Source organism: Triturus cristatus, chromosome 12 (genome assembly GCF_964204655.1).
Source record: "Triturus cristatus chromosome 12, aTriCri1.1, whole genome shotgun sequence".
NCBI classification, from domain to species: Eukaryota; Metazoa; Chordata; class Amphibia; order Caudata; family Salamandridae; genus Triturus; species Triturus cristatus.
Window position 1 is genome coordinate 98,795,666 of NC_140595.1, and position 288,358 is coordinate 99,084,023.

Here is a 288,358-nt window from a genome sequence, read left to right on the forward strand (position 1 = left end):
TACAACACCCAACTTGCACAACTCTACTCCAAACCCTCACCCTGTAGTACCACTCTGATGAACATCAAATGAACAGGAACAATGACCGAATCTGTGCAACCAGATAAGGCTAGCTCGCCCAGCTTCTATGAGTAGAGGACCAGGGTCACAATATTTCTCAGTGAATTGCACTCATCCCATCTCTCCAAGAGATTTTCACCTCATAGCAGAGCAACTAGTTCCCACTGTGTATCTTTCTGCTCTGTGTCAAATCCAAGTTATTGAATATTTATTTGAGAAAAAGATTGGAACAGATATTAAGCAGGAAGGTATCGCTTAGCAACTCAGTTCGCCACAAGGAATGACATCGGGGTTGCGCATCAACCTCCTAGTGTGCTTTTGAAAGATTACAGCTGCCAAGGCACAACTCTAAAACACAATTTGTCTGGTTCCCCTAGTGACCGTGTCTCTACCGCATATTGTGACAATGCAATCTTTCTCCTAGAATTGATGAGATTATGTATATACTCAGCAGCTGCCTTAAAACCACTATTTCCCGAAGTATGGAAATCTGCTTTGGTGAAGCCTATACTTGAGAAGCATTCCTTAACAATATAATTCATAAGTGTTGCAAATGGTGGTTCTAGAACAATTAGTTGTTGGCAAATAGTGCTTCTCTAGATACGTTCCATGCAGGCTTTGGTTCAGGCACAGCAGAAAATCCTGGTGACAGCCAACTTATGTAAATGGTCAGTTGGCAGTTATGTGATTTGGGACTGTCATCTTAGCATATCTTGAAGTTGTCGTCATTCACGCCAGTCTGCTTAGTATATTGGCTAACGCTCACTTTAGTGGGACAGTATTTGCCTGTTTATAGTTCATAAAGGAAAGATCCTAGTTCATGCCGCCTTGTCTGGAAGGATTCTAAAATCAATGCCAAGCACAAGTTTAAGAAATAACAAAATATAACTTTGTAAGGACAGCAAGCTGCTGATATGGCAAAAAAAATGCCAAGGGGTAGTTTCCAGCCGGACTCAAAGTGCTTCTCCCCAATAAATTGGGATGTTTGCAAAGGATAAAATTGCAGCAGAATTTAACTTTAACATAATGTAGGACCAATCACATGTATGCACACATGTAGCAAGTGGCAGTCCGCTATGTATTTTCCCTTAATTGCTTTAGCTGCCTTCAGGGAGTATCCCTGTATTTTTGTCATCACCTTTACTTGCTTCCTCCAACACACCAAGGTGTCTTCTAATGTAGTAATTAACAGTTTAGGTGCTTTCCAAATAAGGCCACACCTGACAATAATACTGAAACCAGACGAAATCCGAAATGGGATACAGAAGCGAAAAGGAAACTTCTGCTAATTGAGGATGTGCATGCAAAACGACTATGAGCAGAGTCTGAAGTACACTGGAAAAGTGCACTTAATACAGGTACACAATTCCCAGATTTATGTTACTATGGAGTGATATGAATATTAATAGCTGTACAGAATACGTTGTTATGGAATTGAAGCACCAATACAGTCAAACGGTAACCCACATTGCACCGAAACTTGTGCTGGTAAGATGGAATCGTATTATCTTAAGGTAGAAATAAGCAGAAGAACTGAATCGAATACTACTGCAATACCGGTTCCTTTGTGGATTGGAGTGCCAGCGATCAGGGACTGTCTCTGACCTGGAAAGGCTGCTTTCACCATCTGCTGAGTATCCATAGAAGCAGTGAATTGTAGTGACACTCAGGATTATAGGTGTTTACTAAACCTGTTTGAAGTATAGGCATGTGCAGATGTTTTCACTTGCCACCCCAACTATTTCTCTTTCTAACTATGGCAATGGCAGATTCCCAACACTTGCCTACAAGGCTTCATCTTTGGAAAATGCTAGGAGATAGACCTATTGACATACTCTGTCACCCCACGATATTTGTATCACTTGTGAAATGTGGAACAAGCACCTCATGAGAGGAAGTATGATTAGCGGGTTTTCCAACTAAAATGAAGCAACATACTTGTGACCGCAGTTTGACTAAAACGTCGCTCTCTTTAGCAAGTTCTTGATATCTAGCACGTAGCTTATATGTGCTTATGTGAGTGGATGGTGATTTTTTTTAAAAAAATGCTTCCTTACCACTTGACTTGGTGGAAGGAATGCTGTCGGACTAGAATGTAGCGAAGAGTTCTTCGTTGCTGCCCAACGGTTGGTTGAAAGCCAGTATATTGTAATGGTGTTTGCGATGGTTTGCTTGCCCTAAGGTGTATTTGCTGCACACAGGGTTCAAACTGTTTTCTTACATACCTAGCAATCACTGGATAAGTCAAGGACATTGATAAGTTGAAATCTCTTCAGACTGGACATAGATTTAAGGGCCTCTGTGATTCACCAGGATCAAATTTATTTCGTTCCTACTATACGGATCCTTCGTTGGCTTAAGACTAATCTTGTAGGATCATTTTGTCCTTTAATGACAGCTGCTTAAAAAGAGCTGCTAGACAAAGATGTTTGCTGAGTGAATTACATGGCTTGTTTTTAACTTATGTTTTCTATAAAAAATTTGCACCATGTGAACGTTTTCCAAAACATCCAAACCGGACTCGCAAAATCTCTTCCTTACTGAAATAGCTCCCATTACAAAAAGGTAGATCGATGGCTAAATCCCCAATCCAGGATTTGCCCCCAAATATTCTAGAACTATATTTAGAATAGTAAATTTATGCAGTCTTAAAATATGTGCAAAAGTAATGAAAGTGGTAAAACATCGAAATTTGATATCCTTCAGGTATTCAAAAGAAAAGCACTAAATGATTTTCATATTTAATCTGATTCATTCTTATCGTCTGTTTCAGCCAGAGGAAATACGCTGTTGGACAAGCGAAATTCCATGTTTCACAATAACAAATGATATACGTTTTCCCCAAAAGTGAATAGGAGTGGAAAGGAAGCCAGATATAACCCCTTTTCAATTAATGATGTAGCAATAACTATGAGGCCAAATGGTCCAGGGACAGATGGAATGCAAGCAAACCAAGAGTTTGTTTCCAGACTTGAAATGTTGAAAGTGGATGGACATGACTCACTTTAAGAGGAAGTGAGCACGCCTCTTTTCGGTGCCAAAGAGGAGCGTGGGTGTTCACCCACGCAAAAAAGGTCATATCGAAAAAACGTAAAGTTGATAACCTACAGATAAGGGGGCTTTCCCCGGGTGATCAAATGCTTGCCATTGCCTTACCAAGGAATCCGGTAGTTACCTTCTCGAACCGTTGGAACCTGACCATAGTATTTGAAATGGGGAAGTCAAGCTGAACTGGCCTCTTTGATAGCAAGCAGGCACTAATCTAAGAGGAAAGTAAAGATAAAACCACAAAGGATTGGCTCAATAAAATATGGAATCTCTTGTCTAATAAGAAACACCAATGTGTTAAATATGGGCAATGGAATTTGATACTTATTGGCATGTGGAGTTAAACTTTCCGGTAGTAAGATTTAGAGCACTTTCCCATATCTATCATGGTGCCATAGAAGGTACAGATGAAGGTGACCTTAAAACACGTATGGCCCTTGGCAGTGCTATAGCTTTCTGAGTTGAAGCAATGTTGTAATCTGGAACTAGACCGTAGCTAGGTAACAAGGTGAATGATACACAGGAATGTGCTCTGTGGATACATTTATTTCTAGGAGTTTGCATGGATCTTTCGGTTTTCCCTATTTTGGGGTCTTGGCTTCTGCTGTATTCCATCTTAATAAACTCGTAAAATCATTTACATTTGAAATGGGTGTTCACCTAGGATGTGAAGAGGCAGGCATGGAGGATGGGTTTGCGGATGTAATATTAAAAAGTGATGTCAGTGGTGAATGGTCAAATAATGAATTGGTGGATGTCCGGTTGTGAAGTGACAATCACATTTTATGGTGCAATTTTGGGGTACACTTTGCTGTTACCCTCTCCTGCCCCATCCTGGAAACACCACAGCTGAAAGTTCTAGGAAAAGGGTAATCTTTCTCAGACATTTACTGTGTACATAGAGGGCTGACCATGCCATAAAGGTTTGGAAAAGAAATTAAGAATGTGCTCTGATATGCTGGCAAACTCCTTGCGAAAGAAACTTCTCCAGGCACAACCCACAGTTCCACCAGAAAACCTTCATTATAAAGGAATTTGGGAGACTAGATTAATTATGTCAGGAAACAATGATCTAACAAAGCCCTTCTTTAATAGACTCAAAACTTAGTTTTCCTGCAGTCCAGTAGATAAGTTAAGGCCCAAAGGATTCGACAGTCCCACCTGGTGAAATATCTTTGACAAGTATTAAAAGTGCACTCCTATATATCCACACTCGTACATGTAGAGATGAGATGAATGCCTTTGCAAGGGCTGGCCTCTTACTGCTGATAAACAAGGCCTAAATGTGGAACTGAAGACCTGTACCATCTCCTCTGTAGGCTCCAGATGTAACTGGTCAAGAATTTGACAAATGCTGTTTAATTCACATCTGAAAATGACAACAAGATAATTGCCTAGCCACTAGTTGACTAAGACCTTTAAGTAATGAGGCAAGCAGCATCTTATCGGCTGAGGGTGATCTGAATGTGAGGCTCTCCTGCCTTAAAAAGAATAGATAGTGAAATAACCAGGTAAAATTGGCCAAGTACAAGGATATTCAAGAGTAAATGGACTTAGTAATCCACGAAACATCTTTGACCAGACTGTAAAATTGCTTTTTAACCTCCCACCATCACATTTATTTTATCTCATCTCTTACTTATTCCTTATTATAGCGACTTTTAATGATATTGTTAGATGCATGTTTTTACACAATGACCATCAAGCTGGCACATGGCTGTAGAAACATGGAACATTTGAAGCTGTAGTTGACCGAATAAGGGAGTAAGACCTGTTGCGTGTGAAGCTGTTGGAATTGAAGTTATCTGTCATAAGGTAGCACACTGGAAAAGTTTGGGGGAAGAACTGAGGCAAGCCTATTAATAAATGATTATCTGCCCTTGACATAGCCCCTACATTGGGTTATGCTGATAGGAAAGGTACTCAAATGGTAAACTATTGGTCAGTCAACCTGTAAAGGAATATAGATGGGTTACTGTTTCAGACCTCCTTCATAGTGAGGGAGTTGTAGCCCGCACTGTGAACAGTTATCAAGGAGTGAGGAGACTCCTGATGATGAAGCACGCCACCTTAGGTGGGTGAGGGAAATGGTTCTTAAAAAGGAATATCCTAATACAGTTAGGTTACTATTGTTTCTCCTTTCATTTTCTTGTTAAAGACCCAGGTGTGTCTTCGTGTGTTAAAGTGGTATAAGTTGGTAGCTAACACCTGCTGGTCTGTAAATCTTCCTTGTGTTTGGATTAATATACACCTAACCATAGGATGTGAACAAAAAAACTGTGAACCTAAAAAGTTACAATAAAGTCTGACCTCTCAAACCCAACTGAAAAAAAAATTGTTGCCCGAAAGCTAGGCATAATAATAAGAGTGAAACTAATGAAGAAAGCGGTCTAGAGATCTGAGTCAAGTGATTACTCGGTCACACGCAGAGCCACAATGTGATGAAATGCATGAAAATTAAATTTTTGATTAAATGGAGTGCAAAAAAACATGAAATGGTACCAGTCCCGGTGTAACAGGATTATTCAAGGCAATCTTACACAGCACCAGACAGGGTCTCTGGTTTGAGATCAATAATATGAATTTCATAGAGAATACAAGGTTGACCCCATTTGTATTATAAAAGGGACCATATTAATTTTAATACATTTCTACTAGACCCTATTTAAAAAAGCATAACAAACTTAATTGAGGTTTCATACTTGTTATGGCAAGGAAAGTAAACTAAGCCATAAATGGGACCCCTCCTGTTACCGTCTGCGTGTCCTATTAGTGCATGTGATAGTGCTACATACTGAGGAAAATAAAATGGTGGAATGCTTAAATTCATCTCTGCCAGTAGTAAATGTAGTGACTCCTTTCCAGTCTGGTATTTTTGTTGTCGCTCACTAGGCCACTCTAGCCTGAAATCACATTTGCCCGGGTCCAGCTCCAGTAGAAACAGTCCGGCCTGAACTGGCAGGTCCTCTTCAGATGGTAACACAAGCAAGCCGAGACTGGTTTCTGCCTGTATAGGCATCAGTGAGGTCTAACTTGATTACTGTGGACTGGTGAGCACAAGATCTACTTCCTGCATCGCTCCCTGTGGGCCAAGTTTGATCTCTATAAATACAAATAAAGACTTAACATCCAGTCAGTCACATACAGAGAACATTTATTGTGTTTAGTTGTGGATTCTCGTTTCTTTGTTGAAGGGCCAAGTCATGGACTCGCCAAGAATAATCCGCTTGTCACTACGCTAAGCAACATCGAGTCTTCTCTAGAGCACAGAGCTGGTCAAGTTTGTGTTACGGAGCATGTTGTATGCAGACGATAAGAAGGACACGAACTCCTAGTTGTTCGTGTTACAAGCCATTGGCCAATGTGTGGCTGTACTGCCGTAGCTGGCTCATGTTTTTTTTAGTTCCATGTATATGAAAAGATGGTTTGCATATGATCTGTGATTGAGATAAGGGAAGCCATTACCCTTCACGAAGGCACATGCCTAATTGTTTTGCCTCCCGCAATGGTCCAATCCAGTGCTTGAAATGGAAAAATAGAAGTGCAGGTACTCTGTCGGAGTACCTGCTTGTTTCTGAGAAGTGCCGGTACTCTCCAATTAAAATTATTACATTTTTCTTGAGAAGTGCCGGTACTCCCCAATTAAAAGTATTACATTTCTCTTGAGAAGTGCCGGTACTTGCCCTCTCAAAATAAACCAGCATTGGCATAGCCAATAGGTCTCGCTTTTGAGACCTTCTAAGTATTTAGTTATGCAGCACAATATCCTTGGTGCAACCACATCAACTGTTGCGTGGTTAAACACTTATAAGGTCCCAAAGGCTAGACCTATTGGCTATGCTAATGCTTGGTGTGGTTCTGTGTGTGTATGTGGGTGGTTGTGTGTGTGGTTGGGGTTGTGGGTGTGGTGGGTGTGGGGTTGTATGTGTGTTGGTGTATGTGGTGTGTTTGTATGTGTGTGGTTGTGTGTGTGAAAGTAATACTAAAAGCATCTCAAAATAAATGAACACAAACATCGAGTTTGGGGAAGGAGAAAGCACGTAAGTCAAAACGGGCACAGCAAAGCATTAACACAACAACAAAACAAACAAGATCACTTAGCGAAGACTGAGTGCTGATAATGGATACACACAGCCCATCATCTTAAGAGTTCGATTGCAGCCAATGTGCACTCAAACCTGCCCCCTCCTTGTGAGTTGCGCCCCATATTTCATGAGTTGTAACTGCTGCACCCACCATAGCGCTTTGAGATCTAAAGCGCTACATAGGTCTAATTGATTAACCAGTCGCCAACATGCTGTGCTTTTAAAGAGAATGTGCAAAAGATTCCAGGTTGTTCCTCATCATGTCCTCATGAAAGCGCCAACGAAAGGACTCCCTGAATGGTGCAACGGACATGAAGCAGCCGCTGCGATCAGAAATAAACACTGAACGTTGTCCAGTTTCACAGTAACATTTCCTTAATGTTCTTTAAGTCACAAAACAGTAATACTAAAAGCATCTCAAAATAAAGGAACACACATCGAGTTTGTGGAAAGAGAAAGCACATTGTAAGTCAAACGGGCGCAGCAAAGCATTAACACATGTTCTTTAATGTTTGATGTTCTTTGAACGAGAACATCAAAGGGGCGCCGCGAAAGTGATCGCGGGCGCTTAATGAGCATGATGAGGTTTGCCAGCCTCTGCTCCTAAGCGCGCGCCCGCACACATGCACTAGATCTAGGTTGGCCATGGTAGCATTTTTTTGAGCCCTCACAAAAAGTCTCGGCAGACCAGCGCATGCACTGGGTCAGGCGAGACCTTAAAAGTGCCGGTACTCAGTACTAGCCAGTAACGGAACATTTAAAGCACTGGTCCAATCTAGAGAAGGACATTCAGGTTCTTAAGGTCCAGCCGCAGACCCTTTTGTTCTATTTTTTGACTATCTTATTTCTCACAGCCTCCAAACTGGGCGAGATAAACACCAAGTCCACTCTGCAAACGTCAACATGCCTATCTGAACAGTACAAAGCAGAAACTTCTTTTGTCTGTTGAGGGACCATCCAAGGACGGAGGCATAACTTAGATTGTGTTCTGTCCACGTGCTTCATTGGCTATTAGTAATATTTGTTATTACTGTGTCCTAAATCGTGAGAGGGAGACAATATGATTAATAGCAGGGGCATCTTAAGGATTTCGGGGACCCTGGGCCGAAAGTAATTGGGGGGTGCAATTTAAAGCTCTTTTATGCCTCTATGGCCAGGTCACTGACCATGCACAGATGCAGTGGTCCATATCCAAACTTTGTGTACATCAAATATTTGAGGATAGTGATGTGTGTTCTCAATATAATTATACAGCAGCAGCTCCCTAATATTATTGCAACTAATCTTTGTGACCACGCCCAGTTTTCATGTGTGAGGACCTATTTTGATCTAAAAGAAACTTTGTTTATGGATGTTGGTATGTGTTGAAAAATGTCTCTTATAGACTCTCATCCATCGCCCACATTAAAAATAAACTAAAGAAAAACGGTATTTAAAACGTTTTTTAAAGAATTATTCATGGTCATCTGGGCAAGAGTCTGCAGAACAGAGCTGGCTCTGTTAGGGAGCCCCGGGCCCACTTTGCCCATGTCTTAAAGCGCCTCTGAATATCAGTAATGGGCCCCTGAAATATTCTTCACACAATGAGGCCTTAAAGCTTACCCAAGGCAGTAAAGTAAGATGGCGACCAGTCTCAGGCGGTACAGCATGATTTCTTGAGCATCTGAAAACGTCATAATTCAGCATATTTGCAGAATTTACCAAAAATCCATGGCGTAGCCGTGAGACAATTTCCGTAAATTAATTTATTGACAGAACAAGCGACTATGACAGTGGAACATAACTCACAACATGACTGCACTTGGCCCGCAGTATCTCTCACTGCATCCGTCTTTCTATTATGTCTATGAAATATGATTGTATTTTCGGTGCCATTTTGAATTCTATGTGGTGCACCCTTAGCTATGTGTGTTCTCTTCTCTTAAACTTTTTTTTAACACCCGGGAAATTTTTTGTTGGTTTACCACATTATATTGAGTTTCTGCGCTCTTCCGGGCGTGAGAATATAAATGCGTATTTTTAGGCCTCCGTTACACGCAGCTCCCCCTCTCTAAATACAAACCAGGAAGTGTCGGAGAGTAGAGAGCACACGTCTGTGTAGAGCAGACCTCACGGCGCTGCTGCCCTGTTCGAACGAGCTACAGGCCTATCTATGCAAATCTCTATTTGCATGCCCAACCGTGTGTACCGCGGAGACTCGCGGGAGCTGCTGTGCTTTGACTGCAAACTGTGCCTGCAGTGGGTGTGAGAAACCAGACCACTCACCGGGGGCTCCACCTGCCCTCTATTCGCATGTAAATATGATTCTGTTGGCGAAACCGCTGCTAAACTGGCATCCGATGTGTCCTCTGGGCGATACCCACCGGGATGCCTTTGGTGGTGTCTGAGTGGGGATCTTCTGACCTCGTGTGACCCTCAGCAGAAGGAGTGCGCGCGGCGTGATAGAGGTTTCAGGGGCTGCGTTGCACAAGCTGATAAACCCCGACCTCCGAAGAGGAAGGTCGAACGGGCAACACCCTTGTTTACAGAGCTTAATTTGTTACAAAAAATGTGCAGCCCTGGCGTCTTTAAGAGAACCTCAAGGTCTGCGCTGCAGAATGCTGGGGTTGTCGAATACTTGGGTGCTTAGGACCATGTGTGCATGAAATGGTTTTTTACCCATTCTGTCTCAATGGAAAAAATAATGTTAGTACATATGGCCCATAGTTATTTCACTTCGTGCCTCTTCCTCCAACACTTTCTGTATCTTTCTCTCCAACTTGTGGGTACTTTTCCATCCTTGCTTTCCCCTTTGCCAGTGTCTCAATATCTTTTCATCCTTGTTTTCTCCACCTCATTATCTTTTTGTTCTTTCGTTTCTCTATCCTTTTTCTGCTTTTCTCGATTGCTCTGGGTCAACATTTGAAGAAGCAAAATACGTCCTGGTCCCCATAGAGTAGCAACTGTGCCCTCCACGTGCAGCCCCTGGCACAAATCAAGCACTGATTTACTGCTGTAACTCAGGAACGCTGAGGTCTTATGGAGAAATCCCACATGCCTTTCTAACATTGCATTGGCGTGAGCTTCAGATTAGCATCATGGTGGCCTTACCCGAGGCCAAGTGGACTTATGCGAACCTACTCAAGGTATCTCATGCCCACACTACACATTCTTGATCCTCCGGTTGCAGATTGCGTGCACCCTGTGCCACCTGGCCTCGTTCTTCAACGGCCAGGCCAGCTGGCACTTGGAAGACCTACGTTGGTGAGTCGTGTTGACCTTGTGTACAGAACCAAGCGGGAGAAGCTCTCTCAGGACTGACATCGTTCCTTCGTGACCACATCCGCAGTTAGCTGAAGCCTCGCACCTTATGCTGGTTTGAGACCTTTTATGCTTGTTTGATAAGGTGCTGAACAAAGGTTTCCAAAAGCTTTCCAATTGTTTTAAATGAGGCAAAATCATTTGTGAGGGGAGTGTTGAGTTACAACAGAAAAAAACATTTATTTTACATCATGGCCTAAGAGACTAAAGTAATTAAGGAGCCATTGTCCTCTGCAGCTGATGTCGTGTCCTAACAGAGTTGGGGGAATGCAAAGTGCCCTTTTTAGAATAAACCCAAGTGAGATCTATCCATTTTGTACAGACAGCCATAGCCGCAATGAAAAGAGAAACACAATGATTAAACATTCACAGTTCATACATAGCCAGGGCCACTAGTGACAATGCATTTGGCAAGCTACATAGAAAATACTTAGTTCTTTACAAATAAGTGTATCTCAGAGGAATGGTTAACCGCCACACCCATGCCTCTGAAAACATTCAAAGTTGATGAGATTTGTGTCTACTCTCATTAAGGTGCTAGTTGTGTTACAACTTTCCATTGAAAAGCATTAAAATGAAGACATTTATTTGTGTTTTATAGAGCGCAAACTTGACCCGTTAGGGCAGTGGTTCCCAAACTTTTTGACCCATGGCTCCCTTCACCCACTTGGCAGTTGGCCGTGGCTCCCCACCATTTTTTTACCGGTGCACCGGGGTGCCGCGGCGCACAGTTTGGGAACCACTGGTCTACATGAAGAATCAAGCCTAGACGTGGTGAAGGATTCAGAGAGTAGCCATCACCATCATAAAACTTTATTTGCAATCACAAAGATCTTATAAAGTACATCTCAATTGCTAGAGAACGCTCAAGGAGCTCTGTGGCGTTACAAGAAGTTTACATGGGGTGGGCTCTGATGAACCCAAGATGGCTCACCAGATCCCCTCTACCCAGTGTTTTAAGTGTGCTGGGTCCTGCTGGTGCAGTTCTAAAAGGCAGGTGTCAGGACAATAGGTAAGTTTTACAGACACATCAGAGGAGGTCGCGCAGTAGTATGTACACGCATCCATCCACTCTTCTACCCATCCATCCATTCACTCGTCCATCCAGCCATTTACCCTTTCACCCATCCAGCCATCCTTTCACTTACTCATCCATCCACCCAGTCACTCCTCCTTCCACCCATCCACCCTTTCAGTCATCCATCCATCCTCCCTTTCTCTCTCCATCGACCCTTTCACTTAGCCATCCTTCCATCCATCCACCCACCCACCCACCCATCAACTCATCCACTCATTATTCCATCCATTGACCCGATCACTCATCCATCCTTTCTCTCATCCATTTATCCTTTCACTCCTTCACTCATCTATTCATCCTTTTGTCCGCCTACCCTCCCTTTCACTCACCCATCCATCCATCCTTACATCCACTCTTTCACTCATCCATCCATCCATTCACCCTTGCACATATCAATTCATCAATCCATCCATAATTTCACACCTCCATCCTCCCACTTACTCACTCATCATCCACCTTTTCACACATCCATCCTTTCACTCATCCATCCACCCTTTTACCCATCCAGCAACCCTTTGACCCATCCATCTAGCTATTTACCTTTTCTCTCATCCATCCTTCCACTCACTCATCAATCCATCCATCCTCTCTCATTCTCCATCTATTCAATCTTTCATTCATCCATTCACCCTTTCACTAATTCATCCAGCCATCCACCCATCCCTTCACTTACTCACTCGCTCACCTTTTCATATTAATTTTGAGCTGAGCCTTTTTGAGAAGAGGCCCATCAAGAACTTCACCCTCGCTGCAGGAGCCATTCCAGGACTGGGACAGAAACCACCTAGGGCGGAGACAGGATCCACCATGGGAGGGGGGGGGGGGGGACAGGAGCCATCACAGGTTGGGGTGGGGGGCAGGAGCCACCACATGGGGGGACAGGAGCCATCACGGGAGGGTGGGGGGCAGGAGCCATCACATGAGGGGGAACAGGATCCACCAGGGTGGGCACAGGGGTGGGCATGCAGTATTCTAGTATCATCTTTGTCTCTTCCAGGGTGGGGTAGGGCTCCTCACCCCCTCCTGGACAAGACAACGAGACGACAGGGTCTCTGTCAAAAATGTTAGTTTTGCCATCCCCCACTGTGATGTACAGTACTTCAAGGAAATACTCCAAGAGAACTGATTTAACGGATTGTCCTCCATACTGTTAATCAGTGTGGGTGCGATTGTGCCATGTCTTTATTTTATTACATTTTAGACTGATGTTTGAAGAACCGAGGATTTCTTACAATTTAGTAACATGAATTAAACTCTGTGGAGAGAACCACGTGCTGCCTCGGTGTAATCAGGGCCTGTTCTACGATTTTTATGGCCCTGGGCAGGAAGGGAATGTGTGAGGCCCCTCTAAATTGCAGAGACATGACACGACGCATTCAGGGTTGTTTGCATCTGAAAAGATGCCCCTGCGACCGAAGCTGCAGCCCCTCCCTCTCAGTCACCTTCAAACACGACTTAACAGCTCATGACGGGGCTGAAGGTGTGAGTGTTGCCATCCCGCTGTGCCTCTCCAATGCTGCTGGGGATCTGAGCTTTGGTGCTGCATCGGAGTCTTTTACAAGTGTTGCGCTGCGGCTGCAATCTCCCACATCCTGCGCGGCGGCGCCCCTGGCTTCTAATCGCGGCGCACCGGGGTGCCGCGGCGCACACTTTGGGAACGATCGCGTTAGGGCATCAGAGCGCTTTACAGGATTAACAAGTTGTATACAAGAGACTTAGATGGGGGTGGTGGAAACATTTGGGATAAAAACATGTAAATAAATTCTACGAGAATAAGAGGTCCCAGATCCCAGGGTGGGATGCCCGGAGGTGCCGGGTGGATAGCATCCGGATAATCCAAGGTGTGGCAGCAATCGGAAGTAGAACAAAGTCGCTGAGGTGATTGCAAAGCAAGATTTAGGAGAGGAATTTGCCCATTAGGAAGGTTTTGACCTCCTTTTTAAAGCGTGCCAGAGATGGAATTCTTCTAATGGCGGGCGGGCGTGAGTTCCATATTCTTGGTGCGGCCCCAGAGAAAGCCCGATTGTACGTTTTTTGTGTGTGCAAGCGTGCTGGTTGGAGCAAGAGGCCTGGACCGGGAGTTTCTGGCTCCTCCGGATACCACTAGTTTCAAATTATAATTTGGTCCAGCTTGATATAACTGATGTCCGCATAGCCTATTGTTATCTATTCTTTAAAATATACATAGTTTGGTTTGCCACTCCAATGGATTATTTGTCTCACCTCATGCTGTTGTTTGCTTGGTGTACTGTATAATTCCGCCACCTGTTGATGAAGCAAAAAGAAAAATTTGATGGACAGAATGCAGAACGATGTCATGCATTCACCCTAGTACAGAGATCTGGGCCTAAATCCATCGTTTTTTTTGCTCCCCATGCCATTCCAGTTTGAATCCAGCCATATGAAAATCAGTCTTGACCCTGTGCCCAATGGGAACAGTCCAGCCTAAACTGCCAGGCCAGGTCCTCCCTAGACTGGAAACAAGCATCTTAGGACCAGTTTCAGGGTTTCACCCCTCCTCAACCAAGATAGCTTGACTCCAGTGGCACAGGGAGCACGGGACTTGTTAAGGGAGGGCACTGCAATGCATGAGGGACTATTTCACATCTAACAAGTAACTTCTATACATCACACATTAAAATATTTTGCTTTTAGATGCATTTCCTATTTTTTCTAAATCCGTCCTTTTTTGTTGTGTTTTTCATTACAGCATATTTTTAAAGGTTTTATTAAAGAGTTCAATGAGCAATGCTGATCAACTGGCTTTGCCAATGCTTGTTTTTAATTGCAACTCAGTCTAAAATGCTGGTACGACCCAGCGACTATTCATTAAAAACAAAAACTTACAACTGGCCTTCTTCCTTGTTAGGCTGGTGTTTCCTGACCCATCCCTGGTGGACTGCAACATTTTGCCACCATCCCAAACCTCATTCCCCTTACAGTGGATCCACCTAAAGAGGAGATTGGACCAGAGGTGGGGGCGGTTGACCTAGGGTGGCCTTTTGGCAGAGTTAAAAACTTTGTTTTAAAACAAAATATATTATGAGGGCCAGATGCAATATTGGATTTTGTATCCGCAAAGCCTGTGATTCGCAAAATCACAATCCAAATGCGCAGCGTGTCAATGCCATGTTGTGTTTTGCAAACGTCATTTCAAGACGCAAGCTTTAGTTTGTGACTCAGTACGAATTTTTACAAGAAGCGGTGCAAAACGGATGTTCCCTCTTCATAACCTTTCGCAACATAATGAAGGTTTGCAAGCGCAACTTCAGTGAAACCTTTGATTGGGGAACAAAGCACGAACTGGGGTGTTTCAACTAGCAAAGTGGAAGCTGTTCTTGAGGGGCAACTTCCACTTTTTAAAAGCGGGCTCTAGTCATTGGGGGAGCACACTGTAGTCCCAGGAGGCTCTGCATGGCCAATGTCCTTCCCATGCCCTTATTTTGTATTATTGCAGGCCCTGTCCGTTCAGTGGCAGGGGCTGCATTAAAAATAAGGGGCCATTTTGCGATACTGGATGCATGAGTGGAAGTTTGTTGTCCCTCGCAGGTTCCCATCTTTGCCCTTTTGGTAGGATTCTATGATAGGACTTGCCTCCACCATACTAAGGAGGCAGGAGACCATTTTGCATTTCGACTGAACTGGACATTGATCACCGCCCGAAAGGAGGACTAGGTAGCTAACCACATTCTGTGAAAAAATACGACTTAGTTTCGTCCAACCCTTTGTATATCGGCCTTAAATTACACACCTGCAAAAAAGTGGCTCAAGGTTTTCCAAAACTGATTTTCCCATGATGCATACATTTATAGACGTATTTAAGGCACCTTTTTTGCTTGTTCTTTTCACGGCTCTTGTTGCCAGTCTGAAGTGAAGTAATGCTGCATGTAGGAGGTCATATTATGCTCCCACTCTGCAGTATTCATTTTATCAACCCAGAAAGGATTAAAATCTGAGTTGGGTACAGGGCGAATCGAGCCTCAGACCTTCAAGTGTTCCTCAATGTTCGACTACGAACATTAAACCTCTGTACAAAGTTAAAGGCCTTTCCTGCCCACTGCAGAGACCGATGTTCATCCAGCAAATCGAAGCTTTCGGTGCTGGTAAGATAGCCCAGATGGTTAATGCAGGGCCGGCTTTAGCACTGGTGGCGCCCAGTGCGACAATGTTTTTTGGCGCCCCCACCCATGACCACCTGTGCAATGAATTCCCGCACTACCACCACCCTGTAACAGTCTCCATAACCACTCTTACTCAGATGCATTCAATTTGTTTTATAGTGTCACTCATAAAAGTGAAGGGTGTCAGAGCACTTTACATTGCACACACATTACTCAACCATATCTGTGTAAATCAATATATAGGAAACATTACATAAAACAGAGTGGTAGGATTTATATATCATCCATTCTGGTAAGCAATAAAGTTTAGGGGTGCTTGGTCTGGAGAAGCACAGTCTCGGAATTTAAAACGAAGACCATGCCAAGCCAGCACCTGGTGCGGTGGCACCGGTCGCACCACCCTAGAGCCGGCCCTGGGTTAATGAGACTGTTGCAGAGCACAGCTGTACTCTTTGGGCTACAAGTTTTAATTCTATCACAAGAGCTCAGTAGATTCCAAGAGCTAGGTGAAATCTGTGGTGTTACAAGTTTAAATCCTATTAAGACAGCTCGGAGAGGTATGCATCAACTGTAAATACTTTGTAGGGCACACGTTTGGGTGTGTAAAGAGCTAACTCCGACTGTCATTCGTCTGAGGGGGATAAAATAGGTCTGTTCAATGGCCTGCTTTTTTGACAAGAAGGTCTAATGATCTGTAAGAGGGCAGACCAAGAGAATATTTAAATAAGTTAGAGAACGCTAACCACCTTCGCACAATCGTGGTTCAACCACAGGTTTAATGTTCAACATGAATTTGTTCTAAAGTAAGGTTCACCCAGTTCCTGGACGCAGGAATGTAGTGAATGTGGAAAGTTGCATCGGGATCTGCCACTATCTGTGGGACGTGGTTAGATGTTACTAATACTTCGGCTAATTCCTCAGCCCAAACAGTCTGCTTTGTGTTCTGTAGTAAAATCCGTGTCTTCAAAGGTCTACCACTTACTCCATGCATTTTATCTGCTTTCTGGTTGCCCATGTATTGTGTAGTAACTTCCCTATGCCCTAACAGTTCTTCACTGCTCACCTGTGCCCTCAAGAACTTGTTGGAACTCACCCTAGCGGCTTTCATCTAGAGGTATGGTGAAGTAGCCTAACACTTACCCATGGTGCATTCAAGCAATTTGGTTAACGTCTGCTTAGATGTGCGGCTCTGCTGCACTCATACTCTATTCTCCGCCAACTCTTCCTGTGCCATCCCTGATCTCCTTGGTCTTGGGTCCCTGCGCTCAGTTTCTTCACGCTGTTCGGAATGAATTCGATAATTTGTTAGTCCTTGCCCAACACGCTTTCATGTAATGCATCTGAAGGTGCTTCTGAGGCGATTGTCTTTTTGGTCTGATTTGAAGTCCCTAGTAAATTACTCGGTGTAGTTGTGATGCTTGATACCCTGAAACCTGCAACTGCCTGCCTCCCACCCCTGGATGATCTCCATCCTTGATAATTTTTTTAGGGATCTTTACATTTTGTTACAGATTTGCTAGCAAAAAATGGCAGCAATAACCTTATCTCTAAGTGAAAATGATTCTAGAAAGGAATGGCTGTCATCTCTCGTCTAATGGGGTCTGCCTTGGATCCTCTCGACCGCTCTGAAGCCTTTTACACTGTTGATTGTCACTTCTCCTGGACAGATTGGAGATGATGTAGGATGTCTTTGGATCTTGTCTCGATTAGGTATCATTCTTCCTAGAAGGCACCAAACAATCTTTGGCATCTTCTCTGAACACTGTTACATAAGTAGTGCCACTGTACTGATCTCTAGTGTTGATCATGTTCGTCCTGCAGCGTGCCCCTGGCCTACACTCTAAGATTCATCCAGTTACCAGCATTGTAGTATTGTTTACCAAAAACCCATGGTGAGGCATACTTTGAGTATTTTTCATAGGTAAACGTTCAGTGAAACACCTTGAGCAGTATAGATAGGCATACATTTTTTAGGTAGCGTTTAGACTGTGTTGGATGCCTGACATCCACCAAAATTTGGCAGATGTTCTGTCCACCCTTTTTTAGGTATATACCCATATATACATTTAAAATGGGCATGACCAGAATACAGTCAACTCTAAAAAAAAAAAAACCTTTGTAGGCCTCAATTAGGAGTGCCTCTTCAGATACTCCGTAAACTACAGTTTCTATGGGTGTCATCATTCTGAGAATATCGGAAAAATCTGGCATTTGAATTATTCTTTTTTTTTTAAAACGTCTTGACTGTGATTTTGCAACAAAGTTTAGGAGTGCACACACATTTGCTGAATGTTACATATGTCTGCATGTAGCGTAGCTCGCTCACGGGCGCAATGGCCATAATTTCATTTTATGCCCCATGGGGGCTTAAACAGTAGAAAATGCCCCCCCCCCCCCCCCCCAGTTCTCAGTCTCTGATTTCTAAAACATAGACACAACCTACAGTGTGTACCTCTCAGCCCAATAGGAAATGCACTGTGTAGGGCCTAACATTAGATTAGCAACTTTACTGCATGATATAGATGCTCAGTTCTCCCCTACCGTGCCAGTATAGAAACTCAACGTTGGTTCGGATATCAAGGGGTACTATAACCAGTCATGTGGTATTTCAGTCTGACTCCACCCTCAAGTATGTCAATATTGTGTCCCAAATGTCCCAGGGCTGTGAAATTGGGGGTAAGAGCTCGCAATTTGTGCTTAATTGATCTTTACAATATGTAAAATCATCCAGCTACTCCTTGAATTTGGGAGCTCGCCCGTCTTTCCACCTACATGCCACCCTCCGCTTTGCCAGTAGCAACTCCAATGATATGAATTTCCTATAAGGAGCTAACAGTTCCTCCGTGTATCCCAGTAGCACTATGACCGAGGTGAGGAGAATGTGGGTGCCCACCATGTGTGACAGGGTGGTCGCTACCTCCATCCAGTACCTTTGTATCGCCCCACAGTCCCATGCGAGATGCAGGAATCCTGCCCCCTTCTGGCTGTATCTATCACAGCGATCGTCAGGTCGCAATTTACATCTATTGAGTCTCACCGGCCTATAGTAACCTCGATGTATGAATTAGAAGTGTATGATGCGCAGAAGACTACTGGCTGTTATCATGCCTGTTTGCTTACAGCAGTAGAGCCACTGCCTATCAATGAGTGGTGCATCCAACTCCGAATTCCAACCGGTCAGTGAGCTGGTCTGCACCTCGGGGCGCTCTGCCTGGGGAGCGAGATAGAGCAGGGAGACTGCATGCGCTCTTCCCGTAGCCTGTAATAAGCTATGTAGTGCATATAGTGTAGGGTGTTCCTGGGGGAAAGTGGGAGTTGCAGCCCAGACGATGTGCCTGAGCCTAATGTATAATAAATATCTCCAGTGGCGTCATCGCCTTCCCGCTCAGCATTGCCGTTCGGTCTTTGAAGATTCCATTGTGATAGAGATCTCTCTAGATGGCTATACCTCGCTTTCGTAACATGCTGCGATAGGATGCCTCATGAGTGACGGGGGTAAGATGGTGGTAAGGAAGGAGAACTAATGGGGAGTACAGTAAGGATTTATTCAGTTTCCTGGCTAGCCGTCGCCACACAAGGGTAGTGCACGCCACCTTGGAAAAAGCAGTACCTTCGTCAGAGAACTGCACCCCTAGGGAAGAGGAGCCACGCAGCCTTGTTTGTTTGCTAAGTGGGGCATGAAGGGCGGCAGCATGGACCTATAAGCTGCAAAGTGGGCTTGAGCGCATAAATAGTATAACTCCATATCTGGATCTTTGAAGCCCCCTCTCGAGAAAGGCTGGGCAAGTGTAGTTGAGCACGCACTGGGTTGTTTGGCTCCCCATATCAACATAAGCTGTGCCTGGAGTGCATGGAAAAAAGAACATCCTGGGGGTACGGTATATTGAGGAATAAGTACAGTAATTTTGGCAATACAACCATTTTGATTAAAGAGATCCGCCCGCCAACTAAAGACTGTGAGATCCAGTGAGATCCAGCGAAAGACAGATGCCATGAGCGAGACGATCGCAGTGCCATAGTTTGCCCACAGCATTTCCTCTCTGTCCCTAGAGACCACCAGTCCCAAATATATTATTTCTGAACTGCACCACGTCAGTGGATAATCCAATTAAAATTGTTAGGGTAAGAGGAAAGATCTGAGATTTACCCCAATGTATATTTACTCCGATGTGAAGAAACTCCTTAAGAATTGGATTCAGGCTAGTTTCTGAGTCTCAAATATAGAGGCTTAATATCATTGGCATATAGTGATACCAGCAAATGCTAAGTAGATACTCTCTATGGTGTTGTCGGAGCTTAGCCTCCAACAGCTCGATCGCCAGTGCAAACAGGAGGGGTAATAGAGGACACCCCTGCCTGGTGGCCCACGAAAAAGGGAATGGTCTGGAGAAGCTGCCATTAATCTGTGCTGTAGCTCGCGGCGGACTATATAATAAGGCAATCTAGGATAGAAATGGGAAATGGGGGGGTAATTCCCATTCTCTGCAACACCGCAAACAAGTAGTCCCACTCCAGGGAGTCAAAGGCCTTCGTCAAAGACCGCCACTGCAGCCAATTTGGAGTCGTCATCCTGTACCAGTGCGAATAGAGTGCATAAGTAATGGGTGGTGGCTCGCCCTGGTACGAACCCTGATTGATCCGGCAGGATCAATCCCTCCATCAACAAACTCAGCCGGTTGGACAGTACTTTAGCTAGTATTTTCGCATCGCAGTTGATTAAGGATATGGGCCTGTAGGACTCACATGTGGTGGCGTTCTTTCCTGGTTTGAGGAGGGAAATGATTGTCACCTCCCGCATGGAGAGTAAGAGAACTCTCAAGCCCTTTGCTTCCTCATAGACTTTTTTCAGGATAGGGACCAGAGTTCCCACATAGCACTTACAAAAATCCGCTGGCAGACCGTCTGGCCCTGGCGCACGACCAGATCGCAACTGCATTTTGGCTGCTCGTATTTCCTCTTTCTCTATATCAGTAGCAGGAACTCCCTCTGCTTCTTGCTCAGCCATGTCCTCGAAGTAAGAGGTCACGTCTGTTGGTCGGGTTCTACGAGTGGTGTAGAGAATGGAGTAAAAAGTGGAGAAAGTAAGAGGGATATCAGCAGTATCTCTTTGAAGGGAGCCATCTATATCCTCCACTGCCAGGACAGGACATAATTGGAGAATCTGGGAGTACTCACTGCCTCAGCCAGCACCTTCCCTGGCCGTTCACCCTCCCCATATTGGTAGGCTCGATGATAATTTGATCGAAATAGACTTTCTCGCTCCGCCGTAGATACTCAGTTATCAATTCCCAAAGCTGTGCTTCTGAATGTCCATCAGAGACATCTGCAATATGGGTCTCAGTTGCTTTAATGTCTGCTTCTAGTTTCTGAAGCGTTCCCCAAATGTCATGCAGATTGCCACCTCCCTTCACTATGCACATTCCACGTATCATCACTTTAAAGGCCTCTCAAACACTAGCCAATGGCAGGATTGAGACTAAGCTTCTAAGAAAGAAATCCTGTATCTCCTGCCTTAATTCCTCACTGAAAAATGTTCACGGAGGCATGTGTCCAGAGGGGCTGTAGTAGAAAGCCTCAAAGACTGAAAGGGAGAACCATTCATTGGTGGCTGCAGCTGTAGCAACAACGGGGAGTGGTCAGAGTATGTGCGTGCACGGTGCTCTGTTCTAACTAGCCAGGTTCCTAGCCCATGCAAGAGTATCCAATAATCAATACGGGACCAGCTAGAATGTACGCTAGAATGAAAGGTGCTCTCTTTGTGTAGGGTGAAGAGTTCTCCAGGCATCTAATAGTTGGTGATCAGTCATGATATTTCCCAAGTGCTTCTCTGCCTTAGTATGCAGGCCCGGTATGCTATGTGATCGATCCATACCGGGGTCTAATACAACATTAAAGTCCCCCCACATATGAAGTGTGTGGACCAATGTCTACTATGAGTCCCCATAGTTCATCAAAAAAGCAGCGTCATCTACACTGGACCATACAAGTTTACCAAATTGACAGAATACGCAGCAGTGCGCCCCCACATCACACAGTAGCGTCCTTGTGGGTCTTGGTAGGCGCTGGATGGGAAATACTGGACATTATTTTTGATCAGAATGGCTGGCCCCCTGGCATAAGTAGAATACGAGGCAATGCATCTGTGGGCAGCCCATTTCGCAGCAAAGACAGTTGGTACAATCTGATCCAGATGTGTCTCTTGCAGCATTGCAATTTGAATTTTGTGTCTTTCAATGTACCCAGTATGTGTCTGCATTTGCGGTGATTGCACAGTCCGCGCACATTCCTAGTCAGTAGGTTGTGAAAGGGTCTATCTGAGGTTCTTGATGTACCCATATATAAGATGTAACAGTGATTGCAATGGTGTGTGCACGTTTATCATGGAGAATTCAAGCCGGCACAAGTGTGGGAGAATACATTTACGCAACCGTGGTGCACAACAGTAACTAATTACCCTATACTCAACCCTCCCCCACCCACACCAGTGGCCCAATCCCGCTGGCGAATGCAGTACCACCATAATGTCCAACAAAAGCATAACAAGGGTAGGTGCCTACTAACTAGCAGTAATCGAAGAAGCGCGCCGCAGAGAAGATGCCAACATTGTAGTGAAGCAGGTGAGGCTAGTGACATATATGCCAACATTTCAGAAGAGAAAAGTGGGCGATTTAAAAAAAGAAGATCGGGAGAATGGGGCCTTCAATCGGGTTACTGTCATGTATGGGCCTTGGAAGTGTGCTGCTGCAGGATCGGACATTTGAAACGCAAATGCACGTTTTTTTCTTACCTTTCAGAAGCATGGAGCGCAATGGCAGGCAGAGAGAGGGGTGATGCAAGTGTTGTGCACTGGCCTGGCAGGTTGCTGCCACTCCATACACCCCATCCCCCAGTGTGGCAGCCCGGTCTGAGACCGCTTCCACACGGCCGCCCCCAGCACTTCACAGGTTTTTAAAAGACCATTCGCTTGTTAATGAGGCTTTATTGGTTTATCACACCTTCCAGAGCCCCTGCATCGACACTCCGACTATTGCTGGAAGAATTTTACACAATACCAAGCCCTGTCAGCTGAAACCCTGAGGAATCGGGTTTTTGCTTGCAGGATTCGGGAGGCGGGAGACTAGCCTTGAAATCGGTAGTCTCCCGCCTGAATCGGGAGGGTTGGCATGTCTGTAAGTAAGAATGGGTAAGGAGCAGTTCGACTGGAGGAGAAAAGGAGAGGGGGGGATAGAGAGATATTTAGTAAAGATTATAGTGTTAGAGAGTTAAAAGTATAGAAGTAGTAACATAAGCCATATCATAACACAGGGAATTCCCACCGGGAGTATTACCAGGGGTCCTGACAGTTCTCTTCGAGTTAACAAGGGTGCCCGGGAGAAGGGGTGGCCTGGCAGGTGTGCTTTGCTCCTAAGGCAGCCGGCGCCTGCAGGTCTAGCGCCAGTCACATCGGCCTGCTATCAGGCCGGCCTCTCGGGTGCAGTCTCTAGCAATGGGGCGTCTTGGTGCTTCCACCCAAGCACTGGCAGGTGTAGGTGGGGAAATCCCGGTCAGCGCCGCTGGGCTCTTGCGTCATCAACACAGCCCAGTCCCCGCACGGCCCAGTCTCGATCGGCGTTTGGCCTCACCTCCCTTTTGTGCGCAGCGTCCTGCCTCCAACTCCCTCCTCGGCCTCAGGTCAGCGCAACACGACAGTAGCCAGTTTCAGGTCAGTCTTGGCAAGCGCTGACCGCTTCTAGCGACATCATTCACAAGGATAGTGCTGTTCCACCTCCCTCCTATGTGCACACTCAGGCCGCCATCTTGCAAGGCCTTCCGCATCTCTTCATCGGCGGCACCAGTGTTCTCCCGCTGCCACGCCGCAGCAGCAGAGCTCTCCGGGCATGATTAGGAAGCACATTTGGGTTTAGGATGATTGTCCCAGGCGGCAGGAGCCTCACTTGGGCGCGGCCATCTTGCTAGCGTCTCTCTGGCGCCCTCCCCGCATTTGAATTATTCACCCGATAAATTCACAGAGTGAAAAAGACCCACTAAATAATTCGAAATGCTGATTTGGTACGGCAAGTACCAAATTCAGTGTGTTGTGTCCTGTTTTGAAGGGAAAAACTCTTAATTGATGTTATTTATCCCATGAAATAAATACATTCCCGGAATCATTTATAGGAAGCAATAAACTACCAGGCACTTATGAAAAACTTATAATTGAGGTAATTGCCTTCCTCTTGAAGTAATTCCCATTACTTTGTGTATCCTTTTTTCTAGTCCACTTCTGTACAGTTTCCCGAGATATGCAGCATTCCTATGTTCTTCGGTATCTCTCTTGACAGTGATTTTTGTTCCTACCAGAAGGTAATTATGATTTGTTTCATGTTTACTCTACTTGACTTTTCATACTCACGGACAACACCAAACCATTAGGACCCAGTCTGTTGGACATGTGCGTTGTCAACGAGTATGTACTAATTTAAGCTAGAATTACTTTTAATAGAAGACATTTTTAGGAGTGGGCAAAATGTATTGCTTATGAGTCAGGTCATGCTGGAGACGTCCTGCAAAAGGAACAAATGATGGATGGAATGCTGAACAATGCAAACATTCACCCCCAGTAACAAAGATCTGGGTTTAATCCATCGTACTTTAGCTCACCATGCCACTCCAGTTTGGACCCAGCCATATGCAAATCGGGGTCAAGACTTATTTGCATATGACTGGGTTCAAACTGGAATGGCACGGGGAGCAAAAAAATGATGGATTTAGGCCCAGATCTCTGTACTGGGGTGAATGTTTGACATTGATATGCATTCTGTCCATCAATTGTTGTTTTTGCATTTGTCCCCTAGTGGGACGGGTATGCCCTGACGTGGGTCTCGTGCTCTTCATGCCACTGGAGACAAGCTAGCCTGGCCGATGATGGGTGATGCCTGAAACTGGTGGTTGTTTCCGGTCCAGGGAGGACCTGGCCTTGCAGTTTGGGCTGGACTGTTCCCATGGGCAACGGGGTCAAGACTGATTTGCATATGGCTGGGTTCAAACTGGAATGGCATGGGGAGCAAAAAATAATGGATTTAGGCCCAGATCTCTGTACTGGGGTGAATGTTTACATAGATCAGCATTCTGTCCATCAATTGTTCTTTTTGTAGAAGTACTGCTGCATACATACATTGCATCACATGCCAGTAACTGTCAAATTTAAAACTCTTTGTATTTTTTTACTTTAGTTTATTGTGAGCTTTTACTCCAATGCATTCTACTATGTACTGTGGAGTTTGTGAGCTCTCTGTCTCTTTCACTCTTATTTCTGTCCAGCAGGCAGAGCTGGTAAATTTCCAGTTCATGTGGTGCTCATAGAATTATATTCTCTTTGGGGCACATACACCAACGAAACTACCGATTGCAAACCGGGCAGATTCGTAGAATCTGCCCCTTTGCGACCGGTATTTTAGCATTTGGGATGCATCAACCCAAATTCGCAATTTAAGTTGTCGCAAAATTAGCGATTACTTAAATTGCGAATGCATTTGGGAATCGCAAATTGCGATTCCCTAAATGCAATGCAATTTCAAATTGCAAATCTGCAATTAGGGATTGCAAATTACTTTCAATTTGAACTTGATGGTAATTTCCAAAAACTTTGAAAAATGCACTAAAGTGTATTTTTCAAAGTTTCATGTTACACACACACACATGCCCTTGGGGCATGTATTTGCGCAACATGTGGTAACATCTCAATTTCAGGGGTGCAACAGGGTGTCCTTTTGGCCCCCTTGCACCCTTGAAATTGCAAGCGCAATTTGTGAGTACCTATTTGGTACTCGCAAATTGCGCATGCAATTCCCCTTTATTCCTATGGGCCTCTAGGCCCATAGGAATTAATGGGGAGCTATTCCTTAATTGCGTTTCGCAATTTGCGAGTCGCAATTAAGGAATATGTAGGAATCTCAATTTTTTTTTGCGATTCCTACATGCATAGGGATTTGCGAGTCCTAAATAGCGATTTCTTAAAATTCGCGATTTAGGATTCGCAAATCCTGACTTTGATGCATGTGGCCCTTTCTCTCTTTCTTTGTAAAATCAAAAAACACTATCGGGTATGAAAAAGCTTGAAAACTTGACATCTTCGATTAAATAATGACCTGTATGGTTGATTTTGATCCCTTGACAAACTCAACTATATATCTAACATCTTAAGAGTGTCTTGAAGTAACGTACATACACATTTGCGCCTTCTAAAGTACACCACAAAGCAGGACATGCACAGAGAAGGACAACAGAAGACTTTCCCACGGTTGAACAAGTAATAATCCGCCCTTTCTAGTTACCACACCCATCAGGTAAAAGCACACAAGCAGAAATAGAACTGGGTGCTGCGAACTTGCGCCATGGCTGCATTGTGGAATTTTTCACAGTTGCAGCTATTTCCTTCTGCCCCGAAACCTAGCTATGCAGCGTTGAACTTTGAGTAGGAGTAGGAACTTTGTACATCCTCTCCATCCTGGGCAGCCCTGTACCTAATCTTCGTCTGGTGGTCCTCTACAGTCTCGGCCCTCCCATCAGGGAAGTTGGCAGAATTTCGAGTGTCATTCGAGTTCAGTGGTACCCTGGGGACTGGTGACTGTTTGCGGACCCCGAGGGTGGAGCGGGTGTGACTGTTTGCGGACCCCGAGGACCCGCTGTTTGCTGCCTGTAAGCCCTACCTGCTTGCCACTTGCTCCTAAAGCCCCGTAGTCCTCCCGCTGCCGCACTACCATCGGACCGGCAGCCGAGGGGAGGACTACTACTCCCAGGGGGCTTAGCGGCGCGCACGTCGCATTACGCGCCCGGAGGCGCCATAAATCCAGTCTGACATCCACGTCGCGGGACAGAACCTTGTACTATCTTGTGACTTTTTCTTCTGGAGGTAAATTACTTGTATAACATCGATTTGTGGGAAAAGTCTGCAGAAGATGTCTAAAAAACTCCGTTCAGGAAGGTTAGTGGGAGGAAAACCTGGTGCTAAAATAGATACCATCCGCACAAGAAATAAATCTGTGAATAATCCCCCGTTGAAGGGTCAATGCCAACTCTTTGAGCTATGGGACATTCCTATGGATAAGAAGTCTAATTCTGCTGTAAAGGAAGCTCTCCGCTCCGCAGTTCAGGAGGATCTTACTCAAGCTGTTACAAACTCTTTGTCCTCATTCTTGCTGACCGCGCCACCGCAAACAGCAGCAGCGGTGAATGCCTGCCCTGTACATCCTGAAGGGGAGGGAGAGAGTAATCTCGGAGTTCTTGTATCTGAAGGAAAACTAGAGAATCAACCACCTATGCCTCAAGCTGTTACTTTGAATGACAGGTTAGGTGGGGATCCCTCACCGTTATCCATTGATCTTGAACTTTGCGGCCGCTATGTAAATACAGCTAATTTGGAGACTCTGGATCCTATTAAGCCTTTTGGGGGTGCTACTCCCTCTGGGCTAATGTTATATAGTAGTACCCCTTCGTTAAACGGACAGGACATGTCTGATCTGTTAAATGTTTCCAGGAGCTCGGGTCTCAATTTTTCTGGTATTTGTCGTCCAGCTGAAGCTAGTGATAAACCGATATCAGAATCCATGATTGCTTTGGAACAATTATTAGCCTCCATTCTATTTCTCCTGGGGAAATTTGTAGGCAGCTCGGATTGTATCCTGGATTCAGTTACCCAAATACTGAAGACATTGTTACAAAAATCACCAGATACGAGGAGTGTTTCCCCCTCCAAGGCTGAACCCAGTTCTCCAAAGGGGAAAATAAATGCGCCCATAGTGGATACTGGCATAAAGGCTGCAGCAATAGTTCATGAAATTCATACTACAGTTCAGCCTTTAACCGCAGTGCCCAATTGTGTTAAGAACTCTGTTCTAGAGATTGAGGAAGAAAACAAATCTATTTCCGGTTCTAAAGTGGTTCAAGATTTATTCCCAATCTTCATGTCTGAAAATAAAAAAGAACTTTCTGAAGATAAACAAGAGGTAAAGGTAAAAAACGGTAAACATAGAAATAATAAAGGGAATAAAAGGAAACCAATCCGAAAATACAGGAAGAAAAGACAACGACGGATAATCTTCCAAAACTCTCTAGTTGCATCGGAGAACGAAGAAATAGACTTGGATCCAACTTATACGTCTTTAAAGGTGGAAAGTGAATTTTGCCCACCAATGTCTTTGGAAGTTTTGCCGCAAATGGAGGGCCCTCTTCCGAGTTCCTCTCCATCGACTGCGACAAGAGCCCCAATCCTATATCAACTTGGGCCCCTTAACCCTTTGGCCTCTTCTTTCTCTCCTGCCCCAGAGATTGGAGACCGCTCTCTTCCTGCGCGCCATCCAAAAAACTCAAAGGCTCATGTGGACACTCTCGTGTTAGACTTTTTACCTTTATTCGATGCAGATATACCCCTAAACAGAGCATGGCTACTTAAGCGTTTTAGCCAGATTGAAAGTCTTCACCCTATTCAATCTAGGGACATTGAGCTAGTCTCTTTGTCTGGTGGAGACAGGGTTTTGAGTATAAGGGTTAAATTTTATTCACCTATCATTGTAAATTTGATATTACAGCAAGCTGAGAATTTTCAACGCACAGGTATTGATGTTCTCCCTATTTTTAACCTTGGTAATACCAACCCTTCCCTTGGGATGGCACTAAAGGGCGATAAACAAAATGGGGTAGCCTCCCCTCTTAGAGACCTGAAGATTTGGGTCTCTAAGGGGAAACGTTCGGTCTCTCAGGTAAAGCCACTCCCTCTGCCTCAGAATTCCTCCTTCATAGAGGATAATAATCGGTGGAATTGGCTGCACAGTGCCTAAGACCACAGATAACCCCAAATTGTTTCACCATCTTTAACACCCCATTGAAAATTATTTCTTGGAATGCGGCAGGGATTCATAGTAGTCCAGAGAAATTTGACCTTTTATTCTCTTTAGGAGCAAATGTGATTTGTATACAGGAAACCTGGTGTATTAATATGCTGGACGTTTCGAAGGATTTCTATGTTTTGGAAGTGCCAGCTGCCCCTTCCAAGAAAGGTCACGCTAGGGGGGGAATCGCTTGTCTATTATCAAATAAATTGCAGTGGAGATTTTCCCATTACACCGACCCAAGTAAATTTTTTCACGCTATAACAATAGCAAATCTGTTTAGTAATTTTAAAAAGTCACCTATTGTTATTCTTAATGTGTATATTCCTCCAGAAGAGCGTTTTAATCTCATATTGAAGCAGGTATTTCGATATATTGATCAAATTAAAAATGTTCCATCCCCTCCGGATATCATTCTCGTTGGAGATCTGAACTGCAAAATTTCCAATGCTAGTCTGAAACTTTTTAGAAATAAATCTAAAGAAGAGGCGCATTTTGTTCCCCTACCCCTCTTCCCAGATAAGTTAGTGACTAACAAAAGAGGGAAGATTCTGCTAAAAGACCTAGCGGCCGTTGAGGGACTTATATTAAATGGGAGATTCCCGTCCGATGTGCCTGCCAAATTTACACATAAGTCTCCTTTTGGGTCTTCTATCTTGGATTATGCAATCTCGGATTATGGCTTGTTTCCGTGTATTCAGGATTTTAAGATTATTCCTACATCTCTGAGCGACCATAGTGTAATGCTCATAACTATTTCTTTAAATTCCATGCCCACTGCGCCATGGTCCCTTAACGACAGTGACGCTGCTTTCCACGCTTCCACGGGAAGGTGTTTTTGGAATCCTTCTGCCATTAATGGGGTCCAGGATATATTATGTGAAACTTTAATAGAATTAAATGAGTGGCGTGGTCTAGAAATAGTTAATTTTGAAAAACTCATGCGAAACATTATTTTACATGTAAAAAAGACTTCCCGCCCTAGAAAAGGGGTAGTGGTGCCTAGTATACTACGCATCCTGAACAAGGAAATAAATAAACTAGTCCGTGAGCAATATCTAGATAGAGTTATGGAACGAGAAAAAGAAATTTCTAGACTAAAAAGAAAGAGATGCAGACTAAAGGCGAAAATAAAAAAGGAGAAGGAAGATACAGTTTGGATCAACTTGAGGGAATCAGTTGTTCATGGTAGGATTAGAGAATTTTGGGCAATAATTGGGAAGGGATGTGGTACTAGAATAAGCCCTTGCCCCATCCCCATAGCTGAAGAGGTATGGATCACTTATATTCGGGACCTCTATGCAGGGAATGGTATTACAGGTGAAGATATTGTCCTAGATGCAACGCCCGAAGGACTCATTAATTATCCCACAGAGGAAGCAATTGAGATGGCTATAAAAAATATGCGTGCCTCTGGGGCAATGGGTCCTGACGAACTCCCTATGACACTGCTGAAGCAGGATCCTTTAAGGTGGAGTAAAATCCTGTATCCATTGTTTAAAGCCTGTTTCTTGTCTAAAACGGTACCTGCCTCCTGGAGGGGAAGTATCTTGGTCCCTATTTTTAAGAAGGGAACCAGGGATAGCCCCAGCAATTATCGTTTGATAGCCCTCCTCGACTCTATCGGAAAGGTCTTTGCGAAATGTCTTTTAAATTTCCTCTCCGACTGGGTCGAGGAGAATAATATCTTGCCTCTTGAACAAACTGGCTTCCGTAGGGGGCATGGTACTTTAGATAACCTCACCGCTCTCCATGTGGTTACTGATAAATACGTGCAGGTGAGAGGGGGGGTGGTGTATACGGCTTTTATTGACTTCTCCACAGCGTTCGATAAAGTAGATCGTAGAACGCTGTGGAGAAAATTGGCAGCTCTTGGTGTTCCAGCTTATCTATTGGAGCTTGTTCGGACTCTCCATACAGAGACTTGGTGTAGTGTCTTGAAAGGGGGCGAAAGGGGGCTCTCCCATCAAATTTCGTCCTTGAATGGCCTTAAACAAGGCTGTTTATTGGCTCCCCTTTTGTTCTCCTTATATACTGTAGACCTACCCGCCGCCTTGTCTGCCAGTGAGGGTATTGCTCCGGTGATGGGGGGGACCCCAATATCCTGCTTGATGTATGCCGATGACGTCCTTATTCTAGACTTGACTCCTAAAGGACTTACAAATCGGCTACATGCCCTTCATGTTTTTGCTGCTGCCCATTGCATGAAGATTAATATATCTAAAAGTAAAGTTATGTGCATAGCCGGTAAGAAGAAGTGCCGATCTGTAAATTTTGGATGGTATATCGGCGGCCAAAAACTGGAGGTTGTTAACTCCTATACCTTCCTGGGGAAAATTATCACGGCTAACTTGAGTGAGAGGCCCCATATTGAGCATAGTTCACGCAAAGCCCTCGCCCATGGCAAAGGTTTAAACTCCCTCTATCAGGCTACGGGGAAAAGGCACTTTTCGTGTTTACTGGAGGTGTACAGGTCTAAAATCCCCGCAACGATACTGTATGGTATAGAACTTATAGAGGTGAAATATTGGGACTTTTGCCATAAGATTGAGGGGAAACTCTTAAGATCCCTATCTTCTCTGAATACTGCGTGCTCTTTGGCCGCTTGTAGGCTCGATTTCGGTCTCAGGAGCAGTTGGGTACAGGGACTATGTGCCCTAGTAAAATGGGTGGCCTGCCTGGCTAGAGCTGAACTAGGGACGATGAGAGCTCTCCTCAGAAGTGAATTACTGGGTAATTTCAAAGAGTTTTCACAACTTGTAAGGAATTTTAGAAAAGCCGTAACCCTTCTAAAATTAGATGAAAACACCTTGTTTTTGTATTCTCCCTTACAGTTAAAACTCGTATTAAAACAGGCCTCGTGGGAACTATGTTTTCAGTCTGATAAGAAGTTAATCTGTGAAAAAAGGGATGTAGACCTTCTCCTTAATTCTTATGTGATGAAGTTGGCCCAACCCTATGTCACATGGAACTTGCCGCATGGTATTCGTAGATTCTGGTTTCTTTTACGTTACGACCTAGTACCTTTAAATCTACTTTTATCCAAATGGTACGGTTCTTCTCCTATGTGCAATTTATGTAAACTGAGTACCCAGGATTGTATGCATGTTTTATTGACCTGCCCTGCGCTCCGTATATTGCGTCTCAGATGGTTAAAACCTATTTGTATCCGTCTGGGCATTTCCACTTTGAACGGCTTTCTCCAAGCACTTTATTGGCCTCCTAATGAAATGTTCTGTTTCTATATTTTTAACTTTTTTAAAGGTTTTTTAGCTATTTATTAACATGCCTCTGGAGATGTTTGACATTGCTTCCTGCTGTAGATCTGTCATTGTATGTTATTTTTGTACTTAAATATGTTTCTCAAATGTCATAATCTTGATATGTACTTGTCTTCTGCTTTTATCATTGTAAACTTCTATGTGGCCCTCTTTTGAGAGCCAAAACATAATAAATAAATTGATTGATTGATTGAGTAGGATATGGGAGGTGAACCTATTTAAGGGTATGTCAGTAGTTATTGGTGAGTTTGAGCCATGTATAGTTGTAGTTAACTCTCACCAACAAAGGCTTGGACTCCCTTATGCTCTTTCTATAACTTCTACCAGACATGCCAAGATTTTAATGGCAATACTTGCCAAAGTGCATCCTCACTTAAAACAAAGGGAACTCCTACTTACACAAAAAGCACCTATTTTTCACTTAACAACTCCCTATAATTACACACAAGCTTTTGCTAATCACATAGTAACACATCGTATTGGGCATTGTATTCTTTGTGAAATGGTATAGGATATAGCCTGGGTCTCTTAAATGTAAAGTGGGACCAAATGGGTGACATTGAAGTGGAGTCATCCTCTCCATATCTGCGCAGCTGCCCATCGCTGGACTCCCTCATATAGGAAAGTTTTAGAGTCAGATCTGAGCGGTCTAGATTCATCCGCTAAAAACGACTTACATTAAAAGGTAAATCTGCACGGCGAGAATTTTAAGAGATGTATGCGCCTGTAAGTAGGAAATCTTAAAATGTTTTTGTGATGACTGCAATCCTGAAACATGCAAATGTTCTCAGATATAGTATCCAAAGGAGTGTAGTATTTACATGTTTAAATATCTATGTTATCATGAAGCCCAAGGCCGGTTTTCTGGGTAGACAGCCACCTGGGTTAAGGGTTTTCGATGGCAGTGCACTGAGGTGCCTCCATCTCAAACGTTATAGTTCCACCAACTCTAAATGAGGTGGGCTAACTCTGAGTTTAGTGGGTCTGCATCCCACCAATTTATGGCAGTGCTCCTACTCCATCAAACTCTATAGTAGACCTTACGTTTTGTTATAGGTTTTGAAATTTTGCTGATGTAAATTAGGTCCAAAACCAAACTTTTATAGAACCAAGGATATAAAACTACTCTGGACTTGATCGAAAGCCTTTTCAGCGTCAACTTTGATAACACAGCAAATGTAATATTTTTGTGAGCTGTAGTAGTCACCATATTACTAATCGAACGTCATCACATGCTCCTATATAGTTAATAAAATGTTACTGGTCAGTGTAGATGAGCATTGGGAGACTTGAATCTTGCCACTGTGCTAGTATTTTGAGTACTTTCTTTTAGCGTCTCAATTTATTGAGTTTATTGTTGGACATGATGCTTATTCTCTTGTTTTTTATTTACTCAGCTCTTGACCAGTGGTAACCGTGTTAGTGCTTTGTGTCGTCCGACATCTATGGAGCCTTTGAAACAGTAGATAATACCTTTCTGTTGGATAGATTGAAATGTTAGTGCCTTTTGCTTGACTCTTGGCTAGGCGGCCTTTTCATAAGACACACTTCTCTATTTTGTTTGCATCTCTGGGCACCCTGTGGCCGGAGGCCAGCCAAACTTTCTTCTATAACCTCAACCACATTCAACGTTCACCTTTTCCCCTCCTATGCATTTTAAGCTGTGTTGTTTGACCTTTTACACATAGGAAGATGATATTAAGGTTAGACAATCCTGACATTCCCTCTTTTGAACCTACATCTGTGACCTGTACTTAAGAATTCAAATAATTCAGACACAATTGTAACAGTTATTTATATCAACCACAGAGTGCTTGTGTTGCGGTAAATTCACCAAATTTCACATTAGCTTTTGCGTCAGTGTTGTCTTTCCAAGAGTCATTTTTTGCACAAACAGTCTCCAGCGGGTGCATAGTAAAACCATTTTACCCAAAGTATGTCTTAGCTGAAAAAGGTCTTGTGACCTTTTGGCAAACCACATTTCTAGCTATTCAGTGAATTTCACAGAACTTTGCAATGGGATGTCACAAAATATTGTGAAAACAAATTATGCAATTTTGCACTTCTTCAGTTATAATCCTTAATCTCTGGCTTCGTTTGTAGGAAGCCTATGGGTCATAAGTCTTCTCAAGTAGTTAGGAACTGCTTCCAACTATGCGCCTTTACATTCTCCCCGCTTCTGCTCTTCTAAAACGTGGCTGCTGGAACTGCTGTACGCTAAGACCAGCTTAACTTCCTCAACCGCTTTGGTTTTGGCAGCTCTAACCTACAGCTGAGTCAGCATTAGCAATTCCTACATGTAGCAACTAGTTCATTCGCTTACAGGCAACAGGACATTACCTCTTTTGAAAAGCAGTGCATTCCTTGTCAATGACGTAGAGTAACATTTAAGGATCTTTGCATTATCCATCCTGAATTTTGATGGTAGGGTTCCCTTCTTTTCACATTTACATATCTTTAAGTTGTCCATCAAGAATTGTGGCCTGCCCTTCTCTCACCTTTAAAGCTCTTGGAGTTATCTATTCAGAATTTTACCGGTAGGGGGTCACAGTTTTTTATATTTACAGCTCTTCATATTATCCATCCATAATTTTGCCGGCTATGACCCGCTTTTTCTCTGTGATACTCTGCCATGTACTCCTCTCCTGATGATGTATTTTTTGTTGGCTCTTGTTTTCATAAGGAAGATGCTAGAGGTCAAGCATTCTCATTCTTATGGACTACCCCATTTATGAAAGTGTCTAAAACCCCCTACTTTTAGCCCAAATTAATGTTGCTACTATATCTCGTGTGGTTATGATGACTCTAGTGGGTGTGCCCCTGAATGCCGAAACCACAGCATCTATGGGATACAATATCAAGGGCAGAATAATAAAAATAAAATAGCAACAGGTAAAGAAGTCTAGATTTTCTTTATCGAACTCAACATATATCTACTTGAGTCCTACATATATCTTCCAGGTCCGCATATGTGGAGTTAAGAGTATTAATCTATACTTAACCTGTATGCACTTACATTTCAATATTTGTCAAACAATATCCCGTTCTCGATATTCTTATACCACAATACTGTTGGTGTTGATATGCAGTAGTACAACCTTGCAGTGTCATGTTTGTGCCTAACAAACCTTGTATATATAAAATACATACATATACACAGCAAGACTAAATGTAGCAGAGAACAATGCCAACTGAAAAGGCCAGGAGAAGATTTTCCCATCACTTGACAGCTACTCGTGGTTCCTTTTGCGATTCCATCACCCCTTGGAAATCAACCTAGATCTGTGAGCTTAAGCAGTGGCTGTACTGTAGAAACTTTCCTTGTAGATCCAATTTCCCCCTCTCCTTCTGTTTTTTCAACACAAATAAGACATCCCTTTGAATCACCTTGGTGCAGATAACCTCTGGGAGAGGAAGTGAAATAAAGGGATGGACGATGTTCTTGGTAAGTGTTGAACTGCGTTGGAGTTGAAAATGACTTTTGCTTTCATCAACCCAGAGCCTATCATGTTCTAGATGTATAGAGCACTTCTCCAGATGGGCCCAACTATCACCCACTGTACAGCAGGGTATCTTAGCTTACCATATTCACAAGATCAGCGGTTTATACTTCTGTGTGTTCATCACCCTCTTCTGACTCTTAAATTCCCACTACATATGTTCACATAGATTTATGTGACAGAGCGCCCCTTCTCAAATGAATTTCCCTACATACCACAATCCCACACACACATAAAAAATCCTTCTACCCAGACCTTAGCTCCGCTACTCGCACGCAAGCCCACCCTTCCACAGATAGGCTCATCAAACACACTAAGAATCTCTACCTATGCACACAAGAGTTTGTCTACTCAAACAAGTGCCATGGGACGTGTCCGATTGAATGTTGATTTACTTGGCTATAACCTATGACAAAGGCTACCCAGAAAAGGAATTTGGCACCACAGGGCACCAGCAAGTGCTTCCTATGTACTTCCTCATGATCTAGGCGAATTATTAGGCGATTCAAGACACAATTGGGAAGGTGTATTTTCAGACCATTTATAGATCTTGTTAGGTAAATTAACATTTATTGTTTACCATAAAAGGATGGCTATGGCAGAGTAAATCTGTAAAACATATGTGAGTACAAGGAAATAGTTCTAGGAAATTTATTTTGAGTACAGTCAAACTATAGCACAAAGGTTAGGGCTATGAAGCCATAAATCATAATCCCAATCTGCTATCAGTTGCTTTACCGAAGCAGCTATGGTGGGTGGAGTGTGTGTTATCTGTTTATATATATATATATATATATGTGTGTGTTTGTGTGCACGCATGTTAGGTGTGTTGCCTAGTGATACAAACAAGGAAGATCTAAATTTAATGTATTCAGTTTTGACTAGTAACTTAATAATAACAATATTGTTAAAGGTTATGGCTGATATTCCCATACCCTTGGCTTCAATCCCTTTCCTTTAGTGAAAGAGAACAAGGAATTAGGAGGCGAATGGTTGATGCGAATGAATCAGACAATGGTGTTCAATTCGTATGAAAAGTGATCCCTGCATTTTTGACAAAGATTGGTCTCGCATATGACAGCGTAGCACTATTTAGAGACCAAGCCAATGGAGTTGTAGAGAGGATCTATTGATTGGTGAGGGATAATGTTCAACTAATTGACTTCCTTGCACAAGATAGTTGGACAACTGATTTGGGATATAGGATGATTCCTCACCGGTTATCGGGAATATTGCCTTTTGAGTCACTGAAGGGTGGGGAGCCAACCACCAAAGAACCCCTTAAGTGTTAGTAACAAACAAATCAGGCGTGAGTGGATAGACATAATTAAAAATGGTTATGGCTGCCAAGCCGATGAGATATGAATGCAACTTTAACATCAGGAAAGGAGTAAAATGTTTAATTTACTGTTGCTGATTGGATGGCTGTTGTGACAGGCAGAATAGTGAGGGATGGGGAAAGTACGTTTTCTGGGAACACACGGTGAAAGATGTAAAAAATACTGTGGAGACTCTTCATAATGAGGAAAGGGGTAGTTTTAGCCACGTTTGCAGCTATCCAAATCAAACCAGTGGGTGAAGAGACTGTCAGCCATTTTCAGAAACTGCATTCATGGGATTTAGAGTTTTACTACAATATGTCATTGTTATGATTAATAATTTTTCCATTTAATGTTATATTAGCGGGTACTTTTGTTATACATGAATCTGTATATGCATTATTGTGGAGGGAGGAGATTTTTGGTTTTCAGACTACTGTTTTTGGAATTCCCGTGAGCATTCCGAGTCTTAGGATATTGATGGCGTGGGATTCCAAAGAAGAACAATTGGTAGGCTTGCAAGAAAGCTGGAGATGTTGTTGTACTGACAATGCATTTCTATCCGGAAGACTTTCAGTGCATTGCACTAGTTTGTGATGGTATGTGTTTGTTGTACAGAGCTTGGGGGGGGGGGGGGGGGGGGGTCAATGACCCATTGGTCAAAGACTAGCACTTTGAATTTGCAACACTCTTTTACTAGGAGCTAGCTTGCATTATCACTGTGGATAGTAAAACGGTGCAGGCTAACGAAATGATATAAGTTAGCCCGCACAGTTTTTGATAATAGGTCATTTGGAGTTTCTGCAAAGTGAATGAGTATACGGCTTAATAGCGGGAATCACAGTAGTCCAGGTTTGACATAATGTTCCCAGATCCCATTGGTTTCATTTTGTACAGCAGGACACCTATCTTTATTAACACATCTATCCATGCTAGTTGCTACCCCTTACATGAATTTTCCACAAGGCCCTTGCACCCCCAACTAAGATACTTTTGTTAATGTACTCATCCATTTAGTTTAACCCATGTTATGTTTGTTTATTCCCCTACCCCAGACGGTGGCTCAGAGTACTCTAATTTGGTCCCAGAGAAGAATTTTTCTCTATTCCCCGCATCTTTTTCGGATTGTGTGATATGTAAAAATAAACTGAATAAAGGAATTTAACATTTGATTAGTGCTACTTGTTTTGAATAATCTAGTTGGAAGAATTTTGTTAATCTCAAATAGACAGTCTTCTGTAAGTAATATTGAGATATCAATGTGAAACAGCATAGTGTTCCAATCAGAATTAATTTGTTCAGCTCTGCTATATGTGCAGCACTGACAATGTTTCTGGATTGATTTGTGAATACACAAAATAATGAAAAATAGTTTAATATGAAGATGTTCCCCAGTTCTTTTTTGAATGTCTTTGTAACTGCTATAAATCTCAATTCAACAATTAACGGTTGTTGACCATTTAATTCCTAGACTCTAGGCAAAGGCATCCTCATATATCAACACCTCATACAAGAACTTCAGACAAAAATATGTACACTAGAGTCTTCATAAGCTATAAGTGCCTAGTCTCCACTCATGGGTGTAGTAGAGAGGATTATAGGAGGAGGCTCATGCATCGATGTGGTCGTAACTAAAGGGATCATGACTTCAATCCTAGGAGTGAAAGCGCAGCCGGTTGTGGTGTCCACAGATAACCACCCACTGGCCCAGGGTGCATATCCCAAGGAAATGAAGAACAGACTTGTGAGGAAGCTCCCTGGGTGTGGGTATCAATCTTATGTCTTCCCTCAGGTCTCCAGAAGGATATCTAGACTCCTTGTCTATTATTTAGTGGATTTTGTTCATGAGAGCTGTATGTTTTTGTAATTCGAGATTACCTGATATGCACCCAAAGCGTAACGCAGAAAGTTTAGCACGCTCCTCAGAAGAATTTCCCATTGCTCCCCTTGCCGCTATCAAGAGGGAGACTTTTTGGGCTCTTCATCTGCCATTATGGTCCTTGAGTCTCAGCCTCTGCATCAGACGGTATGGCCTCCTGGCAAGGCCTTGGTTCGATATCACACAGTATGGCTGCTCCATGATGCTTACGTTCTGCATCAGACAGAATTGTAATCCTGTGAGGCGGAGGTGTCACAATAGACTATATGACTCAGCAGCGGCTCCTCCGCTAAGGCGGAGGAGCGTCGCCCCACTGCTCTGCAGCAGTTTAAAAAGGAAAACAAAATGATAATAACCAATGTTATTATCAGTTTAGTTTTCCGTTCCTGCTTAGATGCGGGCAGGGCTGGGATGGCCACAGCAGGGGCCAGAGGGAGGAGTGGTGAGCACACTCTAAAGTGTGCATAATGGTTTGGCCGGCCGGCTATACAGTCATGTGCACTTTGCATGTTCTCTACCGGCTGTAATGCACAGCCTGGGTTTAGAACATGCACAGGCCCCCACTCCCTCTTTGAGCGCCGAACCACGGCGCTCAGACCAATCACAACTCTGCTGTAAGGCAGCATAGTGATTGGCTATGGGAGTCTGGGAGCCTGTATGCTTCCTGGTTTCTGCTGTCGACCGATGAGCCGAAGAGGACTGATAGGCAGCTGCTGGCCAGCCTGCAGGTAAGTGTTTAAAAAACATACATATTAATAATTTAACACGCCACCCCCGTTAAGTAGTGGCTGCCACTGATATGACTGCCTCACAAAACTAGTCCTCTGGAATAAATTGTACAACTGTTTCAAGAGGCTGGGCTCTGCAACAAATAGCATATCAATTCTCTGAGGTTTGAGCTCTGCACCCGGCAATAATGCCATTCGATAATGCTTTGGCTCTGCACCAGAGTGTATGTCCTTAATATGATATGGCCTTAATATGATATGGCCTTAATATGAGACTTGCCTTTGCTCCAGCCGGTACCGATGATCCATGACTCTTGTTCTACTCGCAACATTAGGCCATACAATGAGATATGAATTCTGCACCGGATACTAAGGGCGTCTAGTGAGGCTTGCCTCAGCACCCTATATTATGTATCTTGGCCTCTGCACTAGACAGTATGATCACTCAATGAGGCTGGGGCTTTGTAACACGCTTTTGCAGTCTCATTAGATCTGGCGACAAAAGGGTCATAGCTTGAGTTGTACCCAACAAAATATGGGTAACATTTGATGCCTGGGCTGTGCATAAGATATATGAATCCTAAGCCCTGCACTGGACTTTATTCCAACTTATGGGGCATGGTTTCTACATAAGACAGAATATCTGTGCCATATGACCTTCACTCTGCTTCAGGCGGTATAGCCTTTCCTAGAGGTCTTCATTCCACATCAGACGATATGGCCATCACGTGGCGCCTGCGATTTGTAAGAAACAATATAATCGCCCTATGAGGCCTTGAGGCTGAATGTACACAGTGGACATTCAGTGTTGCCTGGACTTCGTGACAAACAATATGATAGGTCTGCTATAGTCAATATGCTCTTCCAATTTGAGGAACACGGGTCAGGTTAAGAGACATCCATCTGAGGGAAGGATCTCCCTTGTAGAGGGTCGTTTGTAGAGGGAAGCTTAGCTTTTTCACCATCTCAGCGTCCGGCAGTTGACTCAAAAGAAGTAAAAAGGCTCAGTGTTAAATATAAGGCCCCCGCATCTCGGTTGTCCTCAATGATCATCGGTAGATTTATCGCTAATACCGTCCTTAACCAGGCACGCAAGAGGTAAATAAGCCGTGGACCCACTGGTCATACAATGCAAGGCAGTCATCCATGAGCATCTCTGACTGCCCTCATCCAGACATGGAGGATGACAGGAAGCTGGTGTCTAACTGGCCATACAAGTCTAGCCGGGCACCATGGGTGGCACCACAGGGCGGGTGTTTTTGTTTGTGTTGCACGGTCAGCAACCAACTCTGAATCACCACTGGGCTTCTGTGGCGTAACTTTAGAACTGGGACTGTGCTAGTGTTGGAACACTCTGTGCTTGTTTTCCCTACCCATGTTGACGTCGCAATGGGAAAAGCCCCTGAAGGAAGAAAACCATAGTAATTACGCTTTGTTTCTTCAACTGTGCCGTAAGACCTTCTCCGCCCTTGAAGTGGAGAACATTGCGACAAATCCACTAAAAAAAACATGCAAACACTCCCAGGATTCCTGGCTGAGGCTCAGATTTGAAAAAACAAATCAGACAACAAACTTAGTCAATGTGGAAAGCGCCTCCAGCACCCAGAATAAAATCGACCTATGACAAAGTCAAAATATTGCTCAAAGGGCCAAGGGAAATCTGGTTCTTTTCAAAGAATAAATTCAATTTGATTCACAACAATCACACTAGAGTCCGATGTACTTTCTTAAATGAAGACCCATTGAGGTAGGCAATAGTCACATTTATTGCTCAAGTAACAAGCCTCATAAATGGCCAGTCTTCGTGTCTCAATGAAATACATTTGTCTGTCTCTGCTCCCCAAGGATAAAATCGTCTTCAAAGTCCCAACTTTTTTATTCAACAAAATATAAGTGAGGATACCCACATTTATGTCAGTGTAATAATACAGCAGAAACTGCTATGACTAAACCAAGGGGCATAGACGGAAAACACCCTCATGTGTAACTATGATTAAAAAAAAAACTAGATTATGTGCTTATTAAGAAATAGTGCACCTAACTTCAAATCAACATGCAGCTGCGAAAAAGACTTTGCAAAACCGCCGTTCTTAATGCAAGTGGTGGAGCTCAAATGTCTACAGACCTTGCAACTTCCTGGCCTGGCTGCAAAGTGAAATTGGAAATGGGTGTACAAGTTGAGAACAGGAAACATAACGGCATACCTAGAATTCGTGTATGATAAGGCAAGATAGGCATATTGTGATAGGTATTTCTAACCGCAGATTCCTCACCCTTTAAATTACCCAGGGTGCCAGACTGGGTCCGGGAAGCTATCACAAGTTCCAGCGGCGGCTCCTCTGCTATGGCGAAGGAGCGTCGCCTCCACACCAGCACCCTCCCAAAAATGTGAAAAATAAAACTGGGTTCAAACCCGTTTTATTTTTCTTCAGTGTGCCGAGTCTCGGGGTGGGGCCTGGGGGGGAGACAGGCACTGAGGGGAGTGGTAGCTGCACTGCCTTCACTGCGCATGACGGTTTGGCCGGCCGTCTCAGGTCGGCCAAACTGTCATGCACAGTGTAGGTGTTGCCAACCCGAGCTTTGTTGCTGGTTTGAGGACAGCAGGCACAGGCTCCCAGTCTCCCTGAGAGCGCAAATCGATGGTGCTCAAGCCAATCCTGACGCTGTTGTCATGCTGTGAGAGCAGTGTCGGGATTGGCCGCAGGAGATTCTGGGAGCCTGTTTGAAGACGAGCAGAAGAGAGTGCAATGCGGCTGGCTGATGGTAAAGTCAGTTATTATTTTTTCTTTCCTTTTTTGTGTAGTCTGTCCTGCTCTCCATAACCAACGCCTTGCCACTCAGCCCTGGTGCCAGCTGCTGATGTTCACAACAGTGCTTCCATGCGCTGGCGGGTGACGTTGTGCACCTTCACAAGGACTCTATACCGCCTTGGAAATGATGGAGCGGAGCCGCATTCAAACAACACACCTGTGCGTAGATGTCAGTTCCTTTCATTTTCTCAATTTTGAACGTGGATCTGTAGCTCTGCTCTAATTCGTTCTTGTCAGATTGCAAAAAAAAAAAAAAAAACTTGTATGCAGGGGAACAATGTAACCTCCTAAAACTTCAGGATTTAAATGGTGTTGTGACTGTTGAAAAAAATGTGACAGACACACACCAAGTGTGCATTTGATGTTTGGGCTCGGGACGCAACCCCAAGCCGATGCAGGACCATAAAGCTACTGAATGGCTGTGCCGTAAGGCTTTGACTCTGCTTTGGGCTATGTGGTCCTCCCTTGAAGTCTTCACTCTGCGTCATACAATACGGCTGGTGGGGACTGGACTTTGTAACAAACAATCACAGCCCCTTGAGGCCTTGACTCTGAATTAGGCACATTGGACTTCTTAACAAATAATATAGTAGTCTCTGCTAAAGTCATAATGCTCTTCCAATTATGGGAGCAATGGTGACATAAAAAGACTCCAATTAGAGGAAGGATCTCACTTGTAGGGGTCATTGGAAGAGGATCTTTAGTTTTTTTCACCATCTCCAGATTCAACAATTGACTCAAAAGAAATAAATAGAAACAGTGTTAAATAAAAAGGGCCTTCAGGTGGATTCACCTCAGTTCCCTCAGTAGAGGGGTGTCTTATACCGCCCTTAAGGTGGCACAGAAAAGTTTAATATTTTGCTGAACATCGAAAGAAACCAAGATGTGCCGCTTGAAATCAAGTGCCGGACTCATTCCCGCTCTCGAGGCCACTCACACAACAGATCCTCTTCGCTGCCAAAGTCTTCTGATAAATCAAAGTATATGGCTAAGCAGAACTCATCCCTATCCAGCCACTCTCTATCGTCAGAGAAGTCGAAAGGGTGTCAAGGTGCCACTATGTCTCACTCATGATCTTCCATCGAGGAGCCAGTTCTGCAATTGGTCCAGATCCACCCTGAGTTCCCTTAGATCATTTGAAACATCAAAGCAGATTGAGGACTTTAGGGAGACCATGTTTTGAATCTTTGGCACTTTTCCGGTTCTCTCTGGTGCCACTTCATGCACCAAGAATCCGCAGGGACGTCCGGTCGAGTTACCACCTGAGATACGTCCTCGCCTCCATCTGTGTCTCTGGACCCCTCAAGTTCCGCACTAAAGTGCTACAATCTGTGTTGGTCCTTTTGACATCGATACCAGCCCCGATTCTACCTGTGTTGTAGGAGGACACTTTACTGATACCAGTGTCCAACTCTGAGTTAAAGTCATCTTGCCCTCGACAGATGACCAGTCTCAAATTCACCCACATGCACCTGCTACCCATATAATCAAATCCAGAGAGAGCACTGCTTGTACCGCAAAGCTGCCATCAGGTACACAATTAACTCTTTGGCTCTGACTCAGACTGAAGCAAAGCCCACTTGGAGATGAGAATGGAAATGATGGGGATGAGTCTTCACCACATTAAAATGACCACAACCTACACAGGGACCTGCAAGAGGCCAGTGGCCTCGATACATCCCCTATGCTTGGTTGATTTTTCAACCTGGGCCACAAATTCTGAAAAAACGCTTTCTTTTCAGGGGTGAATATGTGTGCAGCTGAGGTCTTGGACTTGGCCTCAGACTTACTCTCTGGAAGTTGTAACTAAGTTACTTACAGATGTTTTACAGCCTGGGCAGACAACATCAGAGCTCCTACTACCCTTATTGCCATAAATTGAAGCCATAACAGCCACACACATTAATGGGTAACTGTTCTAAGTTGATTCTTGCCCACAGGTGAATAGGTAGGTAGCCAGATGCCACAGACCGGCTCCAGGCGACCCTGATTTTTTGACTTACCATCCTAATCCAGTGGGTCTGATGGTAAAGGCTTCCACCATCCCGGTGAACCTCAATTCATTCCCCACAATCCACGAGGACAGAGAATCATAGGATTGGGGCATTTGAGAAACAAATGTTCTCATCTACCAAGTGGGCCTTATGGGTGGTCAGTGCCAGTTGCCTACTAGACATTATCCCCAGAGAAGGTCTGCTGATGGTCCCTGAGGAGTTCAAGCCTCCCTGGCTTAAGCCATTTAGGATGGTCAGGATGCAGCCAAATATTTAATTTGTGCTGGCCTGGACACCACTGACTACTTAGCATGAGCAGTCAACTCTAGTGTTGTTCTATGTCGCCATGCATGGATGAGGTCTACGGGCTTCTCTGGTAAAGTCCAGGCAGCTCTTATGGACATGCCTTTTGAAGGATCTCGACTGTTTGCTCAGGAGCCTGATTCTGCTTTAAGGGGAGCCGGGCCACGATGCATTGTTTAAGCCTTTCAACCTCTGCCAGACAGTTTTCTCAAGGATTTCGATCCTTCGGGGCTACTCATGAGTTTAGAGTCGAGGCAGCACCAGGGTCCTCAACCCTGTCCTTTTTGGGATGGGGATCAGGCAGGCATCATGAAGGTCCCCAAGAGCACAGATCTTTCTAGTCGCCATGCCCCTACGGTATCAGTATCCAAACCGCATTATTTTCCCTACCCCACCCAGAGCTGATGGTGGAATGGGGAGGTTAAATCCACATCGATCTGATTGAGTTGTGGATCATTCGCCTAGCATTGAAGGCCTTCCTGACATACACAAGAGGTGGTTGCTACAGATTCTTATGGACAACATCATGTAGTACTGCAACGAGCAGTGCAGAGTTGGGTCCTGGGTCCTATGCCAGGAGTCTCTATGTGTGTGGAGTTGACTGGAGCATCAGGGCATCTTCCACGATCTTCAAACTCCAAGGTGGGTGAGCTCCAGTGGTGTTGCGTGGTGGATCACAAATAGCTGTAACACCCTGTGGTGTCACCGGACATTTTTCAACAGATCTGAGAACCATGACTAGATCTATTTGCCATCATCGAGAATGTGTATTGTCTTTCTAGGAGACACATTCTGGCTAGAGTGGATAACCAAGACTCATGTATCCTTTTTCGCCTCTGTCTCTCCTGCCCTGTGTTCTGAAGAAGATCAGGAACAACCTGATCCCAGTCATCTTAGTATCTCCAGGTTGGACCAGACGATTATGCTACTCGGAACTTCAGGGCATGAACATCTGTCCTCATCTGTCCTCCAATCAGGCTTCTGATTAGGGAAGATCTTCTGTTTCAGCAGCAGGACAGGGTTCTGTACCCGGGCCCGCACAATCTGCACCTTCATGCATTGAAATTGAGCTGTGGCAGTTGACGGTGTTTGACCTATCTCTTGAGGTTGTCGATGTTATCCTTGATGCGGTGTCCTTCTACAAAAATGCTAGGCGCTGGAACAAACTTATGTGGAGCCCGCCATAGCAGACATGTTGCAGACCAAACTGTCTAACATTTTATTGTTTGTTTTATCTTTGTCCATGGAGGGTCTTGCTGTGATCACAATTAAAGGTTATTTGTCTGCCCTTTCAGCTTTTTTGCATTTGCTGGACCAGTTGTCTTTGTTTAAATCACATGATGAGATTTCTAAAAGGTTTTAACCTGCATGTTTCCTCCAAACCATTTGTGATGCTACAGTGGGATCTCAACTTGGTCCTAATTTTCTTCATGTGTACTCACTGCAAGCAGATGCATAGCTCCTTGCTATGTCTTCTGACTGTAAAGACGGGCTCCTTGTTGCAATTACTTCAGCTCGTGTGAGTGAGCTTCAAGCTTCGTTGGTGCAGATACCTTACACCACCGTGTCCCAAATAAACTGGTGTTGAGGACTAGGGTGGCATTTTTGCCAAAAGTTATGATTCCTTTTCACTTTGAGCAATCCGTCATCCTCACAACGTTCTTTGCCCCATCTCACCCCTCAAAAGAGGCAGAGAGACTCCATCAGTGGGATCCCAAGAGAGTCTTGAGTTTTTAGATCAGTCGCCCAAAGACCATTGGGTGACACTCAACTTTTTGTGGGTTTCTCTGGGGCAAAGAAAGAAAAGGTGGAGCATAAAATGACTTTGTCAAGGTGGACAGTCCTCTGCATAAAGGACTGGCAACGAAGCAGCTTCCAAAACGACTGATGGCTCTTACCACCTGGGCAAAGCTGCTAACAATAGGTAGGTATGCAAAGTGCCTGTTCGTGATATCTGTCAGGCAGCGAAATGGGCATCCGTACACATCTTCATGAGGCACTCCTGTCCTAACAGCCAGATCCGATGAAAGGACATTTCATTTGTTTGGTCCGGCAGGACTTTTTTGTCTGAGTCCATTCCACAGACATTCCACCATGGGAGGTACTGATTTGGTTTCTATTCTAAAGGTCTGAAATCTGCAGTTAGAGGTATCCATCAGAAGAACAAGTTACTTACATTTGGTAATGCTCTTTCTGGTAAATAATCTATTTACCCACATATTCCTCACTGCCCTTCCCGTTGTATGGAATGGTCTTGTTTTTCCATCTAAAAAAGTGCCAATTTAAAGATCTGCTCAAGCACCTCTGATTGGTTTTGTGCTCCGTGTCCGAAGGTGTGGACAGAGTCAATGAAGAAACTGACATCAGTGCACAGGGCTGGTGCTTATATGCGGCTCAGCTCTGTCTCTTCTGCGGTGGAGCTGAGTCACCATAGAGCTGCCCTGCGCCACTTGCTGGTGTGCTGCACCACAGCTAAGCATGAGTAAGCTTTCGGGATCCAGTCTAGCAAGTAGGGATATTTTAAGGGGGAGAAATCTGTGCTTAGATAGAGTATCCACCAGAAAAGGTGTTGCCAAAGGTAGATAACTTGCTTGTTATGCCCTTTGGTTCCACTGCAGAGTGTACACTCAGCCTGGCATCTAGATGCACTTTGAACCCGTTGCCGCATTGAAAGCCGGTGCAAAGTTCATTTTTTATTAATCCATTAAACCCTTTCATGATTTATGTGGTGATAAAGCTTGCCAGGAGTATCCTTCAAGGTACAGCAAATAGGTTATAGTCTGATCAGTTTCAGTGCAAATATATGCAGACTACACATGGGTGTAAAAGGATCTAGAATGACGGCAGATGAAGATGCGTCTGTGATTCAGGTAACCTCAAGTGTATGGTTAAGAGTGAAGATTCAGAGGTAAAAGAGATGGGTCTTCCGCTTCTTTACAGACTTTAGATAGCATCTTTGAGTTCCTACCTATGTTTGGAGGAAAGAGTGTTCCTGGTGCTCATTGTTGCATTTAGGGTGTGCCAGACTGTCATGCTTGAGTAACGGTATTTAAGATATGTAAGGAGCTGAAGTCTGGAGTTAGGGCATTCCAGTTTCTCACATTTGACTAGAGTCACAAGCTCTTCTATGTAAAGTGAGGATATTTTCGGCCTTTAAATTTCAAGTGACCCACAATTCAAACTTGAGAGATACAAAGCTTCCATTAAGAGAATTGGGTCTCTCAACAGGCAGAGTGTCCTGTGTATTGGTCAACTCCTGCTTTTGATGTTGGTTTAGTGGTGACATTCTTTGCTGAGATTGTCTGCACAAGATGACCAGAACATTTGAGCACCAGGTGAAGGTTGTGCACTACTCAGGAAATGCATCATGGTGTTCCAGTTATATAGGTTCATATGGCAGACTTTCTTAGGTCTAGAACTTGCTTTTTCTAATGCGGGACCAGGTTTTCATTTGCATTTTTGGTAGTCTTTTTGATCCACAAACATCGTCCAAGGCTCTAGAGTGCTGCACAACAGAACCAAGCTACGTTACATATTCAGGTCTTTTTAGGCACAGGGAGATTATAGGCCTTATTTAGATTCTAGAGGACGTCACAAACTTGTCAATGTTCCGTCCGCTGTATTACACATTCCTTATAGTCTCTGGCACATGTAATACCACAGGAGGGATATCCCCCATGTTTCAACTAAGCGTCCAATCCGTGAACACTAAATAAGGCCCTAAGTGATTTGTCTGAGTGACAGGATGTTGAGCGGAGGCCAGGATTAGAATCTCTTCCCCATGTTCTACAGCTAAAAACTTTGGCCACATCTTTTCCGTTGAAATATGTAAGTTGTTACTTTACGATAGTCTGCATAAATTCCATTTCTATAGTTGTGAGAAAGTGCTTATTTTGACATGGTTAGCCACACACTTTTTGCCTGGAACATGATGTGGTTTCAATTGAAAGTGCACATGGCCCCTGCTAACCAAGTCCTCTGTGCCAGAACTTCTTCCCTAAAACAGTATCATGAGTGGCACAACTTCAAACCCTCCCGTAAGTCCCTAGTAAAAGGTACCCCTCATACCTAGAGCACTGAAACTGAAGAGGATCCCCTTAAGACCCTGCACCAAGGCAATGCAAACAGCCCATGCAGCCTGCATGCCTTGGTGCAGAGAAAACAACCAAGTCGACAAGGCACACTACCTGTGTGCCATGTCAAAGCAGCACTGCCTATGGTATGGGTACATCATCCCTCTAGGAGGCCTTAAAAGCCCTAAGGCAGGGTGCACTATATCTCAGGTGTGGGCACATCTGCATGAGCAGATATGCCCCTACAATATTTAAGTCTATTCTTGATATTGTAAATGCCAGGGAAGCCATGGAGAGTATATGGGCTGAAAACATGACAACTCGACTTCCCCAGCACCATGATGGCTTCACTGAACCAGGAGTGTTTGGTACCAAATAACTCCTCTTAATAAACCCACACAGTGTTGGATTTATAAAAACATGTACCAAGAGGACACATCTCATAGGTGCCCCCTGAAAACCTACCAACCCTGGTGTGGTCTCTAACTGTCTTTAGGAAGCCTGCCACCACTAGACATGTTTCTGGACCCCTGGATCGGGAATCCTTGCTCTCTGAGGCCAGAAACAAAGCCCATCCTGGGTGGAGGTGTCACACCTCAACCCCCAGGAAACCACAATGCGCATCAGGGAAGCTTCAACGGCCTCGCCACCTTTGTGATGCCACGCCAGCCTCTGCTCCTAGCAACAGGTGGCAACCCCCGGTTCAAACCCCCAACTGTGATGGGTGAACCTGGGGGAAAACTAAGTAAGAATATGAGGAGGAGGAGCCTAGCGCGCAACCAAGATGGCCGCGTAGGTGCTAGGCTCCCGAGGACCTCCGCAACCTCCTACGATTATCCTGAAATTATCCTGCCCTGGATGAGGGGACTATGTCGGTGAACCTGAGCTGAGGTGGCACCCGTTTCCCGCTTCCGAATCGGACCTCGGATACCGGAGTGAGCACCGATTGAGGTGTGCGGCCTTCCCCTCGCCGGACCCCGGATTTGCGCTGTGGGGTGATCCAGTGACAAAGTGAACAACAGCGGCAGGCAGGGCCTGGCGACTCGCGTACCCCGCACTTTCGCTTTCGCTTTCGCACCACCTTGTCGTCTCTGCGAGGTTGGGTCGCGGAGCCCTTGGTGTTGGTGTGGTGTGGCCTTGCTGGGAGACCCTGCCTGCCTGCAGGCTGTGATCCACCCCGCCGCTCTGAGGGGGCCCCCCCGGAGCTCGTGGCCCTGCTTTCCTGCCCTACACGACGTGGCTGGTGCGACTGGGAGACTGGTGGCCATGGCCACGAAACAAGATGGAGACCGGGCAAAGACCAAATCGACCCGGCGTGGCGCCGTCCATCAGGCCAACAGTATGGACCGCTATACCCTCCAGAAGGGATCTCCCGATGGACCGCGCAAGTCCCCTGAGAGCCCTCCTGATGCCCCAGACCTGCCCGCAGATCTGACTCTGCGAGATGTTATGGGCGCCATTGCCGAGATGAAGGCCTCGGTGGGCCAGCGGTTTGATACACTGGCGCAGAAGATTGACTCGGTCCTCGTGGATGTTGGCCTGGTGAGGGCCGATCTTTCCAAAACCAACGACGGAGTAGAGTCTTTGGCCCACACCGCATCGGGCCTAACGACAGATGTGGCGGCCTTGCAAACAGAGGTGCGCCGGCTTAGTCAGGCGACTGCGCTTATGGATCGACGCCTGGAGGACTCCGAGAGTCGGGCACGGAGGAACAACATCCGCATTATCGGGGTGCCCGAGGGACGCGAGGAGGCGGCGGCGGATCTCTTTGTGGAGGACCTGATTGCTACCCATCTCCAGCCACGGGGGCTGAGCAAATTCTTCGCTGTGGAGAGGGCCCACAGGGTTCCCGGGGGAAGGCCGAAGGTCGGAGCCCCTCCGAGACCTCTCATCGCCCGGATTTTCAATTTTCGGGATAGAGACGCTATCCTGCAAACCTCCAGACTGCATGGACCGGTCAAGCTTGACAATATGGAGGTAAATTTTTATCCTGATTTCACCCCAGCGGTCCAGAAGCAGAGACTGAGCTTCCTAGGCGTCAAACGCCGTCTTCGGGACCTAAACCTCAAATACGCCATGCTTTTCCCGGCCAAGCTGCGTGTGGAGGTGGATGGTCGCACGCACTTCTTTGATCGTCCCGAAGCGGCCGGGGACTGGCTGGATACTCTGCCCGGGGATCGTGATCGGGGGGGCGGGGGGGGCGGCGGGGGGAGACGGCACGCTGGATCAGGACTGAGGGTTTAATATTGGGCCTCACTCTGGACGAAAATGATGCCACTTTTGATTCTGCGTCAGTTTTTGTAAGTTCCCCTCCTATGGGGGTTGTGTTGGGTCTATTGGGGGTTCTCCCTCCTCCTCTAGGGGGTTTAGTTAGTCTAACTATATATGGGGCGACAGGCACACTGCACGTTGGGGGGGCTGTTTGGGCTCATGCAGGGGTGCAGGGAGGGGGGAGTTCTGTTGGGGTGGGTGGGTAGGGATGGGGTGTTGTTCGTTTTTATCACAAGGCAAACGTATTATTGTGTTAGTTCTAAAGTGCTCTCCGGGGGACGAATGATGGCTTCTGTATATGATGGGGGGTAGGGAACTAACTTTGTTGTCTTGGAATGTGAATGGACTGGGGGACAGGATCAAACGGGGTGTGGTCCTGAAGTTTTTGAAGCGAATCTCGCCCGATGTAGTCTTTCTGCAGGAGACACACCTCATTGGCAACTCCTTCTGCGCCATGAATCGGCGTGGCTATCGCCTAGTGGCTCACTCGGGCTTCACGTCCGGCTCACGGGGTGTGGGCATCATGGTGAAGAACTCGCTCCCGTTGGAGATTGATGAGGTGCTCCACGATGACAGGGGACGTTATACGGTCTTGGTGGGAAGACTGGAGGGCAAAGTGGTTGTCTTTGTGTCAGTATACATCCCACCGGGGCTGCAGTCGACCACCTTTGCGGACCTTGGGCGCCTTCTCCTTGGCCTTCCGGGGGGGCTTTTAGTTGTGGGGGGGGATTTTAATGCGGTGGTATCTGGGTCTTTGGATCGTCACCCCCCTAGGGACCTCCCCCGGGCACAGGCGTGGCTACCCGGCCTCTTGGATACATTTGGATTAGTGGACTGCTGGCGTTTAAAACACCCCACGCAGCTGCAGTACACTTTCCACTCGGGAGCCCATGGTAGTCTCTCACGACTAGACTATGTCCTTGTCCCGGCGGCCTATGTTGGGAGGGTGGGAGAGGTGCGCCATTTGCCACGGGGTATTTCGGACCACTCCCCACTCCTACTGCACTTTGATGTCTTTCCGAGGGGTGAGGGTAGGGTGGTCCCAATCAATCCTTGGTACCTGCGCGACCCCACCATTCGCGCTGAATTGATTAAATCCCTTCAGCGATATTTTGATGAGAATGTGGGGTCTGTGCCTTCGGCCGTACCGCTATGGGAGGCCTTCAAGACAGTACTCCGAGGGGAGGCCCTATCCCTTATTTCCCACGCCCGGAGGCGCGAGCGGGAGGAGGTGACCCGGATGAAGGCTGAAATAGCCGAGTTGGAGGGGAATTTAGAAGGTGGGGTGACGGATGCTGCATTACATGTCCTCCAACTCAAGCAGGCGGCCTACAGGGCCCTCGTCACGGAGGCGGCCAGGGGCCTCAGTAGAGAGCAACAGGGGCGACTGTATGATGTGGGTGATAAGGCTGGTAAACTTATAGCGTGGTTGGACAAAAAAGAGAGAGCGAATCGTGTGGTCCCGCTGATTGAGAAAACGGATGGTGTGTGTGTAACTGAGCCAGAAGAAATTGTCTCCTGCTTCGCGGATTATTTCCATGGGGTGTATTCCCCGGTGTCTCCCTGCTCGGAAGAGGATTCCCGTGCCCTGCTCAGTGATATCGCGCTGCCGTCCCTTTCCGGGGAGGACAGGGTGTCGTTGTACGCCGCTCCCACCTCCGACGAGATCGCCCTCGCCATACGTTCGGTGAGACAAGGTCGGTCGCTTCCGGCAAGGCCATGGGTCCGAATGGTCTCCCTATCGAGTTGTACAAGTTGTGACCGGATACGCTGGCACCCCACCTCCGGGCTATGTTCCTGGCGGCACACTCGGTGGGCTCCCTCCCGCCGGACCAGCGTCTGGCTACAATCGTGGTCATCCACAAGGAAGGGAGACCTCGGGACCGGGTTACATCCTATCGGCCCATTTCGCTACTGAATGCGGAGCCCAAGATTCTCGCCAAGGTACTGGCCAATCGGCTGGTCGGCGTGGTGGGCGATTTGGTTCATCAGGACCAATCTGGCTTTATTCCCCATCGCAACACAGCCCTTAATCTGCGGCGTTTGCACGGTGTGCTCGCACGTGCCCCGTTCATACGGGAGCCGGCCATGGCGTTTGACACGCTTGAGTGGCCATATATCTGGGCGATGCTTGCGAAGTTTGGGTTTGGCCCAGGGTTCATCAGTTGGGTCAAATTGCTGTATTCGGGCCCATTGGCGCAGGTGGTGGTGAACGGAAGAGTGTCGGCTCCGTTCGAGCTGGGCCGGGGCACACGGCAGGGCTGCCCCTTATCGCCGCTCCTCTTTGCACTTGCCTTGGAGCCCCTGGCGGAGTGGCTGCGGTGGGAGCCTTCCATCCATGGTCTCCGCTGGACCCCTGAGTATGAAGACCGCGTATCCCTATACGCTGATGACATCCTCTTGTACCTAGCTTCCCCACGTAATTCACTCATAGTACTGGTTGATGTTTTGCATTCATTCGGTCGTAACTCCGGTCTGGTCATCAACTGGGCTAAATCGTGTGTGTATGTTCTCTCTGGGGAGGCTCCTATCCTCCCGCGGGGCTGTCCGATCCAGGTCGCCCCGCAGGGATTTAGGTACCTGGGTGTCTTCATTACTCTGGACCCGGAGGCTCGGTATGATCGGAACTTGCTTCCCCCCCTCCAGCGTCTGAAAGAGGATGTCGCGCGCTGGCGGCGTTTGCCGCTTTCGCCGCTCGGCCGGGCGGCATTGTTTAAAATGATGTCGCTGCCGCGTTTCCTATACGCGTTGCAGAACACTATGGACCTCGTCCCAGCGCGCTACTTCCGCGAAATGGAGAGTTTGCAGCGCCGCCTGTTCTGGGACGGGAGGCCACGTATTGCCCTGGCTAAGCTGACGCTCCCCTGGTATGACGAGGGATTGCCCTCCCGGATATTAAACGGTATTATTGGGCCTCCCAGCTAGCTGCGATTAATCAGGGCCTATATGGGCCCGCCTTAAACCCGGCGTTTGAAATGGATAGGATGCTACTTCCAGGTGGTGACCATAATCGAGCGCTCTACTCTAGCGCGCCCGACGCTCGCCTAATGGGCCCCACGCGTGTCATGGTGCGAGTGTGGCACGCGGCCAATGCTGCAATGGGGTGGAAGGACCGTTTGACCCGGGCGTCACCACTATACGCATCTGAGCGGTTGGGCTCCTTGTGGACCTCGAAGGGCTTTGAGAAGTGGGATTTAATAGGCATTAGCAAAGTGGGGGATCTCTGGACGAGGGGAGGATTTAAAACATTCGAGATGCTGCAGACGGAATTTCAGTTGCAGGGCAGCGAGTACTTTCGGTATTTGCAGGTCCGGCATGCGCTGGGCTCCGTCTTTCCGGACGTTGCCTCCATCCCGGAGTGTTCCCCCCTGGAGGATAGAGTGCTGGATGGACACGTCCCTGACAGCACGATCTCACTGATCTACAAAAAACTGATCAACGACCGCTCAGACTTGTTGACTGCCCTTCGTGAGGCATGGGTAGCCGATGGGCTGGAGCTGGACGACGAGGACTGGATCTCCGCGGTGGCCTCCCCGCCTTCGTTTTGTCCAGCTCAAGATACTCCACAGGGTCTACATGACGGGGCCAAAGCTCCTGCGTATGGGCTATGCTGAGGACGGTTTGTGTAAGCGTGGGTGTGGTGCGCTGGGGACTTTTCTGCATATCTTGTGGGAGTGCCCGGAGGTGGAGGGGTTCTGGCGTGGTGTGCATGAGGTGCTGCGAGTGGTCACGCATGTGGCGCTGTTGCCCGAAGCGAGGAGATGCCTGTTGAATGTGTGGGAGCCTACCGATTACTCGGTGCCACAGACGTGGTGGGTGACTGGGGTATATGGTTGCCAAGCGTGATATTGCCCAGCTGTGGGGATCCCAGAGGCCCCCGACTGTCTCGGCCTGGAAGGAACATATGGATTGGTGCATGTTTCGGGAAAAGGTGGTGTATGTGGCGAGAGGTAAGCCTGCGACATGGGTGAAAGTATGGGGCCCCTGGAACGCCTACCGCGGGGGAATCTGTGCTCCACCGTTATTGCCCGATCCGTCGCCGGCCCCGTCCCCTTAGCCAACTCATCCCCCCGGTACCTGGGCATTAGGTGTACCCAGCCCTAGTTCTGATCTCTCCCCCCCCCTCTTGAGATTCCTATGGATGGCTAGGATCCCCCCTCTAAGGGAGCACGTGTCGCTATTTCCGATTGAGGATTGCCTTGTGGGTTTGTTTGTATTTGTTGTTCTTTAAGTTTAAAATGGAACCGTATAGTGGGGTCTGGATAGTGTGGCTCGCAACGATGTTACCTCCTGTGCATGCTCGGCCGCAGCACCATGTGTTTTATAAATGTATATCGTATGCTCCTTTTATTGCTAGCGGCCGGCCGGAAGGTTGTAGGCCCATATTTGTATATTTTTTGAGTCTTGTAATAAACGGTTTCAAAAAAAAAAAAAAAAAAAAAAACCATACCACAGAATGCTTAAATCAAATGTTGTTTATAAATCAATAAAAAAAAAAAAGAGAGATGAAAAAAAAGAATATGAGGCATGTTCCCCTTCGCCAACTCCCCACCCTACAGGTGCTGGAGCAAAAGTGAAGCACATTTTTCAGTGCCCACCATCTTGAAGGTGATGGGACTTATCCAATCAGGGCTAGGTCAATGCTCCCCTCCCACAGTAGTATGGCATAATAGAGGGTGTGGACACCCCAAGTACGGAACCCATTGGTCCCTACCCTGTAACACCCCTAATTCTAGTATGTAGGTTGCAACTCCAGGCCCTGAAATCAGATTCCTGATGACCTACAAAGCCTGGACATTGAAGAGCCGCAACAGCAAGAAAGAAGAAGGACGAGGGACTGACTTTGCGCCAGCCCTGCCGGCTGTCTGCTGCCTTTCACCCTTGCTACAAAAGTCAATTTGTCCTTGTTGGAAATGGACCATTTTTGCAGGGTTATCCCCAAGCTTTTTGCTTTTTCCACCTATTTTTTCCTGCCCTATTTGTGTTGGTTTTAGGACTCTGGGCACTTTACCACTGATAATCAGTGCTAAAGTGCATATGCTCTCTGTGTAAATTGTGTTATGGATTGGTGTTTTCATGATTGGATATTTGATTTACTTGTTAGTCCCTAGTAAAGTGCACTGAGTGTGCCAGGGCCTGTAAATCAAATGCTACTAGTGGGCCTGCAGCACTGATTGTGCCACCCACGTGAGTAGCCCTGAAAAGGTAACTCAGACCCGCCATTGCAGAGTCTGCACGCAGTTTGTAACTGCCATGTTGACTTGGCCAGTGCGCACACTTGCCAGTTCCTCATCTACCCTTTTCTTACATGTCAGCCACCCCTAAGGAAGGCCCAAGGTTCCCCTGTGGGCCGAGTGCAGTGTATGTGAAAGGTAGGACATGCCCTGGTGTGTGTGGCATGTCCTGATAGTGAATTGCGGCCAATTTCGTTTTTCGCTATTGCGAGGCTACCTGTTTCTCATAGGAGAGAATAGGGAGTTTGTTTATAACATCTTATAAACCTAACTGGCCCTGGAAACTAGGTAGGAAAATTAAGTTTAGTATACCTGAACTCAGAATCTAAAGATGCATCTTTTAGTGAAGGTGATTTTTACATTCTGTGTTTAAAAAAATACCACTTTTAGAAAATAGGTATTTTCTTGCTCAGTCATCCTGTGTGCCTCTGCTGGAATGTGGATTACCTGTCTGAGTTTTGGATGACAGAAGGCTGGGGAGTAGGAGTGGCTCCAGATAGTCTAGGTAGGGCCAGGAAAGGGCTGAATAGACCTGGGCTGCAGTGGGGGAAGGGGTAGGAGATTTCCTTGCACCTCAAAGGGCCTGGTCTGCCTCTGACAATGCCGTCTCCACCCCCTGCTAGGAAATCACACCAGAGAAGGCAGAACTGGTTCTGGCTGGGCACAGACACTCTCTGCCTAAGAGATCAAAGGATTTGGGGATATGAATAGTGGGGCCCAGACCCCTGAACTTTAGAACTCATCTGGATCTAGAAGACTGCTAAGAAGAAGAGCCGGAGAAGCTGTGAGGAGGAACTACCACTTTGCTGTGTGCTTTGCTGGGCTGACCTGCAATGGCTGCTTCTGTCTTGGGCAGTGAAAGGACTGAACTGAACTTTCTGCAATCTAATTTGTGAGTCTCTCCAAGGGCTTGAGGTAGAGCCTGCCCCCTGTTCAAGAAGTCACAGGAACAGCAAAGACTTCAAACTCTTCTGCACGTAGCACTGGGGACTGTGTGTTTTGTGCTGCAACAGAGGAAAAGCAACTCAACGACATCTACGACGCCGCTACCGACTCCGTGTTCTGAAGGCACCGCAGAGGGCACCGCCGCAACGCCACACCGCGACCCTGGTCTCACCGACAATGGCTGCTCACGCCGTCACCGAGCCGCTGCTTGCACTGCGACCTGTGGGCACAACACTCCGCACCGCCTTCACTTCACGACGATGCCTTGCCACTGCAGAGGGCACAGCCGCAACACCGCAATGCGACCCTTGTCTCACCGACGACGCCTGCTGACACCGCCACCGAGCTGCTGCTCGCACCGTGACCTGTGGGCACTGCACTCCGCACCGCCTCGCATCACGATGACGCCTTGGTATCCCCAACTACGCCACTCCATGCCGAAATCGACGCCGCTGCTTGCAACATGGTTCGAGGGCACCGCTCGTAAAGTTACACGACGCACCGCCCTCATCCCGCACCGCAGCCTTGGCCTACCGGCGCCGCCGCCATCTACTCCAGTTCGTCAGCCGACTACAGTGCTTCAGCAACGACGACGACACTGCTTGCACCGTGACCTGCCAGCACCGTGACGAGCACCGCCTTCATCTCGCACCGCGACCCTGGTCTCACCGATGACGCCATCTGATGCCGCCACCGAGCCGCTGCTTGCACCGCACACTGCTCCGCTGCAGTTCGCACCGCAGCACTCGACGCCAGTGCTTCTGACTCCATCAGAGAGGAGATCGACCTGCAACGCGTGTGACTTCAAGGGCCCCGACGACTCCTGCACCGATCTCCGTAACCGACGCCTGCGGATGTCGTGTTTTCGGAAGCTCAACAAGAGGTCATCGACGCCCTACATTTCTAAAAGGTCCTTTTTGCGGGTCTTCCCGACACCTTAGCTGGCACCCGATGCCGTGGTCAGCCAGAACTGTTTGAACTGTTTTTCAAGTATATTTTGATAACTGAAGATATTTAGGTACTGTATTGTGGATTTTTATTGTTTTTGGTCTTGTCTTAAGTATATCAAAATATTGGATATTTTTCTAAACAGGTGTGTGGTGTCCTTTTGTAGTGCTTCCACTGTACTACTGTTGGTTATGTGCAAAAACTTTACACACTGCCTCTAAGATAAGCCTGACTGCTCGTGCCAAGCTACCAAGGGTGTGAGCAGGGGTTATTTTAGGAGTGTAACTTCCTTATCCTGACTAGAGTGGTGGTTTCTGCCTGGCTTTGGCACATGCCCTAGACTTCCATCCCATTTCGAACAGTCCTGCAGGCGCAGCGACCTCCAGAACCCTGGGAGGACTGCCTGCCTTGAATAAAGGTCACAATCTCCAGTGGGCATTGGACCTGTCCAGAAGAAACTCACTTTAAAGAACAAAAACTCTGCCCTGAGGAACCAAGAAACTGCCAACAGACCCACTTCTGCACCCAACGCCCACGGCTTGAGTCCAAGTGGCCCACCGGTCCTGCAAAGGCTCCCCAGAGAGTCTGATCAAGAGTCCATCATGGGTTCCCTCAGCCGGACTCCATGTTGATGCCTGCAGCCTCTCTGTGACGAACCCCCACAACCGCGACCTGCCCGGTAAGCCATTCCCAATGCAAAAGGACACCCCTGCACCTGAAACCCCTGGGCCTTGGGGACATGGACCAACAGTGTCCCTACGTCCCCGAGCATCAGAAATTATGTGGGCAGCTGTGGGTTTTCTTTGTCCAGTCTCCTGGCCAGAGACTGCAGCCTTTCTCCTAAACCGATCCCCCCCCATTGATCTTCTTTGGGTGTCCGATTCTGTGTTGGCACTCTTCACCTGGGTGCCCCTGAGCCGCTGAGGGTGTAAGTTTGGTGTTGCCTTGTGCCCCTGTGCTTACCCTAAACCCCGGAAGATTGACCCCTGACACCGCTTTACTTACCCATGAGCAGCGCATCTTTGATTACCCCTAGTCTCCATTGGTTAACATTGGGCGTCCCACTCTGAATTTGACCTCTGCACCCGGCCACTCCTGTTCCACCGGTGGTGCAGTCTTGGTGCTAACTTGAACTTTGCCTAGTGTTGACCACAGACCCCGAAGACTGGGTGTTAAAGTCACATACTTACCTTCAAAACTGCCTCCAATAGTTAACATTGCTGAGCTGAAAAATTGCACTATCTACTTTTTAAAGTAAAAAGTATTTTTATTGAAAAAACATACTTATCATTGAACGTACATCTTGGTCTTAAAATAAATCTAGAAAGAAGCTTATTTTAATAAAATTGGTTTGGATCTTCTTGTTGAGTTGTGTGTCATTTATTGGTCACTGTGTGTATAACAAATGTCTTACACTCCTCTGTGTTAGGCCTTAGGCTGCGCGACCACACTACCACAAATAGAACACTTTGGGTTTACATTGAGCCCTGTACACTTCTAGGGGAATCTCTGGGCTCTTTACCCTATATAACACCTTATTGGTATATCACATAAAGAGCCAGCTTCCTACAATAGGGAAGTGTATTCATAATAGTAAGTAGATGCATTTTGTGAATTAAACAGTAGGCGAATAATGCAGACTCCTGGCGTACGCCGAGTGAGATACTAACATAGTACAATGAGGCGTTCCAGTAATACTATTGTGAAGAGATTCAACGATAAATTTGAACAAGGAAATAAAATACCTGTAGTATTTACAGAGTGCAAGGAAGGACAAACACAACAGAATCCAGGATAACGAGATATTGGGAATCCAAGATAATGAATAATGAGACACCAGAGTCTGGGAACAGCCCTGGATGTTGCGGGACCTGCTCAACAAGGCTAACCTGAAATCAAGTCCCAGGCATTGTCATCGTTTTTCTGGCAGTTTTCCCATTCGCTGATATAAGTGGTACCCACGAGATAGATATCCTTATTCATCCATAAGCATTTCTCTAACTTCTAGTTGTGTGAAGACATCCGATTCTGGTACGTCAACACCTGCCCCTGGTTTATGTGTTCAAATTTTCCTGATGCTAGGAGTCTGCATAAAAATATTCCTTAATTGGTTCATTAGCACTCTGGAGTATCAAATACAATGTTGACTATTCTAAAACAACATTTCTCTTCTTTCAAAATCAGTCACCCTAAACAATTAGGATCACCTTATATTCATGCAAGGCATCACCCACTTGTTCTCTTTAAATTGATATGGTGGGCAATTCTATATTTGTAAGTTTGCTGTCCTTACACTGTGTCTCCAAACTCACCCCCATTTAGGAATTGTGCTCAGTCGTCAAATTTTTCTCACCGTAGTTGGCACATGACTGTGACTTGCCAGGTGTAGAAAGAACATTTGTCAAAGGTTGTATTCTATTTATGTTTCCACCTGTAAAATGGTACAGTCGGTACCCTCTGTGAATCAGTCATAGAATGAACTTACCAACCTCTCTAAATCAACTGCATCTCAATAGAAGAACACTCTCTATAAATAGTGATCTGCCAAAACATTGAGTTAAATATGGAGTGGTTAATACATTGATTCCACAAAATCGACTTGCACAATGTATGACTTGGTAAGTAGATGTAGATTTGGAATAGTAAATTTGCCTTATGTGTGCCATACATTGACGACATTGGGATCTCAATATTTTGGAGTCAATATATGTGTGTAGGTCGATAGTTCTCTGCTTAGTATTTTGGCATGCACATCTTGTGAAGTACCAAAGAGGGATCAGTTGTACAAAATTCTACCGCAATTCTTACGGCACAAGTTTACCTATAGATTCTACTGTATTCCACTTTTTGAGGATACTTCCATGAACAAATTGTTTCAGTGCTCGTAACTCACAAAGTAGCTGAGATGTTTCATTGTTTCCTCCTTCTTGTGAGGTACCAAAAAGTACTTCCTTGAACAAATTTCAACACTATGTGTTATATCACAAAGCTTCTTAAATACTTCATTGTATTCCTCTGCTTGTAATGTATCAAAAGGTACTTCCTTGTGCAATTCCACATTATTTGTTAAGTCACAAAGTTGCATCCGTGTTTTGTTGCTCCCGAGCTTGTCAGGGATCAATCATACTTCCTTGTCCAAAATTGCTCAGTAGTTATTATGTAACAAAGTTGCAATATATTCCCCTTATTGTGAAGTAACCGAAAGTCAAAGTATATTGCAGTGTTACTCTTCCCTTAGTCATGATACACCGGATATAAAATGTTACAAATAGATCCCTCCCAAAGATGGGAATTTTGTTTGAAAATTGTGGTGTATTCCCGTAACTTTATTAATCATTCTGGGCATCAGTTTCCATGCTTCCCTTTTGCGTGAAAGTTCTTGAAATGATTAGGAATGTTGAACCGGTAACTGTGTCAGCACCTAACTCAAAAAAGGTAGAAGAAGGCTTTCTTGTACATAAAACTCATTAATATATTCAGCTATCCCACTTGCTCCTCAGTTACTATAATACTTATTTGTAAATTGTATATATGTGTTCAATACATAGAATTCTCCAAAGAATCGTAGGAGATTCTGTTTCCAAATCATAGCAATGTCCTAATTCACCGTTCAGTACTGCAGAGGAATATACCTGCAAGCACTCGCATAACAGAACAATACTAAGGTTTTGCGAAGATTGAGATTCCTCACAGGAGATGAAGGTACACTACTATATTGATCATTCGTACAACAAAATTCCTTCTTATAACAGAATACCTTCCTGAATCACCGTAGCAAGTGAACATCTTCGCAAGCATGCATCTACATGTAAGAGCTCAATCACTTACCTCATGTGATCATCCTCGCAGCCAAGCACCGCCTAGTACCAGAAAGTCTGAGATCACAAAACCAAGTGTTCATCCTCACAACCATTCAGCTTCTACTAGCCAAAGTCACTAGAATACTATACTATTTGTTAATCTTCTAAACCATGCATCTAATTGTACGACAAGGTGTAAGTTCAATATACCAACTATCACCATTGTATCAATGGAACTGCTTGTTTCAAAATATGCTGGTTCACAAAACCAAGTGATTATATTTACAATCATACATGTACTTGTACCAGAGGGCCCTCGATCACTACATGACATGATCATATTTACTTACTCTTATCAAACGGTCATCCTCCCATTGAGGAACTTACTACTAGCAGAAGATTTAAAATCACCGTACCAGATGATCAGCTGCATCCTCATGCACCTACTTGTACCAGTAGGTGTTAGATCACTTTACCATGAGATCAAGGTCAAATAGTTTCCCATGAACTTGCATTGGGAGCCTTGTAGCAGAAATATATCAGAAAAGAATCCTCCTCAACTGCGTTGAGATGGGCCTTTTTCTGGATCCTTCATCAATCCTCGCCGTCACAGTGTGGAGAACATATAAGTCAAAGAGTTGAAGTGGGAAGGATCAGGGGAGATGTTTGTTGAAAGACCCCTCTTGGCCCACCTTCACACTCCCACTGCTGACAAGTCCTTGCCTGAAACTTGGCTTCAGTTGTACAGCCTGGCAAGGTTTGTCCCATTGCTGCTCCGCCATTTGGCATCTGACTCGCCCCCATAAATGCCAACTATTCTGTCAGTCCTAAAGGAAACCACTCATCTTTCAGATGTAGGTTTACAGTGCAGCTGTCACCAGACATGATGTGATAAAAAAAACATGGCTTCAGGAGTAATACAGAAAGGGACTGCGGCTCCGCACATATGTTGGTTCACCGGATTACAGCTCATGATTTTGCCAAAGCAGTGTGCTTTCTCAGAAAGATTTCTTAGTCTTTAAACAACTGTGATCAATACTTTATCAAGCTGCTTGAGCAGGGCTCTTTATCGGGTCAAGCTTTTGTGTGAAGATGGGGGCTTGGCCTTCAGGACACACACATGCCACTTCAAAGCTTTATGTCTCCTGAATAACTGGATATCGGCAGTCTTTGTTCTTTTCTGGCAGCTGAGTAGAGGGCAGTCAGAAGGAATGTGCTGCTGTATGTACCAGCCCCATTCCACCTTCTTTTTCCATCATCAAAGTTAGAGGAACCTCCTTGAGAGAAAGGGGTCCATTCTTCAAATTTCTAGTTTAACTTTTTATGGGCTTAAGATATGTGGATCTAAAGGCTTTTTTTAAACACCTCTGCACCCGTTTGCTTATACTCTCCCTATATTCCTGATTAGAGTCCTGTCAGATCAACTGTTACATAGGGAGTAATTAAATAAAAATAAATACTTTGGAAGTATCTTAACATTGGGGGCTTTAACATCGGAGGTGCATTTACTTCGCAGGTTAGTTTGTAAGTATTACTTCTAGCTTTCTATTTTTCAATTCCCAAAAAGTTAATTTGATTATTAGTTTTAGTTAATTATTTAATTTTTTATAAATGCCAATACTAACATAGTTAATTTACTTCTAATATAATATATTTATATGATGTCTTTTTTCATTTAATGTAATTTAAAATTACCCTAACCATAACCATAAAACCCCTTTACTATATTTTAAGCTACCCTTCCATGGACCCTACAACGTCTTAGTACTACTTAACACAACCCTTTCCTGAAACCTAAAAAAACTTTACTGCCACTTAACACTACCCTTCCTTGAACACTAAAACCCTTTAACGCTGCCAGTCCCTTCTTTGAACCTTAAACACTCCTTTCTGCCCCATAAGCCTACCCTTTCCTGAACCCTAAAAACCCCTTACTACCACTGAATACTAGAGTTCTCTGAACCCGAAAAACTCCTTACAACCCCACCCCACAAACCTTAAAAACAAATTACAGCTACCCAACCCTGAACCTCACAAACAACATACTACCCCTTAACAAAATCCTTCCCTGAACATGAAATCATTGCAACCACTTTTTGCTACCAATCTTTGAACCCTAAAAACCCTTACTGCTCATTAACACTACCCATCCTAAAACCCTAAAAGGACAGTACTAACATTTTATGCTACCTTTCCTTGAACGGTAAAACCCCTACTACTCCTTACCGCTAGTATTCCCTGAACCCTAAAAACCCTTAGTATCCTTTAACGCTACCGATCTCTAAACCCTAAAAGCTTTCACCAACCCTTTAACGCTACCCTTGCTGGAACATTAAAAACTATGTACTATCCTCAAACACCACCCTTCCCTAAATTCTTTTTTAAAAAACTCTTACTCTCCTTAATGATACCCTTTCCTGAACCCTCCAGCTCCTTAATACCCATTAATGTTCATTCAGGGACTCTGACTGCTGAAAGCAATGGAGCCCAAAGGTGAAATACTGTGAAAAATTGGAAACTGAGCTATTGACTATACTGATAAATCCTCAATCCTTAGGGGTCTCTTAGGGTTGCACTTGTGACTCCTATTGTTTCGATCGCCACCGTCTTCCCCGCAATTACTAATGCTCTGTTGAGAAGTTTCGTGGTGATTCCAAGGACTTAGTCATAAGGCCATTAGTGGCGTGAGCAACACGAATAAGCTTACATCTCTAAAGAGAGTTGGGTGAACGTTTTGAGGGCTTCAGTGGAAGCACTTTTTAGGACTCTGAGGAAATATATTCTACTGTGTATGTACAGTGTTGTTCTGCTGCATTGCTATTTGGGAAAGAATGAGAACCACACGTCTAAGGGAGTCATTTACATAATGTTGGATTACTTGCTGTTTTAAAAAAATGTTTTTATTGGTTTTTTATAGCATATCACAACAAAGTAATACTTAAGAGAACATAAACAGTGCCGGCAGGTGTAGCGCAGATGCAGGACATCTACGAACGGTTAACACAATAAATGTACAGTTAGAGGCAAGGACATAGACAGCAAACTACTGCAAGGCAGCACAGCCCCCTACCAAAGGGCCCAGAAGACAAGAGCAGGATGAGCACCAGACCAAGATAGAGAGGTAGAGCCGTCTCCTCCCAGCAATTCTAACCCATGCAGACCCCCCAGAGCCCCCACCGAAGACAATGGGAATAGGCAGGGCAATGGAAAAGAAGAGAGCTGGGGTCTATCAGGGGGTGCCACCTCAGGCTGGACTCAGCGCTCCAGTGTCCGAAGCCGGAAGAGAGCCGCGGATGGAGAATCATCCACCAGCACTCGACTCGCCAACAAGATGGTGTCCCATGCAGGCAGTATCGGAATCCTTGGGACTCATCCTAGTCTCCTCCCGGCGGATCGCCTCCCTTTTAACAATCCCCCCCCACCTCCTCAGTTCCGACCACCAACGATATATATCAGGTCCCCGGGCAGATTTCCAACTCCTAGTCCGTTGTCTGTGGGCGAGGATCAAGGCCAGGTGTAGAAATCTATTGGTAACCTACCTAGCCACCGATCGGACATGCAGGCCTAGCAGGTACAACAAACTGCTCAAAGGAAATTCCCTATCCGTGGCCTCCCGAACCACCTGGATGACCGTCGTCCAGTAGGGCAACAGAAGCGAACAGGACCAGACCATATGGAAAAAGTCTGCGTCCTCAGCGGCGCACCGGGGACACTCCGAGGTCGTGGCCGGGAACATAGCATACATGCGACGGGGAGCCAGATAGGCCTGGTGACTATAAAAGAATTGAATGAGTTTGAAATGGGCATTACGAGACACTTTAAGGCTAGAGCCTAATATCTTCTTCCAGGAGGAATTAGAGAGAGAAGCATCCCGAGGTCCGCCTCCCAGCATGACCTGAGGTTCGAGAGATCTGGCCACGCCCCTCCAACAGGGCCCTATGCAGTAGCATAATCGCGTTTGTTAGACCTGTGATGAGGAAGAGGAGGTGTGGGCAGAGGGTTTATTGGTCTTATACCACGATTCAGTAATAGTGTCACCACAACCCGTAATCAAAAAGTTCTGCAAATTTAGAGAAAAATGTGGAAGCATTATTTTTGTCTGTTTTGTTTCAACTATTAGTGTAAAATTGGCACTAGCATTTTGCTTGTGCTCTGGTACTAATAAGCAAGGAATGCAGTATTCGTCTCGAAATGCAAAAAAGGTTTTAAATGCACTGAACTACTTTCCACGCATTTCACTAGAATTTTTTATAACTTGCCAAATGATCTGAATAAATATATGTAGTAATATGTCAGTGAATTAAAAAATGCACCAACTATTAGTCAATAACTATTCTACATTATTCATAACGGTGGACTATCTCTATGAGGTAATCATTCCTTTTTGTGACTGGCTTGCCAGTGCAGATGTAAGCATGACATCTTTTTACCAATTCTTTGCAATATGCATAGAGGGGCCTTTGTTTTGTTTCCACCCAAAGGTCTATCACTCTGCCACCTCGTGCTATCAGCTGACGATGTGTCATTCTGCCTTGAAGGAGGTGCTTCCATTAGAAGTCACGACAGGCTGTTCTGAATCTGAGACCTAAGCTCAACCATGCTGTTTGTCACAGCCAGGTTTTTGTCTCCTATACAGGAAACAATACTTCTCTAAAGGAAGGAATATTTCCGCTACTTTTTCCTAGCTCTGGCAAAGCCAGTAGGACAGGCTTTGACGTGAAAAAAACATTTTTGCATGCAATACATGCAAACAACATTTCTGAATGCCTGTGTTTACAATTGATTGTACATTAAAGCCAGGCCTGTTGGCTTTGCCAATGCATGTTACAATATGTAGTCCTCCTCTCACCATCTCAAAATATTGCAGGTTTGTACTCGGATTGTCCTACTTCAGATGTGGCTTGGCATCACCTTGGCTACAGGAATGAGTATTCTTCCCTAGAGTGGGCGTCGCCCTTACTCTTTCAATTGAATCATATTCCCACATTGCCACCAGTGGCATGAATGCACCATCTTACCAGGCGCTCTGGTACCCACAGTCTTCTGGGAACACACTATAGTCTAAAGACCTGTAGGGAAACCTTATAGTCATGGTTAGCATTTGCAGTCAGAGAACCAGCTTTAATGTGGCCCTTAATCGCAGTCCCAAGACACCTTGTACTTTTTTTTTTTCTTTCAGAGTTTTATATAGCGCAAACTTGACCCGAATCCAATCAGGTATCAGAGCGCTTTACATAGCACCAGTTACGTTACATGAGGACACACATTCATTTTTTGTTCGGCACGGGGAGATTAAGTGATTTGCCCAGAATCACAGGATGTTCAGCGTCATTACTGAGACTCGAACCCAGTTCCCCAGGTCCGAGGTCGAGCGCCCTAGCCGTTAGGCCAACTCCTCTCCCCACAAGCTTCAGCTTAATCCTGCTTCAGGCTCAGAGGACCCATATCTATGGACATCAGTTTACTGCTACTGTCACCAGTGCTTAAGTTGTAAAACAATAAGTGCCGGGGCTCTCGTCAGGAGGCCGCTGCACTTTGTACCACACATTTCCCCTACCATGTTGCCAATGATAGTAACAACCCATCCACAAACCATCACATGCCTACAAGTGTGTCAATTTGGACTGTTTCAGGCCCCCCAAAGCTATAAGAATGGCTTGGGCGGCAGGTAATAGTCATTTTAATGTTTATTGAATTAATACTTAACTGTTGTTGTGGTCCTCTCTAAGTTAGTCAGACAGCACCACCTTGTGGCAGACTGTCACAAGCGCTGGTGTTGACAATTAAGTGCCGGTGCTGAGCACCTAAAACCACAGGCTCAAATTAAGCACTGCCTGTCACAAACACTGAGGCGCTCGGCCATCATGTCTCCTGTCGGAAGAGGTCCATACACATCCTCTGGTAATAGTATGATGTAGGCATAAGCATCCAAGTTGGTGCAGTAACCTTTTGGAACTTTAGCCTAGAGGTTTCTGCGGCCCAGCTACATTGAGGCAACAAATAAACTGGTAAGAAGTAAGGAGTAACTTCCAGTAAGTAGCCCAAACACAGTTAAAAGTAGATCATCATGGAAGAGGACCCTTGCAGACATACACAAAGGCCCTCTCCGTGCTCTCCTGCTCAAGCCTTGGCTGTACGACCCTTGACACCGTCCCCTGCAATGTGGTGGATAGGTACAGTTTCAATGATGAAATACTCTAGCAGAGTAACTGAGCTTGGAGTTCTTTCTGTGGTGAACCATACCTGTTTGAGAAATTTTAGCCTCCAAACCCTCACCAAGATGCTGGGGACAAATGACCCTTCTCACAAACAATCCCTAAGACAAGAAACTTTAAAAGCTACTGGCTTTGGGTTGGTTCCACATCTGACCTCCACTGACATCGTTTCGTTACGGAAGCCTGCGGGTAGTTTTGGGGAAACTAAAACAATCCTCCATGTATCAAATACCAGAACCTAGATATCTTGCTTTCATCTGGGACCAAGCCATTAATTTTACCACAAAACTAACAATCAATTTGTATTGCTTGTATTTATGCAAGTGTATATTTTTACAGAAAAAAACAAAATTTTCCGATCTCTGTAACACGTTTATTTGCAGGACACACAAAATGTACCCTTTGTGTCTTCAAGGCACCATATAGCATATGTTTCTGGCCACCTAACTGAATGGTACTCCATTTGTCAAACATTGTAGTGGGAAAGGCTGAGTGCATCGTATTAGGATATATATGAAAGACTGAATGGACCCACTGGGATTTGAACCTGTGGCTATTGTGTCTAACACAGACCCCCAGGGTGGATGTATTTCTTCACTGAGCCATCAAACTCAGCTACATGTAAGACTTGTTTTACAAAAGTTTGCAATGCAAAATACAACAATTAAATGCATCCCTTGAGGTAGTTTTCTGGTTCCTTTTGTAGCAGTAGATGTCTAGGGGGCATATGTATCAAAAACCGTATTTGCGATTTTCAAATAGCGATTTTTTGAGAATCGCTATTTGAGGATTGAAAAACGGGATGTATTTAAAAATTCGCACATATTTTGCGAATTCTTAATATTCCTTGATTGCGATTAGCAAATTGCGAAATCGCAATTAAGGAATACCTTCCCATTCATTCCTATGGGCCAGGAGGCCCATAGGAATGAATGGGAAGTAATTCTCGAATTGCAATTTGCCAATCGCAAATTGAGAATAATTTCAAAGGTGCAAGGGTGTCATGATGACACCCTGATGCACCCCTGAAATGAACATGTGTGCGCATATGGTGCACATACATGCCCTAAGGGCATGTATGTGCGCCACATGGCACTTTGAAAAATGCCAAAAATTGCATTTTTCAAAGAAATCGCAAATTACCACCAACTTGAAGTTGGTGGTAATTTGCGATTTCTTAAGGAGAATTCGCACAACTTGGGTGCGTGTTACATAGCATTTAAGGAATCGCAATTTGCGATTCCTTAAATGCTTACGCAAAATTAAGGAATCGCTAAATTAGCGATTCCTTAATAATGCAATGCGAAAATGGCTCATACATTGCATTTTGCGATTTTGTATTCGCAAACTCTGTTTTTTTGCGAATCGCAGCGTTTGCGAATACAAAATCACTTGATACATATGCCCCTTGGTATCTTGGCAAAGGGGAACCTAGCCCAGAGAATGCATGCTTAGCGACCTTGAGTCTCGGTGTCAGAGCCCCACTTACTATAGTGACGTCAAAGTTCAAGAAACCCCATTGAAAGAATGGGAATGCAGCCAACTCCATGTTAAGTGTCTCTCTGTTGGCAGTCACCCAAGGAAAGAGACCCACTTTGGCCACTCTGGATCCCATGGGAAAAACAGAGTGGGTCTGAGGAGGGATTTTTTTCCATAAGATCCCTCGGCCTTCCCTGTCACAAACTTAGATGACTTGTGACCCAAAGGATGACCACTGTCCACTCAGCTCTTGAATATGATTTTGTCTGCCCTTTCAAGAAGTCAGCATTAATTTTGTGATCCCCTAAGAGGGAACCGGGAGCCAAGACAGATGTGTCCCCCATTGCACCGAGCCTAATGCCATGGACCATATAGGGATAGCCCTTTATATCTACGCAGGCTCGAATTCAAGGCTTTATGCCTTATGCCAGAGGCAGTTTCAGTCAAGCACAACCTGACAACCTTACTAACCCGCTGCTATGACCAACGACCAGATGCCCTTGACCAGCTAGCCCAATGGGTCTTGGTCTTCACCTAGCAAGATACCAGCAAAATCTGGTGGCAGACCATTCTATTCTGAAGGCCCTTCCCGTTCAATTTTGCTTCCTTTATCTCTCCACGGAAGACAATTTTCTCAAATGCAGGAATTTACGGAAGCCCACCTCTTCCGACAGGGCCGGCGACCCTGGCAGAAGCAGCTTCGGGGCATAAAACCTTAAAGGCAAGAGGACCTTGTAGTTTCTCAAGACCCCCCTGAAGAGCCAATGTACTCAAACCTTTGGACATTTCTGGGTGTTTTCTGTCCGCAGCAACTACATCCAAGGCAGGATAGACGCCATTGGGAACAGAGGCATTAGTTCCTACAACACCATTCCCCTTTATGTTAGACCTGCTGCAATGGCCCTTCTGATGGCCAAGCAAGTGGCGTCTCCACCATTTTGAAAACACCTTCCTATACATTTTGCTTGAAGTGGGCGGCCGAGAGGAACTGGCGGATTTCCCCTTACCGCCCTCTTCATAGCGAAGCCGTATGTACCTCGCTTGCAAACCTGCTATTTTGCTCCTTTTTAAAGAAACAACCTGTAACTATTTGCACCTATTGTCTTGTTTGTAGATCTGGCAACTGAAGATGTTAACATTTCAAAAAGTTTTTGAAAATTGTGAAGCCCAGTGGTAAAGGGAGAGAGCGGTGCTTCAAATAGCAAACTTCCTGAGACGTCGAAAGGGTATGCCTCCACTGCAGCCAGAAAACAGGAAGTGTGCAGCTACTAAAGCTTGCATAATTCGAGTTTTGCTTCCTCCGAGCCCACACATGCCTCAGGTGCAGTCTCTTGTTGATCAGCGCCTTCAGTGTTGCTGACCCAGCTGTAAAGGCACCAACAAGAAGTTTATAATTTGAGACATTACACACACAGATTAAATGTCTGAGTACAGAGTTTCGTAGGCCGGAAGTTCATAACTGGTCTGGACTTGTGGCGCAACTCGAGTCCCGTCTAGCCAGACTGAACTCTCAAACCAGCAACACAGTGTCATTTTAAGGATTTTAGGGACTCTTGGGAATATATATGGTATTAACCCCCTGTTTGGAACTATATAGAAATGTGTTAAACATTTTCTGCTAATTTAACCCCGCATAATCCCAAACTAGCCTGTTACACTTACAGAAACTGGGTCACACAAATAATTCACATATATGTTGCTCGGAATCAAAGAAATGACCCTGGGTGGAGAGCCTGAGGTGGAGGCAAGCAAAGAGAGGGAGGATGCTTTACAAAGTGAAATAGGCATAGTACACAGAGCTCAAATGGACAGAATGTTCACTTGAGTTTTTGAAGTACCACCCGGGCAGTTGCTCGACATGAATCATTTTCATAAAGGATGATAGCATATTACCAAAAATGGAAATATCATCGGGTACTTTTAGTATACATAACAAAGTTGAAAACCAAAACTTGAACTTTGCGCAGACTGTCCCATCCCACCCACACTGGCGAGCGTTTTTAATTACATATACAGATTGAAAACGAAAAAACATGACATCATACATTATGGCCGAAAACATCCTGTAGAAACTACTGTTAAAGGGGATTGCGAGGGACGAGGAAGAAGGTCTATGCCTCTGTAGGTAGTCCATCATGACCAAATTTTCTTATGTTTTTGTGGGCTTTGAAGACTGCTATTTCTGCACCCATGCAGGTGTCAAGTGCCCTTCGCCATTTACCCATTGTCGGTGGGGAAGTCCCCTTCTAAGCCTGAGCGATATCGCGTTTAGCTATTGTGAGCGCGAGGAAGAGTAAGTGTTTCTTGTAACGATTCCCCCCTATATCATCAGTACACTGGAGGAGGAATAGTCTAGGGTCTAATGGGAAGTTCCAGGACAGCACCTCCTTGAGTTAGGTCAGGACTCTGCACCAGAAGGGTTGCATGGCAGAGCAGCTCCACACTGTATGGAAAAATGTCCCCTCTTCCCTATCACAACGTAGACATTGAGGAGATACAATGACGGTGGGGAATGAGGTTTCAGATGCGCCCTTTCATCGGACCAAGCAAGGACAGCCTCTGGTGAGTCAAAGAAGTGAGTCTTAGAATTAAACACCACACGGAGCCTGGCTGGATAAAGCGGCACATAAGAGATATTAAGGTCTCGTAGCCTCTTTTTTGCTGCAGTGAAGGACTGCCTCTGCTGCTGCACAAGACGGGTGTAATCTTGGAAGATCATTATGGGCTTGGAGTCAAAAATTAGTTTGTCTCTGTGTGTCCGGGCGAACTGCAGTACAGCATCCCTATCAGCAAAATTAAGCAGCTTGGCAATGACCGGCCATGGGTTTTTGCCTGGGGGTGGCTTCCTCGTAAGTGCCCGGTGGGCCCTCTCGACCACAAAGCACGTGGAGAGCAACTTGGCAGGCAACAAATCTCTACGCCACGAGGTAAGAAAGCGGTTCATGGAGTTGCCCTCACATCCCTCCGGGAACCCAACATAGCGTAGGTTATTGCGCCGTGCACGCCTTTCTGCATCTTCAATCCGGGAGGCTAACTCTTGAGAAATGGCCATCAATTTATTGACGCGTTGCTGGAGGGTCGTCACATCATCTTCTACAGTGGACACCCGTGTCTCGGCTTGTGTGATACAGTCCACCGCTTTCATCAAGTATTGACGCAGGAAAGAGACTTTGGTGCCCACTGCGCCAATCTTAGCCTCCAGCGTGTCTCTTGCTTCTGTGATGGCCTCCAACAGAGCTGCATTATCCGGTAAAGGACCAGGCACGGAACTGCCACTTGCCGATGTGGGATATTGGTCCAGGGTGCTCTGTTTCGGGTCTGCGGCACCAGGTTTATCCTTCCCCAACGTGGCACCGCAGAGCAAGCGCTACAGCGACTTCGGGGAACCACTATATAGGATTGACCCAGCATCTGAGGTCTAGATAGTGCAGATTCACCACTTTAGGGACACCAGGGAGAGCGCCACGAGCTAGTCCTCACGGAAACCTAGCCCGGCCGCCTCCGCAACCCGCAGCAGAAAGCCAAGCAGGCCTCTCTAACGGACCTTTGTCGCTGGACCACCAGCTCGCTACTCACCCCCAACAACCCCAAATCCGCCATGCGACCTTCCTCTGTTGCGCAGGACTGAGGCACACTGTGGGTCCTCTTTGCCAACAGGGCACCTTGTGGGTACTCGCCACAGCACCAGCCAGGCTTCTCCAATACCAAGCACCACTCTTCAGGTCCAGTAGCAAGGCCCGTGTCGGTAGGAGGGCTCCTGCAGTGGGGCCAGTGGGGCCCGGTTCAGCACGTAAGAGGGCCGTGGGAGCCCCAAGAGGGCGCATCATAGGTCTCTATGGTCGAAGCAGGGTCATGCCAGGAATGACAATCTAGCCAAGGATGAAATTGTAAGGCTCCAGGCAACGGGTGTATACGTCGCTGCCTCCACGCGGCTGGGGCAACACCAGCCCAGCACCAGCCCTCTGAGCGCCATGCCATGGGAAGAGCTCCAGTAGGCCGCCGGGAGGCCCCACAGCATGCCGCGCCCCCACCCACAACACTGGACACCCAGAGCGGCCACCCCCTACCAGCTAAACCCCAGTCCGAGTTAACCCTACGGCCTCAGCAATACGCAAGCTGGGCGGGCGAGGCTCCCTCGCAACCAGGCCTACGGCATAAATGCTGGCCAATAATGGACTCCAGCGGGGCAAAGAGCAGACACACCTGTCACACTTGCCTTTACCCCCCCCCCCCCCGCGCCACCGAGCTCCTCACCTCAGGGCCCGGACCGGGCCCAGGCCTCGGCAGTCCCTTAGGAGGGACAGTAGCAGGCAGCAGCACTAGGCCCGATCCACACCGCTCTCCAGGCCGCTCCGGTGGTCTCGTATGATCGGCGCCAGTGATCGAGATTCTGCACCGCACCGGACGCCCCTTCAGATATGCAGTTCACTGAGCGTCGGATGAGTTGCACCGAGTCAGGAGATGAAGGATTTTCGATGGATTAGAAGGCGGACGTGCGGAGCTCCCTTAAACTGCGTCCGCCATGCTGGCTGCCCAAGCTACGCCCCATGTTAGCTGGAGTACTATGTGGAGTTCATCCAGGAGAACCAATCGTCCCAACCCTTTAGAGGTGCTGTTTAGCCCCCATGGAGTACCGTATGGTATCCAGCCAGGAGCGATTGAGGACCAAATCTACTGCACGGATTGTTACTCTGACATGCGCAATTATTACCTGAACGGAGGACCAAACCCATAGCAGGCAATGTTTAACCAAACAGGAGTCTCATACGGAGTCAACCCAGGAGGGTTAGAGGATCTACCCTTCTGCAGGCAGTGTTAACCACACAGGAGTCTCATACAGAGTCCACACAGGGTCGACAGAGGTACAAACCCATAGCAGGCATTGTTTAACCATACAGGAATACCATATGGAGTCCACCCAGGAGCGCTAGAGGACCTACCGTTCTGCAGGCAGTGTTAACCACACAGGAGTATCATTCGGAGTTGACACGGGATCGACAAAAGCCCTAAGCAGGCTTTGTTTAACCACACAGGAGTCTCATACCAAGCCAACCATAGAGTGTTAGAGGGCCTACCCTTCTGCAGGCAGTGTTAACCACACAGGAGTCTCATACCGATCCAACCATGGAGCGTTATAGGACCTACCCTTCTGCAGGCAGTGGTAACCACACAAGAGTATCATTCGGAGTTCACACAGGATCGACAAAAGCCCTAAGCAGGCTTTGTTTAACCACACAGGAGTCTCATACCAAGCCAACCATAGAGTGTTAGAGGGCCTACCCTTCTGCAGGCAGTGTTAACCACACAGGAGTCTCATACCGAGCCAACCATGGAGCGTTATAGGACCTACCCTTCTGCAGGCAGTGTTAACCACACAAGAGTATCATTCGGAGTTCACACAGGATCGACATAAGCTCTAAGCAGGCATTGTTTAACCACACAGGAGTCTCATACGGAGTCCACACAGGATCGACAGAGGTGCAAACCCATAGCAGGTATTGTTTAATCACACAGGAGTCTCATACCGAGCCAACCATGGAGCGTTAGAGGACCTACCCTTCTGCAGGCACTGTTAAACACACAGGAGTCTCATACCGAGCCAACCATGGAACGTTAGAGGACCTACCCTTCTGCAGGCAGTGTTAACCACACAGGAGTATCATAAGTCGTCGACACAGGATCGACAGAGGTGCAAACCCATAGCAGGCATTGTTTAACCACACAGGAGTCTCATACCGAGCCAACCATAGAGCGTTATAGGACCTACCCTTCTGCAGGCAGTGTTAACCACACAGGAGTCACATACAGAGTCCACACAGGATTGACAAAAGCTGTAAGCAGGCATTGTTTAACCACACAGGAGTCTCATACGGAGTCCACACAGGATCGACAGAGGTGCAAACCCTTAGCAGGTATTGTTTAACCAGGATGATATGGAGTCCACCCAGAAGTGACAGAGCACCTAGCATACTTTCGGCACTGTCTAACACCAGGGAATATGATACTAAGTCCACTCATGAGAGATAGAGTACCTAGCCTACTGAAGGCACTGTTTAACCATCAAGTAGCCTTATACGGAGTCCACCCAGGAGCGATAGTGTACTCACACTTTTGCAGGCACTCACAACGGAGTATCATACGAAGCACACACTCTAGCGACAGAAGTACCATCCGACTATTTAACTGCAAGGGAGCTTCACCCGGACTGCACATAGGAGATGTAGAGGCATGGATGGATGAATGAATGAAGTCTGGGCAGGAAGGACGGAGGATGGATCATGCTGGAGTCACAGTGACACAGGAGTATTATACGGAGTTCACCCAGGAGCAAGTGGTGGTGGGGGCTTTAGGGAAGGAATAAGAGCGCAGAGAAGGCAGGAGTCTTCTCTGAAGTTCCTTCCAGGTCCTAACAGGCCCACATAGGAGGACACTCCTCATCTGCACTCCCAGGAAGGAGAGGCTAAGCAGGTTCAGCTGCAAAATGGGCTAAAAACAAACCAGGTTGATCTGTTAAACATTATTTCAGACCTCCTCTGTATTTCAGGGACCTTTGCCTGCTCAATAGGACAGTAATGTAGGTTTGTCTATGTTTAACAGTAGGTGTTTTCCTTGATGACTGGAAGGTTTACCCTATCTCTCCAAAAGTGGGTGTTTATGCTTCTAAGAACTTGATTAACTGGTCTCTACCATAAACAGCGCCAGAATGCAGGGCTGCCGGATTCTCGCTGATCAAAGGCCTGGAACCAAGATGTGTTTTCTTCTGCAGAGAGGATGGCTTTGTTCATGACCCAGTTGAACACGTGAGGTTTTTCTTGTGCCAGTTCACTACAAAGAGCCAAAATGGAGATTAAAGGAAGCAATAAATTAGTGCCTACACCACTCGCCAAAGAAACGTCCTAATCTCCCAACAGTTGCCTTCTCGTACACTGTTGGCTCTTCCTTTTCCTTTTATGAGAAACAGGGCTCCGAATAAATCTAAAGAAGCAATTAATACATGTCGTCTGTCCAGATGTCTTTTAGTTTTTCTTCTAGGTGTTTTGCTGTCTGATGGTGTCTGTTTTCCACACAGGATACTGGAGACTTTGAGGGTCGATGGGTGAGGATGGGCCAAAAGAGAGAGAGAGAAAGAGAGAGAAGAGGTAGAGGGAGAGGGGGAGGGAGAGGGAGAGAGAACATTTGAGTTAATGAGACACTTGTGTTTTTGGGGAGAAATATATTGCCATCAAGTCTTGCCTTTATGTGTTATATTACACTTTTTCCTCAAAAATCTACTACTAGTCACTTTGGAATATGCATACGTATTTAAGAGAAGAACAAGAAATTGGAAAGCGCAATGTTCACCCAGTGGGCATCTTGGCACTCACAGGTAAACCGAGCTCAGATCACAAACAGCTGCAAGCATTCGGCAGGCAACTACAAAACGAGAAGGGCTTCAGGGTCCTCCAAACGCCCATATATGATTCCAGAGCTTTAATTTGTAGTGGAAGGTTGTCCCATGAGCAGGTCTCAGATACGATAAGGCTCCGCCCCCAGCAGCGCATTCCTGGCTCGCGGTACACAAATATGGACTTGAATATCATTAACCTTGACTAGATTCATCTCCTCAAGCCATTCTTGCCGCTGAATTTGCTCCCTGGCATTACATCTGTTGCCTTTGGAGTCCTAATTTCGAAAGTAACAACCATTCTGTTGCTTTTTAGTCTTCAATTTGCCTATTTATGAAGTTATTTGATTACTGCATCTTCAGTGCTCAGCTGGAGGATAATTAATATGCATGTGTGAAGGCTCTTTCTCAGACCTTCCATGGATGGCAGTCAAGGTCCACCCGCTATTGGCCATTGAAAGACCATGTCTTCGACATCCGTGAAAAATGGGCATCAAATGCTTGTGGGTCTATGGGGATTTGGTAGACCTCAACATGGTCATATTTCCTAGGTCTGCAAGCCCGGGAGCCCAAATATTTTCTTCATATAATAGTCAAGTCCAAGGACAGCATCCAAAGAAAGGTGACCAGGCTAACATTTATTGATCTGTCTGATGCCATATCATTGGACAGCCTTCATGGCGGAGCTCGAAAGAAAAGTTTTCTGACTGCTTGATAGCCTAGGTCCTCAGACACCCTTCCAAGGAGGGTCATCAATTTCCATGCTTTTAAGGGCTTTAACAAACCTGGTCCTCTGACACTTGGGCAGCCTTTGTTAGAGAGTCTTTAATGCCTAAGTACTTTGGGCCTTTGATACACAAGATTTATGGACAGACTTTGTAAGAGATTCTTTTAAGATTTATATTTTATGGATCTGTTGACGGATGTATAAAGGCCTCTGTAGGTGGCATGTAATAGCCCATATAATTGTGTCTTTGATAGACCATAACTTCCGACGGGTTAAACTAAGATTCACATTTCTATGACGTTTTACAGAACATATACTCAGGCTGCATGTTTAAGAGGGGGCAAGATTTTAGAGCTTCTGTAGAAGAACAACAGCGGTCTGTGTTATTCGACCCTATGATAACAAGGTCCCTTGTTAGCCTTTGCAGGATCTCCATCAAATGAGTACTTTTATGAGTTTATAAGAGACCAAGTTCTTGTGCTGCCTTTTAAGGCGGCAACCAAAAGTCTATCGGGGACATTCACAAGGACTTATCTACGATTTATCTCCACCTTAACGCATCAAAAGTGGAGATAGATTTAATACCCCATTCATAAGCTTGTGCAAACTGCAGACATCAGCAGTATTCCCATGATAACTGCCCCAAATTTTATGTCCACGGTGGACACCACCAACTAACCCTAATGAGATGCAGAGTAGGCATACCCATGCAAAAACACACGAAAAAAACACACCACTTTCACAACGAACTGCCAGATCTGCTATGCAAACCAAAAACAGGCGATAAGCCGTGATAGCAGCAGGGAATTAACACCTGCCTTTTGCTGGTGTTAAGCAGGACGACTACCTGCAGCATAAAAGGGAGCCCAGCCAAGAGCCACACCTGAAGACCCACAGATGCCATGGAGACAATGATCATGCAACGCGGATACCCATGAGGGTCACAACACCCACCACAACCACCCCAGGCCAGCCACCACCCGCAGGACCCGTCCCGCCCACCCCACCCCGGGAACACCACAGAGGCAGCGTACACAAAGACAGCAGACCCACCAGACCCAACGCCAGAGGAGGACATTGCTCACTACAGGCCCAAAAGGACAACCATCCCCCGCATCTTGACCCACATCCCCCACCTGCTGACGGTCCCAACCCAACAGACAACCAACATCCCTCCACAGACAAAGCCACCGGCTGTGCAGCACATGCCGGCCTCTGGTACCATCCAACTCACAACTGCCAGAGTCGAGGAGTCACACAGCCAGCCCCATCCAAGGTCATCACACCTGTCCTGGATGCCAACATCAGCCTGGTACCCCAGCCCCCCGACGTCACCCACACTGCGCAGGAGCAGCTGGAGACCAAGCAAGGCCCCTACGCCATAGCTGGATTCCCTACTTGTCAGGGACAATCAACTGCACACATGTACCCCTTGTGCCCCCTGCCGACACTGCACACAACTACCACAACAGAAAGCACACGCATACCATGAATGTGCAGGCAACAGTGGACCGCACAGGACTTTTCAACAATGTCGTGGCCAACTCCCCTGGCAGAGTGCATGATACTCACATCTCCCGACAGTCAATCATCACCCAGCACTCCCAGGATGGCACACATGGAAATGCAGTGCCCGTTGGGAAGTCCAAAATAAGCACACCACACACCTCCAGCCCACAGTCCCGCAGCTCACGACACTGCCAATGGGCACGCAGCACAACTACATTCAACATGACACACAACATGCCAACCGACCAGATACGACAACACAACTCCATTGGGAATCCGGCCTTGGAATAACCCAGCCACGGCATTACACCACAGACACACAATAGCAGGATGTGGGGAGAGGCATGGAGCAGGCATGTGCGGAGCAGCAAGTGACTAGGGAATGTGAACCTACCCAATGCCAGGTGTGGCATGGAGGTGCCGGACAGAGCACAGAGTGCAAACCACGGAAATGGCCATGTGGAGATTAACTGCGGGTGCATGGAGTGTAGTGGCCAGTGGACGCTACCATGTCCCCACAGGTTGTGGGGCAGAATGCGGAAATGTCGCACGTTACGTTCCCCCCCTGCATGCGTCCGTAGTGGGTTGGACCTGTGTATGCCAGGCCTGCGTAGGGGTGTGAACAAAAAGCCTGCACACTGGTTGTGATTCTCATCCGGAATGGACAACGCGTCTGCCAGGGTGGCACCTCTCAGCCCGCCACGAGTCCTGCGCCGAGCGTGGCGGGGCCTACGTCTCTGTGCGCCTGCTGCACCCCGGGCCGCTGGTTCCCAGACTCGTCATGCCTGCCCCAGCGCACCAACGAGGCTCCGCTCACCTGCCTACACCGGGGTGTGTCAAAGAGGGCCCACCACGTGCCAGTGCAAGCTCCAAGCACCAGTCCCGCGACCTCTGCAGCCTCCGCAGACCATCACTGTCCCCCGACGCTGACCCACATTACTCCTTTCTCATTGACATACTCCACCGGCGTCCTCTTCGACCCAGTAGGTTCCATATGTGGAACTGTGTCCTGAGTCCTGAATAGCAGTGACCCCAAGTCCGTGGCAGCGGCCACAGCACCAGACTCTCTTAGATCAGTGAGGCATAATTCCATTTCGCAGGCCTGCGACACGTGGTGCCACTAACCCTGTTCAACACAAGCCGGTGACACGTGGTGCCATTAATCCTGTTCAACGCAAGCCGGCGACACGTGGTGCCACTAACCCTGTTCAACGCAAGCCGGCGACACATGGTGCCACTAACCCTGTTCAACGCAAGCCAGCAACACGTAGATGAGGGCTCAGGCCCCACATCCAGCACTTAGTCGTGAATCATGAATGGCAGAGTCCACACCAGTGAACGCACGGAGAGGAGTAAGAGGAAGATGCGGCTCAGTCCAGACAAAAGCTGGATCAGAGTCACGGAGGTGATCGAACACTATCAACAACTGACCTGGTGCCATCAACCCTGTTCACCGCAAGTCCACGTCCCGTGGTGCCACTGAACCAGAACTACGCAGGCCGGTGGGGCCATCCAACCTAAGCTGGCGACTCTCGGTGAATGGTCTGTGCTGACCGCTGCCTCAGGCCTACACTGCGGTCCAGTAGGTCACACATGTGGAACTGTGTCTTGGGTAAGATGTGGAGGAGTCCACACCATTGGACACTCCTCATTGCAGGCGGCATCCCCTAACAGCACTGGTGCCACTAACTCTGTGCGCATGGCACTATCTGGTTGGACCTTTGTGGCGTCTGAGTCCATGGCCTGGTGGTTTCTGTATCTTCATCTGGCTGGACCGGACTTGGTGTCCGACATGTGTCTGTTCCAATAATCTCCACCATGGTGACTGTTTCAGCATGGTCCTGCCCTCTGCATCATGCCCTGGGGGTACACCTTCCACTGTCCACCGAGACACTCTACGACAAGCCCCTTTGTCATCTACGGAAACCTGCTGTGCACTCGTGACCCTGCCCCAGTGACCCGCAAGTCTGCGGCCCGTGGCGGTAGGCCGGTATAGGACGCTGTGCATCTGGGGCCACTAACTCTGTGCAGCACAAGTCATGGGGCCTTTATGGTTGAATGGTTGTGTCCTTTACGATGTACACTGTTGTCGATTTCTGACATCACCAGGCAGCCCTTGCCGTCTTGTGTGCACACACCCCATACACATCCAACACAGGTGTCACTCGGTATGTGTGCCTGCTAATAAATGTGGCCATGCGCACGTGCCTGTAGCCATTCACACCATCTGAGCAAGTGTGTCCGTGTGGTCATTGTGTCAGCATGATGGGCACGGGCCTTGCAACCTCACAGTGTGCTGTCTCCCGCGGACGTTACCATGTTACCTCAGCATTGGCAGTGACCCTGGACATGTAGCTTCGCACACACCCCCTGCATGCACAAGCGGTGTGCACTGGTCTGGCGTGCGTCAGGTCAGCGCAGGGGTGTGCTGATTCGGCATGGGGAGCAGGGCGTTGCTCGGACCTGGCCTTGGGCAGGAAGTGCGGTAATTGTGTCTCTGTGTTGGGGTGTAGTTGCCACCATGGCCACAGTAGTCAATGTTGCAATGTAGCATGCACCAGGAGGGCAGGCCCACACGTACGGGGACATGTAGGAGAACAAGACCGCTCGGGGTCTTGGCACATGCATGCCAAGTGTTATGTGTATCAGTCCTGTGGATGCATGAGTCAGTCGCCTAGCCTCATTCGCAGCGCCATCACAGCCAGCCATGAGCTGTACACCTGTGTCCACCCTGTCCGGACCATTGGCCTACACTCACGTGGCCACACACCTTCAAATGCCAGCGGTGTTGTTGGCATGCCGCTGGACGTGCGCGGACAGGCATTACAATGGTGTGCCATAGGAGTGCACGTGATGCAACCGCTCACCGCACACAAGTGTGGGGGCTCATGGGAGGGAGGAGCAGCTGTGTGGCAACCTAACACACAGTGAGGCCGCTCATGTTCCACGTGCTGGGCATATCATCCATGATTCCCAGGGTCGCAGACATCCCATCACACCCACGACAGGCCTCTGTACATCTCCTGTATGCATGCAGATGGTGAAGTTACTGTAGGGATGAAAGGTCCTTTGGCCCTTTGAACTATCAGGCGGTAGCACATCTGCAGCTCCGAGCAGGAACTTGAATGTGGCCAGCACCCCCTGACAGATACAATAGCATTTGCTTGTGACTCCCACACTACGCACTGCCCGACATGAGACCAACGTGTACACATCCCACACGCAGAAGTCCTTGGTCATAGTTAGCGTGCGTGAAATGGCCTTCACACGCACTCCCACCCCACCCCAGGCCTGCACCCGTTGCACACAGACACTGCTCAATGCACCGAGCTGTGCCATTTCATCCACAGGACTGGTGCAGAGCAAGCCAGTGCCGCTTCAAGCAGAGCCACTGACGCAATGGCAGACCATCCCGGACACATGCTCGACTCCAGTCTTGTGGACCTGTACTGTGCACGTCTGCTGAATGTACCGGGGGCAGTGCCGTTGGCAGTGCTGCGGATCAGTTACCGGCTGAGCTTCCGCCTTGCGGACGTCACCTGCGTTCAGCCTGTGTTGCATTGTCGCTCGTGCATATTGAAGTGGTCCATGGATGTCTGCCTCTCCAAAGTAACGGTAGCTGACCTGGATTTCTCCCCCTGTTGGCCCACGACCAGGAGTGTCACCGTGATGCCCGTTTATGGCATGCATGGATGTTTGGCTTGCAGGCTGGAAACTGGACCGGGGAGATTGCACGAGTCGTCGTGTGCAGTGAGCACATTGAGCCACTACCCGGTTGGGCTTTGGTGCACATTGGGTCCAGTGGTTGGAGTCAGCACATGTGTCCGGGTCAGCTGATGGATTACGTCGACGACATGCCAGATGTGGTGGACAACGATCGCTCATTGGAGATGTTGGGCTACGCTGCTGCTCTCGCGTTGATGGACGAGTGACAAGGTACCTGCAGCCACAACTGGATGTGACCCATTGCACGTGTCCCGACGCCTGGTTGCATGTTGGGAATCTGGTCACACGTCCCAAAACAATAGTGGACATGGCTGCATTGGCCTGGACCCATGATCCAGGCGCGGACAACCAACGCGGGTTGGCACTGACTTGTGTTGGTGATGGACTGCCCCGAGGTGGACATGGGCGCTTTCCTACGTTCCTAATTCAGGCGTGCTGCTGCATTGGTCTGCATATCGTGGCACTTCTCTTGGCCGTACTGACACGCACTTGTTGATAAAGTTTCCGTACTTTCACTTGTCTCCAACTGTGTTGTGTCTTGATTTGTATGCCAATGTGTGTGTCACGGACTCTCTGGCTCCCTGCCACACGTGCATTGCTAACCCATCAGGACTGTGGGTTTGTACTTGTGCATTATCATGTCCCTGTTTCGTGCCTTGCCAGATGTGTATGACCGTTTAACGGGCACAGGCGGGTGCACTTGTGTCCTGTGTTCGGTTGTGCAAATGTTGGTGTTTGTACCACATTGTGTTCGATGTTGGGGTGCTCTGCTTCCTATGTGTGTGTGCTGCATTGTGTGTGTGATGTCCCTTCAGCTCTGATTTGGCTCACCCTTCTCCCTTTCACGCAGTGTGGTTTTCACTTCTGTTCAGTGGTGTGATATTGCCGGGTTGTTTGACTTGTGCTCTTAGTTGGTGTTGTTACTCTTGGGCATGGTTTATCTGCAGTTGTGCTGTGCTTAATTGTGCATGGTGCCATTGTGCCCATCTCCCCTGTCCCCCCAGTCCCTGCTGGTTCCTCTACCTGTTGCTGTTGTGTCTGTTGTTTTGGGCAGTTTCCGGTCCCCGAGTCCTGCCACCATCTCCAGACTGATGTGGTGGACACCATTTCCACCATGTCATCCAGCTCCTGGTGTGGTGCTGGACTCCCACCTCCGGTGTGCATTGCTGCCTTCTTGTTGTTGGCGTGTTTCTGCTTGTTTGTGCGTTTCGCATCATTCCGAATGTTCTGTTTTTCTTCAATTATCCTCCTCTGCTCTCAGGCTGCATTCACCTTGTCCAAGATGGCCTGCCATGTACAATGTTTTGTTGCCAATGGGGCTTGTGGGTGTGTATACTGGCTCGGTTGCCTCCATTCTGCTTGGCTGTTATTTTCTGTTTGGTTTGTCTTTCTTTTTCACACTTTTGTTGTGCTTATTCCCGCCTGCCGTGTGTGTTGCGGGCCTGGCGGTGCGTATCCCTGCTTTCCTCATCGTAAATGGGCTCATCGCACGTTGTTTTGTGTTGTGGTTTGTGTTTTTATCTCCGTCGAGGTGGTCGCATCGCAGACATTGGCCGCGGTTTCGGCGGACTATCGCATGGTACCGCCTTGTTGTGAATTCCACGTTGACACAGGGTTATTTTCCCGCGATAGGCTGCGATGTGTAAAGTTGCGTTAGCATTTTTTGGAGATGTTTAGCACACGTTCTTGTGAATATACCCCTATGATTTATGTGCCTCTCTACACCACCAATTACAAACATCTTGCCAATATAAGTAACTAGCTGTGCCGTTAAGAATACTAAATATATACAAACAGTTAACATAACAATATGTTGGTTTGATACTTTGAAGTCAATGTAGGCGCAGGTTGAGATAGTTGATCAAAATCATGACATACAGCCATGTGCCTCTGCTGGGCCACTACACGACCCGTCGTATCAGAAGAGCCACAGAGGTTGCTATGTTTATGACTTTTGAATATTTCGTTTCACGGACAACCATTCTCTTAGTCAATCATTTTGTTGAAGATCACACTAATTGGCAAATGAGAAACATATTAAATAGAAACTAAAAACCAACATATCATGGTAAAGTGTATGCTCTTCCTAGAGTGCTCCATTTCCATTTCAAAGCTACCCCAACATTGATTATAGTTCCATAAGTTCCGGTTTTCCTGCGCAGAAGAGGATGGCGAAAGAACCACAGGCATATTTTCAGACATCTAATTAGAGTATTATCTAATTCACAATTGGACTTCCCACCCCAAAGATTGAACATGAAGTGTATATCAGAAAGTTAGAAAACTAGCCTAAATCTGGTATTAGTCTTAGGAAAGTCCGGTTGTTATTGGGTAAAAAGTGGGTTATATTTCATCTGATGCGATTCTAACACAAGTGTAGCAAAGACTGTGGTCTTTGCCAAGATTGCAAAGTTTGTGAACTTCTCAAAACTTTGCCTACAGGCGTACATTTTCATGAAAAAGAAAGTTTTTACATCAAATGTCTCTGCAAAACGTTTTAGTGCGAGTCCTCTGCCAAAGATTTTATTTTGCTATACATTTTACGTGCAAAATCGACTCTTGCAGGACTTTTCTGGTCATCATTTAAAAAGTTTTTTAACCTCTGCTAATGTTGAAAACTTTTGTTAAAAATTTCCCGTAGTTAGCGTAAACAAATCTTTGCAAATTCACACTGCCTGGTTTTACACCACGAATTTGGAACATACAGTAGTTGTTTAATCTAGAAACGGATCCCTTTTTCTCTTGGAGATCTCTTCAAAATATCTACTGCCTCTCTCAAATCGTATGTAATCACTATTATTGTGTTCCGTCCTTGAAACTCTAGAACCACTAATGCGGAGCCTGCAAACACTAAAGGATTCATCGAATACGGACGGCCTACAATCTCTTTTTCAATTGATGTTATTGTAGTCCTCTAGTGACTGCTTCTTCCCGACTCATGTTGAAACCATTCAGTATATTTCTGGATCTCCACCTCAGCTCTTTTCCTGACATAGATCTCTTGGTACAAATAGTTGAGAACATATCTTCGATTTGCATTAATCAATCCACTGTTTATCAGTTCCGTCGCCACAACTGCTTGGTATTTTGGAGCTTCCAAAGCAAGTAAACAGGCTTATCTAAAGCCAGAGATAAGTAGTCTGGTTCGAATATGCTTTGTTATCCCGCAGTCTTTTTCCCCGCAGGGAATTACAACGCGGTCGTTACATCGACCGCGTTGTAATTCTGCATACCATTACCCCGTAAGTCGTAACAACGACTTGCGGAGGGGGGTGCTGGATGTTGGAATAGTCTAATTTACTATTCCAATTCCTGTCTGCGCGGACATTAGGGAAGGTGTTGGATTTTAAATCCAACACCTTCTCCCCCCTCCGCAAGTCGTTGTTCCGACTTGTGGAGTAATGGTATGCGGAATTAAGACACGGTCGTTATAACGACCGCGTTGTAATTCCCTGCGGGGAAAAAGTTTTGTGGTAAACGTTGTTTACCGTCTGGCTCATCATTATAAGTAGCTCACTCACCATCGTCTTCTCCTATAAGACGAATATGGGCCCATCAAGCTCTATGCCAGATGGCTTCTAGAAGGCTTCTAAGGCTGTCGTCCAACACTCAATTGTTTCTTCTTGCCACTGCTTCGAAGCTCCAGTCTCAGCCTCTTTCGAATCCTCTTATCTCCACCATGTTCCCCAAAAATTCAAGGTCCATGTTTTTTATCGGCCTATGTTAGCATTGGTTCTCAGACAGCCACAGTGGGAGTGACATCCACTCCATGTTGGGTGAACTGCTGCTCCTTGGACAGCCTTCATAGCATGCTCACTGATTCCTTTATATTACTGGACTATAATTAGGACTCTCGGTTTTATTGTATTTTTTAAACATCTATTATACTTGGCTATTTAGTGCCAATATTATTAGTATTTATCCACATTTATTTTGTATTTGATAAATAAAGTCCCACAAAATATATTTCCACATTTATTTAACTGATGAATTTGTACTCATACTTTGTCGCAAGTCGATATGTAGAAATGTATGCAGCCAAACACAGTATAACAAATAGCAGGTTTTGACCTAGAAGTCTTGAAAGACAGCATGCTGAGGCTTTGAAAAGACCAATGTTAAGTATTTTTCCACTTTAAAAAAAAGAAAAACAAACATTGTTTTCTGTCTGTAGTTATTTGTATGAATCAGTGCAAATGGACACCCGGGAGCCTTGACTATTACACATAAGGCCCTACTAAACATTGGCAGAAGATTCAGGGAAATCCACGTGCTTTGGACCTGCTCATTGGACAGCATTCATATGTGGTCTATCAACGTATATATTATTGGCCTCTGACATAGTATGTTGTCGACAGACATAGTAGGAAGGCGTGTAGGTCCAAGCAAAGCGAGCCTCCGATAGCCAAGCCCTTGGAATACCTTGGACCATGATGCACCAAAAGCTTGAGCAGTATATGTAGAAAGGCCATCATTCCACGCATTTGTGAGCCTTTGACGGACTACGTCCTTTTGTAGCATTCGTACGGGGGCTATTGTGAGATCCAGGTCTTATTGGCTGATACCAACATAGGACCTCAGACAGCTGCTCTATGGAAGCCTCTGAGGTCCACGTTTGGTGCTCTTTGATGACCAGGCTCTTGGACATCTCTTGTAAGAGGACCATTTAAGACTGGGTTCTTTTGGAGTTGAATAGACCAACACTTTCTGCAGTATTTGTAGGAGGGCCATCGAGGTTGACATGTTTCAGTCCTTAGATAGACAAGGTCCATGGGTTGACTTCCGAAGGGCAAAGGGTTGCTCAAGGACAGAGATCAAAGAACCTTTCAATATGCTCAGTTACAATTTTAGCCCAATAGTGAGAACTAGTTCACGTTTAAAGGCCAGCATTAGCTTTCTAAACTGTGCTGTGACATTAAAGCCTTGGATAATGCGAAAACATGCACCGTCGGGCTACACATGGATGCCTAGTAATAAGTCCTCGTGCACTCTCCTGTGACCCTGTGGGACCCATCTCATCACCTACCCACTACTCCAGCGCCAAGAAGCCCTCCCTCCCACCGCCTGCAACCCTACAACGAAGCAGAGGCGGCCAAGCCAGACTGTTCCCAAATAAGGACCTTTTCGTGGAAAAGCTGGTTTTTAGCTCGCTCCCACGAGCTCGGCTCAGAGGCCTTGGATTTGGATTCCATCCTCTGTGGTGACATCATTGTTTTCAGACTCCTGCAGTCGGAAATATTGAAACCAGTCGCTTTTGGCCATGGGGAGGGAGGGCGGTCGCTGTCTGAGGCCTGCGAGGCAGCCTCGGTTACTCAGACACCGTCTGCTCCCCGCCTCGTGCAAGTCGAGTTTCAACAGGAGTTCGTGATGTCTGTGAGCTATAGGATGTGGCGGGGGCGGTGTCTATTAAATAGATTTATATATGTTTGGCAGATTGGGAAACAGGCTGACAGACAAGTGCCACCAGGGCTGGGGCCGGGCCAGTCACAAGTGACGTAGAGCTGCCACGCTACTGACTTTAACCCCACTCCACTCACTTGTCCTAGGGAGCAACCAGACAGTAAAATTGCCCATATTGCCTCATAGGCAGGGCCTCTGGAATTATGCAGCAGGGTAGAATCAACATTTGCGGCAGGGTTGACTAAATTATGTGGCAAGAAAAGGCCAATTATGCGGCATAATGCAGCACGTTTTGCCATTGTGTTGCTTCCTTATGTTAAGATTTTTAACCTTCTGTCTGGGCATAGGTTTGACTTCTTTCTTCACCAACATATAGCAATCAACAACAGAAAGGTGAACAGTGAATCTTTTAGAAGGGTCTTTAACAGTGTGGCAACAAGTCTTGGTTCATGTTTAGCAACTATTCATCCGTGTGAGCTAAAATCATTTTTTTTGTTAAAACCTGCAGATTTAAAAAACATAATCATGCGGAAATGGTGGCTGAATTCAGGTGCCTCTGGTTATAGGCCATTCAGCCTTTCTATAAAGAACCGCCAAGAACAGTAAGTATCCCGGCCACTTACCATATTCGCTCATATACTATAGAATTGGTTTAGCGCACAAAGTACCAATAGTAAGGCCTCGCAGCGTTGTCGTGTGACCGCTTTGCCATTTATACATTGCTGGCGTTCGATTCGCCTCGCGATGACATGTTTGGCTGCTGTGTTCTAGTCCGACTGTCTCTAAATTGTGTGGCAACAGCTGATTCAATTAACTGGGAGTGTACCTTTGTGGCGTTGTAAAGGGTTTTAACCACTGCTTACGTAGCTCCTAGGTTGTTCATCCGCCCACACAATCTTGCCACGGCCTATTCACATAAATAGTTCGTCTGATTGCGTCACTGGACTCGGTGACCCAGTTCTGCCGACCAGGCCACCGACTGCAAGAAATGACTAACTCCGGGGTCACAGGTTCGAATCCCAGGGGCGCCCGCTCCACCCTTTCAGCAGCAGAAATTAAGGACAAAAAATGTGTAAGACTTTTAACATCACCACAATGACTCTATCTATCATGGTACAGAAAAGGAGGGTTTGTGTTATCAGTACTGGTTTTATCCTGCGTGTTCACTATGCTCAATCCTTAGGTTTTCTTCGGCAGTTCTTTTTATAGATTCCCTCGGTTGTTGGAGCTGTAATGATGTCTGCAGTGGCTCGGGCTAGGCTACGGTTGCAGCTGGTTGCAGGACTGCACTGATAGGCCACCAAAGATGTACTGGTGACTAGTGCTACACTACTAGGTGGTGGGGGTGCCCTGGTGAGGCACTGATGTACTCACTGCGAAAGCTGTGCCGCTGTCTGTGCAGGCGCACGACTAGGCCGCTGGAGCTGCCCTGGTGCTTGTGGTGAGGCACTGATATACTCACACTGCGGAAGCTGTGCGGCTGTCTGTGCAGGCGCACGGCTAGGCCGCTGGAGCTGCCCTGGTGCCTGCAGTGGTGAGGCACTAATATACTCACACTGCGGAAGCTGTGCGGCTGTCTGTGTAGGTGCACGGCTAGGCCGCCGGAGCTGCCCTGGTGCCTGCAGTGGTGAGGCACTGATATACTCACACTGCAGAGGCCATGCTGCTGTCTGTGCAGGTGCACGACTAGGCCGCTGGAGCTGCCCTGGTGCTTGTGGTGAGGCACTGATATACTCACACTGCGGAAGCTGTGCGGCTGTCTGTGCAGGCGCACGGCTAGGCCGCTGGAGCTGCCCTGGTGCCTGTGGTGGTGAGGCACTGATATACTCACACTGCGGAAGCTGTGCCGCTGTCTGTGCAGGTGCACGGCTAGGCCGCCGGAGCTGCCCTGGTGCCTGCAGTGGTGAGGCACTGATATACTCACACTGCAGAAGCCATGCTGCTGTCTGTGCAGGTGCACGACTAGGCCGCCGGAGCTGCCCTGGTTGCTTGTGGTGAGGCACAGATTTACTCACACTGCAGAAGCTATGCCGCTATCTGTGCAGGTGCACGGCTAGGCCGCCGGAGCTGCCCTGGTGCCTGTGGTGGTGAGGCACTAATATACTCACACTGCGGAAGCTGTGCGGCTGTCTGTGCAGGTGCACGGCTAGGCCGCCGGAGCTGCCCTGGTGCCTGCAGTGGTGAGGCACTGATATACTCACACTGCAGAAGCCATGCTACTGTCTGTGCAGGTGCAAGACTAGGCCGCCGGAGCTGCCCTGGTGCTTGTGGTGAGGCACAGATGTACTCACACTGCAGAAGCTATGCCGCTGTCTGTGCAGGTGCACGGCTAGGCCGCCGGAGCTGCCCTGGTGCCTGTGGTGGTGAGGCACTAATATACTCACACTGTGGAAGCCATGCTGCTCTCTGTGCAGGTGCACGACTAGGCCACTGGAGCTGCCCTGGTGCCTGCAGTGAGGCACTGATATACTCACATTGTGGAAGCTATGGTGCTGTCTGAGCAGGTGCCCGACTTGGCCGCCGGAGCTGCCCTGGTGCCTGTGGTGGTGAGGTACTAACATACTCACACTGCGGAAGCCATGCTGCCGTCTGTGCAGGTGCTTGACTAGGCCGCCGGAGCTGCCCTGGTTGCTTGTGGTGAGGCACAGATTTACTCACACTGCAGAAGCTATGCCGCTATCTGTGCAGGTGCATGGCTAGGCCGCCGGAGCTGCCCTGGTGCCTGTGGTGGTGAGGCACTAATATACTCACACTGCGGAAGCTGTGCCGCTGTCTGTGCAGGTGCACGACTAGGCCGCCGGAGCTGCCCTGGTGCCTGCAGTGAGGCACTGATATATTCACACTGCGGAAGTTGTGCCACTGTCTGTGCAGGTGCACGACTAGGCCGCCGAAGCTGCCCTGGTGCCTGTGGTGGTGAGGCACTAATATACTCACACTGCGGAAGCTGTGCTGCTCTCTGTGCAGGTGCACGGCTAGGCCGCCGGAGCTGCCCTGGTGCCTGTGGTGGCGAGGCACTTATATACTCACACTGCGGAAGCTGTGCTGCATTCTGTGCAGGCGCACGACTAGGCCGCCAGAGCTGCCCTGGTGCCTGTGGTGGTGAGGCACTAATATACTCACACTGCGGAAGCCATGCTGCTGTCTGTGCAGGTGCACGACTAGGCCGCCGGAGCTGCCCTGGTGCTTGTGGTGAGGCACAGATGTACTCACACTGCAGAAGCTATGCCGCTGTCTGTGCAGGTGCACGGCTAGGCCACCGGAGCTGCCCTGGTGCCTGTGGTGGTGAGGCACTAATATACTCACACTGTGGAAGCTGTGCCGCTGTCTGTGCAGGAGCACGGCTAGGCCGCTGGAGCTGCCCTGGTGCCTGTGGTGATGAGGCACTGATATACTCACACTGTGGAAGCTGTGCCGCTGTCTGTGCAGGCGCACAACTAGGCCGCCGGAGCTGCCCTAGTGCCTGTGGTGGTGAGGCACTAATATACTCACACTGCGGAAGCCATGCTGCTGTCTGTGCAGGTGCACGACTAGGCCGCCGGAGCGGCCCTGGTGGCTGTGGTGGTGAGGCACTGATATACTCACACTGCGGAAGCTATGGGGCTTTCTGTCCAGGTGCACGACTAGGCCGCAGGAGCTGCCCTTGTGCCTGAGGTGGTGAGGCACAGATATACTCACACTGCGGAAGCTATGGTGCTGTCTGTGCATGTGCCCGATTTGGCCGCCGCAGCTGCCTGGCGCTTGTGGTGAGGCACAGATGTACTCACACTGCAGAAGCTATGCCGCTGTCTGTGCAGGTGCACGATTTGGCTGCCGGAGCTGCCCTGGTGCCTGTAGTGGTGAGGCACTAATATACTCACACTGCAGAAACTGTGTAGCTGTCTGTGCATGTGCACGTTTAGGCTGCCGGAGCTGCCATGGTGCCTGTGGTGGTAAGGCACTAATATACTCACACTGCCGAATCTGTGCCGCTGTCTGTGCAGGCGCATAACTAGGCCGCCAAGCTGCTCCAGTGCCTGCAGTGAGGCACTGATATGCTCACACTGCGGAAGCCATGCTGCTGTCTGTGCAGGTGCACGACTAGGCCGCCTGAGCTTTCGCGGTGCCTGCAGTGAGGCACTGATATACTCACAATGCAGAAACTATGGTGCTGTCTGTGCATGCGCACGTTTAGGCCGCCGGAGCTGCCCTGGTGCCTGTGGGGGTGAGGCACTAATATACTCACACTGCCGAATCTGTGCCGCTGTCTGTGCAGGTGCCCGACTTGGACACCGGCGCTTCCCTGGTGCCTGTGGTGGTGAGGCACTAATATACTCACCCTGCGGAAGTTGTGCTGCTGTCTGTGTAGGTGCACGGCTAGGCCGCCGGAGCTGCCCTGGTGCCTGTGGTGGGGAGGCACTAATATACTTACACTGTAGAAGCTGTGCCGCATTCTGTGCAGGCGCACAACTAGGCCGCCAGAGCTGCCCTGGTGCCTGTGGTGGTGAGGCACTGATATACTCACACTGCGAAACTGTGCCGATGTCTGTGCAGGCGCACGACTAGGCTGCTGGAGCTGCCCTGGTGCCTGTGGTGGTGAGGCACTGATATACTCACACTGCGGAAGCTGTGCGGCTGTCTGTGCAGGTGCACGGCTAGGCCGCTGGAGCTGCCCTGGTGCCTGCAGTGAGGCACTGATACACTCATACTGCGGAAGCTGTGCCGCTGTCTGTGTAGGCGCACGGCTAGGCCGCCGGAGCTGTCCTGGTGCCTGCAGTTAGGCACTGATATACTCACACTGTGGAAGCTGTGCCGCTTTCTGTGCAGGCGCATGGCTCGGCCGCCAGAGCTGCCCTGGTGCCTGCAGTGAGGCACTGATATACTCACACTGCGGAAGCTGTGCCGCTGTCTGTGCAGGCGCACAGCTAGGCCGCCGGAGCTGCCCTGGTGCCTGCAGTGAGGCACTGATATGCTAGCACGGCGGAAGCTATGCCGCTGTCTGTGCAGGTGCACGACTAGGCCGCCGGAGCTGCCCCGGTGCTTGTGGTGCACTAACAATATACTCAAGCTACACTTGCTGCACTCCACAACCTGGTGCACTAGTAGGCTGCAGGAGTCAGCGTGGTACATGTAGTGCTGCCTGCACTGCAAGGCTGCAGTGGCTGCACAGGAAGTCGTGTATCATGCTAAGCCACAAGAGCTGGCTTGGAATGCCTTGCACCATCATGCAGCAAGAGCTGGGCTCAAGTCTTTGGTACTGCACTGCTAGCATCAGGAGCTGCACTGGGGTATATGGTGCAGCACTGCTAGAGTCAGGCTGCAAGAGCCCCAGCAGGGTCTGGGGCTCCGCAGGGTTGCTGCGCTGCAGCACTGGAGTTAGTGGTGCCGCAGTGGTATCCAGCACCGCACCTGCCCCTTTCAGCACTGTGTTAAGTCCGACCAATGCTTGTTTCTGTATTCTTATAGTCTCTGTCCTTGGGGGAAGGCAGCTGCAGAGGACCTCAAACCCTAATGTTTGTTTGAATGAATCTCGAAGGCCTATCCGCAGTCTGAAGCGAAGGGATTCCCGTCTGTCCCCCCCTTAGGCTGTGGACACTGAAAACAAGAGCTGATGTGTCAACAAGAACAAAAGGTACATCAAACACCAGAGCTGGCATGAGGTGGGAGCAGGCCAGCCTTCAGGGAGGAGAGACAAAGGCAAAACGAAACCATAACCAAGAAAGCAGTGGGAAACGAGAACGCAACCTTGCCAAGGCCACAGTGACGAGAAGCGCCTGGAAAGAGCCCAAAAACAAAAAAAACACAGCCTCTCTCCGGGATATGACTGGAGCCCAACAACAACTAGAGCAACCTTAGAAGAGCCAACCAAGAAGGAAGACGCCTTACTGGGGAAGAAGTACAAAAAGAACAACTTCACAGACACTGAAGAAACATCAACAAATAGAACAACCTAAGCGAGGAGAAGAGCGAAAAAGCAACAACGAAGAGATGAGCTTGGCAGAGTCCAGAGGCACAACCCACAGCATGTCTCAGAGATCTGAGAACAAACGAAGCACTGCAGTGGCAACTCCGCCGCTAAGGCAGAGGACCGTCGCCCGCTGCTTTTCAGCAGTGTAAATAAAGGAAAAATAAAATGATAATAACCCGATGTTATTATAATTTATTTCCCTGCTGCTGCAGCTTTCTGGGGTTGGGCTGGGCTGATTTGCTGAAAGAGGAGAAGGGGGGAGTGGTTGGTACTATGTAAGTGCTCATGCATGTTTGGGCGGCCGTCTTGGGCCGGCCAAACAGTCATGCACACTTTGCATGTTCTCCACCCAGGCTGCATTCCAACCTGGGTGGAGAACATGCCCAGGCTCCCAGTCCCTGTCTGAGCACCGAACCACAGTGCTCAGACCAATCATAATGCTGCATTACAGCATTGTGATTGGCTTAGAGAAGCCTGGGTGCTTCCTGTTCCGGCCATAGCGGAGGGACAACAATCAATCAATCAATCACAGCATTTGTAAAGCGCACTACTTACCCGTGAGGGTCTCAAGGCGCTGGAGGGTGGGGAGTGCTGCTACTGCTCGAAAAGCCAGGTCTTGAGGAGTCTTCTGAAGGTCAGCAGGTCTTGGGTCTGCCGTAGGTGGATGGGGAGAGTGTTCCAGGTCTTGGCGGCGAGGTGGGAGAATGATCTGCCGCCGGAGGTCGCTCTTTGGATGCGGGGGACTGTTGCGAGGTCGGTGGAGCTGGCGGGTGGGGGTGTAGAAGCTGAATCGTCCGTTGAGGTATGCTGGTCCGGTGTTGTGTAGTGCCTTGTGTGTGTGGGTGAGGAGCGTGAAGATTATCCTTTTGTTGACGGGGAGCCAGTGCAGGTCTCTTAGGTGGGGTGTGATGTGGCTGCGGCGGGGGATGTCAAGGATCAGGCGTGCAGAGGCGTTCTGGATATGTTGAAGCCGTTTCAGGAGTTTGGCTGAGGCTCCAGCGTAGAGGGCGTTTCCGTAGTCCAACCTGCTGCTGATGAGGGCCTGGGTGACCGTTCTTCTTGTTACGGTGGGGATCCACTTGTAGATCTTGCGGAGCATGCGGGGGGTGTTGAAGCAGGAGGAAGAGACGGCGTTGACCTGCTTAGTCATGGAGAGGGTGGAGTCGAGGATGATCCCTTAGTTGCGTGCGTGGTCGGTGGGTGTTGGAGCTGTTCCCAGTGCGGTCGGCCACCAGGAGTCGTCCCAGGCCAAAGGAGTGGATCCGAGGATGAGGACCTCCGTCTTGTCCGAGTTCAGCTTCAGTCGGCTGTTCCTCATCCATTCGGCGACGGGCTTCATTACTTCGTGGAGGTTGGTTTTGGCGGTGTGGGGGTCCTTGGTGGGTGAGAGGATCAGCTGAGTGTCATCAGCGTAGGAGATGATGTTGAGGTCGTGTAGTTGGGCGACATGGGCGAGCGGTGCCATGTAGATGTTAAACAGCGTTGGGCTGAGGGATGAGCCCTGAGGTACGCCGCAGATGATCTCGGTGGCTTCAGAGCGGAAGAGGGGGAGGCGGACACTCTGTGTTCTGCCGGAGAGGAAGGTGGTGGTCCAGTCCAGGGCCTTCTCTTGAATCCTGGCGTCTTGGAGGCGTGCGCGTAGTGTGCGGTGGCAGACCGTGGAAGGTGGCTGAAAGGTCCAGGAGGATGAGGGCCGTTGTCTAGAAGGGTCCTGATGTCATCGGTGGCGGCGATGAGGGCAGTTTCGGTGCTGTGGTTGCTGCGGAACCCGGACTGGGACGGGTCCAGGATGCTGTTCTCCTCGAGGAACGGGTCAATTGTTTGTTGACGGTCTTCTCGATGACGTTCTCCGGGAGCGGGAGCAGGGAGATGGGCCGGATGTTTTTGAGGTCCTTGGGGTCCGCCTTAGGTTTCTTGAGTAAGGCGTTGATCTCGGCGTGCTTCTAGCTCTCCGGGAAAGTAGCTGTCTCAAAGTAAATGTTGATGGCTTTCCAGAGATGGGGTGCGATGGCGGCGCTGGCTTTGTTGAAGATGTGGTGTGGGCATGGTTCTGACGGAGATCCGAAGTGGATAGTGTTCATGGTCTTGATGGTATCATCATCGTTTATGTTGGTCCAGGCGAGCAGGTGGTTGGTGCTGATGGTGGTCGTGGGGGTGGAGGTCTCAGTGGTTGTCGGGGCAGTCGTGGCGTTGAAGCTGTTGTGGATGTCTGCAATCTTGCGATAGAAGAAGGTGGCCAGCGAGTCGCACAGGTCTTGCGAGGGTGGGATGTCGTTGGTGTTGGAGCTGGGGTTGGAGAGTTCCTTCACGATATTGAAGAGCTCTTTGCTGTTGTGTGCATTGTTGTCTAGGCGGTCTTTGAAGGAGGCCCTTTTGGTGGATCTGATGAGGTGATGGTGTCTGCGGGTGGGGTTCTTGTGGGCTGCGTAGCTGTCCGGTGCTCGTTCCCGGAGCCAGTTCTTCTCTAGGTTTCGGCAGGTTTGCTTGGAGGCCTGGAGGTCTTCGGTGAACCAGCTGGCTTTCTTGCTGGGGGCGAGGGTGTTGGCGCAGTCGTCGATCCACTGTCTGAGGTTGCAGGCGTCGGTGTCGGTGGGTGGGCTCTGGGCGAGGGTGGTGGTTAGCTGGTCTTCGGTGACTTTGCTCCAGCAGCGGCGAGGCATCTGTTGGGTGCGGTGGTGTGTGGTAGGTTTCCGGAAGGTGAAGTGGATGCAGTGATGGTTGGTCCAGTGGAGTTCGGTGGTGTGGATGAAGGAGACGTGTGGGCTTGCAGAGAAGATGGGGTCAAGCGTGTGGCCGGCGGAGCAGGTGGGTGTTGTGATGAGTTGTCTGAGTCCGAGGTTGGCTAGGTTGTCGATCAAGGTGGTGGAGTTGGTGTCGATGTTGTTCTCGAGGTGGAAGTTCAGGTTCCAAAGGAGGATGTAGTCTGTGGAGGCGAGGGCGTGTGAGCTGACGAAGTCGGCGATGGAGTCGCTGAACTGTGGTCAGGGTCCGGGGGGTCTGTAGACGAGGGTTCCTCTGAGGGTGGTGTTGGGGTAGGTGTGGATCTGGAAGTGCAGGTGTTCGGAGGTGCTGAGGGTGTAGTCGGTGTTGGTCGAGACTCTGAGAGTGTTCCTGTGGACTATGGCGATTCCTCCTCCTACTCCGTTGGTGCGGTCCCTGCGGGTGATCTTGTAGCCTTCCGGGATGGCTATGGCGATGTCGGGTGCCGAGGAGGGGTTCAGCCAGGTCTCTGTCAGGAAGGCGACGTATGGGGTAGTTGAATCGAGTAGGTCCCAGGGTTCAACGGTGTGTTTGTGGGTGGAGCAGGTGTTGAGAAGGATGCATCTGAGGTAGTTTTGTTCGTTCCTGTTTGGTGGGTTGGCGGGCCGGATGCTGGTGAAGCTGCAGTTCCGGCAGGAGAAGGGTCCTTGGGTGTGCTTCGGGGCAGCCAGGCAGCAGGTGCGTGATCGTCCGGCGTTGAGTGCGTGGAGGGTGCTGGAGTCATAGCGGTGTCGGGTGTTGTGGCGTTCGCGGGGGCCAGGGGTTCTGGTGCTGGGCACGGTCCAGGCGCGGACGGGCTTGCCTTAGGCACGCCTTCGGCGTGCCAGTGGTGCGGCCGCACTGCGGCCGCCATATAAGGGGAGGTGGGAGGGAGGAGCAGCTGGGAGGCAGGGGCGGGAGCGGGGCGGCCAATGGGCGCACACGAGGGCTGGGCCGCAGTGAAGCAGCAGCGGGAAAACGGGCAAGGGACAGCGGAGGGAACAGAAGGCAAAAGGGGAAAAACCAGTAAATGAGGCAAAGCAACGACAGCACAGGCAATTACAGAAGGGAAAACAGGAAATTAAGGCAAAACAGGAGATTAACGCAAAATGAGACAAGCAGTCAGAGTACTGAGCAGAACCAAGGGAGCAAGCCTGGCCTCGAACGCGCGTTAGAGGCAGCAGCAGAGAGCTGCGTCACGGGCACAACAGGTGGTGTTGTTGCGGCGTGGGAGCGACCTGCCTGGGAGCAGGGTCAAGGGTCGCTCCTTTCACTGCGCAGCGCCGCCATATAAGGAGAGGTGGGAGGGAGGAGCAGCTGGGAGGCGGGAGCAGTGCGGCGAATGCGCATGCAGGGGGCGGGGCTGCAGGAAAGCAGCGGCGGGAAAACGGGCGAGGGATGGCGGAGGGAACAGAAGGCAAAAGGGGAAAAACCAGTAAATGAGGCAAAGTAATGACAGCACAGGCAATTACAAAAGGGAAAACAGGAAATTAAGGCAAAACAGGAGATTAACGCAAAATGAGACAACCAGTCAGAGTACTGAGCAGAACCAAGGGAGCAAGCCTGGCCTCGAACACGCGTTAGAGGCGGCAGCAGCGAGCTGAGTCACAGGCACAACAGGTGGTGCTATTGCGGCGTGGGGAGCGACCTGCCTGGGAGCAAGGAGAGACGCGGCAAGGAAGTAAATGTAATTTTATTTTTCTTTACCCCCGACCACCCCCGATCTGTGCCTACCGCCACTGACTGCAACATGGCCAAGGAAAGCATAACAAAATAGCAACCTCACTAAGGCCACAACAATGAAGAGAGCAGTGGACGAAACTTAGTGTTGGTAACAAAAAAGCAACCTCACCAAGGCCACAATAACCACAAGAGAATCCTACAGCAAAAATAGCAGTCTGTCTCAGGGATCTGACTTCGAAGGGGGAGACTGCCCACAGAGTCCAACCACAAAAAAAGCAACCTTGGTGGAACCAACAACGAAGAAACAAGTCTGACCAAGGGTGGAAGAATAAAAAGAGCAACATCACTACAACCGAAGAAACGGCAACGAACAGAACAGGCCAAGCGAGGGAAGAATGAAAGAGCAACCTTTCCAAGACCACAGCCACGTAGAGCTCAGTTTGGCGGAGATTACTGTGGTAAAACAGGTTGTGTCTCAATAGACACATAACAAAAGGAGCATTGCGATGCAACCAGGGCTAACATAACAAAAGAGCAACCTCACCGTGGCCACAACAACCAAGAGAGGAGCTTGTGTGCAGTGCATCTCAATGATATGAAGAAAAGAAAAAAACATACTTCCCTAGAGTTCAGAATCAAAAAGTGCAACCTTAAAGGAACCACCTTTGAGGACAGAAGCTTTACCAAGAGTAGAAGAATAAAAAGAGCAACATCACCAAAGAAGCAACAATGATGAGAGCAACCAACCCGATGGCCGAAGAATGTGAAGAGCAACATTCTAGGACAACAAGGAAAAGAGCAGTGAGATGGTGACACATTAACAAAAGAGCAACATCACCGAGGCCACAAAAACAAAGACGTTACAACAAACAAATGATGGACGGAATGCTGACAATGCAGACATTCTCCCCCAGTCAAGAGATCTGGGTTAAATCCATCGTTCTTTTGCCCACTACGCCACCCCAGTTTAGACATGGCCATATGCAAATCAGTCTTGACCCTGTGCCTAATGGGAACAGTCCTGCCCGAACTGCCAAGCCATGTCTTCCCTGGACCGGAATCAAGCATACTAGGACCGGTTTCTGGCTATCAGCCGTCATCAGCCAGGATAGCTTGACTCCAGTGGCGTAGTGAGCACGTGTCCCACGTCTGGGAATACCCATCCCACTTAGGGCGAAAAGCGTTACAACAAACAAATGATGGGCGGAATGCTGACAATGCAGACATTCTCCCCCAGTCAAGAGATCTGGGTTACAAAAACAAAGACAGCATACTGTTCCTGCAGCCCAGCAAACAAATTGCAAGCTTAGAGAAACCAACAGCGAAGAATGAAGCAGGGCCGAGGGCAGAAGAACAAAAAGAGAAACATCACTGATGCTAACAAAACAGCAATAAGGAGAGCAACCTGAGCGAGATTATAAGAACCAGAAGAGCCACATCACCAAAGAGAAAACAACGAAAAGAGCTGTGCGCCGGTAACCGAGGATAGCATAACCAAAGAGCAACTTCAACAGGGTAGCAGCAATGTAGTGAAAAGCCTGACACTGATGTCCAACAACAAAAAGAGCAATCTTAGAGGATCCAACAGTGAAGAAAGAAACATGTCAGATGATAGAAAAACCAAAACAGCAGCATAAACGACAATGACGTAGGCTGCCTGAGCGGGTGTAGAAGAACGAGAAGATCAACATCATGGAAGAAACAATAACAAAAAGAAGAGCCTGAGTAAGGACAGAAGAATAAAAAATCACCCTTTCAAAGGAAGCAACAATAAAGGATGCAGCCTGAACGATGGGAATAATAAAAGTAACCTCACCAGGATACATCAGGTTCCTCAAGGATGGGACGAAGATGAGTGGCACTCAAATCACAAGTAAAACGCCTCCCTTGTCTCAGGGGTCTGCCAACAAATAAATCAAGATCACTAAGATCCTTCAAAGATGTTACGGAATGGGCGGTAGCCGAAGAGGTGCGGCTCCGTCAGTGTATGAGGGTCGAACACGCAGAAGAGGACTTGCAAACATGATTGGATATTAGTATGAGGTTTGGGGAGGTCGAAGAGGGTTCTATAGACAAAAGGCTAGGACAGGAAGGATTAACGAGTGATTCTTTCTACTGTAATGTTCTGTTCATGATGGTCCCTCTAAGTGGAATTACTGCTGTTTTACGACATGTATTGGATGATGGCTCAACTGTTCGAATTTGTTATTGGTACAGTGTTTGTAATGTGCTAAATGACCTAAAAAAATGTAATACATTCTTTAAAAAAAGCTTCCATCAGAGAAGCAATAACCCTGACTGACAATAGAATAATGAACATAAGAGCCTCGGAGGAGCAAGCAGCGAAGATAGCAACCTGACGAGGATCCAAAAGGGAAGAGACCAGCAGGTTTGAGGGATCTAACAAGAAAGACAGTCACCTCAGAGATTATTCAGCCACAAAGAGAGAAGATCGTCCAAGGGGTTTAGCAACAAAAATTGCAACTCAGCAAAGGAAGGGGAAATTGACAAAAAGAGGAACCTAGTTGAGGGTGTGAAAATAATGAAATGAACAGTCTGACTAAAATTTGAATAAAAAAGAGAGGAGCCTCGGTGAGGATAGGATAAGAGAGAGAACAAGCTGACCAAGTATTCAACATGAAAAGTCTCATCCTCACAGAGGATCCAAAAATATGGAAAGCAACCTCGCGAGGACACACCAACGAAAAGAACAACCTGTCTGAGGATACACTCATGCAGAGACAAGCCTAATCAAGACTAGAATAACAAAGCGAGCAACTGCGAGGAGAATAATGAAGAAAGCAGCACCACCAAAAATGATCTGTTCTGAGCTTTTACAGAAGGGCCGGTTCAGACGCCCACCTCACATAGAGGGAGGTACAGATCTGTACTATCGTGAGGAAGAAAAATACATCTCGGACATTCGGAGCTCCCAGTTCTGCTCTCTTGATCCACTTCAGGCGAGCAGTAGGATGGAGATCGTCCTATGTACCTGGCAGCAACATTTATTTATTTAGATTTGTAAAGTGCTGTTTGTCACTTTACAGTAGTAGGAGTAAAAACTCAGCATGGCCGCCATTTTTCCACGCACACGACAACAACATATAGACTTTAGTCAAAGGCCAGTCTTAACAACTCCATTTTAGGCGTACTGAAGCCCAGATGGTTGGGTTTTGCCCTCAAGGTTTGATTCAGTGTTGCTCCATCAACTCCTAGAGGCCAGTTTCTGGGTTTCAGTTTCTTGAACATTTTCTAAATAATGTACTGACCTGGCTGTATTGCCAAGTGCTCTCACTGCAAAGGTGAAGGACACAAAATGGATACGCCCCCTTCTTGTAAAACCGAATACCAAGCATGAGATGCAGAAGCAGCCATGCCCACTTGCTTGCCAGACCTTGGCCTGGTACATACCTGGTGATAGGCCTGATGCTAAGCCAATCAAACTGCAAGAAGATCTACCACGTGACCTGTTCAATTCCAAGGTGATGACTAAGAGATGTGCATGCCAAACCAAACAGAGGAATCTAGTCCTATACGGCTAAAGTACCATCGTTTTGCGCCCGAACCCTTGCCCCTTATTGGGGAGTACAACCTCCCTCCTTCCTAGCTGAAAGGAAGTAAAGGGCAGCAGCTACAAACTGTTCGCTGAGAGCCTGGAAGGGTGCTTTCTAGCTGAGCTTATCGTACAGTAGAGAGAACGTGGATGGCTGCACCTAGGCCCAGGAGTGCGCCACTGACCTCTCGCTTCTCGAGCGTCATACTGAAGAAAGAGGAAAAGGGATTCGCTCGTCTCATGTAGTGCCGAGCTTGGCAGTTGGTTGTTGTTACAACCTACAGTAGCCAACTCCTTCTATGTCATCAATGTCACCATTCCCAGTCCTTCGCTTTTCCCAATCATTATTTATTTATTTATTTTTCTTTCTTCTTTATTTACCTTATTCGGATAAAAACACATCCATAAAAGAGCAGGCTCATACTATAGTTAAAAACATACAAAGTCATGATATTCTTAAATAGAAAACACATAAGAGATTCAATACAGTGCAAAGCTGTTAAAGTGTAGTTATACAGTGTTCATCGAGTTGCGCGCTCAAGCGGCAGTTTTCAAAAAGGCTCCCACATGGATTATAAACTCGTCCTCTCCCAATTTAGGAAGTGTGCTATATGCGTCTCTGTGATCAACGTAGTGCTTCTTTAAAAGAGGGAGTAGGAACAATTTAGTATATTGTGTGTAATACTTGCAAAAAATGTAAAGTGTAATAAGGTTTGGCTTGAGCACCCGTCGCATGGGCAGGGAACAAGATCAAGATTTACTTGAAAGCCTAGGGGAAAACATTTATTTATTTGAGAGTTTATATAGCACTAGCTAGACCTGAAGGTATCAGAGCCTTACTATCGTAGCCCAATCATTTATTAAAGGTAAACCAAGACTCCAGCACCCAGAATGCTCCACGTTGTTACATGAAAGCTCAAGGTCACCCTAGTCCAGCTTCTAGTCAGCATGTCAGAGAGTCCACCAAATTATGGGCCTGATATACAAATCACAGTGGTAAACTATCTCCTGAGGCTTTATGCCTACGTTTGGGGCAGATCTTTGACTTTCAAGGAATTCACAAGTGTTTCATGGCTCTCAGAGAGTTCTAGATCCTCTGAGTACCTCTGGTATTCTTTAGGAATTGTATTCACACTGGGGATCTATGGATTGGCCCTACCAGATGCGTACCAGTCCCACTAACATACAACTCACACTTAAGTACGTCTGGTCTTCTGATTCAAAAAGGGTTAAAGGCTAGTCCATAACCCGGCACTGTAACCTGTTTAGATAGGTATGGGTGTGATCAAGTTGCTCTCTTGGAAGAGATCGTTTTTAGGACGAGAACCCTCACTCACCCGAGGGTGACATGCTTCATCATTGGGTCCCCTTCACACCCAGACTGTGAGGTACATGGTGTGGGCTACAACTCCCTTAAATGGAAGGAGCAGAGGTGTTTTGATGAGTGATGGAAATGAGGTTAGTGAGGGACAGAGTGCTAGTGAAAAGTGTGTAGTGTTGGTTAAAACTACCTCCAGGGGGCCAAAGTAACTTTATTCTGTTGCTGGGACTCCGTGCAGGAAGAAAGCACTACACTACGGTGGGGCGCTTCTGGATGTACCCAGTGGCTTGAGGGTGGATATTACATACTCTTTGAGAAGAACGATGGTGGACCTACCACACATACGGGCCACCATCTCTGTGACCATCTTTATCCTTGACTGGCCAGTATAAAAATCTTTTTGTATTATAGAAACACTGTGATCAGTGTGACTAACACCTAGGGTCCCGATGAATGCCCTCAAACCCCGTCTGAGGGCCACCTGCGGGCAGAAACATGTTGTCCATTGAGAGGGGTATATTTGGTTTACAACGTCGTCCTCTTTTAACCCTACCCCGTTGGACCTACAGAATAAAGTTATTTTGGCCCCCTGGAGGTAGTTTAACCAGGCATACTTAAGTGTGAGTTGTATTCCTTATGAATTCCCTTTGGCTCTGGCTTGTAGTCATTCATACGTAATGTGCTGCGCAACAGCAGTCACACTTTCCACGTTACTTGTTTTTGTTTTTCGATGGAGAAAATATATTTTCCTAAAACATACTAATGTGAAGAAGTATGGTGTAGCTACGTGTTCTCCCACTCACTGTCTAAAGAATCCGTAACTCGCTGTTACCTTCCTTTTAAGTTGTTATTGTTCTTGGGAGCTTTTGATACCAAAGCTCTCAAACAGACCTACTCCTATAATATAGGTAGAGAGGGTTTTGGATCCACCCCTTCGAACCACTGGCTTTCTTTGACATTCCTTTTTCAGCATTGGCCGGAGTCTTTGTCAATCATGTTTTGGCTCAGCCCATTGGAGAGGTTATCTCTCACCTAATGCAGTTGGTTGTTTTGGTGTATCATTCCATACTGAACAGCATGCAGGACTACTTTACAATTGGTGCAGCGTCGGTCTGTTTGTGCTGGCTCTTCCTCGAGTGTCTCGCTCTCTCCCTCGAGTGTCTCGCTCTAATGCATGGGTCAGCACGTTTAACCTTGACCTACTGGCTATGCCAATACTTTCTTTTCAAGAAGCCCCTGCATGGGAGGGCCTTCACTTCCTGATTTAACCTTCTACTCTTGAATTGGGACCTATTCAATCACCAAGAGGCCAGTTGTTTTTCCGCCTGGCAGTCAGCAATAAAATCCTTCATCTCACATCCACAGACGAAGGTCAGTGGGTACATATTTTTAAAACAACTAAAAAAGCTGTTTCATATCCTGTAAACGCTGTAAACGAAAATACTGGACCACACCCTGCACATTCATCCCACAAAAAATTCCATACAACTTTCTAGTTCATATTTTCCAGGTATGAGTTCTCTTACTGTCCTGTAGTTCCGCCTGGCGCGTAGAAGCTTCCAGGTGCATGTGCCGAAAACTCGGGTCGTGGGAGCCTGTTATTCAGCGCTGGCCGGTATGGATCCAGGGTAGCGGGGGGTAGGGGAAGAAAAGAAGGAAGGGGGAATGTAAAAAAAAATGTTTGAAAAAACTCACTTACCTTATGTCTGCTCCGTGTCTCTTCCGTTGGACTCGGGCTAAGAACCAGGAAGCACACCCAGGCTTCCCTGACCAATCACAATTGTCAAGCACCCAGTCTCCCCTGACCAATCACAACACTGCAATGCAGCGTTGTAATTGGTTTGAGCGCCGAGGTTCAGAGCTCAAACGGTGACAGGGGGCCTGGGCATGTTCTCTATGCAGGCTGTAATGCAGCCTGAGTGGAAACATCAAAGTTGGCATGAATGTTGGGTTCCGGCCAAACATTCGTGTGCACTTGGAGTGGGCTTTTCTGTCATTGGAGCAGCCCGGCCCGCCCGCCCGCAAATATAAAATGATAATAACCTCAAGTTATTATCATTTTTGATGTTTCCTTTCTTTCACTGCTTCAAAGCACTGGGGCGACGCTCCTCTGCCTTAGCGGAGGACCCACCACTGTGGTTATTGCATTTCACTTCTGGGTGCAGAGAAAGGGGAACCCGGATGCCAACACCTGTGATCATGGTCCACACACCATCCACCTATCAGTTTAGGGAGAATTCAATATACCTCCATGTAACGCTCCTCCTTCCGACCGCCAGAGATCTGCAGGAAACATCTCCATTCATGTGATGGAAGCACAGTCTGAAACCCTGGTCTGCATATTAAAATGGAGAAAATACTATGGGATAGCCGAGAAGTCTCATGAAAACAGAAAAGCCTAAGTTTGTAAATATTTATCATGGAACTTCATCTAGTACAATTTTATATCTCCTGATTATTTTCCATATGCGTATTATGTGAAAATCTCTACGTATGTGTACCTCTTATGTGTTAATATATATCTACATACTTATATATTCTCCTCCTAATCTCCCCAAACCTCATCAGACCACCACTCTATGACTCATCCGATTCCTCTTCCAAAATATCCCATACCTTTATTATATTATAGAGGCTTTTATAACGCGCTCTGCTACTAAATAGTATAGTATCCTGGCGCGAAGAGAAAAAAGAAGGGGACAGATCGCAGTAAATGCAAGGGAGGAGCAGCCTTTAGGCATTGGTGTTGAATAGGTAGGTTTTTAGGCCTTTCCTGAAAGCCATGATGGAAGGGGCTGTTCTCAATTGCAGAGGCAGGGTATTCCAAGCTCTCGCTGCTCTAACAGAAATGGATTGTCCGCCAAGCCTGCTATATTTGAACTTTGGTACAGTCATTTGATGGAGGTTGCTTGATCTGAGAGGGCGATTGGGGGCATAGAGAGAGAATCTTTTTCTCAAATAGGTTGGGCCTGTTAGGTGGAGTGCTCGGTATGCTAACACAAGAATCTTGAATAAGATCCTTTGTGCCACTGGAAGCCAGTGAAGGTCTCGGAGTGGTTGGCGAACGCTAGATCTTCTGGGAATGTTAAACAGCAGCCGGACCGCAGCATTTTGGATGACTTGGAGGCGATGGATCAGATAGGCTGGGAGTCCGCTGTAGAGAGCATTCGCATAATCCAGTCTGGATAATATCAGAGCGCGAATGACCGTCTCCTTAGCTGATCGCGGAAGCAAAGGAAGGAATCTGCGTAGAGTTTTAAGAGTGGAAAAGCAGATTCCGGTGAGTTTTTTCAGGTGATCTTCAAATCTGAGATTATTGCTGAACCAGATTCCTAGGTTTTTTGCAGGTCCACCTGTGTATTTAGGGCTGGGAAAATCGGTGGGCCAGAGAGAATCATAGAAATTATCTGGGAAGGAGCCGTACAGTAGAATCTCAGATTTGCTCTCATTGCACTTAAGTTGAGCCAAGGCCAGCCAGCGGAAGACCGATGATAGGCAAAATTGGACTCTCGTCGTGTCAAGGTTGTTTTTGGGCCATGTAAACAAGAGCTGGGTATCATCGGCGTAGGCCATAATTTTGGCCCCCAGCTGTTCCGCAAGATAGATAAGGGGGGTCATATAGACATTAAAAAGCAGGGGGCTCAGGGTGGAGCCCTGTGGTACGCCAGTTGAGAGTTTTTTGGGAGAGGAAGAGAAAGGTGGCATCCACACTTGCTGGGACCTGTCATCTAAGAAAGATCTCAGCCAGCCGAGGGCAGGGCCAGTTATGCCAATGTCTGCTAGTCTGGTCAGTAGGAGGGAGTGAGGGACCGTATCGAAGGCGGCAGAGAGGTCCAATAAAATCAGCGCCGCTCTGCCACCTCCATCTAGGCACTCCCGGATAGCCTCAGAGACCTCAACCAGGGCCGTCTCTGTGCTGAAGGCAGCTCTAAAACCTGATTGCGCAGGGTGGAGAGCTTGAGAGTCTTCTACGAATCGGTCCAGCTGTGAGAATGCAACTTTTTCGCAAATCTTTGTTAGAGCTGGCAGTAAAGAGATGGGTCGGAAGTTAGCGGGAGTTTTTGGATCTAGGCCATTTTTCTTAAGGAGTGGTAGCAGTTTTGCCTGTTTCCAGCAAGCTGGAACTGTGGCGCTGGAAAAGGAGAGGTTCACTATATGCGTCACCTCTTGGCCGACTGTGTTAGCCAGGCCCGCAAGGACTCTGGCTGGGCAGGGGTCTGCTGGGGAACCCGATTTTAGGGTAGCCAGAATTTTCGCGACCTCAGTTGGATTCACTGGAGTGAAGAGGGCAAACTGATCCGTAGAAGTGGGCATAGTGGGAATGGGAGTAGTCATAGAGGCTGGGAAATTGTTGCATACAGTGAGCAGATCATCTTGGATTTTATCGATTTTTTCCACAAAAAACACAGAGAGTTCTTCACACCATTTTGCCGATGAGGCTAGAAGAGGGTGAGCGGCGCAAGGGGAGACAAAGCTTTTAACAACAGCAAAGATTTCCGCGCTGTTGTTGTTGGCCTTGGAAATACGCCCTTCATAGTATGAGCTTTTTGCCACTTTAATTGCAGCATAGTATTTCTTTTGAGCTGTTCTAAGTTCTTTCTTGGCCTCAGGGAGGTATGCTTGTCTCCAACGTCTTTCGAGTTTTTTGCAGCCTGATTTAAGATCGCGGAGGGTGTTGGAGAACCAGGGTTTGGAAGGGGAGGAGCGAACTCTACAGACGAGACCTGATTTGGTTGAGAGAGCAACACCTTCTTTAATCCATGAGTTGAATACGCTCACTGCTGGTTCAATTTCTGAAGGCAGTGAGGGGCGAGAGGTATCGAGATGGTCACAGAGTGAAGTTAAATTAATTTTCTGTGTATGAGCCACAGATTGGTTGGTCTCAGCAGGGCGGGACAAGGGCCAGGAGAATCTTATTAGCATGTGATCAGACCAGTTTAATTTCTCAGGTTCGGACATATTTATATTAAAATTGGTGCATACTAAGTCAAGGGCATGACCCCCTGAGTGAGTGGGAGCCTTGATCCACTGTTTCAGTTGGGCCATCGCAAACGCATCGTTTAGCCGAACTGTGTCGGATAGATCAAGCTGGTCCACATGGATATTAAAGTCCCCCAGAAGGAGATATGTGGGGTATTTCAGGGCACGTGGGACTATCATGTCCTCTAGTGCCTCTAGAAATTTTCCTGCGTGGCCAGGTGGTCGGTAAACCAGAGATCCAACTAAGGTAAAGTGAGCCCCTAAAGTGAGAGAAAAATGGAGTACCTCAGCATCAATGGATGGGCCCATAGGGTCTAGAGAAAGGGTCCATTTATCCCGAAAAATGGCTGCTACGCCACCTCCTCTGCCTAGGGGGCGGTCTTGTCTGATAATTTTAAAGCCACGTGGGATGGCAAGTTCGATCACTGGGTTACATGTGTCATTGAGCCATGTTTCGGTGACAAAGAGAAGGTCAAACTCGTTGTCACTTAGTAGCTCGAATATTTCATTAGAATGTTTTACCAGAGATCTGGCATTGATCAAGCCGGCCCGGAGACTAGACGGGTCAGTAGCACACTGTGTGGAGGCTGGTAGAGTAGGTTGAGAGCGGAATGAGCATGATTGACAAGTGTACTGAACAGCAACCGCCAGGTCCCATTGACTCGAACAGGAGCAAGATTTAGTGTTCAGTGCAATTAAATACTCACGAGAGTAGGGAACACGCAGCCGGTTACAGGGTAGGGGGGCAGCTGCAAGGGGGCTGGCGCTGGCCGCGTCCGGGACGCGGACGGGCGCAGACGGGCTCGCCTTAGGCGCGCCTTCGGCACGCAAACGGCGCTCCCGCTGCGCTCGTCCGCTGCGCTTCCGGTGGCAACACATGATGTAGCCAACGGAGGGGGCGTGGCCTGTGATGTGGGCGTGGCCCAGGGACTCGCCTGAATGGCGTGGTATCGGTCGTTGCAGCCGGCGCTATGCAGCGCTTCATGGCTGTTTCAGGAGGGCTAAGGGAGAGTAGCACACACAAGTAAAAACAATAGATTTCAGTTTTTTTTTTTTTTTTTTTTTTTAAAGAAATAGCACAGAGAAGCTCCCGGCGTGTGCCTGCGGAGTCCTTCAGTTTCTCGAGGCGGCGCTCACCAAGGCGCGTTTTTATAGGCTGCCTGACGGAGGGGGCGTGGCCTGTGATGTGGGCGTGGCCCAGGGACTCGCCTGAATGGCGTGGTATCGGTCGTTGCAGCCGGCGCTATGCAGCGCTTCACGGCTGTTTCAGGAGGGCTTAGGGAGAGTAGCACACACAAGTAAAAACAATAGATTTCAGGTTTTTTTTTTTTTTTCTAAAAAAGAAATAGCACAGAGAAGCTCCCGGCGTGTGCCTGCGGAGTCCTTCAGTTTCTCCCCTCTCTGACTCATCTCAAACCACTTTTACTACCACAAACTCCCAAACAACTGTTTCCAAACTCTTCCTTTCTCTATCGATCCTTTATCCTATTCATCCAACTAACTGGCTCTCTGACTCATTCTTAACTTCTTTTACTACCGTGAACTCCGAAACAACTCTTTTCAAACTCTTACCAGTTCTATCCACCCTTTATCCTATTCATCCAACAGAGACCCACCACGCCCAATAACAATTTATATTTCCCTCTACTAATCTGACACTAAACCACCTATGGGTTCCAGAGTAGCGCGTTACTCTCTGAAAAACGCTTCAACGCCTCATCAGGGGTAGTAAGTGCGATATAAATACAATTACAATTACAAATGGGGAAGACAGACTATGATCAGGCGTAGGGGTAATAACACTAGCACATTGGATAACACATTGCCAAAATCAACAAATGATCATTGTTGGTGGACATGTTATTTCTGGTGTGTGCTGTAATCAGGCTTTTGGTGGCTTACCATCATCCATGGTTTTATGAAGACCAGAATCATGCATTTTAGTTAAATATTTACAATGTCTTCTAATGGTGTCAGGTATTGAGCGAAAGCCAACAGTTTGGAGGTGACAAACTATCCTTCCCATTGGCTGAATTCATACATTGTAGTAACATATTGATGGCGCTAAGCTATTATCAGATGCGGATGAACGGGGAGAGGGAGGTGGCTAGCGAAGCCAAGATGGCGGACGTGCTCTAAGGAGCTCCACAGGGAAAAAACCCAATTAATCATAGCAATCCTGCTCCCAGCCGTCTTATGGCCACTTGTTGCGACCTGACCACTTTGCTGCTGTTGTCAATTAGCCAATGATGCCAGCCGATTGTGAGGAGGCCACCTGTGGATAGCTGTTGCCGCTCTGCTGCTGGCCCAGTGCTGACAGAGCGGTCTCCCAGTGAATTGAGGCCGGCAGCAGTGGTGCTGTCTCCCCTGTAATGGCTGCGCATGAGAGTGACGGACGCCATGGAGGCCAAGCTGCGGACCAGGCCATTGCTAGACTAAACAGTGAGTATCCTGTGCTGCATGGAGGATACGGTCTGGGACCCTGCCGCTGCTGGTGTGACGCCGGCTCTGCCGAGGCCAGAGGCTTCAAGGCTGCCTTGTGGGCCGCCCTGGCATGGACTCCCCCGGGGATCGCTGGGATGCCCTACATAACTGCTACTGTTACAAGGACACTGGCCTACCAGGCCTTGGTGGTGACTCCGGGCGCTCTGTGGGCCCCGAGGCAGGGTACGGGGCCTGCTTTCGACCACAAACCTGGAGGTGCCCCTACCCCACTCGGCCCATCTCATCGGTGGCCTTCGTAGGCGTGGGGGGGCCCAGATTGCAGAGCAGGTGGTGGCCCTGAGTTGCAGCACCTGCAGACGCTAACAGTACCTACCCCCTAGTGTGGCCTCTGGTTCCAGCAGTGGGGGCGACCAGCAGAGAAACAAGAGGCCTGCTGCTGATGCCTTACCCACGTGGCATGGAGAGCTGCACCACCCAGCTGCAGTAAACACCAGGTGCCGCAGCGCACCATCCCTTCGACCCATATATTTGCCTCTTGAAGCAAGGGAGGCTTTGAATTCTGGGAATGCACTAGCAGGCCTCATCACTAGCACTCCTGGTCTACTTGGGGGGCCCCACTTGCTTGACTTGAGCTGAGAACCACCGCTAAATGTACAGTCTCTTCCAGAGGAGGGGGAAACCTCATGGGGCCAGAGACACTGAGGCAGCGAGCCTGACCTGCCCATTGACCCACCGCTCTGCATATCATCACACAGTAGTACTGTGACCTGATCTGCCCATAGTGGATGATGTTTGCTCCTGGGACTCTCGGTGAGGAGGGGGCCACCCATATGTGAAGAACACGTCTGGGCTGCTTGTGCTGCAGCGCTTGGACTAACTCCTAGAGCTCTAGCAAGCGGGTCCAATCTGTAGACTGACTTCCACCTGTGGGTGCGCTGGACCTAGCAGGACACCTCCTCAAGATGGGCCACCTCCGGTCAGGTGCCCCAGCCCCGCTTGTGAGGACGCCCAGCAAGGGCATGGCGTTGGCCGGCCGCTCAGAGACTGTAAGCACTCATGATCGCCCCTAGTCACTGGAGGACGAACAAGATGTGGTGACGGACACCGATAAGAGGACCCGCACATCTCTGAAGAACTCCCGCATCTCTTTCGAGAACAAGATTGACAATATAGCAACAGACCTTAATGTGCTACACGCTGACCATTGTAAATGAGCGGACAATGTGAAGAGCAAAGCATTGCCGAACTTCAGCCAACATCCAAAGTATTGGTATCCTCCATCCAGTAGCCACTGGGATCACGCTCATACCCTTGAGACCAGGGCGAAGATGCAAAAGGCAGCTCACGCAGAAACAACATGCATGTGGTGGGCCTTCCAGAAGGCATCGAGGAATGTAACCCTGTAGAATACTTGGACAACTTGCTACGGGACATGCTCCCGGCTGAAACCCTCCTGCAGTTCTTTTCAATATAGCAGGCACACAGTATTCCAACACAGAGGCCGCCGCCCCCCCAGGCCAATGCTGATTCGCTTACTTCATTACAGTGACAGGGACACCATCCTACGCAAAACCAGGAAACTCCTGCATCATGTTCTACCCGAACTACACAGTGGCTTAGGGCCTCCTTTTTAACTCTCAAATGCCGTCTTCGCGAGCTCGACTTGAAATACTCACTGCTTTTCCAGGCGAGATCACTTATCATGACAGATGGCAAAGCATGCTTCTTTAACTCACCGGAGGATGCTTGAGAATGACTGGAAACGTTGGGGCTTGTGTTGCCCCATTGGTCTGCAGGGATGGAGCCCACTACTGATGGAGTCAACACCGGGCGCCTCTGCGGGATCGGCATGTAATGCAGCGCCCTCCTTGACCTGCGGCTATTCCGGACCTGGAACAGGTCATACAGGAAAGAAGACAAGCCTTCCGGTCCATAGTAGCAATAAGCGATGCCCGACCTGACACCAGCCCTGAAGAACAATCTGTGCGGTCTTCGAGTGAAGGCGCTCTTCCAGCTTTTGGCCTATAGATGCAGATGTCTTGGCACTACCAGAAATCACTCCGCAGATAACTGATGACATTACCATATTCGTCACTATCCATGTTTCCTTTTTTGGCAGATCATATATTATTATGTACTGCTGTTTTCGCTTGCTGTCACTTAACTCCTTAATAATTGATCTCCTAATGCATTGCTAGTTCCTGCAATATGCACATGTGCAGCACACGGCCACCTTCTTATATATCTAACACCGGCTGGAATACACATGCTTATACTACATAGGGTACACCACCCTTGGCCGAGGCACCTCCCAACCGTAAAACCCTCTATATCTTGCATAAGTATTCAAAAAAGTTTGTGCGGAAAACCCATTGTTCCTCTGCTCTATTAGCATTTAATAGTTGCATATCATAATTTCCCCCCTTTTGGCTATGCCTGCATGCCCTATGAAGCCTTAGTCCGGCGCTCAACCCTATGCTTCACTACTGCCATCACAAGTCTGGTCCCTAGCACCATTCACAATAGTTGCCCTCACCATTCACAATAGTTGCCCTCCCGTATACAAACTGGCGCCATGACACATACTACTTTCATTACCTGGAACATGCGGGACATGCATACTCCCTCCCGCCAATACGTCGTTTATGCCTATCTCAAGCACCGCTTCACGCAGGTGGCCATTCTCCAAGAAACAATCTTAACACTGGCTGAAGCAAGAAAACTCCAGTGTTGCTAGTATGGCCATGTCTACGCTACAGATTTTTCTTCCTCCGCACGAGGGGTATTAATTTGGATCAGACATGGGGTCCCTTTCTCCGCTGAGGGGTTGGTGGCAGACACTAAGGGCCGCTGCATCCTTGTCATGGGTCATTTAGATAGCCGGCACATCCTTATTGGCAGTATATATGCACCTAACACAGAGCAACCTCTGTTCCTCCAATGATTATCAGCAGCGCTGTCCCACTAGGGTGGAATTCCACGTCTACTGGGTGGGTACTTTAACTTAGTCCTAAGCACTGACCTTCACAGATCCTTTCCTCCACTGCCCAGCAGGCCTTACACGACTGCCTTGATCACAGGCACATGGTAGACATTTGGTGACGGCGGAATGCTCATACGAAAGTGTAATCCTTTTCCTCACCACACCACCTACACATTAGGCTTGACTGATTAGTTGACACAGCGCTCCTACTTCCCTCTGTGACACACACTGACTACCTAGGCCGCAACTATTCAGATTATAACCTTCAGAGCCTCCAGCTCGCACGGGACACAGGCCCACCTCCATCCCGACATAGCGCTTGATGGCACTTGCAGTCAGCAGCACTTGAAGACCCCCCTCCATTCCGTGCTTCATTACACGCCGCTACCTAAGACTATTTCAACCACAACCACAGGTCAACAACATCTAGACTGAGTGGAATGCATTCAAAGTGGTGGCCAGAGGCTACTGCCTGGCGGTGACTTGGAATATCCGCCAGCAGCTTGACAATTATATATCCGTTGTAGAGTGCAGACTCCTGCAACATGAGACTGACACACCACGGAATCCGGGGGACTCTCTACGCCCACTGGCGGCGCTACGCGAACATGTTTCCTTCCTGGAAGGTCTGCGTTGCCTGAACTATGAGGCCCACTCAGCACATACACATACCACTGCCTACAAATCCAGCACAATACTGGCATGGCTAATAAGGTTGGAACAGCCCCGGCACTCGATAGTAGCGCTAAGATTGGCTGCCGGTGACCTACTTTACACACAGCAGGGCATACATCTAGAACTAACCCATCACTACACCTCACTATACCAATCTAGACTCACTGCTCTCCTATTAGACACTGAAGCCTTCTTCTCCACGATTCCCCTGCCTTGCCTTGCACCTGACTGAAAAGCAAAGCTAGATGACCCAATTATGCTTTCTGAAATGCAGGAAGCGATCAAGGCACTGGCCACACACAAGACCCCCGGCCAAGATGGTATGCCTGTTGAATTTTACAAGGCATACGCAGCGCTCCTGGCTCCCTGGTTGCGCAAGAGGCGCTGGCGGCCTCATGCCTTGCTATCTCTCTATGCAAGGTGTTACTTATATCCCTCCTTAAACCGCACAAAGACCCTACTGATCTGGGCTTCTACCGAGCCCTGGTGCTGCTCAATGCAGATTATAAGGTGCTCGCCAAGATTCTGGCTACTCGGCTGGCAACTATGGTAACAATGCTGCTACACCCTGACCAGAATGGATTTGTTCCATCTTGTAGTACGGCCGCTTTTTCTGTGTCCTAAAGTATGCGCCGGAATCATGGCCTCAAGCAGGCTGTCTGGTACTGGATTTGGCCATGGTCTTTGATTCGATGGAATGGGCCTTTCTTTTTGAAACCTTAGCACACTCTGGCATTAGAGACCGTTACTTATCGCTGGTCAAGCTACTTTACACTTGCCCAACGGTCAGGGTCAAAACTAGACGCCTGGTATCGGACTCATTCCAGATTCACATAGGTACTCGCCAAGGCTGCCCACTCTCGCCCCTGCTTTTCTGACTAGCCATAGAACTGCTCGGGCTTTCCCTCCTTACTGGGGGTGCAGAATGGGGTATCCCACTGGTAGACGGTCTACACTCTTTCTCTATATGTGGACGATCTATTAATTTACCTATGAGACCTTCACTCCATCCCAGATGCGGCTGCCCTTACGCTTGATCGCTTCGCTCATCTTTCTGGCCTTAAGGTCAGCTGGACAAAATCTGTTTGTTTCCTTTCTCCTGTTCACTTGTGGATCCCCACTTTATCCTGAACCCCAAGTGCTCTGGCAACCCTCCATGTCCCGCTACCTGGTTATCAGAGTGTACCATGCACCTGAGGACTTTACAATGGCAATCTGCAAAGGGGTGTTATCTTATTGAAAGTGTGGATGACATTCTGGCATACGCTGCCACTTTGATTGGCACGCAGTATAGCGCTCCTTAAGATGGTCACCCTCCCATGTTTATTCTGTTGCCAACCTCCCCCTCTATATTACCACCCCTTTCTTTTGCTCCCAGGAAAAAGCAATGCAGGAATTCAGTTCAGTTCAGTAGTTATTTATTCGGTTGTTAAAAACACCATAAAAGTAATATATATACACAATACTTTTTCTTTAAAAAAAAAAAACAATTAAAACATCATAAGAACTCTGATAAAAAGGAAATACATATTCACAAGGGAGGTACATAAATTCATAACAATCACAATTTACACCTGTCCTCTAGTTGCTCTTAGTCTCAATGTGACTTTAATAAAATTCAATATACAGCACAGAGTCAGTGGGTCAACCGCCCTTTGTAAGAAAAGTAGCGCAGGTTTGGTTTGAGTCAGTTTGGCCCTTTTAATGATTTCAATTAAAAATCCCTGCCTCGGCATTGAATAAAAAGAACATAAAAATACAAAATGAAGGGTGTCCTGCGGAGACCTATTGTCGCAGCTGCAGGTACCCTTCTGCTCAATCGATGCAGTAAAACCTAATGGGTCAGCTAATAAATGTGGTAAAAGATTGAGCCTAAAACGAGATATTAAAAATCTATCCTGTGCATTGTGCATGAGGTAGAGATAAGGTTCCATTCCCTCGGTGGTCTTAACGGAGCTATGGGCATTCACTGTTCCCTTGGCCCCTTCTTCTATCATTCTACTTATGTTTCTTTGGGCCAGGAACAATCTTTTTATCTTGGGTTTATCCTGGGCTCTAATTGCTGATGGATTAACAAAAAATCTTTATAGCCCAGGTTCTCCAAATTAGTCTTAACATACTTAAGCCAAGGTATGTTCATGCTTCTTTCTCTTCCTAAACAGTCTCTCAGGATTTGCCTACTTATCGCAGCTTCTGGGTTTGTCCAGATGTTAAGCCAAGACAGAATAGGTCTGTACTTGACCATATCTTCAATGTATGGCCTCCCCAACTCTCTATGGGCGATGACAGCTGGAATGCTCTGGGGGATTTTTAAAACTGACCGTACAATTTTATTTTCCTCCCTCTGCAATTGTTCAATATGTGCAAATCCCCAGACTTCTGCACCATACATGGCTTTAGAACAACAAAAGGAGCTATACAGATTCATTGCTTGTTCTGGAGACCATCGCCCTAGCCTCCGCCCATAACTGGTTATTGCACCATTTGATGATATTAGTTTCCCACATCGCTCCTCTACCAAGGGGGTGAATTTTAACATCTCATCAAACAATAGGCCCAAATAGGAGAAGGTCTGCACCTTTTCCAATGTGTGACTCCCAATTCTGTGCGTGAATTTTGACCGAGGTTTATTGCCTACCGTCATTACAAATGATTTGCCAAGATTGACAGAAAGATCTAAAGTTCCCATAAACTTGACAAAGCCATTGATTAAAATCTGTAAGCTTTTCGGAGTGCGTGCTAACAGAGCCGCATCATCTGCGTAGAGCAGAACTGGGATATGGCGCGTACCAACTTTTGGGCAGTCAGCATTTAGGTTAATTATGGTCTGCTCTAAGTTGTTAATGTATAGTGAGAATAAGAAGGGCACAAGAATGCAGCCCTGTCTCACCCCACTAGTGCACACGAAGGGATCAGTAAGGCCCCCCTCAGTGTTATAACGTACCCTAGCTGTGGTGTCCCTGTGTAATTCCCTAAGTATGGTGATCAGGCCCTGGTCAATGCCAAGCTGGCTCATCATTAGCCAGAGTTTGTCCCTATTTACATGATCGAAAGCAGCCGCCAAGTCCATGAACCCTAGGTGAATGGTTTCATTGCTTGTTTTAGTGTACTTGGCGACTAGCATATAAAGGTTCAAACATTGATCACTAGTTGACCTCCCTGACCTAAAACCATATTGAATGTCCGATATGATGTTTTTTTCCTCGGTCCATTCAATTCGTCTATTAAGAATTACCCTTCCCAGTATCTTAACAGAGACATCAATCAGCGAAATGGGCCGATAACACTGGGGGTTGTCCCTGTTACCCTTCTTGAAAATGGTCACAATGATAGCAGTTGACCAAGATCGAGGCAGACCAAACGTGATGGCTGCGTTTATCACCCTGGTCATAATCGGGGCCCACAACTCCACATTACTAACGAACAGGTCAGGTGGGGACCCGTCTGGACCGGGTGCTTTATTTTTAGTTAGTCCCTCAATACCCTCAGTGATTTCTGCTAAGGTGAACTCGACCAGCTGCTCCTGAGGGGCAGCACCCCCCTCCGGTGCAGCGGTCTCCTTGCCGTGATTATACAAGCTCTTAAAGTGGGAGACCCACTGCTCCGGTAGGATGTTTGTTCCAACCTCCGGGGCACTGCTGTCTTGAAAGCAGGGTTTATTAATTATGCTCCAGAATTTGGTGATATCCCTTCTTTCCGCTGCCTCCCTTAAGTCTGCCCACACTTCCCCCTGTAGTGCTAATTTTCTCCTTTTGACCTCAACCTTATATTTTGCTCTGCACTGAATCACCCTATTTTTGTCCCGAGGCTTCTGTTTAAGGCTGCTTTTTAACTCCCTTAGGGCCCGTGAACAATCCCTATCGAACCATCTTGGTTGGTTAAAGGCTTTTTTTGGGGTGCGTGATGTCAAAAGCCCTTCAAACAGACTGGTTATCTGCCCAAATGCATTTAGTAATTGTGGCCCATCAGTTTCAAGGTCTAGGCATTCTTCAATAGGCTGCTTTCCTTGCTCCATCAGGGCTTTATAGAGTGTAGCACTCTCTATTTGCACTCTCTATTTTTGCCCACTTGAGTCGCCTTCCTTGATCTGTCACCCTCTCAACAATGCCCCCCACAGAACGTATCCTAGGTTGAACCTGATACTGGAGTACCATTGTTAGAGGGTTATGATCACTGAATGGGCTCCACTCAATCCCAACTGCTACAATCCAGTGTTTTAGGTGCCTAGAAACTAAAATATAGTCAATAATTGACGAACACCCTCTCCCCTTAAAAGTCGGGGGGAGGGTGGCATCTCTCCCCGTGGCCATCATATTTATCGTGTGTTCCATATCATGGCTGAACAAAATCTTGCTCAGGTCCCTTCCTTCTGGTGTATGGGCAAAGTGAGGGCCTTTTTTGGCAGGGCAACGTGACCAATCTGAAATTGTTGGGAGCAGAAATGGGCATAAGTGGATATTTAGATCCCCCATGATTATATTAAGTGGGTTAATTGCCCCATTTGTATGTAGGTATTCCTTACTCAATTTGGAATCTAATACCCCCAGAGTGTGATTTTCCTCCCTGCCTTCTCCCAGGTTATAAACATTGTATAAGATCAATCCAAGTCCCTTACCCTCAAACCTTACAACCTGTACATTGCAGGATGGGCTTGCTATGTTGGACCATTTACCTTGCACCCTTAGGTCTACATACAGGGATAAACCTCCCATAGCTCTACCTGAGCTAGATTTTAAAGCTGGGGTAAAAAAACATGTATATCCCTGTATGTGGAAGGAACTATTGTCGGTCACCCAAGTTTCCTGGAGGCTAATTACCTGAAATAGTTTGATGTTTTCCCTCCACTCCTGGATATTAAACTTGCTTGCTAGGCCAGCCGTATTCCAGGAGACAATACTTAAGCCTCCCTCTGCCTTCCTTACCTGACCCCGGCTTTGGATGTTTTGTTGTTCCCCATAGGACCCTCCCGTAGGCCTTAACACCCTTCCCATTACATCGCGACCCTGGGGGGTTTCGCCTCTCTCTATCTCCCTTCCCTCCCTAGTGAGGTGCGCAGTTTCTCCAGTAGATGTAATTAACTGGTCAGCAATCTCTTCCATTCTTGCTCCCCTCAGTGTCACTGGTGATTCGGGGTTGTCCGTGGGCCGATTAACTAGAGGAGAGAGATCCTGTAGTAGGCTCAGCTGTCCCTCCATCAGGGCCATCGCGTTTTTTAACTTTTCCTCATTTCTTTGCGGTGACGATGAAACGGGAGAAATAATTAGTCAGTCATTTTCCCCTAAGGACGTCAGGGGGGGAAACCTGTTTCTCCGGCTAGCCGAACCTCCTTCCCACATCTCTAGCCTTTCTCCATGATGTCTCTGATTCATGTGGAGGCTTGTGTAAATTCTCTCCCTTCGTCCTTCCTGATAGCATGTTTCCTCATTAGGGGCAAACTGGCGAGGGTAGAAATAATCCAGGGGCAGAGGTTTTATATTCCCAGTGTAATTTACTATGTCTTCAATGAGAATGTGTTTTACTACACTACTGTCCCTGAAGTTGATAATAATACAATTACCTGCAATATCTTTATGCCTATTTCCAAGCCAGTTCACCCTTCTAACCAAAAGGATCTCCCCGTCTTTCCCCTCTGGCAGCGGTTTGTTGTGGCTCAACCAGTGTATAATCTTATTTTTTAATTCCTGGTGAGACTCCTTCTGCTCGCCCTTTAATTCTGGGACCCCCGCAAAAATCACCACCAGTGGGCACGCCTCTGGTGGTAGATTAATCGTTGGTAGAGGGGCAGTGAGTGCTATCCTAGGCACACTCATAGGCTAATAAGTCGCCTGATTTATCTGAGTTGTAATCAGGGAACTTGGGTGATCCCTCAATGTTATGTGTAAGCCCTGTCCTCTCCCTCCTTTATGCTGATCCCTCTCATTTGGTCTAGTAATCTCGGTTTGCTGCATTATATGAGCCTCTCGTATTGGCATCTGCATGCCTACAGCTTGTCCCTCCTCTGATCTGCTAGTTTGCCTCTCTATTGCAGGGGCTAAATTGGGGCCAGTTACATTTGTGGTGTTAGTCATATCCACCGCTAACCTATGTGCCCTATCCCTATTTTTCATTTCATTAATAATTTTGTCAAATCTGTTTACGAGTGGTTTAATCTGGCTTACAATAAAAGCTTCCAGATGTGTTTGTAAGTCGGCCACTATTTGTGATAGCCAGATTGGTGGGACTGAGTATTGTTTTGGCTCAACCTCCCTCCCTTCCCCTGGTTTAATTCTTGTGTTAGACTGGGCGCTGCCGGTTCTAGATTTCTTTGATCTGGATTTCATTGATCTGGCTTTACGTTTCCTACATACCTCTATTGGTGTGCCCATGATGTGGTCCCTCGTTTCCCCCTCAGAAATCTGCTGGGTACAAGGTAAGTCCAGGGCACTAAGCTCTTGCGAGCAAGAGGGGGAGGTGTCCACAATCTCACAATCTAGCGCCTGGGTTGGGTTCAATGGCTCGATTAATGGGGTAAGAGATAGACGTCTCTCTGTTCGTTCAATTTCACTGGAGACTGCCCCAATTGCTTTTTGTAGCATGCGATTGATTGCCGTGGGTTGGATAATTTGTGGGGGCAGTATACCATTTTCTTGCGTGAGCAGCTTTAGCGGGGTGAGCAGCCTGGGCTTGGAATTCATATGGAACAAATATCGCTGCAGGGTTGCAATGTCGAAATTATATGTGTCCACTGACCAAGGTGGCTTTGCGGTGCCTCATTTTGAGCACTACTATCTCGCATCTCAACTTCAATGGGTGGCCAAATGGATGTCAGGCCTAAGGCTTGATGACACAGCAACAGCTGCACCAGCCTGCAGTCTACTGGACGTGTTACATACATTTCATCCCTGCACACGTGCACCCATACCTAACACCGTGTTGCTGGGGGTAGTATACCGCTGTTATCACCGAGATCTTTAACAAACACGTGCAGTGACTCCTTATGCCCCAGTGATACCCCTGCTCGGCACGCCCAGATGACATGCCATTACATTGTCAGTGGAACTAACCGCATGGCGTGCAGCAGACATCCACACAATAGGAAACCTTTACCGGGGTAATAGTCTTCTAACCTACGAGTCGCTGATGGAGGGGAATGGCCTCCCACCAGGACACTTCCTCCTATACAATTCACTAGTGACTGCCATGGGAAGTAGAAAGAGTGACATGGCACTGAAACTCCAGACACACCTCACTATGCAATATCTGCATGTAATGGGACCGGGCAGACATCAGATCCCCTGGTTTGCCAATTTTCTGCGCCCCCATACCAGCCCACAGCTCACGCCCCTTTGACGCAGATGGGAGGAAGAGATAGCCCATCCCTGCACTCACAAGGAATGGGAAACACTGCTACAGGTCCGGTCCATGTTCCCCGCAATGCCAGATTCCGCCTTATACAATACTACCTCGTGCACAGGGCATATGTCACCTCTGCAAAAATAAACCGATTTTTCCAGCGAACTGAAACTGCCTGTTCCTGTTTTTGCTTTGTGGATGCCGACCTCCTACATATGCTTTGGGGGTGCCTGTACCTGCAGCATTACTGGCAAGGGGTCACTACCCATCTGTCGGCCTGCACAGACGCTTAGAGCTGCAGGTCAAATGCCTCATCATTCGTCGATGGATGGTGCGGGAACCCTCAGTGCCCATGGTTTGGACAGAATCTCTTATGACTTGGGCTTAGGAAGAAGGTGTCGCCTTGGACAGGAAAGACAACTTATGGCTATACAGATACCCCATTTTGACCAAATGGGATTGCTATCCTGGCTGACCTGCCGGCCGCCTTTATGTTATGTTATGTTGTTATGTTATCATGGTATTTGTAGAGCGCACAGCTACTCGGCTGAGTGTCCCGGTGCTAGGTGAGTGTGACTGGCAGGTAGAGGTATTGCGATACTGGGGCTGATTGCTGGACTATTGCTGGAACAACCAGGTTTTTAGGGCCTTTCTGAAGGGGAAGAGATCATGCATCTGTCTTAAGGTATGCGGCATGCCGTTCATTCGGCTCCGGGCACTGGCACTAACTCGCTACCACAACAGACGACATAGTCCACTTATTGGTTCAACAGTTGCCTGGACTGTTTGGGGTATGCACCACTTGCCCTTCACAGGGTTCCGAGCTAATTTCAGGTTGCGGCTCCTTTATGTGCGCATCAATTAATTTGCTTGGTATGTGTTGAAGGGCTTTACTGAGGGGAGCGTCAAGACAGCCAGAGGGACTATTGATGTTTTGTTGAAGTTTCTCTTTTTTTTTTACTTAGTTCACTTGTTTATTGCTGGGTACACAACTGGCCTCATTGCCGTGAAACATTGGTTGTAGCAAACACATTGTCCGGAATAATAAGTTGTAACTTGACACCTTTATAAGCTCTATTACCTGTACATCACCTTTGATACAACTAACAACTGATTTAATGTAACACACTGTACAACATGTGCTTACGTTTTGTAACACTACACTCATGTATACTGAGCAAATTGTTACACCAAATGTGCAAACCGCATATACTGATTGTAAAACAACTTTCAATAAACAGATTCAAACAAAAAAAATCAGATGAGTATATACTTTCACAGTGCCATTCCTGGGATCACATGCTATATGACATAGTGCATGCTGAGCCATCTGATCCCAGAAAGCTTTTGCTTGCAGTGCAGAGAGAATTGTTTGTTTGTTAACACTCCTATTGTGCAATCTACCGCTGCCGTCAGCGCTTGCAGTGTGCGGAAGGTGCTGTCTGTACAAGCAGACACAGCCCACCCACAGGTTATTGGAGAATACGAGATTGTACGAATGGATACATTATCATGGCCCTAAAAGGCCAGGCAGTAGCACGGGTGACCTCAGGGATTGACAACTCTGGGTATGGAGGTTGGGTCCCATTCGAGGTGGCGCTTGAGGGTATGCACCATCCATACTCATTGGGCAGTGCGGTGGGCATTCCATACACCGAATATGTGAGACTAGGGGTGGCCAAGGTCCCTCTGGCAGATAACTTTTTTCATTCCACACCCTGTGTCAATTCAGGTTCACACTTGCAAAAGTTGTGCATCTGATTCCATCAGCATCATCACCCCTCGCCCCAATGGTCAAGTGTCTTTCGATAAAAAGAATAATATCAACAGATTGCCGATCACTCTATGCTGTGAGTCCATAGGGACGATCTTCTTTAGGAGGCTTTTTTTCTAGGTTACAAGATACAGACAAGACATAACTCCAAGCCTTATCTCCATTGTTGTGAAGCCCCAGGTCAAAGCAAGAGACCACATGGAGGATATAGACTTCATGGGAATGCGTTGCTTCTAAGTTAGAAGATCCTGACAGGTGATGCATCCATGCCGGGTCGCCATTGCTGTACAATACGAAAGCAAATGTAGGCTATGTTCTTGTCTGAGAGGCTTCGTCTATAGGCTTTGCTTGCATGGTCAGATTGAAAAGAGAATGGGGTAAAAAATGATAAACGTTCTTATGGCAGTCAGACAACCTTAGGGTCCCTGTGAATGAACATTAGTTGACACACTGTCAAATCCTTAGGCACTTGAAGTGATGGTGCGCCGCATGACCCCGAGAAGACCCTGCTGAATGTAGAATTTGAAAGCATTCATCAATGCAGCAATACACCTTCCATGGCTTTTAGTAGTGGAGTAATCAATGATGCAGAATCTAGGAGCTACTATCAGTGGTGCAGCAAGTGCAGTGGGACCAGCACCCAGGAGTTATGGCTCTCTTTTATTATCTACCCTGGGAATGGGACACATTCACCTGGTTTTCATTAGAGCCCATGATTCCATTGCCACGCTACTGGCAGCGGCATACCATTAACTCTACCAGTGGATGAAGATTCGCTGACGCTGTCTCAGCCATAGTGCTTCATAGGAAGGTGCTTTTATTGGTACAACATCAGACCCTGCTGGATAAAACGTAGGATGTGTTGATGCATCATCACTCTCTACAGTTATTCCAGTGGAGGGGCAGGCATTGATGCACCCTGCATGGACATTGAATAGAATAGCTTTGTCTCTACCCCCATCAACCATTGACTTTCTTCATCCAGCCACTTCCAGTGATTGACTTTTGCCCGTGAAATCTTTTGGCTCAGCCCAGGGGAGTGTGTATCTCTCACTTAATGTGATTGGTTGCTTGGGTGTATCCTTCTGCCTACCACGAGTGCTCGCATTGATCTGCGTGAGGGACTCCTTTATAACAATAGCCACCTCCGTTTTCTCCAGCTAACTCCTTCCAATCAGTTGTGTTTTAATGTGCTAGCTCTTTATGCAGTTGCAAATTAAACCCAGAACTACTGGCTTTGCAAATGTTTTTTTATGTATTGTTATCCTCTGGTTGCCCTGGTCAGCAAAATAATTTTAAATCTGCCAGCCCATCACATGTCAGGGGCCCGTGGAGAAAGGCCCCAGCTGCCCTTCCCTTGTGACGCTCACGATATATGACAAGTTAGGAGAACTACTATGGTAATGCGGACAAACCCAGTTCCCACACCTGACCAGGCTACTAACCTACTCTTCCAACCTAGTACCACAGCCTGCTACCTATCTGCCTAAGTGCGGTGGCACTTTGTAAGAAGTTATGGAGCGCTGTTTGAATGCAACTACAATGCAGTACAAAGTAAGGGTTTTCATCATGCACTGGGATGTTGGTGCACTGGTGTGCCCTTGCACTACGATAGTGTGCACTACTGTGTCCAGTACTGCATGGCGAACACACGCGGTGGCATAAACTGGACTTTGTGGCAATTATATCTCATGTGGACGTGGAGCCGAGCTGCTATTGAGGTTACTGTGTGTCATGTCCTCGGGCAGTCCAGCGGCCTCGTCGAATCTGGACTTTCACCAAAACTCAAGCCCTGAATTGCGTTCCGGCTTGGAACCTGTTCAGCGCTGCATTCCCGGAGTCCACGTCAGTGCGGAACATTCGCTGCCCTTCCTTTCATTTCTACTTATATGGGAACAATGCTGCTGCGGCGTCCACTTTACTTCTGCTAGAATTGGCACGTTTATTTGCTCATATTAGTGAAGAAATGAAGTTCCCGTTGGTATAATGTTGAGAGCACACCCACCTCCGGCGAACTCTCCTGTTATTTGGGCGGTGTGCAAACTGCACGCTCAGCCAAACTCGCCTCAGCAGATAAACATGTTTTCCGCAGCTCGCGCAGGCGTGAGACGTCACCACGTGCCACTAAAACAATAACGTTTCCAATAGAGGCTTCCCACGCTCGTATACCTGCCTTTCCCACGCTCGCCTTATTTATGAGGGTTAACCCCTTGACGGACGGCTGCGCAGGCGAACGTAAGTTTCCACAAACACCTGTGTGATCTTCGGCAGATGACTTATTGTCCCGGCTCGTTTGCCAGCAGTGGGAAATAAAAATTATGGGCCTAATTTAGGAGGCCTTGCTACAGTTTGGTGCTGCCGTTGCGTTACTTTTTGTGACGCATCAGCGGCGTAAAACATGCCCCCTGTTGCGCCCTATTTATAAAGTGACGCATCTCAGCAGATGCGTCACTTTGTAAACCCCTGTGCTACTTTATACCTGCGTCAGGTATAATGGGGCTTATTTACAAGCCCCATGCGCCACCCTTTTGTCACTTTTCCCATGTAAAAAATGACGCAGAAGTGGCGCCCCAATGTATGCGGGGTGGGCGTTCCCACGCAAGCAAGCCTCGTAGAAGTGACACTCGCCACTTTTAGGACGCAAATGTGTCAATATCTTACGCCTGCCTCACAGCAGGCGTAAGACTGACGCAGGCCCTTTAACATGGGGCTTGCCCCATGTGCAAGGGCACATTTCTGGAGATGCGTCACTTTTGTGACACACTCCAGCAATGCGTCACTTTTGCGATACTTCAGAAATACTGACGTATCTGTAACGCCTTGCGACATGATGCGTCATACAGTAAATACAACGCATTCATCGTGTCACAAAAAGGGTGCACTGAGAAGTGACGCATCGCAGCTTGTGTCACTTCTCATAAATGAGGCCCTATGTTTTATTTTTGTAGACATAGCGAGAGGTTGGAATGTCCCTGGAAGGCACCCTCGCAGGTAGTAGGTGGCTAGTTTGCCAATCACGCTCCGACCTGAACGGCTATGACGTGAACAATGTAGTAGGGATTTTTTTCCTGTAGGCTTACTGTGCCCAGGTCAACTCTCACTGCGGCCTCTCTTAGTCATATTCATTCTGTCCTCCAGGGACAGCCCCTGTAATGGGTTAGTGTCAGGCCTCCTACACGCAAGCTTTTCACTTTCACTCACGTCACATCCACAGCTTGGTGGCGAGAGAGGGGCACCCCCTTCAATAAGGCGCATCTGAATGTTTCATGCGTCCCTCACCCACTCAGCGTCAACTTCTGCATCTGGGCATTTCTGGCCTCAAGAGCACAGGCACAGGCGAGACGGGGTTTAAATTCTCTGCATTTGAAGAGAGAAGTGAAAATCTCATCTCGGGTGCGCAGAGAGGATGTGGGCCTACATCATTTTGTCGCATGAGCATTTGATAGCGCTGCTGAGAAACCTCAAATCATCCCAGCTGCAGTAACGGTGAAAAATGCTGACTTAAGGCTCTTCTAATGTTTGGGGGACAGGGCATTTCGCCACAAACCGACAGTCCGCCCGGACAGGGTGCTCCATGACAATCTGGAGTTCCACTTGCCTAATTTAAAACGGTGACCGTTAAACGGACAGCAGGAAGGACTTTGGGCCATCGGTGTCAGTACTTCGACCATTCACTCTATTTAGGGCGACCGTTCTGATGTTCAATTTTCTCTTTTTGGACAGCCAGGAAAAGCCTGGCCATCCCGAACATTAAAAAAAAGAGAAAGAAAGAAAACTGACCTCCAGACTCTGGGAGACATCTCCCAGAATCAGGGGCGGCTAATCCATTAGGGCGGAGTAGACTTGCCTCACTGCTTTCTCACAGTGCGAGAAGCAGAAACATAAAATGGTATTTAATTTTTTTTTATGTTTCTGCTTCTTGTGCTGTGAGAAAGCAGAACGGTATGCCTGGTTGGGGGCGGGCGGGTCGGGGAGGTGTGGCTTGCCCAATGTGGCTTGCCCATGCAGCCTACATAGAGAAAATGGCCTCCCTACAGGTGGTTGGCTGGGCGCCGTCTGCACCAATCACAACGCTGCCATTGTAGCGTTGTGATTGGCTTAGGAGAGGGGAGGGAGGCTGTCTGCTTCCTGTTCTCCTGAAGCAGCAGGAAAACGCAGGACCCGGCCAGGAGGGGAGTTGGCGCGGGACCAGGTGAGGTAAATGTATTTTTTATTTTAAAATGAATCCTTCCCCAGCATGTACCCCCCAACCCAACACCCGCCCCCCCACACGCGAGTCATGCGAGCCGCGACTGCCTAGAATGTCATACTTATTAGCAGTAGCGGCTCGTGTCTCAGCAGAGTGGTGGTGGAACGAAAAACAACTAAGGAGACACAAAAAAACCACAACTTACCTGTCGCATCACTGCATCTCCGCTCTTCTGTTCCGTCCTCACCATCACATGCTCCCCGAATACCCTGCGGCCAATCCTGACACTGCTCTCATGCTGCTGGCATGCTGCTGGCAGCATGAAAGCAGCGTCAGGATTGGCTTGAGCGCCGATGATTTGCCCTCCCAGTGAGACGGGGAGCCTGTGCTTGCTGTCTCCAACCCGGCAAAGCAGCTCTGTTTGGACACAGCTTCAGTGCGCATGTCAATTAGGCCGGTCTGAGACGGCCAGCCAAACCCACATGTATAGTGACAACAGTTTCCTGTTCACCACTCCTCCTTCATGACAAGTCCCAATTTGGCCCCACCCCCAAGACTCGGCTATCGAAAGAAAAAGAAAACAATGATACACCCTTTTATTATGGTTTTATTTTTAACCCCTTCCACGCTCATGACGGAGCGGTTCCGTCATGAGCGTCGGTTGCGCTGTGCGCATGACCGAACCGCTCCGTCATGGCCCCGCCCGCGCAATAGAACCTTCAGCACAGCGCGAAAATCCGCGCCGCGATGAAGGGGTTAAAGTTTTGAGGCTGGTGGCGGAGCCGCCCCTCTGTCATAATGGAGGATCCGCCACTGCTTTTTAGTTTTTTGTTTTATTAAATACTCCTGTTTTGTGAAACAAAAAAATTCACCAAGCCGCTAAATGAAACATGCCAACCTCTCAGCAACTTTAACTTCCTTTGAGGAAGCCGTCATGGCCACGGTTTCTCCAAAGGTGGAGCAATCTCTGCCAGGCAGGTGGAGATATCTGAACATGGCGGACTGTATTTTTGCCAAGCAGTATAGTAAGTCCACCGCTGGCCTAATGGAACAGAGTAAAGTCCACCAGGGTCTAAATGACACCCTAAGTCATTCACGGTTCGCTCCAAAATGAAAGCTTTTTGACACCCGTTAGTTCAGCTTCATTTGGAGGGTGTTATACTCCTTGGAGCCCTCATTACACTTCAAAGTGGCAAAATGCCTCTCATAGACGTCCTTGTATACCCCTGGCTTACAACTTTCCTCTCCCTCCAAAAAACATTGATTTCAATGGGTTCACCCTCCAAAACCTCTGACTCTCCCCGTCCTGCGAGATTCAGAAGGTTAAGAATTATGGAACAATACAGAGAAATTCCTTCTTGTATTTCCCTGCAGTGGTGATTTTTAAGGGGTCATTCTTTGAATACTTGCAATAGTGTTTTGAGCTCTCTGTGTCTGTATTCCGCTTTCGATGGAAGCCACTCATTTGCTGAGACCCCATTTGTTTCCAGGTGTTTCAGAAGGATGGTAGCCTCGTGTTTCACCAGTCGCGGTCAGCACCATTCCACCTTGGGGGAACCATAGTGTTTGTGATTGTGTACAATTTTCCAGCATTGAATCTTTCATAAAGTTACATGCATAATTTATTCCACTTCACCAGGCCGAAAATTCTCACAACATTGCACCATATACAACCTAGCCGCCTCATTGTATGGACCAGAAGGAAGCCAATGAGGCAAGATGCTCTCACCATCATTCCCAACCCAGTGCCCTCTGTAGCTCAGATTTTCTACTACCCTTCAAACGAAAGGGAGCCTAGAGAGTAATGTTCATCTCTGCTGAAATCTTTAACTCCACGTTAAATTTAATTTTGTGGATTACGGTCAATGTGAAGCAATTCAGGGCTTAGACATCTTGTACACAGAGAGCAAGGTAGATTGCAGGACGAGGGTTACGGTTAGTAGTGGCTGGTGTGCCGGGAGAGTGGCAGGCGGGGGGTATGATTGACGAAGAAAATACTAAAATAAAAACTAAAAAAAGAACTTACCTGCTGCATCGCCACCTGCCGAAACTCTGCTCTTCTACTTCTTCCTCGCTGCAGCACAATCTCCCAGCCTTCCCTGCGTCCAATCCTGACACTGCTCTCATGCATGAGAGCAGCCTCAGGATTGGCCTGACTGATCTGGATTTGTTCTCCCAGGGAGACAGGGAGCCTGTGCCTGCTGTCTCCAACCCGGCAACGTAACTCGGTTTGGAGACAGCTCAGTGCGCATGTGGGTTTGGCCGTCCTAAGACGGCTGGCCAAAACCCACATGCACACTGAAGGCAGTGCCCACCACTCTCCCTCGTGACTTGCCCCGTGGTGGCCCCACCTCCAAGAGTCATTCAATGGAATTAAAATAAAAGTATAATAAATACGTTTTATTTTGCACATTTTAAGGCGGGGGGGGAACGCTCTTCCGCCATTACGGAGGAGCCGCCGCAGGTGAATGTGTAAATACACATCTGAGTGCATGCCATCTTCTTTTTAGAGTCGTTTCTTATAAGGAGATATTGTCTTCATTTGTCGTGGTATTGGGAGCATGCGGAGAGCAACACTTGGAGGCTGATTAGAGGAAGTCAATAAAGAGACCTGCCACGAAACAAAGGGAGTTTAATCTGTCCTGCTCTCCATCAACAACCCTGTTGCAAAGGTGGTGAAGGTGGCCATCACTGTGGCAAATCCTCAATGGACACCTCCTTGGAAAAGTTAGGCCCAGTGCGTTCTGGCTGGTTTGTCGCCATGTTTCGCCGCAGCTACTCTGATGTGTCAAACATTGGACGACCTCAACAGAACTGCATCTGATTTTGTGTCGCGTCATGGATAACAACTAAGAGCCTGTCAGAGATGCATGCATTGCGCTGTTGTCTCACTTACTGTTTTTGGTATGTTTTAATTATCTGATTTTTATTTCAAGTAAATTCCACCCAGTAAGAGAACATAGTGACATTCCTATTCTGCTTCAGGTCCATTGCTCTTTTTACATAAGGTTTCTAATCTTGGCAGGTGGTATGTTAAGGCAGAGCAAATGGGTGAAGGCCTGGCGGACTTCCTTATTCCCAATAATCTCTTTTAATTTTCTGTGAACTTCCAATTATTACAATTTTCATATGGGTACTGCCAGGTGTCCCATTGGGGTTACATTTTTCAGTGTCTACATGCAGTGAAAATATAACTCCATAATTTTCAAACTTCTGAATCTCCCAGGAGGGGGAGAGTCAGAGGTTTTGGAGGGTGAACTCACTGAAATCAATGTTTTTGGGAGGGAGGGAAAAGTTGTAAGTCAGAGGTATCAAATGAAGTCTATGAGAGGCATTTCCCAACTTTGAAGTGCAATGAGGGCTCCAAGGATGACACTCTCCAAATTAAGTCACATTGATTGGTGGGACCATTTGTTGTCTATTCATTCAGCTTGAAGGAATAGACACTAAATGGTCCCACCAACTAATGTGACTTATCGCCGTGACAACCACCTAAAGTTATGACATGCCTTCCATTGCGGGTGTAGCAAAACCAAAGGGGATGATGGACGGAGTGTTGAACATTGCAAGCACTCACCCCCAGTCAACTGATCTGGGTTTAATCCATCATCATTCTTTAGCTCACTCCGCCACCCCAGTTCCATTGCGGGTGTAGCAAAGCATTTGTTTTCTGTTTTGCGGAACACGTTACGTGAAATAGCCGTGGAAATTATCCATGCAGGTTTAGTGAAAGAGATGAAAAACAGTGCCAGACCTAAGCCACGGAACACAGATTTCTTGAATGCTTTCTCGTTTATTGGTTGTTTGTGAGCCAGGTAAGTCATCAGGAAACATCAAAACATTTGCGTCTACATTACATACTTATAAAATTTCCCCAAATTAAGCAGAATAACAATTAGGGAAATATAAAGATGGACTTTCGATCAAATGACTATGTTTGGATGAGTGAAGTAAAATCACACTGTCTTCCTGCGCAAATACAAGAATCCCTCCAAAGAGGAAGTTGATCAGTGAAATTCCGAAGAGGAAGGTAGTAAAGAATCGTAATATTGTCATTACTGGCTATGCAGAAGTGAGTGCATGTCCCTATATCGGTCTATCGGGGATTCCAGCAGCAGGACCTGATAAAGCACGGAGAACTTCCCTTTTTGTGCCCTTGGTAGAGGAGCAGTTGGAGTCCACCCAAGTTTGCTGCTTCCAGACTCAGCTGTAAAGAAAGCGGCTGCTAGAAGGGAACCAACTTAGTCTTAAACTTTGAGTCCTCAATTCAACAATTGAATCTGCCATTAGGCAAGTGAGGTCCAATATGTCATACTTCCTGGAGTCCTAGAACACAATTTCTGTTTGGGAATTGCCACTTATTCCAATCAAAATTATTTTCAGGAGTTTTGTATAGCGCTAGCTGGACCCGAGGGTATCAGAGCGCTTCACAGCAAGTAGCTTATGTGCAAATAGGCAGTACAGAGAATATAGTAGCACATAAGGGTTCGCGCCGGATATAGATCGAACAAAGGAGTGATCGAGCAGAAGAAACATGGAGGGTGCAGGTCAAACAAGACGAGTATCCAAAAAGATTTCTTGATCAAACAAGACGAGTATCCAAAAAGTTTTCTTGATCAAACAAGACGAGTATCCAAAAAGTTTTCTTGATCAGAGTCAGTGTCACCGGGCACATAATTAAAGTTAGATGGAGTGTTAGCTGAGGTACTTCCTTGGCTCCTATCGGTTGACTCGTGAGTGGTCGAGGAAGAGGACTTTGAGCAGGTTTTTGAATTTCGGAAATGAGGGATCGTTCTGATGTGGGGGGGATGGAGTTCCAGATTTTGGGGGCGTTTCCAGCAAACGATCTGGCCGCAGTTTTTTGCTTGCGGGTTTTCAGCGGGATGAGTAGCAGAGTGTTGGAGCTCCTGAGGTTTCTGGACTGGCCAGCCCTTTTGAGTTTGGTGGCCAGGTATTTCGGTTTGCCTGTGTGAAGGGCTTTGTGCGTGAGGCAGGCTGTTCTGAAGCTGGCTCGCAACTCAATTGGGAGCCATTTAAGTTCTCTGAGTGCATGGGAGATGTGTTCGAATTTCTTAGTTCCGGTGACCATTCTGGCTGCTGCATTAAAGGTTGTTTTCAGGGGGGCGAGGTGGGCTTTTGAAGTACCAGTAAGGGCTGCAATCCCATAATCGATTCTGGATAGCACCAGTGCTTGGGTAGCTTCTTGAAGGTCCTTGGGCGGGAGGAAGGGTATTATTTTGTACAGTAATTTCAAATTGAGAAAGGTACTTTTAGCGGATCTTGTCATGTGTTTTTTCATGTCCAGTTTTGGGTCTAGGGTGATACCTAGAGATTTTTCAGAATCTGCCAGGGTGAGGTTACCGTTGAGGGTGTCAATAGCTTTGAGCCGTTCTGCAATTTGGGGGTTTTCGTCTTTGTTGGAGATGAGGAGTATTTCCGTTTTCTCTTGATTGAGTTTCAGGTGGTTACTTGAGAGTCAATGTTGTACCTCTCTGAGCATGGCGTTGAGTCTCTGGATGTCGTCAATGGAGGTGGTTTCCAGATATAATTGCGTGTCATCAGCATATAAGTGGAAAGGGATATTGGATTTCCTGAGTAGAGTGGTAAGGGGTTCAATGTAAATGTTGAAAAGCTGAGGGGCGAGCACTGACCCTTGTGGAACACCCCTGTTAAAGGGGTGGAGGTCGGACTTGAAGTTTTTAATTTTTATTCTTTGTGAGCGGTTGTGGAGAAAGGAAGAGAACCAATGGAGGACCGTCTTTTCAAGACCAGCCCTTTCTTGTAGCACCTTGATGAAAAGTTTGTGATCGACTGTATCGAATGCAGCCGATAGGTCCAGGAGGATGAGAAGGCAGCATTAGTCCGAGCCAAGTGACTTGTGTAGACCGTCTATGACATTGAGGATTGCGGTTTCAGTGCTGCAGCCTTTTCTGAAGCCCGATTGATGGGGATCTAGAAGGTTGATGTTGTCCGAGTGTTGGGTCAGTTGAGGAAGTACACATCTTTCCAGGATTTTGGAAAGAAGAGGTAAGTTCGAGACAGGTCTGAACTTATTCAGATCCTCAGTGTCTAGTCCTGGCTTTTTCAGCAGTGGCATGACTTGACCAACTTTGAGGCAATCTGGTACGACTCCTGATCTCAGTGAGCTGTTAATGATCTTGCACCATAGCGGGGCTAGGACGAGCTTCAAGTCCATGGTCAATTGACGGGGTAGCTGATCAAGGGCGTGGGATGAGGGTTTAGCGTTGGAGATTAGTTTGACTATCTCTGCTTCCTGAATGGGTATGAAGGAAGACCAGTGTTTTGGGGGGGTTCAAGGATGCCTTGTCATTGGTTTCAGACGCCTGGATCACGGTGGAGGGGATGAGATTGGAGCCAAGTGAGAGATTGATCTTGGCGATTTTGTCGTTGAAAAAGATGGCGAAGTTGTCACATCGTTCTTTGGATGCTTGAGTTGAGGAGGTCCCTGGCTTGGAGGTTTGTTTCCTGATGATATTGAAGAGCTCTTTGGGTCTGTTTTTTCGCGTTATCTAGCGCAGAACAGAAGAAAGATGTCTTTTTGTTCTTAATGTGCTTTTTGTAATTCCTGCGGGCTGCTTGGAATTGATCACGATGGAGGGCGGTGGGATTGTTCCTCCAGATTCTTTCTGAGGCTCTTAGTTGTCTTCTTTCTTCATTGATGTCAGTGGTGAACCATGATCTGGATGGAATGCTCCTGGATTTTTTTAGTTTCAGAGGGGCAAGTTGGTCTAGGGTGAGTGGCATATTAGAGTTGTAGAGAGAGGTGAGTTCGGTAGTTGGGAGGTGATCAGTGATGTTGGGGAGGAGCGAGCTTATTCTTTCTTCTAGCTCAGCTTGAGGGATCTGAGCTGTGTTCCTAATCCATTTGGGGGGGTCCTGCATGGGGTGTTGGGTTAGGACCGCTTGGTTGATGTGGAAGAGGATGATGTGATGGTCAGACCAGTCTACGGAAAGGATGTGATCGATGGTGATTGCATTGCTTTCGGCAATAATTGCGTCAAGGGTTGCTCCTCTGTGGTGTGTTTCTTCTGAGCAGTGTTGGTTCAGGTTGTTTTATAGTAGGAGGTTGTTTAGGGTTTAAATAAGCGTTTCTTTTTGTATCATTCCATCTTAGATTGAGGTCGCCAAGAATTATATTGTTTGAGTGTCTGGGTGAGCAATGGGCAATCAAGTCAGAGAGGTGTTCCCCGAATTCGGAAGAGTTGCCTGGGGGGTGGTACAGGAGGTGGCAGAGTGATGGTTTGTTATCGCTTGTCTTGATGTTGACTGAAAGACATTCAAAGGAGCTATACAGGCAGGAGGCAGTTTCCGTGATGGAGATGTTATTCTTTTTTTTTTTTTTTTTTTTTTTTTTTTTTTAAAGTTTTTATTGAACAATAATTCGATTACAAGCACGGGCCTACAACCACCAGGGCCGGCCGCTAAGTACAGAATGAAATATACAGTTATCAAAGCTGCAGTCGGTTCCCGGGGGTCGGCCCCGTAGTGAGTCCGGATAGTTCTAGAGGCACAGGAGACTTAGATCCAAAAAACACAGAAAACTAAAAGAAAAACAAAAGGCGAGGCATAAAGACAAACGGCGCAGGTCAGGCTTCCTCCGGGGAACTCCAGGTCAGACCATTAAGCAGCACACGAAAGGAAGGAGTACCGGGAGGCTGGGGACGGGGGGGGGGGCCAAGGGAACTGAACGTCCATATGTAGTCATTCCAAAAAGTGCCAGGAACCGTCAAGGGTCAGGGGGACATGGCGATATCGGTGTCCACCAGGGGGGGCGTACAGATACCCCCGCGATATACATTCCATTGCCCCCAGATTCTGCCCCATGTCCCCGGCTTACCACGGGCAACATACACAGTCTTCTCCCTGAACATACACCAGTCCATATTCCGCTTCCATACTGACACGGTGGGCGGCCGCTGGGCACCCCAAAGCTGCGCTATATCTCTCTTGGCAATCATGTTCCCCAGGGCCGCCCACCGAGTCTGAGCCGCGCTATAATCATTGGGCTCCCACACATTCAGGACACAGCGACGCACCTCCGGCAGCAGCACAACCCCAGTGACCTGTCCCATAACCGTATGTACCCGGCGCCAGTAGTCCGCCACCTTGCGGCACTCCCACAGGATATGGAGAAAGGTGGCACTGAGCCCACAACCCCGCTTACAGAGCCCATCGTCGGAATACCAAGCGAGGACCTGTCACATACACCCGGTGAAGAATCTTAAGCTGTACCAACCGGAGACGGGCTGGAATGGCGACCTCTTTGGGGGACGACAGTGCAGACTGCCAGTCCTCGTCGTCCAATTCCACCCCATCCCCCGTCCAAGCCTCCCGAAGGCGCACCAAGAGGTCAGCCCGATGATTAATCAGTTTCTTATAAATTAAAGAAATAGTGCTGTCCGGGACATGTCCGTCAAGTATGCGGTCCTCGAGGGGCGAGGAAACCGGGATCGTGGTCCCCTCTCCAAAGACCGAGAGCAGGGCGTGTCGAACCTGGGCATAGCGGAAGAACTCCCTGTCCGTAAGCTCATATTCGGCCTGAAGAGCCGCGAAAGTCTTAACCGCGCCCTTATGCCACAGGTCTCCCACTTTGCTGATACCAATCGTGTCCCACTGGTCAAACCCCTTCGTAGTCCAGAGGCTCCCCAGGCGATCGGAGGCAAACAAAGGAGTAGCACATGTCAGTCGCTCACCCCAGCCCGTGGCCGCAGTGGCGGCCCTCCAGGTCCGCACAGCAATCTTCGTAGGACCCGTAAGGGTCCGGCCAGCCGAGCGGGAGTACAGCGCCCTGTTATAGTCCCCGCCGGGAAGCAGGAACTTGTCCATCTCATACGCCGGGTTCAGGCCAGGCGCATACGTGGCATGGTTGACGGCCGAAAGCTGCGCGGCCCAATAATACCTGCGAATGTCGGGAAGCGCGATGCCCCCGTCATACCAGGGGAGAGTAAGCTTAGCAAGAGCAATACGCGCCCGCCCGTCCCACACCAGTCTCCTCTGCAGGCTCTCTACCTCCCGAAAGTAGGCCACTGGGATGACGTCGAAGGAATTCTGGAGTGCATAGAGGAACCTGGGGAGGGACATCATTTTGAACAGCGCGGCCCGACCCAGCGGGGACAGGGGCAGCCTGCACCACCGGGCCGTATCCTCTCGCAATCGCCGAAGCGGACGCAGGAGATTCAGCTCATAGCGAGCCACCGGGTCCAGCGAAACGTATATCCCCAGGTACTTAAAGCCGCTCAGTGATACCTGGATCGGAAGCCGAGGCGGTAGGAGTGGAGGACCACCGGAGATCGGATAGACGCAGGATTTAGACCAATTGATCGTGAGACCCGAATTATTCCCAAAGGAAGTCAGAACGTCAAAGAGGACGTTGAGCGACTGCCGCGGTGAGGCGAGATATAGGAGAATATCGTCCGCATACAGCGAAACCCGATCTTCAAAGCCCGGGGCCCACCGGATCCCTCGAAGCGAGGGCTCCCAGCGGAGCCAAGCCGCGAGTGGCTCCAGGGCGAGAGCGAAGAGCAAAGGGGACAACGGGCATCCCTGCCTCGTGCCCCTGCCGAGGGCAAAGGGCCGAGAGACCCGCCCGTTCACCACCACCTGAGCCATGGGTCCCGTGTACAGAAGCTTCACCCAGCCAATAAATCCTTCCCCAAAGCCAAATTTAGCCAAGACAGCCCAGAGGAATGGCCACTCGATGGTGTCAAAAGCCATCGTGGCATCCAAAGAAACCAGCACGGCCGGTTCGGAGAGGAGCTCCGCCCTGGCAAGGGCGCCATGAAGACGCCGCAAGTTAAGAGCGGTGTTACGATGCGGGATGAATCTGCATTGGTCCGGATGAATCAGATCGCACACGACGCTCAACAGACGATTGGCAAGGACTTTCGCCAGGATCTTAGGCTCCGCATTTAGCAGTGAAATAGGCCGGTAAGAAGTACAGCGATCTCGCGGCTTGTCCTCCTTGGGGATAACGACTATCGTGGCCAAACGCTGATCGGCCGGGAGGGAACCCGCCGCCAGAGACTCACGGAACATGCGACTGAGGAAGGGCGCAAGCTTGTCAGGGCGCAATTTATATAGCTCAATGGGCAGACCGTTGGGACCCATAGCCTTGCCCGAGCGAAGGGAGCGGATCGCGGTCGCTATTTCATCCACCGACAAGGGGGCGTCCAGCCGCTCACGGTCCTCAACGGACAGGCAGGGCAAGGCGATATCCCTCAGTAGAAGGCGAGAGTCTTCCTCATCCCTGTCAGTCACTGGGGAGTACACAGCCCGGAGGTGGTCGGCAAAACATTCCACAATCTCGTCAGGCTCCGTCACACACACACCATCCGCAGCACGCAACTCCGGGACCACACGATTCACTCTCTCCTTCCTGTCCAGCCACGCGATCAACTTTCCCGCCTTGTCCCCGGCATCGTACAGTCGACCCTGCTGCTCCCTATACATAGTTTTGGCCGCGTCAGTGACCAGGGACCTATATTCAAACTGTTTCAGGCTGAGGGCATGGAGCCCGTCCGGAGTAACATTCGCCTCCAAGGCCGACTCCAGCCCCAAGATGTCAGTCTCCAGCCTCACCACTGCCTCACTCCTGACCCTCTTAGCCACCACTATCTGGGAAAGGGCGTGTCCGCGGATCACGGTTTTAAAGGCTTCCCACAGGGACATTGCAGAAGACACCGACCCCTCGTTATCCAGGAAGTATTGGTCCATAGCCTTAACCAGGCTGTCACGAGTCGTAGGGTCTCGCAGGTACCATGGGTTAATGGGAGCGATCCGCCCTGCAGACCGCGGCCCGGTGTCAAAAACAAGCCACAGCGGAGAATGGTCGGAGATACCCCGCGCCAGGTGCCTGACCTCTCGAATCCGACCAGTCTGCGCCGCGGGCATAAGGAAGTAGTCTAACCTAGAGAGACTCCCATGCGCCCCCGAGTGAAAGGTGAATTGGCATTGGGTCGGATGCATTAATCTCCAACTATCCACCAGGCCGAAGGTCTCCAGCATCCCACCCAGCCATGCCTGGGCAGCGGGGAGGGTCCTTGGTGGGTGACGATCCAGTTCACCCGAAACCACAGAATTAAAGTCCCCGCCCATGAGCAGGAGGCTGTCCGGAAGGTCAAGCAGCATTCGACCCAAGTCAGTGAAGGTGGAGTTCTGGAGGCCCGGGGGGACGTAAACTGAAACCAGGGCAAGGGGCTGCCCCTCCCACCTCCCAATCAAACACACATAGCGCCCTCTGTCATCCGAGACTATCTTAGTGATCTCCACCGGAAGTGAGGTTCGCAGCAGAATGCCCACCCCCCTGGAACCAGTTGTGAAACCAGAATGGGCCACGAAGCGGTATCCCCCCCTGTTCATTGCATGACAAACATTGCCAACCAGATGCGTCTCCTGGAGAAACACCACATCGGGAGTCAAACGACGCAAATATTGCAGTACTACACCCCGCTTGATACGGTCCCCCAACCCATTAACGTTCCATGACATAAGCCTCAACCCGTCCCCCCCCATCCCCCCCAATAGATCAAGGGTCCCCCAGCCTGCAGCACAGTTCCCAAATGTGGACAAAAATCAGTACCTCGCCCTGTAAACAAAAAACACACAGCAAAACAAACCCTCCTCCCCCCCAACCCCACCCCAGGACCAACTCCCCCCACCCTGCACCCCTGCGGGCCAAAAACCCCCCCCAACTTGCAGTGTGCCTGTCGCCCCACTAACCCCATTCTACGAAAAGAACCCAGAGGAGGTAAGGGACCCGTCCCCGCCCGCCCCCCTCACTGGTCCTGGTAAAACACAATATGCAAATGAAATAAGACCTGACTGTACAGTGCAAAAAAGCAAAATCAAGGACCAAAAGTCATTCTAAAGGGGACCCATCACCTGCGGTGCCCGCAGAGGGTCCGGGACGGCCACCTCCGCCCGGCAGAGAGTCCAGCCAGTCACTTGCAGCCACAGGAGAGTCAAAAAAGGCTGTCCGATCCCCATGTTCCACTCGGAGTTTTGCAGGGTAGAGCATCGAATACTTTAGGCCCAGCTCACGGAGACGACGCTTCACCCCTTGGAATCCCATCCGTTGTTTCTGGACCAGTTGCGTGAAGTCCGGGTAAAAATTGATGGTCGAGTTCTCATGACGAACCGGGCCGTGGGTCCGTGAGGCCTGCAGAATAGCGTCGCGGTCCCTGTAGTAGAACAGTTTGGCCACGATAGGCCTCGGGGGGGCCCCCGGCCGTGGCCGACCGCCCGGAACTCGATGGGCCCGCTCCACGGCAAAGAACTTACTTAGGCCAGCCGAGGACAACTGTTTCAGGATAAGTTCCTCGACCACGAGGTCAACCGGGCGGCCGTCAGAGGACTCCGGTACACCTATGACGCGGATGTTGTTGCGTCGGGCCCGTCCCTCGAAGTCCTCAAGCCGCCGGGCCATATGGTCGTTAACCACCCTGATGTCTCCAAGCGCGGCCCGCAGATCCGACACCTCCGCACCGAGGGTGGAGGTCCGTGCGTCGAGAGCCTGGACCTTCTCGTTAGTTTTGGAGAGGTCGGCCCGGATCAGGGTGACATCGATCGCGACAGTGTCAATCTTACGGGCCAGGGCCTCATATTGCGTCGCGATGGTTTCCCTGATGCCATCAATGGCGCCCATAATGTCCTGCAAGGATAGTTCCGTAGTGGCGGTCGCGCCTCCTTCCGCAGTATCCGGGGGGAGGCCAGCAGCGCCAGAGGGCCCCCTGCCCTGAGTGTAGCGGTCCATGTTATTGCTCTGGACTGCCCCCCCGCGGAGGGAAGCCTTGGTCTTGCGGCCCTCGGGACCCCCTTTGCCCCCCATGTGAACACGGTCACCCGAGGGGACCTCCAACCAAGAGGTGTAAGGCACCAGCAAGAAGACCACAAAATGTCGGTATAGGGGGTCCGAGGCGATAGGCGCTCTAGTGGCAGATGAAAGAAAACCTCATGCAGAGGCCCAGGAAGCACCTCTCCACCCCGAGCGCACCTCCCTGCCGGTCTCCTGAAGTGCAAAACCGAAACCGAAAGTGGTGGATCGGCAGCTGGCACCGCGCTGAAGCCGCTGTTGTTCAATTGCAGCCCGGTCCCTCGGGTCACCTTCACCCCGGTCACCTCCGTCGGGTGGGTCCCAAAAGTTCAGACGACGACAACTCAGGATTCCCAGGTCCGATTTGAATTTTGAAAAGAGATATACACTCAGCTGGTCTTTATCTCCCAGATTCCATAAGCCACGTCAGGATATTCTCAGGATAAATTCCGAGGAGCAGAGAGGGTCCGGGGAGCCCTGTGCTCACGCGACCATCTTGGATGCGCGCTAGGCTCCTCCTCCGGAGATGTTATTCTTGTGAATGATTGCTATGCTCCCTCCTCTTTGCAATTTCCTATCTTTGTTAATCATTGTGAATCCAGGAGGCACCAGCATGTCCATGCTGGAGTACGAGCGATTGTTGAGCCAGGTTTCCGTGCAACATCTATATCATGGGAGAGCATGGCTTCTGCTAGTTCAGTTGCATGTTTAGAGGCCGATCTGCAGTTTAGGAGCATGCAATTAATGGGGGCTCCTTCGTTGCTCAGATTCTTAGTAGATGGGTCCCTAGGTAGAGAAGTTAGGTGAGCTGGGGGTCTAGGGTCTCTCGGTGGAAGGTGTTCTCTTCCGACTCCCGTAATTACTTGGATCATAGATTTGGGGGACAAGAGTCATAGGTTGAGGCTAGGTATGCCGCTTTCCGAGAGGACAGTGCAGCTTTTGATCTTCTGGGTCTCTCAGAGCGATTCACAGTACCCATTCTGTTGGTCGATGGCCCGGACCTGGGGAGGACAGGGGGCCCGCTGCGGGGCGGTACCTTGTCACGCTAGGGTTGGGTGAGATTTGGCGCTGAGGTGGGGGGGCTGAGTGGGCTTTCGGATCGTGACCAGGTTTGATAAAGTTTCCTTCAGGCCTAGGATCAGGATTTCCAGCTTAGTTTCCAGGAGGTTGAGGCGATGCGTCTTGCTATCCAAGGTGGGAGGGGGGTGTCTGGGGCAGCATTGCCCGAGGGTGAGGGGGGTGGGTCCTAGTCATGGTGGCTAATGGAGGAGGAGCTGCCTGGTTTGTCTCTTGGAGGGATCATGGGCAGGAGGAGTACTGGCTCATATCATGGGTTTGGCCTTGTGTGGCCTGAGGGTGGAGTGGGGCTGTAGGGAGACTGAGCTTGGGAGTAATGCTCGTTCCTGCTTGGCTGGTTAGGATGAGAGAGGAGACAAGGGTGGGAGGGTTGTCCACCAGGGGGGAAGGGATCGTTATTCGGAGGTGCAGAGTTGCGGGAGGTGACTCGGGAGGGCGGAAAGGAGGTTCTCGAAGAGGAGGCGAGAGGGGTCTGGCGCCTTACCTGACGTGAAAGGCTCACTGGGGGAAAGAGGGGGGTCAGGCCGGGTCGAGTAGTGAGCAAGGGTGCCTTTTTTTTGGGGGGGGGATGTATTTATTGGCATTTCTCCATTTACATTACAAAAACACTTCACATATTCAGAGCAGCTCATTCTCTTGTTCCCCACATGCAGAGCAGAATTCAACAGTACCATGACATACTCATTCAACATTACCAGGATATTACGTGTCAACATGACCAGTTGTTTCCCTCTTGCCCCCTCCCCCCTTCCCCTCAGTTCACTGTGAATCTGTGAATGTAAGTCCATAGTAGGTCCACCAAGGCTTCCATTTTCTAAATTTTTTCGGGCACCCCCTTGCTATATAGGTTGTTTTTTCCCCCAACATATACATATCCATACTCCTCCGCCATTCCTCCAGTGTTGGGTTAGACATCGCACCCCATGTTTTTGCCAGGTCCCTTTTGGCCACCACCAATCCCAGCTGGAGCAATGTTAGCTTTGCCTTGGGGAGATCAATGTCTGTAGGTACGCCCAGCAGAATAAACAACGGGTCTGGGGGTATTGAGTCTTGTAGTACATTCTCCAGCTCCTTCAACAGTTTTCCCCAATATACCTGCACTTGTGGGCACCCCCAAACCGTGTGGAAGAAGGTACCTTCCATGGTGTGACATTTCAGGCAATTGGGAGATTCTGCTCTTCCAATCCTATGCAGCCGGGCTCTATCATAATACATTCTGTGTAGGTACTTAAATTGAATCAATCGTAGCCTGGACCTAATAGCTACCCCCCTCGGGTGAATCAGAGCCATTTCCCAATCCAAGTTATCTATGTCCCCCAGATCGGCTTCCCAACGTGAGCTCAGTGTCTTCAGAGGATCCGGTGTGTTATTCATGATCGTTCTATAGGTCCAGGACAGTGCTTTCCCCCCAATTTCGTTCATCAAAAGCCTATCCTCCAGGGGAGAGTATTCCGGGAGACCCTCCATATCAATACTCTGCGCCCTCCATGCATGCCTCAATTGCAAATATTTAAAATGCTGCGTCTTGCTCATGTCATACTCAGTCTGGAGGTGCGAAAATGTCACCGGTTCCTTCTGGTATACTATATTTTTAAGTTGGGAAATGCCTACCAAGTCCCATTTCTGGAAACCTGTCAGCTTGGCAAATTCCGTGAGTCGTGTTCCCACCCACAGCGGAGTTTCCTTAGTCACCTTTCCTTCCCATTTCGTCCGCCTCTCCACTTTCCTCCAGGCCATTATTACCATCTGTGTTGCTGGCAACAATCTCGCAACCCCTTTACCTCCATATAGATAATGCAGGAACGTTTTTTTAAAGAACTGTGTGTGTTTAGGCGCATACGTGGGGTGATCCCTTTCTCTGAATTCCCAGTCGTTAATAACTATCAAATGGGCGGCCCAGTAATAGGAGCGGAGGTCCGGCAAGGAAATGCCGCCACTATATTGGTTGCATTGTAGCTTCCCCAGCGCTACGCTAGGGGGCTTACCTCCCCAAAGGAACTTTCGTAGGATGTCATCAATCTTGATAAACACCTCTTCCGGGATTGGATGGTAAGTATTTTGCAGCACATATAAACATTTTGGTGAAGTTATAATTTTAAAGAGTGCCGCTCTTCCAAGCAGAGTCAGGGGCAGAGAGGCCCAGCGTTCTACGTCTGAGAGGAATTTGCCTAATATCGTATACAGGTTTTGCTCCAGTGCCCGCGGCTTATCCAGCGTGACATGAAGACCCAGGTATTTTATTCCCCGAGGTGCAACCTGGAGCTGGCCGGGATACACTGCAGTCCCAACACCTTGTCCCACCGGATAAATACACGACTTTTCCCAGTTTATTCTGTACACCGCGTGTCTACCATATTCCTTGCAGCATGTCATAATGGTAGGGAGTGTCTTGCCGGGGTTCGTGACATATAGGAGTATATCATCTGCATATAATGAAATACGTTCCTCAAGATTGTCTTTGTCATTCGCTCGGAAACCTGTTATATTGGGGTGCGCTCTAATTATACATACAAGGGGCTCTAGGACTATCGCGAAAAGCAAGGGAGACAGGGGGCAGCCCTGTCTTGTTCCCCTTTCAATCGGGAACTGCCGAGACGTGACCTGTTGACCCTGACCCTTGCCACTGGTCTTTCATAAAGTAGGGCTATCCACTTCCTGAACTCAGGACCAAATCCCAGTCTATCCAGAATTGCCATAAGGAACGGCCAATGGACTGTGTCAAAGGCCTTCTCGGCGTCCAGGGATAGTATAAAATGAGGCTCAGTTCTGTGTTTTGCCATCTCCAACCAGTTAGAGACTCGTCTAAGGTTGTGTCTCGTTGATCTCTTGGGAATAAAGCCAGACTGGTCCCTGTGAACAAGTCCCGTAATAACCTTCATAAGCCTATTGGCCAGAATTCTGGCCAGGATCTTAGTCTCCATATTTAGTAGGGATATGGGCCTGTATGAGCTACATCTCTGCGGCGGCCGCCCTTCTTTAGGTATCACCACAATAGTGGCCACTCTCAAGTCTTCGGGGAGTATACCCACTTCTCTCGCTTCAAGACACATCTGCAAGAGATGCTTGCTATAAAGTGCCCCGTGTCGTTTAAATAATTCTGGTGGGAGTCCATTGGGACCCGCAGCCTTCCTTGGTTTCATCTGGCCAATGGCCTCCAGAATTTCTTTAACAGTCAACTTTGCCTCCAGCGCTTGTGTGTTGCTGGACTCGAGCCGAGGGAGCTGTATGGATTGTAAATACATGTGGATCTGTTCATCGTCCGCTAAGGATCTTGTCGCGTAGAAGGCCTCATAATAACCTGCAAAGGCATGCGCTATAGCCTCTGGGGTTGCATGGACCTGGTCATCTTCCGCCTGTAGCTGGGTTACCCATCTATTTTCCAGCTCCTTCCTACTGAGCCAGGCAAGTAGTCTACCCGTTTTATCACTCACGTCATACAACCTCCTATGCATTGCTTGTATGGCGTGCTGTACATCTCTCTTGGCTAACGCCGAATACTCTTGCTGCAGGAGCTTCAACCTTCTCAACTGGGCGGGGCAGGCATTTGCAGCAGCTTGCTTTTCGGCCTGCAGGAGCTGCGCTTCAATTCTTGCTACCTCCTCGTTTTCTTTGCGCTTTTTGTGCGCTATGGTATTCTGGGCTCTGTCTCGAAGGACTGCTTTGTAAGCTTCCCACAGAGTGATGGCGGAGTCCACTGACCCCACATTTTCCTTAAAGTAGAGCTCTGTGTCCACCCTAATCTCTCGGGCCACCTGTGGGTCCTGCAATTCCCACGAGTTCAATTTCCAAGCCCCCGCACGGTTTGCCTCTGGGTCCCCATTGTCAGCCATAAAGGTGAATGGTCAGAAAGGCCTTGTGCTAGATATTCCATTTTTTGCACACTCCCTAGGTCACCAGCCAAGGTGAATATATAATCCAATCTCGAGAAGGCCTTATGGGCCCCTGAGTAGAAAGAATATGCTTTTGTCCGGGGATGCTGTCTGCGCCACGTGTCGGTGAGGGCCAGAGTATCCACAAACCTTTTGAGTGGGGTATCCCGTGGGGTTCCGGCTGGAGCCGTCGTGCGGTTCCACAAGGGGTCCATCACATCATTGAAGTCACCACCTATTATATGTGTGTGGGAACCTGCTTCGAGAAGTATGACAGCTAACCTATCCATGATGCGTTTCTGTAATCTAGGGGGTGCATACACACTGATGAGCGTGATATGTCTCCTATCCCAGATCCCCTCTACAGCCACATAGGTTCCATCGGGGTCACTCCAAGTACGTTCAATCCTGAACAGCGGGCTTTTCATTAAAATGGCGACCCCTCTCGCCCCAGTCGAAAACCCAGCATGTGCCAGAGTCGTATACGGTCTACAGCCCAAGAAATTGCAGCGCGTGCCCTTTAAATGCGTTGCTTGTAAGAGGATGATATCCGGTTTTAGCCTTTTACAGTAGTACGCAACCAACCCTCGCTTTACCTTGTTCTCCATCTCGTTGACATTCCATGATCAAACTGAATACGGGGTATGATTAGCCATTACCCTTTCTAGGTATCCTCGAACCCTGCTGCTCTCTCCGCTCTGCACCCTCTGCAACACCCTCTCACCGACAATTTGCAAATGACAAATTCCCACGTTTTCTTGTCCAAAAACTGCATTAACCTCTCACTCCCCCCCCCACCCCAACCCCCCCTCCACCCATCCGACTCTGCCCGGGGTCAACATGACCAACTTTGTCGCGTGAATCAGGGGAGGCCTGTCGCCCATCCCCCCAAGTTCTAAACCTTCAAACTTTCCCTCCCACCCTCTTCCCCCCGTGAAATGGCTATAAGCGCCTGCCCACCCTCAACCAACCAACAGCTCAGTTGCTACGTCTCAAAATATTATCAAAACCAAGAATAGTCCCATCAACACAAAGAAAAAACAAAAAATAAACCAATCTTTCCCAAAATACTACTAAAAGAAAGGCACTGCACCCAGTGGGGGGTGTGTTAGCCCTTCCATCTGCTTACTGTCCCTTCAGCTCCCCGCACCCATCACTGCTTCTCATTCAAGCCGTTTGTCGTGCCTGGCTTGTGTGTCGTCGCCAGTGGCTCTGCCCGTCTCTACTGGATTTTCTAGGAGCTTGATGTTCTGCATAAGGGGATGGTCTGTCTCTGAGTCCGTGGTTAGATCCTGGTCTGTACAGTCCGCCAATCTCCGTTGATCCGTTTCTTTTTCCCTTTGACGGCCAGGAGGGATGCCTCTCCGTGATGCGCTCCGAGTCCGAGGCGCCTTGCATCTGACCCGCGATCCCCCTACTACTGTATGATGTCGCTCTATTGCGGCCTTTTTGCAACTGCTGTCTATCTCTCCAGGTCGGCCTCTGAGTCCGGGGCCTATTACCACGCCCGATCGGTGTTCCGCTTGTGAGAGAGCTCCGCACCTCCGGGGATTCGAGCCTAGGACGCTCTTCTATCCAGTGCCAGGCCTCATCGGGCGTCGTAAAAAACATCGTCTTGGCCTGGTGTATCACCTTTAGCTTAGCCGGGAAGAGGAGCATGTAGGTTATTTGCATCTGCCGCAACTTGTCTTTAACGGAATCAAATGTTTTGCGCTGCTTTTGGACTTCACATGAGTAGTCTGGGAACACCAGGATTGCGGTATTGTTCAATCTGATTTCCCCGTGCTTCCGCATTCCCCGAAGGACAAGATCACGGTCTTGGTAGTTGAGGAATTTCGCTATCAGCGGTCACGGCGCCACTCTCACTGGAGGTTGGGTCCCCGGAATTCGATGCGCCCTTTCAATGATGAAGCACGACGAGAATTGTACCTCAGGAAGCGAATCCAGTATCCATTGTCGCAGAAAAGCACTGGCATCCGTCCCTTCAATATTCTCTGGAAAGCCAATAAAGCATAGGTTGTTCCTTCGTGCCCTATTTTCGGCATCGTCCACCCTCCAAAGCACATCCTTCATAGCCGCCGTCAAGTCTGTGATTTCTTTCCGGAGTGTATTTGCAGTATCTTCCACTTCTGAAATTCGTTGTTCTGCCTGCGCGACTTTCTCGGACACGTTCCTTAAATCTTGCCGGAGCAAGTTGACGTCTATCTTAATACCATCAATTTTACCCTCTAGGGCCTCTCTGGAGGATAGGATCTCCTGAAGAAGGACACCGTTGTCTGGCACGGCCATAGGGATTGTCGCCGTGGAGTCTGTTCCCTGCAGGGGTTTGGCAAATTTGTCCAGTTTCCCCTGCTTTTGCGCTTTCTGGTCTTTGTCGCGCGCCATTGGATGTCCCACTTCTCACTGTCGAGGTCCGCGACGGTGCCTCCGAGTATCGTGCGCCTCCCCTGCTGCGCTCCAGGAAACCCACTGCTATTCTTAGGGCAGGGAGTTGTTAAGTCACCACAGGATGTACAGGCCTTACTCCCCCCTACCACCATCCCTCTCTGTCTGGTGGTTGGGGACCGCCGAACTCCAGTACCGCGTTAACCAATTGGCTTGGCTCCTCTGCCAGGATGATGATGCAGCCAGAGTGGCTCTACGACCGCCAGTGACCAACCGTCGGGGTCCCTCGCACGCTCCGCCTCTGATAGTGCTCTGTCCTCCTAGGGGCCCAGCCGTGTTTCACCCCCAGGACACCAACCTGCTTCCGAGCCTCAGCAGCCTCCCCTGCAGAGAGAGGGTGGGGGCCCACCCCTCCGTACCTGTAGTCGCGCTGTGTGTTGTCCCCACAGGCCGCAGTCCGCTGACGAAGGAGTAGCTGAATCACTCACCAGGGGCCTGGTCTAGTAGTTATGGCCTGCTCCCACTCTTGGCGCCACGCATTATATGGTCGACTGCTGTGGGGGCACCGTATCTCGCCTCTGCCTGCTCCTGGTAGCTAGTAATGTGCCCCCCGGCGTCTCGCTCAGTTCAGCAGGGTCTTGCCGCTCCACAGGGCCCCCATGTCCTCCCCCTCCGGGGCTTTCCCCCGCTCGGGGCTTGGTGAATTCAGGCGCCCCCGCCACTGAGTTCGCGCACCTCGTCCGCTCAATGGAGAGCCCGCCCGCGGCTCGACGGGCGCAGCATCTGCCGGCCGACCACCATCCGTGGCCGGCCCCACCACGGCTCTCGAAGGGCCGCACCCGGGTCTTGATCGGTGCCTACCGCCCCGTTCCCCTCCAGTCACTGCGGCAGTCTTCCTCCTCACGCACCGGGGCAGAGGACAAAGAAGGGGGTGGGGGCCGGCTCGGCCTGCGGACCTAGCTTTCCCGGTGATTCCACGCTGTCTCCGATGCACCAGGCCGCTCCGTTGCGGGCGTCCTCAGCCGGGCTCCGTCACTCGAGCCCCGCAGGCCTTCCCAGCGCCATCTTGGCTTCTCCGCCGGAGCACCTCCACGTCTCGGCTCCCGGGGTGTCGCGACCCTCACGGGACTGCACCGCTTCTCATCGAGCACCCAGTCTGTTTCCCAACTTCGGACCCTGGCGTGAGTCGATGCGGGCCGAAGATGAGCTCAGGATACGGTCAGGATTACATCGAGCTAGCGGAGCTTTGGCAGGACACGTCTAGTCTGCCATGCTGCTGGCCACGCCCCCCAAGGGTGCCTTTTTTAGCGAGAGGAAGAGGGAGTCGAAAACCTCAAGGTTATCGTTGTTAGCCTGTATCAGGACTGTGCCATTTGAGTAGATGGTTATGGAGATGTTCCCGCTCTGCGTCTGGTGGTTCGGGAGAGAGGTCGTCAGTTTGCAGCTATGGGATGTGATGGTGGTTTTGGAGATGTGGAGATGTGTGGTGAGGATGGCGATCCAATTGTGAGGTCTTTCAGTGTGGAAGATAAGATCCATTTTTATCTGCCCTTTGGAGGAGCAGTGGAAGGTGTCTACGAATAGTGTTTCGGGGTGCTGTCTGATCAGTCTATGTTTGAAGTGTCTCTTCGCTTTACTTGAGAGGTTGGAGGGGAAATTAATCACGAAGGAGTTCGGTCCGTGGGGTTTCAGGTAATTCGGTGTGCGAGGCGTGGCAACCATTAGAGTGGCCGGAGGCATTTTGTCTGGAATCGGAGGGAGGCGGGTTCCGTCAGGGGTCTAATAGAGTGTTGTCATGCGGAGGAGAGAGTGCTTTCTTAGTCGGGTGGGGGGGATTAATGTTCAATCTATGATGACATCACACATTCTGAAAAGCCGATCACGAAGTGTGTCATCGAGGAGGAGGACTTTTAACCCATGTCTCTGGACTATACCACTGGTTGTTGTATTGCTCGAGGTGACGCGATTAGCCATTGTGAAATGTGAACGTTCCAGGGCTCAGGGATGGAGCCGCACGTCCCCAGATGGGGGCCACTTGGTGTACCGCTTTTTAAAGCCATATCCCTATTTTATTGGCCTGTCTCCTTCAGTTCTAGGCCGAGCCACATGGTTTCCATTTTGGGTTGGTGCTCATGGGAGGAGCATGACTCGTTATTGGCCTGTGTATACATCCCCGCTCAGCCTCATGAATGGACATTTCTCAACTCTTCCTTGAAACCGCTTCCATTCCAAGTAAAGGTTTGGAGCTTTTGGTTGAAGTAGAGAGGCAATTACGTCATTCTTGAATAGATTATAGAATATGGGTATACTGAGTAGCTTCTGGGCAGGTGACCCATGCTTTGACTACCCTGTGATAGAGGTGTGTGGCGTGCAACCGAATGGAGGGTACTCAGATATGACAAAGCCAGTGCTGCTAAGGAGTGAATGCTGAGAGACTGATTTGCTGATAGGGCTACCCACAGGGGGCAGGCAGATGCCACTGATGGCAGTTGTTAATTGGCCAGTGTTCTTATTTTCTTCTTTGGTACAAGATCAAAAAAAGCGTTTGTATGTTGATCCATAATTATGTTGGGGACCCTCCTTCCTGAATGCACCCATTTAGATGTAGCTGGGTGGTGGTGGAAAGCTCAGTCAACAACGTGGACGTTGTTTTTACAAGCTCAAATCCACCTTCATTTATGTCTAATAAAAAGGGCTCTTTACCGGTCAGTATGTCTCTGGATTCTCAATAAACTTGACACCTTTGACACTTATTTGCTTTTTTATATTTTTTAAAGTCCTGGGTCCAGCTGAAGAGGATGACGCTTGATTCCTTTGGGTCTCTGGTCTTCATGATTTTTCGCCTTTGAGAGGGAATGTGGGCCTCTTCTAAGCCCATCACAAGATCAAACACTTGGGGTTCTATGTCATCAATTTCAGGACCGAAAAAGTCGGAGTCCACAGCAACCCCTCAGATCCAGCAGTGTGACATGACGTGGACGTACAGATGTGCGACCATGATTTTTAAAGGGGAAGGGAGAGTGAAGATTCCTGTTGGTGACACAAAGGACTTTTGCAGCCTGGGATAGGGCCAATAACTACTAAGGATGAAAGGATAAGATCACATGAGACACCCTGTTATGGGTCTGACGCAGACTGAAAGAGATGCAGAAACTGGAAGGGTTCAAACAATGATATCTTATAGGGATCTCCTTGGCGGGAGACATAATGGAGGGGGCAGAAATCAAAACCTTTATGAAAATCAGATAAGAATACCACTGCAGCCAATCACAGGTATGTAAGTATAACAAGCTCAGACAGGCTGGAGGAGATTGAGTGGGCAGACATTGGCGATGCAACACCCCTAGAAAATCAAGTACTACGTGATGACCTGAGGGCGAGGCTGTATCATTGATGTATACAAATGCTTATACATAATAAGCCAGTCTATTTGCAAAACAAAGGCAAGATGGGAAAGAGATCTAGGGCCCTTTGAAGATATTGACTAGGAAGCAGCATTAATGCACCCTAGAGTAATGGCAATTAAAGCTGTACTGCAACTGGTTCAGATAAGAAACCCCAGAGAGCTTGTTATAACGAAAGAGACTTTATAAGATGGGACATGCCCAGTCGGTACTTAATATGTAAAAAGAAGCTTGCAGGTGCCCGAAGCTATGCTCAGCAGCCCGCTGGGGCTGCGGGAGCAATTAAATGTTGGTTTGCCTGATACCGAGCTGGTAGTATCAAATCACCCCATGCCCATTGATCCACTACCAGACACTCTCGGTCCATTTGTCTCACTCTTGTAGGTTCCTGCTTTCTCCCTTTATTTATGAGAGTTTTGCAGTCTTTCTCTTCCTCCGCCTTTCTGGTCTGTATGTTTTTTCATCTCAAGCGCTTGGTAAATATCCGATGGGTAAAAATAAGTGCTGGTTGCCCCCACCGGCAACCATTGGCTCAAAATAACCACTGCAGACACCTAACTCTGTGAGATGTGCAGTTGAAGAAGGTACCTTCCAACATATAATGTGTGTGGATAGGATAACGTGCAGAGTTTTGGAGAGATGCACTTCATCAGTAGTTGTAGGAAACAAACACTTGTAGTTCAGAAGTCTTTTTTTTCTGTTTTCTTTTTATTTGAAGATGATTGACACAGAAACGGCACACAGCCCACGCGTTTCGTTCCCTTGTGCCTTGGGAACTTCGTCAGGGCGATATATAACACGGAAAGCAGTGACAGTGACACTTGTCTAGATACGGATAATTCTTGGGATAATTCCCACTTACTCAGGACTACCTAATAATCGAAGTGTCCTCACATTGGATGTTTCTTTTACACCTACTAAGGTCTCAATTGCGGGTTTTGGTTGTACCTAAGAACCCTTTGGAATATAAGAATCTACATCACATGTCGTGAGGGGTTCTCCCCACAAATATTATTTGAAATTATATCGCCCTGACGAAGTTCCCAAGGCACAAGGGAACGAAACGCGTGGGCTGTGTGCCGTTTCTGTGTCAATCATCTTCAAATAAAAAGAAAACAGAAAAAAAAGACTTCTGAACTACAAGTGTTTGTTTCCTACAACTACTGATGAAGTGCACCTTCCCTCTTTTTTTCTTATGAACTCTCATGTTTAAATGGCCAGTGTTTTGGTATGATTAAGTCTCTAAAAAAGTTTTTTGACTTCCTACCAATAGACTCTAGAAAAACCGTTGCAGTAGCCCTAGTTCTAGCTCGCTTGGACTACTGCAACGGCCTCCTGGCTGGCACCAAGAAAGCTACACTTAAAAAACTCCAAAGTGTACTTCACTCTGCAGCCAGATTAGTCCTGAAGCTACCCAGGAAATCTTCAATATCCGCTGCTTAAAATTTTTTACATTGGCTACCACTGCACAAAAGAATATTTTTCAAGATTCTAATGGTAGCATTTAGGGCTTTTAATCACTCCGGCCCTAAATATCTCATCAAGCGTTTCCCTCACTACAACCCTAGCAGATCCCTGCGTTCCTCTAAAGACAATCTAATCCTTCCTACTAGGTTCTCTTTGAAAACCAAAGGTGGCAAAACCTTAAATCATCTTGCCTCTAAAGCTTGGAATAACATGCCTAAATTCCTGAGGTCCTTAACCCAAGAAAAATTCTTCAGGAAAGCATTGAAAACTTGGATTTTTAATCTTCCCGATGATTACATCATGGCAGCCATCTAATTTTTTACCTTTTAGGCAGTTACTTGAATCATCTACCCGGAAATCCAGCGCCAAGATGCTCCTTCCGGAGCGACCGTTGCGCTCTACAAATACCCCTACAAATTACAAATTACAAAATTACAAATTACAAATTACAAATAGCATCTTTCAACAGCAGATGCTGGAAGACGTTGCACTCACTCTAAATTTGCATAAATATTTGAACTTAAGTGCTTGACCTTGGTCTTCTGTTGGTTGCTTTGTCGTTACAGAGTTTTGGAGAGACATTATAAATGCGTGGGAAATTCCCAAAACTCCAACATTTTTAATATTAGGCATCCATAATGATGTAGACCTGAAAAGAAATAAGCTTCCATTTTGTGCACTTGGTTTTGTTGTAGCTAAGTAAGACATAGTGCAAGAATGGTGGAGCCCAAGGGTTCCTGTGAGGGCAAAATGGCAAGAAGGGATAGACATATGCACTGAGGTCGAAATAGTAGTCTATGAGGGAGGAGATTGTCCTCCGAAGTTCGAAAAGGCCCTGTGAGGGCAAAATGGCAAGAAGGGATAGACATATGCATTGAGGTCGAAATAGTAGTCTATGAGGGAGGAGATTGTCCTCAGAAGTTCGAAAAGGCCCTGTGAGGGCAAAATGGCAAGAAGGGATAGACATATGCATTGAGGTCGAAATAGTAGTCCATGAGGAGGAGATTGTCCTCAGAAGTTTGAAAAGGCGTGGTAGAAATGGGGAATCTACAAAGGTCTGGGCGAGACAGAAGATCAGTATGGCCAGGCACCGTTGAGGGATACTATGTCATGTATTGATCAGAACGAAGGCGAAGAGGAGGTGAGAGGCCCTGTATGGAAATAGAGACATGCTTCAACTCAGCCCCTAGAAATGTACCATGGTGGAAATACAGGAGATATGATCTGCCTATATAACTGTACTATTGATCAAAATGGAGAGGGTTATAGCGTAATTATTGAAAAACAATCGGAAAGAAATAAAAACCTGGCTGCTCATTCCTCGAGTTGACTTTAGCTTCCCGAGCGCAGGTTGCAGAAGCTTGACTTTTGCTTTTCTGATGCCCGTGCTGGCTCTGTCTTCTAATATTCAACCGGCTAGATATGCCGAACCTGTGTGCCTTCATAGTTTAAGCTGGCGCCACTAATACTCGTGCTAACCTTACCTTCACAGATTCAGCTGTATCTGCTGGTCCATGCTGACTCCTCCAGCCTCTGTTAAATTATGGCAGATACTGCACTGCTCACCCTGGTATCAATGTATGCATTTTTGGTGCACCTATAGACCTGATAGGTGTGTTATGTGATTGTTGGGCTACTTGCCTGCCAAGATTTGTGCTCGTTGTTTTGACTGTCCATATTGACTGTGCTAACTTTGTCTTCTGATGTTCAGCTGTGGTTGCTGTTACTTGTGCTAATCCCACTTCTCCATGACAACTTGTGGTTGCCCATTCCTCTTCCATCCATGGCTACCAAGGACAGGCTGGCTCTTGCTTCATTCTTCATCTCTAATTGCTGAGGCCTGCATTGAATCTACCCTCAATGCAGTGTTTACACGTCAGTGTATGTGTGTTGATGCTAGCCTCCTGCTCTGTGATTGCCAATATCACTGCTTGTCTTTTTCTCTGTTTGCTGACATCTGTGCTTCCTTGGTGCTAACTAAATTATATCAGATAATTCCATCACTCTGAGTCCATTATTTTGTGTTTGAGTTGTAATAATCTGAAGGCGAGTCTGCCCTCACCAATAGACAATCCCTCTGTCCAGTTCTTTCATCAAATCCATACTGAAACCTCCTTGGACAAGTATATACGGATCACCTAGCCAGAAGACATCCTGTAATGTAATCAAGCCCTACCCGTACACCAGCCGGATTACATCTTAACCGGGAGGGAGGGTGGGAACAATGACTAGAACAAGGAATAATGGACCGATGGTGGTGGATTGCCCAATTTAATTTAGTCATTTTCTTTTAGTGCTATTTTTTGTTCCAGTCATAACATTGGACAGAATATCCAAGCTAAAAAGTCTAGACTGAGTGAAATTTTGTATGTTCATCATGAAGAACAGGGCCCAGGCCACTGAGGTTCTGGAAAAAAGAAGGGAACATTTATTAAGGAAAGAACCTTAGATCATAAATCTCCATTCTCACAGTCATTAACCTGGCCACAATAATGCTTTTTTAAAATTATAGGCGATGCCCAGGTAAGTGCTCTATATATGCCTTTGAAAGATGCCCGCGAAGCATCAGGCCAAGCATAAGAACAACCCTTCTCTTTGCATTCCCAACCTCTCACCCTCCAGGGCAATTACCAGAGGCGAACTAGGACATCCCGTGATCAGTGAGGTTATCTCAGAGGAGAAGGCTATAGCGAAAATACCCATTCTGGAGAACTCATTTGACAAAGAAGAGGGAAACAAAAAGAGCAGAGACTTAATAGTAGAGTCACTATTGCTATGTCTTATTCTCTCCTGATCATACTAATACCTTCTAAATCATAGGGAATAGTGGAAAAGCGAACAAAAAGCCCGGTGACCTGAACCATGAAAGACCATCACCATCCAAGACCCCATCATTTGATAAATGGAACAAGATTGAGATATCAAGGCATTCTCATGATTCGTAACCAGATGTAACTTTTCGCCATCACATTTTCTCATAGAAGAGTGAACAGGGAGACTCTAGACTATATTTCCAGGAAGAAGGTAGACACCTGCACAGTCTATCTACCTCCGCATTTATACACCCCGAATGGCATTTGTAAATATCAAGGAATTGTCTGCCCTTAGTAAGACAGAGTCGGCTATGTTTGTTAGCATTTGAGAAAGAGTATTATCCTCTATGTAAATGTAGCATTTTGCTGACATTTTGTCCATTCTGCAAAGATTTTTCCATCAGGAAGGATGAGAACCAAAACAAAGCTATGTGAATAATTACGAGCTTGTTCCATTTTGAGACGTGTCACTTCTCTTGTTCTGGCCAAAGACTCTGCAAAGTCTTGTCCTCTGGATTTTTTCCCAATGTAACCCGCTAGCATGCTATGCCACTATCATCTGAGAAACATGTAACAATGAGACCCTGTTCTGTAGGGTGTGTACCGCTTGTACTTGTATAACAAAGGAATCGTGCAATTGAAAGCCTGAGAACTCAGTTTCCGTGCCTTCAGAACAAAGCCCTACACAACTGTGGACCCGCCTTCTTAAACCACCACCTAAACTTCCATCAGCCCACCAGACACCTCCGCTCCGTGACCCTTTCTCTAACCCTTACCCTGCATCCTACATAGCAGATGGAGAGGTTGCTCCTTGTCCTAGATAGCAGCGAAGACATGGAACAAGCTACCCTTTCATCTACAGACCTCTCCATCTCATCCAGAGTACCAAAAGTCCATGAAGATCCTGCTATTTGGCTAATAAGCTGGACCTGGCCAGCACCTGGATACCCTCACGGGTGACAAGTAGTGCTCTACAAATCTACAGATTGATTGAGAACAAGGCATGGAAACACTTACATTCCCTGCATGGAATCAGTACAAGAGATCCATTGCCAACACTGCTACCATGCCCCCATAAATCATAATCAATTTCTGAACTTAATAGATGTGTTTTAATGTTCTGAAATCTCCAATCTGAAACGTGAACTATAGCAAAATGTGTTCAAAATATTTCCACAAGGATCTCTAAATTTTGAACTGGTTCAAATTGTGACTTTTTCCAGGTTGTCAGCGACCCATGATCCAGGAGAAGAGATTTAATCTCCCTTACAATCTTTATCCAGATATGTATGTAAATGCCAGATATGCTTCCTTCATGAGCACACCAACAGAAGAACACATAACTGGATCTTTCACAGCACAACCAAGGTACTTTTGGGGTCTCTGATTAACTGGCATATGAAGATGTATGTCTTGCTAATGTAGAGTGATGAGAAATTCTTCTTGCTGAAATAAAGGTATTATCATTTGAAGGCATTCCATTTTGAAGTGCATTGTACTAAGCTATTTCTTGTCACTCTTTAGATCCAAAACAGGTCAAAAACCTCCTGCCACCTTGTCTACAAGAAGGAAATTGAATAAATCCCTGTTCCTTGTTCTGCTTTTGGAATCAGAAGTTTTGTCCTTTTTTTGTAATGATGTCAATATATCTCCCTTTGTGCCTGAGCTTTGGCTTTGTATGGGCACTGTTAGAAACTCGGTTTCTGGTTGCAGAGGTATGCACCCTGTCCAAGCAGGAACCACAATCCTAGTCAGGGAAAGTCAGATACATACCCTAAATTAACCTGTGCTTGCCCTTTTCCTAAAGGCAGCAAGAATGAAGTTAGCAAAAACAGGAGGTCTGAAGGTAAAAGGTCAGGGGAAACCACACAAGGCTGCCTGGTCTACCAGGCACATCCGGATTCATCCCAATTCTGTAGCTGTGGAGACAAAATCTGTCAGAATAATCTTTATTCAGTTAAAAAAAACATAAAAGAATGCTCAGCATAAAACATCATTACAATACATCAAAATATTTGATCCTGTAAAAATAAGCAGCACACAGCACACAGTATCAAAATAATCATCACACTACATCACGGATTTGGGTCTAATTAAAGTGAAATATCCACACAAAATCTTAGTCATATAACATATAAAAATGCCCATCTCAGTTCAAATAGTTATAAAATATGCTTAAATACAGCTAGCCCAGCTATAGTCAGGTTAAAAAGTGTATTGTGCAAAAGTGACTGAGGAAGTGAGGAAAGAGCTTGTCTTATCACAATCTTCACCAAGCAATTTCATCATAGCAAATCTTGTGCAAATTTATGCATTTAGGGTAATCAGATTGCCTAATGATCAGTATAAAAAAATGCATTGTGCTGAAGTGCCTAAGCAAGTTGAAAAAGAGCACAGAAATGCTACTTCCCCACTAAGGTCCTCAGTCTCACATCTACAGAAATAAAACTTGTAAATCATCAGATAAATATATTTAGTCCGTAAGGGCTGTAGATAAAACAGAGCAGGTCTGCACCTCCTAACAGTAACAGATCTTAACTGCAGGATTGGAATTTGTTTCCTAGGAGCGTCATATATCTTACAAAAAACAGAAAATGTGTAGCATAGCCTGCCCTGAGCATGAGTCACAATGACACAATTCAATGGCGGAATCAGAATAGGCCTTACTGGGATATGTGGCTAAAAAGTGGTCTATGTTAAACCTAAACCCTCACCAGATAAAAGCTTTGGGAGTGCCTGAGTGGAAACAGAAGGTAGGGCTCCATATATTCCATAGTTACTAATGAAATATAACTGCCCACCCCTTCTTTCCCATCACAAAGGCTTCTCTACATCTTTTATGTAAGGCCAATTAGTCCTGTTTTAACTGGTGTTATGGGACAGTGGATATGTTCTGCGGATTGTCAAAACAGTCAACTCTCCCCAGCAAGGCAAGTTGGTCTTTAATGTATCTCAACCATGGAATGCTGGGTGCATAGTCAAGGGACAAACAATCATTTATGATTTCTTGATTCAGTAGGGTTTCATGTTTGGTCCAGATTGAATGCCACAGCATGAGCGGGCATGTATGATCCGGTTGTATAGGCTCAATAAGCCTAACTCCGTGTGGCAGTGAAATCTGGGTAGGCTGTTAGGTACAAACAAAAGCCTCTGCATGGAACACATTTTGTTTAATATGTAAGGTTGAGGAGTCAAAATAACCCTAGACCCCAGAGCGGCAATGTGCCTCATAGAAATCTATCATATAACCGTCGCAACCCATTATTTTGGGCCACCTGCCTTCCATGCTGAACGAAAGCCGTTAATACTCCCTCGTATCGCTGCTGCATCTTCCACTACACTCCAATAGTCAGAAACACTGTTGTTTATTTCAATTTCTTGATGACTGGTGATTTTTTTTACCATTCCTAGGTTGGACAATTGTGATGCTTTTTGGCTTGAATCCTAGTGTAGGAAGCTTGATCTCTATATGGTATGCCACTAGGTGGTTATGCCGTGCACAGAGTCCAGGGGATCCCCAAAAGTGTACAGGGCTCAATGTAAAACCCAAAGTGCTCTGTTAGTGGTAATGGGGGCGAGTAGGCCTAACACAGAGGAGTATAAGACATTTATTATATAAAAGTGACCAATAACTGACACACAACTCAAAAATTAGATCCACACCAATTTTAGAAAAATAAGCTTTGTTTGTACTTTATTTTAAGACCAAGATCTTCGCAATAGGGTAAGTACATTTTAAATAAAAATACTTTTCACTTTCAAAAGTCGACAGTGCAATTTCTGAACAGTTCAATGTTACCCTATGGTGGAAAACAATAATGCGGTTACACAGGTAAGTATGCAGCTTACAGTTCCAGTCTTCGGGACCAAAGGTCTTCAAGGGGCAAGGGTCAGGTGAGTACCAAAACTGCACCAACAGCGGCAAAGGGGCGGCCGGGTGCAGAGTTCAAAACCGGAGTTCGGCCCAATGCGTTTCAATAGAGACTGGGGGTGCTTGAAGCCACACTGCTTGCAGGTAGGTAAATCAATTGCAGGGGCCATGGTTTGGGGGTTAGGACCAGCCCAGTGGGGGCCACAAAGCAGTACCAAACATACACCACCAGCGGAACAGGGGTAGCCAGGTGCAGGTTGCAATTTTAGCGTTGGGTGCTCAATACTTTTCAACTGGGACTTTGCTTTCAACAAACAAGCTGCAGGCGTTGTACCGGAGGTTGCAGGAGGGAGACCAATGACAGCAGAGATAGGTAGAGATGTAGGGGGCCGTGGGGCACTGCTGATTCAGCTCACCAAGGTCCAGGGGCTTCGGGTGCAGGGCTGTTTTTAGACGTCGGAGTCTTCTTACTGCAGCCGGTCGAAGTCAGGAGGAGCATCTGGATTCAGGCTGCAGGCCAGGAGGAGTCAGCCAACACTGGACTTGAGGCCAGGATCGCTGGGGAACCTGTTTTGGATTGGTGGTCCACCCAGACACATGCCGGAGGTGACGGGTGCAGAGTGGGAAGGACTCGCAAATCCGCAGAGCACCGTAGTCCTTTGTGTGGGATTCTTGGGGACAGAACCACTCTCCTCAGGAGTTCTGGTCTTTTTCAAAGTTCAGGCAGTCTTCCTCAGGTCTCAGGAAGTCGCTAGCTGCAGGATAGGCGTTGTCTTCTCGCAGGGTCTTTGAAGCTGGAGTCAGGTCGATATGGCTGGGGCCAAGTCATTAGTCGTCTTCAGGCTTCGCTGCATGGCGTCTTCTTCGTACTTCTTCTCAGGTAACTAGTTTCAAGGTCTGGGGGAGCCACCTAAATACTAAATTTTGGGGTGTTTTAGGGAAGTAACAGGTAGGGCCAAGGGGCACCTTACTTGGGGTGACTACACCCTCAATTATGCCACCCTCCTGTGGGAGGAGACATGGTCCTAGCCCCGATTGGAGGGGTCTCCCCATCTTCAAGATGGCGAGACTGAAAGATGTGCTTCACGTCACCTCCCCCACCTTAGGGGTGGAGTTGGCAGGGATGGGCACACCTCCTACTCTTTCTAGGATTTCTTGACAAAAATTGGGGTGTAAACCAGGGGATATCATCTACTGCTAGAAGCAGAGGCTGGGGGTTGCATTGCAAAGGAGGCAGGACTTTGAAGCTTCCCTCTCAAGCACTGTGCCCATCCTGGGTGAGAAGGTGTGACACCTCCGCCCACAGTGTGTATTGTCTTTGGTCCCAGAGAGCAGAGGCTCTCAACCCAGGGGTCCAGAACCATGTCTGGTGGTGGCTGGCTTCCTAAAGCCAGTCTGTGACCACACCGGGTTGGTATGTTTTCAGGGGGCACCTCTGGGGTGCTCTCTGAGTACATGTTTCAATAAATCCCGCACTGGCATCGGTGTGGGTTGAGAGGAACAGTTTGGTATCAAACACTTCTGGGTTCGGAAAAGCCATAATGGTGCTGGGGACCTCGAGTTGTCGAGTTCCCAGCCCATGTACTCTTTATGACTTCCCTGACACTTACAATATTTAATAACGGACTTAGATATTGTAGGGGAATACCTGCTCATGCAGCTATGTCCACACCTGTGGTATAGTGCACCCTGCCTTAGGGCTGACTTACCTATACGTTAGGCAGTGCTAGTTGGCATGGCACACAGACAGTGTACATTTCGACTTTGTCATTTTGTCTGCATCAGGCCATGCATGCTGCAGTGGCAGTCTGCATGGCCTAGGTGAGGGGTCCCAAGGGCACCCTCTTCAGTCCCAATGCCACATGTACCCAAGTCCCATTTACTAGGGACTTACAGGGGGCCTGAAAGGCCAATTGGGGAATAGTTTTAGGGAAAGAACCTGGACAGCAGCGTCCCAGTACACTTGCGTCATAAGCCAGGCAAAAAAGTGTGTAGGGGGTACTGCAACAGAACCCCATTTTCTCACACCCAGTCTTCATAAAATAAAGAATATTTCCTTTGTAGAGTGCAGTGTACATTCTATCCTTAAATTCGTTAGCGATCATCTGCTCCAGTTGGCCGCCAAGGAACTTTCTTCCAGCAAACAGAATCTATATCTATAACAATGCTGTACTCTCTGCTGTTCCAGCTTTCCAGTCTCTCATCCGCATATGCCTTCTTGCCAGTACTGATGCTCCTGATGCAATTTCAGGCGATTTGATCCTATCATAAGCCGTGCTGGAGGAGAAAGGTGCTTGCTGCTCTATTTGCACCAGCAGATCTGGGAAATTTACAATCTTTAATCAAAGAATGTGCTGTATAATACCAGGTTTGTCCTGCTTTCAGTTTTACGAATGGAACAAAGAATAGGACAATGAGGTAGCGTGATTTATTTCTGTGTAGGTTTTGCTTGTTCCTTATCTGTGCATGCATACAATATTCTGTGTGCATGATCGACTCTTCCTTGTGTTCCATTCTTGCTATGCACTGTTCAGTGTGCAGTTCTACTAGGTTTTGATGTGGTCTTCATTTATTTATTTATTTAAAGAGTTTTATATAGCGCTGGCTAGACCCGAAGGTATCAGAGCGCTTTACATTAGGTTCCACAATGCAACAGAAAATGATAACAATTACACATTATGTCAAAAAATAAGCAATACATTGAGAGAGGAGAGAAGGAGAGACATAAATAGTGGAGGGGGAAAAGGGAAGTGTGAAAAGGGTGGATGAGGGAAAGAGATGACAGGAGAGACGAAAGGAAGTCTGTCTAAAGACCGACTGGGTAGGTGACGTCCAAGGAGGGAATCCACGGCCCGTCTCCCCTTTAGCTCAACAAGGTAGCTCCATCGGGCATCAGTCAAAATAGCTAGGTCTCAAATGACGAGGGAAAGTTGACAGATAAACAGGGTAGGGACTAAGGGCAAGGACAGGAGAGGCAAAGGTCAGTAGCTGGAAAGAGGAGAAGATTAGAGCGGAGAGGGGTAGGGGGAAGGGGGAAAGACCGACTGGGTAGGTGATGGTCAAGGAGGGAATCCATAGCCCATCTCCCCTTTAGCTCGCGAGGTAGCTACACCGGACATCAGTCAAAATGGTTAGGTCTCAGCTGTCGAGGGAAAGTTTTCAGAGTAAAGGTCCTGGTGAGGTAAAGGTCTTCATTAACTTTGTTGTGATTGCAGTGGACTATGCTTGCCCTGTATTCTGCCTGTTTTGATAACCAATCATTCTTCTCGCTTTTGCAGTTCCAGCTGCACCTTGTGGATATGTTTGAGCTCTCTGTTTGCAGTGTTTTGTGACTGTTGTTCTGTCTACTTGCTCAGCTTGTTCCGCAGCCTCGTGCTCGATCTATCAATGCTTCTTTTCCAAGTTTATATGTTGAGTTTGCTATACACCCTGTATTCTGTGTATACCAACGTGCTCTCTCTTGCGCTGTGATCTCTGTTCTTACATCCTGTTGTTGCCGGAGCTGAGATCAGCTGATGTTTTCCAGCTGTTTCCTTTCAGCTCATTCAGGATTTTTCCAGCTCAGACTCACTGATTATATCACAGCCATGGAGCTTATGAAGGGCGCTTCACGGATACCCTAGGGCGGATATTAGAGCTGCCCTCATATATTCTTATATCCACGTGAGGGCACATTACAGACACTTTCATAGGTAGTGGGGGGTGGGGCAGTTTTCTGGCAACTTGGGGTGCAACAAGGGGGGTTACAGAGTTACGGAAACCTAGAAACTGTAATGTGCAGTGAGGACACCATAAAGAGGCTATCCAGTGAATTATGTAAGAAAATGTCTCAAATTCCAATCAGGCGTCATCAAACAAAGGAACTTTCTGGAATGCTTATTTTTCACTATTCTTAGCAATGCAGGACTCCATAATGAGAACTGTCTTTTCTCTTCGTTGGCGGACCCTTTACGAAAACTGAGATGCACTCGATACCAAACATACCACTGTGTCAATGACGGTAGTTTACATAGACATTGAGGAGCCAATGAAACTGCTAATAGACATCCCCATTGAAAGTGAGACCGGCTAAAAGACATACTAAGGTAACAGTAAAAGCCAGCTTCCAGACACTCGAGAGGGTCAGGAAGGAATTCTTGACAGAGCATAGAGCTCTCTGCATTACCAATTCCATGCAGGAACATTAGCTTTTTTCTTTGAATTTGGTCACTTTGTTTAGTGCACAATCTGCATGCATAGGGCATTGATGTGCTTTTCAGTGAGCCTGGGGTGACTGTCCGTATTAGGGTGGCCATTCAGTGTCATCGTAGACAATGTGATAAGCAAAGGCATTTTGTATACTGTCGTCTTGGTTCACTTCCATTGAAGTATTGATGATTTGTGGCTGTAACATTGCCCTTGTTTATAAGGAGTGAGGTGGATCCCTGGTCCGGGTGGTTCGGAATGGTAAACAGAGACAGGAGTTGTTTCGGTTTGCGGAGATGTCCCGTTAGTTGAGGGAATGAGACATATGTATTATTTCATTATCACAATTTGTACAGTGCTACACATGCCAATAAAATCCGCTCCAGAGAGGCTCAATCAGATAAGAAAGAAATATGGGGTCCAGGAGTATTCACAACTTACAGGGGTGGCTTTCAATTTCCTGAACAAAAGACGCAACGTAAGCCAGAAAGGGATCTGAAAAATAGTTCTTGTCGACAATTCGTCGATGACAGATAACTCTGCATTTCTGACTGGTCTAAATCCTGATTGTCTGTCCTCTAGAAGGGATACAGTAATTGCGAGATCTGTGGTATTCCTGCCAAACCCATCAGAAATGCAGGGCTGCAAGTTTCTCAACCTGGGCTGGTGAACCTGACACTCAAGGAATCCGGAAACTCGAGAACTTCGGCAGAATAGGGGAAGAGAGGGCAACCTACAAATACTGTGAAATGCTGGTGAAGGTAGGGAAGAGCAACCATTGGGTAATTGATGGCAAAAGGTACAGACACGTCAAGCAATGGTTTTTAAGATGCTCTATCATTTATGTACCAGTCTTGGTCTGTCTTTTGAGATTAATGGTCTGCAACTTTGGGCCGCCCATGGAGAAAGTACTGCAGAAATAACAATACAATTGATTCAAAAGAAATAAACTGTGCCATATATCCCAGAATATGTATTTATTGGTTTGTTAAATGAAAGGTCCAATCTAACCACCAAGGGATGATACGGACACGTTAACCTGCTGGCTCTACCCAGCGGGGGGAGACAAGCATTTAAATGGGCGATCGTATTAAAGTGAATGAAAATATCCGTTTTTTTGGTGGGCGATTAGATTTGGAAAGAATGTGAATACAATAAAGAGGTATATGGAGACATTTTTTTTATGATGGTGCTTGTGAGGGAATAAAGGAGGGTGACTACCGCCAAATTAGGGTGAGTTTACGTGCATGCAGTTATGGGAATTTACAAACAGTCTGAAGTGCCAGAAAGGGCACCTTATGGAGACATTGTTTCAGTGACCTCTGCTGTGTCAGAGAGGACCCCTCCCAGACACCACGAAGAGTGGTTTTCGGAGCTCCCAGACCCCCATAGGTGCCCGAGGAGGCTGGTTAGTGACCGGTCGAAAGTCAACAGGGCTGCAGAGTTAGGACGCAGCAAAGCACGTCGCACTGAAGACAACTAGTGCAGCAGAACCGTGTCAAAACGTAGCCACGGGCACGAGGCCACACCCGCCCACGCACTGCCCTCTGATTGGCTGACAAGCTTACAGCTCTCTGCCCGGCAACAACACGGGCTTTTTATAGACGAGGAAGGAAGGTTCAGGGAAGTCACGTGACTCGTTCCAGGAATGCACGAGGTGGAGGCGGGGGAAGCCTAAAGAATGTGCTCGCGCTGAGAGCAGGCGCGTTCCTCAGGGTCACCCACACACCACAGCCCCCACGGCCACACAGACTCCCCTGCACTGCGTGCGAGGGATTCGTGAGACCTATTTTACTTCCCTTCATTTAGCACGGAGAGTGTAGCTGGACTGGAAGCGGCACAGTTGTGTTCCTGTAAAAATGAACCGATTTATGAGGCAATCTTCCCTTTGATACATTCACACAACGCCCAGATTCGTCACAGAAAACTTTCGACATATCCATGGGAAAAAAGTAGTGAAAGCTACCCTGGAGAACAATGGAAACCACCTGACTTTCTCTGCTAAAACCTCTTGTAGGAGCCGGTGACGAGAGCAGTCCTGTACTCTCCTTCTCGGTTTAAAGCGCTAAATGCTTAATTTGTGCGGGTGGTTTCCGGTGCTCGGCACTGGCACTTGTCAGCAGGGCTCTAGCACAGTTCAGGTGTCATGTTGATACTGCCATTGCCAGCGCTGCCAGGGTATGGGTGGTGCAGGCATTAGTGGCCTTCTGTGAAGGGCCCTTACACGTAATTTGTTTTTACAAATTAAGCACTGCGTAACCAAACGCAACTACAGTGCAGGTAAGAGCGGTGGGGCAGGAGTCGACAACGAGGGAAAATAAAATAAAAAAGAAAACCACTTGCCTTGCGCTTGTTGCATCGGCGATGCGGCTAGTGCAAGGTAAGTGGTTTTCTTATTTAACATTTTATTTGCCCTCGTCTTCTTCTGTCATCTACCCATCCCTCTCCTGCCCCTCCGCTCTTACCTGCACCTGCTGGGCCCCGGCACCCAAAAAACAAGCATTTACAATGCAATAGGTCTCGCATTGATGCGAGTTTGAGCTATTGGCATTGCAAATAACAATGGCTTTTATTTTTGTTTTCTTTTTAAAAGCATAAATAAAAGGCATTGTAATTTACAATGCCAATAGCTTAACCCCTTCCCCGCTCATGACGGAACCGCTCCGTCTTGAGCCACGGTTGCCGTGTGCTCATGACGGAACGGTTCCGTCATGACACGACCGTTGGCGGCCGCTCCGCCCACGCGGCGCTGTTTCCCCTCCTGTGCGGGGGGACAACGCAACTGGGCGGAGTCATGACGGAACCGTTCCGTCATGAGCACAGCTCAACTGTGGCTCATGACGGAGCGGCTCCGTCATGAGCACCGGGCCACCGCGCCGCCCCCCCGCACCCCCCAGCGCCGCGGGAAAGGGTTAAATTCGCGTCACTGCGAGACCTATTGCATTGCAAATGCTTCTTTAACTTTGCATAGCTGCTATAATATAAAGCAGGCAGTCTAGTAGTGCATACTGGAAGGGCAAACTTCCAGGACAAACCCTGTGTTAGACCCATGGCCCAACCTTACATTATAGTCTGGGAAGGCGGGGTGGGAGGCATCTCTCTCTCACACACACACACACACACACAAGGTTAAGAAACAAGTTAATTAGACATTTGTCCATAAAACATTCTAGGCAGGCTAAATTCCAGCAGCACAATGGGTGACTGCAGCCATACATCTACAGTAATCTGCCCTCTGAAATGGTGGTGCAGCGTGCTCTGTTTTGTCTGCTAGCACATTTGGCTCTTGTATGCATGGGTGATTCCGCTGCTTTGGGCAGTTGGTACAGTGTGCGGCTTTCCAGGGTGAGGAAGTTGGCTATACTGCGGAAGGTTAACTGGTGCTGTTTGTCTGGGTGTTGAAGTTTGCTCTTGTGCGGGCGGTAATACGTGCTGTTTGTCTTGGTGGTGAAGTTTGCTCTTGTGCGAGCGGTAATACGTGCTGTTTGTCTGGGTGGTGAAATTAGCTATTATTCGGACGGTAATGCGTGCTGCTTGTCTGGGTGGTGAAGTTTGCTCTTGTGCGGGCGGTAATACGTGCTGTTTGGGTGGTGAAGTTTGCTCTTGTGCGGGCGGTAATACATGCTGTGTGTCTGGTTGGTGAAGTTTGCTCTTGTGCTGGCGGGAATGCGTGCTGTTTGCCTGGGCGGTGAAGTTTGCTCTTGTGTGGACGGGAATGCGTGCAGTCTGTCTGGGTGGTGAAACTTGCTGTACTGTGGGAGGGAAAGTTATTTTCTTTGGGCGGTGATGCTCCCTCTGCTCTGTCTGGGTGTTGACATTGGTAGTTTTATCAGTAACTCGTTGAGTGAAGCCCTACCGCAGGGGAGGGGTGGGGGGCTTGGTCTTCTGCCGCCCGGAGGATTCTGTGCAGGGCGGTGAGGTGCAGTAGAGTACTGTTTACACCTGCCTCTGGCCCCTTGCTTGCCGTATGCTCTAGGCTAGGGCGAACTGCTGAGAGCCTTAGAGAGAGAGGCGGCTCCCCTATCAGTGCAGCTGGCGTGAGGATGGTGGGATAACCCAGTTCCTGCACAGACGTGGACGCTGGTTGTTAGAGATGGGGGAGCGTGTCTCCCTGTTGAAGGGGGGGGGGGTCTGTGAGCACTGTATGACCCCTGTCTCCTGCCCTACTCACTGAGCATCCAATGCATAGTAGGACGAAAGATAGTGTGAATATAAATAATATGACATTAAATATGCTGAATATGCACGTACATGTGTGAATTTGAATGCAGATTCCTTATTTAATGAGAATATCCTCCGAGCGTTGATCTGTGAAGTTTTGTCATGAAAGAAGACTGCAAAAACAGACTTCCGGTGGAACCCTCTAGTGGCCGAGCTGGATAGATTTATCCTGTTAATAACTATCCTTCAGTGATTGGGTTCCTGACACCCGGAACGGAGTCACCTTTAGCCCGGAGAAGTGGTGCGTGGGTCGGGTGAGGGAGGTGTAGGATGGTGTTGGGTGAAGCAGAGTAAAGAGCTCTTGCAGGTGCCCCTTTAAACAGATCCAGAGCGCGAGACAGCGCCAGCACCTGCCTGCAGCCTGCTGTACATCCCAGGTATCTCTGGACGCCCGGGAGAGCGCAGCGAGAGACAGGCTGCTCCGGGAAGCACGTGCACCATGCGCTGTAGTCTGCGACTGCTGGCAGGTGGAGGCTGCGGGCTGGCACTCTGCGTGCACACCGCTGGGGCGGGGGAGGGGTCAGGGGCTCCGGGCTGCACTGAACGTGCACACCACAGGAAGGGGGTGGAGGCCTTCGGGCTGCCAATGAGCATGCACACCACTGGGATGAGGAGGGGGGCACAGGGCTGTGTGCACACCGGTACACCGCTGGGGCAGGGGGGGAAGTGAGGCGGGTTCATACGGGTGCGTGCACCCCGCTGGGCGGGGGAGGGGGTAGAGGCTACAGGCTGCCACTGAACGTGCACACCACTGGGGGGGCAGAGGCTCCGGGTTGCACTGAACGTGCACCCCACTGAGGGGGGGGGGGACAGAGGGCTGCGGGCTTGACTGAGCATGCACACCGCTGAAGCGGGGGAGGGCGGCAGATTGCTGCGACTAAGCGTGCACACCGCTGAGGGGCCAGAGGTTGCAGGCTGCCACTGAGCGTGTACACCACTGGGGGGCAGAGGCTGCGGGCTCCCACTGAGCGTGCACACCACTGGGAGGGGTGGCAGAGGCTGCGGGCTACCACTGGGCGTGCACACCGCTGGGAGAGGGGGGCAGAGGACTGCGGGCTGCACTGAGCATGCACACCACTGGGGTAGGAGGGGCAGAGGGCTGCGGGCTGTCACAGCATTGCATGTGCACACCACTGGGGAAGGAGGGCTGCAGGCTGGCACTGAACGTGCAGGTTGCTGGGGGACAGAGGGTTGCGGGTAGCACTGAACGTGCACACCGCTGGGGGCAGAGGGCTGCAGGCTGGCACTAAACATGCACACTGCTGGGGATGGGCGGTGGAGAGGGCTGTGAGCTGCCAATGAGCTTCCACGCTGCTGTGGGACAGAGGGCTGCAGGCTGACATTGAACATGCCCACCACTGGGGAAGGAGGGCTTTAGGCTGGCACTGAACGTGCACGCATCTGGGGGCAGAGCGTTATGGACTGGCACTGAATGTGCACACTGCTGGGGGAGGCGGGGGTGGAGGGGCAGAGGGCTGCAGGCAGGATTCTACCTTTGAGAGCATACCACACTCGATTTCGAGGTGAAGTGGGGGATGGTAGTGGGGAGGGGGTCAGGGGGTGTAAACGGTATAACATCAGAGGTGGCCGGGTCGACAAGTTAATAGAGGGAGCCAGAGCCGAGCGTTGAAAAGCCGGGCTTGCCGAAGAGAGTCCGTTCACCAAATGAACATTGAAAATAATTGGCATGTAAATCACGCAAACAATGTCATGTAAATAAATGCCAGAGTCTGTTCAGAATTCAAAAACAGTCTGTTTATTTATGCGAGGAATCGTTTCCCCTTAGTACTGCAGATTATACCAAGGCATTGAGAAGCACTTATAAAAACGGACTGTTTTTTTAACATCAACTTAGAAATACTGATGCCCTCCATCTACCATGACAACGTCACCAGTGATTTGAGTCAGTTGTCATGGTACCCTAGCTGTGGCATAGATTTGTATTATGTAAAATGCAGCATTATAGACTTTAACCAAATGCAAGAGGTGTTTGTACAACGGACACCTGAACTTGTGAATTTGACGGTGTCTCGTGAGATAATGAAAGCGAAAGAGGATCGCGCCGGAGCATGGGGATCTCTTGTCTTTAAACACATGGACCCATAAAGATAAGAAAGTGCTTCATGACAGCCGTGAAGCAGGCCACCCAGTCCGGATCGCAAGCCAAAGGGCGGCAACCTAAAACCCTCATTTCCGAAGGCAGGCCACCGTATAGCGTAAACAGTGACGCCAGCCAATGGAAATGAGGGGCGGGGCCTAAAGCCCTCTTCTGAAAGTCCTTTTAAGCAATAAATCTCGCCGAGCGACCTGCGCATGTGCGCAGCAACGCTAGGCGAGACCTAAAAAAAGAGGCCAACAATTGTGGATTGTGCCTTTTCGCAAAACACTGCTTTAGTGTTGTAAGTATTATGGGAGAGGGGGTCTAAAAGAGGCATGTTTTCGTAACTTCACTGAGATACACAAAAAATGCTGCCAGGACTCTGTGCACGGATTAATTTGCACTAGTGAGCCACACCTGAAAATACATGAGGCCACTTCTGCTCAGGCCCCCTGCATCTGCCTAATCTGATCTGCATACATTAATGAGACGGCCCAGCGAGAGAGAGAGTGAGTGGGAATGACACCTCAGCCGCCTTGGTGAAAGGGAGGTAATAGAGGCCCATCTACCTCCGGTAAGGACCCTCAGACCCCCACTGGGCTGCTGGCAACATCTGAACGCAGACACAGCCCAAATTGGCATCCACGCATCCCAGAAAAGCGTCCCACAGCTGTAACTCAGATACCGTCCCATTGCCCAAGGGCCTGCCTTACCAACCTGACCCTGCTACTACAATACTCTTTACAGGACAAGGAAAGAATTGCAAGCATCCTAACCACCACTATCATACAAGCATTGGTTTTAAAGGAATGTTGTATGATATTGTGAAGCATTATAAATAGATAGCATGGGAATGGATATGCAATTGTGAAGAAGCAATAAACTGTAGATGTCAAGCCAGACCTAAAACTCCATGTAGGTTAATGACTGCTCTCCTTCCACCCGTGCTGCTACCAGAGAAAAACATAATAAATTATGTAGCTATCTAAGACACCTTAATAGCACTACAATGTCGTGCATGCAGTGGTCAGGGATCTTCCGCTTCCCCTTCCCGCTGACTTTGACCTATACATGCACACCACTGTTTGACTGAGCTGGTTGCTCTTCTTTTATTTGTATTGTAGTTTTATTGGACTCGGACATCTCAGGGCAACACTAAAAGGATTTCGGACACCGCAAATAGAGTTGAAGCAGCTCACTTCCCTCTCTTCAAGTATGCGTGCCAAGTACAGCCGTGTTGCAAAGACTGTATGATACAGTAATGTGTTTTGGTATCTCACTATGCTAAAAGTCTTTGTGATATTCAAATGCCAATAAAAACGTAATAAACAAAAATAAATACTATTACATGTCGTGTATGCAAGCACTTTTTTGTGGAAGCACACAAGGTCTGTCCAATCAAAATATGTACTCCTAGCTGTCAGCATGTGGGCGGAGCCACAAACCCTCTCTCTTGGTGATTGTCACATAATTGGCTGACAATTAGCTGCGCAGTCCAGCCAGACCATAAAATGAGAAGGCAGTGGAAGCCGCTGCAGTTGTGAGGCAGTAAAAGCAACCAATAAGATTAACAAGTGATTCCATATGAACCCTCCACAGAGAAGTTAATAGAAGGCAGATCAGATTTTCAAGGTTGGTTTCTAGTTCTACGGACTATACTTAGAACTTTTTTGGCAGTAGTAGCACAGTGTCTAACAATTCTTTGAATGTTTATGGCTAACTTTTTTCCTTGTGCAACTGGCTCTCAAGCAATAAATGTATGGAAGATTTCAAGGGTTGCTGTCAAGAAATGCTCTGTCAGAGAAGGCGTCCTATATTTACAAGTATGGCTTAGAGAAGCAACAAGAGGTAGAATTCAGCTTGGATTCAATAGGCCAGTGGTATACCCAGGGATTCTGTTTGACACAGTAAAAAATAGCATTTCTAGTCTGTGTTCATCTGTTCAGTTTGTCAAAAAATCAATTTTTTGAAAATGAAGTAACTTGTTACTGATGCAGAGCATCAGAAAGCCATTTTCGTTATTTTTATTGATGAGGCTTACTATGAGGTCTCAAAATGCACGTGGATTTTAGGCATTTCAGTTCTGAAAGGTTCAATTTTCATCTTTGCAAATATGAACAGCTGTGTTTCCTCCTTGGGGACCTCCAAAACGTTTTCATTTTATATCTTCTGCTGTAATATCGGCTGCTGAGAGGTAATGGAGATTCTGCTGCACTAGAAAGATTTGATCCACTCCAATGTAGAATGCTGATCAAAGACCAGCAGGTGACACACGTGTAGGATGGATCTCTGGGTGAAGCTGGAATGGGTGTTAGGCTCTCTGCAAAGACTAGCAATTTGGCTTGTGTGGTTAAGTGGACTTACCAGATTGTAGCATTCTGGGGTGCAATGCCTCTTGCAGCACTGCCCACTGTCGCTGGGAACCGTCTGTAATTTTGCCTCCCTATCGCCAGTATCAAGTATCTCTGCTCTAATGAGTCGTGGAAATTCTACCTGTCCTGCAGACTACAAGCCATCCTTCCATTCCTTGTTAAAGACAGGGTAGTAGTAGCCATTCTTTTCCCCCTGTAAAGTAGATTCATTTTTCCAGCCTTCCTAACTGCGAAGTAAAGGTATATAGTTCTTACATAGTTTTCTGTTGACTTCCTATATAATCATTATGTTTTAGCCACAGATGCAGAGTATCATATGCGCAATGTTTCCCCAGTCACACACTCCCTTTAAAAAGAATAGATCATAATTAAAAAAATAACCACTACCTGTGGTCACACTATTGATTCCACAGCACAAATGATTCACTGAAGTTTTGTTTAAATCGCTCAACTCTTAAGTTGTCAACTTCATGTCCAACAAACCAAGTCCTTAACATAGTCCCTCTTGCCATAACGCATTACCGCTAATAAAGGACTCTGCCGCATCACACATGTGTCGGTCTCCCATTGTTCAAAATTACCTATCTTGATTGTTTTCAATTTTTAGATGGCAAACCTATGGTTAATCGACAATAAAAAGCTATCTGAGCATCTCAAAAACCTGGTTCAGAACTAATGAACTGATTAACTAAGATACTTTAGTGACAGCAGGCTCTTAAAGCCAACAAAAACACGGATCCAACCAGTTGATGCTTGGCCCTTATTTACTCTCAGGATCTAAAATGTTTCTAAAATGCATTCCTCGCCTGGTTTCCTTTGAACTCATGCTGGCAAAATGCCTAGTGTGGTGCAGCTGATTCTTAATAGCTGTTATTCACCACTCACCCAGCTCAAACTTTGCTTTCATGACTGGAGTCAACAACTACATCAACGACCTACTGCGATCACCCACACCCCTTAATTAAAACCAACTCTAATTTATACCTTGGAAGAAATGTGAAGAATGTACAAGAGGTGACAAATCCAGGCTATGCATATAATATTACTACAGTGATTAATAAACACCACCATTACTTGGAGGATGGAATTGACACACGCCCTGCTTTAAACAAGATGCTGACTTTCCATCTCTTTTTGTCCAATAGAGGTTTGTTTTCATTTTAGATCAGAAATCTTAAAATAACCAAAAAAAAAGGGTAACTTGCTTTACATATCTACTTCTAAATTTTAGAACCTCCTAATGCTGGGCACCACATGTTTTGGGATGCTTAAACCTTTGGCCCAACCCACATTGTTACCACTTTCATTCATCCATCAAAACCACCGTCTTTAGATTGCCTCTACTCCATATTCTCAACCAATTAAGTTGTGAAGTTATTAGAATTGTATTCTTTTGTTCTGACTCTGTGAAAAAACAGCTCCTGACCTGAAAGTGCTGTGAACCCACTGGCCTTTTTCTAACTTTCCATTCCTCCGGACAATTATAGAAATGGAAGTGCAGAGACAACTCCAAATATATATACACCACTTGTTGTATAGGCACCTTAAGGCAAAAATGGCATACAATTCTCTAGCAACTGGGCTCGGGCAAGAAGTGTGACCAGTCCGTTAGGCGCGAGACCTTAAAACAAGAATTTGATTTTAGGCCTACTTGTGCGCAGGTGGCATTACGTGACACAGCGAATATTAATTAATACGGGAAGCAGCCAGGGATTTTAACATGTGGTTAAGGACTTTAGACTAATAGATTAGGGATTTGTGAGGAACAATGTTCATGGTATATTTCGTTTTCACGCTGATCTTATTTTTCATTTAGAGGCTCTAATTATGATGATAATAACTCATAATCATATGATTTTCAGAAGAATATTTTCCTAAGAGGATTGGATTTGCCAACTCCTTTAAATATGAACTAATTTGTTTATATTTTTCATACTTTTAATATCATCACTATAAAATACTCATTTTTGTAATTTTCTTCTCATAATAGTTTACGCCTTATATGTAAATTATAATTCTTCAGCCCTCACTTCCCAAATACATTTCAAGATATAATTTCTTTTTCAAGGAGACATATCTAATTTTAACCTTACTTTTAAATAATCTAAAGAAGCAATGATATGCAAATTAATAATGGTATGCAGTTACTTCAACTCATATAGTTGTTTAATTGCGATAAATACTCTCAGTCATATGATTCAAACCAGTCTTTTCTTCACATTTCTTCCACACTGAGATATTCTTAACACTCAAGTCCTTCATACATTATTTTTGCATTTCTCTCGCCGACGTTGTACTATGTAGTTTGATGTGCTCTATCCTCAACATGCTACATTGGCCTCTTTTTGTGACTTAACTCTTCATTCATTATTGTGGTTGTAGCCCATGATTCCTCCTTTCCCTTATTACTCCTTATACTGTATTTTCTATTTCCGTGGTTAATTCATAATGTTATTGTTCCCATGTCTTCCTGATTCGTTCAGCTAACATTGTACCACAGAAATAGAGTTATATATATTTCTCGATCAACCATAACATTTATAGCATGACATTTATATTTTTTGTATAGAAATACTCTATCTGCTTTAAAGAAAGCAACTCAAATCTTGTTGGTAATTTAATCCTTGAGGTTCAAGTGTTTCCAACATCTCCATCCAAATTATTTCTCTTTGGAGTAGTATGCGGATAACAGCACAATTAATTCTGTATAAAATAACAGTCTGAATGTTTTTTCTGATTGAGCAAGTTCAGGCTAGGCCTCACAGCATCAGTTTTAGATCCAAGAGATTTTCTCAGACGTTTTGATACTAAACACCCCAAATTCTCTATAGCATAACTCAGCGGCAGGGATGAAAAATACCAGGCAATTCTCCTACCCTGCAGAAAAGTCATAGTTTCCTTTAGGAACTCAAGAAATCTACTACGTTTGACCCTCACCTTATTGGGGTTCTCACAACAGTTGCATCTGGTGTAACCAAACCTCATGAGCTGCAGCCAAAAAGTGGGGCAGTTGATATGTCTTCTCACCCAGTAATGTACAGGATTTCTCAATAATTCACTGTCTTGTGCTCCATTTCTAACATCAACATTTGACCCCTTAGCTGCCCTTCGTGAGCAGTACGAAGTGAACTTCCCAATATAGCACACAAGACTCAAATCAAGTACCACTCCGAAAATATGAAGACTAGTCAGTGTGAATTTTCATTGCGCATTATTTGTCCTACGTAGAGCTCAGTGCTACTTCTGTTAATGCCTAGATGTGGATATGATCTAGGCATAGAGCGGCTTTTGAGTTGTTTTCTAACTGATGATTGGTTTTATAGTGCCTGTTAGCACCCTCTATGTCAACATTTGCTAGAACATACTTGTTTTCAAATAAATTATTAAGAATACATTATCTATATGTATAGCTCACATTTGCACTTGCTCAGTAGTTACCAAAAGGCAACTTGTAGTTTTATACCAACCCACACAACAAATAAATAAATAAATAAATAATCCCTACATGGAACCATTGGCAACCTTTATAAGTAACCACCAGGCAAAAGTTCCAATTGTATGCTGAATCCTCCAAACCATATTTCATGATAGATTTGGCTGAAACATCAGTGAATCTTGTCTTGTCTCATCTTTCCTCGTACCAACCTAGGTGAAAGAATTGTAGTTTAACGATCTGGGCTAACCACGTAGATTCACATTTGCATTTCACCAGGACAGCAAGCTGGAGCAAGATCACCTACGTAGATCCCAATGTTACTGTGGGTGGCACTTTATCAATCACGGCGGTCCATCAAAAACCTACAGGTAGAAATTCACTGCTATACTGTCTACCTGCGGGTCAGTTTCTCAAATTCCTTTGTAATTGTACGAAAACGATAATAATTTATTGAACAAGCAGAAGACCTAGAAAAACATCAACTACAAAGTGCATACCCCAATGTGCTAATACAACAAGCCTACAAAAGAGTACTATATACTCCGAGAGCAGCATTAATGGAAAACTCAGAGATAAAAGAACAAGCATTTGCAATGCTATAGGTCTCGCATTTACGCGAGTTTGAGCTATTGACATTGCAAATAACAATGCCTTTTATATTTGTTTTAGTTTTAAAAACATAAATAAAAGGCATTGTCATTTACAATGCCTATAGCTTAAACTCGTGTAACTGCGAGACCTATTGCATTGCAAATGGTTTACATTACTGTTAGCAACCCTCCTGATGCACTAAGGTGATTACTGCTTGTAAACGTGGACATAGTGGTCACTATTGTAATCTTGTCTAAAGTGGTCACTGTTCCAACAGTAATATTAGTAGCTGGTGATGATTTATGTTCAACATAGGAAGTTCTTATTACAAAAACGGTGGGAGACCTCTGGTATAGTCATTTGCAGTGACTTTGTAAATGTTAAGTCTTTTGTACCTTAGGCCCATAATGCTTCTTAAGTGTAAAGCACAAGTTGTTGTGTACCTGGGGTAACTGTGTACTGTAGAGAACCCCAACCCTAGTGCTGCCTTTTTGAAGACCAGAATTTGCGGTTTTGAGCATTTCCCTGAAACTGCGTAGAGCAGGTGCTTCTTTCTGCAAGTGGGAGAAAACTGCCATTCTTGGCAATCAGATTAGGAGCCACACAACCAAGACCCTAAATAAAAAATGTACACCGCCCAAGTGGAACGGATATAAATAATGCATAAATCAAACTCTTCGATTTAGGTAGGTTGATGTAGGCGCATAGGGTTATAGATTACAGATAATTATTCACACAGTCATTTACACGCTGATGTGTATGTCCATTTAAATTTGTATGTGCCAAGCTCAGACTTGTTTTGCAAAATGAATGCACATGGTATACCCAAGACAACGATGAAGCGGAAGAAAGTAGATATCTTTGTGAGCATTGGGTACTAATGGAAAGGTACGTAAACCTAAAACCTTCTAAAATTGATTGAACATTAAGTCCCAATGGGCAACTTATTGAAATTCAATTTAAGCTTTTGCCTGTTTTGATGTCATAAAGCAAAAAGAAAAAAAAGGCCCGAGCCAAACAAGGGATAATGGGTATAATCTTATAGCAATGGAAAAACAGCTGTACTGGATGCATTTTTTATGGCATTCAGCCTAGGGGCATGAGTGCATTTTAAAAAGACTAGGATTAGCCAAATTTATCCTACACATGAAAAAAAAAACAACCACCACGTCAGTGATATACAAAAACAAAACACACGGCCTTAACAAATGTGCAACCCTAGTGACCCAACCAGCTTCTGCGGAACACAGACAACCCTGGAGCTATACTTCAAGAGTGTCCGTAGAACACAGGCTGAGGGAAGTAGACGGAACAAGCACAGATGGGATTTGGGGGGTGAAGAACACACATTCTGAAGCACAAACAGAGCACTCGGAGATAATGAGTCAAGGAGTTTTGAGGATAAATAAAATCTGGTCTAAAAAACCCTGATACTTCTAATAAAAAATTCAAATATTAAAAGGTCCACAGGATGTTACACACAATTCTGCACACTTCTAGCTCTGGTCGCATACAAGTCTTCTACATTTGCTATACTCGTTTCTCACCATGATAGCAAACATACGTATTCCTTCAGTAATCCATCTAAGGGTTCCGAATGTGCACACAATCCAAAAATACGGAGCGTCATTATTTGAGAGTGAGTTGGTCACAGAAACAACAAGCCCGGCAGTGGTGTGTGCATGCGCGTGTGCGCGCGCAGTCTGAAAATACAGAGCGTCATTATTTGAGAGTGAGTCTGTCAGAGGAACAACAAGCCCGGCAGTGGTTCATGCGTGCGTACGCGCAGTCTGCTCTTTTTGGAAGCACTGCACTCGTGATTGTGGCACGTCGCTGCGCGCTCCCGCGAGCTGGATGCCGCCACAAGCACGATTGTGTGCTTCCAAAAAGAGCAGAATGACGGCTAAAGGTCCTCCTATGCAGTGCATTCGCGCTGCGTAGGCGAGACCTAAAAAGGACCATATTACATTGGTCAAGACCTATGACCCTTTGTCCATCAAGATACTTATTGTGATTAGGAAATGCAGAGACATACTGAAGGAAACCTAAGAATGGTTGCAACCCTTGTGGCAATTGTAATATCTGCCATCTGACTAAAGGAACCAAATAGATCACAATGTGCTTTTCAGCTGTGTGCCAAACTCTAGCTTCAATTGCAGGCTCCTTTTTCACCAGGTTTCCTAATAATGTGTGGTAAATATAGAATACAGTGTTGCTGAATGGCCTCCTCATGTTTGAAGGCCATGGAGGAAGAGGAGAAGAGGCCCACGGAGCAGAAGAATGATGGGTGAACAAACTTAGAGCTACCTGGGTCACTTTGAACCACAAGTCTTCATTTAGTCCAAGGTCCTTCAAGTGTACAGAGTAAAATATTTAGGTCACCATGAATATCACTACCACTGGACTATAAAGGCATCTCTCAGTGTACAAACACAGCAGTCTTGTGGTGAGGGTCTGTGTTGAAAGATGTGGTTGCCCAACAGCATGAATGCTCGATTGTGTGAAATTTGCATCGAACTACAAAATAAATGCAAAGTGTTACTCTCAGTTATGAATTCAGTAGCATGTGAACACAGAATACAACAATATATTTTGCAAAAAACATGAACTGTAAACTATATTTCTATACCTGTAGCACCTTACAAAAAATTACACCAGCATTTAATCCTGCTGTAAAACCTGTTTCAAAATACGTTGGGGCTGGTGTTAGAGGAAAACTAATAACCCAGCCCGAAAATACACAGGAAGTGTATTTTGATTGATTGTAAGCAATAAATACGGATCAATATTTTGATAGGAAGATGTACCTCAAAAGCGAAATTTCGACAAGCTGTATTTTGGGGTTTATATTTTTTCTAAAATATGAAATTGCCATCTGTTTTCTATTTTATCTTACACATTTAGCACAGATGTTCTCATGGCATATATAACATGTCTAGCATCCATCTTCACATCCTATTAATGAGATCCATAGGGAAGGTTACACATCAGAATCCGATAGACACACTGTTATGGACACTTCATAAACAAAAGCAAACATCGCAGGTGCATACATAGAAGATGCAGGCTCACACATCCTTCTTACAAATGGCACAGATCAGAGAAGAGACACTATTTGATTAATCATTCACGCACAATTAAGTACAGTGTTCTGTTACTTGTTGGCAAGTCCTAATTCACATATAAATACAAATTGGTAAGGTCGCCTAAAATGACTAAGGCAAAATCAGAACAGGCTAGTGCTTAGAGATACAAATATCTAATCCTCTGTGAGATATCAAACATTACATTTCTAACCCTGTACTTTGAAGAACTTCAACACTTCACATAACTACTGTCTTGTATGCAGCATGCACTTGGACGTGCATCAACAGCAATGAAATCCCATATGCTTCCAAGTGATTATGTGGCACAGAGAGAGCTCGGTTAGGAACATGAAAGCAACAAGAACTAACCATGAATGTATTAACCCATGTATCACACACAAAAAAATGAAATATTTGTAGTCTGGAGTAGATTTAGTCATAGAATTAAGAACTCCATTCACACAATTTGTCTTTGGGCAGATTGACCAAAGTTTAACAAGATCCTGCTCTGGAATATCTTGTGCAATGTAATCTGGATTCTGTGAAACCACTACACATTAGTAATAGAGTTCTTGGCCACAGCCTTTGTTCAGTAGTACAGTCCTGTGTTCTGACTTTAGATCTGCATTTGTGTTGTTGGTTTGGTATTTTAGTTACTGGGAGCGTTCTTGGTTACTACCTTAGTGTTGTGGTCAAAATAATGTTTATGGCCCTAGTAGACTGGGAAGATTCCTGGTTAAGGCCTTAGCTTGGTGGGTGAGTTCTTTCTGACCTCAGTAGTAGGCATTGGTGATCATAGTTAATGTTTTGGCAGTGTGTTGAGTTCTTCACAGTCTTAGCTTGAGATTAGAGTTGAGATGTTAGTTAAGGCTGTACCTCGGTGAGAGAATTTGTGGTTATGACTTCAGCTCAGTAGAACATTTTGGTTGCAGACATAGCTTTTCGGTACCTTCCTTAGTTATGGCATTCGCTTAGTGGTAGAGCAATTGTTTACAGCTGTAGCTCAGTGGTGGTGCTCTTGGTTATGGTATAAGTTTGGTGGTAAGGTTCATAGTTCTGACTTGAGCTCGGGTTAGAGTTTATGGCCCGTCTTAGCTCTGAGGTAGAGTTCTTCATGGCTTTAGCATGCCATCTATGGCTTGGTTATTGCTTTACCTCTAAAGCAGAAGTCTTCATAATGGCTTTAGATCAGATATACAGTTTTTGGTTGTGGTCTTATGGACAGTGAATTTTCGCTTAACATATATGCAAAATAGCTGACGAGGCGCTTATGATAGAAGTGTTCTAATAGATGACATTCTTAAAGTGGCAAGGATTGAGAAATGAATTGTTTAAATAGATGCAGATTGAGTTGTCATCTTAAGGCAATGAAATGTGTAGGCTTTCTAAGATTAACTGGGAGTTCGGGCCATTCACTAGTCATTGCCCTGTGAAGAACTCCTTTCTTGGCAGAGATGTCTCGAATAGTGGTTGTCTCCAGGAGGAGAGAGCCCTTACATCTTAAGCTAAAGCTTCTGGATCTGCCTGAGATGGTCAAGAGTTTGGCTAAGGTGTGGTCATGAAGTGCCTTGTAAGTGAGGACGCAGAATTGAAGAAAATGTTATCATGAAGATGAGTCAGTAAAGGCCATAAAAGATAGGAGTTAAATGTATCTGCTTTGCTCACAAATCTGATAGCTTAGTGTAAAACTGCTTTGGTTAGTGTCATATGTGCATGTTGGATACCAGCCACATTCCTAAAGTTTAATCTTGAGATGATAACAGCATGCAGGACAGACTTCAACTGATCAAGGGGATAAGGTGCCTTATTTCTTTTAACATGTGGAGCTGGTAGTTCGCAGCTTTGGCAAGCTTGTTAATGCTTGGGATGCATGAAAGGGCAGGGTCAATTGCGAATCCCAGCGATTTTATTGATTGCGAAGGTGAATGAGCAAATCCATTCAGAATTACAATTGTCAGAAGGGATGATCAAACTTCTTCACAGTGGACGATGAAAGAGGAAAATATGTTTGTCCTGGTGAAGGAGGAAGTTATGCTTCATCCAAGACTGGAGCCTGCAAAGACACCTTCTGAAAGAGTTGATGGCGCTGATGGTTGTTGTTAGGCATAGCTGAGTGTCATCAGCATATTAATGTAGATTTACACCTAGGTTTCTGATTATTAGGCCCATTGGCTTCATATAGATGTTAAAGTGAATCAGTGCCAGAATAGCTCCCGGGAGGCCCCCGGAGGCTAGTTGGTAAACACAGAGTTGTAGACTGCAAGTTTTACTAAAAGATGATGTGCTGAATGGAAGGTGGAGAATCATTTTAGGACAATGCCTCTAATACCCATACAACATTCTATTGCGTCAATCACTTGATGGTAGTCAGTTGTATCGAAAGGAGCGGACAAGTCAATGAAGACATCAGGCTTGCATTGTGGTTGTGTGGTTGTCCAGAACGTGATTAACATCACTGAGTATTTTCACAGTCACTGTTTTAGTATTGTAGCCTATTCTAAAGTCGGATTTATATTTGGATTGACATTGTTTTTTTTTGACAATATAAAAGATAAATTGTTGTCCTCTAACCTTTTGATTGGCTCTGCATACCCAGAGCAGATTTGAAACTGGGTGGTGGATGCTAGATAGGTTGCACAGATCTAATCACAGTTTTCTGAGTATGGCAGATATCTGAATGATCTTCTGTGGGGATGGGAAAGTCCCCTGCTTTAGCAATGCATTCAGCAGTTAGTGATAGCGGCTGGAGAACAGAGAGACATTTTCTGCAAAGATTTAGGAAGGAAGTACATCTTGAAAATAGTGGATGAATCTGTGTTTTCTGATAGCACTTTAAATATCATCTGGTGGAAGATGAATTAAATTGTCCGAATTATATTGACCATTTTAGGGAAGGTCGGCAGGAGGAGAGTGTAGGTGGAAGTTGCTTTTTACGTGTGAGACTCATTCAGTGATTTTTGTTTACCTCGGTTTGTTGAGTCTTAGTTTGATGGCACTGTTCTTAGTTATGGCAAGAGCTCATAGGTAGTGGTCTTAGTAAGGTCATTATCTCTTTGGTAGAGGCCTTTTCAGGCTCATCTGCCCCTTATATCTTAGGCACAGCTTAGAGATGTTAGTTATGGTCTTAACTTGTTGGTAGATTTCTTAGCCATGGCTTGTGCTCAGGGCTAGAATTTGTGGTTATGTTTTAGATTTCAGCTTACATTTTCATAGCCAGGGCTTAGCAGTGAATTCTTTTTGTTATGGCTGTAGATCAGTGGTAGAGCCCTTAGTTACAGATTGAACTTACTTGTTGTGTTCTTGGTTATGGTCTTAGCTTAATAGTAGATGTCTTAGTTACACCTTGATTTTGGTGGTAGAGTACTTGTGTATGGTCTTAGCTTGGTTGTAGGGTTCTTAGCTATGACCTGAGTTCAGTGGTAGAGGTATTAGTGACTTCATTATCTCACTAGAAGAGTACTTCACAGTTTTAGCACGTCAGCATACTTATTTGTTACAGATTCTTGAAAATGACTTTAACTCAGCAGTACCGTTTTTGATTCACATGTAAGCTTGGCATTGGAGTTCTTTGTTATGGCTGTAGCTCAGCAATTTAGTAAGGCATTACTTTAGCAATAGTCCACTTGGATAAGGTGTTAGTGCAACTATGTAATCAAAACCAGTCAAACGGGATGTAAGAGTACTGCCAGAGGATGTACCTGAGTACGAGGGTACAGTAATGTCTCATTTGTGTTAAAGATTTCTAAAGATGTAAGGCAAACCCTCACCCACCAACGTAGGTGGCATGCTTCATCACTGGGATTGATTTATCCATCCAACATTCTTTTGGGGTGGATGAGCTCCATAGTTTACTAAAAAGGGCTTTTTTTTAAAGGTGAATTTCATCCTTTTGTTTTTTAGAGGGGACCAGTATCTAAGATGAAAGATCCGTTTAGCAGGGGCAGCTCCTCCGTAATGGCGGAGGAGTGCCGCCCCCAGCTAAAAGATGAAAAATAATCGGAAAGCTCACACGAGTCTTCAGTGGAGCAGGGCCAGGCAATCCAGTGTGACAGGCATGGCAAGGGGAGGAGCAGTGGGCACCTTTAAGTGCGCATGTCAGTTTGGCCAGCCGTCTTAGGCCGGCCAACCTGACATGCGCATTTAGATTTCTTCAACCCAGCTGTGTTGCACAGCCAAGCTGGAAAAAGGCCCCTGACTCCCAGGCACTGTCTGAGCGGCCAAGCAGGCCACTCAGACCAATCCCAGGCTTCTCTCATGCTGGTGTTCTCAGCAGGAGAGAAGCGCCTGTATTGGCATCTGGAAGACTGGGCAGTGTGTTGCTGAGTAGAGGATTGGAAGAGATGAGCAAGGCAACAGCCGTCGGAGCAGCCGGTAAGTGCAATTTTCATTTTTTTACTGTTTTCCTTCAAACCCTCCCACCCCGCTTCCCTGGCTCCCCACGACTAAACAATGCAAGCAGCCGCCACTGCCCTATAGATAATCCGAAATAATTGTTATTAGGGGATTCTGGAGGGATGTTAAAAACTGAATAAATATAAGGATGTTAGTTATAACTAGTGTTTCCATTTCTCATTGATCTACATGTTTCCGCCCTGTTATTGGCCATGTCTGGGTTCCCTGGCTTTCTTCACGACCTGGATCCCAATTTATAATATGGACAGCGACGGTACTACATCCTATGGTGTTCAAGGGAGATATTGACTCATATACACCATACACTGTCCATTATACTGATACTCAGACATGTTTCCTGAAAATAATACAGGGGCATATCAGCAAGGGCCAGCGATAATTATCACTCAGCGCGCTTAGCGCGAGGATAATTATCGCCGGCTTAGGCTGAATTTTATCGCTGAGATAGCGTGCTATCCGCAACGCTTATCTCAACAGCGATAAAATTCCAGGCGCAAGCTGCCAAATGTGCGATTATCTCTGGAGATCCAGCGATAATCACACAACGTTTGGCGATAGCTTGTTGATAGGGTAGGGTAGACTCAGCCATGATATCCACCTTCCATTGGATATCATGGCTAAGTCAAATGAAAAGCAGGCGTAAGGAAAGTAGCGATAACCGCAGTTAGCGCTACTTTTCTTATTGCTCTGCAGGTTAGGGTGAGACTAGATAATAGAAGAAATGTCAGTTAGCGACATTTCTCACGTTCTTTTTGGAAGGAACGCCCACTTTGCATCTCATTTGAGATGCAAAGCTGGGCATTAAGGGAAAGGGTGCCAAGGCAAGGATTCACGCGATAGTGTGACCTTGCTGATAAAGCGATAAAATTATTGCCGCTTTTCGGACGAAAACGGACGAAAAAGCGGCGATAATTTTATAGCGCCGCCTTGATGATATGCCCCACAGTTCTTTCTTCAGTAGACGAACGTTTCTTTCTTCTCTGCTTTTCCAAAACCTACCATAATTATTATGGAACAAACCGAGTTAGACTTCGATGAGGAAACAATAACAAACATCCTCACGGCCCATCGCTATTGGAATTCATAAACATTTCGCAATAGCTTTCTCACTTTGGTGACCGGGGATCATTATCCCAACTTAAACTAGAAGCCCATCCATTCGCCCAAAAATGATGGACGGATGACCAAACCCAGTGATGAAACATACCATTTACTTTGGTGGGTGAGGGTTTGCCCTAAATTTTTATACATCGGCATGATCGAGATATTACGGTACCCACTACTCAGGCAGATCCTCTGGCAGTACCCTTATGTCCTGTTTGCCTGTTTTTGATTATTTAGTGCCTAACTGGGAGGAAGCAATCATCTCCTCTCCTTCCCTCTTTTTAATGATGAGTTAGCTCAACTATAGTCTCCTTGGCTGAGGTGATAACTCCGCAACAGAGGTCTTGGTGTCATCCTTGGCTCAGTGAGAGATATTAATTAAGTCATTAGTTGTGCATTAGAGTTCTTAGTTAAGATGTTAGCTCAGCATTAGTCTTCTTCATTAGGGTGTTATCCCAGCAACAGAGTTCTAGGATCCAATCTTGATGAGTGAGAGGGGGTTCTCGGTTAAGGCATTACTTACCCAGTAGGTTATGGGCTAGCATAGAATCTTCAGGCTTGGGCGCCTAGGTCTCAGAAGGATGCACATGCTCTTTTGACCCAAGTAGTAATTCGTTGCTAGTCACCCTCATGGGTAGATGTTGTGATGTTCTTGTTGGTAAGCATCCCAAGATACAGAGCATTCATTGGTGCACTGACTGACTTGTCACAGATTCAAAGTTGAGGTGTGGCTGTGTTCACTCGGCTCCTTTTCGGTGATTTCCACTCATGACGCACCTCAGGGTGGAGGATACGTGAGACCTCTGAAGGTTCTCTTTGTGATTCCCAGGAGTGTCGATGACAGCGTGGGAGAAAGGAGCCTCCAGGGTAAGGTGCTGTTCAAAACACATCCCTTTGTGCAGATACTGATGCCTGAAAAACCTTCAGGGTCGCATCCAAGGAGAAGCTGCAGCAAGTGAGAAGGGAAAAATAATCTGCATGAATTTGTATTTACTACAAAGAGCCTTTTGAAAGGAGCAGTAGAGGAGTGAGAGAATTGATTTTAAAAAAAAGTGAAGGACTTGTGAAGGCTGAAACAGAGGTGGAAATTGGCGGAAGTGGAAAAGTGGTCGTGAGGGGGAAAGAAATTGAGAGGGGGTAGATCGAAGGAGAGAGATAGAGAGAGGGAGAGTAAGGGAGTGGGGAAGGGAGGCGAGAGACGGGAGTTTGGAAAGATTTAAAGAAAGACAGAGAGAAAGAGTTGGCTAGATGGAGAAAAAGGAAGGGAGACACAAAGTCTAATGGAGAAAGCAAAAATAGAGGTATAAACATAAAGTTAGATTATAGGAGACAGCCGTGAAATGATCTTATGAGAGAAAGAGATGTTGAAGACGTTAATAAAGTGGAGAGTGTGGAAGAAAGATTTAGATAAAGTAAAAGAATGAGAGGTGCCAAGCAAGAGATGAGCCATAGAGAGCTAAAGGGAGAGGGAGACAGCGAGGGGAAGAAAGACACAGACATATGTAGGGAGGGAAGCAGAGACAGGTACACGGAGGGGTGGTGAGAGACACAAACCTGCAGATATAGGGAGAGAGACGTCCACATAAAAACAGCGAGAGATAGACAAACATGAAACACATGAAGGGCCAGAGGACTCGCTGTGAGTCACCCCAGACATGAATATTTGGAGTTTAAGAGGAAGAGATGCAAATACAAATGAAAATGTGGTCTCCAGCTCGAAAGGCGAATGGTAGTCTTGTGATTAATGTACGTGAAAGAAGTGGAGAAGGTCAATTATAACCTTAAATAGACTTCTAGATGCTAGGAAAAACTTTTAACACCTTGATTTAATTAAGTTTCTTATTTGTAATAAAAGAGCTTTAATATAGTTTTTTGTTTCTGTCTGAAGGGTGCTATTAGCCTCAATCAATAATACCTACTGAATGTATTTTTATTTTGTATTGTCCATATATGAATATACATTATATATATATATAAATCTCCAATACCCATAGAGAAAGAGGGAGGCACTCAACTGCAAGCATCCAATCATCCAATCTATTTATTTTTGCAAGGACATAAAACCTCCCCTCCCCGACGCGTTTCGGTCTCCTGACCGTACTCATTGCTGTAGCAGGCAAATCAACTTATCACATGACTGCTGTCCTTTATACCAATGGCACTTCTGATACGACAGCCAATCGGAGTTGCAAATGATGCACTATGGTCTAAATAGAAAATCAAAACAATCATGTTTTCATAAACAGCAATCCGACTGGAATACATCTTTAGGTATAAAAGTCACAGTTCTTATAGTTACTTTCAATAGGTTCACTTTAGCCATGTCCATAAATCAATTACTTTGCTTGCTGTCCCATGTATAGCCCCACTCCAAAGGCAAACACGGGCCCTCTATGCAGTAGAATCCGTGGCAGCACCATTCACCTACGATCATCCAGGCGACACAGTGCTGACATTTGAGAGGTGGTGCTGCCGCGTACCGGTGTTGGGCTACGCCGGGCAAATATATAATCCACTTATCCAATACCCAAATAGAAAGAGGGAGGCACTCGACTGTAAGTATCCAATCTATTTAATATGTCAGGACATAACACAAAGAGTGCCTCCCCAATGCGTTTCGGTCTCCTGACCTCACTCATGGCTGTAGCAGGCAAATCAACTTATCACATGACTGCTGTCCTTTATACCAACGGGACTTCTGATACGCCAGCCAATCGGAGTTGCAAATGATGCATTATGGTCTAAATAGAAAATCAAAACAATCATGTTTTCATAAACAGCAATCCGACTGAAATACATCTTTGGGTATAAAAGTCACAGTACTTATAATTACTTTCAATAAGTTCAGTTTAGACATGTCCATAAAACAATCACTTTGCTTGCTGTCCCATGTATAACCCTACACCAAAGTAGGGGTGGGCGGCAAATTCCGTTCCGCTCGCGGAACTTGCGAAATTTCGGTATTTTCGCGTTCCGCGCGGAACGCGAAAATGTCGAAATTTCTGCGATCAGCGGCGGAACGGAATTCGGGGGCATGAGAGCAGTAGAAAGTACTCCAGTTCAGTAGAGGTATTGCACAAAATGGTGGCATCTTCCTGGATAAATATGCAGGGCAGGATTCCTTCTGGCACGATGCTCCTGTCACAAAAATTAAACCTCAAGAGGAAGCACTTACAGACATAAGAGTGTTGTAATATGTGATATGATAGTTAAGAGAGCACGGTGCCATATTGCTCTATTTCTTTTCAACAAAATAGTATTTTTTGTGAGCTCGTTCATCCCATGCATTATCTTGGCTGACAATTAGTGATGCTCAGAAGCAATAAACAGCAATGTTTAGAAGTAATAGAAGTCAAAGCTTATATTGTGTCAACATGACATACTTATGCACAATAAATGTTGCTGCCGCAAAACAGCAATTATCGCCACAAAATTACATGAGCTTATTACAGAACTTCTGGATTTGCCAATGTTTGTTTTCCATAGTCAAGTATCAGTGTATCCTGGTGGGGTGTCTTGATTAGAAGGCTCTGGCAGGGATAGAGTGAGGTAGCGAGAGACAACCTATAATGGTGTGGGGACAAAGTAGACCGATTTCACGTTTGATTCGCACGATGTTTCCCTTCTTTCTGCGCCACCAGCGTTAAAGCCAGGGCCGTTTCTACCATTAGGCAAGACTAGGCGGCCACCTAGGGCGGCAAAATGGGGAATTTTTTTAAATTTGAAATCAAACTGCGAAAAAATTTAGCAAATTAAGAGAAAAAAGGAAGGGGTGGCATTTTTTAATTCTCGCCTAGGGCGGCAAAACAACTAGAAACGGCCCTGGCTAAAGCCAGCCCTGTATGTAAATAACCACTGTGATTGCTGTAGGAAAGGCTGGGTCTTGGGTGAGGCTGTTTAGGACTGAGTTGTAAGAAAACCCGGCGGAGGGCACAAGATTTCAAATAGAAAATATCACCTCAGGTCGATGGCTCCAAACCTGCAGGAGCTCAGAGGGTACAGCTTTTGCAAAAAGGGTGGCCATGTTCAAGGCAACAATTACTGCATTTCTATTCATCAGTCAGTTATGAAAAACTCTTCAAGATGGTCAAAAACAGGGATCGGTAAAAGAAGGATTTGCCTAGGAAATGTTTAGGCTATTTAGGTTTATATTGGAATCAGATCATGGCAGTCACAGGTTTCACTACCCAGCCCGGAGTTTAAGTATTTTGCACCATTATATTTAGAAATCTGGCCTAAGAAACATTTAATGTGTCCTTTCCAGAAATCTGCAAATGGCCTCGGTACCATTAATCCGTAATGTTTATCAATGGTGTTTTACGAGAGATTGCTGTAAAGGGGTGTGTGAAGATGTTATTTATTTTTTTGACCAGTTGTACATAAATCTTATGTATAGGAAATATACCAATTATTAGTTTAATCTCAGCAGTCATAATGTAAAATAAGATGACAGAAATTCATGTGACATTTCACATCACATATCCTTAGTTTCTCTATTCAATTAGGCTAGTCCCTATCGATATCTTCCCAAATAAACCGAGGATAATTGAGAGCTATTGTAAGTATCTTTTCGGTTTTTTGCACAGCGTGGTTAAGCCTGCGTTACTCAGAAGTACCCCTTTATTTTCCCTCCACAGGACTTTATGGTCAGCCAAAAAACTATCAAAATTGAGGGGGCCAGAAGAAGCCTGCTGCAGGAAGTGCGGTCTTCTGAACGCTGATGACTTCTATATTTTCCTGCTCTCCCCAGTATTCAGGAGTTCTGGAGAGTTGGCGGTAAGGTGATGAGTGCCCCCGAAATCACAGCGAGCACGCGGAATTCCGCGTGTTCGCAGAGATTTTTTGCAGTTTCGCGGAATTTTGTGAAAGGCAACTTTGCAAATTCCGCCCACCCCTACTCCAAAGGCAACACGTGCCCGCTACACAGTAGAATCCACGGCAACACCAGACTCCTACGATCTTCTAGGCAACACAGTGCTGACATTTGCGAGGTGATGCCGTCCCGTACCAGCGTTGGGCTACGCCGTCAAATATATAATTCACTTCTCCAATACCCACAGAGAAAGAGGGAGGCACTTGACTGCAAGCATCCAATCTATTTATTTTTGCCAGAAGATAACACAAAGAATGCCTCTCCGACACGTTTCGGTCTCCTGACCTTACTCATGGATGCAGCAGGCAAATTAACTTATCACATGACTGCTGTCCTTTATACAGTGTTTAATAATAAAAAAAACATTCAGCATTAAATCCGATACACAGCCTGTTTTTTTGTGTGATGTCCAGCCAGTCACTCGACCAACCTTATCATGGATTTGCGATTGTACTGGAACCTGTAATGAGAATGTGTATAAATTTAGGTACAACTATCGTTACTTTAGAATATATTTTGGGGCAGTTGATCACTTGGGTAAAAACTGGATGTTTGTTCCACGGAAAAAGGAAGATCTGCTCTTTGAGATATATGACTACCCGTATGTGGGGATACAGAGCATTAAGTTTCTAATGAAAATAAAGTGTGTATCGGATTTGTATGCAGGAACCCAATAATTACTAAGGATAATGCAGATAATCTTTTACCTGGAAACCTTTTGAACTCTTATTTGGCTAATTTTAGTGACCAATTTGTAAATAAATAGAGCTGCTTTTTCGAGTAGTTGCCTTGAAAAAGGGACGGATGCCATGAAATACAAGTTGCCTGGATTTTTGTCTGTTGATTTCATGATCTATGTACAATAATGTTTCTTTCTTAATCAGATTAATACATGTAATGGAACTCAAAGTGTATTGCTAAATGGGATTCAAATATCTATTAAATGTTGAAGATGAGACAAACATTAGTGTGGTAATCGGAGTCAGAAAATAATAATAATTATGATTCAAATATTTACTATACTTTGATTATTACATAAACATTGGTAAGCTATTAATTAGTTTGATATATTGCAACTAATACAATTAATTTTGAGAATATGGAATTTCATTCTCAAATTTCTTAGCTGCCTCTTGAGGGATTTTTATGATACTTATACTCGGCTTTGAGTCAGGCCATTTAAAATCATTGTCTTTTCCTATTGTCCTCTTGCACCCATTGGCATGAAATATTGTCAATCTCATCTTATATCAGCCCACAGGCATTCAGCTCATTCTATTGGCTATTTCAGAGAGGTACCTTTGTCCACATACTGTGGGACCACCCAAAAGTGAAACGCTGTGCAAGTCCTTTGTAGAGAATCAGACTATACAGAAGTAGTAACTTTGCAATTATCATTACATATTGTTCTTTGGAGGTAATGAAGGCCACAGACCTCATCAGGTCCCATGAACTGTGAACCAACGTCTGGTAGTAGCAAAAAGAGACTGCCAGGAAATGATGAGTCCCACCTCAACCACGATCAAGGAATAGACGAGCAACAGGTACTGCCGATGGAAGTTGAAAGGAAGATCTACATACATGCCAACATTTTAAAACAGGAAAGTGGGAACATTTTTAAAAACAATTGGAGGAACATATTTTCTCCTTCGACTTCTGTTGAAGTGAAGGCAATTTCAGGCCATAAATAGCTAAAATTAAGACAGTTTTGGCTTAAAAAATCATTAGTCTACTGCCTGAGTCAAGTCCGTTGGTATGTATGGATCTATCAAAACTGGAGCATTCCCAACAAATTTGCCAAATTGTGGAGGTGTGGGGCATAACACAATAGCATTGGCTAAACTAGAGGAAAAGAGAAAATGTGTGGAAAAATAACTGTTTCTGTTAAATTCTAAAGGGTTAACAAATCGAACCAAAAAGTGGAACAGTTTGCTCAGACACCTTATGTTCTGGTTCATCCTCTTTCATAACTCAGAACTTTTAATGTCAGAATGTAGAACTGGTGTGCCACTCCACTGCTCTGAACCCCTTCTTCCAAACAACCTTCTCCCTTTAGAGTGCCCCCCGGCCTCTACTATATTTTGTTCCAAGCAAACAACCGGAGGGTCAGGCGTGGCCCGAAGGTATAGATGAAAGCGGAGTGAATGCTCGTGGTTCACTCGGTGACACTATAAGTGTGTAGTGCATGTGCAGTCATTTATCAAAGTGGTGGGCCCACGATACGAGGAGAAGCAGACCTCATACTAGTGGCGAGGCCAGTCTGTCCTCCATGCAGGGCAGTTTCGAAGTGTTTTGCCGCCCTAGGCGAGAATTGAAAAATGCCGCCCCTCCCTTTTACTACCATCCCTCTCTCCCCCTGTTATCCAGGCTAGAAGAATTAATGCATTTGATAGTCCCACACTCATGTTTTTTGCCGCCCTGCCCTTTTGCCGCCCTAGGCGGCCGCCTAGTCTTGCCTAATGATAGAAACTGCCCTGCCACCAAGTGTGCAGAGCAGCCATCCCCCTGTTGGCGCCTGACAGCTCCTGTGGAGCCTGAAGCTATATGTACGCTGCTGCACATCAGCCCGGTGCAGCGCTCTCTAGCGGGAGTAGATGTGTGCTCACCGGTGTTCGCAGAGCCGGTCTGATCCTGCGCGGTAGGAGGTCACCATAGCCTCTGCTCCTACACCCGCCTGCACCGGAAACACTGCCCCTCCGCTGCCTGCGGAGCTCCCTCTTTGTGCGGTGCATTGGCTGGCCATGGGATTGCAGCACCAAACTGCTGTAAGCACATGGGTCCCAGTCCTAGTCCAGCAGTAGCATAGAGAAGCGGGACTAGCATTCTGGGCATTCCTGTGTGTGCCCATTCAACGTGGGTTCCTGAGTGTGGTCCTCCCTGCCCAATTGTCCTTCCCAGCAATGTCCTGCATTCCCCATTGCTACCCTGCCAAGAAGCAGTGAGACCAGTGCCGCCTCCTGCCTGTTGCCTGGACCACCTGGAATTGGATGTGGCCCAGCTGCTGTGCCAACCGGACATAGGGTTTCTCACTGCAGACCACACCGGTGAGTGCAATCATACACTCCAGAAGAGACCTACACCCATAACTGCATTCTAGCTTCCCCCTGGTGAGGGTACCTAATGAGAGGTGCACATGTGAAACTTTGGGACTCCGCACCCTATTGGCCTCTTCAACAACTTACATGAGGTGATCTGGAAGAGGACATGCCTGCCAAGCTTCAAAACACGCCACCGCCTGCCCCCCAGCGAGGCGCACAGCGCTCTGTAGCCCCATCATCACTGTTCTGCCAACTGGTGGATCCAGCAATGGCCGTGCCTTAATGTCACCAGTGGATTGGATAACTCCAACACTATTTTGTGCGCCACCCGCGAATCTGATGGTGCCGTGTAATGGTCCATGATGGTCTATGGGGGCAGTGCCGAGCTGTGCAAACTGTTTGGGCACTTACCTAACACTGGAGGGGACGATGTTTTCGATGCAGCAGTGGCAGCCCTCAACAGGCACTTCGACCCGCAACGAAACCCAGACTATGAGAGGTTCAAATTACGATAAGCTCGCCAGATAGACAGCAAGTCCTTGGATATATTGCACACGCGCCTGCACAAGGTGGCAAACACCTGCACCGTTATCAATCAGACTGATGAGATCAGGGCACAGTAAACCCAAGGCTGTCGATCCTCCACCCTGCACAAGCTTATTCTCCACCAGCCAGGCATCTCCCTCGACGAAATCCTCGCCAGGTCACACGAACAGGCAGATGCCGGGGCCAAAGAGCACCCCCATTCATGCCCACACACATAGTAAAGATCAGGGAGGAGCGAGTTGAAGCCACTCAGCGGCTCCCCACACGCCAGCACACCATCGCCCAGTGAGACAGCCCGAAAGAGGGTGCATGAACTGTGGCATGCAGCACCGGACACCGAACTCATGCCCAGCTCAAGGGAAATCTTGCTCAAAATACAGTCACATGAACCACATCACCAAAATATGCCGCAAAAGCGCTCCAGCCAACAGCTCAGGACAATGAGGGAGAAGGCGTTCCACTCTCCACCAGATCTCCCCACTTGAAGACGAAGACGAGCGTCTCTTGCAATACCGAGAACTAGTAGCCCACCCTGAAGACGATGGCGATGACTTCAATATATCATTTGCAGGCAGGGGGAATCACTGGTAATGACTACCGCCAAGGTGCAAGGGTCTCATCAGAAAAAAAAAATCACTGCTCTCATAGACACGGGTGTACCCATGAATGTCATGAACATCACCCATTTTAAAAACTGTCACCGTGCCCACAAATTGCACCCACCAATGCCAGAATCTACACTTACAGAGGGCTTAACCCCTACCTTTGAGAGGAGTGATCGGGGTCACAGTTGCAAATGAGGGTCAGACCACAACCACACAAGCCAGATTTCATATAACCAAAGGCAGCGCCTGCCTCCTCCTTGGATGCTACATGGTGGAGGACCTCATGCTAATGTTCTTCCCCCGCTAAGTACACAAATCTCATGCGGCAATCATCCTTGAAGAATTCCCGTACCTATTTAGAGGCCTGGGATACCTCAAGGGCCTTAAAGTCAACTGAAAATTGACTAAACCATCTGACCCACGGCGCTCTAGCAAAGAAGAGTACCCTTTCACCTGTGCCCGCTGGTGGAAAAGGACCTGGACCAGCTCGAACAGCTAGGAGTAATCGAGAAAGTGACTGGACCCACAACATGGATGTCACCCCTAGTTATAACCTCCAAACCCAAGCAATAAGGGCCATCCATTTGTGTGTGAAAATGAGGCTGCCAAACAAGGCAATCCACCATGAGCGACACATCTCCCCCACCATAGACCTCAACGCAGCTCGCTGGTTCTTGAAAATATATCTGAATGCCGGGTGCCACTAGCTGAAGCTGCATGAAGTGAGTAGGTACATTACCACATTGGGCTCCACCGATACAGCACCTAAACGTTTATTTTTTATTTTCTTTAGTTGCATTTCAACACGAAAGAAAACAGTCATGTTCATGTACAAATCATATCCCCATGGCGGATGGCGCACCAAGTAATCAGTATACATCCACATAACTTACATAAAAAAGTCACCAGGGCCATCCAGTAAACTTGCTATTGGTTCACAGTTTTCAGCAAATGTAGTACATTTGTCCCTCTGTTCTTGATCCACTTTAGCATATCAATTCTTCGGCACTGAAACTATAGCTCTCCATGCAAACTCCTGCACTCACACCCACCCCCCATTAGCTTCCACACATAAGCTCTGCATGTTACCCAATAGGCTACAATAATGTTGGTTGCATCAACTTTATTGTACCCTACTGCAGGAAGCGAGACTCCCGCCATCCCACTTAGAGTTTTAATCCCTATAGTAGGGGCATAGAGATCAACTTTTCATCCTCCGCCGGATCTGTATCCCTCCCACCCGGGAAGGGGGACCCTTATTTATCAACTTCTCCCTCCTCTGACATGGAGGCTAGTGTTTGAGTCATGGTCCCCCAGGAGAGCACATCATCAGGCAACTTATCATCCCTCCCCGTGTGCGCCTCCTCTGCTCCTGCCCACTCAATCATGTCCTTTCACCAATTTTGTATCTGGGGGGGACCTGCCAAGCCACCGTATCACTATTCACCTTTTGGCCACTATAAGGGCCAGATTTTCTAAACGCCTCTTCAATTTCTTTTTTGGATTAGTTGGGAGTGGGCCCAGCAGACTTTGTTGGACTATGGTTGACACCTCACACCCAGCAGCCTCCTTAATATGAGATAGCACTCCTGCCCAATAAACTGCTATGACCGTGCTTTGCCAGACCGCGTGAATAAAATCGCCCCTCCCCCCTTGACCACACCTGGGACACGCAGATGATCTGCTAGGATAAATAGTGTGGAGCTGTTGTGGAGACAGGTCAAATGTTCATAATTGAATTGCACCAGTTTAAGCCGTGGGTTTAAAGACACTGTGCACTGCCTCATGATTATTGACCCCTTCCCTATCTGCCAAGGGCACCTCACACTCCTGCTGCCATGTTTCTTCCACCCTGAGTGGCTTCTCGTGGCAGTCAGTCCTGAGCGCCCGGCACAAGTGTGTTATATGTCTATGGCCTCCAGCCTGGGACAGAAGTGTAACCAATGTAGGTGAAGGTTTAGGGGCCTCAGGAAATATGGGCCCTAGTTGTCGGGCCGTTGCTGCTATCTCCGTACATTGTCAAAATTGTCCGTGCCGAAGCGCAAATGTCTCTATGGCATCCTGAAGTGTGATGAATCGGTCACTCGGATTTAAATCAGAACACGTTATGCATCCCCTTTCTTTCCATTTGTCTGTTGACATATCATGCGCAATCAGAGCAAAAAGGTGCGCTAACCACAAATCTAAGCATGGAGCATACGGGGTACGCCGCAACATCCTCCATACCCTCCGCTCCCAGATCTGACCCAAAAGTTGAATTAGATGGGACAATGACTCAGGGGGGCCTCTTCCGCCGCAACAACATCTCGCCCAGTCGAAATCCACCGGCACCCAAACTTTGGTATATCGTCTGCAGCTGAGGTATTTCAAGATGTGATCTGAGAAACCCTGTCGGGGCTCATAGGGGTGATCAACGTGAGTGATAACATTCCTATTTACTCAAACACACTGGAAGATCACCACATGCATCTTAGAGACACCCTACAGAGACTGGCAGATAGCATACCCACCCTCCACAGGAGGAAATGTTTCTTTAACACCAACTCAGTCAAATTCTTTGGCAACCGGTTCTCCAGTTTAGGGCTCCAGGTAGATCCAAAGAAGGTAGATGCCAAAGGAATGGCAGCCATCCCACAAAATGCCTCTGAGGTCAGAGGTTTCTTGGGCATGGCAAACTACTGTGGGCAGTTCATCACCAATCTGGCCACCCTATCTTAACTGACCAAGCATGATCGTCTCCGGGACTGGGACAGCCAGGCGGAACAGGCATTCAGGAATGTGAAAGAGGCACTCCTGGTAGACGCCACAATGGCCTACTTCAACCCCGGCGTGAGACGGATCTGGCCGTAGATCTAACCCGGTGGGCCTAGGCACTGTTACACTGCAGGAAAAAGAAGGCTATTCCTTGCTCCCCATAGCATATGCCAGTAGGACACTCACTAATACGGAGATGTGCTACACCCAGATTGAGAGGAACGCATTGGTGATCCGATAGGCATGCAGGCACTTCCACCTGTACCCATGTGGCCAGCAGTTCTGCGTTATGACTGACCACAAGCCCCTGGTCCCTCTTTTTATTGGTACTGCCAAGAATTGCCCACCTTGGAGCGAACGATGGGCCATGCAGCTCCAGCTCTACTCCTTCGAAATCATGTACCGGCCTGGCACCAACAACCCAGCGGACTATCTGTCCCGCGACCTCGCAGTAACACCAGATGACATCAGCTCATCTGAGACAGATGAAGGGGCCAAGAAAATCATACAGATGATGATGCATGAGCCGTACCCTAAAGCCCTATCACTGGATGAGATCTGTGAAGCCTCCGAGCAAGACCCCAGCATAGCCAAAGCCAAGGAAATCCTGCACAGACGGCAGTGGAAGAGCTTTCTAGAAGGCCTAAGAAACCTAACAACCGAAGAGTAAGCAGCCAGGAACCAATTCTGGTGAGTATGCAACAAACTCAGCACAAGCAGCACTGGTCTCCTGATACGAGGGCACTAAATTGTAATGCTAAAAAGCCTGTGGGCCCAGTGTATCAAGGTGGAAATATGTGGTATGCCTGGGAGTCCTTACCATGTGATATTAACACAATACCCAAAAGTAGACCTCAGATTCACACTAGCAATCCTTAACTCAGTCCTGGTAGAGTGGCAAAGAGCAGTCAGGCTTACTTAGAGAAACATGTGTCAAGCATTTCAGAGCACCAAAATGGACGATAAGTAATTGATATGACAAAAGAAATCTGAAACCAATTTATAAATATAGAGCTTACTTTTATATAAATTTAGACATCAAAATGAAGTCATTACAGTTGACATAACTGGAGTTATAGATTTTACAGTGCGAAATAAATGAATACTTTACAGAGCTTTCAAACTTTACCATTGCGGTCAATGGTGAAAACACTGTGTGACACTCGGTCACTTGCGAGGTGAGTTCAATGGAATCCACTTGGAGTTAAGGCCTTGCCGGTCCACAGACCAAGCTTCAATAGTCAGAGCAATTTTACCTTGCCCGGGGTGTCCAGGTGCAGAGGTAACTTGGCTGTCCTTTGTGCTGACCAGGGATCCTCTGTAGCTATCAAAAAGCAGTACTTGTGACACTCGGTCATTTGCAGGTTGGGTTCAGAGGAGCCCCTTGGAGGAAAAGCTTAGAGGGGCCCCTGGACCAGGAATCACAAAACAGAACATCTCTCAGGCATCTCAGGTGCAGAGGTGTACCTGGCTATCCGTGTTGCTGAAAGGGAGCTGCAGGGGCATGTCTTTACCAGGTATGCCAACGCTGACAGGTTTGGGGTGCAAATGCTCAACAACTGCACCACAGAAGTTGAGGGTCGATGATGTAGGATGTTTCATTCCTCTTGGAGCGTCGAGTAAAGCAGTCAGTAGTCAGCCAGACCACCAACAAACCTTGGCCACAGCAAATGTAGCGATGTAGCAAATCTTCTTCTAGACTTCCTGGGAACGCTATAAAGGGCTGAGACTCGGCGAGATTCAGGACTATGCTTCACAGAAGGCAGCTGGCGGGTTACTTTTGGGCTTGTCCTCGACAGAGCCTTGACAGTCCTTCTTTGGTCTTGGAAGTGCGGTTGGTGCCTGCCGAGTGCAGGGGACTAGTACCTCTAGGCCACGGGTACTCATAGTACGGCCCGCGGGCAGCCAGCGGCCCGGCAAGCCTACCTTGGCGGCCTGCGGACCTTGCAGACATCGTACCTGTGCTTGTCAGCAAACACCGCCGGTTGCAGCAGCGCGGAGCTATGGGGGCCGGGCGATTCTTTTAAAGACCATTCCCTTGTTAATGAGGCTTTGTTGTATTTCACCTCTTCTTAGCGCCCCTGCGCCTCCCCTCTGATTGAGTGGAGATGCAGGGGCGCTAAGAAGAGGTGAAATACAACAAAGCCTCATTAACTAGTGAATGGTCTTTTAAAGACCTGTGAAATACTCGGGTGGGGCTGTGTGTGTGCCCAGGAAGCAGTCTCAGCCCAGGGTGACACACGCGGGGTGAGGAAACAGAGGGTGATGAGGACAGCAGGGTGTGAGAGCAGCAGGTGAGGTGACAAAAGGAGACAGACAGAGGGAGACAGATGGGGACAGAGAGAGGGAGATGGAGGGAGGGAGGGAGACAGAGACAGACAGAGGGAGGGAGACAGAGAGAGATGGGAACAGAGAGAGAGGGGGACAGAGAAAGAGGGAGACAGAGAGAGGGATGGAGACGGAGAGAGAGGGAGACAGAGAGAGAAGGAGACCGAGGGAGGGAGACCAGGGAGGGAGACAGAGGGAGACAGACAGAGGGAGGGAGACAGAGAGAGGGAGGGAGACGGAGAGAGAGGGAGACCGAGGGAGGGAAACCAAGGGAGGGAGACAGAGGGAGACAGAGAGAGGGAAACAGGGAGACAGAGAGAGGGAAACAGGGAGACAGAGAGAGGGAGACAGAGGGGGGCGGACAGAGGGAGATTGACAGAGGGAGGGAGACAGAGGGAGGAGAGCGACAGACAGAGGGAGGGAGACAGATAGAGGGAGGCGGAGGGAGACAGACAGAGGGAGACAGACGGGGAGACAGAGGGAGGAAGACAGACAGAGACAGACAGAGGGAGATACAGGGAGGGAGATAGAGGGAGGAAGATAGAGGGAGGGAGACAGCGAGGGAGACAGAGAGAGAGAGGGAGACAGAGAGAGAGAGGGAGACAACCAGAGTGAGTGAGACAGAGGGAGACATAGGGAGGGAGAGAGGGAGAGTGATTGAGAGAGGGAGGGAGACTGAGAGAGAGAGGGAGCGAGAGATAGAGCGAGAGGGAGGGAGAGATAGAGAGAGGGAGGAGGGCGACAGAGGGAGGGAGACAGAGGGAGGGAGACAGAGAGAGGGAAACAGAGGGGGACAGACAGAGGGAGACGGACAGAAGGAGGGAGACAGACAGAGGGAGACAGAGGGAGGAGGGCAACAGATAGAGGGAGGGAGACAGATAGAGGGAGACTGACAGAGGCAGATAGAGTGAGAGAGAGGGAGACAGAGGGAGACAGAGAGAGAGAGGGAGGGAGAGAGGGAGAGAGAGAGTGATAGAGAGAGGGAGGGAGACGGAGAGAGAGAGGGAGGGAGAGATAGAGAGAGGGAGGGAGAGATAGAGAGAGGGAGGAGGGCAACAGACAGAGGGAGCGAGACAGAGGGAGGGAGACAGAGGGAGGGAGAGGGAGGAAGACAGAGAGAGGGAGACAGACAGAGGGAGGGAAACAGACAGCGGGAGACAGAGGGAGGAGGGTGACAGACAGAGGGAGGGGGACAGATAGAGGGAGACAGAGGGAGGGAGACAGAGACAGACAGAGGGAGACAGAGGGAGGGAGACAGAGGGAGGGAGACAGAGACAGACAGAAGGAGAGAAAGGGAGGGAGAGAGGGAGAGAGAGGGAGGGAGACAGAGAGAGGGAGACGGACAGCAGGAGACAGAGGGAGGAGGGTGACAGACAGAGGGAGGGAGACAGATAGAGGGAGACAGAGGGAGGGAGACAGACAGACAGAGGGAGACAGAGACAGACAGAGGGAGACAGAGGGAGGGAGACAGAGGGAGACAGGGAGGGAGACAGAGACAGACAGAGGGAGACAGAGGGAGGGAGACAGAGGGAGGGAGACGGAGACAGACAGAGGGAGACAGAGGGAGACAGAGGGGGGAGAGAGAGGGAGGGAGACAGAGAGAGGGAGACAGAGAGAGAGAGAGGGAGGGAGACAGAGAGAGAGAGGGAGACAAGCAGAGTGAGGGAGACAGAGGGAGCCAAAGAGAGAGAGGGAGGGAGACTGAGAGAGAGAGGGAGGGAGAGATAGAGAGAAGGATGGAGGGATAGAGAGAGGGAGGAAGACAGAGCAAGAGAGAGAGAGAGAGAGAGAGATAAATAGAGAGAGATGTGTGTATGCCTGGTCTGGTGGCTCAGTGGACGAAGGTGTCCGCTGCAGGGGCTTGTGTTCAACCTCATGGGCATAGTTTTTATTTTGCTCTAGCCCCGCCCCCTCACCCTACTGCCCCATCCCCGCCCCCACCGGTGCGTCCCTCAGCCATAAACCACACTGTAAATTTGGCCCCCGAGAGAAAGTTTGTGAGTACCCATGCTCTAGGCCTAGGGAGTCCTGGTGAAGTCTTTCAGTTGCTGAGATTTTCACCTTTCTTTTGGAACCGGTCTCTAGTCTGGGACGAGTCATAATCCAGCGGGTGAAGGGGGTGCCACAGGTGGAGAGCTTTGCGCTTTCTCTTTGTGAAGTCCTGCCTTGTGCAGACATGGGTCTCTTCTTTGTCCTTATTCAGAGCAGATCTGGAGTTCTGGTGTCAGGGGTGCCTCTTAAATCCTGGATTTAGGGGTTGTTAGGGATGTGAGGGTCAGTAGCCAATGGGCTACTGATTCTGCGACTAATCCACCCCTGAGAAGACTTCATCAGGGCGGTGTATGTCGCCAAACGACCCAGAACCCACTATTTTTGGGACTTTTCACGATGGTTCAAGCCATACCTGGCTGTACAGACCAGCCATCCCACCCTAAAGGTGTGGCTAGCCTTTGGGGGTTGTACGCCTCCTGAATATCTAATTTCCGGCCTGCTCGCAAACACGAGTGTCTTGGGGCAGGGGAGTCTTTGGCTCCATTGGGAGACAAGCCATGTACATATCATAGGTGGTGTGGCCTTTGAGGCTCACTGCCCTGATGGGTCATTCATTAGCCATCCTAGGTAGCCTCAGTTGTGATCTCCTTCATGCCTAGGCCTTTGGTCTCAGTTGTCTGGGAGAGACTGCACTTCCCAGCAGGAGGGCAGAATTCTGTCTTGGCTGCTACTGGCTTGGAAAGCCCCCAAAGCAAAGGGAGACTGAGGCGACTTGAGGGCAACCTCTAAGGATGCCACCTTGGCACATGCCAGCTCATGCTTGACACGAGAATCGTGTCAGGGGTGAAAAAGCACAGTGTTTGGTAACAAACACGACAGAATTAGGTGGAGCTGGCTAACGCCGGATAGTCCTGGAGCCAGTCCACGTTAACCTATGGACCGCTGCTCACATACACTGATCTTTAATGGAAAGATCACTGTTGGGACATGCATGCTTGCACATACATGTTCACACCATTAATATAATGCACCCTGCCTCTTGGACTATAGGAGGCTTATCTTAGGGGCGGCTTACTTATATTAAGGCAGCGAGGAGACCCTGTCACACATGGTGTGTGCAGGGTCGATCTCAAGGAGGAGGGCAGCTTGTGCAGGCTGCGATGGCAGACCCGCTGTCTTTGTTTTCTCGGGTCACTCAGGGTGGCACAAATAGTGCTGCAGCCTCTGTGACCCCTTTAACACCCTGGCCCTATGTACCACTGGTACCATCTACTAGGGACATATAAGGGTGTGTAGGAAAGTAGGATCTGCTTTCATGGTTACTCCCATTTTTTGCTGGTGTCACACTGTTTTTCTGACTAGTCCGACTGGGATCCTGCTAATCAGGACCCCAGTCACTGTGCTTCCTCCCTAAATTGGCTATGGTGAGTACCTTGGTACATTCCTAGTTGGATGCTGGTGTACCCCAGTAAGTCCCTAGTATATGGTACTTAGTTGCCTAGGTACACCAGGGGTCCCCCATGGGCTGCCGCATGCATTTTGCCACCCATAGGGGACTCCCCAAACCCTGACTGCAGGCCTGCCGTTGCAACCTGTGTGAGGTGGTGCTTACATCTCTCATGAAAGATATAAGGTTTCTTATATCTAACAACACTGCACTTAAAACCTCTAAGTCACCCCTCTCATAGGCCTTTAAATGGTGGTTAAAGCATCCTGCCAAATGGGTGTATCAATTCACATTACCTCTGAGGGAAAGATCACTGGCACTGGGGCCTGGTTAGCAGGTTGCAGTGCACTTTCAGATCTATTACCACAACATCTAGAGCAAAAAGTGTGGGGGGGGGGTGACCATCCAAAAAGGGCCCCTTCCTTCAACCAGATGGTACAACTGGTGCACCAGGGACATCAGGAGATTGTAAAAACAATAGCTCGCCTCAGAGACTAGGTGTGGTTACCAGGGATGGACAAGCAGGTTGACGAACAAGTTCACAATTGCATTCATGCATCATCACGAGCAGAGGACCACGGTATGATCCAGTAATCAGTGAGGAAACCTGCATGACACCGTGGTCACGGACCAGCATGGACTTCGGCAGCTTCCTCGATGGCAGGCTCGCCGCTGTGATTATAGGCAGTCACTCGAAGTTTCCAGTGGTGTAACTTGTCAGGTCAACCGCATTTGGGATTGTCAAGCCAATGCTCGAGAAAGTATTTGCTCTCCTGGGCCACACTGATGAAAAGTCAACTGACAACGGATCACTCTTTCAAGGCCAAGATTTCCAAAGCCTGCACATCCTACACAGGAAGATAACCCCACAGTGGCCTCAGGTGAACGGAGAAGATGAGCTCTTTATGCACACCCCAAACAGAGCCCTCAGGATTGGGGTGGAGCTCAGTATGGATGATGAGTGCTGCCTACACCGCTTCCTGAGAGCCTACCGACAGACACCTTACAGCACCACTGGGTGCGCTACTGAGAAGGCACACCGCGACTTCATCCCAACTGGGCTGAGCTGGAGCCCAGCAGAAATAGACATTCAGGCCACCCAAGAAAAAGGACAGGACACCAACAACAGGGCCAGCCAGGATCAAAGAGCGATGGCACCCAACCTCGCTGTTGGTGATCGGGTGGTTCTGAAAGACAGTCATCCCAGAGGGAAGTTTTGAACACCCTTTAAAAAAGAAGAGTGTAAAATCACCGCCATAAAAGGGACAATGGTGACTGCCCGGTGTGGATAGACTACAGTGTCACGCAATGTGTCATGGTTTAAACGTGTCAAGTATCAACCGAACGGCTGCAGCAACTACTCCCACGTAGCTGAGGATCCCAACACATCAGAAGCTGAGGTCTCCAGGCCCCTCATGAACATGCCACCGTCCAGTCAGGAACCGACAGTGGTGACTGCACCAACCCTTGTCAGATGCCCTCCATCCGGCCAAGCAGACCAGAGCGACAGGCCCGCCGAGAAACCAAGAGAGGGCGGACGAGGCCAGAGGTAGGGACTCCGGCCCAATCCAGCACCCAGCCAGAGACTGAAAGACTATGTATGAGATGGTTAAAATGTTCATGTTTCACGTTTAATGTTATACAGTAGCAAAAGTTGAAATGGATGTTTGTGTCACCCAGTTTCTACCACATTTTGCTGAAAACACACAACCAGAAGTGCCGGGCGCAGGCCGAAGGTATAAATAAAAGCAGTGTGAAAGTCTGTGGTTCACTCAGCTACCCTATAAGTGCATAGTGCAACTGCAGTCTTTTATCAGAGCGGTTGGCCCACAACTGCAGAAAAAGCTGACCTCACATTCTCCCAAAGAACCTCGGCCATGCAGCTGTCACATGGTAATCCAATTCGCGCAAGGAATCTAATAAAACGTTGTTAAAAAAATTATTAAATTGCACAATAATGAATTTGATCCAATTGCGCAGATATAATTATATTTTCGGACAACCCAAACGAAGAGGTACAGAAAGAGGAGCGAGGAACACGCACACGCAGATACGTAAGCACGCACATTTACGCAAACACGCACAGGTGCGCACACACGTACGACGGAGGAAATTGTTTCAGTTTTCATCAAATATAATTAGAATTATCTTTTGAGTAACCGACAATGGGCTTGTTAGTGGTGAAATCACAAACCAGATGGAGAACAAGAGGCCTTTATGCCCCGTGGAACACGAGCTTTTCTGCACAAAGGAGCTCTCTGTGCTCTGCTTGTTTACGTGAAATTCGAATCACTTTAATAGTCCCAAAAAATGCAAGTGTGGGCTGGGAACGGAGACTTACACATTACTCACGGGCCGAATTGAAAGTTAAAGTTGATGATTTGGGGTTACGTTTCTGTTTTGCTTAATTTTCTCTTTCCTGCAGTTTGACTGCAAACGGGACAGGGTTTGTGGAGGCTATCAGGGAAGGATAAAATATAACTCGGATTTTTTTTAAACAAGCATTGGCAAGTTTATTAGGCCTGGCATTAGCTGCCAGGCGTTTGACTTTGTCAATGCTTGTTTTCTTTTGTTATGCTTTTGGAAAGCTGCTGTGCAATCACCAATATAACAAACAAAAAAAACACTAGCTACAAGCAAAAAACTTTTTGGGGGACTCAAATTGGGCTCAATTCGCCATAGTAGCCTCTGAAAGAAAAGCCTTGAGTGTGGCTATACTTTTGAAATGACAGGATGCCATCCCTCACTGTGAGGGTAGCCAGTGCATATTATTTAGCGCTGTGATATCTCTTGGGATGAATGTTGAGCTTTACAAGTACAATAAATAAATACATTTATAATTTAATAAAATCAGGCAGTCTTGGGTATCAGCGAACCCAATGAAGTGACATTTATGGTTTCAATTATGTTGAAAGATTTTCTATTCTTTTACAACTGATCTTGGTTTTGGGCAACTTAGTAGAGACTATAACAGGCTGGCCCTTATGGGAGTCCCAAGGGATGGGGCATTCTGAATCGCGTTAAGTCACCTCAATCCAAGAAAATGTGTTGAAACAAAACCCAGTAAAAGCATAAGCTCTTATTCCCTACAGTGCCATCGTAACAGTACACACCTGCAACAGGTCTGATGAGGTGAACTGGAATGTACGGCTGTCACTCGTGAAGTCATGGAAGGTTCTTTTTCACTTCCGGTTTGCATGCCTTCCTCTTCAAGTTTGCACTCCCTTCAAGGCAGGCTCGTAGGTTTGGAGAGGGGGGGCTTGGGCTATTACACCCCCCTAATAAATGTATTTCCTGATCAATAGTTGGCTACAGGTGCTTTTAGTCAGGTATGGTGGGGTGTATGTCAGATTTTACCTGGGATTTTTGAGTACACACACACACACACTCTCTCATCTCTGTTTTGAAAGTCCTCAAAATGTTGGTTAATTGACTAAATATTGGGGCATATCATCAAGACAATTATCTCCGCTTTAGCGGCCATTTTCGTCCAGAAAGTGGCGATAATTCTAACGCGGTATTAACAACAACACGCTAACAGGCGTTAGCGTGTGTTACCTTGTGTCATCACCCATTTCACTAACGCCTTGCATCTCATCGCTAATGAGATGCAAGGTAGGCGTTTCTCACATGCACTACATGGCAAAACATCGATAACGCAGCTTCGCGCTATCAACAAGGATGCCCCATACCCGCGTTGCGACTATGAAAGTCGCGCAAAGACCCAATTAACGCTGGCTTCTAACGCCAGGTTAATTTCTGATTTAGCCATATTGCCCTGTGGGGGGTGGATTGTCATGCTAAATCCACCATGGCATATTAGCAAGGGATTCCCTATCGCTGACATTTTATCGCTGGATTACCAGCGATATTGCAGCATTTCGCCGCTATGGCTGGATATTTTATCGCTTTGGAGATAGCAGTTGATGATAACGTGCTATCTCAGCGATAAAATCCAATGGTAGCCGGCGATAACTTTAATCACGCTAAGCGCGCCTAGCGATATTTATCGCTGTCAGTTGCTAATATGCCCCATTGTGTTTCTGTCACTTAGCACCCCAACCAATCTGCATTCATCTTCCTTTCCATTGCTCATTAAGTCCCCCTCATGCACCCTGCTTTTCGTATAATGTATTTTACCATGATATGACAGCGTGGTTGTTGGGAAATCTGAAGTTCACCTCTCCCCCCCCCCCCCCCAATTTTACTGACCAAACTACGCAACTGCTTTAAGAGTGAAGGGGTTTTTGCCTCTGTTTTTTCTACCATGATCTTTCTTGTATGCCTCTGGGCATGAGCCATATTGTCTTCTCTCTGGTGCTCTTCCGTTTCTATCCCTTCATCCTCTTGGCTTATTGGGTCAGAGGTCAAGCTGTAACTCCTGGTTTGTTCCTAGCCCTTTTTAGGTCTCGCTTGCGATCACTTTCACTTTCGCGGCCGCAGGGTCGCTTGGCATAGCCAATAGGTCTCGCTTTTGGGACCTTATAAGTATTTAGTTATGCAACTGTTGCATGGCTAAACACTTATAAGGTCCCAAAGGCGAGACCTATTGGCTATGCCAATGCTTGTTGCATGTGTTGTGCGGTCCACTGACACTTCCTATGGTGTCTCTTTGACTGGAGCTATACTTTTTCCAGTGGATGCACTGAAGATGGGACCCCAACCATGTGTTCCAATGGGTAAGGTTTCTGCTAGTCTTGAATGGGTCCCTGCCCTCCTCTTGGCAGTGTCGTTGGCTTGTACCAATGGTGGTGAGGCACAAAAAGATAAATAAATAAATGTACTTACCTATGCAGCGCAATATCCTCCTTCCTCAGCTGTCTTCAGGAAGCTCTGGAAGCAGGAAACTGCACTACCCATTCCCAGTGCTGCTCTCTCACCATGAGAGCGGGACAACTATTGGATAGAGCAGGCTCTCTCAGTGCTCCTAGGCCTGTGTTTTCTCTAACCCAACTGTCTAAGACTGCTTGGTTAGAGAACTTTTATATGCACATGTCTGGCTGCCCATCGCAAGCTGGCCGACCAAAGAGACATGCGCACTTGCAAGTGCACAGCTACCTGCTGCCACTCAGCAGCACTGGCCACACCCCGTTCTGACACTTAGTTCGGGATGGGTTGCTAAAATGTAAAATGGTAATACATAAACTTTATAACCATTTTATTTTTCCGCTCTGGGACTTGTGGGGTGGCGCTCCTCCAATCAAATGGGGGGTCCCCCCGCCTTTCGGGCAGCTGGTGGTCCAGAGGAATCCCCAATGGTGTGTGAGATGGAGACCAGGAGCGCCTTCATCTTTAAGCGGCCATTGCCCATCTTGATGAACTTTGGGGACCAGTTGGGGACCAGGCCTGAGGAGGCTCAGACATGGTAGTGGAGGGGAGATTTGGCACGTTTGGACATTCATAAACCAACTTCATTTTAACACCTTTGTGCTGAGCAAAATAATATGTGAGCTGGGGGTTTGCAGACCTCAGTATCCCATGAGCCTGGCACTGCCAGTAAGAGTCACTGAGATGAAGAACTCGCATTTGGATTTCATTTTAATTTGAACTTGCACTGGAAATTACATTTGTGGAATTACTGAACAGAGCTACAGTCTTGCAGAGTATCTACAGGAAGTCACAGCATTCACCACAGGAAATGAATGCTGCATAGTGTGCTATTTTAAAGTTCATTGTTCTTGACTCTACTGTGCATGGCATGGCTGTCTCTCTCTGATGCTTTGAGATTGGGCGATTTACCTCAGACTGTTCTGGAGAGGCGCAACTCCATGTGTATAGTGGGCTATCGCAGTGTACTTATGCCTATTAGAGGCATTTCAGGGACTAACTCCTTGTACACGAGAGAAGCTTCTCTGATTTAACACTCCTTGTGCATATCTCAGGCTTCTGCATAGAGTGCTACTTCATACTTCTTTTGCACGGCTTGCCTCTCTGTGATCAGGTTCCTTGTGCACAGCTGGGCTATTTCTGGCTCTTCAAGCCAATATGGCTACAACAGAGCCCACCTCCTTCTGCACGACACAAGCATCTCAAAACCAATGGTGCTGATGGATTGTAAAGTGGTCGAAGGCGCGAGCATGTGGAGTTTCCAATAGCACAGCGAGCCGGTTACCAGCCCTTGCACCCATTAGGGCTTTCTCAGTGCACAGTCTTCTTGTGCACAGCGGGGCGGTCATCAGCCCTTGCACCCATTAGGGCTTTCTCAGTGCACAGTCTTCTTGTGCACAGCGGGACAGTCACCAGCCTTTGCACCCATTAGGGCTTGCTCAGTGCACAGTCTTCTTGTGCACAGTGGGGCAGTCACCAGCCCTTGCACCCATTAGGGCTATCTCAGTGCACAGTCTTCTTGTGCCCAGCGGGGCGGTCACCAGCCCTTGCACCTATTAGGGCTTTCTCAGTGCACAGTCTTCTTGTGCACAGCGGGCGGTCACCAGCCCTTGCACCCATTAGGGCTATCTCAGTGCACAGTCTTCTTTTGCACAGCGGGGCGGTCACCAGCCCTTGCAGCCATTAGGGCTTTCTCAGTGCACAGTCTTCTTGTGCACAGTGGGGCAGTCACCAGCCCTTGCACCCATTAGGGCTATCTCAGTGCACACTCTTCTTGTGCACAGCGGGGCAGTCACCAGCCCTTGCACCCATTAGGGCTATCTCAGTGCACAGTCTTCTTGTGCCCAGCGGGGCGGTCACCAGTCCTTGCACCTATTAGGGATATCTCAGTGCACAGTCTTCTTGTGCACAGCGGGCGGTCACCAGCCCTTGCACCCATTAGGGCTATCTCAGTGCACAGTCTTCTTGTGCACAGCGGGGCGGTCACCAGCCCTTGCACCCATTAGGGCTTTCTCAGTGCACAGTCTTCTTGTGCACAGCGGGACAGTCACCAGCCTTTGCACCCATTAGGGCTTTCTCAGTGCACAGTCTTCTTGTGCACAGTGGGGCAGTCACCAGCCCTTGCACCTATTAGGGCTTTCTCAGTGCACAGTCTACTTGTGCACAGCGGGCGGTCACCAGCCCTTGCACCCATTAGGGCTATCTCAGTGCACAGTCTTCTTTTGCACAGCGCGGCGGTCACCAGCCCTTGCACCCATTAGGGCTTTCTCAGTGCACAGTCTTCTTGTGCACAGCGGGACAGTCACCAGCCTTTGCACCCATTAGGGCTTTCTCAGTGCACAGTCTTCTTGTGCACAGCGGGACAGTCACCAGCCCTTGCAGCCATTAGGGCTATCTCAGTGCACAGTCTTCTTGTGCCCAGTGGGGCGGTCACCAGCCCTTGCACCTATTAGGGCTTTCTCAGTGCACAGTCTTCTTGTGCACAGCGGGCGGTCACCAGCCCTTGCACCCATTAGGGCTATCTCAGTGCACAGTCTTCTTGTGCCCAGCGGGGCGGTCACCAGCCCTTGCACCTATTAGGGATATCTCAGTACACAGTCTTCTTGTGCACAGCAGGGCGGTCACCAGCCCTTGCACCCATTAGGGCTTTCTCAGTGCACAGTCTTCTTGTGCCCAGCGGGGCAGTCACCAGCCCTTGCACCCATTAGGGCTATCTCAGTGCACAGTCTTCTTGTGCACAGCGGGGCGGTCACCAGCCCTTGCACCCATTAGGGCTATCTCAGTGCACAGTCTTCTTGTGCCCAGCGGTGCAGTCACCAGCCCTTGCACCCATTAGGGCTATCTCAGTGCACAGTCTTCTTGTGCCCAGCGGGGCGGTCATCAGCCCTTGCACCCATTAGGGCTATCTCAGTGCACAGTCTTCTTGTGCACAGCGGGCGGTCACCAGCCCTTGCACCTATTAGGGCTATCTCAGTGCACAGTCTTCTTGTGCACAGCGGGGCGGTCACCAGCCCTTGCACACATTAGGGCTATCTCAGTGCACAGTCTTCTTGTGCATAGCGGGGCGGTCACCAGCCCTTGCACACATTAGGGCTATCTCAGTGCACAGTCTTCTTGTGCACAGCGGGGCGGTCACCAGCCCTTGCACACATTAGGGTTATCTCAGACCCTAACTCCCTGAGTGTGAAACAGACAGCTCGGAGCCAGCACTGCTGGTGGATGGCGGGTCTGACCCAGACGCGTGCATGAAGTCCTGTCTCTGACTTCTGGACAGCTTAGCTATCTCAGTGCACAGACTTGTGCACAGCGAGGCTATCTCCAGCTCTTGCACCCTTGCCCCTAGAACGTGAAGCATACATATCTAAACCTGCGCCACTGATGGATGGTAGATCTGTTTCGTGCAGTTTGCATGCACTCAGACCTCTGACTTCTGCAGGGCTTGGATACCTCAGTGCTCATATCAATTGTGAACGGACATTTATGTACAGCGCATGCGCGGTGCAGGGATATCTCAGAACGTTTCATGAAAGCTAAGCTGATCTCAGGGTCAGACTCCATGGGCACCGCAGGGCGCTGGGAGATTAGTGTGACATGGCAAGCTTACCCCTTGCACACAGTGGGGCTCTCTCAGGCTGGCAGGGTGGCGCCTGATAAATCCTATCAGGGCGGCTCTAATTATATTTCAGCACAACATCAACACAGCACATTCCTCCCAGAGGATAAACGATTCAATCAGGCGCCCGGCAGCTGCTCACTCGTGCCAACAGGGGGTGGGTGGTTGTGTGTGTACCAGGGCACACATGCACTGAGGGTGCTAAGCAGTGCAGGATGAGAATGTGTCTGTGTGTGCATGCATGCGTGCATGAGTGTGTGTTTGTATGTGCGCTCACCAGGCCAGACATGCACTAGTTCAGTTCAGTAATTCTTTATTCGGTGGTTAAAAACTATCATAAAAGAGTACACATTATATACAGTTAAAAAAAGTATTAAATCATCATGCAAGAACATTGACTGAATCTATATACATAAAAATAATTCATTATTCACAGTGAATCCGCTTTGGTAGCTTAATGGAAATAGCGGGTGGGGGGTACTGCCCAGTTCACAAATGATTCTAACCTCTGGTTACCCTTAATCTTAGTGCAAATTTCAAGAAACTTATGACAGAACACAGTGTTAACGGGTCACTAGCCCTTTGTAGGAAGGTCAATGCCTCTTTGGCTCGAGTAAACCTGGCCTTTTTTAAAATTTCCTTTAAAAATCTACGTCTTGGTGTTGCATAAAAAGGACATAGGAGTACAAAGTGAAGGGTGTCCTGCTGAGACCTATTGTCGCAGCCGCAGGCACCCTTCTGCTCAATTAAATGGCTAAAACCAGCTGGGTCAGCAAACAAATATGATAAAAAATTGAGCCTAAAACGTGACATTAAAAACCTTTCTTGGGCATTATACATAACACAAAGATACGGTTCCATCCCTTCAGTGGTTTCAAGCCTACTGTAAGCACTCACTGATCGTTTGGCACCTTCGACTGTGGTTCTAGCAGACGATCTTTGGTCCAGGAAAATTCTCTTGAGTTTAAGCTTATCCTGTGGTGTGATCATTGAAGGGTTTGAGTAAAACTCCTTACAGCCAATATTTTCCAGGCTAATTTTTACGTAGTTAAGCCATGGGATATTCAGGCTTCTATCTCTTCCAAGGCAATCTTTTAGGATCTGCCTACTCAACGCAGCTTCAGGGTTTGTCCAAGTTTTGAGCCAGGCCAGAATTGGTCTAAATTTTATCATATCCTCTATTTAATGTCTTCCTTATTCTCTGTGTACTATGACAGCTGGAGTACAATTAGGGACATTCAATATTGAACGAAAAAATTTGTTTTCCTCCCTTTGCAGTGAGTCAAGATTTATAAAAACCCCACACTTCTGAGCCATACATGGCTTTGGAACAACACATTGAGCCATAAAGGTTCATTGTTTGTTCCGGACACCAACGGCCAACTCTCCTCCCGTAACCTGCTATGGCTCCAGTTGAGGCCACCAATTTCCCCCACCTTTCCTGTACCAAAGGGGTACATTTCAGTGACTCATCAAAGAGCAAGCCTAGGTACGAGAAAGATTGCACCCTTTCTAGTGTGTGATTTCCAATTCTATATGGGAAGCTGGTCCGTGGATTGTGACCTGCCGTCATTACATAAGATTTTTTTAAATTGACAGACAGATCTAGCACGTCCATGAATTTGACAAACCCGTCAATTAGAATCTGCAAGCTTTTGGGGGTTTGCGCCAAGAGAACCGCATCGTCTGCGTACAGTAGCACCGGGATGTTGCGTGTCCCCACCCTTGGGCAATCTGTTTTTAAGTTGGTCAGGGACTGTTCTAAATTGTTGATGTATAACGAAAATAAGAAAGGGACAAGTATGCAACCCTGCCTCACCCCACTTGTGCATCTAAAAGACTCAGTCAACCCCCCTTCCTTATTGTAGCGTACTCTGGCATAGGTCTCTCTGTGCAGTTCCCTCAGAGTACAGATTAGACCTGGATCAATTCCCAGGTGATTCATCATAGCCCAAAGCTTGTTCCTATTAACGTGGTCGAATGCAGCAGCCAAGTCCATGAACCCCAGGTAAATGGCTTCGTTGCTGGTTTTAATATACTTTGCGACCAACATATAGAGGCTCAAGCATTGGTCACTGGTAGACCTTCCGATCCTAAAACCGTACTGAACGTCCGAGATAATATTATTATCCTCGGCCCATTCAGTCAGGCGATTCAGTATTGCTCTTCCTAGGATTTTAGCTGTAACGTCTATCAGAGAGATTGGACGATAACATTGGGGGTTATCTCTGTTTCCCTTTTTAAAAATAGGAACTATAATAGCCAACGACCAGGAACGGGGCAGACCAACCCTAATGGCCGCATTTATGACTCTGGTTAAAATGGGGGCCCATAACTCCACATTACTCAAAAACAAGTCAGGTGGGGTCCCATCTGGGCCCGGGGCTTTATTTTTAGTTAGTCCCTCAATGCCCATAACAATTTCTTCTAAGGTAAACTCCAGTACCTGTCCCTGAGTAACCACCCCCATCTCCTCTATCCGGTCTTCCTCCCCATGGTTGTACAGGCCCTCAAAGTGGGCTATCCACTGCTCCGGCAAGATGTTTGTGCCAATCTCAGGGGCGTTGTTATCTTGAAAACAAGGGGTATTTATTAGTCTCCAAAATTCCGTGATATCCCTTTTTTCGGAGGCCTCCCTCAAGGCCGCCCACGCTTCCCCCTGTAGTGCTGCTTTCCTTCTCTTCAGTTCCTTCCTATATTTTAGTCTACACGTGGTGACTTTTGCTGTGTCCCTAGGTTTACTGCTAAGAGCTTTTTTTAGCTCCCTCAAGGCTCGTGTGCAGTCCCCATCGAACCATCTCAGTGTATTCGAGTTGGTTTTCTTTGGGGCCTTGGTCCACAATAGCCCCTGCACCAGGCTAGTTATTTGGCCAAATGCGTTTGTTAATCGAGCCCCTACAACAGAGAGATCTAAGCACTCATCAATGAGTGATTTACCTTTTTCCATTAAGGACCGGTAAAATCTTTCCCCGTCTAATTTCGCCCACCTAAGTCTTCTACCTTGGTCCGTCACTCTCTCGGTAATGCCCCCAGCTGAATTGATTTTTTGTTTCGCCAGGTACAAAAACTCCATTACCAAGGGATTGTGGTCACTGAAGGGGCTCCACTCAATTCCTACTTCAGTGATCCGGTTCTTTAAGCACCTGGAAGCAAGAATATAATCTATGTAGGAAGAGCACCCTCTCCCTTTAAAAGTGGGAGGGAGTGTGCCATCTGGCCCCAGTGGTATCATATCAACCGTATGTTCCAGGTCGTAAGATTGAAGGAGCTTGCCCAGGTCTGTACCACTCGATGAGTGAATAAAATGAGGACCTTTTTTCACTGGGCATTGTGACCAATTCACATTGATCGGAAACAGCAGGGGGCATAAGTGGCAGTTCAAATCACCCACTATTAATATCGATGAGGCCTGGGCCCCGTTAGCAGGCGCAAGCTCTTGGCTCAGTCTGGAATCTAATTCCCCCAAAATGGGAATATCATCTCCGGGAAGACCTGTGTTATACACATTAAACAACACGAGCCTTAACCCTTTACTCCTAAACCTCAGAGCCTGGATGTTCCATGAGAACCAGTCCACACTGGTCCATTTGCCTTGTATATTTAAATCTACATACATGGACAATCCTCCCTTGGCTCTACCTGAAGTGGTTTTCTGTGCTGGGATGAAAAAACATTTATACCCAGCCATGTGAAAGTGGGTGTTGTCCGTTACCCAGGTTTCTTGCAAGCAAATTATGTGGAAATGGGCCATGTACTGCCGCCAGTCCTCATTGTCAAATTTGCTTGCAAGACCTGCTATGTTCCAGGAAATAGTTCTCAGTCCCTCTCCTGCTATGTTATCTTTCCCTGGCCCAGTCATACCTTGAGAGATATTAACCAACCCACCTTGGTTCCTAGCATGTGGCCTCTGCGATTCCCTACCCTGCAATATTGAAACTGGGGCTATAGCTCCTGTCCCTAAGATTACTTGCAGTCGTCCCTTAGCAATGGAGTTAGAGGCTTCCGGAGTCTTTACTAGGCTCCTGCACCTGTGCTCCCCTAATGTTGACTGTCTATCCTCTTTGGCCAAGGAGTGTGTGAGTGGTGTCCCCCTTCTGTTTTTCGAGCCTCCCCCAATCAATGCATCCAGGTCAAGGTTCTTATATTCTATGTCGGCCTGCTTTTCCGGGGTATGTGGGGCGATTAGTCAATCAGTCTCCTCTAGAGACCTTAGTGGGCTGAACCTATTTACCCAGCATGGGTGTCCCCCTTCCCATATCCCTGCCGTTCCTCGTGTGCAATTTGGGGTCCTGTTTGAGTACAAGTTTGATCCCTCCCAACTTCTCCAAGTGTTGTACTGTCCCTCATGTGTTTCATGCTGCCTTAGGTAGAAATAACTAAGTGACAGAGGCCTTAAACCGCTCACACGACTATGTGTCCCCTGTCTGAGGATATGCTCAACAACCCCCCTATCCCTAAAATTAGCAATAATACAATTGCCTACAATGTTTTTGGGTCTAATTCCTAGCCAGTTCACTCTTCTAACCAAAAGGATTTCCCCATCTTGGTTATCTGCTAATGGTCTATTTTGGGTCAACCAGTGAATGAGTTTATTTTTTAACTCCTGGTGTGTTTCTCTCTGCTCATGTTTTAATTCGGGGACCCCACCAAAAACTACCACAAACGGGCATGACTCAGGTGGTAAATTTACAGTGGGTAGAGCCTTGGTAGGGTTTATTGTGGTAGCCCTCTCTACATTGTGTACTATTCTTACATTGGGATCAACAGATAGTTGGGATCGCTTATCCGGTTGTTGCACACCTGGACCATTAATTGTGTGTATTCCTTTATCATTTGGGTTAGTGAGCTTGTCCACTTGTAACTGAGGAACCGGGACTTTGTGGGTCTGTATAGTTATTGATTGTGTGTCCCCTGTATTACTAATGTTCCTCTCCCTTTGTGGCACTAAGTTGATATCTGAGGTGCTAATAGAATTACTTGATTCCCCTACTGGGCTGCCTTTTTTCTCTCTATTTTTTAATTCACTCAGGATTTTATCCAACCTGCTTGCCAGCGGCTTCATCTGATTTACAATAAATGTTTCTAGGTGAGCTTGTAAATCTGACGAAATTTGGGTCAACCATATTGGTGGGTCTACTTGATAAGATGTCTGTACTGCTGGCTCAACCCCAGTGTTGTTTCTACTCACAGGGTTGGAGGAACTCACTATGCTATTTTTAGTCCTTCGCTTCTTTAGGCAGCCTTTCTTCTTTCTTTGTATTGTAACACTTTTGGCTGCGACTAAGTCCTCCCTTTTCCTTATGGTGGTCTGTTGGGCACACTGGATATCCTGCTCGCTAGGCTCTAAGGGGCTGGGCGATGTGATTAACACAACCTCCTGGTCCTGATCTTGGGTAGCGACAAGTGGGTCAAACACTGGGGTTAGGGACAGACGTCTCTCTGTGCGCTTGATTTCGCTGGAGACAACCCCTAGCGCTCTTTTAAGCATACGGTCAATAGCTGTAGGCTGCATAATTACAGGGAAAGGTGAACTAGTGTCAGCTTTATGCGCCTGGGGAACAGAGGGAGTGTTGAGCTTTGCTCTTATCGAGCGTGTGACCGTTTTGCCTGTCATGCTCCCAACAGCAGTTAGTCACTGCCCTTGAAGGTCTTGTAATGGTACTTATTCACCCCACGCTAGTCCTAACCTTCACTGCACCCAGCCTGGAGTAGATGCAGTTTTAACCCCTCCTCCCCTATCACGGCATGCGGACAATACAATACAGGCGAAATGCCGTAACAAATGGCAGAGTCTCACCAAAGGGGATATGTATTTGTTTTTACAGTCCCTAATTCAAACAGTCATGACTCACTGTCAGTTCTCCAGATGTAGTAACCAAGAGGGGTGGCCCAGCCCGGCCTCCTCCGGCCCCCGACGGCCACAGACGGCCCGCCCTCTGCCCGGGCTCAGCCCGGTGCGTCCCGCGCGCGTCCTCACGAGAGGAGTGGCCGACACTGGCTTTAAGCGCCTCCTGGCGCGCTTCTGTGCGTGGTCAGGGGGCGTTACCAAGCCCGGCCCCCGGAGAGAGATGCAGCTGGGAGAGGCAGCGGCAGCACCAGCCACACGCCGCCAACAAACACGAGTCACCCACCAGTGTAGCACCGACACCGGCTTTAAGCGCCTCCTGGCGATTCTGTGCGTGGTCAGGGGGCGTTACCAAGCCCGGCCCCCGGAGAGAGATGCAGCTGGGAGAGGCAGCGGCAGCACCAGCCACACGCCGCCAACAAACACGAGTCACCCACCAGTGTAGCACCGACACCGGCTTTAAGCGCCTCCTGGCGCGCTTCTGTGCGTGGTCATGGGGCGTTACCAAGCTCGGCCCCCGGAGAGAGATGCAGCTGGGAGAGGCAGCGGCAGCACCAGCAACACGCCACCAACAAACACGAGTCACCCACCAGTGTAGCACCGACACCGGCTTTAAGCGCCTCCTGGCGCGCTTCTGTGCGTGGTCAGGGGGCGTTACCAAGCCCGGCCCCCGGAGAGAGATGCAGCTGGGAGAGGCAGCGGCAGCACCAGCCACACGCCGCCAACAAACACGAGTCACCCAGACATGCACTAATGGTGCTAGGCAGTGCAGAATGATAGTGTGTGTGTGTGTGTGTGTGTGTGTGCGTGTGCGTGTGCGTGCTCACCAGGCCAGACATGCACTAATGGTGCTAGGCAGTGCAGAGTGAGAGTGAGTGTGTGAGAGTGTGCTTGCTCGCTCACATGGGCAGACATGCACTAATGGTGCTAGGCAGTGCAGAGCGATAGTGCCAGGCCGTTCATGTGGTGCCAAGGATAAGTTATGCATCGGATTGACTGAGCTAGTGCATGCATGGCTGTGCACAGGGTCTTGGTCCAACAGTGCATAAGGTGCGGGTACCAGACAGTGCCCAGAGCCTGTAGGCCTGACTGCTCATGAGAGTGGCGGCTGGCTAGGCACACGGTGGTGAGACACTATCACTGCCATTTCACTCTACCTTTGTGGTGTGAAGACATGCTGAAGGTGTTAGCTTGAGGTTATGTACCGTGGGTGCCATGTTCTGGATTAGCAGTGGGGGCAAGGCCACGCACAACTCAGGTTTCAGGCAGTCACGAATGTGTGTATTAAACAATGCAAGGGATCAGGGCCCCAAGGATTGCGAAGTATTTGCTACTCCTCATTGTAAGTGGTGTAGGTGCCAGGGTAGGCAGAGGGATCTCGGTTCCAGGTGGCAGAGTGTGGGTACCAGAAGGAGTATGCAGTTTGCGTTTGCTGGGCCATGAATTGGTGATTTGTGCCAGTCTGTGCTTGAAAGTCTGTGCTAGACCGTGTCGAGGGTGCATGTGGATGAAGACTAGGTGCCATGCTGTGTACAAAGTGAGTGTGCCAAGCTGTGCCCTCGCCGTGTATGCCAACCAGCGCATTGTGTGAGAGTGTGCTAAGCCACTTACAGGATGTCTGTGCCAGCTCACGTACAGACTGCCGAGCACAGCTTTACACAGAGAACCGATGCCCAGCTGTCCCTGAGGCATGGATGCCAGTCTGGGCTAGGGGTGCCTGCCAGTCTGAGTGTCAGACCAGGCTATTCAAAAGGGTGATTGCCTGGATGTGTGCTTGCTCCACAGGGGTTGTATGTGTGCCAGACAATGTCCAGTTACAGGTGTAGGCAGGGTGGGACTCTGGCAGAAATTAGGCCCGAGCACCAAGATAAAAGTGACTCGCATCTGTGAACCGGGCAGACAAAATAGTGAACCGCATTAGAAAACAGAGAAACGCCGGTCTTTTTAAGAAGTACTCTCTGGGTGGTCTCTGAGGGGGGGGGGGAGGGGGGGGCGGGAACCACAGGTGTCTGTGCTTTGCTGCAGGCAACGCGCGCGATAATATTAAAGAAATGCGGCAATGAAATTCACAATGTTCCTTCCATTTCAAAAAGATGAAAACATTGGCAGGTTCCTTCTCTCAGAGACCCGGAATGCGATTGGTCCATCCATGCTGGATGCAGCGTGACCGCAGCACCCACAGCCTGCACTGTGCTGTTCGCTGCTGTCGCCTAGTCTTTATTTAAAGATGTTTACGCCACGAGCCTACACACAGTCGCAAAACTAGCCCACCACACAACACAACCCGCCCTGACACAGCCCAGAGCAGCCCACACACTGGGCCATCTGACGGGTCCATCAGGCACTGTCACATCACCCTATAGGTCAGTGCAACACTGTACATGGACAGTGTGGACGCCCTGCTGCGCACAAGGTGTAGGCGGCAGGCCATACACGGGCTCTGTCCTGCAGGACATACAAAGGGGTGAATGCGCTAGGCCACGTACACGGTGTGTAGGTACGGCACACTGGCTGGGTGCTTGCTTTACACTGGGAGTGGGTGCCAGGGATTTCACGAAGGGGGCAGTGCCAAGCACATGGGGTATGCAAAAATTATGCGGCATAATGCAGCACATTTTGTAGCATTGCTTCCTTATTTCATCATTTTTAAACTAGGTGACACTTTATGGGCATTGGTTACACCTCATTAGTACCAGTTTAATACCCAAATATAGCAATCAGCAACAGAAAGGTGACCAGACCAGCATTGCAAGGGGCCTTTCAATGCATGACAACACGTGTCGCTGCCTTTTTAGTAACTTTTGAACCGTTAGCGCCAGAAACATTTTTTTTGCTAAAATCTGTAGATTATGTGGCAAATGCGGTAGATCTATAATTATGCGAACATCCCCACGGCCGCACAATCGCATAATTCCAGTGGCCCTGGGTATGTAGCAATCTCTGAATAGAGGGTGTGTGTGCTGGGAGTGTGCAGGGTGTCAATCCAGACCACCTGGGCATGGAGGCAGACAGCAGATAGGACGCAGGCACCTTTTTAAGCAAAGCGTGCGCACCATCTTTGTGCGCGCGTTTGATGCTAAGCCACGCGCAGAATGCTTGATGTAGCAGACCACACAGAGTGTGCATGCCAGGTCCTATTTGAATTGTGCCTGCCACACTGTGAAGATAAAATCCTAGCACTGTGTGAGGGTGGCAGGTGTATCCTGGGGTGTGGGTGACCGGTGTATGCTGGATTGCTGGTGTGTGGGTGGCAGGTGTATGCTGGGGTGTGGGTGCCACTGCGTGCACAAAATGTGAGTGTCACGCTGGCCACGTGAAGTATGTGGCAGATTGCTTAAGGAGTGTGTGTGTGGGCACATATACCAGGCAGAGAAGACAGGTGGGAGGCGCGCAACACCCATTGGGCTCACCGGGCTTCATCTTTTTCAGCCCCCCCCCTCTCCCCCCGAAATTTGGCTCTAGTTGCCCGCCTGACAGGTGGGTACCCAAAGTCACTTGAGATGTGTGCCAGCACGCACCTGAGGTGTGAGTGCCCTGTTATGCACAGGGTTTTCATACCAGTCTTAGTCTCCATATATTATACGGCCCGGTGTACACGTGGCAAGCTGTGTCCGGTGTGTGCATGCCAAGATGTGCATATTTAAGAGGCGCGCAACACCCATTGGACTCAAAGGGCTCCAGCCCCCCCTCCCGTCGTGTGTGGCAGCCCGGGATGAGACAGCTTCCGGGGCACACACACAGCCGCACCCGAGCACTTCACAGGTCTTTAAAAGACCATTTGCATGTTAATGAGGCCTCGCTGTTGTTTCACCCCTTCTAAGAGCCTCTGCAGCCCCACTCTGCCTATTGCTTAAAGATTCAGCCCCCCCCCCCGAAATTCTTTCCTTAGCCCTCCCCCGAAATTTGGCTCTAGTTGCGCCTCTGATATATAACGTAGGTTCTAGGCCTTGCACTGTGTGCGGGTAGCTGTGGATGCCAGGGCGGGCCTATTTTGAGTACTCAGGCCATGCATAAGGTGCTGATGTGAAGAACAGCTCGCCGTGTGGTGAAAGTCGTGCTGGTGTGTTCTTCCATGACCTCATCTGTTATCTCGCCCACTCTAAGCTGGGTTACCTCACTGCGCCGATGTGTTCCCGAAGGCGAACAGGCAGCGGCCTCCCTCGCGCGGGCTCTGTTCCAGAACATTCGCTCTTTGGGTGTCCAAGTATTCGGTGGAAATAGCCCTGGCCCAGACGCAAGCATTTTTAGGGAAGGAAATAGCTTCCAAAAACAAAAAGGCGGCAGCTTTCAAAAGTAGCACAGACATTCCCAGAAGGCCTCGCACTGACGCCAGGGCTTGGGTTACATGTAACCGATGCCCTTGTGGGATGGCAGCCCTGGCGCTTCGTGCATTATCGCTTCCCGCGCAAGGCTGGACTGAATTCAGACATCAGACCTGACAAAATGTTCAAACAAGCCCCACACAGCAGGAGGCCGGAAATAGAAAGGAGCCATGATTGGGCCGGGGCAACCTCCCCCTGCTCGGAGGGCAGCCCGCTAACCGGCAAGTCTACACATAGCTGTAATGTCACACTGTCAGATGGAAAATCATGCAACAATCTGTTCTTCTTGGCTAGATACAATCACTTTATTGATGAGAAACATCATCTTCGTCAGCCCAGCCAACACGTTTCGCTCCCTTCTTGGAACTTCATCAGGGAAAAAAATGGTAAAAATCGAGCATCTATTCTAAACAATCGATAGATGAAGTGATACACTCCTAATGTGGTCAAGGGTAGATCATATACAAGACTCTTTACTTAATAAGATGACAGCAAGATCCCCAGTGACTACCAAGAAGTATTGGTAAATAAGGCAACTGCAAGGATTCTATTTATGACTTGATGGATTGCTACCCTCCTTACTTATCGTTCATGGTGGGTCGTGCACAGGATGCTAACAGTGAAATGGCAGGGTGACAGAAGGGGAAGCTATTTGTAGTGGCTGGCTGAATCTGAAGGCTTAAGGATGGAGCAAGCAGGGCACAAGTCCTAAAGAAAGAAGTGGGGGGACGCTAACTGAACAACAGGAAGTGACGTCACAAAAGGTGGCTTGCACCATCAGACTCATTGCCTCTCCTCACTCACCCCTTAGATGCGATTGCATCAGAGAAGCCAGCGCGTGAGCAGCATTTTCAATGAGCTCCGATCTCGCCCCAGAGAGGCCAAAGAGTGAATGTGTGGCTCCATTTGCTCCAGTTATCGAGCTCCCGGTAAAATAAGTGGGTGGACGCCGTCCACCCGCGTGGTACCCCGACTCGAGCCCTGGGAGCAAGTATATCAAAGTGCAAATGTATACGTCTTCCATATTGTGTTTTCTATGTGAGCCGACCGCTATGATGGATAGCAAGGGTGTCTGTGAACACCAGAGGTTTCCCCAACACCGAAGACGTATACATTTGGGGTTTGATATGCTTGCTCCTCACTTAAGCATTGAGCTTCTTTTGGCCGTTTCCCACCTGAGATTGCCTCTGCTTCAATAAAAGTCAACGGGGAAAATACATTCTCGCAATTATTTTTTTAAAATCTCCCACTCTCCTCTTCTAAAATGTTGGCATGTATGGAGTAGTTGGTGGACCCAGGCAAAAAGCATGTCTCCCGATGCGGCTAGTGACTCATAGCCGCGGCCTTAGGCTCACCAATGGCCTCTGTTGCTGCCGGGCCTCCGAAGTCTGCAGCGGAGCTACTGATAGCGTGTTGCAGGCACCTCCCGGAATGCCAGGAAGCCCAAAATTGTGGATGTGACCGGGTCGCGGTGAGCTCTGGCCTCCTTACCACCTCTCCTCCATACCGGAGATGTCTGTAGTGGACGGTCCGCCGCCTTTGGTATGAGGCCAATTGCGTAGCTTCATGCTAAGCAGACATCTTGGTTACTGGCGCGGCAAAGCCCTCCAAACGACTGGTGCACTTAAGCATGGGAGGTGAAGGGGACCTGTGGTTGTGCTGTGTGTATACTTGTGCAAGGAGAGGCGTTGGCATGAATACTGAACTAAATGGCTGTGAGATGCACTTTATAAGATCTATGTGATCGAAAATAAAGTTTAGGATGATGATGAGGATGGTGAGTAGTAGTAATAATCTTTATTCAGTTAAAAAAGGAACCATACAAGATGCAAACTCATACGATCCAGACATGTCAAATTTCAATCAATTATACATACAATCCCAAACCCACATATATCAAGAGTTTATGTACCAATCCAATCAATAATGTTTATCGTAAAATCTACAATAAAAATCAGTTAAAGCTACAAAACACCTTGGATCCAGCCGATGGCATGATAAAACCATGTTCTAGCATTTCTAGGTATGTGAATACAAGACGTGGTTTAATAAAGTGCATGTGCAATAATCCCCTTTGGTTTTGCTTTGTTTTGCTAGGTTGGCAGGGTATGCCCAGACGTGGGTCCCTTGCTCACTTTGTCACTGGATTCAAGCTAGCCTGGCTGATGACGGCTGATTAGCCAGAAACCGGTCCCAGGATGCTTGTTTCCGGTCCAGGGAAGGCATGGTTTGGCAGTTCGGGCTGGACTGTTCCCAAGAGGCACAGGGTCAGACTGATTTGCATATGGCCATGTCTGAACTGGGGTGGAGGAGTGAGCTAAAGAATGATGATGGATTAAACCCAGATCAGATGACTGGGGTGAGTGCTTGCAATGTTCAACACTCCACCCATCATCCCCTTTGGTTTTGCTTTGTGCAATAATACTACCTTGTGGGCTTACTAGTGTTGGTAGGGATAAAAAGCAAAACAAGTACCATTCATATAAAAATATATTGTATTAAAAGATCACTGCCTCGAGCCTGATCTCTAGCAGTCCCTCCATTCCTAAATTGTAGGACTAACATGAGACCCGTATGACTACTGTTTGCGGAACCCAAACTCAACAACTCCTATAAACTCAAGTTATCTCAATCCTAAAATGCCAACCATTAAGTTATTATTTAGAATAGTTCCTGGGAGAATGCCACATTTCACAACTCATTACCTGCTACACAAAGTACTGCCAACTCACATGAGGAGTAGTGATCCAAGAGATTTCAGCCTTACCACGTCTTAAGATGCCGATGACAGTCCCAAAAAATCTTTCTGACACAAGACCAGCGAGATAAAATTTGCTCTGGGAAGGTCTCACAACGCATAGGGTCATCACTATGAAACAACCTTTTGGCACAATAAGCCATCACAACGGCCTTAAAAGTTACCTTTTTTCAAATAACCTATTGCCAATAAGCATGCTATTTGTTTAATACCAAATTAAATATATACCCCACAGACAAAAAAAATAAATAAATAAAAAAAAAAAAAAAAAAAATGACTACTGTTTGCGGAAAGGTATGTGTAAATCATGCTGTGCGCTTCTTAGATAGTAGGCAAGAGTATAAACGTGAGTAGAATTATTTGCCCACGATCTTCCGTAACTTGACAGAGGATGCAACATGCTTGTAAACTATCTGGCACACCATGTCTGCTTGTAGTAATTGCAAATATAACAGTGCAGATCTGAGTGAGGACGGTGAAGAAAATGGGTGACAGTGTTATCGAATTAGTTGAAGCCGGAGCAGAAGGCTGGCACTGTGTCCTAGATGTAGGAGATTTAACAACATACCTTTAGCTTTGTATGTTCAGAAAAGGCAAACATTGTCACAAGGCGTCCCATATGGCAAAGGGAAAGGGCTAGCCGTGGCTAGAAACCTGGAAGTCAAATCAATCTTCAGAGATGAAACAGACAGAGCGATAACGGGTGATAAGGAAAGAACTAGGCACTTTAAATGTATCACACCCAGAAAATACATTTACCTCTGGGCGAGGTATTAACCGAGTGAGTTAAATATCTGCACATGTGGATTTAATATTTAAAACACCATTATTTGGACTCCGTCGCAGAAGATCTTGATAACAGGCTCCTGCTGGTTTGCTTGGGAAACAAGACTGGACACACTGCTGGTGCATTTGAGAAAATTCTGAGTCGCGCTGTCTGTACATTGACCGCAAATTGAGTTTGCACCTAATTTCAGATTATTACTTGTGTCTGCAAATGAGGTTTTGAACCAGCAAATTTTCCTTTACAAATCCCTCCAGGTAAAGTTCAAGTTCAATTGGCCGCACACTGCTCATCACACCAGCAAGTTGCCCCAAGGAACTCTGGTAAATGTAGTGGCGACGGCGAGTACGCCTATGCCACAGTGTTTGAAAAAAGTATGTGTCGCATTAGCCATCCCTGGACACGTGTTTCGAGGTAGTTGCCTCTCGTCAGCAGGGAGCAGGTAAGTGTAAAGGGGTGCCGCGTGGACTGCCAAAAATTAAAAACAGGTAGAGTACCTCTCATGGCGCGCAGGTGCTGATCCAGGACTCGTCAGCCCGGTGGCTCAAGGGAGCCGTAATAGATCAAGTTCAATTGGCCGCACACTGCTCATCACACCAGCAAGTTGCCCCAAGGAACTCTGGTAAATGTAGTGGCGACGGCGAGTACGCCTATGCCACAGTGTTTGAAAAAAGTATGTGTCGCATTAGCCATCCCTGGACACGTGTTTCGAGGTAGTTGCCTCTCGTCAGCAGGGAGCAGGTAAGTGTAAAGGGGTGCCGCGTGGACTGCCAAAAATTAAAAACAGGTAGAGTACCTCTCATGGCGCGCAGGTGCTGATCCAGGACTCGTCAGCCCGGTGGCTCAAGGGAGCCGTAATAGATCAAGTTCAATTGGCCGCACACTGCTCATCACACCAGCAAGTTGCCCCAAGGAACTCTGGTAAATGTAGTGGCGACGGCGAGTACGCCTATGCCACAGTGTTTGAAAAAAGTATGTGTCGCATTAGCCATCCCTGGACACGTGTTTCGAGGTAGTTGCCTCTCGTCAGCAGGGAGCAGGTAAGTGTAAAGGGGTGCCGCGTGGACTGCCAAAAATTAAAAACAGGTAGAGTACCTCTCATGGCGCGCAGGTGCTGATCCAGGACTCGTCAGCCCGGTGGCTCAAGGGAGCCGTAATAGATCAAGTTCAATTGGCCGCACACTGCTCATCACACCAGCAAGTTGCCCCAAGGAACTCTGGTAAATGTAGTGGCGACGGCGAGTACGCCTATGCCACAGTGTTTGAAAAAAGTATGTGTCGCATTAGCCATCCCTGGACACGTGTTTCGAGGTAGTTGCCTCTCGTCAGCAGGGAGCAGGTAAGTGTAAAGGGGTGCCGCGTGGACTGCCAAAAATTAAAAACAGGTAGAGTACCTCTCATGGCGCGCAGGTGCTGATCCAGGACTCGTCAGCCCGGTGGCTCAAGGGAGCCGTAATAGATCAAGTTCAATTGGCCGCACACTGCTCATCACACCAGCAAGTTGCCCCAAGGAACTCTGGTAAATGTAGTGGCGACGGCGAGTACGCCTATGCCACAGTGTTTGAAAAAAGTATGTGTCGCATTAGCCATCCCTGGACACGTGTTTCGAGGTAGTTGCCTCTCGTCAGCAGGGAGCAGGTAAGTGTAAAGGGGTGCCGCGTGGACTGCCAAAAATTAAAAACAGGTAGAGTACCTCTCATGGCGCGCAGGTGCTGATCCAGGACTCGTCAGCCCGGTGGCTCAAGGGAGCCGTAATAGATCAAGTTCAATTGGCCGCACACTGCTCATCACACCAGCAAGTTGCCCCAAGGAACTCTGGTAAATGTAGTGGCGACGGCGAGTACGCCTATGCCACAGTGTTTGAAAAAAGTATGTGTCGCATTAGCCATCCCTGGACACGTGTTTCGAGGTAGTTGCCTCTCGTCAGCAGGGAGCAGGTAAGTGTAAAGGGGTGCCGCGTGGACTGCCAAAAATTAAAAACAGGTAGAGTACCTCTCATGGCGCGCAGGTGCTGATCCAGGACTCGTCAGCCCGGTGGCTCAAGGGAGCCGTAATAGATCAAGTTCAATTGGCCGCACACTGCTCATCACACCAGCAAGTTGCCCCAAGGAACTCTGGTAAATGTAGTGGCGACGGCGAGTACGCCTATGCCACAGTGTTTGAAAAAAGTATGTGTCGCATTAGCCATCCCTGGACACGTGTTTCGAGGTAGTTGCCTCTCGTCAGCAGGGAGCAGGTAAGTGTAAAGGGGTGCCGCGTGGACTGCCAAAAATTAAAAACAGGTAGAGTACCTCTCATGGCGCGCAGGTGCTGATCCAGGACTCGTCAGCCCGGTGGCTCAAGGGAGCCGTAATAGATCAAGTTCAATTGGCCGCACACTGCTCATCACACCAGCAAGTTGCCCCAAGGAACTCTGGTAAATGTAGTGGCGACGGCGAGTACGCCTATGCCACAGTGTTTGAAAAAAGTATGTGTCGCATTAGCCATCCCTGGACACGTGTTTCGAGGTAGTTGCCTCTCGTCAGCAGGGAGCAGGTAAGTGTAAAGGGGTGCCGCGTGGACTGCCAAAAATTAAAAACAGGTAGAGTACCTCTCATGGCGCGCAGGTGCTGATCCAGGACTCGTCAGCCCGGTGGCTCAAGGGAGCCGTAATAGATCAAGTTCAATTGGCCGCACACTGCTCATCACACCAGCAAGTTGCCCCAAGGAACTCTGGTAAATGTAGTGGCGACGGCGAGTACGCCTATGCCACAGTGTTTGAAAAAAGTATGTGTCGCATTAGCCATCCCTGGACACGTGTTTCGAGGTAGTTGCCTCTCGTCAGCAGGGAGCAGGTAAGTGTAAAGGGGTGCCGCGTGGACTGCCAAAAATTAAAAACAGGTAGAGTACCTCTCATGGCGCGCAGGTGCTGATCCAGGACTCATCAGCCCGGTGGCTCAAGGGAGCCGTAATAGATCAAGTTCAATTGGCCGCACACTGCTCATCACACCAGCAAGTTGCCCCAAGGAACTCTGGTAAATGTAGTGGCGACGGCGAGTACGCCTATGCCACAGTGTTTGAAAAAAGTATGTGTCGCATTAGCCATCCCTGGACACGTGTTTCGAGGTAGTTGCCTCTCGTCAGCAGGGAGCAGGTAAGTGTAAAGGGGTGCCGCGTGGACTGCCAAAAATTAAAAACAGGTAGAGTACCTCTCATGGCGCGCAGGTGCTGATCCAGGACTCGTCAGCCCGGTGGCTCAAGGGAGCCGTAATAGATCAAGTTCAATTGGCCGCACACTGCTCATCACACCAGCAAGTTGCCCCAAGGAACTCTGGTAAATGTAGTGGCGACGGCGAGTACGCCTATGCCACAGTGTTTGAAAAAAGTATGTGTCGCATTAGCCATCCCTGGACACGTGTTTCGAGGTAGTTGCCTCTCGTCAGCAGGGAGCAGGTAAGTGTAAAGGGGTGCCGCGTGGACTGCCAAAAATTAAAAACAGGTAGAGTACCTCTCATGGCGCGCAGGTGCTGATCCAGGACTCGTCAGCCCGGTGGCTCAAGGGAGCCGTAATAGATCAAGTTCAATTGGCCGCACACTGCTCATCACACCAGCAAGTTGCCCCAAGGAACTCTGGTAAATGTAGTGGCGACGGCGAGTACGCCTATGCCACAGTGTTTGAAAAAAGTATGTGTCGCATTAGCCATCCCTGGACACGTGTTTCGAGGTAGTTGCCTCTCGTCAGCAGGGAGCAGGTAAGTGTAAAGGGGTGCCGCGTGGACTGCCAAAAATTAAAAACAGGTAGAGTACCTCTCATGGCGCGCAGGTGCTGATCCAGGACTCGTCAGCCCGGTGGCTCAAGGGAGCCGTAATAGATCAAGTTCAATTGGCCGCACACTGCTCATCACACCAGCAAGTTGCCCCAAGGAACTCTGGTAAATGTAGTGGCGACGGCGAGTACGCCTATGCCACAGTGTTTGAAAAAAGTATGTGTCGCATTAGCCATCCCTGGACACGTGTTTCGAGGTAGTTGCCTCTCGTCAGCAGGGTGCGACCGACCTTTGCTTAATTTATTACGGCTCCCTTGAGCCAACGGGCTGACGAGCCTTGGATCTGCACCTGCGCGCCATGAGAGGCACTTGACCTGTTTTAATTACATTTTGGCAGTCCACGCGGCACCCCTTTACACTGACCTGCTCCCTGCTGATGAGAGGCAACTACCTCGAAACACGTGTCCAGGGATGGCTAACTCAACACATACTGTTCTTTATACATCGTGGCATAGGCGTACCCGCCGTCGCCACTACATCTACCACAGTCCTTTGGGGCAACTTGCTGGTGTGACGAGCAGTGTGCGACCGACCTTTGCTTAATTTATTACGGCTCCCTTGAGCCAACGGGCTGACGAGCCTTGGATCTGCACCTGCGCGCCATGAGAGGCACTTGACCTGTTTTAATTACATTTTGGCAGTCCACGCGGCACCCCTTTACACTGACCTGCTCCCTGCTGATGAGAGGCAACTACCTCGAAACACGTGTCCAGGGATGGCTAACTCAACACATACTGTTCTTTATACATCGTGGCATAGGCGTACCCGCCGTCGCCACTACATCTACCACAGTCCTTTGGGGCAACTTGCTGGTGTGACGAGCAGTGTGCGACCGACCTTTGCTTAATTTATTACGGCTCCCTTGAGCCAACGGGCTGACGAGCCTTGGATCTGCACCTGCGCGCCATGAGAGGCACTTGACCTGTTTTAATTACATTTTGGCAGTCCACGCGGCACCCCTTTACACTGACCTGCTCCCTGCTGATGAGAGGCAACTACCTCGAAACACGTGTCCAGGGATGGCTAACTCAACACATACTGTTCTTTATACATCGTGGCATAGGCGTACCCGCCGTCGCCACTACATCTACCACAGTCCTTTGGGGCAACTTGCTGGTGTGACGAGCAGTGTGCGACCGACCTTTGCTTAATTTATTACGGCTCCCTTGAGCCAACGGGCTGACGAGCCTTGGATCTGCACCTGCGCGCCATGAGAGGCACTTGACCTGTTTTAATTACATTTTGGCAGTCCACGCGGCACCCCTTTACACTGACCTGCTCCCTGCTGATGAGAGGCAACTACCTCGAAACACGTGTCCAGGGATGGCTAACTCAACACATACTGTTCTTTATACATCGTGGCATAGGCGTACCCGCCGTCGCCACTACATCTACCACAGTCCTTTGGGGCAACTTGCTGGTGTGACGAGCAGTGTGCGACCGACCTTTGCTTAATTTATTACGGCTCCCTTGAGCCAACGGGCTGACGAGCCTTGGATCTGCACCTGCGCGCCATGAGAGGCACTTGACCTGTTTTAATTACATTTTGGCAGTCCACGCGGCACCCCTTTACACTGACCTGCTCCCTGCTGATGAGAGGCAACTACCTCGAAACACGTGTCCAGGGATGGCTAACTCAACACATACTGTTCTTTATACATCGTGGCATAGGCGTACCCGCCGTCGCCACTACATCTACCACAGTCCTTTGGGGCAACTTGCTGGTGTGACGAGCAGTGTGCGACCGACCTTTGCTTAATTTATTACGGCTCCCTTGAGCCAACGGGCTGACGAGCCTTGGATCTGCACCTGCGCGCCATGAGAGGCACTTGACCTGTTTTAATTACATTTTGGCAGTCCACGCGGCACCCCTTTACACTGACCTGCTCCCTGCTGATGAGAGGCAACTACCTCGAAACACGTGTCCAGGGATGGCTAACTCAACACATACTGTTCTTTATACATCGTGGCATAGGCGTACCCGCCGTCGCCACTACATCTACCACAGTCCTTTGGGGCAACTTGCTGGTGTGACGAGCAGTGTGCGACCGACCTTTGCTTAATTTATTACGGCTCCCTTGAGCCAACGGGCTGACGAGCCTTGGATCTGCACCTGCGCGCCATGAGAGGCACTTGACCTGTTTTAATTACATTTTGGCAGTCCACGCGGCACCCCTTTACACTGACCTGCTCCCTGCTGATGAGAGGCAACTACCTCGAAACACGTGTCCAGGGATGGCTAACTCAACACATACTGTTCTTTATACATCGTGGCATAGGCGTACCCGCCGTCGCCACTACATCTACCACAGTCCTTTGGGGCAACTTGCTGGTGTGACGAGCAGTGTGCGACCGACCTTTGCTTAAATCCCTCCAGGTATCATCCTGCAGAACATGTGCAGAGAAAGTAATCAGAAAGTGTAATTGGGTTTGGTTTGTGCTATGCGGAAAGACTGATATAGCAAGTTAATTCCCTTTCCAAACTGGAAAGCTGCCATTATGCAGTAATTATATTTTGCCTGGGGACGTATACCGGCTGGAAATCTTTTTACCTTTCGGGAGATTTGCGATGGGATTTCTCCTTGCTTTCAGCGGGGTAAGATGTGGACTGTTTGGCGGATTCATTAATACTAACGAGCTCCGAGAGCAGTTTCTGTATGCTCTAACTCACATTTCATTGTCGCTCAAAGAGATGGAGTCAAAGCTATGGAGATGCCCATAGTGTTAGATCATTATGGTGTGTCCAGGATGGGCTGTCTATTTTTCTTCCAGAACCTCCTAAATCTTGGGACCCAAGTTCAGGCTACTTTGGGGGCTGTCTCAGGGGCCAGCTAGTGAACAATGTCGCAATGGAGCTTAAAACCTCAGGTGACCTCATCAAACGTATCTCAAACCCCATGTGACATCATCAAACCAAGCAGTATTCTAGAATGCCTATTGTTCGCGATTGTTAGCGGTCAGAGCTGCGTAAGGAGAACTGGTTTCTCCTCTACACTGTAAGGCCCTTTTAATTTTCAAGTAAGGGACTAATATTCTACCACATCCGTCATCTGAGCAGTAATGTCCTTTTACTGCGACAACAGGAAATAACCCAGTAATATTGAGTTGCTAGGATATATTTCAAATGGTTCTCATACCAGAACAAGCGGCATGGGGGATATCACTTGTATCTTAAGGAAAGGCTTACCAGCTGTTATCTTTTTCTTACTGTCGGCCTACATGAGGCTTCCACGATGAGACACCCAAATCCTACCTGGCTGTGGCTGTCAGCTATAGGAATCTGGTTTTTCATCCTGCATCCTGGTTGTCAAACAGTTTTTTGGTAAGTTTCTTGTTCTCTCACCCCATGGATATGTCAAGTCTTTGGGATTTCAAATTTAATTTTGTTTCATAGTTGGTCATAATTCTTTGGTATGAAAGGCATCAAATAGCCTTAAACTGAGGACATGGGTGACGGGGCCACCTCCCAGTCTTCGATTTTGTCTATGTTGTTTCTTTTAAACCAGGATCATGGCACAGATTGGGGTCTTCATCTCACTAATGTTATTCATGCCCTTTCAATCCGGCCAAGTCAGTGGCTTTTCTACAACACCATCACTTCAGGAGATAATCTGGAGAGCAACTCTGGCTACTCCTCTGTGTTGTTTTTAACATTATGCATTAGAAGTCAGCACGGCCATCACATTTTAATGCTAGTTTATGATGTTCAAATTGCTCTTTCAACCTCACATATTGTAGGACATGAGGTTAGCCTGGAGGAGGTTGGCATATATCACTAGCAATGTAAGAGTGCAGTATGAATCTTGCACTCAATCACAAGGCATATTGACAAGCAAGAATCCGACAGCCCTTCCCTCCGGGAATATAAACACAGTGGAGACTCAGTGACCTTGGATAACTGGCTGGTAGAACTGGTTTGCACGGAGGACCAATGGATTTTTCCAGGTCACTCCTCCCTGTACACACACACAGTTAATGACATTGGGTGTTTTCAAACCTTTAGAGCCAGCCAGAGCTGGAATGAAGCTAGGCAACTCAAGCGCTGGCTGGCCTACGCCCATCAGGATGGACTCTACCACAATATCAACCGTTAAGTGTCGTCCTGCCACAATATTGTATCCAGAATATCAACAACCACAACATTATGATGGTGAGTTTATATATGCAAGTACTAAACTCTACAGTTAAAAACCTCAATATATATATATATATATATATTCACTTAAAAAAACATAGGTTTCACACATGTTATAGTTAGGTGGACATTTCACGAGTGAAAAACCAATGAAATTCCCCCGTTATAGTTAGTTCAGATAACTATAACTCGCGCGACCGCCACTCTATCAAAAGGATGATGTCATGAGTGATGTCATGAGTGATGCCACTGACCATGTCATGAGTGATGTAATATGTGACGTCATGAGCAGTGGATTGCGGGCGCGCGAGTTATAGTTATCTGAACTAACTATAACGGGGGAATTTCATTGGTTTTTCACGAGTGAAATGTCCACCTAACTATAACATGTTTGAAACCTATGGTTTTTTCAGTGAATTTGTACGTTTTTTTAAATGCTAATTTATGTATGTATTTATTTATTTATTTTTTAAAAGTTTTTTCTACCGTGCGCGTACGCTGCGCGCACTCCGCGATTTTTCGTAAAAAAATTAAAATACATTTTTGCCCTTGGGGGTCCTTCTGGGACCCCCTGACCAAGGCTAGGGGGTCAGGAACTGTCCAGCCTGCCCCCTTTTCACGTTATCCACCTTTGTTTTTCACCCCCTCAGACTGCGAGAGACAAAATGGCGTCCGACACTTCCTGGTTTCGACCGATTCGAATGTTTACTAAGATCTAACAACCAATCAGAATCGCGCTCGCGCACGGCTGCGTGCGCGTACGGTAAGCTTACGGTACGCGCTCGGAGCGCGCCTATAGATATATATATTGATTTAAATGCGATTTTCTCAGGAAATACTGAACAGATTTACACCAGACCTGCAAAAGGCACATCCCTGACCTGAGGACTACCTCTCTGCCAAATTTCAAGTAATTCTGTTCAGCCGTTCGGGCTGCAGCTTGGACTAAAGGTCCTATGGAAAAATGCATGGGGAAAACGCGTTTTGGGACCCCCCTTTTTCTCAGCCCCCGCTTGATGAATCCCCCCGAGACTTTCAGGGAAGGAGCGGAGCGGAGCGCCCCACCTATTTTGAAAATTTCGCGAGGATTCGTCAATCGGCGCCAAAGTTATTCAAAATAGAATGTTGCGGATTTCCTATGGAAACACGGTCCTAACTATAACTATCTACTGGCGACCGCCAGTAGATAATATATATATATATATATATATATATATATACATACACACACACATACACACACATATCTATATTATAAGCATTGTAAAAGCGATACTCTATATATATCTATCTATCCATCAACAAGGTAACCCCCATGGGAGACGCCGACTAGGAACTGTAGTAATTCCTTTATTCAAGTTGACACTTTTTAAGCAGGCGCCCAGCGTGAAACAGGCCTCCTAAATCTCAATCTGCCAGACGCGTTTCAGGTTGTAAACCTTTCTTCAGTGGCTTAATCAGGGGAACAACGGCGGTTCTCCCAAACACTTTAAATATCAAAGTCTCCGCCTTAGTGGGCGTGGCCACTCCCGCGGCCTGCTGGATCTTGTAGTGTTTGGGTTATCAATCTACAGTGAGTCCGTCTTTTTCAGTTCCAAATAAATTGTAACTTCAATACCCCATGTGAGGGGGGGTGCACAGTCCAGTCTGCATCGCCTGCTTCGTTTCTGTGTGTCATCATGGAAACTTCCTCTCGTATTTTTGACAGCACCCGTTGCGCCGCTATCGCGGGCTCTCTCTTCAGCGATGGGCGTCATCCCATGGCTGGGCTCAGCCGCTACAATCCATCAACAAGGTAACCCCCATGGGAGATGCCGACTAGGAAGTGTAGTAATTCCTTTATTCAAGTTGACACTTCGTAAGCAGGCACCCAGCATGAAATAGGCCTCCTAAATCTCAATCTGCCAGAAGCGTTTCAGGTTGTAAACCTTTCTTCAGTGGCTTAATCGGAGGAACAAAGACGGTTCTCCCAAACACTTTAAATATCAAAGTCCCCGCCTACAGTGAGTCCGTCTTTTGCGGTTCCAAATAAATTGTAACTTCAATACCCAGCGCTGATTACGCCCATCACTGAAGAGAGAGCCCGCGATAGCGCTGCGACAGGTGCTGTCAAAAATACGGGAGGAGAATGGGGTAATGGCCCGCATACCTACCATACAAGAAGATGTGGCAATCCTCTCCTTAGACGCACGTATGGCGTTTGACCTTGTCGAATGGCCATTTTATTCGTGGTCCTTCAACGGATGGGTTATGGCCCCAAGTTTTGTGCGTGGATACAACTCTTATACGCCAAACCCATGGCGCAGGTGGTGGTGAACGGGCGCATCTCAGGAGATTTTTCACTGGGCCGGGGTACAAGGCAGGGCTGCCCCCTCTCGCCGCTCCTCTTTGCGCTGATATTGGAGCCACTGGCGGCGTGGATAAGACAAGATCAGATGATCCGTGGGATGAAGTGGGAAATGGGTTGGGAGGACCGTATCTCGCTTTATGCGGATGATGTACTGCTTTATATAACGTCCCCGGCGCGCTCAATTGTTAGCTTACTGGACATCTGTACCGCATACGGGAAGGTTTCTGGGTACACTATAAATTGGGAAAAGTCATTACTATACGTCATATACGGCCCCACTCCGAGGCTACAGCCGGGCTGTAAGCTGCAAGTTGCGACTCGTGGATTAAAATATCTAGGGATATACATCACGCCGTAACAAACGCATTTCATTGAGGAAAACCTCCTGAAACCACTAACAAAGTTCCGCCGCGATGTGAAACACTGGAGGTCTTTACCACTGACGTTGCTGGGTAGAGCCGTCCTCTTTAAAATGATGGCGTTGCCTAGATTCCTGTATGCCCTACAAAACACTCCTTTCCCAGTTCCCCCTGCATCTTTCAAAGCGATCGACACGGAAGTCACTACCTTACTGTGGGAGGGGAAGCCAGCGCGTATAGCGATGCGCAAACTACATTGAAGTTGGTATGATGGGGGGATCGCTTTACCTAACATAAAAATGTATTATTGGGCCTCGAAACTTATGATTATAAACCAATGGCTACACGCGTCACAGGAAGAGCCAGTTTTCGGAATGGACAGCTATATTCTTCCGACTGACCGCATTTTGAGAGCCCTATACACTAACGCACGGAAGAACATCCTTCTGGCTCCAACGGCGCACACGGTCAAAATGTGGCATACTGCACAGCGGGCACTGGGGTGGGATGGTAGATGAACACAGGCTACACCACTTTGGGACACCCAACGGCTAGGTAAGGTATACAATACTAAGGGATTTAAACAATGGTATCTCTAAAATAGGCGACCTTTGGGTAAAGGGGGAGTCATTCCCTTCACTCAGCTGTGGGACAAGTATGATATGGCGCCGACCAAAATCTTTAGATACACGCTGATAAGACACGCGTTGCTAAGCACTATACCACTAGACACGCAGCTACCGGAGGCCTCACCATTAGAAGACAGGCTCCTTACTGATCACATGACCACAAAAGCCATCTCCCAAACTTATCATAAACTTATAAACAACCAACTGGACTCCACGGTGGCCCAACGGGACCACTGGCAAGCTGACGTAGTGGAGCTGGACGACTCGGACTGGCAGGAGGCATTAGCATCTCCACGAGAGGTGGCGATCTCCTCCAAACTCAAACTAATACAGCTAAACATCCTCCATCGCATATACTACACGCACATAATGCTGCATAACTGGGCCGGGCACCCGACCCCCTATGTTCACGACAATGAGGGCTACCAGGCATATTCTTTCACATAGTGTGGCAGTGTCCGCAGATCGTACCTTACTGGGAAAAAAGTTATGAGTGTAAGTTTGCAGGTTGGGAATGTGGAGGTCCCACCAGAGCCGAAAAGGTGCCTCTTCAACATCTGGGAACCTACAGATCTGAACTTGAGGATACAAGACTGGGCGGCGCTGGGGATGATGGTTGCAAAACGTAATATAGCCCAGAACCGGTGTTCGGTGCTGTCCCCCACATATCGACAATGGAGGAACGACATGGACAGAGCCATGTTGGCAGAAAGAGCGGTATACATGCACAGGGGATGCTCCAAGAAGTGGTCTAGAATATGGGGCAAATGGAACGCATTTAGAGGAAATATATGTGAACCCCCACGGGCAGAGTCCATCTCGGATGTCAGTGTATAATGGGTGTCTTAAAATAACATATCGGTGTTTTGTGCTGTTGATGTGCGCTGTGTTGGGAATGTTGAAAGTACAAAAGCTGTTTATGTTCATGCATGAGCAACAAAGTCTGAGAGTGTACTGTATACTAAGAAACAAGTACCTTCACATGCTACTCTGTGAATCTGGCATGAGTGAATTATATTTGAGTATGGTTATAAAAATCAAGATTTTTTATTTTTTTTTTAAATACGGGAGGAAGTTTCCATGATGACACACAGAAACAAAGCAGGCGCTGCAGACTGGACTGTGCACCCCCCACATGGGGTATTGAAGTTACAATTTATTTGGAACTGCAAAAGACGGACTCACTGTAGATTAATAACCCAAACACTCAAAATCTAGCAGGCCGCGGGAGTGGCCATGCCCACTGAGGCGGGGGGTTACCTTATTGATGGAATAGAAGCAACTGCTTTACTGGTAAAGATGTCTTTCATATGTGGAAAGCTTGCACAGCTTGCAGTCGATATCGCCTAACGCGTTTCAAAGCCCATATGCGTCTTCCTCAGAGGCTCGACAAGAATGTGTTTTTCGAACACACCTTCATTTTATTTAAAAAATACTACACCCTCTGATGGGCAAAGAATTTTGGATCATGTAGTGTGTTACAGTTATAAACCCTCAATGGGTACACTTTTCTTCCTGCTGTGTTAGCAATCACTCAAAGCCCTGGATGGGCCTCCGCATATGGGTTCATCATAAATCCAAGTTCCGTGTCCCACAATGTAGATATAACATTCTTGAACTTTTTAGAAACACTCATCAGTGATGTCATTTGAGATGTCATCAGTGATTTCACTGACCATGTCATGAGTGATGTAATATGTGACGTCATCAGCAGTGCATTGCGGGGGCGCGAGTTATAGTTAGCTCTACTAACTATAACAGCCGAATTTCTCTGGTTTTAGATGAGTGAAATGTCCAACTAACTATAACGCCCCTGAAACCAATGTTTTTTTCAGTGAATTTCTAAGGTTTTTTAAATGCTAATTTCTAACCAAAAATGTCCCTGAAACCTATGGTTTTTTCCATTGAATTTCTAAGGTTTTTTTAAATGCTAATTTCTAACTATAACATACCTAAAACCTATGTTTTTTTCAGTGAATTTCTAAGGTTTTTTAAATGCTAATTTCTAACTATAACATAGCAGTCACATTTGCAGAGTGGTGGAAAAGGTGAGTGTGGCCTCGGAACACCTCATAGCAGTCCCACCGAGTGGGATTTACTGGAGGTAACAGGAGGGGTAGTTAGCCCCCATCATCAACCTTGGGGGCCAACTACCCCTCCTATTACCTCCAGTAAGTCCCACACAGCAGGATTGCTAACTTCTCATACCAGGCCATGCCCCCTTTCTCCATCACTCTGCAGACGCGCCTCCTGGCATGTTCTGGGTTGGAGGATTAAGTCCTCTTGAATCCTGATGTTCCCTGAAGGCCAATTAGCCCACCAGGTACCTCCAGTAAGCCCCACACAGCTGGATTCCTGAGAGTGCTCTGAGGTCACGCCCCCTTTTTACACCACTTTGCAACCACGCCTCCTGGCTTTGGGGGTGCCCACGAGGCCCCCCACCCTAATATGAGAGGCGGCGGTGCCTGGGGCTGCGGGAGCCCGCGCTTCGTTATTTTTTCATTTTCGACGGGGTTCGTGCACCTGGCACGACCCGGCCCGAAGATGTAAAGAAAAAAGCTTTTTTTGGGCCTGTGGTTCCCTGTGGGACCCCCTGAGCAGGCCTAGGGTGTCAGGGTGTTTTTACCCTTCCCCCATTTCTTCTGTTTAATGTTTTACTCAACTTTTTCCTTCTCCCTCGGTACCGAGTCACAAGATGGCTGCCAACACTTCCTGGTTCGAAGTGTTATCAGACAATCAGAGGCAAGCTTGTGCTCGGAAGGGCTCAGCCAATCAGATCTCACAATTCTCAAATATCAATATTTGTAAATCTTTAAATATCTCAAAAACTACTGAACTGATTCACACCATTTTTTAAAAAGCGTGGGTTGTGGACAAAGAGCTATCTCTCTGCCAAATTTGGTGTAATTCCGTTCAGCAGTTCAGGCTGTAGCCGTGTCTAAAGTTTCCTATGGAAATTAACATGGAGAAAACACTTTTTGGGACCCCCCTTTTTTCTTGGCCCCCGCTTGATGAATCACCCTAAAACTTTCAAGACAGGAGCTGACCTGAGTGAACAATTAGTTTTGAAAGTTTCGTGAAGATTCATCAAACGGCGCCAAAGTTATTGGTAAATCAAAAAATGCTTGTCCTATGGAAACAAGGTTCTAACTATCGCCAGTAGGTTATATATATATATATATATATATTGCCAAAATGTAGCCCACTTGTTCGACGTCGGCGCTCTTTGCTGGGGCGGTGCGTTTCTTCCGGCAGAGCCATGCCGGTATTTTATGAAAACAAATCTTTTGCCTCGCGGCAAAAAATGTAACAGAAACGCACTCACTCGTGTTCAGAAGTCAAGGCGGCTTTATTTTAGATATTTGCCGTACCCAACGCATTTCACCTTAACAGAAGGCTTGTTCACGGGATAGTGCACCATAGAAAAAAGACATCTTTTATTTCTAATTGCACATAGTTACTTCCTGTTTTTGTTTCAAGTGCATTGTGGTTAGTGTAGTTTAACTTCTATGAAAACTTGCGAACTGCAGGTTTTATAAATAAAATTAAATGTGCTCATATTTCTAAGGGATTTTTGTACAGCTCTTTCTTATCCATTTATGGCCAACTATGCTTTATGTCCTTTTGCATGTCTTTGGTTTTTGCTCTCTAGGGAGCCTTTCGTCTGCGTTCCGATGATTTTAACTAATTATTGGTAATGATCTGTTTTTTCTGCTCACAACCTATTCTGTATCTTTGCTTTCCTTCTTTATGTGATTATTCCTTCCAAACTGTATTTCTTCTGATCATCTGGGATGGCACTGAAGTTGAATTCAAAAGTTAACTAAATAACAGTTCATCAAAACTGAAATTTACTTTTGAAATCAGTTCCAAAAAAGTAACATTCCTAGACACAGACATCTATGTGGAAAATACCTCCCTTCAGACAACATTACATCGCAAGAAAACAGCCACCAATGCGATACTACATGGGGAAATCTTCCATAATGGATCATTGAAGTGGAGCTTCCCATATGGTGAGTTTTTAAGACTTAGGAGGAACTGTTCAGCTGACACAGAATTCATTAAACACAGTCAATAAGCCAGTAATCGATTTCTCAAATGCAAATACCCAAGAAAAGTAATTGAAAAATGTTTGCAAAGAGTAACGAACCAAGAACGAGGAGACATACTTAATAAAATTGCAAAAGAAGAATCAGACAGAACATCAACAATAAGATTGACAACAACGGGGGAGGAGCCAAGATGGCGACCGGAGCAGACGCTTGAGCGCCCGGCTCCGTCGGTCCGTGGCCTCGGATTACTATCCTGATGCTCATCCTTGCCGATTCTCGAGGTGCACCGTGTGCGAAGACGCGCTGACCGCGCTGCTGCTTTCCCGGAGTCTCAACCCGCCCGGATGCCCGAGTTCTGGGTGCTTTTGTCCTCGGCACTGAACCCTGCGCCCTTACGGCCTTTGCCGGCCTCCTGGAAGCTCCGCAGTTACCGGACCAGCTAGCGCTAACCTGAGCCCCGCGGTCCCGATCTCGCCTTGCACCATGGATCGTTGCCGGATGAGCCCGAGGAGAGACGGCCGGACACCTTCTGCATCCTGTGCCTGACGGGCTGGAGCTGTGGGGTGGGCCCCGGTGCGGTGAGTCTCCTGCCCCGCTCTGAGGACCGAGCTGCGGGGGGCTGCTGCCCCCTTTGCCTATTGCCTAGCCAGCGGCGAGGGGGACCGGCGAGAAGATAAGCGACTGTCGGCCTTTCCTGTTGCGGCGTAGACCTGAGGGGAATTGACCCCTTGCCACGACCCCCCCCCCTGGCCAGTGCACCGTATAGCGGCAAAACATGGCGTTGAGTGCCTGCTCGCGGCTGGGGGGTGATACTCCGGTCTCGCCCGCTGCCCACTTCGCCCTCCCTCTTCCGGACACCAGCTCCACAGTGCCGTCCCGGATTGCTGCTGATGTTGGGGCCCAGCTTCCGCTGACATGCGGCTCCGTTCTGGCTGTCCTGCGGGACTTTCAACTACAGATGTGCGCTGGCCTGCAGGCGCTGAGTGAGAGGTTTGACCCCATACTGTCGGCTGTGGGCCGTGAGCGCACTGTTTGTCATCCGCAGGGCGTAGGTCTCCCGGTGCTCTTGTCCTCTTGCGGGGACGCAGCGGCGGTGTATGATTGTGCTACACTGGTGCCTTCATCTAGCGCTCCCGGCGCCCAGGGTCCACCGCTCTCCACCTCAACTGCGGATACTTTGTCCCCCTGGTCATGGCAGCCTGCTTCATTGTTCCCTGCCTCACCGCGTCCGCGAGGCTATCCTGCTGAGCGATACCTAACGGCTTCGAGGGACCGTCCGCGGTGGCCCACTGCTGCCTTTTTCTGGAACTCCTGTACCTTACTTGCCAGGTTTGGATTTTATGTGGTGCAACGAGGGACCCCAATCGGTGGTCGGCGGCCATTTCGTGATCCTACTTCATCATCCTCTCACAAGCGGCCATCTTGTCTTTGTCTGCTCGGGACATGGGGCCTTCACGCAGGAGCTGGTTTAATCCCACGCCCGCGATCGGGCCAGGGCTAGACTGACTTCTATCGCTATGGTTATGGACGGGCTGGCCTGGGACTGGGACTGTATGTATGTTTTGCGCGCACTCGTCGCGACTTGTATCCCTTGCTTAAACTGTGGTGCCATGGTATCTTTGCATGCCGTTTTTTGGCGTAGAGGGCTTCCAGTGTGTGGGGGCCATAACTGGCTGATGGTTCGGGGCGCTCTGGTGTCCAGTGGGCTCCTCCCCACCTTCTTTTCTGCTTTCTTCCCTTCTTTACTCTGTTCCTACTTTCTCTCTTCTCTATATTTCGGGTTCATTGGGCGACAGGCACTATGCTGGGGGGGGGGTAGGCCGTAGCCTCCGCATTGGTGTAGGGTGGGGGGGTAATACTCTGTTCTCAATTAGTTCTATGGGCCTTTCTTCTTTTATGTCTCTGTGCTCTACTTTCTTCGATTCGGGGTCCGGGTGTGGGGTGGATCGAGTGGGGGCGGCTCTGGAGGGGCGCGTACTTGCTCATGTGACTATCCTGATATATCTCTGCACCGCCTCACTGATTGAGATTTTACTCCCATTGTTTTTCTTACTGATGTTGCTGCTCGCCCGTGTGGTGAAGCTATCTTGCGGACTCGAATCTACTTTGCTCTTATCCTTCATTGACTTTTTTTTTCTCTGATAAAATCATCAAAAAACTTAAAATTAACCTTCACCTCTCCTTCCCCGGGTTTCAAAGATATCTCCAGTATGTAACTTATAACCTGTTGTTAATCCTGACCGTTGATGCACGGGGGCTGTAATGTGGGTATCAGTGCTTTACTGTATCGTGGCCGGCCTGACGGTTGTAGGCCCGTATTTGTTCTTTTAAGATGCACGAATAAAGGTTTTAAAAAAAAAAAAAAAAAAAAAAAAAAAAAAGATTGACAACAACGTACAGTGCAGAGAATAAGAATCTGATAAAAATCATCAAAAAACACCGGGGAATTCTACAGCTGGATCCTACATTAATAAAAATCATCGGTGACCATCCTAATGTAACATATCGCCGGGCCAAAAACATTGGAGATAAAATTGTCCATAGTCATTTCCAGGAAGCACCAATAACAACATGGTTACAAAGAGAAGGATTCTAGCCGTGCAAACACTGCAAAGTATGTAAAACCGCAACACATAAACGAGAAAACAACATCAAGAAGGGTACTACATGGAAAATCAGACAACATCTTACTTGCAAAAGCACCTATGTAATTTACATGGTAGAGTGTCCATGCAAGATGCGTTATATCAGCAGCACAATCTTCGAAGTGAAGAAGAGCATTCTGGAACATGTCAGAGCTACGACACATAAGGATCACTCAAATGCTATAGCAAAGCACATGGAAAAATATCATGATGGCAAATGGGAATTATTAAAATACTGGGCCCTGGAACAAGTCCCACAATCAGAGAGGGGAGGTGATCGCAAAAAAATCTTGCGACAAAAAGAATCAAGACACATTGTAACATTTAGAACCCTGGACCCTAGAGGTCTCAATCAAAATGAAGAACTTAATGTACACCTCTAAAAAAATATTCATAAGAAAAAGGAGAATTGGAAAGGAAAACCAACAAAACACTCACTAGAGAGTTGGAAAATAAAGTTTGGAAGGAGTAATCACATAAAGAATGAAAGCAAAGATACAGAATAAGTTGTGAGCAGAAAAAACAGATCATTACCAATAATGAGTTTAAATCATCGGAACGCAGACGAAATGCTCACTAGAGAGCAAAAACCAAAGACATACAAAAGGACATAAAGCATAGTAGGCCGTAAATGGATGAAAAAGAACTGTATACAAATCACGTAGAAATATGAGCACATTTAATTTTATTTATAAAACCTGCAGTTCACAAGTTTTCTTAGAAGTTAAACTACACTAACCACAATGCACTTGAAACAAAAACAGGAAGTAACTGTGTGCAATTAGAAATAAAAGATGTATTTTTTCTATGGCGCACTATCCCGTGAACAAGCCTTCTGTTAAGGTGAAACACGTTGGGTACGGCAAGTATCTAAAATAAAGCCGCCTTAACTTCAGAACACGAGTGAGTGCGCTTCTGTTAGATTTTTTGCCGCGATGCAAAAGATTTGTTTTCATATATATATACCCCTACGGTAGGTAGGTCGTTATACTTAGGACCCAGTTTCCATAAGAAAACCTTTTTTGTTTTGCCAATAACTTTGGCTCCATTTGATGAATCTTCACAAAATTTTCAAAACTAGTTTGACGCTCACTTGAGCTGCTGTCTTAAAAGTTTCAGGTTGATCTGCCAACTGGGGGCTGAAAAAAGGGGGGACCCAAAATGCGTTTTTCCCATGTTAATTTCTATAGGGACTTCAGACACAGCTACAGCCCAATCCGTTGAACGGAATTACACCAAATTTGGCAGAAAGGTAGATCTTGGTCCAGAGAAGAGCCTTTTGGTGTAAATCTGGTCACTAGTTGCAGAGTTATTAAAACAAATTCAAATTTGTATATATAGGGACGCACATCCTCTGAGGATATGACAGTCTCCGTTCTCAAATCTGATTGGCTGCCAACACTTCAAATCTGGAAGTGTTGGCAGCCATCTTGGGATTCGTCTTCAGGTGAGTCCCAAATACAAGATAAACAAGCATTGGCATAGCCAATAGGTCTTGCCTTTGATTAAGTTAAAACCACTTGCTTTGCTATACAATACCACTAGCAAAGTAAATGACTTTAACTTAATCAAAGGCGAGACCTATTGCATTTTCAATGCTTGTTTCTGTTGCTGCAATGTAAGAGTCCTATGGGATTTAACATGTGAAATTAATATTTTGAGAGCCCCCCTTTTCTTGGCACCTGCTTGATGGATAACCCAGAAACTTTACAAGAAGGAAATGAGGTGGATGAAATTGTTTTGGAAAGTTCTGTGAAAATTCATCAAATGGTGGCAAAGTTATTAGTGATACAAAACATTCCTGACCTAACTATAACTGCAAAGTGACAACTGCCACTGTCCAATATCTATCTATCTATCTATCTATCTATCTATCTATCTATCTATCTATCTATCTATCTATCTATCTATCTATCTATCTATCTATCTATCTATCTATCTATCTATCTATCTATCTATCTATCTATCTATCTATCTATCTATCTATCTATCTATCTATCTATCTATCTATCTATCTACGCTGCCCAGGCTCAACCTAATAAGCGATTAACCTAAATGAAAGCATCTCCATCTCTCTACATGTGGGGTTAGAGAAGTCTGCAAGTATGCTGTCTCTTTATCACATTTTTATCAAGATAACGTAATACCCTTGATGTAAGTATTTCACCAGCCTGTCTTTGCTTTTAATGAAATGCGATTTTGTATCTTTTTGGCAAATGAAGGTGTGTGCTCTATGATAGCCTGCTCCTTAGAACATATGTACTGTGCTGGATTCATGGTGCACAGTTGGGAGCAGCAAGGAACATGAGAAGAAAGGGGATAGACAAAGTGGGAGAGAGCCTGGTGGCGGTGAGAGGAAGGAGATCATGACCGAGTCTGAAGTCATGATACTCTGTTGAAGCAGTATTAGGGTGGGCCAGAGAGCAGGTCTGTGGGATGCAGTAGGAAGCCCTCCGCCGACTCCAGATCGTCCGACGTCAGACTTCTTATGCAGCCAAACCTGGTGTAGACGGGCTCCAAAAAAAGTGCTTCTTAGTCGGAATTTTCCCTCAAACGCAACACAAAAATGATTGCGTTGATCAAAACCAAAGACCAAAGGCAGCAGTTTAAGTTTATGGAAAAGCGGCAAGTTATGAACATATAAGTAAAGATTCAAATGTTTCTGAGTGGAAAAAATGAAAGAGCTTCACGGGCCGTAGTTAACGTTTTGCATTATTTTACTTTGTTACATTCCTGCCTCACAGACTAGTCACCACTTCAACCCAGTGATTATTCTTTTCGATCCTAACAATAAGCTTAAATGTGCACCATATACTGCAGACATGGTGATAGTTTTGCATATACTAAGGTATGCATTCTGTGCACAAACAGGGACACACAGGCTACCCAAGATTCAAAAACGCACTGTATGGCACTCAGAACTGGAAAACTTCTTTCAGTACCACACAGGCAGTCAGTGCACGTTTGGGCTCAGTTTTCAAATTGTCTTACATTTCAGCAACTTTTTCTTTTTTTTACGAATTTGTGATACTTTTCTAAAGACTAATTCACCTAATGAGTCGTGTGTGATTTGACTATGTTGGTGAGAGCGTGGAGAGAAAAACAGGTAGGTAGTGTCGAAGATTGTGTAGGATTTTCTGTGGGCCATAATGTAATCAGAAAATATAACAAGTATATGCCGAGAAAGAAAGAACCTGCAAAGTTGAAGCCGGTCGAACGTGCGGCGAAAGTGAAAGCAGCACAAATTAAAGCAAGACGCGGCGGGGGAGGAGCGTTCAGAGAGGAAAGACAGATAAGCAGCACAAATTAAAGCAAGACGCGGCGTGCACCATAAATTGCAGACATGGTGATAGGTTTGCATATACTAAGGTATGCATTCTGTGCACAAACAGGGACACACAGGCTACCCAAGATTCAAAAACGCACTGTATGGCACTCAGAACTGGAAAACTTCTTTCAGTACCACACAGGCAGTCAGTGCACGTTTGGGCTCAGTTTTCAAATTGTCTTACATTTCAGCAACTTTTTCTAACGAATTTGTGATACTTTTCTAAAGACTAATTCACCTAATGAGTCGCGTGTGATTTGACTATGTTGGTGAGAGCGTGGAGAGAAAAACAGGTCGGTAGTGTTGAAGATTGTGTAGGATTTCCTCTGGGCCATAGTGTAATCAGAAAATATAACAAGTATATGCTGAGAAAGAAAGAACCTGTAAAGTTGAAGTCGGTCGAACGTGCGGCAAAAGTGAAAGCAGCACAAATTAAAGCAAGACGCGGCGGGGAGGAGCGTTCAGAGAGGAAAGACAGATAAGCAGCGTAAATTAAAGCAAGACGTGGCGGGGGAGCAGCGTTCAGAGAGGAAAGATAGATGGCGCCTGATCGGGCACTTTGGCTGCCGGTTGCGCATGTGCACGCTCGCGTGAACGCAAGCACTAGGCCAGCCAAAGCAGCTTGTGGCAGCACTTTTTAAAGCCCCTACTAAATGTCTCGCAGGGTAGCGCATGCGCTGGCTCTAGCGGGACCTAAAAAGGGAAGAGGCAGGGTAGGGATATCCTGAACCCCTAGGCCTAGGCTCTTGGGAGGGTCGCAGAGGGAACACCCCAGGGCAAAAAAAGCGTTAAAAAAAATAATATATATATACATTTGGCAGGAGCCGTGCTGGAACAGTGGCTCCCGCCAGAACATTTTTAAAAAAGAAGTGCAGTCTCCCGTATTTCTCTACTGTTTAGCCTCTGGGTGGGCCAGGTCCCAGGGGCACGCGGCTATGAATGAAGAAAAGAAATGTGGGCATCTTGTGCACACCCACCGTGCCCCGGGGACTGCAACCTCCCCGGGGCTATTTTTTGTGTAATGGGGGGGCCTCATGGCCCCCTAGGCCCCAGGTGTCATCATCTCCCTGGGGCGAAATAGTATTTTTAAAATGGGAGGGGGGGCAAATGGACTGCTACCTCCCTGGGGCAGGCCCTACTGAGTGAAAGGAGGTGGGCCCTGAGACCACCTTCCTGGAGTCGTAGATGCCCCTTGGGACCGCCACCTCCCAGAACCAGCTCCTGCTTATGTTCTGGGTTGCTCACTCCTGGGAAATGGCTGTTTGCTGTGGCTTGACGGGACCTTTAACCACTCCCGCCAAGTCAAAGCAAACTCTCCGCTTCCAGCAAGTGAGGGCAGTGAAAATACTCTCGTCTATTGGACGCTGTGCATTCGTCTGCTCCCCTGCCTACTGTCAAGCGAGCAAGTAAAGAGACAAATTCCTCTCAGACATAGGGAGCTGCATGTTTGGCACCTCCCTGTGTGTGAAAGCAATGCTGGCTCCCGCAGGAGGAGGGGAGCCGGCAGGGACCACGGGGCCTTGAGGCTCCCCCGCGATTCAAGTGCAGACTGGGTGTCCCGGGGGCACCCTGGAAACCATGGCCAGGCCCTGGGGGAGGGGGTCCCTGTGGCTGAAATCGGCCAGGGGAGGGGGGCTGTGTGGCCCCCCTCCCCTATTAAAAAGCTTAAAGTAAAGGCCGAGCCCTTAGGGATGGGGTCCCCAGGGATTAAATTGTCCAGGGCAGGGTGGCACATGCCCCCCTTCCCTATTGGTATAAGGCTGGGCCCTGGGGGATGGGGTCCACAGGGCCAAAATCAGCCTAGGAAGGGGAGCCGCGCAGCCTACTGAACCCCCGCCGAGGTGCTGCTGAGACCAGAGATCGTGTTCTAAACTTTAAAAAACTGGATGTATGTACACCTGCCTCAAAATCCTTGCTGTTTGGCCCCACCTCATGTACATTAGCTGTATGCTACGTCTTCCTGCCCTTTTCCCAGGAAGATGGACAGCTTACTAAAAGACTTCCCTGAGCGCGTTTCCTGCCAATTTTGGAGAATGGGGTCTTGATGCCTAGGAATACAATCACATCTGCAATTAACAAAGAAGCACTTACTTCTATAAAGTAAAAATCATCCAAGTGTGTTTTCTCTGCAGTTCCACCTCAGAAAGTTATCTGGTGAAGACGCTCAAGGAACAATCACATTGACAAAGTTACAAATTCACATGGTCATTGGAGACATTTCCTCTGCGTCCTTTACGCAGCTGTAGTGTAGGAGACACAATACACATTTACCCAACGAGGTAGGACTTACTAATGAGCCAGTGGAAAGTACCCCACTTGGGTAGAGGTGTTTCACAAAACGGTGACCTTTTCTTGGATAAATACGCAGGGCTGGATTGATTCTGGCACGATGCTCATTCCACAGTAATGAAACCTTCAACGGGAAGCATTTACAGATATAAACAGAGCAGGTGCCCGAGTTGAAGCTCCACTGCTGTGAAGTACTAATCATCCTAACTTAGTGCACATGGTCAAGGCATAGCAAGTGTATTTTCTCTGCATTTTCATTGAAAAGTTATCTGTAATCCGTGATAGGAGGTGTTTACATCCTTGCTTTTCTCAAATGCAAAATTTCATGTAGTGTCTGTGACGAGGGGGTTCTTTCTTGTTATCAGCTACTGAGACCCAAGATCGTGTTCTAAACTTTTAAAAATTAGAAGTATGTAAATTTGCCTAGAAGCCCTGAGCGTTTTGGTCCTGTCCAAATATATTAACGTTATGTAACATCTTTCCGGCCTTTTCCCAGGATGATGGACAGCATAGTAAAGCCCCCCCCCCCCCCCCCAGAGCACGTTTTCCGCCAATTTTGGAGATGGGGTCTTGATGCCCAGGAATACGATCGCATCTTCATCAAACAAAGAAGCATTTACTTCTGTGAAGTACAAATCATCCAAGTGTATTTTCTCTGCAGTTCCACCTTGTAAAGTTATCTGTTAAAGACACTAAAGTAACAATCCCATTGACAAAGTTACAGACACACAAGAGTACTGGAGAAATTTCCTTGGTGTTCTTTAGTCAGCTGCAGTGTAGGAGATGCACCATTTACCCAACTGGATAACACTTACTAATTAGCCAGTAGAATGTACTCTAGTTGGGTAGAGGTGTTGCACAATACGGTGGCGTCTTCTTGAATAAATACGCAGGGCAGGATTCATTCTGGCACGATGCTCATTTTATAGAAATTAAACCTCAACAAATTACAGTTAGGAAATAATAAAAAACCTTAGAAATTCACCGAAAAAAACAAAGGTTGCAGGAACATTATAGTTAAGAAGATATTTAACTCACCATGATCATGTCATGAGTGATGTAATATGTGAGATCATAAGCAGTGCATTGTGGGGGGGTAAGTTATATTTAGCTCAGGTAACTATAACTGCTATATTTCACTGGTTTTGTACGAGTGAAATGTGAGCCTAACTATAACGTCCTTGTAACCATTAAGCATAGTTGCATGCATTCTCATATATATATATATCACTGAAAAAACCATAGGTTTCACACATGTTATAGTTAGCTGGACATTTTACTGATAAAAAACCAATGAAATTCCCCCGTTATAGTTAATGCAGGCAACTATAACTCACGCGACCCCAATCCTCTGCTGATGCTAATACTGTATTTAGACACTTATTTGCCCATGTCTTCTTCCATTAAATTTTAGCTATACATATATTGCAAATATTTTTTTTTCATAAAGACACATATGTCATCAGCAGAGGATTGCGGTCGCGTGAGTTATAGTTGCCTGCATTAACTATAACGGGGGAATTTCATTGGTTTTTTATCAGTAAAATGTCCAGCTAACTATAACATGTGTGAAACCTATGGTTTTTTCAGTGAATTTGCAAGGTTTTTTAAATGCTAATTCCTAACTATAACGTGTGTGAAACCTATGGTTTTTTCAGTGAATTTGTACGGTTTTTTAAATGCTAAGTTACTGTACGCCATTCGTGGCGTGCGCGCCCACTTACCGCAGTTCATTCCGTGCGCGCACGGTGCGCTTTGCGCACCGCGCGCCCACTTTACGCAGTTAGTGCCGTGCACGCAGGGTGGGCACACGGTGCGCTATGCGCACCGCGTGCCCACGTTACGCTGGATGGGCCATGTACGCATGATGCGCTTCACGCACCATGCGCACATGGAGGACATATTATGCGCTTCGCTGTGAAAGGTAAGCTTTTTCATTTTCAACATATGTTATATGCCATGCACAAATGGTGTCCTTCTGGCACCATTTGCACACGGGGTGGGGAGAGTGTGGATTGTTTTTATTTTTTTAAATTTTTTTTACCGTAAGCGTAATCGGCGATTTTTCGTAAAAAAAAAAAAAATGGGTTTTTGCCCATTGGGGAACTGTGGGGACCCATTAATCAAGGCTAGGTGGTAAGGAGCTGTCTAAACAGTCCCATTACATGTTTTTGGCCTTTGTTTTTCATCACCCCTTAAGAGTGCGAGAGAGAAAATGGCGGCCGCCGCTTCCTGGTTTCGACCGATTCGAATGTTTACTAAGATCTAACAGCCAATCAGAATCGCGCTCGCGCACGTCACCGTACGCGTACGGTAAGCTTACCGTAAGCGCACCGTAAGCTGGCTCAGATATATATATTGATTTAAAGGCTATTTTCTCAGAATCTACTGAACAGATTTACACCAAACCTACAAAAGGCACTTCCTTGACCTGAGGACTACCTCTCTGCCAAATTTCAAGGAACTCTGTTCAGCCGTTCGGGCTGTAGCTGTGTCTAAAGGTCCTATGGAAAAATGCATGGGAAAAACGCGTTTTGGGACCCCCCTTTTATCTCAGCCCCTGCTTGACGAATCCCCCCGAGACTTTCAGGGTAGGAGCGGAGCGTAGCGCCCCACCTATTTTGAAATATTCGCGAGGATTCGTCGACCGGCGCCAAAGTTATTCAAAATAGAATGTTGCGGTTTTCCTATGGTAAGAGGGTCCTAACTATAACTACCTACTGGCGACCGCCAGTAGGTAATATATATATATATATATATATATATATATATATATATATATATATATATATATATATATATATATATATATATATATATATATATATTACCTACTAGCGGTCACCAGTGGGTCGTTATAGTTGTTGCTGTTTGACGGATCCTCGCAAATGTTTCAAAACTAATACGCCAATCACTTCAGCTGCTGTCTTGAAAGTTTCGGGATGATCCGTCAAGCAGGGACTGAGAAAAAGGGGGTGTCCCAAAACGCTTTTTCTCCATCTTAATTTTCATAAGAAACTTTACACACGGCTACAGTCCGAACTGCGCAACGAAATTACATCAAATTTGGCAAAAAGGTAGCTCTAGGTCAGAAAGCACTCTTTTCCTGAAATGGTGTCAATCCGTTCAGTATTTTCTGAGAAATTTAAAGATTTCTCAGATATACAACTGTGGCCGCGGTGGATGCGCGACCCCTGCTCATCTCGTGCCCAGTGGTGTAATGATAAATGAGGGCCCTCCTGCAAAGTACGGGAAGGGGCCCCCTCCGGACTCTATCAGGAGCTCTCTGGCCGAAGTGCTGTGGTGAAGGGGCCCCCTGGAGCTTGGGGGCCCCCAGCACTGCAGGGGCCTTTGTTACACCCCTGCTCATGCCTGAGGTCTGATTGGCTGCCAACACTTCAAACCTTGACACAGTTGAATCAAGTCACAAGAAAAAAAGCAAATAAAAGAAAAGGGGGCAGGTAGAAACACCCTGACCGCCAGGCCTGTTCAGGGGGAGCCACAGAGACCCCCAGGGCCCCAAATAGCTTTTTGTTAGGAGTTGCAAAGGATCTGTGAATCTGGGCAGAACAAAAACGAAGCATGACTCCCGCGCTTCGTTTAATTAAGTCCCCATGTGGGCAAGGTCCAGGGGCACCTACGAATGATAGTTTGCAGCAGGGAGTCTGCAGGGACCGTGGGGGCCTTGAGGCTCTCCCCACAGTCCCCAACAAGAGGCCATGCCCTGGGGAATAGGGTACTCGGTGGAAAAATAGGCCTGGGGTAGGAGGCCACGCGTACCCCCTCCCCATTTAAAAAAATGACTGGCCCCGGGTAATGGGGTCCCTGGGGCCGAAACGGTCAAGGAAAGGGGGACTACGCAGCCCCCTTCCCTAAAAAGAAGTTTTAAACTCCGTCAAGTCGCTGGAGGCCATGCCCCCTTTACCTCCACTCTGCAAATGCACCTCATGGCACAGTGGTAGTTGGGGGATTTAAATCCCCTTGAATGCTGCGGGTATTTGGGGGACAACAAGCCTTTTTATTACTTCCATTAAGTCCCATGCAGCGGGATTGCTGAGAGGACTTGAAACACCGAAAACCTCTCAGCAAACCCACTGTGTGGGACTTGTTGGAAGCAACAGGAGGGGTAGGTGGCCCCCAAGGACCCTCAGTAGCCAAAGGGACCTCTTCCTCCTACTAGTAGTGCATCAGGAGGTGCGTTGGCAGAGTGATGGAGAAACGGGACGTGACCTGCTATCAGATCTCAGCAATCCTGCTGTATGGGACTTACTGGAGGTAATAGGAGGGGTAGTAGGTCCCCAAGGACTTCCTTGGGGGCAAACTACCCCTCCTGTTGCCTCCAGTAAGTCCCACAAAGCAGGATTGCTGAGAAGTTGTCAGAGGCCACGCCCCCCCTTCTCCACCACTCTGAAAACGTGCCTCTCCTGTACACTACTAGTTGGGGAATAAAGTCCCCTTGGTTCCAGAGGGACCGTGGGCGCCAAGAAGCCCTCCTGGTACCTGCTGCAAGTCCTAAACAGCAGAATCCCTTCTCCACCACTCTGCAAATGTGACTGCTAGTTAAAAAACCTTAGAATTTCACTAAAAAAAACAAAGGTTACAGGGACATTCAAATTAGGAATTAGAATTTAAAAACCTTAAAAATTCACTGAAAAAAACAAAAGTTACAGGGACGTAATAGTTAGCAAATACAATTTAAAAAACCTTAGAAATTCACAAAAAAAGCCAAAGGTAACAGGGGCGCTATGGTTAGGGTCAGATTTTACTTGTACAAAACCATGTCATACACCCACTTAGACATCAACTGACAGACACATACATTCATTTACACAACCAGCCACTCACCTATAGATTCACTGAGACACCTAATCACTCACTTATACAGTCAGTCATGCACCGACTGAGTCATCCATAGAGACACTCATACACCCACTGTTTCGCCAATACACCTTAGTATATACATTTAACACATTCACTTTTTAAAAACAGTCACTGGATGATGTCATTACTGATATCATCAGTGATGTCATCAGTGAAGTCACTGACCATGTGAGTGATGTAATATGAGAAGTTATAAGCAGTGCATTGAGGGGGCGCATGTTATACTTTGCTCTGCTTACTATAACTAGCTGAATTTCACTGGTTTTGTACGAGTGAAACCTGTGCCTAACTATAATGTGCCCGTAACCTTTGTTTTTTTCAGAGAATGTCTAAGTTTTTTTTAATTCCATTTCCTAACTATAACGTCCCTGTAACCTTTGTTTTTTTTCAGCGAATTTCTAAGGTTTTCTAAATGCTAATTCCTAACTATAACGTCTCTGTAACCTTTGTTTTTTTTCAGTGAAAGTCTATGGTTTTTTAAGTAGCGATAGCATTTGCAGACTGGTATAGAAAGGGGGTGGGCCTCTAACCAGCTTTCAGGAATCCCGCTGTGTAGGACTTACAGAAAGTACCAGGAGGGCTTCTTCCCCAAGGTCCCCAGCCTCCAAGAGGACTTCATTACTGTTGGACTTGGCCCTTTTTGCAGGGTCATCCCTAAACGTTTTGCCTTCCTCCTGTATTTTTTCTGACCTGTTGTTGGCTGTTTTATGACTCTGGGCACCTTACCACTGCTGATCAGTGCTAAGGTGCATATGCTCTCCCTAAGGTAAAATGTATACATTGATTGGTTTCCATGTTTGGCTTATTTGGTTTACTATCAGCCCCTAGTAAAGTGCACCAGGAGTGCCAGGGCTTGTAAATACAAATGCTGCTGGTGGGCTTGCAGCACTGGTTGTGCCACCCACAGAAGCGGCCTAGTAAAATGTGTCTAAGGTCTGCCATTGCAGAACCTGCGTGCAGTCTGGTACTGTCATGCTGACTGCGCAAGTGCACCTACTTGCCAGTCCCTAAACCTTCCCTTAACTACATATCAGTCACCCCTCTGGTAGGCCCAAGGGCAGGGTGCATTGTAAGCATAAGGTAGGACATGCCCTGATGTGTGTGGCATGTCCTAATAGTGAATTACAGCCATTTTCGTTTTTTACTATTGAAAGGCTACCTGCTCTCCATAGGCCAGAATGGGCTGCTGGAATTATTACACTCTATAATCCCAGCGGACTCAGAGAACATGGTAGAAAGTCAAGTTTAGTATGCCTGAACTCAGAATAATAAAATACTTCTTTTAGTAAAGTTTATTTTAATATCCTGTGTTTGTAAATACTACTTTTAGAAAGTTAGTATTTACTTGCCTAGCCATTTCAGTCCGCCTATTCTGTGTGTGTGCTGCCTAGTTTCAGTGGGGAGCAGGGCTGGGGAATTCCAGGAGACAGGCTGGCTGCCAGGTGGTGGGTAGAGAGATTACACCAGGATTGGTGGGAGGAGTACACCATGACTCTGAATAGACCTGTGCTCTGCCACCACAATGCTGGCTCCGCCCCCTGTGGAGCGGGTGATGTCTCTGCCCTGTGCACTGAAAGGAAAGAGCAGAGTCACCACAACAAAGTGCTCCAAAACCGGACTGAGCCAGGTATAGGCCCCCTGGCCACAAAGAACAAAAGAAACTGTGTATAAAAGAAGGAGCCCTGCTCCTAAGAAATCAGATCCTGTTTACGCCAAACTCTGCCTGAAGAGGAGGACCTGGGAAATCTACATGGAGGACTACTGTCTCTAAGCCTGAGAGACTGGCCTGTGGTGGGTGCCTTGCTGCATGAAGGAGAGGAAAAGACTGAGAAAGACTTTGCAATCAACTTGTGCTTTGTGAACAATCTCCAAGGGCTTGCTGGTGAACTTGCCCCCTGAACTGCGCCCCAGGAACAGTGGGCGCTACCCCTCCCAAGAGGAAAAGGAAGCTGCTGCAGGTGAATTGCCTCCTGACTCCAAAGAACCTGTGCGCCCCATCCTGCCGAGCACCACAACCCCTGCTTGACTGTGCTGCTGTGAGCACCGTGACGGCCTGCCCTGACTGGCCTGATCAAAGTAAACTGCTGTCCCCTCGAGCCAGAGCTCGCATCGTAAGACAGGCTTGTCTCCCTCTGAGCACCGAGGCTCTGTGGCCCCCGAGCCGTAGAGCCCATCGCAAGGACTGACGCCGCTAAGGTTTGCTATCACTGGACGAAGTTGCAGCATTTGCAGACTTCACCCTCGAGCCGTCCCTCCTTCCTCGCCCGTCCAGTGAGCCGTGGAAGTCCTGAGGCGCCCCACCAAGCATCGCCGTACTCTTACCAAACGGGACTGCAACGCGACGCGGGACGCCCCTTTGATGACTGCCGAGGCCGCCGCGAACTCCCCATAAAAGAATTAAGGTACTGTGCGCCCCTGTTCGACGCGTACCTCCGACTGTACGGCCCGTACTGCTTGGGTCCCCGTACGCCTGCTCACGCGGGAAGCGTGAGGTGCAGTAGGACTCGTACCAAGCTCGTACGGAGCGTACCTGCGACTGTACGGCCCGTAACGTTTGAATCCCCGTACGCTTGCTCACGGGAAGCGTGAGGCGAAGAGGGAATCGTACCCGCATTGTACGGCGCGTACCAGCGCCGGTACGGGACGTACGGAAGGCGCTACGGTGCGCACTGGCCCCCAAAAAGTGAAATTTGCACCAAACTCTGCTTTTTAAAGAACTGTGGCATCCTGAACTCTGAGATACAAGTAACTGGAACCCTATTTAAAAGTTAAAGACTGTATTTGAAGCCTACTTGAAGAAACCTATATAAAGAGCTTTATTTTGATAAATACAGTCTTGTGTCTCTGTGTGGTGGGTTGGTGGTTGTTGTGGGACACCCTAAATGCTTAATCTCATACCCTCTGGAATCTAGCCTGACTGCTCGCGCCACGTTACCTAGAGGGTGAGCAGGGGTTATTTTTCAAGAGTAATCCTTTGCCCTGACTTAGAGGAAAGGGTCCCTGCTTGTCGCAAATGCATACCTGCGCCAACCAGAGACCCCGGATTCTAACAATTACCCAACCAGTAGTGCACTAGGAGATGCGTTTGCAGAGTGGTGGAGAAAGGGGGCATGGGCTCTGAAGATCTCTTAGCAATTCCTCTGTGTGGGACTTACTGTAGGTAATAGGAGGGGTTGTTCGCCCCCAAGGACCCTCAGCAGCCAAGGGGACTTTATCCCCCAAACAGCAGCGCGCCAGAAGGTGATGGGCCCATCCGCATACATAATTTTCTTTTTTCAAATGTTCTTTTGGTCTGTTGGGGTCCCTCTGGGACCCCTGAACCAACTTTATGGGGTCAGGGTATTCCTTCTCTGCCCCCTTTCTTTTTTAAACATTTTTGGGGGTTTCGGTTGAAGCCAAGACCCAAGATGGCTGCCAACACTTTCTGATTGAAGTGTTGGCAAACAAATAGCGCTCTTCATTTCCCTGCACAAGCTCGTCTTTTTTCGCGAAGTCATTGCAGCCAGAGCTATCTCTAACTGTATATTCTTACATTTCTCAGAAGCTACAGAACGAATTTGCTCCAAATAACAAAAAGCACAATCTGCGTAACAACAACTACCTTTCTGCCAAATTTGGTGTAATTCCGTTCAGTGGTTTGGCTGTAGTCGTGTTTATAGGTTTCAATGGGAATTAACATTGCAAATGCACCCTTTTTCAACCCCTTTTTTCTCAGCCCTCGCTTCACGAATCCCCCCAAAACTTTCCATGTGCAACAAGAATCACCAGAGCACTTTTTGGGGGGAAATTTTGTGAAGATTTGTAAAATGGTGCCAAAGATATAGCCAAGTCAAAAAGCACTTTTCCTATGGGAAAAAAATATATATATAAAAAAAAATAATAGAAAACAAATATATATATGTATCTATATATTCAAAAACAATGGTGTCCCGTTTGAAGAAGCACTCGGACAAGTGAGAAAGGTTACCAGCCTTTAATCAGAAGTACGGACCATTTGTAATCCGCTGGTGCATGAAACAGCCTGCCGTCGTAGCTATATATATATATATATATATCTATATATATATATATATATATATATATATATATATATATATATATATATATATATATATCCTCAAGGTTGCCCTGCATATAAGCTCGCACTCCAAAATGTCCCCGATTTGGAATTATGCCAGGTCGAAATGGGCAAACACAGGTATTGAAAGCTGATGGAAGCAGGACTTTCAGTCATTGCCCACCGGAGGGCTGTTCTCTGATTCAATAATTTTCGAAGTTGCAGGAGACCCATTGGAGGGTAGAAAATGCCTAAAGACTACAAATACCGCAATGCTCTGCAAAGACACATATGAGCTTAATGAGCTAATGAAATGAAAGCCATGCAGGACCGTTTTGAAAACTCTTAACACCAAACGCGGATTTGGAGCAGGAAAGCTTTTGGAACTTCATATTGCCTTTGAGAAAGAGGATTGTTATCTTTGAAATGCGTCAGGCAAACATTAGAGGAGAACACGGACTGTAATGCCTGCTTCATCTCTAAATAAAGTTGTTGTTGCAGCTTATCTGTTTTGGAGTGCGAGCTTATATGCAGGGCAACCTTGATGAATATATATATATATATATATATATATATATATATATATATATATATATATATATATTATCTACTGGCGGTCGCCAGTAGATAGTTATAGTTAGGACCACGTTTCCATAGGAAATCCGCAACATTCTATTTTGAATAACTTTGGCGCCGGTCGATGAATCCTCGCGAATTTCTCAAAATAGGTGGGGCGCTACGCTCCGCTCCTACCCTGAAAGTCTCGGGGGGATTCGTCAAGCGGGGGCTGAGATAAAAGGGGGGTCCCAAAACGCGTTTTTCCCATGCATTTTTCCATAGGACCTTTAGACAGAGCTACAGCCCGAACGGCTGAACAGAATTACTAGAAATTTGGCAGAGAGGTAGTCCCTAGGTCAAGGAAGTGCCTTTTGTAGGTTTGGTGTAAATCTGTTCAGTAGATCCTGAGAAAATAGCATTTAAAAGCATATATATATGTGGGCGGAGCCTAACCACACATCTCATCCTGAGATCTGATTGGCTGTCAGCACTTCATCCAAGAAGTGTTGGCAGCCATCTTGGGACCAATATACATGATAGCACCTCATTAAAAAGCATTGCAGTTAATAGAAGGTTTTAAGACTTTAGTTACATTATAAATCATTTGTTGATGGTACCATACTCATTTTAGGAATTGTGGTATGTTCTAAGGTGATTTCACCATGTGAAAAAGCCTTCTGCTGGGATATCATGATTGAGAGAAAAATATTTTCTCATGCTTTTACCACAGAGGTTTGGAAGGTGATCTATAGGCTAAACTGAGAGCTTATTTTCTGTAAATTCACATTATCTTTCTCAGTCATGTGAGAATGAAGTCTGACATTCTCAGTAAAACATGTACATCCAACAAGGGCAGAGACTGTCAGTTGATTCCTTTGTGTTCTACTGCAGCTTCCCAGAGTGTTCCAAAGAACTACTAGAGCGCTAACAGTCCTACTTATGATAAACGTATGGCACACCTGAAGCCATCTTGCTTGGATTAAAGTGGTAACTCTTAAAACATTTAATTTAAAAAGGAACAAAATGAGGGGGTTCATTTTTCAATAAAAAGTATGATTAGTGCTGCAGAAAGAAAAATTAGGGCACATTTTGAGTGACTTCTCAAATCCTCTTCTATTTCATTAAAAAATTCTGACATGCAGACTGAAACATGCACTTTCAATACCAGCAGCAGTTTTCCCTGGTGAGCAGTAGCTTTACTACAGTGATCTAATGAGCAAAAAGAATGCTAACATTCTGAATTTATGGCAAATGTGTGACACATCTGAATGCCTTCTTGATGGAATCAAAGTAAAAAACTGAAAGTATTTCCTACTGAGGAGACTGCAGTAAATGAGGAAATTAGGAAACTTCATAACATATAAGTCTCCCAAGATGGCCACCAGAGACAAAAGAGCCCAAATGTAGCCCAAATATCACCCAGATGTAGCCCAAGTATAGCCCAATGACAGAATGTCCCAGAATGTTCTTAAAAACAACTAGAGCGCTTACTGTCTTCATTATGACAAAAGTATGGCACACCTGAAGCCATCTTGATTGGAATAAACTGGTAACACTTAAAACATTTAATTTAAAAAGGAACACAATGAGGAGGTTCATTTTGCCATAGAAATTATGATTAAAGCTGAAGAAAGAAAATGAGGGCACATTTTGAGTGACTTCTCAAATCCTCTTCTATTTCATTAAAAAAATTCTGACATGCAGACTGAAACATGCACTTTTAATACCAGGAGCAGACTTCCATGGTGCAGTAGTTTTACTACAATGATCTAATGAGCAACTAGAGTGCTAACATTCAGAATTTATGGCAAATGTGTGACATATCTGAATACCTTCATGATGGAATCAAAGTAAAAAACTGAAAGCATTTCCTACTGAGGAGACTGCAGTACATGAGGAAATTAGGAAACTTCATAACAAATAAATCTCCCAAGATGGCCACCGGAGACAAAAGAGCCCAAATGTAGCCCAAAATCACCCAGATGTAGCCCAAATATAGCCCAATGACAGAAGTGTGCAAAACACTTATTATTTTGTGTTTTTGCAGTGTTATATAGTGCAGACTTGTCAGGTATTGGAGTGCTTTACATGAGCATTGGTTACATCACACAAGAACACATTCATTTTGGTTGTAGACATGGGGAAACTAAGTGATTTGACCAGAATCACAGAATGTCGAGCTGAAGCAGAAACTTCAACCTGGTTCCCCAGTTGCAAAGTCTGCAGTTCTGGAAGTAACACCACATCATCTCCCCTAAGTGCAACATTTAATCAAGTGGTCAACTGGATAAAAAAACATAAAGATAACAAATAATTTAAAAGTGCTTTGTCGCTATTTGAAAACTCAGAAAATATGTCCTTATTTTAGCCTTTTAGAGCACTAACCATAATTTTGATGCCAATAAGACCCTCTCATATATGTAATTTCTAAAGGAAATGCTCTAGGTATTACAGTTTTGATTACATCAAGATGATGTCAGGCGTTCCACACTTTTGTGATAAATATAGAATGTTAGCAATCTAGTTGTTCATTAGGATACTGTTGAGAGGCAGAGGCCAGGGGCACGGACTCTGAAAATTGAAGGCAGGTAGGAGGGTGCAAAGGCAACAATTTAACCACACTGAGCAGGCAGGAAGGGCCGTGGAAGCACAACAGACTATGGAGGGCAGTGGAAAGGGGGGCAGGGGCAACAAACCAACAATACAGGACTTGCAAGAGAGGCTGTTGGAGGCAAGATCTATTACGGGTCAAGGAAGCTAGGGGCGGTCCCCAGATCCCCGGGAGCCACCACAGAACTGAGCAGGAGAGTGAGTCAGGGACAAAAGGGGCACCTTAATTTGAGCCGGGGTGCCTAGGAACGCTTGCTCCAAAAATGAAGAAAACAGACATATGAGACATGGAATTGGAGGCAGAATACAATGGCAGTTTAATGAGAAGATGCAACTTCAAAGAAACCGCAGAATAGAGACATAAAGTACAAAATACAGAATCCAGATAATCATACAGCTGTCATGATATTCTCTGTATCTCAATTAATGTACTGACAGAGAGAGAGAGAAAACACATCTATAAATGCATCATGAGAAACAAGTTACACCAAGGAAAATGTTACCTAGGAACACTCACGTTTACTCTTAGAGCAAGCATTCCTGCAATTACAATACAAAATCTTTTAAATGCTAAAGTAAAGAGAACAATGGTTAAACATAACATGACATTTCATATAGGTAAAATAGAATAAGATACTTCAAGCAAAGCAGAGCAAGACATTTTAAGCAAAGGAAGACAAGAGCTCCCAGCTCTTGGGGAAAACCTGCACTGCCTGTTAACCTACATACAGACGGCGAGGTAGTCCGTCGATATCTGTGGGTGCTCCCTTTTTATATCATTTTGTGGGCTCCTTTGCACGCTACATCTACCTACGTATGCTACCCAAAAGCTTCGTCTGCAGATTTTACCAGACATTTCGTCATTTACCCACTTAATGCTGACAATGGACTGGGTGAAAAGGTCAGTCTCTCAGGCCAATCGCTTATCGTAAGTTCCATAGAGCAAGCAGAAAATAATGGGTATTGTACGGGAATTCAATATATTCATGTATAAAATCTCCTCAGTTCTCCTAACCTGACGCTCTGCGGTTGCCACTTCCTTAAAAGCGGGAAACCTGCCCAGGAAGCAAGTACCAGTCCAGGATGCAGCCTACTGTATGTCGACAGCTTCAGGGGGATGTTGAACTTTGATACCGAGCACGGAGCACTCGGGTAGGGTGGGGGCTACTGGTTTGGAGCAGAAGGCCTCGCAGACCTGCCTTCAGACTGCTATACACTAAAATTGCAGAGCTATGGTCAATTTAACAAAGAGGCCTACATATTGAACAGAAGGGCCTACACAGGGGTTTTATACTGGCTGAGTGGTAAGGATGTCTCAGGATAATTATATAGCAACACAGGACCCGCTGGTCAATTTAATACGGCCTACAAATGCAGCTGGCAGGGCAAGGACAAGGGTCTCATACTTCAGGTGTGGACAGAACGGGCCAGGGGCCCCCTGTGATACAAAATCTACCCTCCTTCAAGCCTGTGGCAATGTAATAGACCATTGTGGGCAGAAGGAAGAGGCAATGGTAGTACAACCATACATGCCAACAGACCCGATTCAGCCAGGAAACGTCCAATGTTTTTAAGCTCAAATGGGCTTTATTTGATCTGTCTCCTGTCTACAATATCCTCTTTTTCAATGTAACTCAAAGGGGAAAATCAATACCCCAGTTTTTTTTCAAAATCTCCCTCTTACCAAGTTCAAAATGTTCGCAAGTATGGTACATTGGATCATTGAAGGAAATGGGATAGGGACATGGACTTGGATAACAGAGGACAGGAGGGACATGGAGAGGTGCACCAAACTGACCCTGCAGGGCAGGCATCAGGGTTTGCAGCAGCACAATACACCACACGGGAGTGCAGCACAACAATCCATAGAAAGCAAGAGGGAGGGGACAGGACTATGCACATGGACAACAGAGAACAGAGGGGCAAGAGGCAATGGTAGCTAGCTGACCATAATGGACAGACAGGAGAGAAAGCTGCAGCATAACAGACCATAAAGGGCAGGAGGGACGGATCAGGGGCATTACAATGGAACAGACAAGCCAGGAGGGAGGGAGTAGGGCTGGGGGCAAGGGGGCAGGGCAGGAGCAGCAAGATAGCCATGGAGGTCAGGCAGGATGGGCACTAGAAGCAAGACACACCATGAAGAGCAACAGTGAGACTGTGATGGCATACACACAGACCATGGAGGGAAGGTGGGAGGGGGTCAGGGGCAGCTAACTGACCACACAGGGAAGGTGGGAGGGGCCATGGCAGCACAGAAGACCATGCATGGCAAGTGGGAGGGTTAGTGGCAGCACAATGGCTATGATGGGCAAGAAAGAGGGTGGAGGGGCATGCACAAAGGACGATGGAGGATAGAAGGGAGGGTCAGGACCTGTGCACAGACAAGAAAGTTCAGGGGAAGGGACCTCACAACAGACCACACGGGGCAGGCAGGAGGAGCAGCTGCAGCACAACAGACCAGGGAGGGCAGAAGGATGTGGCAGTACAATGGACCATGTAGGACAGGAGGAAGAGGATAGGGGCATGGCATGTGGACAGGCAGGGTGGAGGTGACAGGGACAGGTTACAGTCATCTGACAATGCTAGGCAGGTGGGAGGGGAGTGGCAGCTCAACAGAACACTCAGAGTAGATAGGAGTGGCAGGTCCATGGGACATGGTGGGCAAAAAGGATGGAGCAGGGGCATGCACAAAGACATCGGAGGGCAGGGGGAAGGAGAATAGGGGCAGCAAGCTAAGCACAGAGTTTAAGCAGGAGGTCAATGATGGGGCATAGAATTGGGCAATGGAGGACAGGAGGAGTGGACTGGTGCATCATACTGAGGGCAGTGGCAGCACATCAGACAATGCATGGCAGGAGGGAGGAGGCTAGTCCATGGATTCACACAACAGAGGATAGGGAGGAAGGGGATGGGGCAGCAAGCTAACTGTTCAGAGAAGGCGGGTATTAGGAACTTTATTGTTTTTAAAACATTGTGTCTGTGCGAACTACTTAAAATATGAACAAGTATGCAGCATAATCTCACTTTTATTCAGGAAGAAGAGGACATTTGTGACTGTGACTCCGGGCTCACTTGGCAGAAACACTCCCTGACCCTCCACCCCCTATCGCAAAATGTAATGCCCGTGAAAAGGGTAGGTGAACACAGTGTTATATAGAACATAGTCCTGAGAGCACGATTGAAAATGAAAACTAGATATAGTGTATGGTATAAACTATGCACCAAAAAGTGTGATATAAGATGAACCAGGCGTGAAATATAATATGCAATACATTGTGCGCAATGACAGATTCATTGGAGTGCGCGAGATAGCACAGGCACTAGCGCGTGCTATGCGATATGCGCCTTGGAGTGTAATATGCACAGGGCAGTGTTGTGTAACCTAACTAGTCTCTAAAGTTGTAATATAAAATATGTGCTGGGGAGTGTAAGGTTGCATATGCACTGTGAGAAAGATATGGATCCCAGATTGTAATATGTATGGCATAGCGCTGTGCTTTATAACATAGGCTCTGTGGCGCTTACTGGAGGTACCTAGTGGTATAGTTTGACCCTAGGGACCCTTAGGATTCAAGGGGACTTAATCTCTCAACTTAGAACAGCCACAGGGCGCGTTTACACAGTGGTGAAGGGAGGGGACGGGGCCTGAGGTGACATGTGCAAACACGCACTATGGCACGTTTTAAATTGGGGATATAATTTCCCTTCAATACTGAGGGCCCCTGGGGGCTAACTAGCCCACCAAGTGCTTCCAGTAAGCGCCACTGAGCTGCATTGCAGAGAGGTGGTCCAGGCCGTGCCACTTTTTACACCTCTCTGCAACGCAGCTCTGTGGCACTTACTGGAGGTACCTAGTGGGCTAGTTGGACCCCAGGGACCCTCAGGATTCAAATGAACTTAATCTCCCAACTAAAAACGGACACAGGGCGTGTTTACACAGTGGTGAAGGGAGGGGACGGGGCCTGAGTTAACGTGTGCAAAAACGCCCTGTGGCCTGTTTTAAGAGGTAGTTTTAATCCCCATGCCCTCTTATATACTAGGGGCTTACAGAGGAGGTCATGCTAATCACAGGGGGACCCCAACGCATAATGTTCCCTAGTGTATGTAGGTGTTTTCACTGTATTCTAAGTGTCTTTTAACATAGCACTGGCTCTAGGACTGGTTAGTCAGGCTCAGTTACCACCAGTATCCGTCTGAAAAAGTTGAGGCTACAGGATGATTTTGCAACAAGGCTTCTTTCTGCTCTTCTTTTTGTTCTTTCTGCACGTTATCCTTCTTCCTGCACTTATCTTCGTATTTGAGGACTTCTGTTGCTTCTTTCTGCACTTCTTTTGTTTCTTTCTGTGCATTTTTCTTCTTTCTTCACATGTCCTATCTCTGTAGGCATAGTTAGAAATTAGCATTTAAAAAACCTTTGAAATTCACAGAAAAAACCATAGGTTTCAGGCACGTTATAGTTAGGAATTAGCATTTAAAAAACCTCAGAAATTCACTGAAAAAACCATAGGTTTCAGGGGTGTTATAGTTAGCTGGACTTTTCACTTGTACAAAACCATTGAAATTCCCCCGTTATAGTTAGTTCAGCTAACTATAACTCGGGCGCCCACAATGCACTGCTGATGACGTCACATATTACATCACTCATGACATGGTCAGTGACATCACTCATGACATCACTGATGACATCTCAAATGACATCACTGATGACATCACTGATGACATCATCCTTGTGATAGAGTGGCAGACCTCCTCTCACCCTAATATAACCTTTGATACACACATTCAAAAATAGAGACTAAAATTTTCAAAACAATGGACATACCAATACCAGTTACAACAACCTCTTCAGTAATTCTAAGATCCACATACACATCCACTCATTCACCAACAGTCCTATACAGTCACTCATACATGTACTCACTCATCATATGTACTCATACACCTATACATCCTGTTACACAATGCCACTCATCCATAGAGTTACTCACACACATAGTCACTCATGCTAATAAAGAATCAAACATACATTTACTTGCATATACAGTTATACACACACCACCATACTTACTTCTACGGAAACTTACACATACTTAGTCTTTTAAACAATCACTTATAGAAACACATACTTATTCATACAGGAACTCTTTCAATCTCTCACTCTCACATATACTCACATATATACACCAATAGTCACATATACTAGTTTAAAACATATGTAGTTACTCATAAAGACACTACTGAGACAGTCATTCACTCACTAACACACCCATACACACACTCATCCACCCATACAGTCCTGCACACATGCTGTGTTCAACACATACAAACAGTGAGTCACTCATTCATGCACCTATGCACTACGTAATACCCCCCACCGAACCATGCAGACACTCAGACTGATACTCAAAAAACCAACTAATAACCTATATAGACACCCATGTAGCTACTCACCAACCCATGCAGCCACTTATACACAAAGTGAGAGACTGATACAGATATTTACATATTTAAACATTACTCACTAAGCCATGTATTCACTATGATACACTTAATCAGTCAGTTACACAATCAATTTTTCAAAAACAAATCATCCATTTAGACACTTATATACCCATTTATTCTTCCATCGACCTTGAGATATACATATATAAAACATATTTAATTTTCAGAAAAACACACATTCACTGGATGATGTCATCAGTGATGTCATCAGTGATGTCATTTGAGATGTCATCAGTGATGTCATGAGTGATGTCACTGACCATGTCATGAGTGATGTAATATGTGACGTCATCAGCAGTGCATTGTGGGCGCCCGAGTTATAGTTAGCTGAACTAACTATAACGGGGGAATTTCAATGGTTTTGTACAAGTGAAAAGTCCAGCTAACTATAACACCCCTGAAACCTATGGTTTTTTCAGTGAATTTCTGAGGTTTTTTAAATGCTAATTCCTAACTATAACGTGCCTGAAACCTATGGTTTTTTCTGTGAATATATATATATATATATATATATATATATATATATATATATATATATATATATATATATATATATATATATATATATATATCCCAAAGATTCTATCCTGTCCCAGACTGGGCAATCTCCTTAATCCCAGACATTTTTGAGGATCCTGAACCTTTCTGTCGATCTTGACCTTTCTGATTGTTCCTGGAAGTTATGGATCTTCCTGACATCGCGGACAGTCTTGCCATTGCTGACAGTCCCGGTTCCTTCCTGGCCCTTGCTGTTAATCCTCAGCAATCCCTTCAACGGAAATACTCATGTGTGGCGATTGGAAACATTATGACCCACCCGCATTTGGCCTGATGATCTGGGAACACCGCCTAAAATATCGAGAGAAGTAAGAAACCTCGGAATGACCATGGACTCCAAGCTATTGATGAATGCCCATGTGGACAAACTAGCAAGATCAAGCTTTTTTACTATAAAAACTCTGCATAGAATCTTCCCCCATTTGGGATTTTCACACAAGGGCCAGGCTACCATCTTCCTTGTTTTGTCCAAACTCGAATAAGCAATAGCCTCTACAATGGATCACAGTTAACGACCATGAAAAGACTACAACGGATTCAGAACTTGGCTGCCAGACTACCCTTACGTAAAAAACACTAGACCGCCTCTCCCCTGCCTTGAAAGCCCTGCATTGGTTACTAGTTGCCAGGAGATCTACATTCAAGCTGCTTTGTATCACTCACAAAGCGATACATGGAACAGGACTACTCTTCATCAGGAATAAAATCACCAAACTCATTCAACAAAGGAACCTCGGCTCTAGAGTAGCACCTCGCCTCAAAATCCCAAGATACAAGACAAAAACAATGGGTGGCACATCATTCCCTGTTCAAGCAGCCAAACTATGGAACTCTTTACCCCACAACATAAGATCCACAGATAACCACCTTATCTTCAGAAAACTACTCAAGAATTGGCTCTTCCCCACATAACCACCATATGCAAACAGATAAATATACAGCATATCTCTCTGTATATAAGCATTTATTTGTACTATAGATATGTACCTATATGTGTATTGCTTTGTATAAACGTGTAGAATACTTATGTTAAAAAAAGTATTATATATAGATATTCACTAGTTCCGCTTAACAAATTTATATATTACTGATAGTTACATTATTTTATGTTTTTAACATGTATATAAGTGATTGCATAAATAACTTTAAATATTTATCTACAATTGCGTCACTATTGATCTACAAAACACATATATATGTATATAAAAATAAATAAAACTAATTTTAAGTACAAAAACACTTGAAAGCCAGAGTTTATTTAATGCATATTTAATCTACATATACCACCTTCCTTTGCGCATCTATTTACCTTCCATGTACTTATGGATCTATATCTTTATTACTTTAGGATCTATATATTTATTACTTTTACCTATTTATTACTTTTCTTCTAAGTCACCATATCCATTACACTTCTGCCTATACCGCTCACAATATATCCTTTAGCTCAACTCTGACTCATCTCAAACCTCTTTCTACTACTATTTCCGATGCACTACCCTATTTCTCACCAAATACCTATATATCCTTTAGCTCAACTGTCTGACTCATCTCAAATCTCTTTCTACTGCTATTGCCAATGCACTACCCTATTTCTCACCATATACCTCTATCAATATATCCTCCACTCTCTCATTCATCCCAAACCCCACACCACTACTATGATCCCCAACAAAACCCTTTCAAGACTCTTCCCTACTCCATCCCTCCTTGCATCATCTAATACCTCTTTCTACTATTCTAACCCCCTAACACAAGCCTTTTTAAACCCTCCCTCTGATTCCTCCTCCTCCCTTTTACTCCTCCCCCTCCCCCTCTTTTTTACTCATCCCAAGCCTCCTCCTACTGCTATAAGCTCCACATAACAATATTTCTAAATCCTTCCCATCTATCCCTCCACTATCCTTTTCAATCCAAATAACAGACTAACATGTCCACCACTCAAATTAATTTCATATTTCACTATACTAATTCACCACTAATCCTTTATGGGTTCCGGAGTAGCGTGCTACTCCCCAAAAGAGCACTTCAATACCTCATCAGGGGTAGCAGGCGCTATACAAATGCAAACCTTTTTCCCTCTTCTACCCTTTCGCTATCCTTCTCAATCCAAATACCTGACTGACATATCCACCACTCAAATTGCTTTCATATTTCACTATACTAATTTACCACTAACACAGTACGAGTTCCAGAGTAGTGTGCTACTCGCCGAAAAGCCCCACAGACTTCAACTCCCCATCAGGGGTAGCAAGCGCTAAATAAATGCAAACCCTTTTCCCTTCTCTATCCCTTCAGTATCCTTCCCAATCGAAATAACTCATTAACATATCCATCACTCAAATTACTTTCCTATTTTCACCAAACTAATTAATCACTAATCCTTACTGAGTTCCGAAGTAGTGTGCTACTCACCGAAAAAACACTTTGATGCCTCGTCAGGGGTAGTAAGCACTATATAAATGCAATTACAATACAATTTGTGTATTTCTTTGATGAATGCTTGTGTTTGTATTTTTTATATTGTTTTGTGATTCAAATCATCTACACTACTTAGGCAAGGGTCCCTGGTTTCCAGTAATGACCCATTGGGGGTCTCCGGATTCCAATAATGACTCAGTGGGGGCGTCCCTGGATTCCGATAATGATTACGTGGGGTCCACAGAAGTCAAAAGGTGAAGAACCATTGAAATAGAGTATGTTTTCAGAACTTTTGGGATTCGTTAGCAGTTGGTCTAGTCAAGCAGGTTTCGGCACTGAGAGATCGCTTGACTTGGTAGCAGGAATGATTTGTTGCGCTACTGAGTTTCTAAATGAAAAGGCTTTTCTTTTGAGAGAAGAAACCTGTCTTTGCAGTTCATTTTGCAGATTGTTTTGTGTTGTGAAGGGTTAGGTTGGTGATTATCAAGCCCATTTCAGTTCTACCTTTCTGCTTGAGGGCTCTGAGGGAGCCGTTATAGCAGCTGTTGTTTTTCTGGCTGCTGGTTACTGAGCAGCGGTGGGCGACCGGGTCAGTGGATTGAGGTATGGTAGTGTTGACAAAGTGCAATATAACCTCTGGAGATCGGTTGCGTGGCAATGATGAAACTTTGTTGTTGACCTTGGTTTGGAAGTAATGATAGTGTCTTAAGGGACTTGGTCCTGTGTGTGGTAGCAGCAGGTGTGTTTGCTTGTTGTAGATGGATAGGAGTGGGATCATAAACTTTATGTCACAGGCGTCTAAGGGAGTAGTAATTCCCAAGCAGAAATAGTAATTTTAATATTAGCACTGTAGTAGTGTATACTGCGTACATCCACATTACTTTTTATTCATCTGATGAAAGGAATACGTGCTGCCCACAGGGTTGGACAGGCTATTGATTCCTCTGGCTGTTTCCCTGGGGGATGGTGTGATTGTCCATTGGACGTGTGTTTTTTTAAGGCATGGGCTGCTGCTGGCGCCTCCCTCCCTCTCCCCTGCTGCACTATTTATTTATTTATCTCACTTATAAAGCGCTCTATCACCTAACAGGCATCCTGGTGCTGACATTAGAGAGTGCACGATTTGGGGTAAGGCACACACGGAAACTGATTACAAATTTAGGCTTTAGGGAAAAGCCAAGTTATAAGTCTCTTCCTAAAGGGGAGAAAGTCCCTAAATTGTCTCAGTTCTAGTGGGAGTTCATTCCATAATCTGGCAGCCGATACACCACAGGCTCTACCACCTGATTTTGTTTTATTAAATCTTGGTATTTTCACCAATCTGGCCGAGGAGGAGCGAAGGCTTCTCGCAGGTACGTACCATACAAACTTCCTCTGCATTGATACAGGTACAAACCCATGCAGGGCCTTTAACACTAAACAGAGGGATTTAAACTGAATTCTTTGTCTTATCGGGAGCCAGTGCAGCTCCGCCAGAGCCAATGAGGACGGGAAACCTCTGGACCACCCCAAGGCTAACTTGGCTGCTGTTGACTGAATCCTCTGGAGTCTATCTAAAAGATATTTTGGAGACTCTAACAGCAGCGCATGACAATAATCCAATCTGCTTAATATAGTACTTTGTACTACTAGCGTTCGTGCGTGAGTAGGCAACAGGGGAAAAATCTTCCGCAGAGTTCTAATAATAGCGAAACAGCTTCTCACCGTTTTGTTAACCTGTGACTCCAGCGTTAGTTTGTTGTTAAACATAACGCCCAGGTTCCGAACCTTCTCAACAGGCCTCAATACAGTAGATGTGGCTAAGGGTAAAAAATTCCAGGGTAACGCAGAAGGAACCTTCCCCACTGAGCAGTAGAGGACCTCGGTCTTTCCGGCGTTAAATTGCAAAGAGTTCTCCCTCAGCCACTTAGCTGTAGCACGCAGGCAGCCATGAAACACTTCTAGAGATGTCGACTGTTCTCCCTCTAAGGATAGAATCAGTTGTGTGTCATCTGCATAATTTACGATGTTAATGTTATGCGCCCTTTTGACCACAATCAGGGGTTTCATGTAGATATTAAATAAAATCGGGCTGATTGCGGAGCCCTGAGGCACGCCGTGCGCGATGTTAGTAAAGGCAGATTGGTAGGGATGGAGGACCACTGCTTGTCTCCTCTCTGAAAGGAAGGATAGAAACCAACTCAAAGCCAGGCCGGTCACCCTTACCTCCCTAAGCCTCCTCAGCAGGATTGCATGGTTGACCGTGTTGAATGCGGCACACAGGTCAAGAAGAATAAGAACTGCTGCTTGACCTCTGTCTGCCCGCAGATTGTACGTCCTCTAAGATTTTATTTGTTTCCAGATGTTTCGAGACAGAACTGCTAACCACTCTTTCTACAATTTTAGCAGGGAAAGGCAGAAGGGAGATGGGCCTGTAATTTATAGGGCAGGCTGGGTCAAACGTGGACTTCTTTAAGAGGGGTGTCACCAATGCCTGTTTCCAATAGGTCGGGACCACTCCACTTAGAAGAGACTAAATCAGCCGGAGTATAGAAAAACAACTCTGCTTCAAACTCTTTCCATATTTTCTGTGGCAGAGGGTCCAGAGGTGATCCAGAAGAGATACCTAAGGACACTTTACTAAAATCCTCTGCTGACAGTGTCTCAAACTCAGTTAGATTATTGATAGGCTGAATCTCTATCCCTCTGGTTGTAACAACTTTGCCACTCATAATACTGCCACTAGGACCGTTGGTTTCTATGACTTCTGACTCAGTTTGCCGAGGATCCCCACCGAGGTCATCCATGATAGTTTTAATTTTGTCATTGAAGAACCTTGCCAGACTCTCACAAAGGTCTTGTGTGGGAGGCGTCTGGTTCTTCATGCAATCGGGACTAATTAAATTATTCAATATGTTAAAAATGCTTCTAGATTTATTAGGAGCATTCAGGATAATATTGGAAAAATAATCTGCTTTGGCGATATTTCTTTTTTTCTTGTAGCCCACAATCGCAGTTTTCCAAATGTGTTTGTCCTTGGTAATTGCAGCATGCGCAGCTGGTGGCCTCAGGGGGAGGAGAGAGATACAGAGATTAGAAAGGAGCAGAGAGAAAGAGGAGAGAGGGGGAGAAACAGAAAATGGGTGGAGAGGACAAGAGAGGCGAGAAAGGGGGCAGGGCTGGTGTGCACATGTTTGCCAAGACTGGTTTTGTATGTCGGCCCTGGCCACTCCTTGTTAATGATAGACCCAACCAGGAAGAATGTGACGCCTCAGCATTCTCCGCTCTGCTCACCTGTACTTATCCTAATTATGTCAATTTATAATCAGGGCCTAGCTGAGGGTGAGATTCCCAAAATGTTAATCTTGGATGGCCGTGTCCTCCGCCAGCTACCTCAGGTTTGAGTCACGGGTAGCAGAGCTGGCTAAGTGGCTAAGCGCTTAGAAACCTGAGCTTGCACAAGCTAAGAATCATGAATCACAAATTATTAATCTAGCGTCCTGTGATTGATCCATTCCTTATAAACAGCAGCACATGGCTAAGGCTGAAAAGACTTATTCATTCATAAAGCCTTTGCAGGATTGATGGTTCAAGCAGCATGCAGCTGAGGTGAGAAGACACACTGATTCATAAGGCATCCGCACGATTCATGCATTTAAGCGGCACTTAGCGAGGGAGGAGAGCCAATATTCATTCATGAAGCCTGCGCCCGATTCATGCATTTACAGCGAGGCTGCACGTGGCGGCGGATGAGGTCGTCTTCTGCACGTGACCCCGGCTGCAGTCCTTCCCGGGCCCCGAGGAGGAGCTGCAGAACCCGAGCGCGTGCAGGGGAGCTCGTTCTCAAGGGGAGCTGTGCTGCACATACTCGGCTGGCACGGTGACAACTCCTTCCCGTGGGAACCCTCTCCTGCAATCACGTGCTGTACAGTGCTTCCGGGTGTCAGCGGAAGCGCTCTGCTGCACTTCTGTGGACCCCCCCTCCCCTCAGTTCTTCAGCTGCTCAGTGCCAGCTAACTCCCATGGGAAGGCTCTGCTTCACACTAATTGCCTAAGATAAAAAAAACAGCCCCAATGGGATCAATTTCATTCTCTTTAATATTTTAACCGCACATAAAAAGTTATGTGCCTCGTGTAGGGTTCGGCGGGGCAGGAGACCCACAGTAAATCAGTGGTGCTGACACCACAGTCAGCTTGCAGTTTGTCTGCTCTGTTTAGAGTCGGGGGAAGCACTGTGTTTACGCCGACAAGTCTCCACTGCTTCTGTTTTTAGTTCTAGGTGGAAATGTGTATTTTGTGAGGTCTGTGATTGATGTGGTAAGTCAGCTTTCTTCTTATGTAGGAATGTAGACCTTCTGCAACTGGTTCTTCACTTGGTTCTATCTTTGCATGGTATTATCAAAACATAATGGCCTATCTGTTTGCTGTGCTTTTCCGAGGCTTTCTCCTGTATCAAAACACCAGTTGATGCCTTCAGTCAGCTTGTCAATGCACAGATATTCCGGTGGTCGGAGCTGCTCCTCCCTATGGTGGGCCCTTCAACTAGTTTTATCGCATAGGTCACAACCCCAAATTCTATAGGATTCAACTAGATCAAAGCCAAAGTAGGACAAGCTGAGATACTGTCTACGGAAATGCATCTGTCCCTGGGGTATGCACAGAAGTCCAGACAATATACTTTGCTCCTGGCTCACAGAGTGCAGCATTCACCTTCAGTGGCCAAAGCGGAAATCCTGAGGTCAGCTAATTACAAAGTCTTCTATCAGTCAGAAAAGAAAAACATTTCCTTCTTTGTGTCCAGTTTTCATAGATTTCCGGAGCAGGTAGGCCTTGATCAAAACAGTCTGCAATGGTTAAGCTTTTGTTATTGATACAAACGAGTTAGAGCTCCGTCACAAGGCGTTGTTGCTCGACAGCAGACGGCAATACAGAAAGAGGGTGGAGGGGCCAGAATCTCTCTAGGCCGTTGTCGTGTCGCCATGCCTGACTCTGTCCGCGACTTCCGAGTCAGGTATGGCAGGAAGAGGAAGGGAGGGGCAGCGCGAGAGGGCGCCATTTGGGGATAAAGTTTAATCAAGAAAGAAGCATTGCACCCCACTCCGTGTCCGCGTCTTCTTTAGTGCGGGACACGAAAACCTGGTGACGAGGGTGGGACCCAAGGCCAGGACCCCGCATGAGCATGACGAGCTGCATGTGAGGCATTTGCAGCCCGTACGTGAAAAGCGCCTAGTCGAAGTGAGCGCGTGCAGTAATTCGGCCCACGCTCCGGCCAGTGACAGGAGCGCCCAGCGACACAAGCCTCCGGAACCCCAAGTGACTAGTGCCCAAAAACTGGGGTAAGAACACCGAATTTTTCATTTACTTAACCTGCATGAAAGGTCGCATTTGGTGGCCATTTTGAGGTCAGGCATCCCTCATAGGGGAACATTATTGCAGCCAAGCGGCCAATTTAAAGTCAGGCGAAACCAGTAAATACCCCTAGACCTGCCAACATACGTCCTGAAGGCTCCTGGGCGCCACTAGAAGCACCCAAGCAAGCAGTGAAGCCAATAACCTGCCACTATGACCACTCAGCCTGACTCCACGCGAGACGCACGGCCAGGTCCGGCCCAAGCCATGCCGCAGGGACCCATATTGATGGGGGTATCATTTCTGCATCCCCATAACCCCTGGCACTGACGTCTGGGAACAGCATGGGCCCCAAGTGGAAGAGCTGGATAAAAGACTTTGAGGACTTCATGAAGGGCTCACGAGTCAGTGACCCCGACCATCAACTTATAGCATTGAAAAACCTGGTGGGCAAAGACATCGGACAGATCATCAAAGAACTGCCTCCGGCAAATGCAGCGTCATACGCAGATGTGAGAGAAGCCTTAGACAGAAAATTCCTCCACAAGCGCAACCTGGATTACGAACGCTACACCTTCAACCTCGCGTCCCAAGAATGGGATGAGTCCATGGGCGACTTCATCTCCCGACTAAAACGCCTGGCACGCTACTGCGAATTTGATAATTTCAACACAGAGGACGCGCTTCGTCTACGCATGATTGAAGGGTGCCATTCAGAGTCCTTACGACGTCGACTATTAAAGAAACACTATTCGCTCTACGACATCGAGGAACTCTAACGGATAAATGATCAAGCGGAGGAGCACGCAAAAAAAAATGGAAGCCGGCAAGACAGAGAAACGAGAACAAGCTTTCTGGATACAATCTCGAACAGAAGCGAGATGTCGGCCGGATCATCGGAGACCTGGAAAGTCCACAAACTCGTCCCGTGGAGGGACCAGAAGCGGCACACCCAGAAACAGCCACCTCAATGTTATCGCTGTGGTTTGGACTATCCTCACACAGCACCTGCCCGGCCATGGGTCAACAATGTCACAGATGCGGAAGAGATAATCACTTTGAAGCAATGTGCCAAACCCGTAGTAAAGAAGCGGGATCTGCCAAGCGAAGCAATGGACCACGCCACCACGTGAGGGTGGTGCAAGGAAGGAGAGACCGCTCAACGAGCTCGTCCAGATCCAGCACCCAGTCACGCTCGTCATATCGATCCCGACGATCAACGTCAAGAGAATCATCTGCCCTCACTCCCATATCGCAAGACAGTGACGAATATCTGTGTATGGTAGCATACCCGGATCGGCTGAAGAAATACCCCCGATTGCACATGCAGTTGGGAAACCACTCTGCCAAATTTGTTCTAGACATTGGAGCGTCGCTCAATTACATCTGCACGACTGAATACGAGAAGACGTGCCCGAAACCGAAGTTAGAACTGGCCGCAGTGCGTGTCTACACGTGGATGTCCAAAAACCCACTGCCGTGCTTGGGACGATTTCCCACAACGTTGACCTACAAAGATAGAACAATTCAGGCTCATGTTCATGTAATAGAAGGTCCTGACGCGGCCTACTACCTCCTCAGCTTACCTACAGCAGAGCGGCTGAGGCTGGTAGAAATTCTATTCAAAGTCGACGACTCACCTGACATCATAAACAAGTTCCTGAAATTATTCTCAGACCTGGGAAAATTAGCCAATGTCAAAGTCAAATTACACATAAACGAACAAGTAACACCTGTGGCTCAGCACCATAGGAAGGTACCATTCCATCTCCAACAAGCAGTCGATGACGAACTCCAAGACCTGCTGAGAGCGGACATCATAGAAAGATCAACAGGACCTACTCCATGGGTGGCGCCAGTAGTAGTCATACCCAAACGGGGACACAAGAACAAAGTGTGCCTGTGTGTGGACATGAGAGCCCCAAACATGACTATAGAACGAGAGAGGCACCCAGGACCCCACATCAACGACATGATCACTCGCCTGAACCGAGCGACAGTTTTCTAAAAATCAGATCTCAATAAAGGATACCACCAGCTCGAACTCCATGAAAAATCCAGATACATCACCACATTTACTATGCATCAAGGACTCTTCAGGTACAAGCGCCTCAATTTTGGTATATCCTCGGCGGCAGAGATCTTTCAAGAGGCAGTTTGGCGAGTGAGCCACCACATCCCGAACTCATTCAACTAGTGACGACATCCTTGTCTTTGGCACAACACGTGCAGACCATGACACAGCCCTAGATCGAGTGTGTCACCCCCTTCTCAACGCCAATCTCACACTCAACCAAGACAAGTATGAATTCCACAAATCAACTCTCAAGTTCTACGGTCACATTTTCGCCGAAGACGGCATGAGACCTGATCCTAAAAAGTCTCAGCATTGGCCGACACTCCACAACCTCACGATGTCAGCGACATTCAGTCCTTCCTTTGCATGGCCAGCTATTGTGCCTGTTACATCAAGGACTACGCGACCATGAGCTACCCGCTGCGAGAGCTCACGAGACAAGGGCAAACATTCCAATGGTATAACACATGTGAGCGTGCCTTTAACAAGATCAAAAAAGCTGTGAGCTCTGCAGCACATTTGGCATATTTCAACCCGAGAAGAAAGACGTAGATTACAGTCGACGCCAGCCCTGTCGGACTTGGCGCCATTCTAGCCCCGTATGATGACGAGAGGGATCAACGGCACATCGTGGCCTACGCCAGCCGCAGTCTCACTGACATGGAGAAAGCATACTCACAACCCGAGAAGGAAAGTCTGGCGGTTGTGTGGGCATGCGAGCATTTCCATCTATTCGGGTACGGGAAACACTTCACGCTCATCACTGACCATCAGGCCCTAAACACCATCTTTGGCAACCCACGAGCGAAAATGCCTCCAAGGATTGAGAAGTGGGGGATTCGCCTGCAAGATTATACGTACACCATCATTCACAAACTGGCGAAGGCGGAGAATCCGGCGGACTACATATCACGTCATCCCCAAGGGCTGACTCAAACGTGACTCACTAGCTGAAGAATACCTCCATTTTGTCATTGACCGCGCATGCCCACCTGCTGTCCCACTGGAAGCCATTAGAGAGGCCACCACCAAAGACACCACACTCCAAGACGTCATGAAACGCATCCGCACTGACTCCTGGAGACACCTGGAGGACCCGCAAACGAACATCGCCATCAATCTGCAAGAACTCTCATCCTTCAGGCACATCAAGGATGATCTAACGATCAGTGTAGGCGGGTTGTTGTTGAGAGACAGAAGGATTGTCATTCCTCACCAACTAAGACAAGGGACTATCAATCTAGCATACGAAGGACACAGAGGCGTTGTGGCCACAAAGAAAGCACTGCAAGAGAGGGTCTGGTTCCCGTCCCTTCACCAGATGGTGGAAGCTACGCTTCAAGTCTGCCCACAGTGTCAACTAGTAGGGCGAGAAGAACCACCCACCCCACTGCAAATGTCGGACCTCCCAGACAGCGTGTGGCAACAAGTAGCTGTCGATTTCTTTGGCCCGCTGAAGTCTGGCAAATATGTCATCGTCATTATGGACGAATACTCCCGATTCCCAAAGGCGTCCATCGGCATACCCATCCTTGACAAAGTGTTTGCAGCCTGGGGAATCCCCAAGGTAGTGAAGACAGATAACGGACCACCTTTCAACGAACATGAATTCACAGAGTTCGCTGATCACCTGAATTTCAAACAGCGGAAAATCACTCCCTTGTGTCCCCAAGCCAATGGGATGGTTGAACGCTTCATGTCCACCCTGAAGAAAACAATACGACAAGCTGAACTGTCCCAACGTGACATCCAACCAGCACTCAATGAAGTGCTGCGAGCATACAGGACTACACCACACAGCATCACCAACAGGTGTCCTGCCACCCTGATGCTCGTGAGAAACCCGCGCACCAGGATACCGACTTCGGATGCAGTTACACAGTCCAGACTCCCGACATCGGACCACGAGACACTAGTGAACATCGACAAGGACAAGAAAGCAAAGATGAAGAAATACGCTGATGATCGACGACATGCCAACGTATCTGACATCCGAGAAGGAGACTGGGTACTGGTGAGGCAAGAGCGGAAAACCAAAGCGGATAGCCGCAATTATGCTCACCCGCTCCAAGTAACAAAAAAAAGAGGGACTATGATCACAGCTGCCTCTGCAACCAAGAGGATCACAAAAAATGTCTTGCACTTCAAGAAGTGTAACCCAACGGCATACAGTCGAGAAAACAAAGCAGACTGTGACACGGACACGTCGAGCCCAGAAATGGATCATTGTGAGGAGCATCCACGCACAACCAACCCGAGTGAAGCCAGAGAAAGGCATCCTTCCCGTCGGCCTCAGAGAATCACCCAGAGACCAGTTTGACTCATTGAGGAACTCTAAAAAAGAGGAAAGACCTGGGACAGGTGACTAATCAAACAAGCATTGGCATAGCCAATAGGTCTCGCCTTTGGGGCCTTATAAGTGTTTAACCATGCAACAGTTAATGTTGTTACAGTAAGGATATTGTGCTGCATAGCTAAATACTTATAAGGTCCCAAAAGCGAGACCTATTGGCTATGCTAATGCTTTTTTATATGGTGGCTGGGTCTGTTGAAATCGGAGTGAAAAACATTGGACCCATAAATAATATGGCATCGACTTGGAAAATTATTTTTTACTGTACTGTTTGGAGAATGACAAGTTGTTGGTAGAAAAGAACGTGCAGTGCCAATATGAGTATCAGAGGTGATGTCATTGACAGCAGCAGTTAACGGTACCAGTTACTTAAAAAAAGTGAGAGCACTAGTGTCTATATCAGCGTGGCTGTATAAGCCATTAATAAATATTTATCTGTGCTGTTTTCTGAGAGTCCTGCTGCGAATAGTAGATTCTTCCCTGAAGTTTGTGTTTTTTTGTTATGTAAGGTAAACCCGCTTTTTTTGACATACGTTTTTTTTTTTAAATCACAAATAAAAATCCCAGTAAAATTAAAAAATACTGTAACTCCCATTGCTGGTAAGGGCTACTTTTAATTTGCACGACGTCGTTAGCAGGTAAGACCTTTTTTGAGGTATCGACACAAGTTTGGCAATTTGGATGTCGGAGACGGCAGGTTTTGGAGACTGCTTATTTGTCAATCTTCCCTTATCTTTTATAAAGTGATTCAGTGTTGAACATTGCTAATTGCTGCCCATGTTCGAAGTGAGGCAGTGTCATCGAGACGTGCTGGAGGAAAGTACAAGCAAGCATTGGAAAGTGAAAGCTATTGTGTGTGTGTGCATGCGCGTGCGGCCGATGCACCCGCAAAAGTAAAAGAGATGGCACGTGTGTGCGTGCGCGCACATTCAGATCTTTTTCAAAGCACATACTCGTGCTTGTGGCGCGCCGCTGCGCACTCCCGCAAGCTGTATGCTGCCACAAGCACAAGAAAGTGCTTTGTAAAAGAGCTGCACGACGGCTAAAGATCTCCTATGCAGTGCATGTGCACTCCGTAGGCGAGACCTAAAAAGGTAATACACGCCCCTAATATTGGAATACACAATACCGCAACACCAGCAAAAAAAACTAATGCCATTAGAAAGACGCCAGTGCCACTATTATCATGACTCAGAAAACCAAACAGAACTGGAAGTGAATGCCTGGTGAAACCGAGGGGGGTGGGCGGTTAAACGTGCACCACTCGGTCATTACTTCCGTTTGTAAATAAATGGACTAAGTTTTGGAGAGCTTTTATTAAACATGGGTGCAACTGCATGTGATCCCAAACAATTGAAAAGGAGGGAGTGCAAGGTACTTACAAAGCAACCTGTAGATCGTTTAGCGATCTCCGACAATACATTCGGCGCAACATTTTCTTGAACGATAAGTGCAACAAAACTAAAGATAGTGAACAAAAACAAAAAAATACAACAGAAAATGGCTAGAGCTTCTTTCTGACAATACACTTATTTTCGTGCCACCTCTCCGGGAGTAACCAACTTCACCCTTCAGAGGCTATTCAATAAGCTGCGAAAAAAGTGTGATGGTCTCAACCACAAACATCCGTGAACAAGTGACCATAGGTGTAAAAGTGAAAACAAATCACAGAGTACAGACTGCAATATTTATACCGACAGTCACTCAGAGGCTGAGAACTGGAGATTATGATCCGAACTTAAAGACAAAAACATGGTGTTAAACTGGTAAAACCTCTTACTCAACCACAGAGTAGCTAAGAATAATGGAAATGAACAGAAAATGTATAGTTTTACAAAAATAAAAATAAAACACTGACAAAATCAATAGTTGTGGCTTTAGAACTATATACTTATGTCACCTGCTCTTTGTTGTGTCCTGTTATAATTGTTCCAGAATGCAACACATTTACAGATACATGCAAATTAAAAGAAATCCCCATGGTAGTTACAAACAACTCCCCCCCAAAAAACCAAGCATTTACAATGCAACGGTCTCGGCATTGTTAAAGTTAGAGCTATTGGCATTGCTCATGACAATGCCGTTTCTTTAAATGTTTTAAAAACAAAAACATAAACAAAAATAATGTCATGAGCAATGCCAATAGCTCTAACTTTAACAATGCCGAGACCGTTGCATTGTAAATGCTTGTTATAACTGACGGAGCCGGTATTCCTTCAAACTTGGAATGCCTCGAAGCTGCTTGAAAAAACAACAACACAATATTAGTGCTGCACCGATCGTCCCTTACACGTCTTCACCTCCCAGCACCGGCGTGTGCATGCTAGCTAGAGGATGCTGGGGGAAGCCAGGGGCCCGAGAGTGCCACGAGAAGGGCTTTTAGTCGCTAAAGGGTGCTGGGGGAAACCAGGGGCCCGAGAGTGCCACAAGAAGGGCTTTTAGTTGCTAAAGGGTGCTGGGGGAAACCAGGGGCCCGAGAGTGCCACGAGAAGGGCTTTTAGTCGCTAAAGGGTGCTGGTGGAAAACAGGGGCCCGAGAGTGCCACGAGAAGGGCTTTTAGTCGCTAAAGGGTGCTGGGGGAAACCAGGGGCCCGAGAGTGCCACGAGAAGGGCTTTTAGTCGCTAAAGGGTGCTGGGGGAAACCAGGGGCCCGAGAGTGCCACAAGAAGGGCTTTTAGTCGCTAAAGGGTGCTGGGGGAATCCAGGGGCCCGAGAGTGCCACGAGAAGGGCTTTTAGTCGCTAAAGGGTGCTGGGGGAAACCAGGGGCCCGACAGTGCCACGAGAAGTGCTTTTATTCGCTAGAGATGTTGCATGCAGTACTTGAGTGCCGCGAGAAGAGCTTTTAGTCGGTGGAGATGTCTGGAGTAAAGCGCTTCACCGCCTCATCCGGAGTAGTAAGCGCTATACAAATACAATTACAGTCCCTTCAGCCGGAAAGATTTCACCCCGCAGACCCCGATGCAGGGGCATTAACTTGCTTCATTAAATGTAACGAGGATATTTTATTCCCCAGGACAGTACCTGCGGTTGAAAACAACCCGGTACCGCCTCAGTGGAGTGTCCCCCGCCCTCCGGTGATGTCTGACCTGTAAGACCAGAGCCTTTCTGCAGACGTTTACATGGATGTGGCCAGAGCAGGCTGAGGCTGGGAGTCCCCCGAGCGGCCATCGTGGCACCATGCCAACACATCTCTCAGTCACCCCTCCACTCTCAAGAACGGACTAACGCCAGGGTAAAAACCAGAACGAACACAAAGGGAGGCGTGCATCTGCTCACTGGGCCCACAGTCACACTGCCCCCGGTTTTCACTGGATTCTAAATGTTTTAGTCTCAAAGAGCCCCACGGACGTCCGCGTGTCACGTAAAGCGATGCCTCTGTGCAGAATTTGATGAGGGGGTCGCGTGGAATTACCACAGGCATATACAAAGAGACTGGCCAGGCAGACCCCTTAGTGTTAGTGAGAGGGGGTGGGGAGTTCTCCAGAGGCCTCCAACGTTATCGGACTAGGTTCCCAGGGGCCTAGCTATCAGTAGTACATTAGGTGCTGTGGCACCATTAGGCTAGCCCCATGGGTCTGAGGGGTGTGCACTGCATCCCAATTCTAGCTGTTGTCACGGACTAAATTAGAGTATGGTAATTTTTCTCGCATGTATTAAGGCCCTTGACACAGCTGCTAGCTTCCCTACCTGATCTGCCCCTTTTCCACTCAGCTGCCACTGTTGATTTCTGAGGTAGCATGGGCAGGGGGCGTGGGGCACGTGTAAGCCTTCCTTCCGACTCCACTTAGCACAGATCCCCCTCTCCCCGGAGAGCACCACGGCTCGGGTCACGTGACCGCAGCGCTGACATCATGCCAGAAAGTCTGGAGCGCATTTGCACTTGGCAGGGAAATATGCTCCGGAGCAGATGCCGTCACCAAAGGAAGTTTTTCTAAGGGGTCGAAACCCAAAAAAAGGCGTCCGGCGGAGAGGCTCGTTTTTCTGTGTGGCTTTTCTACTGAAAGGAAGATGGGATGAAGGGTACGCTAAGTAAACAAGACAAGCGAGCGTGGCTGGATAGGGTGGAGGAGAGAGGGCAGAGAGCCCAGGCTCTGATTACAGTAGATCGATGTTTGCCTTCGTTGAGCTGCAGAGGAGAAACTGCTCCTCGTCCCAGCAGAGGTTCCTGAGGCCCAGCTGATGCCTACAAGCCGAGGGCACCGGAAGACACCACCGCCTTTCTCCGAGGCAGAGCAGAAATGCCTCGGAGAAACGCAGCGTCCTTTTCGGATTCGGGGCGTGTTTTACTGTTATCTCCTCCAGCCATTGGCTGGAGGAGATAACTGAGACTTATTGCAAAAAACACGCCCCCCGATCCGAAAAGGACGGGGCCTAATCGGAGTGACGGGACCTCTTCTCCATTGGCTGGCCAGCATTGAAGAGGTCAGCCAATGGAGAACAGGGGAGAAGAGGGGCGGGTTCAAGCCCCTCTTCTCCAAGTCATTAAATCTCTCGACTTCCGGTTCTGCCTTCGGCAGACCGGATGGTCCTGAGACCTAAAAACGAGAAATCGCTTACATCCAAGATACCTGGTATTGGATACAAAATCTTGCAATGACGATTGGTTACTGGTAGCAGGCAGTGCTTCTCATCACCGAAAGTGTAATTTGTATTAATGCCTAGCTTGAATTAAGATGTGTGCATCACCGTCCTATAGTTTCAAAAATTGGGATACATCTACATGCTTACAAGTAAGCTCGGGTCTATGAAACAGATGGACTATCATGTAGAGTGCTAACTCAGCGCCGCTGCAGCCAAAACGCAACAATATTAGTAGTTAAGGTCTTAGCTACTGGTGCAAAAACGATAGAGCAAACTTTATCCATAGCAATATAAGCACTGAAGTCATTTACAAAAGCTTCCTTCAAAATTTAAAGCAAAGAGTGCGAAACAAACATTTGATGAAAGATGACGAAAAGTGTAAACATTTGACTACTTGATTCTTTTTAATAAAATCTTTTATTTTGCATGTTGTTAATAGAAACAATGTGTTGCTTTTAGTGGGTTGCAATCATTTATCTGAGTACAGAGCATTCATATTAAGTATTGAAAACATAAGCAAAAACAAAGCACCAACTTATTTATCACGGAGGACAAAGGCACACTGCACTTTAGTTATCTAGCCAATAAAATATGAATCAGTGATTACATTTATTAGGCATGTTCCTTGAGGTTTCTCGAAAAGATACTGTTGGATTAACGTGCGCAAATGTTTTTTGAAAGCTCGACTCACTACTATGAACTCTAAGGAACACATCTTGTAATAAGATATTTCACAATGCTAAGCTGCTACGGGGAGCACTCAAGAGGAATTGTTTTCTCCAACCAATGCTTGGAGACGGGTCGGTGAGGACAGGAAATCACACAGAGCAAGTTCTCTATTATGTATGAAGTGTTAAGAATAGATTATGTGACAAAAGCATATTCCTAGTAAAGTAGAAACACATTGTCCAATAGTACCATATTACTTGGTTAACTAGCATAAGATACATTTCAGGAGCATTCTTTTTAGTAAGCAGGTGTGCTAGAGTAAACTAAGGGGAACTTACTTCAAAACTATTTAGTGTTTCATTTCTGAAATTCAGATTGCTCTTCCAACACTGTGTCCCACACCGCTGTGCTTTCGGTCTTGTAGGCAGTTTAAGAGCCCCCATGGACGCCAATCTCGACAAGGAGGCATCCTAGCTACGTTTTCTTTTACAGACATAACAAGCATTTACAATGCAATGGTCTCGGCATTGTTAAAGTTAGAGCTATTGGCATTGCTCATGACATTATTTTTGTTTATGTTTTTGTTTCTAAAACATTTAAAGAAACGGCATTGTAATTTACAATGTCAATAGCTTAATCACTCTCAAATGCGAGACCTATTGCATTCGCACCCACACACAGAGCCACACACACAAAGCCAACCACACACACAGAGCCACCCACACACACAGAGCCACTCACATAGAGCAACCAACACACAAATAGAGCCACCCACAGAGCCACCTACACACACACACACACCAAGGTAGTTATATGGAGACACAGAGCACAGTTAAACATTGCCTAAATGCCAACTTCGATTAATGCTTTAATGCTACCTGCCCCAATGCCTTAGGCCTCTAATAAAGATCAGGATTTTGGTCCTGTTGATTAGCCACCAAAATGCTGTATTACAGACATCTAACTTTGGGACTCAAAGTAAGCCAACATGAGTGTGATCAATTATTACCCATTAGCCAAATCTATTTCTTGACAAAACAAGCATTTGCAATGCAATCGGTCTTGACTTTGGGACCTTGTAAGTATTTAGCCATGCAGCACATTATACTGGGCACTGTAACATCTACTGTTCTTTAACATGGAATTCTTGTGAAAGTTGGGGGTTGCTTAAAACAAGATATTTAAGGGGGGAATGAACAATGAAAAAGGTATTATTTGCTTTCACCTGTTCAAAATGTCGGGGTCACCAATGATGGAATGTATCAGATAGGGCAAGCTTTGAGTGAGCGTGAAAGAGCTTTAGTGAGAGAGTGTGTGTGAGGGTGAAACAGTGTGTGAGAGAAGGGAGATGTGTCTGAAAGCATGTGCAAGAGAAATGTGTGTGTGAGTATACATTGGGTGTGTGCATTTGAGAGAAAATGTGTGCATGAGAATGTGTTTGATAATCAACTCAAGAAGCATTTCTTATAAAGGTCTGTTTGGGAAAGTGTGGTGTCCGAGAAAGAGAAAGACTGTGAGAGAGAGAGAGAGAGAGAGAGAGAGAGAGAGAGAGAGAGAGAGAAAGAAAGCGAGAGAGAAAGAAAGAGAGAAAGAGAGAAACAGAAAGAGAAAGAGAAAGAGAGAAAGAGAGAGAGAAAGAAAGAGAGTAAGAAAGAGAGAGAGAGAGAGAGAAAGAGAGAGAGAGAGAGAGCAAGAGATGAAATTGATAGTAGTGCACAGCCGCGGTGCGTCCATTGGGGCTCTGGGGCGTAGCCCCACTAGACACATCGCCGTAATTCGTGCAAGCACCACTCTCGTGCTGCCGCTGATAAAAGACGGCAGACGCTACTATTCTAAACATGCGCGGCAATCGGCCGCTGAAGGGGGTGGGGGCGGGGCTGCGGCAGCACTCAACAAGGTTTGAGTGACAGACAGTCAGACTGTATCTGATAGCAGAACGTAGTGCGCATGCTCGGGTTTAGGCTGTGACCAGCCAGAACATGCGCATTGTCAGCCACTAGTATAGGTTTAGTAGGAGAGCGAGGGAGGGGGGACCCGAGAGGCCGTTGCAGCCCCCCGGTCTCCTAGTGGGCGGGCCGTATCTGTGCCCTAGCCAATGAATTCAGTGGCGCCAGCCAATCCAGACGCTGCAGACACCTGCCGCGCAGTCTGAAGTTGTTCCTGCTGCAGACGGACTTGCCCAGACCTTCTCCTGCTCCGGAGTCCGAACCGACCCAGGAACTGGACGCAGAGGTGGCACGCGCGGGATCGGGATCAGGTAAGTCAAGTTTTTTATTTTACATTAAACCCCAACCCCCGCCCCCGAGAATTGCGTGCCGCGAGTGCCGCGACTCTGTAAGAGGGTTGGTTGTTCCATCGAACCGCAAAAGAGACCGTGTTAGTTTACCTATTACAAAGGCAGTTTTAAAAAAAATCATGGACTGACCAGAGAGCTGACTTTCTAACCTTGCAGTACATAAAATAATTTTAACGAAAACATATTTTTCCGGACTTTTGAGAAATGACAGCACTTTGATTTTGCATTCAGTTATTTGTACTCGTTTTTAGGAGACTTTTATTCAATGGTAAGAAAATACAAAAAGACTCGATATTTCCCAGCTTATTCTTTCCCCTCGTCTACTCATGTGACATGTTGAAAAACAATTAACTGGACAAGTGTTACAATATTGGGCAGATTGTTGTTAGGCTATTGAGGGATGGACAGGTGTGCTATTGCATAAAAACCATGTCGGAAATGTTCGCTTGTATTTATTGTGAGCCTTAGACCATAGGAATGTTGGTGGTCAGGGATTTTTGTAATGTTTTTCCATATCTGTTTCTCCCCTCTGTGACCTTCACTTACATTTCCCACACCGTATATCCCTTTCCACTCCCAAGCTATTATACCGCACCCCAGGTGTAATTAATATCGTTTTTTTTTTTACCTCAGACCATTTCATTACCTATATATTTATCTTGAGCTTTCGAAAGTGCAAATGTGTGCCTGTGGACATTTTGCTGCTATATTGAGTGGGTCCAGAACAAAACAGTTGAAATCAGTCAGTATGTTTAAAGACTGGTCCTTAGGGCCTTTCCAAATTTTACGTTTTCTGGAAATAGAAGAATGTTCCTCCTAGACAAGTGTTTTTATGTTGGGAACAGGATATTTGAGACAGATGGTCTTTAATGTCTGCACTCCTTAACAGATACTCAGACAAGAGTGACTCCAGTTCATGTTTTTTTTATTGCAGCAAAGTGTTTCTTCCAGAGCGTTCAAAGTTGCGGTTTGTCCGTGGGTTTCTGAGGTATTGGTTCTTCTTACGCGTTGTCTTTGATTGAATGTATGCCATCTGTCTTTGGATTGAGTGTGGGACTTGTTAATTTGGCGTTTTTGTTTATGCTTGGGTGGTAGGCATTGTTTTGAGTCATTGAGGCCATTGGCTTTCAATCCTTTGACTTTTGAACCTGGGATTGGTTGTCTTCTATCTCGTGTTGAACTCCGGCCTTGGATTTACCTATTGCATTCTGCTGCATTCTGGGTGTTGTATTCCTGATTCACTAAGCCTTTTACATGCCACTCCACAGCAGTAGTTTACGTTCGAAGACACTTTGGTGTTGGCTCACATGGCCTTTTTGACTCATGTCAATATCCAAGCATCGCATTTCATGTTGCGGTACTTGCCTGTATTTTTTAATGTGACCAGGCTATCGAGCTGTACGCCACATGGGAAACTTCACTGAATGCTGCGCACAATGCACGTGATAGGAATTGCATTTGGCTGCTATAATGAATTTTTTAAAATGTAGGCCGGCAACATGTAATGCAATGTTTGGATATTGACACGAGTTTGCGCGAGTCGGGAACAGGAGGATTTTTGCTATGCCCTTTGATTCAGTGAGTCTCATGGCGGCAATTGATTCATATGTATAATTTCTTTGTTTTTCTTACATGTTTTATATGGAATGACGAACATTTTTCTTTGAGTGTTTGTTTTATTTTCGGCTTTATACTTCAAACGGATGGACATGAGTAGAACTATATGCTTGGTGGGCAATTTTTTCCGTGTGCATCTCTGCACGGTGGCGATTGGAAACAAAAATGCACAATGCCTCGCCAGCGTATGGGTTGTTCTAATTTTCTTTTTTTCTTCACATGAAGGTTATTGCGTCCTCATCCATTTTTTCTGCATTTATACTAAATATTGAGCACCTCCTGCAGCATTTAATTAAATGTAATGAGCCAGAGGAAATTACTTTGAGATGCTTTTGGCCACCATACAGACATGATAAACAAAGCAGGGGAAGGAGGACTTTAAATTTTATTTTTCTGTCAGACAATTTTTCTAAAGTCTTTTATGTATTTATTACTGTTTTTTTTAACCCACAAGGGTCTGGGAGATGACATTTTTAGCAGGATAATCCCACTGGGTTTCCAGTTTCTGCTCTATTCTTCCCTAGTGCTAAACGCCAGAAACATAGTGACAAATGTTGGTTTTGTTTTATGTTGAAGCACCATGCCAACTAACG

The 288,358-nt window shown here is 47.2% G+C and overlaps 1 long non-coding RNA gene across 1 annotated transcript; it reads left to right on the forward strand.

Moving 5' to 3' along the window:
- The first annotated feature begins 23,264 nt into the window (after positions 1 to 23,264).
- LOC146772728 (uncharacterized) lies at positions 23,265 to 190,107 on the forward strand. The gene is made up of 4 exons (XR_014972178.1): positions 23,265 to 23,394; positions 23,949 to 24,035; positions 156,772 to 156,916; positions 189,563 to 190,107. It is a non-coding gene; the product is annotated as an uncharacterized LOC146772728 (long non-coding RNA).
- Positions 190,108 to 288,358: the final 98,251 nt, after the last annotated feature.